We start from the raw sequence: 281,555 nt of genomic DNA on the forward strand, positions 1-281,555 counted from the left end.
CACATACATGTGTGTACGTCATATAAACACACACACACGTCTGTATGTGTGTGTTCACACGTGCATACATACATACCCATGCATGTTTGTAAGCATGTGCTGTCTATACGTGTGAACACAGGTGTGCCTAAGTGTGTACACGTGTACATGAGTGTACATATACACATGCGCACAGGTGTGATATACTCACCGTCTGCTCACATGTGTGAACACACATGTTTTGTATACAACACGCATGTACACAAATGTAGACACACATCCAGATGTACCACGTATCTGTACGTGTTACCCATACGTAGGCACATGCATGGATGTGTATGTAGTATACACATTGTGTGCATGTTGCACACGTGTCTCCATATCATACATACATGTATGTGTGTGCATAGTATCTCTGCACACATACACCTGTGTCAGGATGCAAGGAACTGTACACATACATATGCATGACAAGTATATGTAGAAAATATAAACTATGTCTCCACGCTCTTAGGGACACACGGAAATGCGCACACATTGTATCTGTGTCAGAGTTTGTCGACACAGAGACAGATCACCTGTCACTGTCTTCCGTAGCCCCCCTTCCCTTTTCCTTGGGTCTCATCCTCCTCTCTAACAGGATGGTTCCCGCGTCTGAGTCTCCTCCAAGGCTGGCCCGTTACTGCATCATCTGCCTGTGCTGGTTCGGCTCACCAAGCTCCTGTTGACAACCTCCAGAGGAGCTGTAGCCTGAAAGAACACTGATGCCAGGATGTCCAGGGAGGCAGATGGGTGGAGAAAGACACAGCGTGATCCATACATGCTGCCACCAGATTTTTTTTACTGCTTTAAGACAGCTCTGCCATCCCCTCAGCCCCCCGCTGCCCGCCCGCACCCTCCCACCCCGCCAAGCGCTCAGCGCCTGCCCCGGAAACACGCGCAAGGCTTCCTGCATCTCCTGCACAGATTGCTGCAGAAGCCCTTGACCTTGAGGCCCTGCTCCGTGTGCAGCAGCTTGGGGATCTTGTAGGCCAGCCACACGCTCATCAAGTTGGCTGCTGTGAGAATGAAGATGAGTACTTCTGGGATGATCTGCTTGGGGTAGGCCCCGGAGACATAGACGCTGAAGATGGTCTCCAGGTGACAGTAGCTGTGAGGGCCACGTGAGGAGAGGCCATGGGGCACCACCTCTGGGGGCCCCACCCATCACCCCAGCAGACGTTTTATTTTTAACTTTTATGTTTTTAATTTTTATTTTTTTTTTGACGAATAGTTGATTTACAGCGTTGTGCCAGTTTCTGGTGTACAGCACAGTGACTCAGTTATAAGTGTATGTATTCTTTTTCATGTTCCTTTTCATGATAGGTTTGTTTGTTTTTTTTGTGGGGGGGGATAATCAGATTTTATTTATTTGTTTACATGGAGGTACTGAGACTGGAACCCAGGACCTTGTGCATGCTAAGCACATGCTCTACCACTGAGCTGGACCCACTCCCTCTCATTATAGGCCATTACCAGTTATTGAATGTAGTTCCCTGTGCTATACATTAGGACCTTGTTGTTTATCTATTTTATATATAGTAGTGTGTATCTGGTAATCCCGAACTCCTAATTTATCCCTCCCCCAGCAAACGTTTTAAAACCTGCGGGGAGGAGAGCTGGGTGGGCCTGGGGCAGTGACTCCAGACACCAAGCTCCATTTATATCCCCCTAACTCCTAGCCCTCCTGGGTCTGCCGTCCTCTTTGTGCATCTTGGCAGAGGTCATATTTTCCCCAGGGCCCCTGTGGTCCCCTCCTCTGGGGATAAGCTCCCCCCTCCTTGCCCACGCCCAGTCTAGAGAGGACAGAAGAGGCCCACCGAGCACGTATCACACAGTCGGTGTGGAGTGGGGGCAGGACCAGGGCACAGACACCCATCAGGCAGTGACAAGGAGCAGGTGGGGTAGCAGGTGGGGAGGTACAGGCCCCCCGGCGAGGGGGCCCCCAGGAGGAAGGTGCAGGTACAGGACAACTGCTGGGGGCTCTGCTGGGGACTGGGCGCAGAGAGGGGAGGGCACGAGCCTCACAGGCAGCTCCCCGTCTCCCCTGGCTGTCCCCACCCCAGTGCCTTCTGCCCCAGGTGTCCCCGAGCTGGTCCAAGGTCTGGGGCCTCCAGGGAAGGCAAGGTCTCCACGTGTTTTTTGGGGTGGACACTGTGTCCATCTGGTGGGGGGGGTTAGGTGACGCGAGAAAGAGTGGCACCCACACTCCGCCTTCCAGCGGGAGACGGTGGTGATCTAGACCAGCACCAGTGGGTGGCAAACATTAACACCCAGCTCTTGGGGCGGGGATGGGGTGGGTGGGAGGCCTGGCCTACCAGTTTCCCTGGCAGCGGAGATACTCCCGCCGTGACCGATTTCAAGCTCCTGATGGGGAGTCAGCCGGCTCGCAAAACTCCTGGCTGATGGTCAGCCCTTGGGAGCCAAGCGCACCGGTTCCTGCACCCACCAGTTAGGCATGGAATGAGAGGGTGCCTCTGGTCCCCGAGGGCAGGGACGTGGCTACTGGTCATTGCTGTCCCCCCCAAGTGCCCAGCATGAATTCGGAATAAGGATTTCTTTAGCAGGTGAACAAATGTCACTGTGAACTTAAAATACCACACTTCCCGGGACAGTCTGGGCTGTTGAGGGAATTCGGGTTTACCCAGGACTTACCGAGGGGAGGGAGAAAAGTGGGCCCACCCTCCCGTGTGAACCCTGCCCCTGGCGAGCCGGCTGTTCCCCGAGAGGCCCCGGCACAGGGTGACTCCCCCACTCACCTGTAGTACGGATCCACGATGGAAATGAAGAAGGTGTAGATGCCGTTTCTTTTTTCAAAGACGACCTTGTTTTCTGTGGGGCCTCCCAAGATCTGATACGGGACTTGTGGCCATCTCAGGGGTGTGCTGTTGTCGGGGTTGTGGCAGCTCACGTAGTTCTTGGGAGGAGGACAGAGGTGTGTCCACCGTCTGCACCGGCCCCACTGCCCACCAGCACCCAGTGGTGCGAGTCCAGGGCCAAGTCGGGGCTGAGTCCCTCCCCAAATCATACGTCAGAGTCCCAACCCCCAGGACCTCAGACTGTGACCTTGCTTGGCGATGGGGGTCTTTACAGGGGATCTAGTTAAGATGAGGTCACTAGCGTGCTTCCCTCTGCCGCTCGCTGCATCCCCGCCCCAGTGCCCGCCCGGGTGCTCAAGCTGGACTCCTGGGAGCCGCACCGGGCGCTTCCCTCCTCTTTGTCCGTCACCAGGCCCTGCTGGTCCTGCGCCTGCTATGCACTGAATGTCCGTGGCCCCCACCCCCACCCCCCACACACATTGAAGCTCATCCCCCAGTGGGGTGGTGTTTGGAGGTGGGGCAGTGGGAGGAGATCAGGTTCAGATGAGGTCCTGAGAGTAGGGCCCTCATAATGGGATTAGTTCCTTTGTAAGAAGAGACACCAGAGAACTGCAAGCAGGGTCTCTAAGAGATATTTGCATCCTGGAGTTCAGAGCAGTACCATTCATAACAGCCAAAAGGTGGAAGTAACCCAACCCAAGTGTCCACCCACAAATGAATATACACAAAATATGGTCCATACACACTAGTGAAGTATTTTGCAGCCTTAAAAAGGAAGGACTTAAAAAAAATTTTTTTTGGAGGTACTAGGAATTGAATCCAGGACCTCAATGCATGCTGAGCATGCACTCTACCACTGAGCTATATCCTGCCCCCGCCACACCCCCAGGAAGGAAATCCTGACACAGGATACCCCATGGATGAACCTTGAGGACATGATGTTCATAGAGACAAGAAATAGGTGGTTGGGCCAGGGTCTGGGGGAGGGCGATGGAGCGTCAGTGTTTAATGGGGACAGTTTCAGTTTGGGAAGATGAGAAAGTTGTGGAGACAGGATGATAGGGGTGGTTACACAACAGTGTGAATGCGCTTAATGCCACTGAGCTGTGCACTTAGGAATGGTTAAGATGGTGGGGGGAGGGTAGAGTGCATGCTTAGCCTGCACCAGGTCCTGGGTTCAATCCCCCGTACCTCCTCTAAAATAAATAAATAAACCTAATTACCTCCCCTTGCAAAATAAAGCGACAAAACTAAAAAATGGTCAAGATGGTACACTTTATGTTATGCATATTTTACCACAATTAAAATTTAAAAATTTGCGGGGAGGAAAAGGAAAAAACCTACGAAAACTATGTGTAATAAAAAAAAGGAGATAGTTGTTTAGCCTAAAACCCCACTTAGCTGGAGCCCCATAGCTGGCTCCACCTCATGGTTTTCAGTGGCTAAGGGGCTGTGTAACAGCCCATCCAATGATTGTGCTGGAAATGCAGGCACCGCGGCTCTATCTGGGTAGAAAAACCTTCCGGGTTCTACAAAACCGCCCACCAGGGCTGATGGAAAAAAAAAGGCGGGGGGGGGGGGACAATTTCTTAAACGCGGTGCATGCTACTTTGAAAGCGAGGACTAATAAAAAAAATGCAAATGCAAACACCGGCACAGTCAGAAAACAATAAATAAACTAAGTTACATGTGCGTGCTGTGTTCTTTTTAAAGGAATGGTTAGAGAGGCGGTGCTTGTGCGACGCTGAGAGCGCGGAACGCAAACGCGAGTTAGACGCTTTCAGGCGGTTCCTTACAGGGTCTGTGAATTTCACCTCGGACTTAAAAAAGTAAAACCGACGTCACCAGCCAAATAAATGATCAAACTCACTCGTCGGAATAGGGTGTAAGGAAGGCGGTGGGGCTGCTGACTAAGAAAGCAAACTCCGAAAGAGGAGTCAGGAGTCCGCGGGAGAATCCGCTGCGGGTGCGGGGAGCGGGCGCCCCCTGCTCGAGGCGTGGCGACGTTGCGCCGTGGTCGCGTCCTTGGCCTTGAGAGGCAGAGAGTGGATGGAGACTGACTAATGTGCACCAGAAGGCTCCCCAGAGGACCAACGCGATGTCTGCCTTTCACTGACACCCTGCTCTTGTCAGTCGTGTACCAATCAATGCGTGGGATAGAAACGCTGGCTGAGCAGAACGTACCGTGAATTTAATCAGCCCCTTAAATAATGGGCATTTGAATGGTTCTGGAATTTTGCACATCATCAGCAACTCCCCGTGAGTGCCTTAGAGCCTGTATCGCCGATTGTTTGCTATCCCTTGGGAGAGATTCCCAAAGGGTTTGCACATCCTACATTCCCAGACTGGGTCCCACGGAGCGAGGTGGCCTCATGTGCGCTCCCATCCCCCACGCCCCTGGGAAGGACTGAATGTCTGAGTACAACTTCCCCCCACCTGCCCCCAATTCATATACTGAAACCTGCCCCCACCGAAGTGACGTATTAGGGGGTGGAGACTCTGTGTGGTGATTAGGTCATTAAGGGTGGGGCCCTCCTCAATGCGATCAGTTCCTTATAAAGGGACCCCCATCCCCAGAGAGCTTCCTTGCCCCTTCTGCCAAATGAGGACACAGAAGATGCCATCCACGAACGAGACACGGAATCTGCCAGCACCCTGATCTTGGCCTCCAGCCTCCGGAACCAGGAGAAACCAATGCTGCTGTTACAAGCCACTCGGTCCCTGGTGTTCTGTGGGAGCAGCCCACACAGACCCAGACAGCCCCCAACACACACAGGGTAGTGACCAGTTCTCACCAGTCGTCGGGTTTTGGAAATCATCAGAGTGCAAACATTACCTCTCGGTTCCAGGCAAAGGGCCCTTTCCCGCCGGCGGCCTTGGAGATGGTGGTCCAGTTCTGTGGCTGGGAACTGCAGAGTGCCATGGCTGCCGTCAGGGAGTACGTGTAGGTGAACAGCCCGTTCACCTCCAGCAGGACATACTCGGTCTCGACCACCTCCTGGAACTTCCCTTCCCGCCACCTAGAAGGTGTTGTTTTGGGGGGAGGTAATCAGGTTTACTTATTAGGTAATTAGGTTTATCTATTTAATGGCGGTAACGGGGATTGAACCCAGGACCTTTTGTAAGTTAAGCATGTGCTTTACCTCTGAGCTACATCCTCCCCCAACAAATCATTATTTTTGGATGCACATTTGATCTCCTGCCAGGTTGGTGCTTATGCCTCTTCTCTGACAGACCCTTCCCTTATTCCTCACCCCAGGTCGGCAGGCACCCCACCACATGACAGCTCTGAGTTAGCGGTGTGCCCGGCCCACAGTCCCGCCTGGGTGGGAATGTGGGACTAAAATCACGTGGAGCTAAGATATGACGTTCTAATGAACCTAAATGTTTACATGTGAAGCCCTAACCCCCAGTGTGACTGTATTTGGAGGCAGGGCCTTTAAGGAGGCAATTGAGGTTGGGTGAGGTCATAAGGGTGGGCCCTGATCCCACAGGAAGAGGGTGAGACGTCACCACACACAGAGCTCTCTCCCCATCCTCAGGAAGCAGCGAGAAGGCAGCCTCTTTGGGCCAAGGAGGGAGGCCTGAGGTAAGCAGTCCTGCCCACACCTTGACCTTGGACTTCCAGCCTCCAGGACTTTGAAAACATCAATGTCTGCTGTTTAAGTCCCCTAGCCCTTGGTATTAAGGTGGTCAAGCTAAGGGGGAGGAAGGAACTGTCTGAGCTGATAGCTATGGTGGGGGGAGGGGTAGGCAGGGAGCGATCACAACTCCAGTAAAGGGTTGGAGAGGGAAGGAGGGGCACAGGGGAATTAGTGATGCCAGGGAAGATAATGGGGGTCTCACAGCTCCACCACCGGCTTCCACGGGGTGTCATAGAACACAAGGACGGGGCAGCCCAGCTTCTCATACTGGTAATGCACCAACAGGTCCTCCGTGGCCTTCTGCCCCTGGAAGTTGGGGTCGTAGGTGTCCCTGTGGGAGAGCAGGAGGTAGAGATGGGTGAGCTCCTGCGCAGCACCCAGGCACCCACCCACCCACAGCCCCACTTCTTCCCTGCAGATGGGTTCGGTCATGGCTGTGGAGGGGCGGCTGAGGGGGGATTCAGAGCGATGGTGAAAATGACCCTGGGACCTCCGTGGTGGCTGACGTTTCAGGTCCACGTGGCTGGGCCACGGTGCCCGGATCGTGGTCAGACGTGATTCTGAGTGTTTCTGCAAGGCTGTTCTTTGGGGATGTGGTTAACACTGAAATCAGTGGACTCTGAGGAAAGCACTGCCCTCCTTTGTGTGGGTGCAGCTGGAGGCCTGAGTAGAACCAGGATGGACCTCTCTCGGCAAGAAAGAGGTCTACCTGCCGACGGCCTTGGACTTAAACTGCAGCTCTTCCCCCATCCTCCCCATCAGACTGTGGACTTGCCAAACCTCCACGGTCAGGGAACCAAGTCCTTAAAATAAATCTCCCCATCTCTGTCACTGCTTCTGGCTCCCTGTATGTGTCTCTCCCTGTCTGTCTCACACACATCCTGTCGCTGCTCTCTCTCTGGAGGCCCCGATCTGTGCCCCCACGAGGTCCCGCTGCAGCCTCACCGCTCAGCAGTCCCAGCCTGCAGGTCGGGCCTCGGCCGAGGGTCCGGATGGGAGGCTGACGCGGCTTGTCTGGGGCGGGCCGGGGCGTGTCATGTAAGACACGTGGGTGTCCTCCCTCGCCAGGGGGGGTTGGGGGTGTGCACCAGTGTGGGAGGTGGTCCCCACGCCGCCCTGAGTAGAGGGTCACCTTGGCCTGCCACCCCTCCTGCCTTGGCTGACAGTATCTGGCCAACTTCACTAGCTCAGACGAACAGGTGGCCAGGCTCCAAGAGCTGCAGGCAGGCTGGTGAAGGGTCAGAGGTCAGAGGCTGGCCCAGAAGGTAGCAGAGGCTGGGCAGACCCTGGCCAGGGGCAATGACACATCACATTGGCTCCCCACAGACCAGGCTACCTCTCCTACCTGTCTGTCACCCCCTCAGATTCCTTGCTGGACAGATAGCAGTTGGTTGGATATCAATTTAAAAACCATTCTTGGTTTGCCTTTGGCACATACATGCCAAATGGTCGTGTTGTGTGTGTGTGGGGTGCTCACTTCTCAATGACGTAACTGTAGTTGTCCTGAAGGGTCACGAGGTCGAGGAGGCCATTGTAACAGGCTGAGATTTCGCTGCAAGCAATAAAAGATGCTGAGAAGCTGCCTGACCTCAGGCAGAAGCGAAGAATCATGAATTCTTCCCTCTGGCCTCTGTATCTCCCCGCTGGTTTCATGTCCCGGCCCCTTCTCACTTTCTTGTTTTCCAAGATGCTCCATGCTCATCTTGCAACTTCCCTGCCTAGACTCCGCCATTTAGCCAAGGAGCCCTAATTCCTTGTATTGGAAAAGAACGTTAGACCCGGAGATCTGGGAGCTAGGTGTCCTGACTTGAGACAATCATTCCCCAGTTTGTTCTTTATACTGTTACTATCTGCGCACGCATCCTTAAGCAACATACAGTTCCCCCTTGATTGGTTTCAGGGTCTGCGGCGGATACCAAAATTCGAGGATGCTCAAAGCCCCATAAGGGGCCTCTGTGTTCCCAGGTTCTGCGTCCGCGGATTCAATTAACCGCGAACCGTAAACACCATCTGCGCTTGGCTGAATCTTAGATACCGGGCGGGGAGCCGACTGTAATTTATTTTTGCCTGATTTCGGATTTTTAAGACTAAAATCAGACTATGTGTTCTTCGACGTTTTTTGATTCCATGCCCATGTTTGTACGACCCAACCACGTGATTCTGCCTCGTTCGTTTTCACAGTGTTCCATTGTATCAAAACGCCGCACCTGGTTTATCCCTCCGCCAGCGGCTTGAGTTGGCCTGCTTCCAGCTTGGAGCCATTAAGAACAATGTTTTTGAGAACATTTAGAAACCTAGGCTATTGCAGATGTGCATGAGTGGAATTTCGGGGTGGGAAGATGTACACGCCCACCAGGGCGTCCCCACCCTAACAGTGTGTGTTACTGCCCAGGCTTTGTCACTTCCGCCATGCTGGTGGGTGAAGAACGCTCTCTAATACCGTTGTTTGTTTTTTTGTTTAATTGAAGTATAGTGGATTTACAGTGTTGTGTGAATTTCTAGTGTACAGCAGGGTGATTCAGTTGTACCTATATGTCTAACACGGTTTTCATTTTCATATTGAGGTTGTCTGTTTTCTCAGCTCCTTTTTATGTGTATATTAGCCTTGTCCTTTGTTTTTGGTTGGTTTGTTTCTTTCTTTTTTGGAAGTACCGACTCAAGCCTTTTGCCATTGTTTTCTATTAATTTGTCTTTTTTTTTTTTGTAGGAATTTTCTATATATTCTGGATATGAGTCTTTTGTTAGTTACACATGTGGCAAATATCCTCCCCACTCTTTTTATGGCAGAAGCTTTTAAAAGGTGGTTTTACAACACTTTCCTGCACATGTGTTCCAAATACATCATTTAGTGATTCAATAAAGCGTTTCCATGGAGTGGGAAGGAAATTCTGGGAAAATCATCACTTGAGTTTATTATTGCCCTGGTGCAGTGGGCCACTGAAGCTGGCTCTTACTAGCTCTGGAGTTAAATCCTGTGAAATCCTGAGGAATTTCATGAACCAGTAGGTGACTCACGTCGGTAGCCTTCAGTAGGCTCCGTGGGAGCATTTACACCATGGGAACTGGCACGTGTTGTGCATCAGGGCGCCCCCAGAACTGGCTGTTGAACGTTTACCAGCACACCACTGCCTGAAGGAGAAACTGGCAATTTGGCCAGTCTTTGCATTCCCTTTGTTTTCTTTTTCTCCAATTCTCATGGCTGTATTCCCTGAAGTAACTATGGATACCAGAGGCTAAGTTCCCCAGTTTTTCATCAGGCGATTAAAACCAAAAACCCTGAGCAATTTTAATCAAAATGGGGATCTTGGAGACTAAAAGGAAGAAATGGAATGAGCCAACAAGGAGTGAGAAAAGATCAATATTCCTGAGTTGGTGGGAGGAGGGGTGGCCACTGCCCGGAAACTCCAAACTTAACGTGTTAGGATTAATGATTAAGCCATTTGTTATGTAAAAGTTAAACATATACAGAGATTGACAGGGTAGCATCACCCAATTTTAGCAACTGCGAAGCAATGGTGACGGTCTCCATGCCATCCCCACTCCTCCCTCTCCCCACCACATCAACACACTCACTTCTGAATGATGATCTTCTTCTCCAGGTCACAACCAACTGAAATCAGTGCTGTCTGCATGGGGGAGAGACAGGGATGAGGACCCAGGGCAGTGAGGGTGCTGATAGCCCAGCCACGGTGAAAAGCCATGTGGGGACCAGGCACCTGGGACTCACAGTAAGTGTGTCTGGCCCCAAGGAAGCAAGCCCTAAGAGCCTCCCTGAGCTATGGGGCGCAGCTAAGATCCCCCCATCTGCTACACCCCAACTGATACACCTGCTCGGAGGATGGTGAGTCATGAGGGGCAGCCCTGGGGGATGATAATGGGGAAGAGGCAGTGAGCCTGGCAACCGGGACAGGATCACGTCCATTTCTAGAACCTGAGTGTGAGCTCAGCCAGCCCCTCGGAAATGCAGCCGAGGCCTGCTGCCATGGCCCTTAACACTAGTGACAGTATGGGGCAGCAAAAGTTTTGGACATACCAGTGGCTTAAGGTCCACACATGAAATTTCTTTGTTGGCTATGTCCAGAGTGACGGTAGACATTGTGGGTCTCTTTATGCTGCAAGGCCATGGGAGTGTGAGTTATTGTAGTAAAAAGCATTGCTGATCCACCCATCTGTCCATCCAACTATCCACCCATTCACCCATCCACATACCCATCCACCTACCCACCCATCCATTCATCCATCTATCCATCCACCCACTCACATATCCGTTTATCCATTCATTCCCTCATCTATTCATCCATTCAGTCCAGAATACTGAGCAAGAACCTCTGCTCACACACTGTGTCCCGATCCTCTCTCTAGTTTCTACCTCTTCTTGCGTTGGTTTTGTTTATTTATATGTAGTAACTTATTGAAAAGAACATCTGACCCCAGTTTTATTATCACCCAGCTGCAATGTACTGTTTTCTCGTCACTACTTAATAGCTTCTGTGTCTGTACTTTTACTCTCATTTTTCGTTCCTGCTGTTCATTTTAATTCTGTCTCTTCTCCTTCATCAGGATTGTAGGGTGTTTAGCTGTTATGCCAGTCTTCTAAAGAACCGGCTTTCTCTTTCATTTTGACTCTATACTGTCTTCTTGTCTCTACTTAATACATTTCAGGTTGTATTATTAAGTCCCCTCTCTTAATTTCTTTTTGTTGCCTATTTCCTTGAGTTACTCAGTTCATTTATCGTTAGGTTCATTTTTTCCCCCGATAATAAAAGTGCTTAGGCTATAAATTTTCCTCTGAGTATATCTGAGCTGAATTCTTTGATTCAGAGGTGTTATTTATCTATAAATACCTTATTTATAAGGTGTTCCTTAATTTCCAAGTAAACGAGACTTTTGTTGCTTTTTTGGTTGTTGAGTTCTAGTTTTATTAGGTTAAGATCTGAGAATGTGGTCTGAAAAATCTCTGCTGGGGAAAATGACTTTTTTAATGGCCAGCTACATCAATAATTAAGTGATTTTTAAAATAAGTTCCCCATAAGCATGAGAGAGGAACATATATTCTATATTACTAACATACAGAGTTATTTCATTTATATTTTCCAGCTTTATTGAGGTATAATTGACAAATAAAATTGTAAGATATTTAAAATGTGCAACGTGATGATTTGATGTATGTTTACATCGTGAAAGGATTCCCCCATCAAGTTAATTCCCCGTTCATCACCTCACATATATATCTTTATTACTATTATTTGGTGAGAACATTTAAGTTCTACTCTGCAAATTTCAGTTATACAATATAGTGTTACCAAGTTCTATAAAATGGAATTAAAATCATACTTGTTGAAATGTATACTGTAGGAACCTCGTACAAGAGGAATCATACAGCATTTTGTCCTTTTGTGACTGGCTTTTTTCACTGAGCATCATGTCCCCAAGGTTCATCCGTGTTGTGGAATGTGTCTGAATTTCTTTCCTTTTTTGGGAGTGGGGGTTGTAACTAGATTTACTTACTTATTTGTTTAAATTTTTTTTAAGGAGGTACTGGGGATTGAACCCAGGACGTTGTGCATGCTAAGCACTGCTCTACCACTGAGCTACACCTTCCCCTACTTTCCTTTGAGCCATAGTCCATTGTATGGATGGATCTAGTTTATCCATTCCTGTGTCAGTGGACACTGGGGTTGCTTCCATGTTTTGGCTATTGTGAACCACACTGCAGTGAACATGGGGGCAAAAATATTTTTCTGAGTCCCTGCTCATTTCTTTTGGATGTCAACCCAGAAGTGGGATTGCCGGATTGTATGGAAATTGTATGTTTCATTGTTTGAGGAACCGCCACTTGCAAAGAGTTTGTAGTCAATCATTCTTGCCTTCCTGTCCTTGGAGTGGGGGCATCTGGATCTCGGCCCTGCTTCCCCCAGCTCCTGCTAAGCGAACCCCACAGACACCTTGGGGCCACCTGCCGTGGTCCAGGTGATGACTTACCTGGAGGTGAAGTTGGGATCAGCCCTGCCCCCGTGGTGCTGCTGCCTCAGGGAAATGTTCTGTGGAACCGAGAGGGAAAACAGGACTGCAATAGGACAGCCCAGGGCTGCCCCGAAATCGGGGTTCAGGAGAGATGGGGGAGGATGGGGTGTTGCTTGGAGGCACCCGGGAGTCATTCAGCCCTCCTCTGGTTCCAATTCTCACCTGTGAAATGCTTCTGGAAGCTCCTGGGAGTGACCCCCCCCAAAGCTGCCTTTGTCCTGGGGCCCCACAGTGGGGTGTGACTCAGGTCCACCTCTTATTTAGCTGTGGTGTGACAAGGACTGGACCAGTGAGTGTGTGGTTTGGGGTCAAGTCCCAGCTCCCTGGGGTGACCCTGAGGCCTTGGGTTCCCCAGTGAACACAGATCTCACGCCCTCCTTGGGGCTGGCACTGTCACGTCCTCTGCGGCTCTCCTGTGTGACACCCTGATGCTGCCACCTGTCTGGGTGACTGCTGCCTGCCTGGGGAGGGGAGGGGCAGGGGCCGTGTCCCCTCCAGACTCTGCAGCACCTTCTCCAGGTGTGTGTCAGAAGGGACACAGTAAGGCCCTGGACCTGGCAGGGCCCTTCATCCTGGGGACCCAGGTTCGGGGCGGGGGCGCGGCTCACCAGTCTGTGCTTGGTGTTCCCATTGAGGGTGTAGCCGTCCTCGTAGATGAGGGCCTGCAGCCCCAGGGAATGCGGGTTGCTCACCATCACCTGGGGGCGGGATGGGAGACACGTGCTCAGTACAGCGCCCGCAGGGGCGAGGGGGCACCCACTGGGGTCACACCCACAGGTGGTCCCTTCAGAATAAAAAAACGAACTTGCTCTGCGAACGCCGTCACCGGTTCTGTCCCCAGATCCGCCCCTGTCTCACCCACACCCCTGACTGCGGCTCTGAGCCCTGCTCCGCAGGCAGCCTGGGGCTGCATCACCGCAGGACCCAGACCTGTCCCTGGGGTGTGGAGTGGCCCAGAGGTCTGTCCTGCAGGGGGAGGTCGGATGAGACACAGGAGCCGCAACCAGCCTGGTACCCCTGCTCAGGCCCTGGTCCCGGCTGGCTGGACACGTCTTTGCATGCTGATACTGGCCCGCCCACCTTCACTCCCCTTTTCAGCTTGATTACGTGCACTCAAGAGCCTGGGCTTGGACACCTGGGTTTCAGGTCCAGGAACACCCCGTTTCCGAGGCATCCCCTGCAGGGGGGAAGCCGGCTCTGGCTGAGCCAAGAGGAAAAGGTGTTTATGGAAAGGTTCCGGGGCAGCTCAGAGGAAGGGTGGAGAAAGGCACAGAGGCGGGGGAAAGGAGGCTGGGCTGGCAGGTGGACAGCTAGGGCCTCCGTCAAGCCTGGAACCGGGGACACTCGTTAAGGAGGAAGAGAGAGTTTCTAGGGGACATCGTGAGTGAGTCCCGGGACGAAGCCAGGGAATTTCCAGAGCCTGGACATTGTGGGCACCGGGCGTGAGGCCAAGGGTGCCAGGGAGGCCCCATACAGAATATCAAACAGATAAGACCGCCTTACTAGTGAGACTGGGGATGTCCCTGTCCGGGGTATCATCAAGGCTCTCAACTGCAACTCGCTGTTCATATCAATGGTGTACATTCTGTTATCAAATTCTCCCTGCAGAAGTTCCACCTAGTTAGAAAGGCAAAAAAAAAAAATCAATCAATCAAATCAAGCCTCTGTTCCCGAAAACACAGGGCAAGTGATCAGCGGCAGTTGGGAGGTAGTGAGTGGTCCCCTGGGGATAGAACCTTCCAGTCTGGCACCTGTCTCTTGAGCCACTGTCCTGCACTCTCAGACCCTCAAGGTCCCCAGAGTCAGAGCCGAAAGTAACCCTGCCCCGCCTAACTTCTACAGTAATTGCTTCCTGTGTTTCTTCATAGAGTGATTGCCAAGCGTGCATCCCTAGAGGATATAACTTAGTCTTGCCTGTTTGCAAGCATCTTGTCTTTTTAAGTCTCTCTTGATCCACAGCTTCCCCCGCCACCCCTTTCCTTTTCGATTCTATGCATCTTTGAAGAACCCGGGCTGTCAGACGTGTAGATTTCCCACAGGTAGATTCACCCGGCCTGGTTGGACACGTGTTCCCCTGCGCCCTGCATTCTTGGCAGACTGGCTGCTGGATCCATCAGTTTAGGGCTGGATCTCATTGGCAAGACCCAAAGGGTGACTGATCTTCCATCAGTGGCCAGTAATGGTCGGCTGTCTCTCTTTTTCGACGGTGGGGTGGCCACCGGGTGATGTCCTATCATTTTGGTTTCACATATTCACCAGAATGATTTCATAAGGAGACCCTTCCCCTGTGCTGTTTGCTGGCCCAGTGGAACAGAGTGAAGGGAGAGGAGGATAAGTGTTTGTGACTTGTCTTTTATTTACCCCACTTGCAAAACAGTGGGTTGGTTGCCTGGCATCCTAGAGAGGTAACCAGTAAGTTGCTTCTGATTCCAGGTCTGGGACTGACCAGGAATGACAGGGTCAACCATAATGTGCTGTCCTGACAGCAGGACTCACGACTGTCCTGGGAATCTTGGTCTCCTGGTAAAGGTGGCATCTGCCAGGTTCCACCACTGCCAAGTGGCTATTCCCTCCCCCCTGTCCAGACTCTGTTCTTTAAAAGCAAATCATGGGGGCAGGGAGGGTGTAGCTTAGTGGTAGAGGATGTGCTTGGCATGCATGAGGTTCTGGGTTCCATCCCCAGTACCTCTACTAAAAATAAATAAATAAATAAATAAACCTAATTACCTCCCCCCCAAACAAAACAAAACACAAAGAAACAAACAAACAAAGCCAATCACTAAGGCCAGGGGGACTCAACTCCACCTCCTGGAGGGGAGAGTATGTAGTTACATTATTTGGAACTCTCCTGTAAAAGGGGTATGTCTCCCCTCCCTTTATTTACTTATTCAGCCATTTATTTACATTGGTATGGACTTGTGTATTTTTTTTTTACATTTTAAAAAGGTTTTTTGTTGTTTTTTGGGGGAGGATAATTAGGTTTATTCATTTTTTCATTTTTTAAAAACGTAGGCACTGGGGGTGGAGCCCAGGACCTCGTGCGTGCTAAGCACGTGCTTCGCCGCTGAGCTTCACCCGCCCGCTCTGGGCTTGTATATGTTTGTGTTATACTTTAGCTTATTATCCAGTAATGCGTTGTTTTTGTGGCTCAGCGTATTCCAGCTTTCATCCACAGGTCCTTACTAGGCTGTATAGTTGCTTGGTCTTTTTTAGGTGGGGAAATACTCCTTGCTGATGTCATCTTTCTCAGAGCAGTTTACTGGCCAGATATTTACATAAAGGCTTACTATTGATTGCTCCCCCCTCCCACCTCCTGACTGTCTCTTCCTTTCTTTGTTCTGCACTTTGCATAAGACCAGCAATCCCCAGACATGCCAGACATATGATTTCAAAGACCCGCAGGGAAGTCCCCAAGGCTGGGGATTAACATATTATTCGGCAAGTAAAGAAAATAAGAAAAAAAAAAACCCTAATGCCATCTATTAGCACATGGTCTCATAAACGGATATTTTAAACAAAAGGTGCTCTTTCGATACACAACGTGGCATGTGGCACAACTGCTGTGCTTTTTTCTCTCGTTTCCCCGATCGCTGTGGATCCAAAGGCACTTTGGAAACAGACAGTCTAGCGTTTTTCTGTAACTGGAGCGGTTGAGTTACGACCACATACCTTGCAGACGTCAACTTGGAGCTGGGGGTCCATGAGAGTCGCCTGGATGTTCACGGGGCACTTCTGGAAATCAAAAGCTGGGAAGAGCGGGTCAGGCAGCGGGCTCAGTATTTCCAGCATGCCCACGTCGGTGAACACCAGGACCGCCTCTTCCGACCGGATGTTTTGGCCTGCAAACTAAGAAAAATGACTTCTGAGATCAGCCCATGCTCATTTTTTTTTTTTTAGGATGTAGATGTTTTCTTCTACTTCTTATGACGATGGTAGGGGTTAAATGAGGTAACGGTGGTCGGAAGGTTCTTAGACCTTATTCTAAGTGCTAAGTGTTAGCTGCCGTTATTTAATTTTATTTATGTTAAAAATATTTTTAAAACTTAGAGGGGGAGGGAGGTAATTAGGTTATTTATTTCTTCATCAGTTTGTTTATTTTTTTATTTTAATGGAGGTCCTGGGGATTGAACCCAGGAACTCATGCATGCTAAGCACTCACTCTACCACTGAGCTATACCACCCCCATGATTGGTATTTTAATAACTCCTAAAATTACTATTTACATTATTAAATATTACATTAATGTCAATAATGTTAAATGAATTAAAAACAGTGTTAAATGATCGCTATTGCTACTGAAAATACTATTACTATTTTAACTGTAAGAGCAGTTTCTTCAGAAAAAGGATCAGACATTTGAGAGCAAGACTGTCATCCGTCACCAAGGGTGTAGCACTGGCACTGTTACCCAGGACCTACTTTGATGAGAGAACTTGGCAGGATTCCCAGGCTGCCGTAGTACAAGTAACTCTCCTGAGTTAAAACTGCCAGTTCGTTTTCATCTGGGAAGAACCAAACAAGACAGAAAAAAGATTGAAACAAGAGTTGTTTCTAATGGATGAAAATATTTTTTAAAAATTAAAAATTAAAATTAAAAAAATCACCCCAAATTCCATCACACAGACCAGAGGTCAGCAAATTTCTTCTGTAAAGGACCAGAGGGTATTTTCTGCTCTGCGGGTCACGTGATGTCTGGTACAAGTATTCAAGCCGGTGAAAGCAGCTCATGGACAACTCATAAACGGATGGGCGGGACCGTGTGCCAATAAAACTTTATTTACAAAAACAAGTGATGGACTGGAATTGGCCTGTGGGCCATGGTTTGCTGACCCCTCACATAGGTAACCACTTGTTAGCATTTTAGTAAACTTCTTTTCTGTTCATCTTTTATATACGTGGGATCATATACTGGAACTCTTCAAGCTACTTTATATTTTTTCCTTCCCTGTAGTTGGCCCACTGGTGTTTTCTGGTGTCCGGATGAACCATAATTTATTTAACCAATGCTTCTCGGATGGATACTGAGGTTGTTTCCAGTCTGGCAGACATGGGGTCCAAGGAATGCAAGACACCATTAAAAGTGTTTACAAGAGGAGTGGGCAAGGTCCAATGTATATTTTTATTCTGTTGTGAAAAAGACAATCAAGGATGTTTTGCAGAAAAAGATCCAGGCTTCACTTGGGCCTTGAAGAACGCATGTGATGGGGCAAGTGGAGGCGTGTCTGTGGAGCAAGGACGGAACCAGTACAGCTAAGGATTTCTCAGACTCTGCTCTGTTGACATGGAGCAGGATGGCTCTTTGTGAGGGGGCTGTCCTAGCCACCGTGGGGTGTGGAGCCTCATTGCCAGCCCCCACCCAGAAGCTGCAAGTAGCACCTGCTAGTCCTGACAGCCACACATGTCTCCAGACACTCACTGCCCAGTGTCCCCAAGCTGAGAGCCACGGGGTTAGATGAGAAAAAGCACCTCTCAGGGCAGTAGTGAGCTGTGGAATCAGAAACCGGATGCACAAACCTGAATGTCATCCTGGCAAGTTCGGACTTTATTCTTTAGAAAAAAAGGAACCGTTAATGGTTCTAGACGTGGGAAGTGACGTGTACTCATGGTTTAAAAAAAAAAAAAAGAGGGGGAAGATTGCACATAGAATGGGAGCGAATATTTGCAAATCCCATGTCTGACAAGGGCTTGTATCTAGAATATGTAATAACTCAGTAATAAAAAGACAAACAGCCCCATTTAAAACATGGGCGAAGGACTGGAGGAGACATTTCTCCAAAGCAGACAGACAAATGGCCAATACGTCTGCGAAGAGACACCCAACGCCAGCAGTCGCCAGGGAAACGCAACTCAGGACCGCGGTGAGACACCGTGTCACCCCGCTAGGACGGCCAGAGTAAAACCACAAAAGCAGGTGCGGGTGAGGGCGCGGCGGGGCTGGAGCCCCTCCTGCACTGCTGGGGGGGACGCGAAGCGTCCTCTGGGGAAGGTGGGCAGTTCCTCTAAAGGTCAGGCACAGAGTGCCCATCTGACCGGACACGCTTCTCGGTGTCTGCCCAGGAGAACCGGAAACACGCGTCCGCATAAAACGTGCCCACGAATGTTCACAGCGCAGAACTCACCGTAGCCCCAAACTAGAAACAAGCCAAATGTCCATCAGCAGGTGAGTGGATAAACAAAGCATGGTCCACCGTCACAGCTGTTACGCAGACATACATACACAGGAACGAAGCCCTGGCCCATGCTACAACGGCGATGGACCTTGAAGACGGTAAGCCAAAGAAGCCGGTCACAAAAGACCACGTGTTGTAAGCTTCCTTTTACATGAAATGTCTACACTAGGTGACTCTGTTGAGACAGAGGCAGATTGACGGTTGGCATGGGCTGGGGAGAAATGGGGGCTTGTGGGCTGATAGCTAAAGAAAATGGCTTTCTTTTTTGGGGTGATGAAAATGTTAAATTTTTTTTTTACAGAAGAAACTTGTTGTTAATCTATTTTATATATAGTAGTTAATATTTGCACCTCTCAAACTCCCCACGTATCCCTTCCCACCTCCTTTCCCCTGCCAGTAACCGTAAGTTTGTTTACTACTTCTGTGAGTAAAAACATTCTAAAACTGATTGCGGTGATGGTTGCTCAACTCTGTGTATAGTCTAAAAACCACTGAATCATATGCTTTGAACGGGTGAATTGTATGTATGGCATGTGAAGTTTATCTCTGTAAAGCTGTAACGAGGAAAAAGGAAGGGAGAAAATGATTAATCTGCTTGACCTGCGTCCTGGTCCGTCTGGGCTGCTGTAACACAATGCCATAGACCCAGTGGCTTATGGACAACACACGTTTCTCACGGTTTTGGAGGCTGAAGTCCAAGATCAAGGTGGCGGAAGATTTCGCATCTGGTGAGAACCCGCTTCCTGATTCACAGAGGGCATCTCCTCGCTGGGTCCTCACTTGGCAGAGGGGGCGAGGGAGCTCCCTGGGGCCCCCTGTATAAGGGCACTGACCCCATTCACAAGGGGCCCACCCTCATGATCTCATCCCTTCCCAAAGGCCCCGCCTCCTCATACCATCGCCTCGGGGGTTAGTCTTCAATACAGGAAACTGGGGGGGACACAGACATTGAGCCCATAGCAATCTGGGTTTAGTAGAGGAAGAGACTAGAATTTGAAAGAGCGATTGGGGAACTTGTAGTAATCAGGGAAAGAGACAACAATTCGAGGTTGGACCTGGTCAGTTCCCTGTGCTGCTGATGGGAATTCAAGCTGGCTCCATGTCAAATATACGCTGTGCAGGTCTTCTGCCTCAGTACCCAGCAGTGGGATTGCTAGGCTGTACAGTGGTTCTATTTTTATGTTTTTGAGGACCCTCCACACTGTTTTCCACAGCGGCTGCACCATTTTGCATTCCCTCCAGCAGGACACAAGGATTCCCATCTCCCCACCTCCTCACTGATACTTGGTATCCCTCCGTTTTTTTCATTTGCCTCTTTGTTTTTGGTAACTGCCATCCTAGTAGTTACGAGGTGGTATCTCATTAGGAGTTGGCTTCCATTCCCCGCCGCTGTGTTCAGTGCAGCATTATTCACAAAAGCCAAGTTCTGGAAACAACTTAAGTGTCCACTGGTGGATGAATGGATAAAGACAATGTGGTTTATCCATACAGTGAAATATTACTCAGCCTCAAAAAACACGAAGGGAATCCTGTAAAGGCTACAACATAGATGAGCCTTGAGGACATGATGCTCAGTGAAATAAGCCAGATGCAGAAGGACACACACTGTCTGACTCCACTCACAGGAGGTCCCTAGAGGAGGCAGATCCATAGAGACAGGAAGTAGACGGTGGGGCCAGGGGCTGGGGGCAGGGCTGGGGACTCAGTGTTTAATGGGGACAGAGTTCCAGTTATGCAACATAAAGACGTTCTAGAGCTCTGCTGTCCGTTGTGTGTGCCTATAGCTGGTACTGAGCTGCGCACTTAAAAGTTTGTTTGGAGGGTAATCTCCTGTGAAGTGTTGTTACCGCAATAAAACATAAAATGATGGGTAATGGAAAAGGCAAATGGTAGGATGACTCACATGACAATATGATACCATTTATGTAAAAAAACAACCACAACAAGCTACACAGATGACTCTATGCGTTTTCAGCAGGTGTATATTTAATATACGTTGTGATCACCTGGTTGGAAAGATTCTCTCTAGATTCCTAATAGTGATGATTTTTAGGAAGCTGAAGAGGTACCTGGATTCGGGGAGCTGGTCAAGCAAACTTTATTACTTTTTAATTGAACTATAGTTGCTTTACAATGCCGTGTTAGTTTCTGGTGTACGGCATAGTAATTCAGTTATACATATACGTACATGTACTTATATTCCTTTTCATATTCTTTTCCATTACAGGTCATTACAAGATACTGAATGTAGCTCCCTGTGCTCTACAGTAGGACCTTGTTGTTTACCTATTTTATATATAGCAGTTTGTATCTGCTAATCCCAAACTCCTATTTTACTCCCCTCCCCAGTAACCATAAGTTTGTTTTCTATGTATGTAAGTCTGTTTCTGTTTTGTAAATAAGTTCATTTGTGTCATTTTTTTAGATTCCACATATAAATGATCTCATGATATTAGTCTTTCTCTGTCTGACTTACTTCACTTAATACAATCTCTAGGTCCATCCATGTTGCTGCAAATGGCATTATTTCATTCCTTTTTATGGCTGAGTAGTATTCCATTGTATATATACACACCACATCTTCTTTATCCAGTCATCTGTCAATGGACATTTATGTTGCTTCCACGTCTTGACTATTGTAAATAGTGCTGCTATGAACATTTGGGTGCACGTATCTTTTCAAATTAGTTTCCTCTGGATATATGCCCAGGAGTGGGATTGCTGGATCATGTAGTAATTCTTTTTAGTTTTTTAAGGAATCTCCATACTGTTTTCCACAGTGGCTGCACCAAGTTACATTCCCAGCCACAGCATAGGAAGCTTCCAAAGGGAACTTAATTATACTTATAATGTTTAAAACAAAACTTTTAAAGGACCAGGCATCACTGGTAGAATTATAAATTAATTTGTGTTCCATTGCTTTCTTTCATTATATTCTAACTTTTTTTTTTAAATGGAGGTACTGGGGATTGAACCCAGGACCTCGTGCATGCTAAGCACGTGCTCTACTGAACTAGACCCTCCCCATGTCTTTCATTAAATTGATTTTTAGCAGATAAATGGACACGGACGGGGGAGGAGGTGATGCAGTGATGGGCAGACAGGGGAAATACAGGCTCTTAAAGGGCAAGTGACCCCCGAGCTGGCTGCACTGTTTCCCTCCACATCTCCAGGCCGGGACCTGTGCGAGGAGGAAAATTATACCAGCAGGTTTCATTTTTCCTGACTGAACCAGTCAGGGCAGCAGCCAGACAACAATTCACTGGTACGGAACTCCTGGGGGTGCCGTCTGTCATGGGCTGAACTGTGTCCCCTCCAAACAAGATAGGCTGGAGCCCTAACCCCCAGGAGCTGACCAGGATGGGACCTGATTTGGAAATAGGGTCTCTACAGAGGTGATCCAGTGAAATCATTAGGGTCGGCCCTAATCCAGTAGGACTGGCGTCCTTTTAAAAAGGGGAAATTTGGGCACAGACACACACAGAGGGAGAGGGAAGATGATGGGGAGACCCAAGGGGAAGATGGCCATCGGCAAGCCGAGGAGGGAGGCCCCCGAAGGAACCGGCCCTGCCGACACCTTGATCTTGGACTTTTGGCCTCCAGGCTAGAAGACAACAAATGTCTGTTGCTCTGAGTCACCCAGTTTGCGGTGCTTTGTTACTGTAGCCCCAGAAAACAAGATCCAATTGACATTCCACTGCATTGTAAGAAGGCACAGGCGCTTCTGCTCGGAGTCATACCGGAATCTGTAATAACCATGTTTGGTTTGTGTTTTGGCTGGGCTAGACCTAGTGGGTCAGTGGTGAATAAGTCAGGTCTAAAATACTTCTAGAAAGCTACCCGCAGGTCAGGCACGCACTGGCAGCAACGCTGTGGACGCTGATGTTGGCTTCAGAGATGGAAGAATACAAGATGTGCTGTCCTTCTCGCACCTGGACAGGGTTGACCAGCTGACCTAGGAGGTAACAGGGCAAATCATGAGACCTGGGTGAGGGCTGGGAAGGGGATTCCTCTGCCACCCACCGGGCCCTTCAGTTCATGACTCTAATGATAAAGAACCAAGGAAAATAGTCATGAGATACAAAGTTGCAAGACATCCCATGGAACACATTAGGTTTTTTTCTATTATCTATTTTATTTTTTTAATGGAGGTACTGGGGACTGAACCCAGGACTTCCTGTATGCTAAGCATGTGCTCTACCACTGAGCTATACCACCTCCCCTACCCCGGAATGTAGTAAGTTTTAAAAATGTGGCCCCCATACGTCTCCTTGATGTGAGAGCTCTGAGGAATGGGCTGGATATTGGGTGAACACTGTGGGGTGCCTTTTATTATAAGGGTAGCGTGGGAGGAATCAGAGTTTTCTTTCTGGAATGGATTCCCCACATGGGCCAGGTCAGCCCTGAGCCGTTTCCTTGCGTTGGAAGGAAACAGCCCTATTCAAGCGGCTTGATGGGTGTTGGGGAGTGGGTTGTGACTGTAGGTGCTCTGGCAGCCACCCCTGTGCCCAGAGGTCCCTCAGAGCACCTCCTCCTGGGGGGCTGCCTTTCACTCCCCTCCTTAGGCGGGCTGGGGCTCACACGTCCTAGGCCTGCAAACAAGATCTGCAGCTCCTGGACTTGGCCCCTCTGCCCTAGGCATCTGGTGACTTGCAGAACCTGCCTACCGGGCCCTAAAGATCCCAGGAGGCGGGAAATAGGGACACAGTGAAGACGACAAATCAAGAATGGGCTTGTCATTGTCCACTCAAGTCAGGGGAGAGTGAGAGGACGGCTTGTGCTCCCCACCCCCAGCCCCCACCCAGGGAGGCAGCCCCAAGGCTGGGCCTCGCTCACCTGCATTCTGAGAAACCAGCAGGCTTTTCTCACACCAGAAGATGAGGATGCCCTTCTGGCCCGGGGCGATGAGGATGTCAAGAGTCCCGTTGTAGTCAAAGGGCAGCCCGAAATCGAGGTTCAGGGGGTAGTCTGAGTAGCTGAACATGGCCTGAGAGAGGAATACTGAAGCTTGAGCAAGAAAAGAAATCATGGGTCGGCGGTTACCTATGCGGCCCATAGAACTGTGTGGGTCCCTCGTGCTCTGTTATTCAAACTTTCTTCCAACCTTATTACCTAGTCTGGTGGTTCCCAGCTTCGATGATTCTGCCCCCAAGGGACCCTGGGCGGAGTCTGTGGTCTTCTGTTCTTGTCCCAATTTGGGAGGCTCCTGGCATCAAGTGGGTGGCGCCAGGGAGTCTGCTCCACACCCCACGCGCCCAGGGCACGCCCCCCATCACAAAGAACCATTTACCCAAAACGCCCGCTGTGCAAGAGCCCAGCTCCCCCATGTTCTGCTCTGCCCTCGCTGACGCCCTTATACTTAGATTATTATTCAAGCCCATGTCCCCAGGCTGGTCCCCAGATTCTTGTCCTGCCTGCCATTTGGATCTTGCAACCCTCTAAGGTGACATCTCTTAGGTGAAGTCTAAATTCCTCTGTGTGGATCTCAAAGTTCTCTCTCACTTGCTCTTTAACACCATGCAAGGATGGAGTTTAAAAAAAAAGAAAAAAACCCCACACTTAACACGGGTTTCTAAGCGAGTCCCACAGAGATACCCACACCTCTCTCTCAGAAGATGCACTGTGGCAGAGGGAGAGGTTTCTGCAGCACGGCTTGCCCAGCGCCTCCGAGTCTGCAGAGGTACCGCGCTGCTTTCTAAGGGGCCCCAGGGTGGTGGGAGGAGCTTAGCGGCCAGGGTGAGGATGGGCTGTTGCCTGGGCTGCTGAGCTGGACTAGTCCTACCCGCTGAGCAGTGTGGATGGGCTGCCTTGGTCCTGAGACCCTGAGAGAGCGCTCAGCTGAGCTACCAGGGGTCAGAGGAGCCCAGTTAAGGCAACGAGCCAAACATGAGAGTTCATTCAGCCTTTAACTGCTTTCTGCGGTGTGGTAAATAAGAGCTGAGGCCAGAGAAAACGCCAAAGTCCCCTGTTTGTCCCTTCCCATGAGATGGCACACCGTCAGAGGTCCACTGGGTTGGCAGAGGTATGGGGTTCATCACCCCGTGCCAGGGGGCCCCCCGGACAGAAGGTGTCTGCAGTTTTATGCACCCAGGCCCTCAGGTGGGGAAAAGGCCAGGAGTGAAAAATTGCTGAGTCAGAGTGAAAAGTGGCTTCAGGTTTCCTCCTCCTCCCTCCATAAGGAGGCCGAGGCCTGAAGACCATGCCAGGGCTAGGAATGCAAAGATGCCAGCATCCTTGACTGCAGCGCCTTCAAGTCCATCGTGCTCCAGGCGCGGAGTGGGGAAGGCAGCTTCCCCCCAGACGCCCGCCAGGTGCAGCCTTCATGACGGGGAGTGGTCAGGCCCAGGAAACCAGGCGTAGATTGAAACCAGGATGACTCAGCCACCACCACATTCTTGGGGTTTCCAGAGTGGCAGGAGAGTCTCTGATTCAGCATGGGCCCTGGCAGTTCGTGCTCTGGAGGGGACCCTGGATGGGGGCTTTCAGCCGCCAGGGAGCAGCCCGGCCTCTGGGAGCTTCCTGGCGGTGGGTCTCCCCAGAACTTCAGAGAGGCACACCCCGCTCACAGATTTTGCAGCCGGAGGGTACTGACTGGACTTCAGTCTTTGTCTGACTTCATAATTTTTTCTTCAGGTGCACTTGGCATGGACTGATTCCTCTTGTTAACTTAGTCTTATCCTAAATGATACCTGTGAGGTCCCAGTTTTCATGTCCTGATTTTCTGAATACATGTGAAAATAATTATTAAGAAAAGGGTTGACGTGAGGCATTTAAAATGGTCTTGTGTTATCAGCGACACATGCAGCACACCCTGTATTTTATCCCTAGTGCCCAACATAGTGCTTGGCACCTCCTAGACCTTACTTAATATTGCTGAATGCATGACTGAATGAGCAAATAAAGGTAGCGGTGTGGGTGAGCGGAAGGGTATATGAATGTATAGGTAGATGGGTGGATGGCTGAGTAGGGGGAGGATGGAAGAGCAGATGGATGAATGGATGGATAGGTGGATGCATGGGTAGGTGGGTGGGTCATTGGATGGATGGATAAGTAGGTTGATGGATGGATGAGTAGATGCATGAGAAGATAGGTAGGTAGATGGCTGGATGGGTAGGTGGATGAGTGGTTGGATAAATAGACAAATGGAAGAATGGATAGATGGATGGATGTGTGGATGGATGGGTAGGTGGGTGGATGAATCGGCAAATGGATAGTTGGGTGGATGGAGATATGGATGGACAGGTGGGTGAAAAGCTAGATGGATTTCAGATATGAAAATCTAAGTGTGTGAGTTTTGACAGAAACCTGGCTTGGGGTAAAGGTCACTGAAGTCACTCTTCCCCAGGCTAAAAGTTACTCACCTTCTGCTGGTTGACAAGGAGCAGGCCCACCTGTGACAGGGAGTGAAAGTAGAAGATCCCACCCAAGGACCCGACTAGCTCTGCCTGTGGAACAAAGCATCACGTAAGAATAAACGATAAACATGCGCCTAATTCAAAATTTAACTCTAGATTATCTAGTAGGCTAAAGTGAAGGAAAGTCTTTTATTATGATGATGATGATGATCGCTCTGTCCTCTGTGAAAATGGAGCATCTAGGGCAGACCTTGAAAGAAGACAGCTGGGCTTGGGGTGTTGCAGGAAGTGGTGTGGCTCAGGCTGCGAGACGCCCGCCTAAACCCTTCACTCTTGCCTGGGTTTCTCACTCCTGACCGTTGGCTGGTCAGCAACGTGCCCGGCAGGTGAGCCGGAGCATGAGGCCCAGGGCCGCAACCCAGCGAGAGTGGGACAGATGGCCACCAGACGTCCTTCAGGTAAGAGAGCAGGACCACTATCTTATTTAAGCCTCTGATACTGGGAGGGAGGCAGAGATTTCTATTATATAAAGTGCCGTGAGCCAGACTGCGTCCCTGCCGCCGCCGGTGTATGGGCTGAAACCCTAACCCCCTGTCTTAGTCCGTTCGGGCTGCTGTGACAAAATACCACAGACTGGGTGGCTTCTCAGCAACAGAACGTGATTGCTCACAGTTCTGGAGGCTGGCAGTCCGAGAGCGGGCTGCCAGCGTGCTCAGCTGGGGCCCTCTCCTGGGCTGCAGACTTTCTGCTGGGGCCTCACATGGAGGAAGCGGTGAGCCAGCTACCCGGGGCCTCTTTTAGAAGGGCACTAACCTGGGGGCTCCAGCCTCATGACCTAAGCACCTCCCAGAGGCCCCGCCTCCTACCACCGTCACATCAGGCATTAGGATTTCAACATACGCATTTTGGGGGGACACAGTGTGATGCTATTTGGAGGCGGGGGTCTTTGTGTAGTGACTAGGTTTACATGTGGTCAGGAGGGTGGGGCCTCATGATGGGATTAGTGCCGTTACAAGAAGAGACACCAGAGGGCGCTTTCTTGCTCCCTCTCCCCCTCCCTCCCATCTGAGGACACAGTAAGGAGGGGGCCGTCTGCAAGACAGGAAAAGAGCCCTCACCAGGAACGAAATCAGCTAGCACCTTGATCTTGAACTTCCCAGAAATAAACATGTGTTGCTTCAGTCACCAGTTTGCGGGATCTGCTGTGGCAGCCCGAGCACAGTAAGATGTCCTGTCAGTCTGTCCCGACTAGCACAGGCGGCCAGGCATCATGGCGGCCCGCCCGTCACCCCGCCACCAGTCACCCCCATGCCTCCTCCCCTGCCGAGAGAACACAGAGGGGCCTCCATCTCAGGGGATGAGTGGTCACTGCTCTGGACCACACTTAGGAGTCTCAGCCCCTTGGCCATGGGCCCTTGGGCTCCAGGACTTAACCCAGCCATCCTGGATCTCGGCTGCAGATGGCAGACTGTGGGGCTTCTCTGCCTCCGTGACCGCGTGGGCCAGTTCTTATCGCCTGTCTCCTCTTCCATATGTTTATATCTCTATCTCTGCGAGTACTTTTGTTTCTCTGGAGAACCCTAAAACCATTGGGGATTTTAGTGACAATGGTTTTCGACTGAGCAAAGACATTAAGTCTGGGTCCTTCTAGACCTAGTTTCGAATGAAACAATGTGGCTGCTTAGATTCTGGGCTTCGTCGGGCCTCCTGGGCAGGGCCGAGAAACCAGTCTGGGGGCGTGATCAGAACTTGAGGGCAGAGTGGACTCTCTCTGCCTCCCTTTGGACCAGCTTCCTAAGTGTCTGGGGGGATGAAGCCATTCTCTGCATCGGGACAAAACGCCACCATCCTCTTAGCTACCCAAGGATCCTATCTTCTAAGCTGTTCAAACCCCAGCTCTGCCAAGCTGTGTGGCCTTGGCAAGGCCCTGCACCTCTCTGAGCCTTCGACCCTGTATTGGTTTCCTAGGGCTGCTATAACAAAGTACCACACACCCAGTGGCTTAAAACAGCAGGGCTGTGATGCCACAGGTGTGGAGGCTGGAGGTCTGAAGTCAGGGGGTCAGCGGGGTTGGTTCCTTCTGGAAGCTCTGAGGAAGTAAGCCGGTCATTCGTCTCTTCTGGTTCCTCTCCAACCCTGCCTCCGTCTTCCTGTGGCCTTCTTCTCTGTGTGACCCTCTCCTGTCCTCTCTTCTTACTAGGACCCCAGGTGCTGGTTTGAGAACCCACCCTGACCCAGGATGACCTCGTCTTAGCTAATGATATCTGCAAAGACCCTGTTTCTAAGGACAGTCATGTTCTGAGGTTCGGGGTGGACACAGGTTTTGTGGGGGACACACGTTCAACCCCATCCAGTTCTCTCATCTGTAAAGTGGGGATGATGGTGGTTCCTGACATATAGCCCTTTGGGTGGGCGTGGGGTTGCGTGTTGTGAGTCACGTGCAGCCTGTGCTGTGGCACCAGCTTTCCCCCTAAACAGGGCCGTCTCTTTCCTCACGTCCCAATCTCCTGAGCCAGCTGCTCTGACCTGGAATTTTCCCCTACCCTCCTAGCTGGCTGGATTCTTCAAGAGAGAAAAGTCCTTGCCCGCCACGGACAGCTAATTACTCCTACCGCACAGGGTACTTTTTTTTTGTTGTTGTTGTTGACTTTCTCACCAGGTTGAACATACCTGCCTTTCGTGGGCATACTTCTGAAATACGTATCCTCGGGTGTTTGAGAAATAGATATTGGTCTGAGATATCTGATCTCCAAGCAAATAAGCAAAAACCGAGTTGCTTACATCCTGGAAGAACACACACATAGAATGGTCTCTTTAAAAGGAGACAGAGGGCGAAGGGGGGTGGGGAGATGTTCTTTAAGTAGATAAATAAGGTCTGGAAGTCAAATGCACAGCACAGTGATTGCAGACAGCAACACTGTATTATAAACTCCAAAGTTGCTAAGAAACCAAGTCTTAATTGTTCCCACAACAAAAAGAAATGATAAGTGTGTGATATGGTATGGTGGTGATTGTATTGCTGTACATAAGTCTATCTAATCAACACACTGTGGTGTGTCAATTATACCTCTGTTTTTAAAAGAGGGGGCAGATGCCAGTGATCACACTTCTGGGCATTTATCCCAGACAAGTGAAAACTTATGTCCAGACAAAAGCCTGTCCATGAATGTCTACAGCAGCCTTATTTGTAACAGCCAAAAAGTAGAAACAACCCACTTCTGGTTCGGCCACACTTTGGAAAATTCCTCAGAAAGGAACAGACTAGACGCATGCACAACAAATCAGACGAGTCTCCAAAGAATGTTGCTGGGACAAGCTAGTCCCCAGAGGTTTCGTATGGTATGGTCCCACTCATATAACATTCTTGAAATGATAAAATTAGAGAGATGGAAAACAGGTTCGTGGTTGCCAGGGTCAGGGCAGTGCCGGGCGACGTGGAAAGAGCGCCGGGGTGATGGAACAGTTGGGTATTTTGCCCTCAGTCGCCATTCCCTGACTTGACACAGTTGTGCCCATGTCAATTTCCTGTCTGTATCATATTGCGCTTGTGTAAGATGTAACCACTGGGGGGAACTGGGTGAGGGATACGTGGCACTCTTATTTTTTCAACTTCCTGTACATCTATAATTATTTCAAAATACCAGGTTAAAAAAAAAAAAGAAGATAGATGGATACACTCACAGTGTGTCGGCCAGCTGATCTAACAGTAGCTCCGGGGCCCCGCCCGTACCTCAGGTCCTGTCCTGAGCCCAGGGCAGTGCACCGCCCGAGTCCATCTCAGCCCCAGCCCTCGAGGCGTAACTGCCCTTATTTCCATTCATAATTACCTCTGCTCAGAGCAGAGTGGACAAACGAGACAGGACACGTGGTACTCACCGCACAAAACGAATTTCCACTGTAACAACAGTTGTCACCAGAAATGTGGGAAACAGGGTGTTCTATACCTGAAAGGAAAGAGAACTGAAATGCCCTCTGAGCTCCCTGCAGGTTCGGGGGGAGGTTAGAGCAGGGCTTCTCGCCGTCCGGCTGACATCTGCGCCCAGACTGTCCTGGGCACCGCGGGATGTTTTACAGCATCCCTGCTTCTGCTGACTGCCTTACCTTATTGAATCACTTATGCAATAACTTATTTAACTGGTGACACTCTTCTCCAGTCTTGACAACTAAAAAATGTCTCCAGACATTGCTAAGTGTCATCTCGGGGTGAGGGGCGAATTATTCCTGATTGAGAACCACTGGTTTTGCAGAAACTCTTTCAGGATTCTGCCAACATTGCAGGAAGAGTGCCCTTCTCTTAGGGAGGCATTCTTCGATTCTGTTTCAAAAGAAGCTTCAACTCCAAAGAAAATATACATGTAGCTGACAAGCTCAATATCACTAATCATCAGGGAAATGCAGTGCAAAACCACAGTGAGGTACCTCCCGCCCATTAGGATGGCTACCACGAAACAGAAAATGAGTGTTGGCGACGCCTGGAATCCTGCTGCACTGCTGGTGCGAATGTAAAATGGAATGAAAGTAGAATGACCACATGATCCAGGAATTCCACTTCTGGGTATATACCCCCACAAACATTAAAAGCATGGTCTCCAGGAGACATTTGTATATGGATGTTCAAACCAGCATGATCTATAATAGCTAAAACATGCAAGCAGCCCGAGTGTCCATTGACAACTGAATAGATTTTTTTATATGTGGTCCATTCACCCCAATGGAATATTATGCAGCCTTAAAAAGGGAGGAATTCTGACACCTGCTACAACACGGATGAACCTTGAGGACATGATGCTCAGTGAAACAAGCTGGCCATAAAAGGACAAATACTGAATGATCCCATTTATTTGAGGTCCCCAGAGAAGTCACATTCATAGAGACAGAAAGTAAAATTGGGGGCGCAGGGGCTGGAGAAGGGGTATGGGGAGTTCACTCTTTGGATGCTATTAAACTGATGGAGAGAAGAGAAAAGACAGAGACCAGACTGACTTACGTTACAGGGAGACCTGATGGTTCCTCAGTAAGTTAAATACGGAGTTTCCATCTGACCCAGCAATTCCACCCCTAGGTATCTACCCAAGAGAACTGAAAACATGTGTCCAAACAAATACTTGTACACAAATGTTCACAGCAGCACTATTCACACTGGCCCATAATCTTTCATCACAACGAATACACACGAAACAAAACGACAGCAAATTGCCAGATGGTTATCTACCAACTCAGTGGTTTTTGACTGAGGGGATTTTGACCTGTGGGGGACACTGGGTGATGTCTGGGGACATCTGTGGTTGTCATGACTGGGGGTCTCCTGGCATTGAGTGGGTGGAGGCTGGGGAGGCTGCTCCACACCCCACGATGCCCAGGATGGCCCTGCAGAGGATGACCTGGTCCTGATGTCAGCAGGACAGCGGTTAAGAAACCTCGTACTGACTCCTTTCTCACCTTGATGAGCCCCTGGTGATTACCTGTCCTCCCTCCCCCTTCTCCTCGTGTCCTGGAAAAGAGGGGCCGTCCTTCCTCTTTTCTAGGGAACAACATCTTCCTTGTCTCACTTGGCCCCATCTCTGTCTCCTCCACCAGGGTTCGCTTCTCTCTCTCCTTAAAGCTAGTCTTCTCCACTGTCCCCACCCCTGACACGACGTACGCAGGACTATGTCACCCGCCAGCCTTGCCGCCAGGCATCCAGGACTCATCTCTGCGGCACCCCTGTCCTCCCCGTCCTCCCCTCCATCACAGCTCCTGCTGCCGCACCTTGTGTGCTCCGACCAGAGCAGGGTTTTGTGGCTTGTCACCATGATCCCAGGTGGAAACACTCAGTTCCCACCCTGTGGGAAGGGGATTCAGGCCAATTTTTATTTGAATTTTAAATGACAATGGAACGGCCAGTGGCTGACATCCAAGTAGCAGTATCGTCTGTACTTCTGAGAATAATAATCTTTTCTCTGGTGTTGGCTATGCAAAATAAAACACACACACACACACACACACACACAGCGAGGGAGGGAGAGAGAGAGGCAGAGAGGGAGAGGGAGAGAGGGAGAGACATACCTTTTGATGCATTCCAGGAATTGGCTTCATAGTCATAAATGTAGACTCCTTGGTTCACGACTAACAGCAACACTGAACCAGCAAAATGTGCCGACGTTACTTCCGGTGTGCTAACCTACGGATGCGACAGGCGGCACGGTATCAATCCGGGCACCTTTTCGGACATCGATGCAGAATGCAGTGCTTCTAGATATGCATCCAAGAAACGCTTATGCCAGCAAGAGTTAGTTGTCTGGTTCCTAGATACTGGAAACTATGCATCCTGGGGACCAGCGAGAAGCAGACTGGGAGGTTAAAGTTGGCGCCCTCGGACACCTAAGTTCGCTGCATCCCCTTCTCCCATCTCAAAACCTCCTCTGAGGATACAGTCTATAGCACAGATGACGGATGAGGAGCAGAACCAATAAAGGCATCACTTGAGAGAGAAACTGGTATTTTAACAGATGGCCCTGCGGTAGCATAGGTGGGCAACCATCAAATTTCTCAAGGCAGTTACTGAGGGGGTACAGGTTTTTCAGGACTACTTAGGGAGGCCCTGACATCAGTGCATGTAATCTGTTTATTTATAACACACAACAGTTATAAGGAGCACTTGCAACAATTCTGGTTCTTTTTTCAGGAAAAAAAAAAGGCGCCTATTTTGGGAGTAAGGGGAGAATAGAACCAACCCTTCTTTTGGCTTAGAATTTGCTCTCAGTGTCTTTAAGAGGCACATCATAAAAGAAGCCCCCGAACCAGCAGGAACAGACCGGTGTGCCATTCCCGAACTGTATCTAATCCTAAGTATTATCCACGTCAAGCATCCTGCGGGTAGTTGGGCAAAACAACCACCTGCAGTGCCGCAGGGATGGAGAGTGGAAGGAGGCTGCTCTCGAAGCTGTCTCTCGTCAGGAAAGCTTGTCTCCTGAAATAAACAATAAAAGAGTTCAGTCAGGACAGTTTCACACAAGAAAAGAAAAAGACAGTGGCAGGCAATCTAAAAATGTTCCATTCAAACAAAATTCCTTTCTTAGCAAGGAGCCATCGTGCATCTGTCTGTCTGTCTGTCTATCTATCTATCTACCTATCTATCTATTTACCATCTGTCTATTTTTGCATGAGTAAACCTCTATAGCCCGGGTATTTGACATCTTGAAATAATAATATTATTTTAAAAGCATGATCACATCAAAAATAAAATGATACAAAGTGTACATTAAGTGACTATTTTGCTCAGGATGAACTTCGGTTTTGTCATTTTAAAATATTTCTATTGCTCTGATCCCGCTAAAGTAAAGGAATGTGTATATAAGAAAGAAGCAATGTGTTCCCTCACGCAGGAGACCTTTAAGAAGCAAAAGGCCAGCCGTGGACATGGTATACCGCTTCCTTATCCAGGTCTCCCGTCCCTTTAGCAGAAGAGTTTTATGGTTTTAGACAAAAAGGGGTTCCTGAGTTAATTCCCATGTATCTTAAAGTTTTTGCTGCTATTGTGAATGGCACCCCTCACAACTGCCTTTTATAAGTGGTCATGGCTCAGTTCACAGGAGAGCTCTTGATGTTTTTTTCATGTCAGTCTTGCGTTTGGCCATCTTGATGCAATCAATTACTACTTCTGCTAGTGGGTACTCATAGACTTGGCAGACGTTGTCTCTTTCAATCTAATTGTGTATGTATTTCATATCTTTGTCTTGTTGTATTGCATGGGCTGGGACTACTGACAGGAAGTTGAAATGAGAGTGATACGGTTTTCTCGGTTATTTTTACTTTTATATTGTCTCTTTTACATGGTTAAATACTGTCCACATAGATTCTGTTGACATCAAAACCAGCAAAACATTGGGGAAGGGAGGAACTCTGAAGCATGAACTAGGGGATATTATTTTGTCTATCTATTTTTGGTTTTGTTTCTATTTTAGAACCTGTCAGTGAAGTGAGATTTCCAAAAAAAAGTTTCCTGAACCATTGCAAGATTTTCACCTACTTTGACCTTAAAAAAAAAAAAACAAAACCTCTGATTCACTCATTCATTTGGCACACATTTATTGAATACCAGGCTCTAGGGACACAAAGATAACCAAACATAGGCTCTTCTCATAAGAACAGCTCTACTTCACTAGGAAAAAAATATACAAAGAAGGAAGTTTTGGGTTGAAATACATATATAATGATCACTTTTCCAGGAAGCACAGCTGTCAGAAATCTAGTTAAGAATCCAGAACTTAAAAAAAGAAAAAAGAACCCAGAAGTAAGTAAAACAAGCTTCGAACGTGCAAAGTGCAAAGTCAACACCATACTGTTAGTAGACTCCAGGTCAAATACTTCACTGATATTCTCTCCTTTAAATTTTATGTGGTCTGGTTTTAGACACAATTTTAAAACAGTAAATTAGAGAATGAGTGGTGGACTCCCATGCCAGTCTCTGCAAGCACTGGCAAGCTGACAGCCACACAATGCGATGGCTGTCAGCAAGGGAGAGAGAAGAAGAATGCTTTCAAAATTAGATGTATCACAGTGTTATAGCAAAAGAGGACAGCCAGCCCAAAGGGTGAGGGTTACCGGCATCAGCCTCTCCACTACTTGGAAAACTCGAATGGCTGCCTGTCTCCTAAAGGATCAAGGGTGAAGCTTCTGAACCACCTACAGGGAGATCCGCTATCTGAACTCTATCCATCTTCCTACTCCAGGGCTTCTCACCCCAGCACCAGGGACGTTGGGTTCAGACCATTGTCTTGTAGGGAGCTGTTATGGGCACTGCAGGAGGTTGAGCAGCACCCCTGGCCTCCACTAGATGGCAGTAGCATGCCCCAGGCATGACAACCACAAATGCCCCGCCGTGCTGCCCAGCCTCCCCTGGGGGGGTGGTGCAGAATCGTCCCCAGTTGAGAACTACTGCCCCTGGCTCACGTCTCACCACACTGGACTTCTGTTTTACACTCCAACATCACATGCCATATTGTGTCTTTTGTTCATGCCATCTGGTACTGCCTATTTCCTCCAAAGCCAACTCCTATTCATCCTATGTGGTACTCAGCCTTTACGCCAGAAGACAGGAAGTCTAACTCTTAGCTAAGTAGAGCTCTGTGCCCTTCTCCAGGCTGACACCCCATTGTTCCTCCTCAGTTAAGTGCCCTTGACTCAGTTCAATGCTTTCCAGACCTTCTCCACCCACTTATCCTAATGAGCTGAAATCCTACCTGGGCTAAACTACCTAACTCGGCTCAGGTGCCTCTTCCTCCATGCAACCTTCCTTGATTTCCCCACAACCCCTCTTCCTCTGAGCCACCACTCTTGTAACCCTATCTCCCTCCAGTGCTGCCTCCTGGTCTCTCACTGGACCACACCTCAGCTTCTCACTTGTGTCCTCCTTCAGTCTCACCTCTCTGCCTCCTGTTTTCCAACCAGAAGTCAGGGTCCTTCAAAAGAGAAGTCAGATCATGTCCCTCCCCTGTCTAATCGCTGGTGGCTTCCCACGAGAGTTAAGCTGAAATTCAGATTCATCACCATAGCTGACAAAGCCCCACGTGATGACACTTTGATGTCTCCCTTCACGCTTTACTCTCCATCATGGTGCTTGAGCTGTTCTCCCAACAATCAGACAAGGTCCTGCCTCAGGGCCTTTGCATATGCTGTCCCTGCTTCGAAGAATGCTCTTCCCCTTGACTGCAGGGGGACAAAGGCCTAGGGCAGGGTATGCATTGGGAACATAAACAAGTTATCATTGTAGGTTAACTTCCTGGAAGTGAGATCTGTGTCTGAGAACATGCACTGAACATTTTGACAGATTCTGCCAAACTGTCCTCCACAGAAGAGAGACCCACTTAGCCTCATCCTCCTTTGCCCTCATCCTCGCCAACACAGTGGGTGAGAAGTGGTATCTTATAACTTTATTATGCATTAGAGTTTCTTATTTCCAGAAGCTGTTGGAGTCCAATGCTCTCTGATTCCAATGTGTTCTGGGAATGAGGTGCCATTTACGTGTTTTGCTCCACATGAGAGGTCCAGCAAACTTTTTCTGTCATTGGCCAGATAGGAAATATTTTAGGGGCCTCTGTCTTCACCCATTCATCTCTGTGAATGGTGCAATCACATAAAGGAATGGACGTGGTCATGTGATAATAAAACTTTATTTAGAGACAAGGAAATGTGAATTTCATGTCATTTTTCAAGTGTTGCAAAATCCTAAGTCTTCTTTTGAATTGTTTTCAAGTGTATAAAGATATAAATACCATTCTTAGCCCACTGGGCTGTAGACAAACAGACCACAGAGCCTTCTGCAGTGAGGGAGAAGCCCTGTTTCCAAGCTGTCCAACACGGCAGCCGCTGGCCACACTGAGGGCTTGAAATGCGGTTGGTTTGACTGTGGATTTTACTCTATATTTCATTTCACTTAAAAATATTTAATTTTTAAAATTATGGTAAAATCCACATAACTTAAAATATATCTTTCACCATTTATTTTAATTGTGCTAAAATATGCATTTAAACCATTTTGAAGTGCACAGTTCAGTGGCATTAAGCACTCACACTGTCGTGCAACCTTCCCACTGTCCATCTCCAGAACTTTCTCATCTTCCCAAACTAAGACTCTGTCCCCATGAAGCATTCACTCCCCCTTCCCCTCCCTCAGCCCCTGACACCTACCACCAGCCTTCTGTTTCTGGATTTGACTCCTCTAGGGACCTCCTAGGGGTGGAATCAGACAGTATTTGCCCTTCTGTGACTGGCTTTTTTCACTGAGCATCATGTCCTCAAGGTTCGTCCATGTTGCAGTGAGTGTCAAAGTTTCCTGCGTTTTTGGGGCTGAATGATATTCCATTGTATGGATGGACCACATTTTATTTATCCATTCACTGGTCAAAGGAAATTTTAAATGTAAATAGCCACATGTGGCTAGGGGCTATTTGATAGGGCAGCCCAGTCTGAAGGAATGACACAGGAGTCAAGTCTTTTCATTTGAGATGCTTCTGCTGTGGAAGTCCTCACCCTGTTCTGGGCCAGCCTCCACCCTGGTCCCAGGAAGACCTGTCTCCTTCTCCGTGATCACCCGCTCTCCCCAGGCCCGTCCAGTCAGCCTCCAGACTCTGCCTCCCTAGCTGCTCAGTCTCTGTAGTGACCTCCCTCCTTTTTCTGTCTGGGCTTGTGGAGAGAGTAACATGAGCTTTGGCTCTCCATGTCCCCGCTTTCTCTTCCATCCTCCCATCGCCTCCAGGGGCTTCTTACCCACTCACGGGCCCTGGCTCCTCTGTGATGGCCTCCTCTTCAGCTCTGGCCTCTCTCTTTCTCTTCCCTCATCTGCTGCAGAAAATCGATATTCCCCAGGGTTGCTGGCCGCTAAACAGGTGATTCCTGGGAGGTCGCAAGCTCCCCACCCCATGAATGACCAGTTTCCATCTCCGGTCTTAGGTGTCATTGGTGTCCTGCAAGAATCAAGTCATCCCCAGCCGCCGACCCATCCCCGTTCTCTCCACTGGAAACGTGGGAGCCGCTGTAAACTGCGTGCTCGCCTCCTTCCGCCAGCAAGTCCTGCTGAGTCTGCCTCCTTCTTCTCCACGTGGCCTTTTCTTCTGTTGAGGTTTTATCACGTTGTGTTGTTTCGGAGTTTTTTTGGCCTGGGTTTTTGGAAATCCTCCTAAACACAAACTGTGTAGCCCTAAATCCTCCAGTGCCGTTAGGATGAGGGATACCCACTTTGGTATGCTGCATGGATCTAGTTTTTTAGCTTTGCACCCTGACGATCCCAAGTGCATGAGGTTTCCACTCCTCTGAATGTTCTGCTTCATGGCCATTCATATTTGCTTCTCCCTTTCTCCACGGTGAACTCCTATTCATGCTTCAAAGCCCAGTCTGGGCATCAATTCCCCAAGAGAAACTTTCTAGGCATTTTCTCCTCAGACTCCCCCATAAGCATTTATAGTAAGTATCTATGACAGGTGGTACCACGCTATACTGTCATTATTTTAGTGACTTGTTGGTCTCTTCACCTCTCTTCCTCCAGCCTCTACCCCAACTGTGGACTCCCTGACCAGCACCTAGCAGCTCAGGACCAAGTTGTTTTTCATAATGTTGACTGAATGAAGGAATGAGGGCAAATATGATGTTTTAATAAAAAGGAAGGTAACAATACCTAAAATGGTCACTTACCCTAGATACAGGGCTATGTTTTTCTTGCAAGGATGTTTAATCAAGCGAGTTGTCGCAGATGAAAAATACAGGAGGTCCTAGAGAAAGAGAGTCATAAAACCTTCATCAAATCAGTAGTAATAATTACCTGGCAAAAACCATTTCCTAACGTGCAACACTGAAAATGTAAATGTAAAAAAAAAAAGAAAATGTAAAAGTGAAATCTAAATTAGGCAGGTGGGTTACATCTAATTTTCCTGTTTTGATGTCATCCCTTGGTCATGTCAGAGGTCACCAATGGGGGAAGCTGGGTGAGGGGACCTGGGACATCTCTGCACTGTTTTGCAGCATGCTGTGAATCTATAATTACGTCAAAATTAAAAGTTTAAAGAGATTCCCAGGATAATTATACACATCACATCTCATTCTTGTCTCTGTTATGTATTTCCAGGTTATTTGTTATTTGAAAGAGAGGCCAGAGGACAAAAATCATAAAGCTCGCGTTAGAGACCAGTCACTTGATTTAGAAATGCTGACATCACTTCTGAAATAACGCAACATCAATAGGAAACACATTTGAGATGACAAAATAGTTTTTTCTTCTTGTATTTATAGGCACACGTGGGGCAAAAGGAAATTTTCTCCTACACTACGTCATGTAAACAAAGTAAGGGTTTGCTTTCTCTGTCCCTCTGCATTTAAAACCTTCTATCAGATAGAACGCTAGATAAAAACTCAGGTGAACTGAGTCCTAAACCCAGCGCCCTCTCCTGGCTTTGCTGAGGTTCTGTGATCTCTCTCAACCAGTTTTTTAGTGACATGGGAAGATTATCGCCTACTTCAAAAGGCAATGGTAAGGATTAGATTAAGTCATGGTCTATGCCTGCCACAACACTGACACCCAAGCAAGACTAGAAAAGGTTCCTTGTTATCCAGCAATTAGATGAAAGTCAAGAGTGAATGTTAAATATGGACCCACGTACCCCTTGAATTTTCTGTCCATCGTGAAATATCTTTCCTGTCCTCACCGTCTGCATGCTAGAGGTAAGAGACGAGAAAGCACCTGTCAATGTTTGTTGAGTATTCCGCAGGACTCCTGCCGGGTTGTGTCTGGGTTAACAGTGCAGCATGTTCTTGAAGCTTCTAGACTGACGGGAACCCCCGGAAAATCTGATGAAAACGTGGTCCCTCCTTTCCTGAAACAAACTTATTTATGTGCAGAAATGGACATGTTCCCAAGAGCTCTTTAAGGCTCACTTGCAGATCCCAGTTTAGGAAGATTTTCTTTTTTCTTTTCTTTTTTCCCGATCTTGGTTCTCAGTCTTGGATGTGTGCCAACCCTGGGGGCTTGGTAAACTGTAGATCACTGAGCCCCACTTCTGAGCCTCTGATTCAGTAGATCCAGGGAACTGCAGTTCTAACAAATTCCCGAGTGATGCTGATGTGGCTGGCCCAGGGCCATGCTTTGAGAACCATTGTGGGCAAAGGGGAGAACTGGATGTAACCAGCCTTTCCAGATTTTAAGACATATCCTGCCAGTAAATCTCACTGGAAAACCCTACTCCTGACTCCCCTGTTAAAGGCGAGGGTGTCTTTAATTTCGATGAGTCTGTTTTCACATTCATCAAGTAAGGTTAAGGAACCACTACACCATGAACCTTGTCCTTAAGATCAAACGAGGCACACCAGAAGCACACATTAGCTATTTCATCGGCAAACAGGACCCTGCTCACTCCAGGCAGGACTTCCCTGAGGGCAGGACCTGGGCTTTGGCATCTGCCCAGCCCCCACAGCACCTCGTGTACACTCTTTACTAATCTAACACTTACTGAAATCTAAAAATTTTCTGCGCAAGGAGTGAATAAGAGAAACACGCTATACACTCATGGAGAGAATATCCCAGTGACAGCAGGAGACAAGAAAACATTTGTGAAAAGAGTAATGGAAGTTAGTGATGATGGGGAAAAGCAGCTATGGGGAGGAGGGAGGCTTTAAATAAGGAAGTGTACTATTTCAGCCGGATCTGGGTGATGAGGAAGAAGTAGTGGGGAAAAGCTGGAAGCAAAGTGCTCCAGAAAGGAGTACCAAACGCCAAGTCTCCCCCCGTTCCCAAGGCTGGCCTGCGTTTGGCATATTCAAGGGACGTGTGGCTGGACCAGTGATTCAGGGGTGGGCAGGGGCCACATCAGTGGTTGTCACATCCCGAGGGCACCCTTGGCAATACCTAGAGACATGTGATTGATGGGCAGGGATGCTGAAGGAGATACTACTGGCATCTAATGGGTGGAGGCCAGGGATACTGCTCCACACTCGATAATATGCAGGATGGCTCCACCCCAGAATGATCTGGCCCCAAATATCAGCAGCGCTAATGACGAACCGTGGGCCAGATCATTCGAGGAAATGAAGGCTGCGCAACGGAACTGGGTTTTATTCTGAATGCCACAGAGAACCAGGGGAGGGGAATGACGAGTTCACACTCGTCTATAAACAGTCCCTCCGGCCAGGATCAACAGGAGGGCACGGACTAGCGTGGTGGAGGTGGCCTGAAAGGATCGGAATCGGGCCAAAGTTTTTAAATGGTGATGAGAGGACTTGGTGATGGGCTGCAGGGGGGGGAGGTGAGAGAAAGGGCGGGTATCAAGTTCGCTTCCTAGAAGAGTAAACTTGGAAACCTCAAATGAGGTTGGGGGGCGGGACGTCTTTCCTGCATCCCACCCAAGCCTCCGCTCAGGGATGAGCCCGCCCGCTCCCCAAACCCTGGGGGCACCCTAGCCACGGGAAAACGGCCCCACCGGCACAGCGGCTGAGCTCTGGCCAGCGGGCACAGCCGCAAGGTAGTCGCCGCCACCATCACGAACACTAGCATCTCGCTCTGGCCGCCGCCGCCAACCCACACCCTCTCAACTGCTGTTACGAGGCCCTTCACAGTCTGGGCATGCGCAAACTGGAGCCTGCGCCTACGCACGTCCGCCACGGAGCCTGGGCATGCGCATCTCGTTCCCCGCGAAGCCCGAATCCGTCCAGCTCAACACGCCCCTCCATCGCCTGGGCATGCGCAGACGATCGCCCGTGGGCTGTCTACTTTAAGCATGCACTTAGCATCTCCCAGGAAGCCCGAATCCGCCAACCAGAGCTTGAGGATGCGCACGCCACCCAAGTGCCTAAGCCCAAGTGTTTGGACCGGTATGCCCACATGTTCCCAAAGCTGCGCTTGCAGCCGCAGCTGCTCTCTTTCTAGGGACCGTCGTGCGTGCCCACAGCCTTCCAGGCGCGCTAGCTAGGAGGCCGGAATAGATGGACGGGACGAAGAAGCCCAAACGCTTTGTTCTTCTCCGTGTAGGCCCCGCCTCCACTCTTCCAAGTCCCGCCCCCGCAGCTGTCCGTTCTGGGCCACGCCCCCCGCGGGCACCCAGGCACGCGCCCGCTGTCACGTGCGCCCCAGCCTGGCCCGCGGAAGTGACGCAAGTGCCGCGCGCCGCCAGGATGGCCGGGCCATGGCGGCGGGCGCAGGGTATGTGCGGCTGTGGGGAGCTGCGAGGTGTTGGGCGCTTCGGCGGCCGCTGCTGGCCGCCACCGGGGGGCGGGTCCCCCCTGCGGCCCGAGCGTGGTTGCCCAGAGGCCGGCGGGCCTGCGACGCCTCGCCTCCCTGGGCGCTGTGGGGCCAAGGCCCCGCAGCCGCGGGCCACTGGCGGGGACTTTGGGAGGCGAACAACCGCGGCGGCGGCGGCGGCGCATTCTCCGGCGGCGAGGATGCCTCCGAGGGCGGCGCGGAGGATGGGACCTCGGGCATGGGGGGCAGCGCGGGCGGCGGGGAAGGCCCGGTCATTACGGCGCTGACGCCCATGATGATCCCGGACGTGTTCCCGCACCTGCCACTCATCGCCGTTACACGCAACCCAGTGTTCCCGCGCTTTATCAAGATTGTCGAGGTAATGAGAGCCCCTGCCTTGGCCTTCGTTTCCCCACGCCTGCAAGTAGCGGGCTGGACTGAGGGATCGCTTAGCACTCTTGCCTCACCTGCTTTTTCCAGGCACGAAGCTTCTCAAAGGCTGGAGTTCTAGTCCTAGTCTTCTCACCATTAGTTTGGTCAGGAGACTCAGGAGGAAGGTAGCAGAAGGATGTTCTCAGGGGTTATTCATTCAGCAGAGTGTTCTGAACTTGCTCCCATGTAGCAGGCTGAGGATTCATCAGGGAACAAGACAGACACAGGCCCTCTGCCTAAGGAATTTATGTTCTGGTGGAAGAGACTGAACAGGATCTTTTCAGACTGAGCCACAGGATGGGAGGAGGGCGGGGTGAATAGACCAGGGTGATGAAATAAAGTGAAAGCAGCAGGAGTGCTAGGAACTTGAGTTTTTAGAGTAAGAAGAACCCAAATTCCTGGCTGCCTTCCCCACCCTGTCTTTGTCTCTCTTTCTTAACGATGTGGAAACTAGTTCATGGAGGAGAGCAGTTATCTGTTAACTGTCTGAGCAAGGTCATACAATGAGTCAGCCTTGGCATTCACCCTCCAGCCTCCCCCCTTACATGCCAGCCTCTGCTGAATAAATCTCAGGGATCCCTTGGAAAGGGAAAGGACAGTGCAGAGGGACAACGTTCAGCCAGTGAGGAGACAGAAGGAGGCCACTCCAGTTCCCCTCTTGTGCTGCTAATTGTGCCTGTATTGGCTGCCCTTCCAAGGTCTTTCCCTGATACTAAGTGGAGGTTACTTGTAGGCCCCAGGGCCACACCCTGTGGGTTCATATTTCTGGCTCTTCCACCCCTAGCCATAGAACCTTGAGCAGGCTGTTCTGGGCCTCCATTGTTTCATCTGTGAAATGGACATAATCATAGTCCCTCGTTGAAACTGTTATAGGTGGTAAATGAGGTCATGTGTAAAGGACTTAGAACTGCCTGGTGCTTAACATACTTTCACGGTAACGCTGCTGCTGTTTGCTACGTGGTGTGCTTTTGACACTTCAGAAATGTGCCCTTGGAGGTCTTTTCTCCATCCTTGACCCCCATCTCCAGCAGTCCTCTCTGCCCTCCCAGGCCTTGGGCCAGGACTGTTCACCAGGTATGGCTCCCTCAGCCCTGCAACATGCAGATGCCCCTGGTCCCCAGGGCTCTAGCAGAGATGGGAGTCTTCCGGGGGATTCTGTCCGCCCACCCGGAGGTAGCCAGGAGGGTTCCGTGAGCTGCTGCGGGCAGTATGAGACTGGCAGGCGGTATTCCTCGCTGTTACCTGGTGAATAAGGGAAAGGGCGCCTGCCAAAGGGAGCAGACAGGCGCTGAGACGCAGCGGCCAGCTGTTAGCAGAGGGGAAGCTGGGAACTTCCACGGGCCCACTGAATGTTTCTGAAGCTGTTAGCAAAGCTCCAATTTCTCTTGATTTTTTTGTGGACACGGTATCTGGCTAACTTGCCCTAAGCTTCTCTCCTTATTAGTGGTCTCTGAGTAAAGACTCTTAACATAGAGTGGGTCGTATACACTCTTGAAGGGTGTCACGGACCTTTATCCCGGAAAGAGTACATTTATAGTGTCAGGAGTTCCCATACCATATGGTAATGGAGTGAGTTAAAACACTGCTTCTCAGAGCATGATCCATGGACCAGCAGCAGCAGCATGAGCAGCACCTGGGAGCTTGTTTGAAGTGCAGATTCTCAGGCCCACTCCAGCCTTCCTAAATAAGAAACTCCAGGGGTGGGGCCCAGCCATCAGTTTTAAGAAGTCCTCCAGGTAATTCAGAATCATGCCAAAGTCTGAGGGCCATTCAGTTTAGTTGGGGTCTGGCCTGGGCCTTAACACAGGCTTGAAGGAAATCATTTGAGCCCTAAGGACACCTGTGCTCCTCCCATCAGCTGTTTGCTGGGAAACATCATTAGCCCTCTGCCTGCCACTGACATGATAGGAAAATGTGCTGTGATCCTGGGGGCTTTGATGATCAACAAATAGGGTGTAGATGTGATTCGGGTATGCTTTCAGTGAAAACTGAAGGAGTTACCTGCCCGTGGGGTGTGTCACATTTGAATTATGCGTATTTACTGTTGTCCTCCTAACAATAGAAGCAGGTGGCTTGGACTTTCAAGTCACGGCATTTCACTGCAGAAACAGCTCTTGAAATTGGATGTTAAGTCAATTTCTTGGTTCTGGCCGTTTGTCTACTTGGAGTTTTCTTTAGGAAGAAGGAAGAACTAAGGAATGCAGCTTGTAAACATTACCCCCACTCTATTCTCCACATACCAGTCTTTTTTCTTTTTTTTGGTTCCGGGTTTTCTGGAGCATGTTGGTTAGTCCTGGATCAGATTAGCATATCTGCCTGAGAGTAACAGGGAAAACGCTAGAGCTGCTGTCAAAATGTCGCCTAGAAAACCTGCCCTGCATTTCACTTTGGGGTCATTGTCATGCTAGGTTAAAAATAAGAAGTTGGTTGAGCTGCTAAGAAGGAAAGTCCGTCTTGCCCAGCCGTATGCCGGCGTCTTTCTAAAGAAAGATGACAAGTAAGTGTAATTTTTCCTTCCCTCCTTCGTTGAAGGCGCCCTGCAGGGTGACTCACCGCCAGTGCTGCTCTGTAGAGTAGCCTGGGCCTCTGACCCTTGACCCTTGAAAGAAACCCAGTAAAACCTCCAGGGGGCAAGGCCAAGAGCTGAGTATCCCTTTGTAGTCTGGGCTGAAGACTCAACTCAAAGCACTGGGCCCCGTGTATGGTCAGGATGGGGGGAGATTAGCCTCGAGGACCTCAGTGTTGGGCCAGGGTGGGGCTGCTTCATAGCAGAGCTAGGCGGGCAGATGTGGAGGTTTTGAGTACATCCACCTCCACCCCAGGTAGAAGTTAGTTCCACTTCTGAGTTTGAAGGTGCATCTTAGGCCCCGTCAGAGGAGGTATGGAAGGGAATCCAGATCCTACCTGGGCTCTGCCCTCGGGGCCAGCTTAACCCAGAGTGCCTTGCCCACCTATGTGGGGACCCCCTGGGCACCTCCGCTCCAGAGCACCTGTGGGAGTGAGTGAGCGCGGAGGTCAAGGCTGGGAGGGGTGTTTCTCTTCTCTCTCTCTTATTCCAAGAGAGTCGGCCCCATGCCCACTTCCTTTGTGTCCCCACCCTCAGCAACGAGTCCGACGTGGTCGAGAGCCTGGACGAGATCTACCACATGGGGACATTTGTCCAGATCCATGAGATGCAGGACCTTGGGGACAAGCTACGCATGATTGTCATGGGACACAGAAGGTGCGGGAGCCCGAGGGGGCGGGGCGGGGCAGGGCCAGGAGAGCAATGCCCCAGGTGCCACCAGCCGCCCTTTTCCTCAGTGCAGCAAGCAGGCCAGAGCTGGAGGCGGATCCCGCTTCTCAGAGCCCGTGTCAAAGTGGCAGTTGGGGGGATCAATGAGGAGCCAATTCTGATGCTCCAAAAAGCACCATGAAACAAAACAGCAAGTTGCCTCATAGCCCATGTCTAGGTGTCAGGCAGGCCTTCCCCCAGGTGCCTGCATCTGTGTCTCCGTTCAGCCTAACAATTGGCGGTTTGTCGCTTAGCCAGACACATTTCCTCGCGGGTCGTGCTAGTTTCTGCCTCCGTTCTGCTGAAGGGCTACATACAACGTTTGTAAGCCTGGTCTAACCCCTGTACTGCTGCCATTCATTAAGAACAATATGACAACTGGGTTGAAGCTGGAAGAAATGAACCAGCTTTTCACGTGTGTTCCGAGGAACAGTGGCCTCCCAAGACACTTGTCAAAGTCGTCCTGTGATCACATACGTGTGGGAATCGTCACATTTCAGAGTCACAGGCCGTTAACGTAGTAAATATTCTGAGAAGCCTCTTGTAGAAGATGCTCGCTGGCGTTTGCTGATTCTAGAGCCCTCCATCCTTTTTTCTGACAGCTTTTTTCTGTGTCAGCTGGCAGCCCCGCCTCCTACTAGGACACCTAGGGTGAGGGTGGTCTATGAGGGCAGTGATTCTGTGGACCGTCCTGGTGGCGTCCCCACTGTGCTGAGACCCTGTGCCCATCCTCATCTGCTAGCATTAGGGTCTGTTTTAGAGAAGAGGCTGCTGCTTTGTCTCTTGGGAGGATTCATTGGTCAGAAGGAACAGAATAAGTTGCAACCAAAATTCATACAGTGGCGGCTACTCACTACTCTGCTATCCTGTGAGGTGCCTCAGAGTCCTGCTGACCCCTGAGGCCAGGTCACCCCAGTGCTTTACCGAGTCCCCGCTTCCTTTTCTCTATGCCTCTTGCCCCTGTCAGCCAAGCACTGAGCCCGGGTCCCAGTCGGTATCAGGCCTGCTCTCTAAGGACAGTACTGTTATTAGTTATCCCCGTGGGGCAGAAGGGAGCCCACCTGTCCCCAAACACCTGGGGCCTGGTATCTGCCAGGTGCTTGATTGTGATTGGAGGAGCAGGTGAGGGGCCCACCTTGGGGATCTGGCCCCCTGCATGGGGAGAACGTGAGCACGGAAATAGGTTACAGGCTGCATTCTGATGGTGGCAGGTGCTTTGGGGGGGAAATTGAAGATGGACAAGCTGGGGGCTGTGTGCACAGGCGGGGCTGGACTTCATTCACATGGGGTGGTCAGGGAAGGAGGTTCCCTTATTGTGAAGCTGAATGCCGTAAGGGAGCTTGAGGCTGAGGGAGGGGCAGACAGGGTCCCAGAACTCTTGATGGGCCCAGAGTGGCTGCCACGGGCTTCTTGGTTTGTGGAGGACGATGGGCGTTGGTGTGGGAAGTGGAATGGATGTCCCCAGGGTAGGGGGGATGCTGGCCGTGGGTTCTGAGACGGCAGCTCCACTCCAGTCGGTGGCTGCAGGCGCCCTTTAGTCAGCAGCCCTGCGGAAGCCGCTGGCTGGACACCCCCCAGCCTCGATGGCTTCACCCCTTCCTTGTGGCCTTCAGGGTTCACATCAGCCGCCAGCTGGAGGTGGAGCCAGAGGATCCTGAGGGTGAGAACAAGCAGAAGCCCCGCCGGAAGCCCAAGCGGAACAAGAAGGAGGCGGAGGAGGACGGGGGCGCCAGGCAGCAGGTGGAGGTGGCGGTGGAGCCCGGCCCTGCCAGCGAGGTGCTCATGGTGGAGGTGGAGAACGTCGTCCACGAGGACTTCCAGGTCACTGAGGAGGTGAAGGTGAGTCTGGGGGCCCGGCGAGCGCCTTCTTCCTCAGAAGTCCAGGCGGAGCTGGTGTCAGGGAGGTAAAGGGGCTGCGCTGGGGCCCCAGCTGCCGGGAGGGGGTCAGGGTTTGATGCCCGCGCCCCCTTCCTCTGGCCTGGCCCCTCCTCCCAGGCCCAGGGCTGGGGGTGGGCAGGGCACATTTACTGTGACTCGGGGCTTCAAGACAGGAAGGAAACAGCCTTCTGGCCACCTGGGTCCCAAGCCTAGGCTGGCCTGCCTTTATAGCACAGCGAGCTCGCTGTCGAGGGGGCATCTGAGGAAAGGCAGAGCCATTGGAAGGTTCCTTGCATGAGCATGCCCTTGGTGCCCTGCTCTCCCCATGGGGAACACCCCCCAGACGTGACTGGCAGCTTTTGTCTGAGCCTGCAGTGCTGTGCTGAGGACTCTGGGGCAGGCTCTGAGCCTGGTGGGGAGGAGTGTGGCGATCCATTGGTGATGTCCGCTGCAGCCCAGGCAGGGGGCCTGGCCAGCAGTCACAACCACGGGCCCCCAGGGCAGTGCCATGCAGGAGAGCTCTGTACGGCTCGGGTGTGCCCTGTGATTCTGCTCCCCTAGCCCCTGTGGCTGTTGAGCACTTGATGTACAGCTGACGCAGCTGAGGAGCACAACGCCTGGCTGTGTTTCATCTTAACTCACGGGAATGCGAGCAGTGCTGGTGGCTGCCGCCCGGGGCAGCACAGCTTTAGAGTCGCCCTTAAGGCTCTTGTTTGGGGGGATACATGTGGCAGAACACACAGATGCTGTGGTGGCGGGGAGCCGGGCCGCTCGCAGTGTGCCTGTCCGTGTCCCTGCTCCTACTACAAAGGTCGTCCCAGGCAGTTCAGGGATGAACCCGGGAACCAGGTGATCACACTGAAGACCCCAGCAGTGGCGGCCACGTGCTTCCTGCCCACTGCTGCCCCGAGTGGAGCACGATGTGCTGGGAGCCGTGGCCTCTGGAAACCATGAGGTGTGGGATTTATGCCGCAGACTGCGCCCAATAATCCTGCCAGGAGTGTCGCCAGCCACACTGTGGTGGCAGTGAAGGCAGGAAGGGCAGCAGTCCCCATGGCATCCACACCGGCGTGGGGACTGCCTCGGAAGGGGGACTGGGGCGAGGTTCAGGGGGTGCAGGCCAAGAGCCCTGGTGACCCACAGCTGAGGTGGGGAGGGGGGTGCCACTTGTGAGGACAGTGCTTAAAAGAAAGGAACAAAGCACCCCTTCCCCCACCCCCTACATGGCTGTTCTGGGACGGGAGGTTCAGAGTGGTCTGCCAAGACAGGGATGGTTTAGTTTTTGCTCTCGGGTCCCAAGTCCCAGCCTGGTGAATTTGGGCTCCGCTCCTGGGCCTCTGAGGGCGTCCTTAGCCAGGCCGGGTGGGAGGGGCTCCCTGTGACCATTGCGACCTCCCTGCTTGCCAGGCCCTGACTGCAGAGATTGTGAAGACCATCCGGGACATCATCGCCTTGAACCCGCTCTACAGGTGGGTCTGGGGCCCTCTGGCTCTTTCGCCGCTGGTTGTGTTGTCCTCATGGGAAACCTGGTGGGGCTGCGGGACTCCTGGCCCAGGACTGTGTATGTGGGGCTTGCTTCCTCCTAGCAGGGAGGCCCTGGGCCAGGAGGTTGGAGGAGACCGCTTGCTGGCCTCAGCTCTTGGTCTTCTCCCTGCTAACAGGGACCTGGATTTGGCCAGAGCCTCTGTGGTCCTCAGCTGGGGTTGAGGGAGGGGATCTCCAGAGGGGTCGCAGTGCAGCGGCTTGTGTCTGGCATGGCAGCATCTCCATCCCTTGCAGAGAGTCTGTGCTGCAGATGATGCAGGCAGGCCACAGGGTGGTGGACAACCCCATCTACCTGAGCGACATGGGCGCTGCGCTGACCGGAGCCGAGTCCCACGAGCTGCAAGATGTCCTGGAGGAGACCAACGTGAGTGAGACTCGTGGGGTGTGGCTGTAGCAGCCATGTCCAGAAGCGGGCTGGGTCAGAGCCGGCCCCAGGCCCTGCTTCCTCCATTGCTCCCCACACCCTCGCCCCTCTGAACATCCTCTCGCGTCTTCCTTTCTCGGCAGATTCCCAAGCGGCTGTATAAAGCCTTGTCCCTCCTCAAGAAGGAGTTTGAGCTGAGCAAGCTGCAGCAGCGCCTGGGCCGGGAGGTGAGCCGGCCGGGGTTGGGCGGGGCCTCTTCCCTGAGGCTGCGCGCTCCTTGGGGCCTGGGAACCTCGGGTGAGACTTCAGACTGTGGCCCAAGGCCGAGCACAGGGTGAGAGGGCCCTGGACTGTCCTCTATGAGGGAGCCCCGGGGAGATGCTGGAAATAGGGGAGCCGGCCCTGGAAAGGTTGGAAGCTGTTTCCCAAGACTCAGCTGTGAGAGGACTGTCTTCCCATCTTTGGGCAAACCGTGGTCCGCCCAGATAGTCAGTTACTACGTTTTCCGGATTTAACTCACTTGTCTCACTTAGTTCTTACGTAAGGGGAAAAATTTGTATCATATCTTTCATTGGAAAACGTACACCTCGACTCTCGCACACGAGGACAGGGGTCAGCAGGACCCTGGGGGCGGGTGCTGGGGCTAACCCAGGGCCCTCGGCCTGTCCGTTAGAAGGAGGCTCGGCACCCCCAGACCGGCGTGGGAGGCGGGCCGGCGCCAGGCTGCGCTTCCCCTCCCCCTCGTCGGAACCAGGGCTGAGGGGCAAGTGCTTCCCTGGCCCTGGGATGTGGTGTGGCTGTGAGGCCCGTGCCCGGGAGGACTCGGGTTGGAGGTGGGGGAATTGGAGGCCACGTGCCCTGGGTTTCTGTCTCCGCGTCCTGAAGCGGCAGCGGCGTCCCCAGCTCCGCATTGTTGCGTGTCCCCGCTGGTCTGACCACAGCCTCGTGGCCCCGCAGGTGGAGGAGAAGATCAAGCAGACGCACCGCAAGTACCTCCTGCAGGAGCAGCTGAAGATCATCAAGAAGGAGCTGGGCCTGGAGAAGGACGACAAGGACGCCATCGAGGAGAAGTTCCGCGAGCGGCTGAAGGAGCTGGTGGTGCCCAAGCACGTCATGGACGTGGTGGACGAGGAGCTGAGCAAGCTGGGCCTGCTGGACAACCACTCCTCCGAGTTCAAGTGAGTGTGGCCCCGGGGTGAGGGGGTCCTCTCCCATCACCCCCATTTCACAGCTGAGCAAGTCGAGGCTTGGAGATGGTAAGTCTGTGACCAGGATCCCTGGACCAGTAGATGGGGACAGGGATAAGGACTCAGGGACGTCTGGCTCCAAGCCAGTGCCACTGGTCAGAACTGGGAGTCCCTGGAACCGCTGCCCCAAGGCCAGCCCCTCCTTCAGCTTCTGTACCCTGGTATCCCTCTGGCAGCTTTGAGAGTCAGCCAGCTATTGTCCTTCTTCCTGATGGCCTGGCCTTGCCAGCTGCTCATGGCCTTCTGCACACTGGTTGGAAGTTGGTGGTGGCCCCGGGGTCAGGGCCCTGGGGGATGTTTTTGGCTCTGGGACCAGGTGCTGCTCTCGGCAGCTCATGGGCTGGCCAGGGCTTGGGACGGCTCCTCAGGGGAGGACTTGAGCGGGCCTGCAGCCCCAGACCCTGAGTTCCCCCTGGGCTGCTGGACCAGGCCCCTCTCGGGCTCAGGACGTCTGGGGAGGGCTGTCTCTTTCTGCATGGACCCTGGAGAGGCTGGCTCCTCCAGGCAGTGTGGGCCCCCCTTCCAGAGACGCCCCAGCTTCTCTTTGTTGCTCAGTGAGTGAGCTTCCCAGGCTGGTGTCACAGGTGACCACAGACTTAGCGCCTTAAAACAACGACCTGCCTTCCGGTCCGGAGCCCAAAGCCCTAACGTCCAGGTGTCGTGGGCAGGACTGGCTCCTCCTAGAGGCGCTGGAGGTTTCCTCCCTCTTCCAACTCCCAGGAAACATTCCTCGGCTCATGGCCCTTCCTCCGCTTCAGGGTGCTTCACTCCAGCCTCGGCCTCTGTCAGTTGTCTCCTCCTCTGACCCTGACCTCCTTAGGGGGATCCGCTTCTGTCCCTGGGTGCTCGGTGCCTAGTCTGGGGGTCACGCTCCTGGTCTCCGTTTGCCCACTTGTCCCGATCAGGTGGTCTCCCCGTCCCTACCCCTGGCCCCCCCAGTGCTGTCGGACCCTGAGTAGTCCCCACGGGCGCTGAGTCTCTGGGAAGCAGGTCTAGCACTGGTGCCAGGGCGCAGGGACACTGCAGGGTTGGTTCACAGCAATAAATCGAGCCACGTGAGTTTTTGTTAGTTTTGCAGTGTGTATAAAAGTTATGTTCATACTGTATTGTAGTCTGTCAAGTAGTCTATTAAGCATTATGTCAAAAAAGAGCAAAATACATGGTCTAATTAAAAAGTGCTTTATTGCTGGGGGGAGGGTATAGCTCAAGTGGTAGAGCGTGTGCTTAGCATGCCTGAGGTCCTGGGTTCAATCCCCAGTACCTTCAATAAAAATAAATAAACCTAATTACCTGCCCCTTCCCCCGCCCCCCCCCCCCGAAAAGTACTTTATTGCTAAAAAGTGACTGGACAACACAGGGTTACCGAAACCTTCAATGTGTGAAAAACACAGTGTTTCCTGAGAACAGTAGCACGGGGTGCACCTGGACTGCAGGGGGCCCGGGCCGGGTTGGCTCCTCAAAGCGGTGACGCCCGGCTGTTCACTGGCTCTTGCCTGTCCCGTGGCAGTGTTACCCGCAACTACCTGGACTGGCTGACGTCCATCCCGTGGGGCAAGTGCAGCGATGAGAACCTGGACCTGGCCCGGGCGCAGGCGGTGCTGGAGGAGGACCACTACGGGATGGAGGATGTGAAGAAGCGCATCCTGGTGGGTGAGGCGCCACCGGTCGTCCCCTACCTGGGCCCTGGGCCCTGGCCCACCTGCTGCGCTGGCTCAGTGCCCCCAGGGCAGGGGCCGGGAGGCCGAGGCTGCCTTGTCTGGATCTGTGTTGGTGAGGGGGTGCCTCAGGGGACCCAGGATTGCCCCATGTTTGTGGGAGACCCAGAGAAGCCCCCTGGTGAATCTGCGGGCAAGGGAGGGGCTTGGCCAAGGCAGGGTTGGTGTGGGGGTCAGCAGGGGCTGAGGAGGGGGATGGGTGGAGGGACCAGTGTTAGAGTGGCTCAGATGTCAGGGCTTCCCATGTGAGGGGGATAAAAATTATGCTTATGATAGGAGGAAACGAGGGCCGGGCGTCTGGCTGAGGGCAGGTGTGGGGGCAGGCTTTTGGAGAGAGAGGATGCTGTTGTCCAGGTGTAGGGAGTTACTGGATGAGCCTGGTGTTGGAGTCACAGTCAGTTGCCCACATCCTCCTGGCACCTGCTTGTCCTGTTGGTGCCACAGCTGTCCCTCTCTGTGGCAAGTGACATCCAGTCAGCTCAGCCCCTCTGGGACAGGTCTCATCCCTTCTCACAGCCCCCAATGCCTACGGGAAGGGGCCACTCCAGGCGGAGCTCCTTGCTTTGCAGAGAGGGCGGCGAGTGTCTCACGGGAGCCCGCCTCTGCCCACAGGAGTTCATCGCTGTCAGCCAGCTCCGGGGCTCCACCCAGGGCAAGATCCTCTGCTTCTACGGCCCCCCGGGCGTGGGCAAGACCAGCATCGCCCGCTCCATCGCCCGCGCCCTGAACCGCGAGTACTTCCGCTTCAGTGTCGGGGGCATGACGGACGTGGCTGAGATCAAGGGGCACAGGTAGGCCTGGCCCCACTCCCTTCGTGGCTCATCCTGGTCAGGCTTCCTTCCTCCTGGGTCTGTTCCTGCCCTGGTAGAGTGAGCGAGCACCAGACCCCACTCAAGCTGGAGTAAATAATAGAAAAGTCCAGGTGTCTTGCTGACTTCAGGACTGGCTGAATCCAGGCGCTTAAACATTGGATCAAAATCTTGGCCTTTTGAGCACCAAGAGGACCTCTCAGCCGGGCTGTCAGCAGACGGCCCCATGGTTCCAGCTTATGTCCCACAGCTCAGCTCCCCCCAACCCTGGCTGGAGTTCCGGGGCTGTGTGCCAGCCTCAGGACAGGGGACTGTGGACTAGAGTGAGAGGTGGGATGGCCTGAGCGAGGTTCTTCCCTCCTCGTCAGGCCCAGAGCAGGGCCTGGCAACCCCCATGTCCAGGCTCTTAAAGCCATCTGGCCCGTGTGTGACGCCCTTCTGTGGGGCAGTCGGGGATGTTGTGTTCCGAGGCTTCCGCCACACTGGCCTCCGCAGAGGGTGGTTCTCTGAACAACCTCGGTGAGACACAAGTGTAACAGGTACATGGTGTCTGTTCCGAGTTTGCCATGTGTCTCCATCCTACCGTGGTCAAAGGTTTTAAACTGTGTGAAAGTTACTTTTCTGGCTTTTTAAAAACATTGATGGTTCTGGTTACCCGGGGCTCACGGGCCTTCCTGGGGGTCATTGTCTGGAGCCATCCCACCCTCCGGGCGGGGTGAAAACACTCCAGCCTGGTGCAGCCCTGCCACTCCTTGCTGTGCTGAGTCCCCAGGGACGTGGCCAGTCTAACAACCCACCCCAGACCCACCCCGGTCCGGGGCCTGGAGAGGAGTTTGGAGAAGGGAGCTGGAGCATGGTGGGGCCGGGAGGTCAGGAGTGGAGGGTGAAGCTGACGTAGCCTTGGGTGCGGAGTCACTGGGAGGCCTACAGGCTGGAACGGTGTGGGTGTGCTGGGGAGTTGCGGGGTTGGGGGCGGTGCAGGTTCTTGGCTCGGGCCGCAGTCTGAGCTGGGAGGGCCGGCTGGGTGGAGCTGGAGGGGATGCACAGAGGGAGGCAGGCAGGCCAGGTCCCCGGCCCCTGCTTCAGGGAATGCTCGGGATCCGCAAACCACTCACCAGGGTGAGAAGGGGCCTTGACTGTTTCTAAACAAGCATAGGAAGTCTGTGACGTCGGGGGTGGTGAGTCATCGGGGAAGGCAGGTGGGCATCTGTGTGGACGTTGGTCTAGGATCCCAAGACAAGGACTAGGACAGGGAACTGACTGCTGTGATGTCGGGGACAGCCAAGCCCACCTCTGCCCATAGCCCTCCAGGGCTCCCACCTCCCTCGGGGTAGAAGCCCACGTCCTCCCTGCAGTCCACAAGGCCCTGACCTCCAGCCTTGCGGGCCTCATCGCTGCTCCTGTGACACGCCAGGCCTGGCCCTGCCCCGGGGCTCCTGCGCGCACTGCGCCCTCCCCCCGGAGCGCCCTCCCCCAGACCGCCACAGGGCTCCCTTTCACCTCCTTTGCTCAGAGCCTCCTGTTCAGCCACTGCCGCTCCCCCAAGCAAGGCGGCACTCCCCACCCCCTCTCCTGCTCTGCCTTGTGCCAAGTACGAAGTCATCCGTACCTCGTCATTTCCTCGCCTGCCTGGTTTGCGGTTGGGCTGCTCTGCTGGGCCTCAGCTCACGGTGCGGGACTCCTGTCTGGCTGGTTCCCTGCGACTGCCCGGCAGGCCCCTGCGGCCGAGCTGGGGCAGAGCAAATGGGCACTCGGGAAACGCTCCTGAAAGAGCTTGTCCGCTGAGGCGGGCCCTGGGCCCATGACCCTGAGCCTATGGGCTGAGGGTTTGGGGGTTTTCCTGCTGCTCCCAGCCCCTCTCCTCTTGGGTTGGGCAGTGTGGGCTGGGTTTCATGGTCTGGATAGGAGGTGCTGGCTAGGGGGATGGGTCCGAGAGAGAGTTGGCTGTGAGTCTGTCCCCTGTGCCCTGAATCAGCTGGGGAGGATATCGACACCCCCAGCCCTTGGGACCACAAAGCCATTGGGGTAACTGAGTGCTCTGCGCACCTGCACTGCTTGGAAGCGTTCATCCTCTGCTGGGGCCACGCCATGTGCATCTCCGTATCTCCTGTGGTGGCCGAGGAGGGCATGTGGCCGGTGAAGGTCCTGAGCTCCGGGTGAGCTGGGCCGCAGCAGCCCCAGGCGATGAGGCCCAAGCGCCCAGTCGTGCCCTCTCCCACAGGCGGACGTACGTGGGTGCCATGCCAGGGAAAGTCATCCAGTGCCTGAAGAAGACCAAGACCGAGAACCCGCTGGTGCTGATCGACGAGGTTCGTGGGGTGTGGAGATTGGGGTCCGAGGCCGGGCTTACGCCCTTCCCCCGGGTCGGATGTAGTCCTCTGGACCCTCTGAGCCCATGGCTCCAGGTGGCTCTGACCAGATGGAGTCTGTGTTCAAAGTGAAACCCAGGTCCCTGAGGTTTCGATGGTCCCTGAGCCATGTGGGTGGGGCTGCAGCTGAGCTGTCTCTGGACACTGGGCCCTCCTGTCCTGGAGGACCCGGTGTCTGCCCACAGCCACGCCGTCAGGCCAGGGCTCCCCTGCCCTGACCCCTATGCTGGTGGGGTCTGGGCCCAGCCAGTCTCCCGCTGGACTGCCTAGTGAGCCCACCTTCTGCGGCTCCTTCAGGTGGACAAGATTGGCCGGGGCTACCAGGGGGACCCCTCATCAGCGCTGCTCGAGCTGCTGGACCCCGAGCAGAACGCCAACTTCCTGGACCATTACCTGGATGTGCCCGTGGACTTGTCCAAGGTGTGTGTTGTGCCCAGGGGCTGGCCTGGCAGAGAGAGATGGGATGCCCCGTCCCCAGGAACCTCACTGTCGCCTCCCCCAGGTGCTGTTCATCTGCACTGCCAACATCACCGAGACCATCCCGGAGCCGCTGAGGGACCGGATGGAGATGATCAACGTGTCAGGCTACGTGGCCCAGGAGAAGCTCGCCATTGCGGAGGTGAGACAGCCCAGCCCTGGGGTGAGGGGTCACCCCACTACCACTTGGGTTTAAGAAAGATCTGAGTACCCTCCAGGTGCCAGGCAGTTAACCAGAGCTAGGGGACAACCCGCAGTGACCCTGCCCTGGGGCACCCGTGCCAGGAGGGGACAGATGGGGGGAGGTGGTGGTGGTACTAGGGGAACAGGCCTGTTGTGAACTGTGTAGGTCATACCTCTGACACCGGGTGGGGGTTCCCCACACCAGCCAGCTCTCAGGCCAGTGTCCTGTTATTCAGTTCAGTTCTGAACGCTGACTACCCGGAAACAGCATCAGACCCACAGGTTCGGGCTCAGGCCACAGGGCTGCCCCGCTTTACATGCCAGCAGCAAGTCCCCAGCTGCTCTTACTTTAGACCACCCAGAATCATGGGTTCTCAGAACCCCCTCCTCAGTTTGATAATTTGCCAGAATAGCCCACAGAACTCTGGGAGGCGGTTTACTTACTGTTACGTTTATTATAAAAGATACAACTCGAGAACAGCTGAAAAAGAGGTGCAGGAGGCAAGGTGTGGGGAGGCCCCGCTGCACGGGCCGATGGATGAAATCATCAATTGGTTATTGGTGGTGAGCCCAGTCCCCAGCCCCTCCCCCCCCCCCCGGGGGTGAGGGCACAGCTGAAGGTTCCGGCCCTCCCGCCCCCTGGTCGGTTCCTTTGGCCACCAGGCCCCATCCAGCTGTGCTGAGGCGTCCCCTCGTTGTTCCTGAAATCCTTGGGTATTCCTGCAAGGGGCTTGTGAATAAGAAAGGATGCTCTCCTTGCCCCATTGCTTAGGAAATCCCAGGGGTCTTAGGGGCCGGAGACCCAGTTCCTGTCTCTCCTTACATCCCCACGTCACGGGCCACAGCACAAAAGCAGGACAGCCCTCTGGTGAGCTCGGTGTTGAAGGTGGCAGCCCTGCCTTGGCTTTCAGGGCCCAGCACTCTCGGGATTGTGAGTTCACCTCCCACAGGAGAGTCCCCCTCAGTGCCCTGCTGCCTCGAGGTCGCACACCGCACCTGCCTCACACGTGGCATGCCGGGCCCTCCGTGGCACAAGGCCGGTGTCTCTGCTGGTTCACCTGGGGCTGTGGGTGCGGGAGTGAGGCTGCTGTCCGTTTCCACCAGCCGTGGTCCTGGGGGGTGCAACTGCCTAACTGGGCGTTCCTGCCCTGAGGCTCTTACTTGAAAGCAGGCATTTCTCTGGGAGACACCCAGGGAGGGTCCTTCCCCTGGTGCCCGGTGTGTGGTGCTCTACTAGCCTGGAATCACTCAGGGCACAGCCAGACTTCTTTCCTGAGGGCTTGTGTCCCTAGCACAGCATTTTCTTTCTGGAAAGGGCTTGGGAGCATCTCGTCCCCTGGAGCCCTTCACAGCCCTGTGACAGGCGCGGGCTCCCAGCCTGTGCATCCCGTTGGGGCAGGAGGTGAGGAAGAGGAGCTCTAGGCTGAGATGGTTGCAGGGGTGCTGGGGACTCCCCACCATATCCTCTGTCACCAGCCTGGACACTGAACCGGGTGGAGGAGGGGCAGGCTTGGGGGCCTGGGTGCAGGGCTTCCTCCAACCCCTGAAGGGACAACAAGAGGAACACGAGGATGGTGGGACACATCTGTCCCACAGTCAGTGCTCAGAACTCTGTTCAATGACTGTGGTGTGGCAGGAGTGGTGCTGGACTGTGAGTGACTTCGGAGCCTCTGACCTGCTCCTCATCCCTGTCTGCTCTTGGCAGCAGTCACATCGCCAGTCAGCTACCACACGGGCCCTCTGTCTGCATGAGATTGAGGCGGCCTTCCTGGAGGAAGAGGCATCTAAGGTGCCACCTGGAGGGAGGGCAGGAATCAGATCTGGGCAGAGGGTATAGCCAGCAGGAGCAGAGGCCTGGCGTCTCAGGAGCACATGGAGGCGACAGGCTGGGCATCTGCAGGTCCCAGGCCCTCCAAGGGCCTGGTACCCATAGGGCTCCTCCCTGGACTCACTGCCACCCTCCCTCATGGGCTCCTGGCTCCACACCGTTCAGGTCTTGACTTAGGTGTGGCCTCCTGGAGCAGGGGGCCCTCCCCTGACACCCCAGCTACACTGGACAACCCCAGGCTCCCCTGGGTACAGGGGCTCTGTGGGCCAGGCCTGGGGTCTACCTCGGTGATCTTGGGAAGGCTGGGCGGGGGCCACAGGAGAGGCACTGGTTCTTGACCAAGGCCCTGGGGTCCTGACGGTGGCCGCTCCTCCCCGCAGCGGTACCTGGTGCCTCAGGCCCGTGCCCAGTGTGGCCTGGACGAGAGCAAGGCCAAGCTGTCGTCGGACGTGCTGACCCTCCTGATCAAGCAGTACTGCCGGGAGAGCGGCGTCCGCAACCTGCAGAAGCAGGTGGAGAAGGTGAGCCAGCCGGGGGCCGGGGGAGGCGAGGAGTGAGTGTTAAATGGGGGCAGTTTCAGTTTGGGAAGATGAGGAAGTTCTGGCGGGGATGGTTGGACACCCAGCACGAATGCACTTACTGCCACTGCCGTTGAGCTGTACACTTAAAAGACGGTTAAGGTGGGATTTACGTCGTGTATTTTACCACAACTGTAAAAAATTAAAAAGGAGATGGAGGTGAGCCCCCTCGCTGTCCCCCCAGGTGTTACGGAAGTCCGCCTACAAGATCGTCAGTGGCGAGGCCGAGTTCGTGGAGGTGACGCCCGAGAACCTACAGGACTTCGTGGGGAAGCCGGTGTTCACGGTGGAGCGCATGTACGACGTGACGCCGCCCGGCGTGGTCATGGGCCTGGCCTGGACCGCCATGGGTGAGTGGCCTGCATCGGGAGCAAACGTGGGGGTCCCCACACGGCCCTGTGCTTGCCTGTCCCTCTGGGAGAGATGGGCGGACCGGAGCCTTAGCTGTGGGCTCCTTGCCGATGGGCAGTGTGCGTGATGATTGAGGGCAGGTGGGGCCACGAGGAGGCGGCAGTAGCTCCTCTTGAGCTTTGGGCAACACTGACAGGTGTGCCTGAAGGGGAGTCCTTACAGCATGGGAACTTGTCGCCTGAGGGGCTACCACCCAGCATAGGAGGACAGCCAGGGAGCTGCCAGGGCGGGGGATCAGAGAGGCGCTTCCTGCCCAGGTGACGTGACTCAGCCCACCTCCACCAGGAGGCTGGGTCAGGGGGCTCCGGAGGGCCAGGGGTCTTTGGTAGCCAGGGACTCTCTTGGCTGGCAGGCGGGGCTCTGGGTGCGCACAGGGCCCGGCTAAGTGGCACACCGGCTGCCTGGTCGGGCTGTACTGAAACTGTGCGCGGGGGAATGAGTTTGGTGCTGGCAGGCTCTGCGCTGGCAGGTACACAGGGAAGGCCAGCCCACTGAGGTCCTTTTCATGTGACCCAGTCCCTGCAGCTGGAACCTCTGAAGGGGCTGTGTGGGCTGGGAGCTATGAGGGCTGAGGAGGCGTGAGGCTGGACCAGCTGGGGAAGGAACGGTGATGAGTGTCCCCAAGGGCTGCCCAGCCATGAGGAGGGTGGCGGGAGCAGCTGTCCCGGAGTCAGGGGCACCCCAGGGCTCAGTGGCACTGCCCTTGCTTCCCTAGGCGGCTCCACACTGTTTGTTGAGACGTCCCTGAGGCGGCCTTGGGACAGAGGCAGCCACAGCAAGGAGGACAAGGATGGGAGCCTGGAGGTGACAGGCCAGCTGGGGGAGGTGATGAAGGAGAGCGCCCGCATCGCCTACACCTTTGCCAGGGCCTTCCTGATGCAGCGCGACCCCACCAATGAATTCCTGGTGACGTCACACATCCACCTGCACGTGCCTGAGGTGAGGCCGGCCCCACGCTCCCACTGGAGTCCCCAGTTCGGGGCAGTCTGCCCACCAGCCCCATCTCCCCCCAGGGCGCCACCCCCAAGGATGGCCCGAGCGCCGGCTGCACCATCATCACGGCCCTGCTCTCCCTGGCAATGAACCAGTCGGTGCGGCAGAACCTGGCCATGACAGGCGAGGTCTCCCTCACGGGCAAGATCCTGCCGGTGGGCGGCATCAAGGAGAAGACCATTGCGGTGAGCACCCGCCCAGCTTCCCAGCTCACAGGCAGGACGGGGACAGGGCCATCTGAGAGACGGGAAGTGAGGCATGGGGTCTGGACCCAGGCTGCCTGGCCAGGGGCAGGTTCAGCTGACTGCCAAGCTGCCTCTCCACTGTGGTTCTCAGCCTTTTTACGGCTTTGGAGAATCTCCACAGACAAGAGGCCCCACTCGGGCTTCTCACCTGACCAGCAGTGAGAACTGTGGCTGCAGGAAGGGCTGTGGGGGAGGGCCCAAAGTCTCACTGTGCACTTAACGAGGTTGGACTGTGGGGGATGTGGGAGGCAGGTCTGCCCTGGGGTCCCCCACTCCTCATGGTGACCCCCCCCCCAGGTTCTGTCCCTTACACACACCTCCTGCCTGCTGACCTCAAGTGCCTGCAGGGGCTCAGCTTGGGGGGAACCTATGACTGGGACAACCTTAGGCCCTCTGGGCCTCCGTGCTTGCAAAGTTGAGAGCTTCAGGGAGTCACTGTGTGCTGTGTCCCTAGAGCAGTGACACACAGGAACCCCTGTCCAAGTGACAGGCTGAGGGGACTGCTGCAGAGGCCCCCCGGGTAGGACGGGGGTGTGGCCAACCTCAGGTGCCAGACCGCTAAATGCAGTGCAGGGGATACTGCAATCAATCCAGGAAGCTACAGGTCTCTTTCTGTAACTTTCCACAAGAGGCCAGGTTCCTGCTCCCAGGTCCCAATCATCTGTTCCCAGCCCAGCCCTCTCCTTTCCTTCCACACTGAACTGTGGTCCCCTCCCTCCCAGGCCAAGCGTGCGGGAGTGACATGCATCGTCCTGCCCGCCGAGAACAAGAAGGATTTCTATGACCTGGCCCCCTTCATCACTGAGGGCCTGGAGGTGCACTTCGTGGAGCACTACCGCGAGATCTTCGACATAGCCTTCCCCGAGGAGGCTGAGGCCCTGGCCGTGGAGCGGTGATGGCGGCCCTGGACACTGCTGGCACCGCTGGACCCAGCCTGGGCTGAATCTGTACTGGGGCGCCGAGGCTCCAGGCAGCTGAGCCACAGGAAACTCAGGAGAAGCCTGGAGTCCAAGACCTCAGTTATGGCTTAATCACCCACTATTTAATTATGATTAAAAACCATTTCCAGTACTGCAGACTGGCTTCCTTCTGTGCCCACCACCATGCCCCTCACCAAGGTGCCCCTCAAGTTTCAAAGGACCCCCCTCTTCACCATACCAGCACGTTTCAGAAAAGGTTTTATTACACACAGACGCGAGGGAGGGGCTCAGTCCTTCTTAGCGGCCGCTTTCCTCATGGCGGCCAGGACGTTGCTCAGCTCCTCTCTCTTCCTCTTGGCGCGGATGTGTGTCCCCACCTGCCGGCAAGGAGGGCCGTGAGCCTGAGCCCCAAGTCCTGCCCCTGCCCCTGCCCCAGGGCTTCCACCTACCCGTTTCTTGATGAATTTGAGGGCCCGCTTGTCCTTGGAGACCTTGAGCAGCTCCATGGCCCGCCGCTCATAAGGCGCGAAGCCACACACCTCCCGGATCATGTCCCTCACGAACTTTGTGTGCTTGGTGAGGCGCTGTGGGGACGGGGGGGGGGCGGCGTCAGGGCAATGGCTCCGCGAGGGGGACGCCAGCCCACTCTGGGTCTCCGGAGTAACAGTGCAAACCCAAATCCTCCTCGGTCCCCAATCTTAGCCCGGCCTCCCTGGCCCCAGGACTTTCTCCTACTGGACACAGGCTGGGTGGGCACCATGGAGTCAGGGCCGCCTAATGGAGCCTATAAACCTCGACAAGCCCGAGATTCCTCAACCTGGCAGTCCAGCAGTCCGCTTTTCCTCCACATTCCAGCCTAGATCCAGGCACCTTTATACTCGGCAACATCCTGCTCAAGCATCAAAACCCGCTCCCAATTCGCTCCTGCCCCTGCTTCCGAATCCACGGCGGGGGAGGGTCTCGGTGCGTGGCCCGGGTGGGCGGTCGCCCACAAGCGGGAAACCACATCTGCATTCTCTGCTCTAGCAGGCCCGACACCCTCTTCCTTCCGCTCGGGCCACCCAGGGCTGCCCAGTGCGCTCCCGGAGTCTCTGCCAGGCCCTGCCCGTCGCCCGGAAGGTTCTTCCCACCTCCCTCCGCGAGGCCCCCGCTGCCCGCGCGCCCCGAACTCACCCCGCGGCGGCGGCTGTGTCTCGGCTTGCTCACGTTCTTGGTCACCTTGTGGCCTTTGTTGAGGCCCACGGCCATGGGATAGCGCAGAGCCATGGCTGCAGACGAGGGTGGGGAGAAGGGGTGGAGGTGAGTCTCGGCTCCGTCCCCGCCGCTCGGAACCCCGCGCTTCGGCCACCCCAGGCTCGCTTGCTGCGCCCAGCCATACCCACAAGCTGCACTGGGGCCCCAAGCGTCCAGATGGCAACAGATCTCACGCGGAGCTTCACTAACCTGCTTCTCTCCAATGGCTGCCGCGGCGGAAGGGCCTACAGCGCAAGGAACTCTGGGATACCTACCCATCCATGGGAGGCGCGGGCTAGAAAGGCAGGAACGGCGCGCGCTCCGCCTGGCGGCTGGAGGCGTCCCTGCGGGCTCCCCGAGCATGCGCGCTTACCTCAGCGGGCTCAGGAGTCGGACTGGGTAGGCGTGGCTGTGGCTGCGGTACCTCCCACTGCAGGTGGGTTGAGTTGGTGGAATCCTACCTCCGCGGCCAGTCGACTGTTCCTGCGCCAGGGACTTCACCTCCCATTACCTGAATTTTTCCATTTATAGGATGATGACAGTAATAGTACCTATTCCAAGCTATATGAACAAGATATAATGATACCTGGCACAAAATAATACTTCCATAAACGGATGTATCGGTTTTACTATACAGGGAGCCAAGTTCTGGGCTAGAGCTAAGGAAAACTTTGTGGTAGAGCGCCCCCTGCTGGCATTTAATATAACTTGATGTAATTTTAGGCGCAGGGATGGGAGGCGTAGTGGAAACAACAACAAAAAATTGTTTTCTGGTTTTTATCTTTCGATTCTATTTATCTCCAAGAGACAGAATCAATTTCGGGCTGGTCTCTTTGGAGTTAGGCCTTCTAACACCTGCTGATCTTGGACAGCAGGAGTAGGAGCCTTGGACAGCCAACAGTAGCTAGCATTTTATAACATTGTATTCATTCTAGTTTTTATCTTTACAGTTGCTTTTTCTTTACCATTTTAGGGAAAGTGTCCATTTTTAACTCATTAATATAAATATCAGTGATGTGCAGATGCAGCCTACGTGTTGTCTTAAAGAGGAAGTCTGGTGTCGGAATCCCAGCTTCTGTCATTGACTTCCCCTCTAAGTTTTCTTATCCATAAAATTGTAACAATGGTAGCACAAACTTCCAGTTGTGAAGATGCCAAGAGGTCATGAATGCCAAGTGCTTAGTGCCTGATGCAAGTTATCATTATTGGTGCATAAACCACATACTTTGTGCTGCCAATAAAGCCTTTAACCCACAATCAGTTACCCTTCCTTCTATCCGACTTCTTGGGTGAGGTGTAGCTGTCTCTCAGCCTGTTTCTCCACCTGTGAAATGAAGTTAAGAGTTCTGGAGCCGGTACACACATTCCTCTTAACTCGTCTGCCACCAGCAAGTTGGAAGGACCAAGGAATTTGAACAATAGATGCGCAAAGGAAGAAAGATTTTTATTATCAAACAGAGGCTGGATCTAGCCCAGAACACGTTCTTTTCCTCCTCCTCATTCTCAGACCCCACGGTCAAATCGACAGCTTGAAGGGCTCCCTCGCTCCGGCAAGGGTTGGAGGATGCTCCGAGTCTGAGCAAAACAAACAAATCAGGGACGTGGTGGTTTCAGGTTGGAGACTAAGAGGGTTCCCAGGGTGGCTCCGTGGTGTTGTGACCTGTTTGATGTGGCCAGGAACCTGGGACACTGCCTCTCTGAGTCTCAGTTTTTTCATCTGCAAAATGGAAGCAGCAATCATATCTTCAGTGACAGTTGAGAAGACTGGGGTGTTGCCTTCCAAGTTCCTGGTAAGATGCCTGGCAAGCTGTCGACAGTTGCACACGGAGTTCTGATTGTTTTCAGGTGCTGGTAGTTTCTCTCGGTTTTACTTTTCTGTCTTGATGACTTTCTCCTGGACCTCCGCCACTCTCTCAGAGGTGTCTTGGTGTGTGTCCTGGCTCCAGGATAGTTAGCTGGAAAGTCTTCTGAGCTCAGGCAGCAGCGGGGACCGTGATGTTGAGATCCTGGCGGATGAACCAGGCCCTCGGGTAGGGCAGCCAGCCGCGAAGCAGGCAGAGCAGGTGGAAGCGCCATGGGTAGAAGACGCCAGAGGCACGTGTGGCGCCGCCTCGGATCACAGCCAGAGCTGCCTTGGGCCCTGGGGCCGCCTTGGCCTTCGTGACGCCCCTGGGGATGGGAGTGCGCGGTGGGGGCGGGGGCTGGGGCTGAGCTGCCCCCAACCCCAACCCCCGCCTGGTCCACGCTCGCGCCCTGGGCCTCACCTGACTCCCTCCGCGACTGAGGCGCGATCTCGGAGGCCCAGGACGCACATGGTGATAGCCACATTCACGTCCTGCACGTCCAGCTCCCGCCGGAGAGAGCCAAAGAAGCTGTCCAGAGCGATCTTGGCCGCCGAGTAGGGGCTGGAGAAGGAGGTGGGCACGCGGCCTGGGGGCGCCGGAGGGCAGGGGCTGAGCAGTCACACACTGCTCCCCCTCCTCCAGGAAATCTTCCTGGCACCTCCAGGCTCTCCCACATAGAGCCCTGTGGCTTCCCCGCTCCCCGCCCCGCGTGCACGCACCTAGCAACGAGGACACCACCACCAGGGAGCCCTTGCTGTCGGTCAGACTGGGCAGCGCCAACGAAGTTAGTTGCAGTAACTCAGGAAGTTCACCTGAAGGCGTCGACTGCGTCACCGGGCGGAGGAGGAACCCAACCCCAACAGGGCAGGGGCGGAGCCTAGAGCACGGGGGTGGGGCTTGGTAGGTAGGGGCGGGGTTCGAGAAATGGGACGAAGTTCCGAATGGAAGAGGGAGAGCAGGCCAGGGGGCGGAGCCAAGGTCGAGAGGGCGGAGCCTAGAACCAGGAAAGGCGGGGTTTGGAGCTGGGAGTGGCAGGGCCCCAGGAGATGGGGAGAGTCTGGGGCGGGAGGTCGGAGCCAGAACCAAGAGGAGGCGGAGCTGGGGCCGCGGAGGGTCGGAGCACCTGCATGAGCCAGCGTGTCGCCTGGGCGCTGCGGGCCCGCGTGCCTGCCGGGGCGGCGCCGAGGTGGTTCAGCACCAGGTAGTCCAGCCCTCCTAGCCCAGAGAGGCCCGTCAGCCCGGAGTCAGTCCTTGAGGCTCCGCCCCCGTGCCTGATAAGACACCAACCCTAATCCTGCCCCCTGAGCTAGCAAAGCTCTGACAGAGCACTGACCCAATGAGCTCCGCCCCAGATAGCGCCCCCAACTAAGATCAAAGAAACCCCACTCTACTCCCCTCTTCCCAGATCCAATGAGGCTCGGTCCACAGTTGCTGGATGCAATGAGGCTCCACCCCTGGCCACGCCCCTTGTCCATAAGTCTCCGCCCTCAGACTCCCGTAACTACCACCCTCCCACCCTAATTTGGATCCTGCCCCTAAGGCCAAGGCCAAGGTCCCGACTCCAGGCCCCGCCCCTCACCCAGCTTGTCCAGCGCAAACCGCACCACGCGCTCGGGCACCTCGGGGAAGGCCACGTCCGCAGCGACGTAGAAGACCTTGGCAGCGCCCAGCTCCCGGCAGCTCCCCACCACCTGAGGGGGCCAGAGCTGCCCGTGGGCCCCTCCGCCGGCCTGCCCCGTTAGGGTCCCAGCCTGAAGCCCCCGCCCCTAGTACGAGCCTCAGATTCCATTCAACATCATTCTCAAAGCTAACCCCTGGGGTAGCAAACTGGCAGACCGCAGGCCAGGACAGAGGACATTTTACTTGCTCGACCATCAACATTTAAAACTCAGGAGATTTCAAATGCATCCTGAGATTTCTGACCTCTCTTAACATTCTGGAAGGTTTATTCCCCAAAACTACATTTCCTTGAAGCAGCACTAGGCTGTTGCTAAGAAGTGTCTACCCACCCTGCTTTTGAACTGGAGAACCCTAGCTATCACTACAGCCTTTGGCCACTCACTATCAGTACTTCCACTCATTGAGGAACACTCCTGGCTTTCCAGCTGTCTCACTGCATCAACCCAACACCACAAAGTAGGAGAAGGTACTTTTATGGTCTCTGTTTTGTGAGTGAGGAAACTAAGACTCAGAGAGATTAAGCGACTTGCCCAGGGCCACACAGGAAGCCTGGAGGCTTGCAGGGATTCAAACCCAGACCCTGTCTTTCCCCCATCCCTGCCGCCACCATTAAACTGGAAATGGGGTGTCTCACCTTCTGCAGGAGAGCCTCGGTGGGGGCAGTGAGCACCAGGTGGGAGCCCAGGCGTGCGTAGTGATAAGCCAGCTCCTCCCCCACACCTGCACTGGCTCCGGTCAGCAGCACTCGGGCTCCCTGGAGGCTGGCTGGCAGTGAGCAGGGGTGGTCAGCTTGGGGGTTGGACAGGACAGCCGGATCATTCCTCCCTCCTCCACTCCCAGGCACTCACCTGGGTTAAAGTTGTCATCCCAATAATAGGCAAAGAACAGGGCTCCTAGCCCAGTGAGGAGTAGCATCTTCATGGCCCTCCCTGGGTCTGCAGCAGGAGAGAGGTGGCTGGCACAGGCCTGGCCCACAGTCATACCCATTTCCCCAACTGTGTCTTTGTTCGAAGAGCACGCAGTGATGCCCCCAGCCTTGGCCCTGCCCCCTCTTGTCTATCTCCATGGCCACCACTGGGTCCAGGTTATCATACAGATCACTGGAACCACTGCACCAATCTCCTCCCCCTGCTGAAACCTCTGCCTGTATCACTTAGAATCAAAGCCTTGGTGACCAAAAAGGCCTTGCCTGGACCAGCCCCTCTTGTTCACTCTGCTTTGCCACTCCATCTTTTTCACTGTTCATCAGAATGAGCCAGTCATCATCCTGGCTCAGAACTTTTGCACTGGCTGTTCCCTCTGCTAGGAATACTTTTCTGGAATACAACCCAATGGCTTGATCTTTCAAGTCTCACCTCCAAAATCACCTCCTCGGAGGGTGCTTCCCTGGCTTCCTTCTCTAAAGCACCTCTATTCCTGGTCCCTCTCTCTCCCTTATCTGTAGAACTTTCTTTTCCTTCTCAGCACTTGGTCATCCCCTTAAATTATCTCAATGATTTGTTACATGTTCAGGATCCCTCTTTGCCCTTGGACTCAGTCCCATGGGGCCAGGAAAGAAATGGAAACCTGCTTCTATTTTGCTCACTTTTGGATCTTCAATGCCCCAAACTGCCAGACATGCAGTACATCCTCAATAGATATTAGACTAACCCACAGTGATATGAGGAACGTGGGAAGTGAGAAGTGGGAGAGCCCAGAAAGACAACTGTCTGGGGACACCCCATGGAATTGGACATTCAGGACTGGTTTTGAGACAGAGGTGTCTGTGTCATCAGGTTAAGATGTGACTTCAGCTGTGGGAATCAAGGTACCTGTTCTAGGCAGAAGGTGAGAGAGAAATAGGCAAAGTGCTTAACATTCTGGGAGTTGTGGGTCTCCCATGAAAGGGGCATAGGCCCATCACATCTTGGGATTTTTAATCCTCTGAACTTCATGGGGCAAAGAAGAAAGGTTGACTTCCAGAACACAGGAAGCTGAGAGGTGTTGGGGTTGGTAAGTCCTCAAATCTCCAAGCTCTAAATCCAGTCTGACCTCCTTTGCCCCCACTGCGAAGTTCCAGCTGCCTCCTCCCTGGCTCTCCCATCTTCACACTCCCTCCCTCCCACTCTATCCTTTCCAAACAGCCATAGGGAGTCTTCAAAAAAAAAAAAAAAATCTGGCATGTCTCTTCCTGCTCCAAATCCTCCCAGGACTTGCCACTGGCCCAGATGGAGGCAAACTCCTCACCTCAGCCCACAAGACCCAGTAGGTCTGACCCCTGCCCTCCTGTCCAACCTCATCCAGCCCCGCTCCTGTCTATGAATCTTCCAGTTCTCAGAAAAGTGAACTCCTCGCCCTGACCCAGTCATGCCAGCATGCCCTCATCAGGGAAAGCTCTCTCACTTCTTCCCACTTCCAGGGAAAAGCTGTGAAGTCCCTCAGCTCAACTCTCTCCTCAACCCGGCCCGGACCACAGCGGCCCTGCAGGGGTTGGCTGGTAGGCAGGGTGGGTGCATGAATGGATGAATGGGATGGAGGAAGCAGCCAGGCCGTGATGAGGGATGAAAGGGGAAAACTCGATCCCCGCAGAACCCACCGGCCCCCTGACCTTGCTGGGCCTCAGTTTCCCCTCTGGACAAAGGAGGCGTGAGACCCACTGCACGCTCCCTTCCGCGCACTCACCCAATCAGGCCTAAATTTCTCCCTCGGCCCAGCGGGGCTGGGGTCCGGGCCTGGGAGCCGCGCATACGCCCCTCTGCCCTCCCTTCGCGGTCGTATCCACCCAGCCCGCGACCACGCCCCCTCCCGTAGGACCTGAGCCACTTGGCTCCGAGCCCACCTCCTCGCGGGGAGGGGCCCGGATGTGGGGGGACTCTGCGCTGGGCGTTGCCGGGCAACTACCTCCCCCCTGGCTCTCCCTTGGCCCCGCCCTTGTAGGAAAGCCCCACCTACACGATCACGTGACTAAGGATCCGCCTATCTTGTACAAGTCCGCCCTCGTGTTGCCGTGACAACCGGCTTCCTGGCACTGTGTTCCTAGGCCTGGGTCCTCAGTCCCCCGCGCGGGCGCGGGTGGATCGCCCAGGCTCCGACATGTCTTTGGTCACCCTCAGGCCTCACTCCAGACACCCAACTCCTCCTTTCCTCACGTCGCCAGGGCTGTGGCGCGCCGGACTGCATTTCCTAGGAGGCTGGGCGGCTAAATGAGTTGTCATCACGGGGCGGTGCTGACTACTTTTCCCAGACAGCTTTGCGGCGGCCGGGCCCTGAGGTAAAAGCTCCGCAGGATCATTTTGCAGTCGGACCGCTACCCATCTCTGTCGTCTCGGAGGGGTACCGAGACTCCGACTCCCGGGGGCCTTTGCGACTGATAAGAGACTACGTCTCCCAGAGGGCTTTGCGGCGCCTCGACCGGAAGCGACGGGCGAGCCGAGTGTCCTTGCGCGCGGAGCCGAGCAATCATGGTACCCCGAGTGTGGTCGCTGATGAGGTTCGTGTGACCACCGGGCGGGCCCCAAGCCCCCGAAAAGGTTCTCTTCTTTGGGCACCGTACTCTGGTTTGCTCCCGACCAGCTCTTCGCTTCCCGTAGTGCCAGGTCTCCCGTGTCGGTTCGCGGTGGGGCTTCCTGAGGTCGCCCGTCGCCTCCTTCCCGCTTCCTAGCGAGTCCTTGCTTCCTTACTCTGCACACTAGACCCCTCCGAGCCTCAGCTGTCTGCTCTGTAAAATGGAGCAGGAGTGCCGCACGTGTTTGTTGGGTGGTTAATGCGCACTCGGAGCTGCGTGTGACATGCAGGAAACGACCAGGGACTCTTAGAAAACCCTTGCAGGTTGCTTGTGTAGGATCCGTCCCGGAGCTGGAAGGTAGAAGGTGGTCAGGGGCCTTAAGTCTTCACTGTGCTTACCTCATTAGCTTCCCGGCTTCCGGTGTGTCACTTTGCATTGTGGGTCTAAACCCCCACTATCACACCCTTGGGCCTAGACTGGGAAGGTGGCCAGCGGTGTCTGCTGAGCTGCTGTGGTTCCATTCCCTGTCTGCAGGTTTCTCATCAAGGGCAGTGTGGCTGGTGGTGCTATCTACCTGGTGTACGACCAGGAGCTGCTGGGACCCAGTGACAAGAGCCAGGCCGCCCTTCAGAAGGCAGAGGAGGTGGTCCCCACCGCCATGTACCAGTTCAGCCAGTACGTGTGTGAGCAGACAGGCCTGAAGATACCCCAGGTACCGCGAGCTGGGATTGAGGCTCAGGCGTGGCAGGAGCGGGGTTGGGTGTCAGCTCTGGGGTGGCCTTTGATCCCTAGTCCCTGCAGCCCTGCTTGGTGTCCTCCGCGCTGGGGCGTGTGCTGCTCCCCCTGTCTGTGAGGGAAACTGGGGCTGCCAGGCCTTCCCCTTTCACCCAACCCGTTCTCCCCATCTCTTCCCAGCTCCCAGCCCCTCCAAAGTTTAACTTTCACATCCGGGAGTCCTGGAATTCAGGTAGGCCAGCTGCTTGGGGGTGGCGTGGGAGGGGGGTGTGGCCCCAGATACCTCCCACCTCCCTCCCTGGCCATTCCTTTCCATTGTTCCCTTCCTGCTGTGTGTACACTTCCCACGGATCTAAAAGAAAAAGGGAGGTGGGGATTCCAGGGGGGTGGAAGCAAGATAGAGCCTCCTTTGAGGGCCTGGGGCTGCATCAGAGCACATCGTGTGGCCTCTGCCTATTTCCCTGTGTGGAACTGAGTGCTGGAAGTCCTGCTTCTAAAAGTCATGCGGATTTAGGGTTTCCTGGGGGTTGGACCAAACCCCTTTGCTGAAGGCGCCGGGCCCTCCCTTCCCACAGGGATCATCACAATGATGTCGGCTCTGTCGGTGGCCCCCTCCAAGGCCTGGGAGTACTCCAAGGAAGGTTGGGAATACCTGAAGGAGCGAACCAAGTAGCCTGTCAGAGGACGCCACCTGCCCCAGGCGGGGGAAAGGGGCAGGGGCACCGAGGACCTAAAGACACCAGACTGGGACCCCACTCCGAGGGCAGCTCCGGCCTTGCCAGTCCAATAAAGGACTTGGAAGTGTTCCCCAACCCGTGTGCTGGCCCCGGTGGTGTGGGCTTCTGCCTCCTGGGGGCTCCTTAGGGACTGACCTTAGCTGAAGGCCGAGGCTCACCTTTTCACCTGGGCCCTGGACCTGGCGTGGGGAGTGCTCAGCAGCCCTGGGAAGGGTTGAGAAAGTGCTGAGGGCCCACCTGGGTCGGTGGTCTCCTCAGTTCTCAGAGGGCTGAGCCCAGAGCAGGGCAGTCTGCGGGTGAGGGCTGATCTACACCACCAGGAGCCCCTGCAGCTGCTGATTCTCTGTCCTGCTCAGCTCACTGGTCTGCCTGCCTAGTCTAGTCCCTGCTTGCGCCCTGTGTCCACTCTCATTGCACCCCCTCCGCACAACCTGGGGATTCCTGGGGTCATGGTCTGGTGGCCATGCCGTGCAGGGAGTTTCCTTGACCGATAAGGCCCTGTCCTCCAGACGGCCCCTGCTCCCTTGGGAAGCCACCTCTGACACCCCCGTCCCTCACAGGGTCAGCTACCTGCTGACCTAAACATCTCTCCATCCGACTGGAGCTGCAGGGAGGGTCTGCCCTTGAGAGGCTCCCTGTGAGGCCCCCAGCATCCAGCCACAGAGAGCATCCCACCACGGTGACAGCAGGAGGAAACCTCTGCCCCAGACTAGGTTGGAGGTGGGCTTGGATGGGAGCCAGAGGCCGGCCCAGGAGGCTCCCCGGAGCAGGGAACTGGCCTGGAAAATGCAGGAGATCCTCTGTTCCTAAAAGTTCTGGGCTTTATGTCATTTGATGTAGGAGACAGCCCACCCAGGGCCATGAGCCAGGAGGGGACAGCAGTGTTTCAGTTGAGGGAAGCAGAGGCCAGAGGCCGGGCATTTCCCTGGGAGTAGAAGCCAGCACCTGTCTGTCCATCCCTCTGGCAAGGGAGGAGTAGGGGTAGGGGCAGGGGAGGGAGAGCCCTGAGTGACCTGGTCTCCAGGTGGGTCTCCCATGTCCAGCACGTCACCTGGAAGCCACTTGGGTCCCACAGGCCCCTGTCCTTGTTGGACCTCTGTGGAGCATGTCTAAGATGAGGCCTGGATAGGCCAGGCTGGGGACTGTCCCTGATCCTCTGCTGCCCAGGATGGAGCTGGTGCTGGCCATTGCGGAGGCCTGGAGGTCAGCTCGGGTTCAAGGGCAAGCCCTGTGACTAACCCCAGCCTGACTATCCACTGAGCCCTTTCAGCAGCCTCATGGGCCCATTTTACAGGAGAAACTTGCCCCACCAGGTTCCTGGTCCCCTCTATCTGCCCAGAGCCCAGGGTGTGAACTTAAACCCTCCCATTATTACTGTTACCATTTTATGGAGGGAGGGGGAGACCTGCCAATGCCACCTGCCTTGAACAACCCTTAGCAGCCCAATATTGGCACAGTGGAGCACACAGGAAAGGGAAACCAGCCTTGCAGGAAATCCAGGAGCTGCCCTGGGGTTGTACCTGGCCCTCCTGGAAAACTTGACCCCAGACTCTGGTGGCTGGTCACTGACCACAGCCTGCACCCAGGTGCCCAGGGTCAGCTGCCGGCTCTGCTTGGCCCCACAGCTCTCCCTGCTGTCTGGAGACCAGAGCTGCCTCTGTCCCCTCGTCCAGTCAGACCCCAATCCCTCTCTACTGACTTGTATTTCTTAACAGCGCCAAGACCACCTCCAGGCCTGCCCCCTCCTCCTGTTTCCGAAGACCAAGTCTGACGATGTCACCGCCTTACTCAAACGCGCGTGGCTCTCCACTGCCCTCCTCGTGAGCCCACTCCTCCCCTCCATTCTTGGACAGACTGGCGGCCCTCAGTTCCCAGAATGCAGCTGGTTTTCCCCACCAGCTTTTGCCCACCAGTTTGCGCCCCCTCCATCAGCCATCCTTCCTCCTGGCTGAATCCTGTTCATCCCGCCCTCAGCTTAGCTGCCCCCTCTTCCAGGAAGCCTCCCCTAGCTCCTTCCCCGAGCGCCTTCTCTGGGCCTCCTCGGTGCCTGGTGTGTACCCACAGCACCCACCACCCTGGGGCAGAAACTTGCAGCTCAGCATCCCTGACACGGGGGACCGTCCCAGGCATGGCAGGGTGCAGAGCAGCATCCCTGCCTCCATCTGCCAAACGCCAGCGGCACCTCCTTACCCCCTCTCATGACAACCACAAATGTCTCCTGGTACAGCCAGAGGTCTTCAGGGGACAGAATGACCCCAGGTGGTTGGAAATCCAGGCTGAAATCCAGGATGGGCAGGGCTGGTTCCTCCTGGAGGCTCTGGGGGGAGGGATGGGAGGCTACCATTCCCTGCCTTTTCCGACTTCTGGAAGCTGCTGTGACCCTTGGCCTGCGGCTCACCACCCCCCACTGCCACCCCGTCTTCACAGGCAGCAGGGTAGTTTTCTCTTTGCATCTCCACCCCTGGCCCTCCTGTCTCCCCATTTCTCTTGTAAAGACCCTTCTGGTAACACAGGATCCACCTGGCCAACCCCAGATAACCTCCCACATGAAGGTCCTTGACTGAATTCCACCTGCTGCGTCCCCTTTGCCCCGCGAGGTGTGTGTACACGGGCTGCAGGGACCGGGTCTGGGGTGAGCCTGGCCTGGTGGAGCGGGGCTTTGTTGAGCCAACAGATGTAAGGGCCTGGGCCTGTGTCCCTCCCTGGCTGTGGGCCCTGTGGGGACAGGGGCCCGGGCAGCCTTGGTTGTTGGTGCATCACACCCCTCAGACAGGGCAGATCCTACTTGAACGTGTGAGAGATGAACCCCAGAGAGGGGAGGCGACCGGCCTGTTTCCATGGAGCCAAGGGGCAGGTCTGTGGCCACTCTAACCCTGTAGGGTAGGCTTGCCTCCACCCCATCCACGTAGCCACTAGGACCCTGGAGACAGGACACCACCGTCCCCACAAGCACACCGCCTCAACCAGAAAACGCAGACCCCCTCCCCTGGGAGTCCAGGCAGCACCTGGTCCCTGAACGCACCTGCCTTGCACCTTAAGTGGAGACCCCCCTCCCAACTCCTGTCCTGACAACTCCCCTACCACTTGGGCCCTCCCCTCCCCTAGGGGACCCCATTACCTCCTGGTGGCAACAGCTCTTCTCCTTCCCTTATACCACACCTGGTCACATCTTCCCCACTAGGATGCAATTCCACTCAGAAGATCCCTGGAGGAGCCATATCCAGAGACAGGAAGTAAGTGGTGGGTGTCAAGGGCTGGGGGAGAGGACAGGGAGTCAGTGTTTAATGGGCGCAGAGTTTCAGTTTGGGAAGATAAGTAAGTTCTGGATATGATGGTGGGGATGGTTGTAAGACATCAAGAATGTACATAATGCCACTGAAGGCCGCGAGTCTTAGATGTGGAGGTGGGGCAATGGAAACATCTCAAGGCCATGGAGGAGGGACAGGTGGCTGACACACGACCCAGAAGGTCCTATGAACTCTGGGCCTGGGCTCACGCAGGCTGGTAAGTGTGTGCTGTTGGCAAAGTGCTTCTGGAAACCCCAACAGTCCCTGAAAGCTGCCCCTTTCCATCCTCCTTCACTGAAGGAAGAGCTGTGGCTTAGCACTGATGAGTATAATTCCATTTTACTTAAAGAGGTGGAAATAAAGAGATGACACTTTAAATAAATAAAGGGTATGTGAACAGAAACACATTTATTACAAAAAACCAAAAAAACAAAAAACAAATTCACATTGTATTGAGCTACAATATGGCAGCAGATAAAAAAAAATTATTGTACACAGTTTAAGGTAACTCCTAACAGGACATGTTCTGGTTGCCACGTGACGTAACACAGGATTCCAAGCACTTAGTAGCGGCGAGTGAAGCGGGCATCGTTGGGCCTGCTGCCCCGGTTCTGGCCCCCGAAGCCGCCCTGCATGCCGCCGCGCGGGATCACGTGGCCCCGAGAGGCCCCTCCGGGGGCAAAGCTGCCGCGCCTGGAACAAAGGTGGATTCTGATCGGCCCACATGGCACCAGTCTGTGGGCTCTGGCCTGCGCCCTGCCCTCCAGGGCTGGCTTCCCTCTGGAGCAGCAGCAGCAGCACCAGGAAACAGACCCGCACTGTTTCAGCAGCAGGGACATCCAGGTGGGAAGGCCTGACTGCCTAGAGCTTCACCAAGGCAGCCCACATGCAAAGACCAGACTTACCCCGACATGCCTCCCCGGTTCATCATGTGACCCGGCCCAGAGTGACCAGACATACTTCTCTCGCCACCTACAAGAACAGACACTGCTGTCACGGTGGAGAGAAACTGCGACACCCACGACACCTCTCCTGTGGCAGACCTCAGCCCCACCCCCAGGCCACAAGGAGCAAGGCCGTGTGCCCTCACGAGCAGGTGCAACATCAGCTTTCCAGGTGTCTCTCCAGAGGTGCCCATGCTGAGTGCCAGTCCTCACCTTGCCACCTCTTGTGGTCCCTGTCTATCATGCCTCCGTCGGCGGCGCCCTGCCATGCACGATCATCCTCTATTCTTCGGCCATGGTCCCCCCAGTCACGTCTGCCCCTTGGAAAAAGACATCTCTGACTTGGATTGCCCCCATTTGCCTTTCAGAACAGCAACATGCTGGGTTCTGGAGGGTGGGTTTAGCATTCCGTGACCCCAGCCCCCTAGCCCTCTGAGCAGTGGTGGGTGCAGGGGAGCGGAACTGGCTCTGGGTCTGATGCTGCTCAGAGAGCTCAGAGGCAGTCTGGGCCCTGGTGAGTGTGCTGGGCTGCAGGGCCTGCACTCAGCTCATCCCTGAGACCAGGGATCCTGGGCTGCACAGATCGATCCTGCCAGCTGCGTGTGAGGCCTGCGTGGACACTGTGCGGTGTGAGACACAAACCTGGGTGGAGGAGGCAGCCCCCGGCCCTCGCTCATCCTCTTGTCAGAGCCGTATCCGCCCCACCCATCGCGGGAGTCCCGCCCGTGGCGCTCTGGTCCTCCGTGGCGTTCGGGGTAGTGCTAGACGATAAAGGGTCAGAATGAAAAGGCATCAGTACAACCCCGGATCCCAGGGCCTTCGGGTCAACAAGCTAATGACGATGGATGGTAACTCAGAGAGAAGCACGTGCAGGCCCAAGGCAGTGCCGGCAGGCATCCTGCACCCTGTCTGAAGCCACACAGGCCATTTCACCTGGCACAACACGGCTGCACCCCCGAAGTCTGCTCATGGCATGGGGAGAAGACAGGACTAGGGTCTCCCCAGTCAGAAGATTCAGGCACCGACAGACTGAGGGGTGCTGGGGCTGAGTGACTGCTCCACACCAGGCACGGCCCACACTGCCAGGTGCTCGTGTTTAGAATGTAATTACAAGCTGCACAGAGCCACCAAAGCAGAAGGGCCACCAAGGATCCCTTGACACAACTCACTTCAGGGCCTGACATCTTGTCCCTGCACTGCCCAGGATGCATCCCGTGGCAGCCCACCGGCCTACTCTGCGGCACTGCCCTGAGAACTGCGAGGCCAGCACAGGCCTCGGGGGGCCCGACCCTGGGAGGATGGAAGAGGAAGCCTCAGTCTGTTTAAATAAATGTCCACTCCTTTCCTTTCACCCAAAGCCTGCTCCTGCCAGCTGACTGGAAGGTCCAGGTGAGGTGGCTATCGTCCTGGTGCTCTCACGGTTCCACAAACCCAACCTGTGGCCTTGGGGCTTTCCCCCTAGATTCTGTTCTAAGTGAGGAGTGAGGAGGAAGGAGAAAGGAGTCCTGGTAGTGAAGCCCTGAGGAGGACCCCTGCAGCCGCCCTGTCACCGTCTGCTCAGCCAGCACGCTCTGACACAGAGGCTCGGACAGGAGCCCTCAGCGTTGGACCTCAGCGCGCTGGGCAGCACTGCCACCTGCTCCTCCAAATGTGTGCCGACACCTCCCTCCACACAAGAAACGGGGGTCAATTTTACAAGACGGACAAAATAGAGCAGTGCTCCTTAAGGAGTGAAATCCCAAGCCAACGTGTCCATGAAAGTCAGTGCTGCCAAATATAACAAGGGCTGCTCAAACAGGACTCCCAAAATAGTTCTACCAACAACCTTCAAGGCATGTAGGGCTTTAAAAAATTACAGCTCATGATTGAAGAACGACCTTTTATCAAGAGCCTTCTGAAGACTCCAAACTGGACAGAGAGGCATTTAAAGTAGAGAAGTTCACCTCAGCAAGACCTAGTTCTGTCACTGCTGCTTTGCCCCATGTACCACGTGTCACCCTTTGTTGTTTGTGCCTTATTTATGATCATGGATGTGAGAAAACCGCCCTGGGAGTTTCAGGGGAGAGAGCACTACCTAATCATGTGAAATGGAGCTAACAATGATTAAGAGCATTAGGAAGGTCTGGGCAGACACGTGCATCACCCCTAACTCCTGCCACCCTAGGTGGTAGGAACAATCACCCTCATTTCACAGCTGGAGAAACAGGCTCAGCAGAACTGCTGGTACCAAGATATGACCCTGGTCCAGGTTCTGGAGCCTGGACATTTAACCACGGTGCTCAACGTCTCCACCAAAGGAAACCCAGGAGACTAAGTCTAGATTTAGTTGCATGTAAGATTTACGTCCAGGAGCAGAAAAAAAGGAATCACGTGAGGGGTAAACAATTACTCCCCAGGCGGCAGAGAATCCTTAGGCGTAGCCAAGGAGCCTCGTAATCTCTAGCCACATTCTCAGGAGCTGAGGGAGGAGGACAGATCGAAACATCGAGTCAGGGAAAGGAATGACTCACAGGCTAGCGGTTCTGTCAGAACAATGCCCTGACCACAGCCTTTCCTATTCCTCTGATTTTCCAAGAAAAGCCACTAAAGAGTCAAGGCTCTTTGAGGAAGTTCTCAATCTAAATGTAAGACAGGAGAAAAGGAGAAAACTGAGCTTATTTCCTAATGTGTTAATCCTGCAAGGAGCAGGCACACAAGCCCAGCTCAGGTCTTTCCCAGGGCTCAGCGGGCTTGGGCTGACTGGCGCCCACTGAGGCTCCAGACGCACCTGGACTCCACAACATGAGGCGTGGCCTCTAGGCAGCACTGTGGGTCGCAAAGCACTTTCCAACAGAGCCCGCCAGACTCCTGCCAGGCTCCCCAGCACTTCAGCACTGGTGTAGCCACTAAGTGTACAGAATCTCAGGGTCAAGGCCCAACAAAACTTCCGAATGTCTGTTTGGATTTTGGGCCAAGACCGAGCACAAACCATTCACTGTGTTACTCCACAAACGTCGCAGCTGCCGCACTTCCTCACTCGTTCGTCCTAACTCAGATGGAGGAGGCAGAAGCATGCAGGAGGGAAGAGAGCCAACTCTGTGGGGAAAACCGTGGCTGTAACTGTAGCTTCTGACTTACCTGTCCTTCTCTTTCTCCCATCATTGACCTTGAACCTTCTCTCCTGAAAAAGGCAATTTAAATGAAACCATAAGGAGAGGAAGATAGGTTGGTTAGATTTTCAAAAGGAAAACATACCCCAATTTGAACCCAGATAATTCACACACGCCGCTGGATCAAGTGGGCTTGCAATCTAGAGGCCTAGAGCCTAGAAAGGTTACCCAAATTCTTCATCATAATAATGAATAAGGACAAAGAAAACTTGCATCAAGCGGGCAGGGTCGGTGGCTGACCTGTCAACTGAGTGGTCAGGGTAGCGGCCCCGGTCCCTGTGGTCAAAGTCATGGAAGCGGTCCTGGCGGTTGAAGTCAGAATGGTAGCGCTCATCCAGGGCAGCCCGCTTAGCTTCCGGCCAGTAGGCATCGTCTCGCCTGGGAAGGGAAGCAAGAACGGAGTATGTGCGTAACTAAACCCTCAAACTGTCCTTGGCCCCCATCACTTCACAGAAGGGGGACTATCAGTGAAGCATATTCTCTGCTACACAAGCTGACAGAGCCTGGAGGGGTGAGGTGGGATCTGACTCAAAGACTCCATTCTGTCTTACCCAACATGCCCTGCCTCCCCTCACAGAAGAGCTTACGTCTCCCTAATAGGAGGTGATCAGTCAAGTGGGCAAGCGCACGTGTGCATCAGCAGATCACCTCTGGGAACCTCTCAAGGCCACGAGAACAGTGAATGCACAGCTATCTCTTTTGTCCCAATGCAGACTTGATCCAGCAAAGACACCCAGTGGGGAGGACTTTTAGAATCACTTGAAACATAGTTTCAAAACATTTATGCCCATAACAGACTCCCATATCAGTACTTTGTATAAAAGCATAAAAAGTTCTAAGATAGACTAAAAGCCCTTTTACAGAAGTCTCACTGTTCTATTACATGGGGACCTCTTTAACCCACGCAGTAGACAGAAGGTTAAAACAAACATGCATCCAGAAGAGCTTTGATAGGCTCAGTGCTAGGATTATTACCCCAAACTCCTGACAGTAAGGTCTGAAATAGGTCTGCTATGGGTTAATGTGGGTTAGCATTTTAGTATTGGTATGTCACACCAGCATGTTGGGGGAATTAGAATGAACAAACACAAATTACTGCAATGATTACAAAGCTGGAAGGCGCCCAGAAGGTGGTGCTTTCTGGTCACCGGCCACCTGCCCAGCACTCGTGTTATGTGCTGCTCTGGGTGCCTAAACTCCTTCCTCAAGGTGGGGTCTGTGCTGGGACTTGAACCTAATGATTAATAAGCACTACTTTATCCAACCATTTCTCCACTGATCTCAAACCATCTCAGATTCCTGGATGAAGCACAGGAGATTGAACAGCTGTAGCACGCACCAGCGCTTCCTTTTAAATATAAATTGCATGTTAACAGGATTCTAGGGACCACAGCACAGTTCTAAACACCACAGGCCACCCACGTGGCGGCTGCTCGCAGCAGCGTGGCTTACCGGCCGTCCACGTCGTAGGGCCTGCGCACAGCCGGCCTCCGCTCCTGCTCGTAGCGCAGCTCCTGCTGGCGCCGCAGCTCCTCGCGCTCGCGGTGGATGCGCTCCTGCTCGCGCCGGCGCTCGTGCTCCACGTGCATGCGCTCGCGCTCCAGCCGCTCGCGCTCCATGCGCTCCCGCTCCAGGCGGTGTCTGTGGAAGGCCAGCCTCTCCCGGGCAATGGCCAGCCGCTCGCGCTCCTCCCGCTCCAACTGCGCCTGCATGCGCTGCTCCCGCTCGCTGCGCTCGCGCACCCTGCCGGCGGGAGAGTAGCAGCTGCAGGGGCCCGCGGGCAGCGGCAGTGCGGATGGCCTCTCCCAGGCGGGTGAGCTTTATAGCTGCAGAGCCCCGGCTCCGCCTAGGAAGCCGAGACCTGCAGATCCTTTTAGACCTTGCAACTACCAAGGGCCAGGGCAGCTGAGCGGTGGCGCGCAGCAAGGCCCCGCCCAGACCGAGGGCACAGACAGCCCCTCTTACGCCAGCAATACTGATGGCGCCCAGGGCGCATCCCTCCAGTGTTCATGTGCATGCCAGATAAGACGGCTGCCAGGTCCACCCTGTGCTCTGCTCTGCACTTACAGACACAACGGTACCAGCAGAAACGTATAATCTTGCCCTGCTTTGTTTCTGCATCTTGGACAAAAACGACTGCAGCTTCCTCAGTTCAAGAAACATGTCCTGGGCCCTGCGTGTCCCCATCTCTACAAATGTATGGCAAGCTTCCAGGGAAAAGCCCCTGGAGTGGAGAGGCCACGATTTACAGAACTACAGGCAGACGTGGGCCTTCTGGTGGTTCCCAGCCTTATGGAAACGGCCCCTCGCCCCCACTTTCTTGAGCGCAGTTCCCTTCAGGCAGGTTGGGGTAAGTGCTGTTGCTGGGACACCAGGATTCAGAAGGCTGTGCTGCTGTGGGACTTCTCTCCAGGTGGCTGTGCCCACGAACACCCCTCTCCCGCCACCACGAGCACCCAGCTCCGCACGCTGTAACCCAGATCACACTGACGGATGGAAACTAGCCTCACTGCTGTTTTCATCTGCGTGTCCCTGATCTCCGGTGAGGCTGAATGACGTTTCATGTTTTGTGACCATGTATACAGCCCCTTCTGTGAACTGCCTTCTGTCCACTTTCCTATCAGGTTGTTTGCTTATTTATTTTAATCTTTTTTCCCCCGGGGGGAAGGTAATTAGGTTTGTCTCATTTATTTATTTATATTAACGGAGGTACTGGGGATTGGGTGTGCTAAGCACACAATGCCACTGAGCTATACCATTCCCACTGCTTATTTATTTTAAAGCACCTTTATGCTCATTTGTTATAAGTCTTTGGACTTCCTCTTTGGTCTTTCATTGTATAGAAGTTAAATTGTGATCTAGCCTACTTCTCCTTTAAAAATGTTCAGGTCTCTCAAAGCTCAAATTCATAAATAAAAATTTTACTTCACATTATACAGGTAACTTTAGTTTTCACTTTGACATTCAGCCACCAGCTATACTGACTGCTTTGTCAGTTATGTGAGCCAGAACCCCAAAGGACTGTCCAGAGAAACAGCCAAGTGACCTGAAGCCGTTCTGGGGGGCAGCTCGTCCTTTTCTCACCAGTTGGAAATGTCACTTTTATTGTGTCAAATTACTGCATGCACATGGGTCAGCTTCGCTGATCTGTTTTGCCAATTAATTCACCCAAACTGCACTTTCCTTTGCCCTGCCTGTCCCTCTCTGGCAGGAAGTTCTGTATGGTGCACTACAGAAAACAATGCCCTGCCTCCTGTTCTCATTCTTATTCTGCTAAACTTTTTACTAATGGTTATTTTTTAAATTGTAAACTTTTATTTTTGACAAGACAGATCAACTGTCAATCAGTGTGATCGATACCATTTTTTACTTAGTTTTTAAAAATTATGAGGACCTTGTCTTGGGCTGATTTAAGGATGAGGACCTCTCAGCTATCTCACTGGGTCTGTCCCACTGTTTTTCCCTTTTCACAGCTTCTGGAGCAAATCTGGTATGTTCTGTTAACTAGCACTACTGCTCCAGGAAGGCATCCCATCTCCCTGCCGTTGGTACCTCCCAGAATCTTCAGGAAGAGGTGGGCCTATCTGCATGAGAAAATCCTTTGAAAAAAGCCACAGGAAGAGAGCCAGTGCACAGGAAGTCTACGAACTAAAAGCCAAAGGAGCAGAGGTTTAAATCAATATTCCACCCACAGGGGACTTAGAAAACATCTTCCCAGGACACAGTTATCACCAGTCTAGGGCAACAACCAAACCAGCCAACATTCCTGGATCTGACTCACCTGCGGGACTCCGAGTCTCTGGACTTCCTAGGCTCTTTGACTTTATCAAAGGACACAACAGACCGCTTTTCTCTGCTGGCCGATTTGCGATCCTGGCTCTTGGAAACCTGGTCCATCAAGGAACATGGAGAAGGTAAGATAGAAAGGACAATAGGAAGAATCAGGTGTGTCCAAGTCTAAGCACCCAGTGAGATCAAAACTGAAGATGAACGTTTAATGAAATCATCAGGTAACAAAGTGTTCTCCCATAAGAAACTGCAGGTTTGCTTATCGTAATTCAAAGTCACCAACCGTCATTACCGTTTATTACTAAAATATGACCCATTGAGTACTTTCAAGAGTCAAAATGGAAATGAGTATTTTCCCCAGAAAGTTTTCAGGAGATCAAGAAAATATTTTAAACTTTGTCTTTTGCATCCAAAACACATTTTTTAATATTGTCCTTTACCTTTGTAATTAAACATGCAGTGATGCCCAACTGAGGCCACTCCTGGTATGTTTGAGAATTCCACATTTGTGCAGACTGCATTATTATTATTTTTTGAGATCTACCCATCCTGGACCTTGAACCCACTTTCATTTTACCATTTTATAAGCAATTTTTTAAATAAAATAAGGAAAAAAAACACTATAACACAGTAAAATATTTGTACAAACACATGCAGACTGAAATGAAAACCCCACAGAGGAAACATCAGCTTGCAACTGGTCCACAACATTCAAGAGCTTAAATGGCCTGTCATCTGACAATCTAGCATTCAGGGTGCCCTAGCTGACAATTAACTGGTAAGGGCGGTTCACTGTGCCCAGACCATGCAAATGATGCTGAACACCTGCTTTCCTTCCGGGAGTCAGGAAATTTGGTACTTGCCTGGAGCGGGTGAGTGCTCATGTGATCAGCCCCGAGTACAAAAACCTTGGGGAGCTAAGGCTCTAGTGGGCCTGCCAGGGGAGAAGCAGCACCCACGTGCTGCTGCATTTTCATTGCGGTGGGCGCCATCATGGGAAGGCGAGAATGCAAGGAAGCCTGCAGAACTCCCTCCAGACTCTGCCTGTGTCTTCCCCTGCGTGACTTGGCTGTGTATGCTCACTGCATCAGAGGCCAATCTTAGCCCATATGCTGGGTCCAGTGGTCCCCCGAGTTGATTTCGGAATGTGGGCAGTCTTGGGGACTTGGACTTTTATTTATCAAAGTTGTAAGGCTGTCAAAAGTTAAACATAACAACATCAACAGCTGCCCATGACCCCAATGGCAGGCAGAGTGAAATGGTAAGAACCTAAGGCCTGGTACTTTGTGGATTCTGGGTTCTGTGGAGCATCTGCAAGGAAACAGTGAATGGACTGTGCAAGGAGGACACTGGGCTTAGAGGCAAGCTGGGCCACGTGTGGGTTTAGAAATGCACGGGGGGAGAGCTGCTGAAACCTTCAGGGCAGGCAATGGTAACGGACTGCTACGCCCTGATTCAGAGGAAAAAGCCAATCACTTCCATAACTAAATTTTAAAATTAGTTAAAAAAATTAAAAAGCAACAATTCTCAGCAGAACAAAGCACGAAGGAAAGTTTTTAAACTTTCTCAATTTTGTTTTTGCTTTTTTTTTAAAGTTCAGAGCCTACATTTTGAAAAAGTTGACAATTTTTCTCAAATTAAGCTCAGGAACTCCCTAAGATACACACAGAAATATAAAGAAAATGTCAAAGAAAATAAATGCTAAATACCCTACACGGAAAAGGAACACTCACTCTCTCTTTGGATCCTGATGTTTTGACACTGATAACAGGTACACCTTTAGATTTATCCATCACCACAGTCCGCTCAGTTCCTCGACTTCCTGTGGGAAGAAAGGAACAAGGTAAGAAGAGACACCTCCAAATGAGAAAAAATACTCAACTCCATGGAAAAGAAACACAGTTTGCATTGCCAACTAACCACAGCAGCCAGGACAGACCACAAGGTGAAACCTCCCACACTCTCCGGGCAGCTACCTGATTTTGTGGTTCGAGATCGCTCAGAGGGGCCAGGCTTCTGATCATCCTGATCTTTACTCTTTTCTCCACTCCCGTCTTCACCCTTTTTAGCATCATCTTTTCTGTCGGCTTTGTCTTCCCTCTTCAAGTTTGCAGACCTAGAAAATAACACCCCCGGACATGGAAGAGTGTTAGACGGGCAATTCAGGGAAGCAAACCAGCCACTGCTGGACTCCTGCAACAAGCATCGAGTGGTGAGGCGGAGGCCTCGACAGGAGGGAGAACAGGCGCCCTGGAAGAGGGACTGGCGTAAGGAGATCGTCTCCCATGAGTGGTCGTGAAACATTCCTCCAGCAAATGTGAAAAAGTGAAGGGGGCAAGGGCCTCACAACTTTGCCCATCTGTGGAAGACATAAGGGGCATGAGATGAAGAGGAGGGCTATCTTGGCCACAATCCCACCAGGAAGAATAATACCTGTCAGCGTTGCTAGACTTCTCTTTTTTCCCCTCCCCTTCTCTTTTGTCAGAAGTTTTCTTCCCAGCAGGTTCATTTTTTGCCTGAAAAAGAAAATCAGGTGGAAGCATCACCTTATTTCCTAAGACAGTCACACCCTGAGAAGAAAATGGCCCCTTACTTTTTCCACTGAGATCATCTTCCCATGGAGTTCTGTTTTGTGCAGGTGGTTAATGCATTTTGTGGCCTCTTCTGCTGTGGACATGGTAACAAAGCCATAGCAGCGAGCTCCCGGACTCCGGGCATTTGTCACAACCTTGGCGCCCACCACCTTGAAGGAAAGCACACAAACAAAGCTTGGAGACAAAGCTCCCCCCCCAGACCCGACAGTGCAGTCACGCTGCTTCCCTCTGACCCACCCCACGTCCTATGCCCTCCCGGCCCGACCCCCCGGGGACAAGGGCCCATGGGGGAGATGCCGAGAGTGGGTGCCTGACAAACGGCAGGTGAAGACTAGGGTGGATAAGGAATGTGACTGGCTGCTCCTACTCCGTCCTGGCGGTTCCTCTAGGGGACCAGGAGGACAGTGTAGAGGACTAGCGAGGAAAGTGAAGTGGAAGGCAGAGTCCTGCCAGCATTCCTTTAACTGTCTAAAACTTGTGAAGACATGATTCTGAACATGTGATTACCCATGTGGGCAGTAAAGCAGGAAGACACATATACGGGCAGAGATCGACATAAGGACAGGTTTATGAAGTGCACTCTGGAACAGAGAGCCCATCCTACTATTAAGAATATTAAAATTCAAGGAGATGTTTCAGGCACTACAGATACACCTTCAGATGCTACTTAATTCTCCCAACAAGCACAACAAGCTGAAGTTAGGGACGCCCTCTTATGCCAGAAGGCACCACAGCTCACAAGTCCCACAGGAGCCACTGGCTGAAGCTTGTGTTCATCCTCATTATGCCATAAGGAGTCTTATACCCAGGGTAAGCTTTCACAGTGGTCTGGTCCCCTACTCAAGCCACGTGAAGCCTGCAATGCACCCCAGACACTGCAGGCTCCAGGCTGACAACTTCCTGCTGAGAGCACCCATCTACTCTAAGGGCCACAGCAGAATCAAGAAAAGGGCCCCATCTTGCATTACTTGTGTTACCACGGCCCAGGGAGTCATGCGTTATTTCAAGAAACATGTCACATTTAGTTTTCCTTGTTAGTTCCTGAACATCAACAACCAAGGTCAATCATGTTGGTTGGGTTCATTGCTGAGCCCTTATTATGAACGAGAGCCTGTGCTAAACCCTCACTTGGCAAAAGCGGACTCTGAGACAAGGAGCCACGGGTGCAGCAGTTTATCTGGGAGGTGAGCCCAGGAAGCACGGCGAGCAAGGGGGAAGGTGAGAAAAGAGGAGGGAGGAAAGCCACCACAGGCGCCCTAAGACACAGGGAACTGCAGCAGGCGTCTGTCCACCACGACCACCATTCCCGGGCTGAGGAGGGAGGAAGACAGGCAGGTATGAGAGAGAAGAGGTAGCCCCAGCTGGAGGTGAAGGCAGGTGAGGAGACCACCATGGGGCAGGGCACCAGCAGCGCAGCCACAGTTATACACACCACTGCAAGGAAGCAGCAACTTTGAGGGCCGCCAGGTGTAGCGACGAGGCTCCCATGGGGAAGGCGACATTCCTGGCCAACAACCGTCTGAGTGGCAGAGCCGGTGCCTTTAGTTGCCCACACGGGTCTGGCTCCAGGCCTTTTCTGTAACCCTTAGCCACAGCTTCACTCGTGTTCTGTAGTCACCACTGTCTGATGAAAACACTGATAGCACCTCCCACCCTGCCCTTTGCTTCAGCCCTCTAAGTCCTTCCTGGGTTCAAGGCCTGAAGCTACAGAAACGGAGTCAGGAAGCAATCAAATTGGAGTGGTAGCTTAGGGGCCGGGTAAGAACTGCAAAGTGGATATGGGCTCTGGGAGCTCCCAGAGGCCTCTCACCTCTCCCTGTGGCGGGCAGAGCCCCCACAGGCCACGAGCAAATGTATGTTCAAAGAAGGCATGGTGTCACTCAAAGTCTTCACAGAGTGCACGTACTGCATGGGCTTAGAAACATCCAGAAGACCCCTGGTCTTACCTTCCCGTACTTGCTGAAAAGATTCTTCAAATCTGTAGCTCTGGTGGTAGAAGAAAGTCCACTAACCCAGAAGTTTCTACCACAACTGCTACGACCTATTTCAAAAGAAAGCTCTGATCAAAACCATGACACTTTTAAGATGCTGAGTCTTAAGGCTTAAAATCATTTGAAACCAGACTTTCCCTACTTGTCCCAGAGGCCAGCAGACCGAGACCTAGCTGGGGTGCGGGGGTCCGGCCAGCTGTCTTCACACGACTTCTGGAACGGCATGCTAGGCTGACAGGACTGCCAACAACACCACTTAACAACGGTGAGTCCAGGGCTGTTAGGCCCAGGGGAGAGTCTGCGAGTTACTAAAATGGCATTACCCAACCCAGGGAGGTGACGCTGGAACACAAGACAACTGCTGTCACTCTAGAACCACTTCAGGTGCTTCTGTTTCTTGCAAAATACAATAGTGTACAATCTACCCCCAGTTTTTGTTCTTTGTAGAACACTGATTAAGGGGGAATCTGGACCAGCAAAACTGCTTCTCAATCAGTGATTTAATAAAGGGCTATGGTGTTGATAAATCTGAAATACCAAACCCAAGATATCTGAAATTCAAAGCATTTTTTTTCCATCTGCAAGTGTCACTGGCTAAGGAATTTGGTAAGAGGGTCAGTCAGGAAGAATGAGCTCAAAGTGCTTCGGCAAAATCAACTGCCCGCATCAAATCAACGCGTCAACTCTGCCCTGCAATCCAGAACCTGCAGTGAGGGGCAGGAGTGGAGAACGGCTTCAAGACAAGCTCACAGGCCAGAAACGCGGTGGTGATGAACTAGAACCAAACACCCTGCCGCTGCTGAGACCAAACACACTCCAGGGGATGGTGCCGCCACGCTAACCTACCCTTTTCCTCTTTGGAAAGCCTCTTTGTATCCGAGTCATCTTCGACAGAACTAGAGACAAAAGATAGTGTCACTCCAGAAGGAAGAAGCAGAGAGGAAACAAACTCAAAAATCATAAAATACGTGCTGAGGTTGCATACCTACCCGAAATTTAGTTCTGAAAAAATGACACCCCGACAAACGTGTATTGGAAATCTGACCTAACCATAAGATTTCAGACCCACAGGAGTTAATTAATTCTGCTGGGCTAAAGATAATTAGGAAGAATTAAAGAAAACAACCATAATAGGTTGAGAAAAGAACAAAGATTATGTAATCAGTTTAAAATAAACAAAGAGAAATAAAACATTCTTTAGAAGTAAACTACAATTGCATCAGTCTGGCTGGCCAATTGCAGAACAAACAGCTTATGTGTGTCATTAAACGACCAATGAAAAGGAGATAGCGTCTGGTCTAAAACTGAGAAAAAACAAACCTCATTTTCTGATCAGCGCCCTCACTGGCTGAGGACTCTTTAGGAGCCGGAGGGACTTCATTACAAGCTTCAAAAGCAAACTTCTTCACGTCTTCTTTGCTATCCCTGGGCTCTGGGCTTGAGGCTTCCGGGGGCGCTTCCGCGGCCTCCTCGCCACAGGCTTCCGTGCGCTCTGGGGCTTTACTACTCTGCTCAACTGGCTTCTCTAGCCCTACAGGCTCACAGTCCGTCCTCGCGCCATCGCCTGTCTGCTCCACGGGCTCCCTTTTCACTACCGCTAACAGGGTGTCTGCCTTGCTCGACTGAGCTTGTGCTGTTGACTCGCTGGCCAAATCTAAATCACCCTCCTCCGGATGGGCGCTGCCAAAAAGGTCCTCTTCCTCCGCAAGCTTTCTGTCTGGCCCCACGCTACTTGTATCCTGTGCAAATGGCTGCTCCAGCTCGGAACCTTCTTCTTTTACTGGCTCAGATTTACAAGTTTCCCCCAAAATGTCGAGTATTTTCTCATTTTCTACGGATTTAACAGGAATAGAATGGCACAAGGTTTAATTACCAGGGAAATAAAGCAATCACAAATGCGGAACTGGCACGGCTGCCACACTAACACGAAGAGAACTGCTAGCTACACAGAGATTGGAAAACCCGCGGGTACACAAAGTTACACTGGTTACACTACCTGCTCTCCAACCGACTGCTAGAGTAAGCCTCTACGCTACATGGAAGAGAAAAGCATCCCAGAGATTTAACCCCCAAAACCTTCTGGCTGATTCTTGACAGTCTTCATTCTGTCGTCGGTTATATATGACTCTTCCAAATTTAGCTTCCAAAGTCCAAGTTGCTTAACTCAATGTATCACCATTCACTGAACAGCTCAATTTCCAAATTTCTTTGAATTTCTTTTAACAGAACAGTCCAACATGAAAACCAGAATCTCTTCCATCGGTGCTCTGAGATATTTGCAGTCCAGAAAGTGAATAGTATTTGTTTGGAATTCTCATGAAGAAACTCTTTCCTCTTCTGGAATCCAGTTATGTCTCAATGTTTTAAAACGTATCTCCCTACCACTGCCTGCACTGCCTGAATTAAAAACCACAAAGTTAAGATACTGCCCAATATCACAAGATCTGTTTTGTGGGGTACAGAGGGATTAGCTCTTGAGAGACATGCAAAACTCTCTCTACGTAAGTTTAAGTGCCACTGACATTTAACAAGGCATGAGATAGTTTCATCTCACCAATACATTTTGCATAATGAGAAGTTAGCCACTTTCACAGATCTGGTGATATGGCTGGGTTTCCAATCTCTATGATCCTGGTATGTTCTGGATCGTAAACCTTTAGAACAATGTATACTACAGTAAGGTAACTTTTTAAAATTAAAGAATTCAAATTAGAAAAGGTGGAAAACTAGAATGGTTCCAAACCCCCGCTGGTAAGTCTTTCATTTAACAGTACCTGGCTCCAAGGATGGCTCTTCAATTTCCTGCAACAAAAAACATAAATAAGATTGTGCCAGATGGATGAAACTCAGAATTTATTTATACCCAAAACTGTAATAACAAAGAAGGGGCTTTTAAAAACACAGACTAGGGGGGTGGAAATAGCTCAGGGGTAGAGCACATACTTAGCATGCACAAGGTCCTGGGTTCAATCCCCAGTCCCTCCATTAAAAACACAGACTAAGAACCTCACAAATGAAACAGATGGAGGACCTGCTTGTTCAGGGGAAGCGCCCACACAGCTGTCATTCCACCTCATTCACCTCAGCCCAATCCCACATCCCAGGCTGCTCTCAAAGGGCCTGGTGTGCATGTTTGCTATTGTTTGCTTTGCTATTTTTCCCAGTGCCTGGCAACATTACCACTTTTAATGCTTGTCTGTCCTTTAAACTGAACTCTTAAATGCAAGGAGAGTAATGTTTTCATCTTTCCACTTTTAGTGTCTGTTAGAATGCCTGACACATATCAGATAATCATTTTCCCACTTAATTAATGTTGCATCAGTTTCTGAAAATTCAAAAGACCAAGGGAAAGAAAGCACAGGCAGCTTGACCCCTGTTCTTATTTTGCAGGATGGAACCACCCCAGCCCACCTGGTCAACTGGGCCCTCTCCCAGATTACACAGGCCTCCTCCCTTATCTCTTCCAACCAGCAACCCACCAGGCTAGCTCTCATTCCTAAATATCCCTCAAACCTTCCCCAGGAAGCTCTGTCGATTTACAGCATTGCTATTCCTCACCTATAGTAGTGTTCGGTTTCACTATCCCTTTCCATTCCCACCTCCCTCCCCAACAGACCCACCTGCATCTCATCCCTGCCGCTGGCCAAGTCCTATACCTCCCTCAGCATTTAACTCAGGGGCCAGCTCCTCATAGAAAGGCTTCTCCTAATGGCTTCACAGGCTGCCCCACTAAAGGAAGGGACTTTCTCTTAATACGTGGTCCCTGGCCCCTATGTTCCCTCTGTACAAGGTGCATTATTCTGGAATTCCAGCCAACATGGATAAGCACTGACTAGGTTCCAGGCACAAATTTAAGCACCTTACAAATATATATTATGCAATCATCACACAGCCCTAGCAAATTGCTATTAGTATTTCCCTTCTCACAGATTAGGAAAACAAGCACAGAGTGGTTGATAAGCTTGCTGAAGGGCACACAGCAGAGCCAAGAGTTGAGCAAAGGCTGTGGGAGTCTGCATAAGTCTAGGCATCTTCTCAACACTCCGTTTATGTAGGAAGGATGGGTCCTGTGAGGACGAAGACAGTCCTTTCTTCTCACTCATCTCAGCGATGTATCCACACCTGACACATCACAGGTGCTCAGCATATACCCGTTAAATGGATGTGAATGGTTTGCATCTTCCACTGGGAACTGACCAGCCATTCTGGGAAGCCCTTGGAAAATGTTCACTTTCCTCAGTTTCATTTATTTGTAATTTTTTTTTTCATTTCATGCTAGGAATTAAAGATTCTACTCTGAAGAAAATGATCATTTTAGGTGGAACACTTCACTCCTTAACTTTCCCTAGAGAGAAATGCATATGTTCCTACTTGTCTGGCCAGGGGTGGGTCCTGGTTGGTTGGTTATATAAAGCGTCCATTTTAACCTAAGAGTCTTTGACCTAGAAAGACACTCAAGTAAATGACAAGACCCACTCCTCCTTTCCTTTATGAGTCAGGAATGGGCTGTGTCACTTTGCAGCTAGAGAGAGACATCAGCCCTAAAGGTGAACCAGGTTTTACCAAATTTTCTTGAGATTAGCACCCTCCTTGAGGGTGGGGTTCTGGCTCTCCAATAACAAACCTTGCCCCTGCCTGGCAGAAGCAAATGAAGATCTTGTCTGAAAAGTGATTTCTAATTAAGCAGCATAGATGGCATTATTAAACAAACAAACAAAAACATAAGGACTGGCATAAGCTGACTCTATTCCATTTCCTCACAAAAGTTTCTATTGAAAATTAGCTACTCAGGTTTATTCCAACAGTTCACATCTACATAGGCTGCGAGAAAGAGGGAGAGGAAGCCCAGCGTTACAGTCACGCAGACCACGCCTGAGGTTAGTCCACATTTCATTTGTTCTCATCCAAGACTTAATTTTTTTTTAAACAGATGGTAGTCAAACAGCCAAGACGATATAGTCACCAAAAGAAATCTGTGCACTTTCTGAGAAAAATTTCCCAAAGGCAGAACCAGAACCCCTGAGACTCCACCTTCCCCAACTGTGATGTCCATGTGCCAGCCGCCCCCACCCCTGAATCCTCATCTGGGCCCCTTTCATCTCTCCGCTCGCCACCTCATGTCTCACCTAACAGTCTTTCTGCAGAGGATGCTATCCAGAGCAGATCCAACAGGCCATACCTTTCTCCCAGCCATCAAATTAACAAGAATGCCCCAAACACGCCCTCCTCTCAGCTGCAAGGAAGCCACAGTGCTTGGAAGGGAAGCCAAGACAGTGAGTCCCTTTCACCTTGTATTTGGGGAAAGTAAAAAGCAAAACTCCCTCTAAAGATGCTGATAAAGGAAACAAACCTTGCCACCACTTTTAGCTGGGAACTGACACACAACGCCTGAAATGGCTTCCAGAAACTGTAGTCTAGCCTCTGATTCAAAAATTATTGAGACGTATGACAATTTACCTGTAATATAGTGAAGTCAGATGATGAAGTATCTAAATTGTTTATAGTTTCTTTGTCCTCCACCTGTAAAATCAATGAAGAACAGAATTTATTACATCAATGTCACAAAACAGTACATCTATAAAATGAAAAATTATAGCCATGAAAAGTCATTTATGATGAAATTCTAAATACAGCGTGGGAATCAAAACAATATTATAGCGTGATTCTACCTTAACTGAAAGAAATGCTGTATGTAAACATATACCTGCAGACAGTCCAGGAAACCCACTAAAATGCTATCAGTGTGGATTCCAAGATGCAAACCAAACAAAGAGAAACAAAAGTCTAACTTAAGCAAAAAGAGATTACAATTGGGTAGCACACAGACTCTCCAAGGGGACTGGAACACCAGGTGTGGGGGCTGCTCCATCAGGAACATTTACAATCCCACTGCAGAATGGACTCTCAGATTTCCGTGGCCACCACAGCTTCCCCAAGCCTGGATGCTACTGACTCTGTGCAGCTACTGCCCAGAGTGGAATGGAGTCTCTGAGAACCCTGCCTCCTTGTATCGTCAACTTCCAAAATGAGTGTGGGGACAGGAGCACAGGACTGGCAAAGCCCAGGTGACCCATCATTGCCCCACCTGCAGGGGAAGAATAACTGGTATGTTGAGCTTCGATTCTAAGAGGTGGGCTCTGCCCAGTAAGGTGAGGGATTTCTCACAGAAAGGGGGATCATAACATCATTGTTCTGTGATCCAACATGACAGACTGCTATAAAGCCCTGAATGATGATTTTATGGGGGGGAGATATTCTTAAAATATTTTATAATGAGCATGTATTGCTATTACTTTTTTGTGTGTGTGTGTGCGTGTGTATTTTTTTTAACATTTTTTACTGATTTATAATCATTTTACAATGTTGTGTCAAATGTATTGCTATCACTTTTACTTGACTGGGACACCACCTGGCACCACTCCTTCCTTCCCTGATGCAACCATCTTGAGACAGTCTACGCATGTTCACAAGAGCATGGGCACATGCGCGTGTCAAAGATCATCTCCCTTCCATCTACATGATTAGTAGCACATTATTCTGCGCCCTGCCTTATTTTTGCTTCTGCCTTGGAGGTTATTTTAATCCACGTAGACGTGCTTAGTTCACTGAGATGGCTATAAAGGAATAGTAACTATATTACTGAAAGTCGTAAGAAATATACCAACAGTAGCAAGAACCCTATGGTGCTTGCTATATGCTAGGCACTGCTCTAAGCTGTGGCCAGCAAACTTTTTCTGTTAAAGGCCAGATAGTGCATATTTTAAGTTTTGTAGGCCAACTGGTCTGTCATGACTACTTCACTCTGCTGTTGTATCCAGAAATCAGCCACAGATAATTGTCACAAATAGGCATGTCTGTGATCTAATAAATCAGAAAGCCAGTCTGACTTTCTGCTCTAAACTAGCAATAAACATTCATCCATTTAGTCCTCCCCAAACCTACCATTTTTACAAATGAGGCTCAGAGAGGTTAAGTAACTTGCCCAAGGCCACACAGCAAGTTAAGTGACAGATGTCTAGTCAATCCCATTCACTCCTAAATTACTGCAAACTCAGTTATTTAACCATTACTAAAATTAGTTATTTAATCATTACTGAGCCTACTTGGGAGACACTCTGCAAAAGACTGGAGGAGCACTATGAAAATAAGGTGCTTCCCTGGGACCAACCCCTAAGAATTCCTACAAAGATGCCTCACGGCTTCTATTTTTCATTGCCTTTTCTGTCCACCTGACAAAAAAATCATCCTTGCAGAAATAATCTAGTAAACCCCCCTCCCCACCAATAATCTAGTAAATTAATGGCACCAAGACAATGTGGTGTATAAGTTAAGTGTAAGGACTCTGGAATTAGCCTGGTATTAATTCTTATTCTTGTATGAACTGTATGTTGCCTAAAGGTATGTCTTCACTACATTACTCTTCAATCTCCCCAGCTGTAAAGTGGGCATAACAACATCTACATATCACAGTCGTTAAAAGGATTAAAGAAAAGAATGCCTATGCCTGGCAGATACAATTCAATAAATACCCACCTAATGGTATCATACACTGGATTTGTTTCTAACATGAAAAAAAGCTAAGGCTTTAAAAACAGTATCAAAGCTTAATGTTAAAGATTGACTAGGAGGGTATCAATCAGTTGACAGGAAAAGACAAACTTTCAATCTCTATTTTGGTATGTTCAAGGCATCCCAGCTGTTACACCCTAGACCAATCTCCTATAATAGGAAGGTCTAGAGTAATGTCCTCAAAGTGTTTAATGCCATGTTATACAACTGGATAGTATATACTCATGTACCTCATGAGACACTTTTCACTGAAGCAAAGTATGTTTTCAGAATCACCTGATATTTATATGTGACTGGATTAGCCACCATTCTAACTGGACTGGCATCAAAAGGAGAACTTAATTCCAAATATAAAACTTATCAACTACTAAGATATCAGAGGAATTACTGCTTTCAGGGTACATTCTAGATACACTGCCAAGTTACCTACAGCATGTTCTTGCAGCGGCTCAGGAAGCTCCTTCATTTCTCCCTCGACTAGCTCTCTACTGTCAGACAGGGACTCCGGGAGATTATCAGCATCATCGTCTTCTACACAGTCTGCAACGCTTCCATTATCGATTTCTGCTTCATCCAACACACTGATATCCATCATGTCGATGTCCTGCAAGTTCTCCAAACTGGTCTCAACGTCCTCCTGTTACACAAAATACAACCATCAGATGACTGTCATGGGTCCATGCACCCAGCTGACTCACTGACAAGGCTGCACATACCTGTCCATCCCCAGAATTTTCCTCTAGCCCATTATCTTCCACACCCTCTTCTTCTGGTTTGCGCCCTGGAGGAATAATTTATAGCATGAGATCAATGATATGCATTTTCCAGAAGTGACAACTTTCACTTTCTTAGGCCCTAAGCACTACAGAAATAAGAAACCTAAACACCTGCAGCACTTCCCAATTTAGGAACACCGGAACCCAGGAACAGTGGGGCCGTTCTGGACAAGACAGGCCCTCCTACTACCTCCAAGTAGAAGCAGTTCTTTCCTTATCAAGGGGCTGTGGAAGTATGAGGGGCTGGAAATGGATTCTTTTTTTTTTTTTTCCAATGGAGGTACTGGAGATTGACCCCAGGACCTGGTGTGTGCTAAGCACGCGCTCTGCTGCTGAGCTATACCCAGCCCCCGGGAAATGGTGGAGAGAAGACGAGACTTTTTTCAGGCCTGCCCTTCTTAAGGGCCTTTGGTTGTGGAAAGAAGAGTATCTCACACAAATGTGCTGCTTTTTAGTTTAAGAACGTGCAACATGTTCCCCTCAGAGATAATGACATAAAAGGAAAACAAAAAAGAAAAAAAAAGCCTTTCATAATTTTACCATTAGAGTTAGCTCTTGAGCCACCACACGTGGCATACAGATACCCTCCCACATTTTGCTTTGCATACGTACGTGTACTTTGCTTTTAAAAATGACACTGTCCTCCCATTTTATAACCTTTTCATTTAACATTTTGTGAACATCTTTCTGTATTTTTTTGAGCATTAAACGGAGATACTATCATTGATCTAATTAGTACCTACAGATGAAAATTTAAAAATGAACATCCGGTAATTATTTTTTGCACATAGGTAATTGTCATCTTAGGACATATTCCTATAAATGGCACAATCAGGAAAAAGAGTATGTACATTTTAAAGTCTTTTATTATAAAGAAAAACACCCCACATATTATTAAGATAACCCAGGGGAAGGTTGTTTCAATTCATAGTTACATCAATGGTGAATAAAAGTGCCAATTTTTCTGAATCTTTCTTAAAACCAGCTATTTCTTTACCTTTGCCAATGTGCTAGGCAAAAAAAGGAGTACTTGTTTTTACCTGAAGTTATCATATCACTGCTTTGATTCCATTTTTTTTGGTGGATCACTTGCCCATTTGTAAAAATGTCTCATTTGTATCCTTCCCCGATTTAAAAACCTCTGTTCCATTTCTTATCTTACGTTTGTATGTCATATACACAACAGATATTTCCTCCCAGCTCTTCATCAATCTTTTAGTTTTGTTTCTGGGTTTTGGGTTAAGTTTTGTTGTCATGCAGCCAAAGCCATTAATCAGATTATGTGGGTAGATGGTTTCTACCTTCATGTTTAGAAGCCCATCTCCACACCAAGACTACATAAATAATCACCTATATTTAGTTCTTTTCCAGTTTTCATTCTAACATTTGACTCTTTCAGTTTCCTGCTGAGTAAGACTATTTTCCAAATGGTTGTCCCATCTGGAAATTGATCACCCAACACCATTTACTGATCTTTCCCCCTTGCTGATTTGAAATGTTGGTCTTGTTACTGTATTTTTTCATCTCCCTATTGAAAGTTTCTATTCCCTTCCACTGATCTGTTATGCTTGTTCCAGTTTTAATTACACAGCACTATTTATTTTTTTGACATAAAATACTGGGATTAACTAGAAGGAAAGGGAACTGGAAAGAACGGCTTAACTTCAGGTTCTTCTTGAAGAGGTTAGTGATTTAAGAGCAACAAAAACAATGAATAACATTAAGAAGCTGGATACATTTGTAGACTCAAATTTCACTTTATAGACAAGTTTGACTCTGTTTTGAAAAATGAAATCATTTCCTCTAACTCCCCACATCCAGCCTGACCTCTTAATTTTTCTTGCTAACAGGTTATTTTATAACATTCACAATCTGTTCTGGAACCAAGAGTTCACAGTAGGCAGGTATGCTGGCATTTTTATCCGAAAAGTAGTATTTAGGTGGGCATCTGCCTTTATTTTTTATATAAATCAAATGAGTAAAACATAGAAAACTATAAATGATAATAGAAACAATAGAGCTGAAGTAAAATTAGAAATCATTAGGTATGGCAAAAATGAAAAAATTACAGCAAAATGAAACTGCTGATCTCAAGAGCAGGCTTGCCAGAATCAACCTGATTGACTATTTTCAGTGTGAAGGATAAAAATCACACTTGTGAATTATATGAAATACACTGTGGAGATGTCTCAAAATCAGAATGTAGTGCAGTTAAGTTTACGTGTCTTGGACCTACTGTCAGAGACGTGCTTCCTATGGCTCCTCTGTATCAGGAAGATGTGGAAAGGGATGCTAACCAGCCACCTTCCTCAGCTGCACAACCTTAGGAAGACTCACTTCCTGCAAGGCCTTTTCCCTCAAAACGAAGATCAATTTAAGGCTACCGAATGCTTTTCAATTAATATAAGAGAAACAGACATTAATTTGCCTATATTTAATGATTACTCTAGTAAGTGTATACAGAATGTGTAACATGGCAGGGTTGGCAGGGAGATAAAAAGCTAAAGCTTAATCATTTATATCATAACACAGGCTTTTTAAAAAACCTCTCTCAGGGATAAAAATTTCCTTATAACGTGTGTTACCTGATTTTTCCATATTCTAATTTCACTCACATTTTTAGGAATATCTTTATTTAGGAACATAGGGGATCGTGACACTACTAGAATGCAATACATTATGTGCAAATAGCCTTGGTGGCTGGCTGGGAATTCTTTTACCATTTTATAATATCCCTATGGCAAAACATGCCTTGAGCTTCAAAAAAATATCTGGAACTCAATCCAGTGGTCTGCCAATATGCCACAAAGATACACTAACAGCATTTCCACAGATTTATTGTATTTGATAAAGCTGGTACCATTCTAGAGCATGCACACTGATTTTTGTCCAATTCCATCCTAGTTACTAGGAAAAATCAAAGTAGACTACCATACACTTGCCACCCTTTATGCTGTCTTTCACCCTTTCACAAGAAAGATAGCAGGTTTTCATCAGGCAGAGTCAGGGTTCTCCACTTTTACATCCAACTCTTAAGCAGTAAGCACAGGTACACTGCAGCCCAAATTCCTTCCAGGGGAGAACTCTCCAGGTAAGAAATGACCTGACCAGAAATGCCAAGAGAATATGCAGTTCTAAGAATGTTTAGTCTTCCATATAGAAAACATACCCCTCACTGGGATGCTTATCAACAATCACTATCTGGGGAAAGATACCCTATTTTCCAAAGACAAAAAACAATGTATTTAATCCAAAATTAATGTGAATGAGAAATATCACTCCGGCAAAAACTAAAGTGACCGTCTTTGGTACTAAGGGAAAAGGTGCCCCTCAAGTCCCTCCCACACAGCATAAAACGCCATCATTGTTTGCAACCTCCAAACTACAGGCCTTGCTCAGTTCCTGCCTCCATAACCTGCTCCCAGCACCCTTGCCTGGGACTCTGTTTCTTCTTCCTGTTAAGCTTCTGCCTCAGTGATTATGTCCAAACTCACCCGGCAGACCACCTCTCTGTGGACTTCTGGGATTCCTCTCCTCACCCTGCCCCTGTACCCCTTGTAGCCTGCCACATGTGGGTGGGTTAATATTGTTTAAAAATCTGATTCCATAAACGCATTCACACAGTTATACAAATACACTCATCAAAAGATTCACACCATTTCACTGTAAATTTTACTTTACTAATAAAAGATTCACCTTCATAAATCATGAAAAAAGCTACTCTCTCTTCTCCCCATTGCACTTCTAAGAAGTAACCACTGTTATCAGCTTGGTGGTCCCTCAAAACATTTTTTTGGGCATTTACATACGAATATCCTACAAAGCAGAATTAACTATGTAATGGGATCATATCGTATATACATCCTGTAATTTGCTTTTGTTACTCAATAAAGGCCTTGGAATATTCTCTTGCACTATGTATCGCTCCACTTATACCTTTTATTCTGTACTATAGAGTTCCTTTCCTCAGTTCAGTTACCCACCCCGCAAATAAGCTTTATTAATTTACCATCTCCAATAGCTACCTATTTCCTCACACTCTTGCCAATCTGGAGCATTGAGAACTGTGTAAGTTTTTACTATTGTAATAGGCAAAAATGATATTTTATTACTTTTATTTGCTTTCCTTCAATTTATAGCAAGGAAATCTTTTTTTTGTATATGGCTATGCTTGTTTTTCCTTTTATTTGTGAATTGCCTATTCATGGTCTGCTCTTTGTCAACTGGCTCATGTCTATTTTCCTTATTAATTTGTGAGACTATTCAATGCTTTCTAGATATTTATATGCTGTAATATTTTCTTCCAGCTGTTGTATCTTATTTATGGTGTCTTTTATTAAGAGAGGTTTAAAACTTTTATGTAGCCAAATTTATTTTCCTTTATAATTTCTTTTTTTTAAGTCTTATTTCAGTCCTTCCTTACCACTACATTACAAAAGCACTATTCTAGCTGGAATTTCTGTTTTGCATGGAAGAAGGTAATAGAGCTTTTCCCCACCATCAGATAGTAATTGTTTCAACATCACTTACTGAAAAAATCTTTAGTGCTTCCTTTAGAATGAACAAATCCTAAAACTCTCCAAGTTTCCAATATCCTACCATTAAAATGAGGGCAAGTGTGCATCACTTTTTTTTTCATTTTAGTTCTTCTTGTGTATTTTCTTTTTGATTAATTTTAGATCAGACAAATTTCAAAGTTTCTTTTTAGGTTAATTTGAGGGGAACTGACAACTTTCTGGTATCAAGTCATCGCATCTAGGAACTTTCTCAAAATTAGTCATGTCACAGGTCTTGAATATTTCTTTTCAGCTTTACTTATTATTTAAGAATACTGTGTCTTTAATGTTCTCTCTCAAGACCTTAAGTCTTTGAGCATCTAGGAACTTTCTCAAAATTAGTCATGTCACAGGTCTTGAATATTTCTTTTCAGCTTTACTTATTATTTAAGAATACTGTGTCTTTAATGTTCTCTCTCAAGACCTTAAGTCTTTGAGCATCTAGGAACTTTCTCAAAATTAGTCATGTCACAGGTCTTGAATATTTCTTTTCAGCTTTACTTATTATTTAAGAATACTGTGTCTTTAATGTTCTCTCTCAAGACCTTAAGTCTTTGACTTGCAGATGATATATCACTGCCACCTCAAAAATACAAGAGACTCAAGTGATGAACATTTTTAGCTAGCTAGAGAGTTTCGCAGGTACACTGTTCATATTAGCTACGATTTTATTTATTTACATATTTATTTGCATTTCTTAAGCTGTCATTGGCTTACTTCAGATTGCTTTACCAGTAGTTAATTTCTTGAAACACATTGAGCCCAAAAGACCTTACAGACCCAGCACTGGCTGAGGAGTTGATATCCCAGTAGCAAAGAGTACAGTACCACTCTGCAGAAACAAGGAGGGCACCTGGAAGGAAGAAACGGCTGATTCCCAGTGTGAGGAAGGAAAAGAACAAGACATTGGAATACCCTCTTGTGCCAGAAACTAAATGTTCAAAAAATGACATGAACGTGATAATGTCATGAATACAAAGAAAGTCTCAGGAACTACTGAGTATTAAAGGAAACCAAAAAGACACGACAACTGAATGCCATGCATGACCCTGGATTTTTTCTCACTTTGAGTTATGAAGACCATTATTGGAACAAACAACTAAATCTAAATAAAGCCTAAGCTTAGATAATAGTATTATATTAATACTAACTGCCTGATTTTGGTTCACTCTGGTTATCTAATGTTCTTGCTTTTAGAAAATACTGTAGTACGTAGAGGCAAAAGGGTACATGCCTGCAACTTATCCTCAATTCAAGGAAAAAAAGTATATTATGGGGTGATGGAGGGAGGGAGGGAGGGGGAGAAAGGAAAAGGACAACAAAACAAATGTTATAAACATTTGAGGAATCTGGATGAAGGGTATATGAGAATTTCTTATGTTATTCTTGCATCTTTTCTAAGTATGAAATCATGTCAAAAGAAACAAAACAACCCAGCAACACAGGATCAGGCAATAGCTTAAAAAGCAAACATGCTGACTTAGCTTTTCTAGCTAAATTACATTTCTGATAATTATTTCAAAAGATCTTGCTGGGGGCAGAGGATATGGCTCAAGTGGTAGAGTTCATGTTTGACATATAGAGCCACTTGGGTTTAATTCCCAGTAGTTCCTCTAAAAATAAGTAAATAGGTGAACCTAATTACCTCCCTCCAATTAAAAAAATTTAAAAAAAAAAAGATTCTGCTAAACAAAGTATTGGCGTAAAACTACTCTGGAGGAATGCTGAGATTACCTGAGGTATGCTTTCTAGGATTCTGATTAAAATAATTAGATTTCAAACCATTTGAACCTGTTCAAACAGGCAAAAACAAACAAACAAACAAAAAAACCTCCAAAACAAAAAAAATCCCACCCTATTTTCAGTTAAAATCATAATAAAATCTAGTAAGGTAGTTGTAAATAATTCAGTACAACTTACATTGCCCTATCAAGTGTCAAAATGTTCTGTAAAAACTCCAGAACAGAATTATACTAAGCATAAGAAACCAGACACAAAAAGAGTTTGTCTTGAACCGGTTCTATTTCACATGAAGTTCTAGAATAGGCAAAACTAATCTACGGTCAAAGTAAATACAATTTTTGCTGGGGGGGTGAGGGAACTGATACGGAGTGTGACTGGGCAAGGGAACGAGGAACCTGACAAAAATGCTCCGTATTTTGATACCTACTTACCACATCTCATATGCAAAAATTCCAAGTGAATTCAAAACAAAACCATAAATACTACTGTATAACGCAGAATGATTTTTAAAGATAACTTCAAAGCAAAGGAGGGCCTTTAAAAATACAACATAAAATCTAGCAGCCGTACAGAACAAGTTGACTGTGCTGCATGTGTTAGTATTAAATATTAAAGCTTTAATGACCAAAACATTATAAACAAGTTAAGTCAAATGACAGACTGGGAAAAAACAATTGTGACAATTTATATAGAGAAAGTCCTCAAAGCCAATAAGGTCAACAATCCAGCAGAAAAATGGGCAAAGGGCATGAAAAGGCAATTCAGAAAATACAGATGGCCAAACATTAGAAACTACGCAATTTGTGAAGAAATGTCAATGGAAACTTTACCTGTGGGAAAATTCAGATAAATCCTACGAAATACTTCTATGAGGCAACATTTTAAAAGATAAATAATATTCAGTGGTAAGTGAGAGTTTAAAGGAACAGGCACCCTCCCCTGCCCCTAATGTTGGCAGATATTAACCAGTATAGCCTGCTGGAGAGCAATTTGTTAGTAACTCCACTTTTTAAAAAATTTTTTTGGTGGGGGGAGGTAATTAGGTTTATTTATTTATTTTTCACAGGAGGTACTGGGGACTGAACCAGGACCTCCTGCATACTAAGCATGTGCTCCACCACTTGAGCTATACCCTCCCTGTGAGTAGCTATTTTTAAAATAAAATGCACATATCCTTTGACCCTAGAATTCTACAAAGTTAACTAAAACATATTCCTTTAGTGAAGATATTCCTGGTTCATGGGAACGCTGAAAACTGGAAATGTCAAGTGAAAACTGGAATGAACCTCAACCGTCCAGTAATAAGGAGACTGATGAGCTCAACTGTGGTACAATCATATGAAGGATTACTACTTGGCTGTTAAAGAATGAGGTCTTTTTATTTTCAGCACTGTGGAAAATGTCCTTAAAAATGCTAAGAGAAAAAAGCAAATTAGCAAATATTTTGTATAGTAGAGAAAAATATACGTAGGTGTGCCCACATTTTTCTGTATTTATTTTTAGGTGACTGCAAACACACAGAAAAGTCTGGAAAATATGCCCACACTTTTAATAACGTGTTGCCTCTTGAATGGTAAGGAATTTCAACATTTTACTTAATGCATAGTTGTATTTCTAAAAACCTTAGTACAAGTATTTCTTTTCCTATTAAAAGGGGGAAAAAAGCAGAAAAAGAGATCCACGAACTGTTCCCCCTGCACCCCTGCCATGATTGTCTCTGTTGATTTTTTAGTAATCTTTGCTTGGGCAAAGCCAAAAATGCACGATGTACTGTGTGTGGGCCACAGAAGTGACTTCATTCCAAAGGGACATCACTGACTGCTGCTCTCTCAGAGCTTGTACCCCAATGCAGCTGACATCAGTGCTTGCCTCTAGATATTTCACACCCAATTCTCCACCACTGGCCAAGCAACATGAATATTTCATTTGGTCTGGGGCAGAACAACAAAGCCTCCAGTTGCCAAGAGAACTTTCAGACTAGTCCAAATGCCTAGTTTTAGTTGATTCTTTCTTAAAACAGTAGTTGAAATGTGTCACTGAATTAAATTAGTAATTCAATGAGTAAATACTAAGCCAGAAGAAAGACAAGGAAGACACAGCCCATGTCCTCAACAATCTGATTATGACATAAGGCAGGATGACATAAATGTTAAAACTTGTATCAGGAACTAGGCCACAGCAGTGCAGGGGACCTCAGGAGAGAAGGGCTGCTACTGGTGGGATCAAGAGATTGTCTCCTGATGAACAAGGACTTGAATGCAGACAGATGAGAAAGAGGAGTGGGTGGAGCACATAGGCTAAGGCTCAGAGGGCCAAGGAAGTAAACTACAGGTGTGGGACCTGATTAAAGGTGAATGAAACAGAGGAAGGTGGTGGGGGAGGAAGTGGGAAGGGAAGGTTTGGGGCAGATGGTGAGGATCATTAACATCATGTAGAATTTGGCTTTTATCCAGTAGGCAGTTTTTAAAAGTTATGTCTGTAAAAGTGACAACTCTGTTTTGGCAGGTGATATTTAAAAGGGAAGTTATTTCCCACACATCAGACCAACAGGAGACTCAAGTAGTCCTAAACACTCTCTACTTAAGGAAAGTTAAGGGTCTGGATAAGGAAAAGCTGCTAAGAACACTACAGAAGAAAATGAGCAGAGGTACAAATACCCCATCCATCTTCTGAATTCCCAAGTACCATGGAAAAAGAATACAGTGGAAAGATCTTGAAAGAAAATGCAAACCTCCATCCAAGGCCCTTTTGATTCACAGGGCAGTTCACAGCCATTTAACAGATGAAGTTAGTTTTGAAAGCAGCTCTTCACATTAGCAATGCTTATAAAATACCTTTGCTGGATCTTTTTGATGTCTTCTTGTTTCCTTCAGAGGTAATTTCAATTTCATCAGGATTACCTCCTTCATCTTCAATTGCCTAAAGGGAAGGTAAAAAGAAAGTTCACCCAACAAAGCAGCACACAGACTTGACTTTCACAGAAGCTGTAGGTTGCTGATCTGGAAAGGGCCTCTCTCCACCTGTTCATTTGTTTGCTAGTTCTTTCTCTACATTGAAGCAAGGGCTCTGGAGTCAGACTGACTCTACCAGATCTTAGCTGCATGGTCTTACGCGGGCTTACTTAATTGCTGAGTTTGTTTTTTACTCTGGGACATAGTACTAATAAAAGTTCTTACCCTGGAAGGCTGTTGTGAAAATTCTTATCGATGTAAAGCAAGCACTCACCAAACATTAGGCTTATTTTTTAGTATTATCACCACAATCTGATTCATTTTATTTCTGGGCCCAAAGGAACTCAAAAAAGGAAAGGCACTCTCTCCAATTACCTATAACTTCACCCAACAATGTGCTGTTTGACCCGCTCTGACCCCCTCTCCATGCCACACCTGTACTCAGCACTGCCTGGACTGAATACTAGCACTTGCTGGCTGAGTTCCTGCTGTGCGTAACGTGGGAGGGGACATGATATGTATTACCTTATCCCATCACACGTATCTATGACTCCAACGGTCTTACTCTCAACCACTAAGTGACCTGCTTCATAGGATACAGAAGTATATGGCTTCTTGGCAAGTTCCACACAAAGAGTCTGTCACTTGAAAAGCCCCCACCCATGCTCAGCACTGTGCCAGGTACCAAGGAGACACTGTGGGGGTGGCAGGAGTACCCAACACGTCAATGCTGACATCCTTACATATTGGGCTTCATGTTTAGATTTTATTGATAACCCTTTCTCTCTACTGGACTGTCCGGTGAACGTAAGTTCTGTTTAAACCCATTTCAAATACTGTTTTATTTGTAGGCAGTTTCAGAAGTTTCAAAGATTCTCAGGAGTTTCCAGCTTAGTGAAGTCTAAATTTAGAATAGGACCTGATGGCTCCACACCTAACCTGTATCAGGACCAAAGAAAACCTCTCCCTTCTCTATAAAGCCAGAACAAGGAAGAACTGGAGTTCTGCCCTGGGATCAAGGAAAGCATGAACAGAAAGCCCCTCACTCTCTTCCTGGGGGACAGAAGATTCTGAAATACCACTAGGAGAATACAAGAACTACCCCAGACAAGAGGGTACCAGTTCGCCCCTCAGCGAGTCTCCTCTGGTGTAGTGTTTACAGGGTCGTCCCTGGGGGGATCTGTGGACTATGAGTCATCCTTATACGCCTCGACAAATTAACCTTGTATGTTCCCTCCACCTTTTCCTCTCTTGCCCTTCCCTAGAAAAAAATTAAAATCTGATTGACAGCCATAGAAGAGAAAAGATCGTATTTCCAGACTTGCTTGACAGGGTAGGAGATGGGGGTATATGCTGATGGCATTTATGTTTTGTCAGCACATCCCTAAGAAACTGAAAAGAAGGAAAAAGGGATGGATTTGTCCTCTCAGAGATGACAGTGATGGAAGATGTCTGAAGCCACATACCAGTCTCAGCCCTCAGCCTGATAAGAAGATTCAATGCTATCACATCAGCATTGCAGGCTTGCAGATTGTCCGGGGAGAAAACATAAAGCCCTCCAATTTGGCTTTGTTGATAAGAGGCCCTGGTGGCTGCTAAGAACACGGGCCACATCTCCCCTGGTACCAACGGTCACCCGGCTTGCATCTCCAGGTAAACATCTTGGTCAATGAATTGCTTGTCCATTCTGGCTAAAGGAAGTTAGTATCCATAGTGAAAGAAACACAGGCTCGAGTAAAAGCCTAACTGACCCAGGTCAAATAACTCGGCACTCTCAAGCCTGAGCTGCTTCCTCCAGATAACAGGAAATAATCCTTACTTCCTCTAAATTGCAATTAATAAATAAAACCCCATCCTCAGCTTGGGAGGCATGAGGGCGGAATGAGTCACAAACCGCACTGTCTGCAGGGGTTGGGGGGGGCGGTGCGGGGATAGGTGGCGAGGCTGAGAGATTCCGCAGGAGAAAGCCCAAGACAAGAGGAGCTAGACAGCAAAAAGGCAAAGAAAGAAGCCACAGGGATACGGCAGGCACAGGTGAAGAAAAAGGACACATTTACTTCACTCTGTGCTTTGCGCACGCACCCCCCAGAACCCTTCAAGGTACGGGCTAGAACTCTTCTTGCAAATCACAAATGATGGCAGCGAGAGAAAAGGGAATTGCGACAGCGATCGTATCTCGAGTGTTTACACGCGCCAGGTAACACGCCAAGACCGTTTGTTGCCATCTTACTTAATCCTAACACGAAAGACCTATTACTTTCTTCTGACGAGAAGAAACAGGCTCAGAGACGATTAAGTGTCTTCTATGCTCAAGATCGGGCCATTGAGACCAGCAGAGCCCACCCTCTGCCTTCCTTTAGGTCCTCAAGTCTAACTGTATTCTACATTTCTGGTCGCTCTCACAAACAGTACTTTCCCTCCCATGCTATTTCCGCGAGCCCGTGCCGGCAAATCCATAAGCCGTTTTTCCCCCCTTTAAATGTTTTCTCGACATGTTTACCTTGTAAATTGACCCCCTATTCAAGGATTCTAGGCCCTAACGGATCAAGGAGCATCTACCTCCCTGGAGGAGATCCCCGCCGCCAGCTCTGGCTCAGGAAATTAGCCGGCCTGGGTTCAAATCCCGACCTCCCCTCCCCGGCCGAGTGACCTTGGCCAAGTCCCCCAACGCCGCGTAGTAAGTGAGGATTTCAAGGTTCGGTGTCCACTTTGAGAGGCTGGGGTGAAACAAGCCGAAAAAAGCCCTCGGCGCAGTGGCCGATGTCTCCCGTCACCCGAAACTTCCCTTGTTCGCGTCAAGATTCTATTTCTCTTTCTCTCTTCCCGAAGCGGCGCTGGGCTTTGAACCTGGGCCGCGCTGGGCTCCGAGCTCCCGCCGGGGCCTGGGAGGAGCCGGGAGAAACCCCGAGCGCCAGGCCCCCCGCAGGCCGCAAACGGGGCCGGGGGCGGACCCTGAGGCCAGGAGACCCCCGCTGCGGCCGGGGGGAGGGTCCCTCGACCCACCTCCTGCCCACCCCCAGGGCCCTGGCTCCACCTTTTTCAGCCGCTCCATCAAAACGCTCTTGTTGCCGCTCGAGTCCAGATTCCGTTTCCTCAGCTCCGCCCGCAGATCGATCACCCGCAGATCGCTGAGGCGCCGCGTCCCGGTCTCCGACGAGGCGGAGCTCAGAGCCGCTGCGCCCGCCGCACCCGAATCGCCTAGGCCTGACAGAGTCTCCGCCATTCCAGGGACCCTGGCTCCGCCGCCCACTTCACACAGAACCAGCCGGATTTACCTCGGCTCCTAGCACAAAATGGCGCCGCCTGCGAGGGAACCGCTTCAGCCGCCCCAGCGCACCTCTCTTCTGCGCAGGCGCACCCGGCGCGGGTTCGACGCTCCCTGTCGCGTCTGCCCATGCGTGGTGAGAGGCCTGGAGGTTGTGCGCAGACGCGTTGAGTCTCACTGGCCTCCCGCCGCGAACCGCCGGGGCACATGCGTGCTGCAGTTACGGCGCCTGCGCGTTGTGGTGGGGCACGTGCGGTTGGTCGACACGCGAGCGTGCTTGCTGCTAAGAACCCTGGTAGGTGCGGCACGCATGCGCGGCCGGAAAACGGGGCGGGAGAAAGCGAGTGCGTTTTCCTCTCTGGCGGCGCCATTTTGTGCTTAGAGCCGCTACAGCCGCCGGCGGTGTGGGGAGTAGGTGGCGGAGACGGGAATCCCGGGATGGCGGAGACTCTGGCAGGGTCCGGCGACTCGGGTTCTGGCACGGCCGCTGTCATCTCGGGCGCCTCGGAGGTCGGGACGCGGCGGCTCAGCGACTTGCGGGTCATCGATCTGCGGGCGGAGCTGAAGAAGCGGAACCTGGACACGGGCGGCAACAAGAGCGTCCTGATGGAGCGGCTCAAGAAGGTGAGGCGGCCCGGAGCCCCGAGGTGGTGCAGGAGGCCGGGGCACTCCCCTTCGCGGGCCTGTCACAGCGACTCCTGGGTCCGGGGCGTCCCGGCCCGCTTCTCTTGTGGCCGACCCCTGCCCGAGCTGTCACGGACCGGGGGGCCCGGCTGTGTGACCTTGGCCCGTCACCGCCTCTGTCTTGCCTTCTACCCTCCCTCCAGTCAGTCGCCTCAGGTGCTCCAAAAGCCTAACTGAGCCCCTGGGTGGCCCCGGGACTCCTCCTGGGGCTCGGGTTGAGGCTCGGCTGTGTGACCTTGGATAAGTGCCTTTCCTTCCCTGCGCCTCAGTTTCCTCCCCCTGAGGATCGGTTGACTGAAGCTTTTTCGAGGTTTCACAGGAAAGAAGGCTGTGCTTGTTCTTGCCCCGGGACCTTTGCACTTGCCGTGCCCCTCGCCTGGGTGTTCTCCCAGGTCGCCTTCTGGCTGGCGCCTTGTCATTTGGGTCCGTCTGGGATGTCTCCTCCCCGACCACCCTTCCTAAGTGTTGCTCCAGCCCCTTGATTTTCTGTATCGCCCCATCCTGTGTTTATGCGTTACCTCGTAGTACTTAATACAAAGTTGGGGAGGGAAGGAGAGGGCTGGATTGTCGTCTCCCCAGTCAGAACAAGCTCCTTGAGGGTGGGGGCTTTGTGAGTTAAGCTCTGAGTCCCAGTCCTGCGGAAGGCACTAGATACCTGTTGAGGAACCACCCGCCTTCTCCCTACCCAAGCTGTTTGGTGTTCTTTCTCCGTAGAGGTCAAAGGTGGCCCGTTGAACAGCAGTCAGCCCTTTGCCCATGCCAGACCAGTGCAGCCTCTCTGTTACCTTGTTAACTTCAAGTAGAGGCAGTTTGGAGGTTAGGGGCCATCTTGGAATTCTCTGACCCTGGATTCTGGAGCCCTACTCTCACACCTCTTCGTCTTTTGGGTGAGGGCTGCAGAGAGAACCGTAAGGTTATGCGGGGTTCATCCTGTGCATTTTGGGCTTGCAGCCCAGATCGCAGAACCAGAGTTGCTCTTTGCACGGAAGGGTTTGCCTTTGTTTGCTGGGAAGTTGTTACTTACAGAGGACAGTGTGTGCCCTGCAGCTCTTAATAATATAAAATGTATCTCTTCCTAATAGGCGGTTAAGGAAGAAGGACAGGATCCTGATGAAATTGGCATTGCGTTGGAAGCCACAAGCAAGAAGACTGCAAAGAGATGTGTTAAAGGTATCCGCTTGTACTTACTGCGGCTTGGAGGCTCCGCCTTCAGAGAGCTTAGCTAGAGAACTGGTATTTTAGCATTCTCCCTGTCCTCCAAGTCAGGAGACCTCCTTTGGTCCTGACTGTCCTCCATCTAACAGGCTTGCTTTTTCACCACCTAACGTGTAGCTTTGTCAGGGTCCTAGGGAGAAATAAAGAGATCTGTGGGTGCCAAGTAAAATTAAAATACATACTGAAAACATCTTAGCTCTTGTCATTGGAAAAAGAACTAGAGTAAGGCACACTCTTAAAGCTGCCCCAGCTGGTCTGAGCAACCAAATGCGTCTGCTTGGCTTCCTTCCTGGTTCAAAAAATAGGTCTTAAACCAAGGAAAACGGCACCAACCTGAGACCAGCTTCTCTAGGGTCCAGAATAGATTGTTGGAGTATTTGCACTCAGCCTGTGTTTTACCACTATGATTTTTTTTTTATTCAGATATAATTCACCTACTCTAAAATTCACCTGTTCAAAGTATGTAATGTGCTTTTCAATGTATTCACAAAGCTATGCAACCATCACCACTTTCTAATTCTAGAACATTTTCATCACCCCAAGAAGAACCACCCATGCCCATCAGCAATTTCCATGTCCCCGTCCCCCACCCCTAGCAATATCTAATTGAGGTTCTGTCTCTAAGGATTTGCTAATTTTGGACATTTCATATAAATAGAATCATATAATACGGCCTTTTGTGTATGGATTCTTTCACTGAGCATCATGTTTTCAAGATTCATCTGTAGTATAACATATCAGTGCTTCATTCCTTTTAATGGCTAATAGTTATTTTGGAAAGCATTTAATTCCATAAGACTTTGAAACCTCATTAGCTATCATCCCCATTGTCCGATTTTACTGTGATAGGGACAATATAATTTGAAGCTCCTGTATGATGGGCTTGTTTTTCTTGCAAAGTGCAGCACAAAAATTCTCACAGCTGTACATGTCCCATTCATCTAAAGAACTGCCAACTTCAGGCGATGGAATACAACTGCTTAGAAAGTAAAAAGAAATGATTTCATAGCAAGACAACTTTTCCAGAACTCATCTAACTAAATCTTGTGCATGTGTTTTGAAAGGTTAAACTTTCGAGTTAGATTACATAAGGGCTTTAAGTTTAAATTTTAAAATATTGGTGTGTGTGTGCTGCTCATCAAAATGTCCTTATTTCAGTTGTAAACACTGACTATCCAAACAAATACAGACTGCGAGAGATGGGTCTATAGCAGGAGACATACAGATTCCTCTTTATGCTTTGCTGTTAAGTTATCCAGCAAAAAATCCGATCTGAAAGTCTGATTTTGAATAGCTGGAGCAATTTAAAATATAAAGTTTAAAACTATGTAGATGCTCATTTAGAGTTGTGAGGTTCAAAGCTTATTAATCAAAATATTCTTGGCTCCTAACAGATCTTTGAATCATTAGAAAAACTAAACCTTAGCTGAGTGCTTCAAATACTTGTCTGAATGTCTGGGTTAAAGCATAGGTCAAATCAAAGCTATTTGGAGTTAGCATTTTGTCAGAAAAGCTTGATACTAGTTGGTTCCATTGGTATGAAGGGAGCGTTTGTACCAGTACAGCTCTAAGTGGGATCTGGGACTAGAAGGGCACGGGTCCCTTCCCCTTCTTTTTTCAGAGAAGTCACCAAAGCTCAGGGAAGAAACAGGTGGCTGGGGTCCTGAGGCAGAGGACAGCTCCTGCAGGTTGCAGATCCAGTGTGTTCTTTGGAGGTGTCCGGGCACATGGTTAGTTAATAGAAGTACTCCTCATGGTGTCCTGATGAAATTAAGTCCTCGAGACTAGCAGGAATCAACCAGTAGATTCCCAGCATCTGCCACAAAGTTGGGCTAATTCTGGGAGTTCATGAGTAACTGCTACCTTTCAAAAGTAGAGGGTAGCTAAACTTTTCTGAGAGAAAATTTTGTTGTAAATCAGAACAAGAGTTCTCTCCCCAGCTCATCTAAACAGGCAAAATTGTTGGAAACTGTTGGTATGTTTTGAAAGATTAAAATTGAATTAGGTTGTGTTAGGGATTAAATTTAATTTTCTGGTGTTTATGTCCCCTGCAGCCACCCTCCCCCCCCCCAGCTTTTAGTCAGCCAAGACAGGCCCTTGGGATTGGGGTGCAGCCTGTCTGCCATTCCCACTCCCACTCAGGATGTTTTTTGGTGAAGCTTTTTGCTTCATCTCTCCTATTAACATCATTTTTAAACAGTGCATTTCAAAGGACATGCTGGGTTTAGATATGATTGGAGATGGTACAGATGTAGTTTTTGAGTCCCAGCTTTGGAGTGGAACCAAATTCTTGTATCAAGTGCTGAAGATAAACCTGCTAGCATTGTGGGGAGTATTAAATAATGTGAAGAGCACAGTGTCCAACATGTCCTCTTGTGAGAAATTGTTGATGATAGTGGGGAATGAGATGCTTAAGGTGTAGATTTTGCAGTTGGCATCTTTAATCAAAGATTGAAGTTTCTTAACATTTAATTTTCTCATTTAAAAAATTTTTACATTTTCCAAAGTATCTAAAAGTATGTACGGGAAAATGAGAGTCTCTCTTACAGCTCAGTTCCTTAACCACGGCTGATGGATTGCCTTAGTCACATCCATCTGTATGTTATACAAGTGCACCTTCACACTTGCACGTATAAATAGATCTATGTGGGTAACATTGTGGACGTTTTCCCATATCACTAAATATTCTTTAAAAGCATTTTTTTTTTAAGTTGAGAAAGGTGTGTTATGCTACAGGGTTTTGCAGACTTGACACTGTTGACAGTTTGGACCGAGTGCTTTGTGGTAGAACACGGTCCTGTGAATCATGGTGTGTTGGGCAGCATCCCTGGTCACTGTCTACTAGATGCAAACATCACTGCCAGCTGTGACATCAAAAACGTCTCCAGACATCACCAAATTACACCCCACTGACTCCCCATACCCATGTCCCGCATGTGAACAAAATGCAGCACAGTTTGCTTCCCTTTTGGATGTTTTATCTGTGTACACTCTATCGAAAGAATAAATGACCTTTGTTTTTAATTTCTTGTCATTTTGGTGCACATCCTAATGGAAATTCCAGAATAAAATTTATGTGCATTTTTAAGGCTTTTGAAACATAGGGAACCCAAAGATTTTACTTCCATTCTGAGTCAAGAAGTTTCCACCCTCCTCTATCATCCTTTTTGGGGATACCTAGCATTAACTCTCAATAGTTGCTTTGCAGTCACAAAACCCAGGATGAACACTGACTTTATGGTAGCCTTTACCTTTTTGCCTTGCAAAAAGTTCTTGGGCTAAAGAGTGATGAAAGGCAGGGAGCCTGTTTGCAATGGGTGCGGCATAGGGGACGCAGCAGATCTGTCGTCCAGCATGCTGGCTTTGGTTGTGGTTCTTTGGGTACTGTCTAAACATACGTTTTTTAGTTTTTTTAGTTTAGTTTAGAAGTGCCTGTGTTTACTTCTTGCTCATTTTTCTTCTGGGATGTTGGTTTGGAGTAGTTTTGAAATCTTTTGATGGTCTGGATATTTTGTCTAAAATCAAAATACTTTCATAGTATTACAGAAATTCAGATTTTCATGTTCCAATTGAGACCGAACCATGTGTTGTAGAAGAACAGGCACGTTTAGTTTCCTTATATGTTCTCACCAAGATTGAACTGTGTCACCTTGATCAGCTAATTATGAGGCCAAAACCTGAGTGTTGTCTGATTGAATAATTATTCTGTAATTAGGACAAAAGATGGAGGAGGAAGGCACAGAAGACAATGGCTTGGAAGAAGATTCCAGAGACGGACAGGTATGTGACATCACAGTGGGGATGGTGGCAGGAGCTCCACGTCGTGGTCCACCTGGTCATTAACACCTTTCATTCGTCTTCACAGGAGGACATTGAAGCAAGTTTGGAGAGCTTGCAGAACATGGACATGATGGCTGTGAGTGTGTTAGAAGAGGCTGGAGTCGAGAACAGCAGTGCTCCAGACTTCGGGGAAGATGGCGCTGACAGCATTCTTGAGTCCCTCTGCGAGAGCAAAGAATACGTGGCTGCACAGCTGAGAGAGCTCCCCGCCCCGTTCACAGAACATGCTGTAGGTAACTCAGATGTGGGGCAGCGTCTGCAGCCCCGGGGTGCCTCGTGCTGTGTGCCGTCTCAGCCAGAACACACTGGTGATGGGTTAAATAATAGGCAGCTAAGTCACAGTCACCGTAGATAACACCTAATCCAGTGTCTAAACCTTGGGGTAAATTATATCCATTTACACTCCATGTAGGTCGTATGTTAACTGCTGGATTACTTCTCTGTAGTAATGGAGAATATTTTTATAATTGAGTGGGAAACGCTTTCTAAGCACAAGTTATAAAATGAAAGACTGACACAGTTGATAGAAGTGTTTTCCTTAAAAAAAAAAACTGTAGAAGATGAGAAAATAAAAAGTTTATGATCTCACCGTCCAGAGAATCCTGTTGATATTTTAAAAAAAATGTTTTCCATACATAAATCAGTTCAGACAGGCATATTAAAAGATGCAAAATACATTGAGGAAAAGTGTTTGTACCCCCACAGGAACTCCAATTAAAGGGGTCCGCTCTTTGCTTCATGTAAGGGTGGGGTTAGCTCTGTTACAGTGCTGCTTTCCCGGCATCTTAGTTTGATTTTATTTACTCGAGGCATCATAGCTTTAAACTGGGAGAAAAGTGCCCTTGTAGGACTGAACTTTAAATTTCAAAGGTCAAAAGTCACAATTTCCAGATAATCATTGCAACTCAGCCTACGCTAGCATCGAGCTTTGATTTGTCATCTCAGCGTGATCCTGTTGTGTGTAGTTATTTCTACAGCATGGACTTGGCTTCTAAGTCTTAGTTAATGGAAACATCCAGGTCATAAGTTTCAAACCTAGAAAAGGAAAAAAGAAAAATATTTGAGAAGGGATATTTTTGTATCTCACTTTAAAAAAGTAAAAAGCCTTCAAATTTAATAACTTTTAAGACAGCAGTTTTCCTTCTGTATAGTAGATAATAAAAAGAGGAAACAAGTTAAGTGTTTGTTTTAAATAATACTGTAGAAGAAAGTCCCCAGTGATTGTTAATTTAAGTGTTGTGTTACTACCAAGTGAACTGGGAGCAGCGTGAAGTTCATTTTGCTTTGAAGTCTGCTTTGAAAGTTCTGAGGCTGGGCAGTATGTGCTGACCACCAGCGTGTGGAAACTGCCTGGGAAATGAATTTGCCTCTTTGTTCATCTGGCTAGCACTGACAGCGCCAGCCCTCTGTGAGCCACTGTAAGAGGTGCTGGTGTCACCCAGTCCTAGAGTGGACAGGGAGGCAGGAGTTAAACTGAATACACCTTACCCCCCAGTTTTGTCTTCTGAGGTTTCAGTTACCAGCAGGCAACTGGAGTCCAAAAATACTAAACAGTTAGTTTTAAAGTGTGCAGTAGTGTGATGACACCTTGCACTGTCCTGCCTGGGATGCAGGTCATCCCTTGGTCCAGTTTATCCACGCATGCACATTGCTGCTTTGTAGTGTAGGGAAAACACAGTGCATATAGGGTCTGGTGCTTTAGTCATCCACTGGGGGGTTTGGAACAAACATACTCCCTGTGGCTAAGGGGGACTGCTGTCATCCACCAGTGGACTTGGAGATAGCAGTTGATACTGTGAAGGAAATAGACATGAAGGTGGCCTGGAAAGTGGTGAAGCGTAGGCCTTGGCATTCATAATTCTGTCTCCACAAAGTAATCTTCCAGTTTTTTTCAGGTGGACGGGGAAGGCTTCGAGAACACTTTGGATACTTCGTCATTGGACTTCAAAGTACCTCCGGTAAGTTACCAGCTGGTTCTACATGGCTGGAAACTTGACGTGAGTGGTTAATTTTCCATAGTGGAAAAGAGAGTTTGTGTGTGCGCACACGGACATAAGTGTGTAAGACAATGCATTGAGCATTGGTCCTGAGCTAGGTGCTGGGGATAAGAGGCTGAGCCAGACTAGTCAGCATCAGGGTTTGCAGCCCAGTGGGCAGGGTGTTAATGACCAACAACAACATACCTAGAAGGGAAGTTCCACAAGGGAGAAGTTAGAAGTTCAGGTGATTGGGCTACAAAAGCACTAAAAGGCTTCCCAGAGAAAGTTCTGTTCAAATTAACGTCTGACAAGTCAGTTAGCTTGGTCAGGTGAAGGGGAAAAGAAGACTTGGGGAGAATGGCTCACTGTAGTGTTGGAGAATCTAGAGTGGGGACAGGGGTTGGGGTGGGGCTGAGGAGCAGGTGGGCCTGACCCTGGAGGTCCGAAATCTGATGGTCCTCGGTACTGTGCAGAGTCGGGGTCAGGGAGAGGTGTTAAGCAGAGTGGAGAAATGGTTTTGTTGACAGGTTCCAGTTATAAATGACAGTTCTGTATTGGGGAAAATACATTTTTCTCTAGTTTGGTGTGATGTGTGACCTCTACCTTGACTGTGGGAGTCTTTGCCAGTAACAGGGGCCATTAGGTGAACTACCCTTGGACCTAACGTGGCCCAGCGCCAAGGGGGGAAATGGATGGGCTGAGTATTCCTGCTGCCTAACTGCTTTTGCTGGGGAGAAACTGACAAAATGAGCTTGTCTTTGTTGAATTATGGAATGAAATGCACTGTTTTGAGTGGAGAAACACTTGTTTGGAACAAGCATTTATTCATATTTAATTGAAAGTTGTGTCTGCTAGGGAACTCTATCCAGTTATTAAAATGCATTGTGCATTTACTTTTTCTTTTCTTTGTTTTAAATAGGATATTGAAGAACCTCTGTTGGAGCCAGGTACTGATAAGAGAAACACGACAGTTATGGTTTGAAAGTTTTCCTGCTATTTTTTCCAGGCTGTCTATATATTTTAAGCTGTGTATGGTCTTGTAAATTATTTTAATGGTGGACAATCCAGATCGTACAAGGATCAGAGATTGGAAACCCATTCGTATCACCAGATCTGTGGAAGTACCGTTCTGGTTTGTGGAGGTCAAATATATTTGGTGAGATGTAGTGATTATTTTCATCTCTAACCACATAGAGTGGCATTTAAGTAATTTCCCCCCCATGATTCTTCCATGTGTTTCTACACATGAAACAGATCTTGTGATATTTGCCGCAGTTGTTTTGATTAATGCAGTTAAGGCAGGACAAAGCGGTGGTCAGGGCATTTGTAACCTGAGAAGTGACTGGATTCCAGAAGAGGAATCGGAGTTTCTTCGTGAAAATTTCCAACATGTTGTTTCCCTTCTGGACTGCGTTTATCTCCTGCTGGCGGAAGAGATTCTGGTTTTCATGTTGGACTGTTCTGTTAAAAGAAATTCAAAGAAATTTGGAAATTGAGCTGTTCAGTGAATGGTGATTGCGTTCGATTCAGCACCTTGGACATTGGGAAAATGAGTCGAAGACCCAGACTTGAACAAAAACATAAAGAAGACTGTCGAGAAGCAGCCACACGGTTGTAGGTGTTTGAATCTGTGGGGGCCTTTTCTCTTCCATGTAGCGTAGAGGCTTACTCTAGCAGTCGGTTGGAGAGCAGGTAGTGTAACCAGTGTAACTTTGTGTACCCGCGGGTTTTCCAATCTCTGTGTAGCTAGCAGTTCTCTTCGTGTTAGTGTGGCAGCCGTGCCAGTTCCGCATTTGTGATTGCTTTATTTCCCTGGTAATTAAACCTTGTGCCATTCTATTCCTGTTAAATCCGTAGAAAATGAGAAAATACTCGACATTTTGGGGGAAACTTGTAAATCTGAGCCAGTAAAAGAAGAAGGTTCCGAGCTGGAGCAGCCATTTGCACAGGATACAAGTAGCGTGGGGCCAGACAGAAAGCTTGCGGAGGAAGAGGACCTTTTTGGCAGCGCCCATCCGGAGGAGGGTGATTTAGATTTGGCCAGCGAGTCAACAGCACAAGCTCAGTCGAGCAAGGCAGACACCCTGTTAGCGGTAGTGAAAAGGGAGCCCGTGGAGCAGACAGGCGATGGCGCGAGGACGGACTGTGAGCCTGTAGGGCTAGAGAAGCCAGTTGAGCAGAGTAGTAAAGCCCCAGAGCGCACGGAAGCCTGTGGCGAGGAGGCCGCGGAAGCGCCCCCGGAAGCCTCAAGCCCAGAGCCCAGGGATAGCAAAGAAGACGTGAAGAAGTTTGCTTTTGAAGCTTGTAATGAAGTCCCTCCGGCTCCTAAAGAGTCCTCAGCCAGTGAGGGCGCTGATCAGAAAATGAGGTTTGTTTTTTCTCAGTTTTAGACCAGACGCTATCTCCTTTTCATTGGTCGTTTAATGACACACATAAGCTGTTTGTTCTGCAATTGGCCAGCCAGACTGATGCAATTGTAGTTTACTTCTAAAGAATGTTTTATTTTTCTTTGTGTATCTTTAATGGGTGATTTCAATTCCTTTTGTTTTTCTCAACCTACTATGGTTGTGCTTTTAAATTGTTAAGTGTTCCCTTCAGCTAAATCGAATTGACTTTTAAGAATCTGATGTTGTATTTGGGGGGTCAGATTTTCAGTATAAGTTTGCAAAGGTGCCTGTTAAAATTTTATTTCAGACTAATTTTCTGGTAGGTATTCAGTTTTAGCACATACCATACTTTTGATTTAGTTCTCTTTCGTTTTTTTCGTGTATGAGTAACATTAACTTTTGTCTCTAGCTCTTTTAAGGAAGAAAAAGATATAAAGCCAATCATTAAAGATGAAAAAGGTATGATTTAACTTAGGTGGCAGGAACCACCTAAGGATCCCTTGTTTTGGGAGGGAGGGGCCTGCGGGTGTCCACATTTTGGATCCAGTAGTTGGTTTTATTATGGATTACTGGAGTTAATTATCTATTGGTATCTCAGGAGACTAGTTTTAAATGTTAGTGAGCTTCTGTACTTTGTATCTTTATTGTGACTGTGTGATTGTCATTTATGGAGTAATGAAAGTCCTGTTACAGGACAGGAATATTTCTACTCATTGAAAAATACAGTTTTAGAAACTGCTATTTTGGTTGAAAACTGATCATTGAAAGACATTTCAGTTTCTGACTGACATGGATGTGATTATTCCTCAAGTGAGGAGACTCAGCTTCTGTGGTCCAGCTTTTTCGTCTTCTGTTCGTGTGTTGGCAGTAATTAAGTTCTTGAATCAAGAGTCAAGATTGGAATTAGTTAGGGTTTAAGAAAGAGCTGCAGTCTTGCTTGCTGTTATGCCCTGAGACAAAGCATAACCGTCTGCCTCCTGCCTCAGGTCGTGTCGGCAGCGGTTCCGGTAGGAATCTGTGGGTCAGTGGGCTGTCTTCCACAACTCGAGCAACAGACCTGAAGAACCTTTTCAGCAAATATGGAAAGGTATGCCCCCCCCTTACATCCTGCCACATCGCCTTGATTTGGCGTTAAAAAATAAGAGTTTAGAAACTTAATTCTTGCTTTGTTAGTTTTACTGGTTCTTGTTTCTGGTTGGGGGAAAACAAGCAGAACAACAGAAAGGTCCGAGGGTTGAGCCCACCCAGTTTGGGTGGTAAGCCTGGTTTCCGGCCAGGAGTGGATGACACGTGGAGCTCATCGAGCGCTAGACTGCTGCTCAGAAGAGGTGTAGGAAAGCTATGGTGTGGATGCCCCGCTGTTCTTTCTAGCTTCTCTTGAAGAAACTATCTTCAGGCAAATTCAAAACTTAAACCTGACAGTCTGTACTTTTTCCTTGATAGTAAGTGGAGAGTTGGCTCCTATATGTCTTCTAGCATCATAAGTATACAGTTTGAGAATTGGCACAGGACAGTGGCTTAAAAATAAATCAGCTAATATGCTGGTGGCAGAGGCAGGAGGAAAGTAATACAATTTGAAAGCCTTCCAAGGAATATTTAAGAATGATTCTTGTCTTTAAATTAGGTAGTGAAACAGTCTCACCATAAGTTATAGTGACCTGGTCTTCTGGGTGCCTGTGGGCTGGCCCTCCGGGAGAGAAGTAGGCGTGGAACCGCTCAGCATTAGGAAGTTCCAGGCGTCCCAGACAGAGGTTTGGCAGCTGTGTCATCCTGGCTACCCAGGCCATTCCTCTGCTCAGGTCTGTGTCACCTGATCAGGTGTTGGTGAACACATTAAGGACTTGGGCAGACAGGACCCCATAGAAGCGTTCCAAAGTGCTTAGAACACTACTAAGCCAAAACCTATTAGTTTGCTTATTTAGAATCAGGGACTGAGTCTCAAGCTGAAGCAAATGGATACAAGGGCACTGTCACCATAGACCTTAATCTGGGGGAAGGTTATTTAAGAAATAAATACATACCACGTGTTGCAATAAGTGTATTAAAGGAAATTACAGCGTGCCATCAGTGTATGGTTGGAAGACCTAATTTATAATTGGGAGGTGGGTTCAGCAGACATTGCTGAGGAAGTGACATTTAGGTCAAAGGCTGAATTATGAGAGTTTGCATCAGAGCTCAGATCTGGACCAAAACATCCAGACTTAGAAAGGCCCCGTGGTGGGACAAATGTCTGGAAGTAGGTGAACTGACAGGCTTCTGTGAGGAGCTGGAGGGCGGGGGTGGGATGAAGGGGCACGTAAGCTTTCTGTGGTAGCTGCTCTCACTTGGGTTTGTCTGTCATAGGAAGTGATGCATTTGCAAGGAGAATGAGTTTGATGGAAAGGTCAAATGGCCCCTTTTGGGCTTAGCCCCCTGGCCTTGAGAGGGAAGAATGTGAAGGTTCCTCTCTGATGTGAACTGACATCTGTGTCCCTGTCAGCAGAGGCTCTGTCACCCACCCTTGGCTCTGTATGGGGTGCTTTGGGCAGATCGGGGCTTTCCTCCGCAGGCAGAGCGGGGCTCCTCCATCCCTGCAGGCAGAAACACGTGCATCAGGCCCTGCTGGGACCTTGGAGAGCATGGATCCCACTCCGTATCTCACAGTTAGGGAACACTGAGGTCCAGAGAGAGAAGATGGTCTGTTCACATTGACCTACCAAGTCGGGGGGTCAGAGCCAGGGCTCCTGTGTGTCAGGCTCTTTGCCTGTCCTGCGGGAACATTGGCATGTAACACGCACTGGTATTGTGAGGTTTAAGTCTGGTCTTGCTCTGTGTTTTGTATCTGTCCTGTTTCTTCCTGGATTCCTTGTACCTGTTGATCTGCTTGATTTTGCATGGTGTGTTTCTTATGATTATCTGTAGTTTATTAGCTATATCTGATATATATAACTAGTTTATATTCTAGTTCTTTGAGGCGTACAGTTGGATTATTTATTGGAGATTTTTCTTGTTTCTTGACGTAGGCATTTATCGCTGTGAACTTCCCCCTTAGAACTGCTTTTGCTGCATCTCATAAGTTTTGGTATGTTGTATTTCCAGTTTTGTTTTGTTTCAAGGTATTCAGTATATTTAATGTCCACTTTTTTTTTAGTTTTTATTTTTCTAACCAATTTGGGGGGGATGGTAATTAGATTGGTTGATAGATAGATTGATTGATTGATTGGTGGAGGTGCTGGGGATTGAACCCAGGACCTCGTGCATGCTAAGCACAGGCTCTACCCCTGAGCTAGACCCTCCTCCCCGCTCCCTGTGACGTTACGCCAGTTCCCGGATGGTAAAGGAGCCCGACGGCAGCACCCTCCCGGCCTTTGTGATGTTACCATTCTACGTGTTACTTCTGTTTAACCAGGCACACAGTGTATTATTAGCTGTGTGTGTGTGTGTTTTGTTTCTTTAAAGAAAAAGAACATGGGTTTTTAATTACCCACGTGTGTTTACCATTTAGGGCTGTTCTTTTTTCCTTTTTGTATATCCAGGTTCCCCGTGGGTATCATTCTCCTCCCTCCTTAAACATACCTGGTGGTGCAGGGTTAGCGATGATGATTTCCTGCGGCTTTTGCTGTGTCTGAGAGAGTTGTTCCTTGCCTTTGTTCGGCTGCGTGTAGAAGTCAGGGCTGGCCAGTTTCCTCCTAGGTTGCACAGCCGCTCCGCTCCTCGTGGCTTGTGTCGTCTCCAGCGGGCTGGCCGTCCTCTCATCTTTGCTCCTTGGTGGACATGCGTCTTGTCTTTGGCTGCTGTCGGGATGTTCTCTTGACCGCTGGTTTGGAGCAGATGCTGCTGCTGTGCTTTGGTTTCATTTGCTTTTTCCTGTGCTCGTTGCCGGTGAGGACTCTGCAGGTTGTTGCACAGGTTGCTGTTGCTCTGGTTCGTTTGTTTTTTTCCATCTTTTTTTATCAGTTTCATTTTGAATGGTTCCTCTTACTATGTCTTCAAGTTCCCTCATTTTTTCTTCTGCCATGTCTGTGTGAGTCCCATCTAGTGTCTGTTTTAGAAGTTTGAAGTATCTTCCATGTGCTTACCTGATATGCTCACTTGCTGCTCTGCCTTCTTGAACATACAGGCTGTGGCTCTCCTTGCCCACTGATTCTGTCACTGTGTCCTTTCTAGTGACTGTTTTTCTTTGCTAAAGCCATACTTTCCTGGGAGGAGGGTATAGCTCAGTGGTAGAGCATGTGCCTAGCATCCTGGTTCAATCCTAGTACCTCCATTAAAAATAAAAGAGCCCTATTTTCCTGCTTCTTGGCTAGCCTAGTGGTTTTTGATGGGATGCCAGGTGATATGGCTTTTACCTTTTGGGGTGCCAGCCCTTCCTCTGTGCCTGTAAACGTCTTTGAGCTTCTGCTGGGGTGCAGTTCAGTCACTTGCTCCTTGTGAGGCTTACTGCTGGGCTTGGTCGGTTGGGCCAGGGCAGCCGTCAGCTCGGGGCCGGCTTTGTCCGCTCCCGAGACGGTGCCTTTCTGAGGACTGTGCTTGGTGCCCCCCGGCTGGTGGACCCCTCCCACAGTGAGCCCTTTGTGGCCCTGAGTGAGCCCTGGGAATTGACTTCCCTCTGCCCCTTCCCCGTGGGACTCCCTAGCCTGGGTGGTCGCCTCACACAAGTGGTCTGGTCGGGACCACCCCTGTTTGGATCGCCTTTGTGCAGCCCTCTCCTCTCTGGTGCTCTGATTGCTCGCTGCCTTCATCTCCCCAGACTCTGAGCTCAGTCTGCTCAGCTTAGGGGCGTTGCCCCTCACTTCTTCCTCCCTGCCCCTGGTTGGAGTTTCTAGGCAGTGCGCTGGAGCAGTCACAGGAGACAGGCCTTGTGTGTTCCCCCCTGGCAGGGCTCACCATCCTGTGCAGCCTCTTGCTCAGTGTCTGCAGACCCTTGTTGCCCACATTTCCTCTGGGTTTTTATTTGAGGTAGTAGGACAGTAAATTCTCGGTGCTCCTTTCTGGCTTGACGTGGAAGCCCTCTCTGCACCGGTGTCAGAGCTGTTCTCCACCTGGGCCTGCATGGATTGGCATGCATTTCTGAGTAGATACCCCCGAAGCTATCAGTGGGTGTGGTGGAATTGGAAAGATCCAAGTGGGAAGGACTTTTGGTTAATTAACAAGCTGTGTTAGTGAAGTTTAACTGTCTTTAGTTTTTCTTGTTTGTATTTTGTCACTGTGAGGGCTGATCTTGTATCAAAAGCAATTGTATTTTGATAGGCCAGGGTTAATTAGAACCACTTTAATAACTAATTATGAGCAACAATAATTTTCAGAGAAGTAAAAGCAAGTGAAAATGATTCCAATGATCAGTTAACCTCTAACAGTTTTTGACATGTAATGTGATTTGTATGAGAAAGTAAGAGTCTTCTTTCTCACGAAGGTTGTCGGGGCCAAAGTGGTGACTAACGCCCGCAGTCCCGGGGCTCGGTGCTATGGGTTTGTCACCATGTCCACCTCCGATGAGGCCACAAAGTGTATCAGCCACCTCCACAGAACTGAGCTTCACGGAAGAATGATCTCTGTAGAGAAGGTGAGGCCCTTCTTACCTGTGGTAACTCACGTTGCTCGCAAGCTGGAAGACCTGGTCCCTGAGCTGTATCTATCTGTGTTTTTTTTAGGCCAAAAATGAACCTGCTGGGAAAAAGCTGTCTGACAGAAAAGAGTGTGAAGTGAAGAAGGAAAAATTGTCGAATGTTGACAGACATCATTCTGTGGAAATCAAAGTTGAAAAGTAAAGTGATTTTTTAAAAAACTTTCTCTTGAGAAGATGGCTGGGAAGAGGGCAGGCGGCCCCCACAGGGTCACTCATGAAACGAGCATGTGTCCTTCCCATAGACAGCCTCACCAGCTCCTCATTTAAATCTCAGGTGGTTTTTGCATTTTGCTGCCACTTAATAATTATTTGTGTCTAAGCAAGTTAGTGGTCTGTTAAAAAAAAAATAACAGAATGAAAAACTAACACAGTTGACCCTTAAACAGCACTGGTTTGAACTATATAGATCCACTCACATGGGGGATGTTTAGTAGTAACTACAAAGTTCTATAGGGCCCGCAGTTGACTGGACCTGCGACTGTGGAACTGTGGGTGGGAAGGGCCAGTTGTAAAATTACATGTGCGTTTTCGACTGTGGAGGGTCAGTGCCCTAATCCCTACGTTGTTGGAGGGTCAGTTGTAGTTTTACTTGATTCTTAACGTCCTGAGTCCTTACATGGCTCTCAGACTTTGGAGTCATTTCCTCATCCAGATTGATTTCACGCAGTTCTTGGTTTTTATCACAGCAACTGTAAAAACTCAGCTTTGCAAAGATACAGTGGCGTCCAAAGGCATGTAGCCTGATCTGATATTGAAATGAGTGACGTCAAGCTAGTAGTTCATGCAGTGTCTGACAGGTGTCAAGTATTGCTGTGTTTCCCTCAGAAATTTAAAATATCCCAGGGCACTGTGAGTTTGCCCATCATGGTGTACCTTGGCACAGTGGTTTTGAAACCACAGGTCTGAGATGCTATTTTTATAAAGAAGGTGATTTATGTCTTTAATCGAGATGGAAATAGAGACAGATCATTCAAAGAGGGCATTCCCTACTTTACTTTTATGAAAATCGTAGGTTTATCTTTTTGAGAAGGTGGACTTTGGTGATGAGCCTGATAGGGTGCTGTTCTCAGAATGCTGAGTGTCTGCATTAAGTTTATATTGTCAACACAATTTATTTTCATTTCTAGGTCCACTTACATCTAAAAATTGAACCCTTTGCTGAGAATGTCAGTCTCACAGTAATTCCATTTTTGTTGTTGTTGTTGTTTTTAACATAAAAATTTATAGTAAACATGCCTGTAGGCATCATAATACTCATACACTGAACTTGGTTTTTAAAGATGTGATTGTCCATCTTCACTGTGGCCAAACTGGAATGTATAAACCCGTGAGAAGTGGGTGTTGGATTAGTCTTCGCGTATTAAGGAGAGAGACTAATTTTACCAACAACTTCTCCAAAGAGACACGTCCTGTCAGTCGTGCTAAACCCTTGTATTGGTCGAACGAGGGGAACTTGGGAGTTCTTGGTGTTCTGTCTCAAGATGCACTTTGTTCATTGATTCTCTATCACAAAAGTGCGATGTTTGCAGAAAGAGGAAGGGGGGTATAGTGGCTAGCTGGCGTGTGTCAGACGGCTTCTGCAGCCTCTGCAACAGTCCTGTGCAGGCCGTGCTCTGCGGAAGGAGAGATGGCTCAGAAGGTCGGGCAGGCGCCAGCCTGAGGCCGGCTGGGGGGTGGCTGCCCTGGTGCAGGGGCGCTTCACTGGGGGTGAGCTTAGGATGTTTGAAGCCAAACTGCCTTCGAGTGATTTGCCTAGGAGGCTGAGCATTTTAAGACTTGTTTTTAATCTTATTATTTTTTTCATTAGATGTTTATTTTAAGAATTTCTAGGTTTAGTGGTCGGCCTGAGTGAAACAGAGCTTTTCCAAAGAGGTGGCTTGTCTTGGCTGCCCGGATGAGTAGTGGTTTTTATGGTGTTGCCACTGGGAAAGCGCACGCACATCGGGCACAACCCCACTACCCAGGGGTGATGCTTCTTGGTATATATCCCTCTAGTCTGTTTTCTTACATATGTATTTTTTAGAAATTGCTTTTTAACTTAGTGTTATCAAGAAGTTCTTCTGTGAGGTGCCGTGTGGGTGCAGAACAAGTAGGAGGGGTGAGGGGTCCTTTCAAGACATTTTTCAGGTCTGCAGGGAGGGAGAAGGCAACGCCCTGGAATTGTGGAGGAGGCATGTCAGAGACGATCCCTGGTGACTTTATTTGCAGTCACGGAGGGGCCAGAAACAGGCTCTAGTCTGTCAAAAGGGAGCTGGGTGAATCACCGTGGGCTGTCGGGCAGCGGTGGGGCTGACCCAGGTCTGTGCCTGTGCCCGCGCGGCCTAACGGGTGGAGCAGGAGGTGAAGGCGTGGTAGGGCAGCACCCCAGTCCCGTCCAGCTGTGTCAGTCTGAAGAGGTGTAGAGCGTCACATGGGGCATCATGGTCATGTGAAGGGGCACGCAAAGCCAGGAGAGGCGGAGCCAAATGAGCGACAGTGAAGGCACTGTGGTGTTGTCATGGGGATGAGTGTATCTGACATCTGCTGTGTGTACAGTGTTTTGTTTTTTAAAGGGAAACCAGTATGTTAAAGACATTTACAATGATCAGTTCTGGTAAACACTGTCAATTTTTTTTTTTACTTTAAAATAAAATATTACTGAAAATAAATACAACTTTAAAGATGACAGCTTTGTGCTGTGGAAGTTGAGGAGTGAGGAAGAGTGAGCTGAGTGGCATCTGGGAGAGGTTTACTTGGGCCTCCAGAGCTCTGCCCGGGTGGTGGGAAGAGAGGGCAGGAAGTGCTGGTTAGTGGACCTGGAGAGGCCTGGCTTCTCTGTCCTGGACCCTGGCACACAGTGGGCATTTAATAAGTGTGGAGTTTAATTGCCTGAGACAAACAGCAATAGGGAATACGGGAGACACCTTTGAATGGCAGCAATGATTTATTTCACTGCTTAGAATAAAACTGCCTTCAGTTGAAATGTACTAACAGTCTCCACATTTCTAGCACGTCACATGCCATTTTACCTCCCCCAGAGTGTGCAGAAGTTACCGGGTGCGGTGTGTGGGTGGGGAGGGGAGGGGCCCCTGCGTCATACAGCAGGCACCGCCCATCCTCATACTATGTCTCCATTCTGTTTTATACTGTACTGACTTGGAAAAAACGTTTTTCCCTACAAAACTTAAAAATAATAGTCCACACAAACAAAATGAAACATTTAAAGTTAGCTTTTAGCAGGCTTTCCTGTGTAGTGGAGTGTTTCTCATGAATGTTTGCGGTGCATCTAGCATTTTGGAAAAAGACCCCATGAGCCGGCATGTTCCTGGGCGTAGCAAGTAACTTAAGTGGGAATAGGGACTGTATCTAAAGAGGGTATTTTGAGTACTGCGGTTTTCAAATGATTTTCCCCTCCCGCTGCCGTCGCACAGGTCTGTTGCGTGTGGGAATCTGAGTAAGTGCAGACTGCTTGGGTTAGAATCTTGGGGACTCATGTCTGATAACTGTGTTTTTAAATAGAACTGTAATTAAGAAGGAAGAGAAGATCGAGAAAAAGGAAGAAAAAAAACCTGAAGACATTAAAAAGGAAGAAAAGGACGAAGATGAACTGAAAGCAGGACCTACAAATCGGTCCAGAGTTACCAAATCAGGTGATGAGAGTCCTTCAAGTTCGCAAGAAGGGGAGCGCCGGGCCGGGGTGGCGGCGGCGGGGCTCGGGTTGGAGCGTGTGAGCACAGCACCGTGGTGACTTGGCTGAGCCGTGCTGTTCACAGGAAGCTGTAAAGCGACAGAGCCTCAGGTGATGAAATGACTTAGAGGAGTTTCTCTGTGACAACAGAAATCTGGAGTTTTCCTGGTCAGGTTCTGTGTTTATTGGTGGCTCAGGGACCTGGGTTCTTGCTTTTCCTGAGTCTGACAGACCAGAGTGTGGGACTCGCGAGGAGGTGTCCTGATTCTTGTGACTAATTCCATGCAGTTCTGCACGCGTGTGATCCAGTTTTTCATGTGTTTATATTAAAGCCAGATGTAGCAAAAAATGTGGAGAAAACTAAAACCTGAGAACTTCTGTACCCATTGAAGTAGTTGCATTGGAGCACGTCACCTCTATTGTTATTTTACAGAAGTTTATTGCTTTGTTCCTGGGTTTTGGCACCAAAAAAAACCCCACTTTATTGTGCTCTGCACCCTCAGATTTGCATGAGATTCCACAGAATGTTTTGTGGAAAAAAATAAAACCAGTCCGCGTTCCCCCATAACCCCCGCCCCGTGAAACAGAAACAAAACCCAGCCATCTGGAGCTTTGGAATTGGGTACGGCGCATTGTAAGCTACATCTTAAGTGTTTGGGGTAATCTACCAGCAGTCTCAAGAGGAACGTGTGTTCAAAACGTTCCTCAAGTATTGTAAATCTCCCTAAGTCAGTCATTGTTCTGGCGGTTAGAGCCTGGTTATCGTGTCATTGAGGGGAATGTCGGTTTGGAAGCCTTTATTGCAGTAGATGAATGAGGGGAGCCCACCCGTTTTGTGGGGGCCTCAGAGCTGCAGTGTCTGACTCAGAGCACAAGCGCTCCAGGATGTGTGGGAGGAATACAAATTGAAGTTGGTTCTCCTTGGAGGCGCTGGGATTTAGCATGGGGGTGAAGGAAGCCTGCAGGTTGGGCCTGTCTGTGCCCGTGTTGCAGAATGCACTTTGGTTCACATTTATGCTGTAAGATACAAACAGATCACAGCGCTTCAATCTAGATGAGCAGAGGCCTGTCAGGGAGTGCCAGCCGCTCCAACCCCATGTGGCCCTATCGGCCGTGCTGACTTCGTATCCCAGTGAAGAGAGAGATGAGGTGTGAGGCCCCAGAGCTGAGCATCAGTCACTTGGTGGAGCAAGCATTGGGAGCCCCTGTCAGCCCGAGTGCTGCCCGCGGTCGGGAAGCGAGGCGTCAGCATGTTTTCATAGTTGCTGTGTTTTTCCCTGAAGGAAGCAGAGGAATGGAACGAACGGTTGTAATGGATAAATCGAAAGGGGAGCCTGTCATTAGTGTGAAAACCACAAGCAGATCAAAAGAGAGAGTAAGTATTGCTTCTGCCAGCTCAAGTCAGGCCTTTTTTTTTTTTTTTTTTTTAAGATTTTAACAGGGTTTGAACCCAGGACCTCAGGACCTCGTGCATGCTAAAGCATGCACTCTACCACTGAGCTGTCTCCCTCCCCGACAAGTCCAGCCATTTTTGATGATGGCTTAACAACCACTTTGATTGGCGTTATGAAAACAATGTTGTTTCACCTTTAAAATCTTAAGGGTTCTGTGAAGTGCTCAAGAGGCATGTTGTTAACTATGTAGATTATACATATAGACACGAATTAGGTTCTAAAACTTGTTTCAAAACAGTATTTAATCATGTTTGTTTCCCATAAACATGTTGACCCTTTGCCCATTTTGTCCCGTGATTCCCTTTCTCCGATTCACAAGTTGGACAGAGTGAGCAAGACCCAGGGCTTTTCAAGTTGGAAGGCAGGTCCTGCTCTTTGATTAATCTAATAGCACTTTATTCATTTTCCTTAGTAGTTTTTCTTGTTTTCTATTAAATTAACCAAAAAGCAAAGTAGAGTCCATCCTAAAACTGACTGTCTCGTGTAATCAGAGGAGCTCCATTGCTTACGTGGTACACACCACTGGACAAGCTAGTTGCTTCTCATTTTACTTTTTCTACCCAGGGAAACAAAACCCTGTGCATCCCAGCTGAAGGTTCCAACTAAAATGTTAAGGAAAGCAGTGCCCTTCAGTGAGTGCAGAGCTAACAGTATTCATCCAAGAACACTTTGTGGTGTTAAGACTTAATTCTGAAATGGACATTTGAGTTCTATAAAGCAGCAGATCTAATGCTGTTTTTCCTGTGGGCTGTAGGACAATCATGAAATACAGAGAAATGTAGAAAAGAACACCCAAAAAGGCCTAAAATCTTAACACCCAAGTAACTCTGATGTTAAAAAAAAAATAGCAGTGCAGACGTGATTAGAACATACAGATAGTACAGGAGGACGCAGCGTGAAGCAGCAGCCTGCCTGGCGGGGCTCCTCGCGGCCCCTCTCGGAGGACGGCCCGTCCCCGGCGCACACACCTGCGCCTCAGACGCCGCGGCTGAAGCACCGCCCTGCCGTGCACCTCTCTGTACGTGGTACGTCTCAGGGAGCTTTATGTATTGGGGCATACAGCCCTGCTTTTTTACTTTTTTTAAAAAGAAGTTTAAATTCTGAAATAATTACAGATTCACGGGAAGTTGTGAGAGAGAGTACTGAGGTCCCAGGAACCCATCACCTGGTTTCACCCGATGGTTCCTCTCTTGTAACTGTGCAGCGCCGTCTCAAAGCTGGGGTGGGGGTATGGTGCCAGGACGTTCTGTCACCAGTGTAGATTCGTGTGACCACCACCATGGCCCAGGCACAGAGCTAGTCCATCAGCACAAAGTTGGCCTCTTCAGTACTGCTTTATTGTCATGCCCACCCCACCAGCCCTGTTTTCCGTTGCCACAGGTTGTCATGGCGTATAAATGGAATCATCAACTGTGACCCCTTGAGATTGGCCTTTTCCCTCAGCATGATGTCCCTGAAATCCATCCAGGTGGTAGCATGTGTCCTTCTCCTCGTAAAGCTCGTGTTAGTCAGTTTATGGAAACACTGCGATCATTGTAACCAGTCCCCTGGTGACAGACACTTGGTTATTCCCGCATCTACTGCAAACTGCTGCAACATTGGTGTACATGCCTCTTGGCAGGCTTTATAACAGGGAAATGCCCATTGGTGGGGTTGCTTGTCCAAAGCCGCCAGCACGTTATTCGTTGTGATGGATGCTATCAGAATGCCTTTCAGAAAGTTTTTGGAAGATACTTACATTCATTGCGTAGCAGGTACCAGGCCACTAGTAAGTGGCAAGGCCAGGTTATAGATCCAGGAATCCGATTTGGGGACTCCACTACCTCCCCCACTAGGTCACATGCTTACCTTGGAACGTAGGGTGTCTGTCCTTCCTTGCTCCAGCCTGCAGTGTGTGTGATCAGACTCTAAACTCTGCCTCTCCTGTGATGTTTTGGGTTGTGGATCTTTCCTTGTAATGAGGCTGTCCTGTGTGTCCCCTTCCCTTTTTTTTTTTTTTTTTTTTTTTTTTAGTATTTGGTTATGACCTTTGCCCATCTTTATTTGGGGTTTCTTGTCTTTTGTTGATGTTCTCTCCCCTTTATGAGCTAATGAAGAAAAGAAGCTGAGGAGCTTTTAGGAAATGTTCCCCGGCTCCTCCCTTGGAGCCTCTGGGGCAGTGTCTGCAGGAGGCCCTGGGCTCTGAGCTGTGTAAAAACTTCCTAGGAGAGTCTAGTTTGTGGCCAGTTGGGGAGTCCCAGCCTTTGAGAACCTCTGAAGTGGGAGTCAGCCGTTAGCATTTCCTGGCTTATCCCAGAAATTAGTATGTTGTACCGCATTGGGAGTGCCATTTCACAAAAGTGTTCTGTTATGAGACCACCTGCCTGAGGCCTGAGCCAACAGCTGAGAAGTGAGAAATGCAGCCCATCATCCAGCTGTCCACACAGCTGGTTTGACAGCTTCCCCGCTGAACAGGCGGGCCGCCGTGCATCGTGCACGCCAGCCCTGTGCCTCTGAGAAGCCGGGTTTGCTGTAGGTAGTGCAGAGTGCTGGGCTGTGCTGTTCCAGAACGCCTGTGCTGAGGGTTTCATCCCGCCTTCTCCCACCCACGCCCTGTTTGCCACATTTGAAACCAAGACTGGCAGTGAAACTCGGGTGTGGAGTGAAGCAGCCTGCACTGGGGTCTCTGAACCGTGTGGGGTGGAAGACTCTTCGTCTGATCCAGATAGATCCACACACTTAACTTTCATCTTGCGTTTGTTGTAATCATTTTTCTAACATTAATACATCAATTTTGGTAAACAGAGCTCTAAGAGTCAGGATCGCAAGTCAGAAAGCAAAGAGAAGAGAGACATCTTGTCGTTTGATAAAATCAAAGAGCAAAGGGAACGAGAGCGCCAGAGGCAGCGGGAACGGGAAATCCGCGAGACAGAGAGGCGGCGGTGAGTGGGGCCGAGTTGGGCTGGCAGGTTGGTGGTCTCCTGTTGGGATGGTTGTCCTTCTTCCTGAGCAAGTCGCCTGTGTAGCCTGGGCTCGCTGGCCGCCTAGTCTGTTTCCCCTGCGACCGAAGGTGGGGGTTCACCCTGGTCCTTGGTCATCACCTCTGGCTGAAGTTGCACCCTGGCCTGTGCGGCAAGTGCACCCACGTGTGGGTTTGATAGAAGGGTCCCCAGGGTCGAGGCCTCAGTCTTGCCAAATTACTAACACAGCGACCCAGGAGTGTGCTGGTCTGTGTATTGTGGTGTCTGCAGGCCGAAGCGGCCCCACAGCGACCTCCTGGGCCGCTCTCATCTTTGCTCAGGAGATGGTTTATTGAAGCAGTTTGTCATTTCCACTTTCACATTCTGCCATGTCACATGGGGACATCCATTGTGCCCTGGTCATTTTCCCTCAACTACTGCTCAGCGAAAGTGTCATGTCATAGTGTTTTGGAAACGTTTTTGAGCAAAAGTCGATCATATAGAAACTGCTCCAGTTTGCTTTGCTAAAATAATGTGATTTCAGCTTCTGCACTTGTAGCTGTAGAGAGAAAAGCCTGTCGGGAAGCGTCTTGATATCCATTTGGACAGTTTTTGCTCCTGACTGGTTTGCCCTTGGTGTGGAGCCTTTCTAGGCACTAAGGGAGGGAGGGGAGGGGTGAGGAGAGGCAGTGGCTCTTCTGCTCAGATGCAGAGAGGGGCGTCCCCAGTCCTGCTCGGCTCCTTGTGTGCAGTGGCTGATGACGCAAGACCTCTGGCCCTTTGCTCATGCCTGGCCTTCTCCTGTCCCAACACTTTATTAGGTCCCTTCAAAATGACATACTTGTTAAAGATACAGCCTTTTCAGAGGGAAGGTGTGAAAAAGATGGCTCATTGTACAGTGTTAGCCATCCTTTCTCAGAGAAGGCTCCTGCCATCTGTTTCTCCAGGGTTTTCTCTATGCCCAGCAGCCTTTAGAGTAGCCATCATCCTTTGAGTTTCTTACTTTTCTGCCCCCTTCGTAACCTGTGGCTTCGTTTTGGTGCCTTGGAGCCAAGTCCTCCTAGTGTGGACCTGAGGCTCTGTGTGCTCTGGCCATCACCCGCCTCCTTCCCAGCTCACTCCTGGCTTTGCTTTTTTGAGAAAGGGAAGGTGTGGAGACTGGGGTTTCTGGCGGATCCCAGCAGCTTGGTGGGAGTAGGTTCATGCCTGCTGCCTAGTAGCCAGTAGGTGACAGCCAGGCCCAGCCAAGCCAGTTACCATCTGACACCTGGAAGTTTACAGGCTCCTTCGGAGGGTGATGCCTTGATCTTGATTGCCGGGCGCCACCACATTGGGAAGTCAGGGTGGCCTTCCTGTGTTCCCCCAGAGAGCGCGAGCAGCGCGAGCGCGAGCAGCGCTTGGAGGCCTTCCACGAGCGGAAGGAGAAGGCGCGGCTGCAGCGGGAGCGCCTGCAGCTCGAGTGCCAGCGGCAGCGCCTGGAGCGGGAGCGCATGGAGCGCGAGCGGCTGGAGCGCGAGCGCATGCGCGTGGAGCGGGAGCGCCGGAAGGAGCAGGAGCGCATCCACCGCGAGCGCGAGGAGCTGCGGCGCCAGCAGGAGCAGCTGCGCTACGAGCAGGAGCGGAGGCCGGTGCTCAGGCGGCCCTACGACGACGGGCGGTAAGGCCCCCGGCCGCCCGGCCCGGCCCGCTGTTACAAGCTGTTAGGCCTGGAGCAGGGGGAGGTGGTGCTTCCGCTTCCCTGGGTAACAGCCTCTGCTCCTGCCCCGCGCAGCGTGAGGGAATCGGAGACGCTTAAGACGGAATCTGGCGCCTCTGGGGGCCTTTGCAGAACAAGTTGCTCCCACCTCCCTCGCTGTGCAGATGCTTCCCTAGCTGAATTATTCTCCAGAGAATCTTGAGAGCTGCCCCTTGCTGAAGGATTTGCGGTGCTTTCACTTAGGCTGTCCCATTATTTGCACTGTGGTTCCTGGTGGAGTGTGACCACTCTGTCTCTTAAGTGTGTAGGAGACAACCAAGTGTGCGTTGGACCGAGTTCACCACCGCCCCTGTCGGTCTTGTGTGTCCTGCTAGAGGGAGAGGCACAGAGTTGGCACTGTGGAAAAGGAAATTGCCTTCCCATTCAAAAAGTGGGTTTATTGGTCTTCAGCTTCTCTGAGCTGCTTAATTGACGGTCACCCGTTACCCCACCACCTGTGAGCCTAATTTTCTGGTAAAAATCACGAAGAAGATAATTGGATACCATCCTGAGTTGTATGTCGTCCGCTGTCACCCGATCTAATTCCCTTTGCTTCTGCAAAAACTCAGAGGGAGGTTCAGGTTAGCATAGAAGACAAGAAGGTGAAAATGTGGCAACATGCAATGCCATTCCAGCAGAATCAAATATTTCATTTCACTTGCATTTGAGCTCATGCGGGGATCAAGGTATTAACAGGCTTGTGATACAATTAGCTCACAGCAGTTCTTTTTTCAGGATTGTCAGATGAGAATGCCAGTATGCCTTTTGGCAGTTTGGGGGATTTTAATTTATCAAATCAAAGCGATAATGATTGAATGTTTAGAGATTAGCCCTGTAGGACATTTTAAATGATACTGGGTCTGGAGAGAGAGCTCCCCTCCCCACCTCCGACCTTTCTTTTTCGCCTCATTCTCTTTCATAAATGAAATTTGCATCCTTTTAAAAATAAAACATAGGCGAGATGACACTTACTGGCCAGAAGGAAAGCGCATGGCCATGGAGGACAGATACCGGCCAGACTTCCCTCGGCCTGATCACCGCTTCCACGACTTTGACCATCGTGACCGCGGCCAGTACCAGGACCATGTGGCCGACAGGTCAGTGCACCACCCCTCTCCTGCGGCAGGGATCAGTCTCCGTCGGTTCTTGTAATGTCTGGGGCTCTCACGAGGTACCTAGTCAGTGCCTCTGGCCGCCACATGTGAGGTTTAGTAACAGACTGTAGTCAGGACATTGGACTCGGTGGTCACTTGTGGCGTCTTCGCCTTGTCTAGCAGGCAGGCATCACAGAGGTCGTTTCACGTGCTGCCCTCTTCACAGCGAGGGTAGGCGGGCCCTGGGCAGGACCTGAGCCTCGGCACCCGCCGCGCCCCGGTCGGTTTCACAGCCACTGCTCCCTCTCCCTCCCAGCGGCCTGGGCCCCAATGGAGCACGCGCTCTGAGGAAGGCCTGGCCCGGTCTCCTTATTAGTACAGATGAGGAGGCAGTTTAGGGAAAGGGCGCGACTTGCTTGGGCCATCCGCAAGGGCCCCTGACCTGCACAGGTTCCGAGCCAGCACGCTGTGGAGAGGGCTGACTGCGGAATGTGGAGAAGGTGCTGTTAGGTCTGCTTCGTGTTTCGAGGGTCTGGGTGGGTGTTTTGCCAGTGCTTTTTTAAATGAGGACTTTATCATTTATTAAAAAGGCCACTCTCAATTTACCAGTTTAAGAATTCTCTCTTTAGGTTTCTCGTGCTCCCCTGGGCTGCATATCCATGAGCCGTTTCACTGCTCATTAGCTCTTTCAGAGTGGAAGGGAGAACGGGGAAAGACGGGCTGAGAAGCCACTCATTTAATTAATTATGGCTGGAATTGGTTTGAGATGTGGTGTGAGTCACGTGTGTTGGGTCAGACTTGAGGTTAGGGACCCTCTGAGGCTTTCTTATTACCAGGTTTGTCACCAGGCCACAGATAAATTAGGCATTGGTTTCATGGTATGTCTCTCTACTTCTGAGACCCCTCTGAAGGATCATAGTTCAGTAAAACCATTACCACCTTCTTAGGATCCGACTTCTCTCCCACCCCCAGGGAAAAGCGTTTAGATGCGAACCAGCTTTTTTTTTTTAGGTCAGTAAATTACAGTTCTTACGTGGTAAAAGAGGATAAGTACCCCAATTGTGGAACTCTTTCGTGTGGCCTGCAGAAATGTTGTATAGAACCATCAGCTGCCATTGGAATGAGATATTTCCCTTTTGCAGGAGGGAAGGTTCAAGGTCGGTGATGGGAGAGCGAGATGGGCAGGTGAGTAAAACCCAGACACCAGGCCCGGGTTGGCGCTGCTGCTGCGTGTGGCGGGGGGCGGGGGGAAGACGTCAGGTCTGGCCAGTGAGTAGGCTGGCACATGATCGGTAGCTTTCTGGGTAGTGAGTTTGTGTGGTTTTTAAATACGTAGGGCTAATCCTTGCTTCATTTTATTAAGTGTAGTAGAACCGGGGCTTAGCAGCCTGTTGGGGTCGTTCAGTTCGTGTTTTGGGGCATCTCTCTGTGTCAGGTACTGGGGTGGATCCCTGTGTGTCTGGTGCCCTGTGAGGAGTGAATAGTGTGTTGGCTCATGGACACAGGGGGAGGCTTCCATGAGAAAGATGGGAGACAGCATCAGAATCGTGGCTTTTTGAAATGGGATGTGGTTTTTGAGAGAATACTATGTGGTCTTTTTCACCACCTAGATGTGCTGGCTCTCTCAGAATAAAATTGGTTGGCCAGGAGTCCTGAACCATTCCCACCTGTGGTCCTTGCCTCTGGGTGTCAGTGCGAGAGGCCTGTACTGCCTCTGAGGAACGACGTGCAGAGGGGTCGGAGGGCACTGGATGCCCTGGGTGTGTGGGAAGGGCCCCCCCATCACCAGCAAGGAGCAGGTGTTCTGACTCTTCAGGGAAGATGGGTCTCAGTGACTCTTCGTGGACCATAAAGTGTGGGGTTCCCCATGCCCACAGAGCAGGAGGGTCCTTTGCTGGCCCTTTGTGTGGCACCAGAAATGGAGCTTTAGAGGCACTTGGGGTTCTCAAGTGAGGAGGGGATCAGAAAACATCAGAAGGGGCATGGGCAGGCCCTCTGGGGTGGCTGAGGGTGCTGAGCCACACTTCAGCCCACCGAGGCAGGGTCTGCAGTTTGGCAAAACCCAGAAAGTGGGCCTGCTGCAGGCCTGTCCAGGAGTGATGTGGCTAGAGTCGCCCTGTTCCTTTTGTGCCTTCCAGCACTACTCAGATGACCGCCATGGCCACGGAGGACCACCAGAGCGCCACGGCCGGGACTCCCGAGACGGCTGGGGGTGCTATGGCTCCGACAAGAGGATGAGTGAGAGCCGGGGGCCACCGCCTCCACCCAGGTTAGCGGGCAGGCCTCAGTGGGGCCAGGTGTCTGTCCTCAGCTGGTCAGAGATTGGCGCCTCCAAAAGTGAACCTGGACTGTGCATCTGCCAAGTCGCCTAGAATGGCCCCTCCCAGCTCAGTGTGGCCAGGGTCACCCCTAGGTGTGAATGTCGCCATCATGGGCCCTGCCTACTGAAGGAGACAGCCTATCCTGCTCCCTTCTTACACTTGTCCTCGCCGGTTGTAGAGAAGCTTTACCCCCACCCCTTGAAGTGGTCTGTAGGTATTTTTAAGGCTGGAGTCACGGATACCAGAAGTTTCTACCACACCTCTTAAGTGGGTTTTCAGATATTGAGTGAAGACTGGGGTGCAGTCTGATAGATTAGTATGGAGTGTTCTCTCCCCATCGACCTACTTGGCACTCGGTCCTTTAATGTCGTTTAGTCCGCTTTGCCTTAAACGGGAGAGCTCCTGCTTGGATAGAAGACTGTGCTGAGCAGTGTCACCAGTGTGGCTGGGTGGCTGTCACCTGATGGCAGACATTGCATGCACAGGGGTGCACTCACACTTGCAGACAGGTGTTGGAGGTTGTCTGCTGGGTTCCTGGTCCCAGGCGTCGATGAGTGCTGATCAGCTGGCAGCCAGTGCACTTGTCCTTCCACGTGCAGCCTGGGGCCAGGAAGCTCTTCTGGATGGCCTCTGGGGACTGCTGGCACCCACACTTTGGAACTGTGTTTGAATTTTAATCTCTCAGGGTTTCTGTCAGAAACTTTTTGTAAATAGCTTTTTTGAGATAAAATTCACATGTGTACAGTTCACTCTTTTAAAGTGTACATTTCACTTGGGATATCCACAGAGTTGTGCCTGCATCCCACGGCCAGCTTCATCACTCAGAAAAGTCCCTCCCCCTTCTCTGGCTCCTGGCAACCGCTAACCTGCTTTCCCTTTCTCTGGATGTGCCTTCTCTGGGCGTTTCATGTAAATGGAATCACACACTCTGTGGCCTTGTGTGTCTGGCCTCTGTCATTGAGCATCTGTTTTCAAGGTTCATCCATGTAGTAGCGAGTGTCAGTGCTTTGGTCCTCTTCGAGGCTGATGAATATTCCAGTGTGTGGCTGGAGCACATTTTGTTTCTCTGTTTACTAGTTGACGGACACTTCAGTGGTTTCTACTTTGGGGCTATTACAGAATCATGCTAAGAGCAATGGGTACAAGGTTTTGAATAAATTCATGTTTACCCTGGTCTTGGTTAGACACGTAAGAGTGGGCTTGCAGGGTCATGTAGTCACTCTGTTTAGCCTTTTAAGGAATCACTGCACTGTTCTCCAGCCACGCTGCGCCATTTTACATTCCCACCAGCTGTTTCTCCGCGTCTCCATCAACGCTTGTCGTTGACTGTCTGATAGTGACTGTCCTAGTGGGAGTGAGGTGGCATCTCACATCTCATGCATGTGCTTGTGCCGTTAGCTGTGCTGAACACCTTCTCATGTGCTGGCTGGCTGCATGTGACCTCTGGGGGGTGTCTGTTCCCGTTCCTTGCCCACTTCTCTCAGAAACACTTGACCGTGGGACTCAGTCAGCCCACACCACAGGCTCGCCTTAGAGGCACACTAGGACAGTCGTGTGTCTGTCTTTTGTTTTGACAAAGGGGTGGACGTGACTGGGCGGAGCACAGTCAGAGGCTGGAAGAGCACCAGGAGCGCCCCTGGCCGGGCACGGTGGACGTGGGCACGGTGGGCCGGGAGCACTTGCGGTGGCAAGGTACGGGCCGACTCCGTGGGAGGTGCGGCCAGAGGGCCGGCGTGCCCCCAGCATTTCCAGGCACTTCCAAGAAGGGAGTGTTGGCAGACTCTTCCTTCTCTTCCAGGTGGTGAGAGGGGCCTGTCTGGGCCCTCGGGCCCAGGACACATGGCAAATCGGGGCGGAATGTCGGGGTAAGAAGTTTTTGCCTGCGGATAAAACTGGTTTGTTCCTGCTCCTCACTTCTCTCCCTTGTTGCATGCTTGATCAACTTGCTGGGTCGGATGTTTTGAAAACAAACCCCCAAAGCAGTTCTTGGCAACTTACGCAGATAACAGTCTTCGCCTCCCCGGGATGCAATCTATGGTTATGGTTTTTCTCACCTGGAAAAAGCCAAGGGGCTCCAAAGGCTGCAGAGCCGCGTGCTGCGCCATGACGAGAGCGCAGGGCGCTGCGGGGCCAAACGCGTGCCTTTGTTCCTAGGCGAGGCGGCTTTGCACATGGCGGGCATTCCCAGGGGCACGTGGTGCCCGCCGGAGGCCTGGACGGCGGAGGACTGGCCGGCCAGGACCGGGGCAGCAGAGTCCCGCACCCCCACCCCCACCCGTACCCTCACTTCACCCGCCGCTACTAGGCCCCACCCGCTCCGTGTGTCCTGGTAGGCGGACAGACGTTCTGTTGAATCTCTTAGCCAGAGTTACCTTGAACTTGTGGAATCTTTTAAAAAAAACAAAGCAAAGCAAATCCTGCCACCATGTTGTAGTTCAATACAATGTGAATTCACTTTTTTTGTTGTTGTTTTTAAATAAATGTGTTCTTGTTCTGCCATTTTTAAGACAAGGTTTCTGTTAACGAGGCATTCCATTTTCCATTAATAAAAGTTTATGGTTCGCACCCGTGTGTGTCTCAGTGATTACAGAGCACGGTGTCAGCCCCTGGCGGCACCACTGTGTGTTTGGGTAGTGGAGGCCTGCCTCTGTTACGAATTCTCACAGCCGCCCTGCGAAGTGGGGCGTCCATCTCCGCATCTTACAGGTGAGGAAACAGGTGCTGGGGTCAGATATTTGCCCGAGGTCGTAGAGCTTGGCGGTAGCAGAGCTGGGATAGGAATCAGGAGTTCTTGGTTGCGGGGAGAGGTGTGTGTATTGTGGGCCCTTGGACCAGTCACTTCATTTCTTGTGCTGGAGTGCCTAGGGGGGGTGTCCAGCGGTGGTGGTGGCTTTGCGGTCTGGCTGAGGGGCAAGGATGGGGCAGTCCCTGCTTGGCGTGGGCTTGCTGATGCCCGATCTCATTAAAGATGGCTGGACGAGGCCTCTGGCTGGCCAGAGGTGCTGGCCCAAGCCCTCCATCCAGGCCCTTCGGGTGAGGCATCTCCCTTCGGGAGGATCGTCGCTGCGCAAGCAGGGCTGATGTCAACGGGGACTGGGCGGCTACAGGCATGTTGGGGCAGAAAGGGCCCAGCCCGTCTCGTGAAGGGGTTGCATGGTGGCTGCAAGACTGAACCAGAGGCCTGCACGGGGCCTGGGGACAAGTGGGAGGGCTTGCTTCCCGTGAGTCTTGAGTTCCAGCCCTGTACCGACCGGCATGATGAGAGTTAACCCGAGTGCCGCCTGCTGGGAACCTCGATTCCCTCCCTCTGTAACTAGGACAGCCACCCCACAGGCCCTGGAACAATTGCCAATTCTCCCGGAGTCCCCTGTGTTCCCGCTGGGGTGTTTAGCTTTAAAAGAGCAATCTGAAAATCCGACCCAGCTTGCTGCAGAAGCCGGAGCATGAAAGGCAGGCCGGCACCGGCCCTCCGTGTCCTGTCTTTGAATTGCCTGAATAAACACCTTGTGTGCTTCCCTCACCGCAGGGGCTTTTAGAGTCATTTTCCAATGACAAGCTGATGGGACACCGTCTCCATGGTGCACTCGGGGCCAGTGTGGCCTCTTTTCTCCTGCATGGAGAGCCTTATCTCCACTCTGCAAGCTGCTCTAGAAATTGGGGTCTGGGCGTTCGCAGTTGGGCAAGAGAGGCCAGACTTGGCCCACCCTGCGGGCCAGGGGTGAGACGTGTCCTCAGATCTCTCATCACGGAGCAGCTGCTCTCGAGGCAGTCATGTCCTGATGTGCAGACTGGGATGCCGCTGCCAGGCTGGCCGGAGGGGCCTCCGGGAGCATTGGGAGTGCAAGCTGGCCCCACTGGACAGCCCGTGGGGAGAGACGAGCCCGTTCCTAACTAGCTGGGCCTGGCGCTGGGCTCCGGGGCACATGGACGTACAGAGCACATTGGTTTGCCAGGCCTGTCGTAACACAGGACTAGAGACTGGGTGGCGAGAAACGATGGAAGTACATCCTCTCCCGGTTCTGAGGCCAGGAGGCTGCTCACGGTGCTGGCTGGACGGCTGCTTCTGAGGCAGCAAGGAGGGCTCTGTTCCAGGTCCTCCTCCAGCTCCTGGCGGTCGCTGGCACTCTGGCATCCCTTGACTTGTCAAAGCATCACCGCATCGCTGCCTCGTCCAGTGTGTGTGCCTGCATCTGAACTTCATGGTGGATTAGGGCCCACCCTGATGACCTCATTTTAACTTGATTACCTCTGTACAGGCCTTGTTTTCAAACACAGTCACATCCCGAGGCCCCGGAGGCCAGAACTTCAACATGTGAATTTGGGGGCAGGACACAGTTCAGCTTTCATACATACAGATTTTTCCAGAAACTTCCACCTTCTGGGTAAATGGAGGGAAAATACCTTGTTGTTTAGTCAGGAACCTTACCAAGAGTGGTTCATCATTTCTGTGAACAGGTCTGCACAGTTTGAACACCTCCCCTGCTGTTGCTGTCCAAGCTGGGAGCCGTCTGAACGGGCCGACACAGCCAGTCACTGTGCCGCGAGGCTGGGGCTCGTGCCCAGGCACTTACAGGCTGTGTTAGTATTTATCACACACTCTTTTCTTTTTCTTTCCTTTGTTTATATCTGATAGAGCATCATATGGTTGGGTTGTTGGTTTTTTAAAAATTGTGTGTAGTTAGGTTATATTAGCTTTGATTTTTATTTCAGGAGAGAATGGGGAGGTGGAATTAAGTACTTACATTATAAAAAGAGTTTGCTAATGGACACTTGGGTTTCCACCTTTTGGCTCCTGTGACTAATGCTGCTCTGAAGACAAGTGTGCATGCATGTGTTTGCACACCTGTTTTCTGTTCGGGGTGGATACCTGGCAGTGGGATTCCTGCTCTGTATGGTAATTCTTCGTTTAAATTTTGAGGAACTGGCAGTTTCCCACAGCGGCTGCTCCATTTTACATTCTAGCCAGCCCTGCGTGAGGGTTCCAAGTGTCTCCTCAGCTTCACCAATTCTTGTGTTTTTTGTTTTTGTTTTTTTGTTTTTTAATAATAGCCATCCTAGTGGGTGAGTAGTGGTGTGGATAAACAAATGTGGTCCATCCATACTCTGGAATATTATTCAACCTCCAGAAAGAAGGAAATTCTGACACACGCTGTAACTCGGGTGAACCTCGAGGACGTGATGCTCAGTGAGATAAGCCAGACATGGAAGATCAAATACTATATAATTCCACTCGCAGGAGGTCCCTAGTGGAGTCACATCCACAGAGACAGGAAGTAGACGGGGCCAGGGGCTGGGGGCGGGGCTGGGGAGGGAGTGTTTCATGGGGACGGAGTTTCAGTTTAGGAAGTCGAGGAGGTTCTGGAGATGGATAGTGGGATAGTCACACAACAGTGTGAATGTGCTTAATGCCACTGAGCTGTGCACTGAAAAATGGTTAAGATGGTACATTTTATGCTATGCGTATTTTACCACAATGTATAAAAATGTTTTAAAGGTCTGGGTGGGGGCTGTTGGGTATCACAGGAGTGAGAGCCTCTGGGGTAGGCTCTGGAGACAGCTTGGAATCCAACGTATCTGTCAGCCCATGAGGAGTTAATAGTTCCTGTCTACTTTGGTTTCTTGCCTGGAAGAAGGGAACCATGATAGTATTTACCAGAGGGGGTCTTTGCAAAGATTTAATTAGTTAATACACATAAAAAGCTCAGAATTGCTCCTTGCTTACAGGAAGTGCTCAATAAATGTTGACAGGCACCAGGAGACCCACAGGCAGAGGGCCTAGGGAGCTCATGCTTTACAGGAGACCCATGAAATGTTCTGAGGCCCGGAGAGGAGAACGGAAGAAATTACCAGCTCCAAAAATCCAGAAAGAAAACTGAGGAATTGGAATGAATACCTTATCAAATGTCTCTACATCTACAACAATGTGTCAGCTTCGTCAACTGCTGAAATTTTGTATTCATAAAGATATCATTACATTTCAAAACAGCTCCTAGGTTAAATTTTCTCACTTTGCAGGAATTCCCAAGCCTGCACGATGATTGCCAATCTTAAATTGCACATGTTACTCTTAGTCAAATAATTTCAAACACAACGTTATAAAAAGGACATTTGATTTAAAAAAAAAAATACAGCCACAGCATCCCCAAACCCAGACACGCCCAGTCACAGCTTCTCAGTGAAGCAGACTCCGCTCCTGGGAAGGCTGAGCAGAGGTTCAGGGTCAGAGCCCAGGAGAGGCTGGACCTCCTCCTCAGTGCCTCCTCCTCCTCGGCCATCCCAGGAGCCTCAGACTGAGGTCATATGTTGGTAAAGTGACAGTTGCTTTGAGCGGCCATGGGCAAGCCAGGCTCGGAGATCACTGTCTACATGACTTCGCGTGTGTATCTACCCTTTAGAATGGGCCTCGAGAGTAACTCAGTATGTCCCTCATGCTGTCAGGCCCATGACCAGGCGGACAGCTCCTTCTCATCTCGCAGGTTGGGGCTCAGATCCCGCCTCCTCCTCTGGTCTCCCCTGACCACTCCCCTCCTACCCCGTCATTGTCACACCCACCTGTTGTCCTAGCATGTGGCCCACACCCTCCCCTGGAATGTAAACATCATGGGGCAGGAGTTCATTCTCTCTTAGGTTTTATTATTACTCAGGTGTGCTGAGGCCTACAGATCAGGAGATGACTGCTGCTGAAAACATGTTTTTGTTTCATTGCCCAAGGGCAGGGGGAGGAAACCCATGCCATGCGGGGCAACACGGAGAAGCGCCAGGGTCAGTCAGAGGGAGGGGGGGGACGTGGGCCAGAGCCTTTACTGCGGTTTCCACGGGAAGGAACAGGTAAGCAGGCTGGGGATGGGCTAGTGTGAGTGATGGGGCCCAGAGATACTGGCCCTCGTTGCCTGCCACCCAGCCCTGGGGTGATGAGGGCCAGGGATGGTGCCCCCCCACCCCTGCCCTGGAGTGTGACAGCCCCACAGAGGAGGGGTTTGGGGCGTGGGCTCTAAACTGGCTGGTTTGCATGTGAAAGGCCCTCTCAGGTGACTTGTTTGCTGTCTCTGGAAATCGCCTGGCCCTGGGAGGGGCTTCTTGGGGCTTCCGGGACCAGGTAGAAAACGCCCAGTTGAGAATGTCTGATGAGGACGCCGGATCCTTGCATGTCGTGGTGTCTTCAGGAAACGCCACGTGGCAGACAATCCCTGCTGAGACTCAGAGGGCGCGCTGCAAACACGTTTGGATGCGTGCAGTGCTAAGGCTGCTGTTCTGAGGAAGGCCTGAGGAACAGCCCTAACAAGAGCTACCTGGGGGTGGAGGGAGGTGCTTGTTTACAATGCAGGTTCCCAGGCCCCAATCAGCCCTGCTGATCTGATTCAGGCCCTACCTCCAGTCACTCCTGGGATCCTGGCTGCTGAGAAGTGATTTCCCGGGCAGATTGTCACTGTGGCCTTTCGGGGGCGGCCTCCATGAGGGTTGGGTGACTTACGTGAGGCCAAGCCAGGGGGGAGAATAAAAAGTCCCAGCTCTTCACCTGGATGACATCTTGAGCTGGTTATTTTGAACACCTCGGTTTTCTCGTCGTAAAACAGGCAGGGTGGTTTCCGACGATGCAGTGAGATGGTGCGTTTGAAGTGCTTTGCACAGCACCCAGCATAGAGTAGGTGCGTAGCCAGTGGTGGTGGTTGCTGTTAATTCTTCTGAAAGAGCCAGGTCTAAACCCGAGCCTCCTGCCTCCTTGCCAGAAATCTCTCCCCCTAAGGATTAAGTGTGGACCTTCGGACTCGGAAACGGGGGTCCCCTAGGCCTCCACTCCCACCATGGCTGTGATCTATAACGTCGCATTAGCAGTTTCTAAACCAAGAAGCCCTGCCTGGGCCTCTGGAAAGCTGCCCGCTGCGGGGTGAAGTGCCGGCAGCTGCTGCTGGTGTCTGGCGGCTGCTTCCAGTCCCGCAGTCATAACCCACCTTGTGCGAACCAGCCAGGAAACTGCTGGGCGCCCCACATACCCAGCCATGGAAACCTCGCTTTGGGCCCCCATGGGGAGGCTCATAAAACGCACTGAGGCTTCTCCTCGCCTAGACGCTGCCGGCCACGGCAGTCCAAATATTTACAGACTCGGCTGAAATGACACCCAGCGGGGCAGCTTTCACAGGTGGCCCAGAAAAAGTCCCCTCAGCTCCCGTCCCTGAGAACATGGGGCACAGAGCGGCAAGCAGCCCATTAGACTAAGGCCTGCACTCGCAGCAAAGCAAGATGGGAGGTTCTGCCAGGGACACAGCAGTGACCATGACCGAGACAGACCTACTCTCTGGAGCCCAGGGAAGGGTTTCAAGCAGAAGGTGAGGTGAGCCTGGCTTCCTGAAGGAGGTGACTGGAAGGGCATTCCAGGAGAGGGAACAGAATGTGCCGGAGACTCCAGGAAGGAATGGGCGTGACACCTTGGAGGGACTAAGCAAGCAGGAATGTGGGTGACTTGGGGTCAGAGTGACCTCCTCTGAGGTCCCTGGTGGGTCAGGGGTCAGGCTGCCAGCCCACAGGTGATGGGGAGACCATGGCAGGTTGATAGGAGGGTGTCCCCAGCCTCCTAGCAGGGTTCAAGGGTGACCTCCATCACTGTCTCTCTTTGGACCCCCCTTGCTTGGGAGTCCAAACCTCAATGTCCCTTCACCCTCTGTCCATGCAACCAGCACTTCCCACCTCCAGGAAGCCAGCAGCAGCCAGCCCTGGGGAAGGGGCAAAGCCACGGTGGGCTCACGAGCCAGGCTCTATCTGGACAGAGGCACAGCAGGGGAAGCCGGCATAGAGTAGGTGCAGCCTCCAGGCATGGGGTCTCTGCCCCAAAGATCAGAATGTAGGAGGTGGGAGCGGGTCGGCTAGCAAAGCTGATGAGGTTGGTCATCACGCCCCACCTGGACTGAGTCACAGTGGCAACCCATGGGTGTCAGGAAGTGCCTAGATGCCATCGGAGGACAGGGCGCAGGGGTGTGGCTAATGAGGGGGGCCCGGCTCAGTTACGGAAGGGAAGGTGGGGGAAAAGTGGGAGAGAGGGAGGGAGAAAAAGACAGAGATGGGGAGACAGAGGTGAGACAGCAGCAGAGAGAAGGACAGACACAGAAGGAAAAGTAGAAACTCACAGACAGACTGAGACACAGAGAAACAGACATGCAGATTAAACAGAGACAAAAGCAGACACATGCACACAGAGACCCGCGGAGATGTTGATCCGCGGAGGCTGCTGTGCCCCCTGCCCGCCATGCCCACCGGGTGGCGCCAGAGAGCCGCGCTGTGCACCGCAGCCGACCCGTCTGGCCCCTGCGGTTCCCTATCAGTCCACTGTCGCCTTAGCAGGAGGCCTTTGGTCCCAGGGTGGAGATGAGGGTGGAGGCTGGAGTCAGGGCTTCCGCTGGGATCAAGAGTGTCCAGATCCCCCATAACCTGGCCACCCCTGGCCAAGGCCCTATGTGTGTCCCCTGTGCTTGTCTTGGTGGGGTGTTGGTGCTGTGTTTGTGTGTATGGGTGTCTGCGAGTCTGTTTTGAAGTTGGCATGTCTGTTTTTATCTTGGGATGTGTATCTAGCCAGTCTGTGTGTGTCTCAAGTGTGCGTGTGTGTGTGTGTGTGTGTGTGTGTGTGTGTGTATGTCTCTGCATTTGTCCCTGTGTGTGTCTGGGCGGGAGGGGTGACTCTATGTGTCTTGTGTCTCCATGCCCCTAGAAATCTGCCACTGTCCTCTTCGCTCACCTTCCCCGCAGCTCTGCAAGGAATTGACCGAGAAATTCAAGAACAAAAACATTTACAGAGCCTTACTGGTACCAAGGGTCTCTCCTGGGACAACAGAGGACATGCTCCCTGGAGAGACAAGGATGGGTGTTCACGGAGCTGACTGAGCAAGATTTAGGTTCTGCTAAACCTAAGCACCTACTTTGTGCCAGGCCCCAGCTAGGGTGCTGCTTTCATGCTATGGACTCAGTTTCCTCATCTGTAAAATGGGCCTGATAGTAACACCAACCTCATAGCATTGCTCTTAAGTGATTAAGTTAGTTGAAGTTTGTAAATCTCTTTGAATGCTGCCTGGCACAGCCTAAGGACTCAGTAAGCGTCAGAAATCATCTCATTTGATCCTTATAACTACAAGAACATCCATTAACCCATAGGTCAGTGGGAGCCCCTGAGAATTCTCTACTTCCACTAGGGATTTGAGGGTGGTCTTAAAGACCCAAATAGGTGGATGCTCAGGTATCTGCCTGCACAAAAACTTCCCTTTCAGTCTAGCCCAGTGGTTCTCAAACCTCAGTGTACAGAAAAATGAGTAGATTAGATCTTGCTGGGTATACAGATCAGAGCCAGCAGCTGTTCTAGACACCAGGGTCTCGGAAGTGAACAAAACAGACAAAAATGCCTGCCCTAGCAGAGTTTCTGTTCTGGTGGGTCAAACACAATAAATGAAGTTGATTTGTCACTCAACAAACGTGAGGCATTACAACTAGTTATTATCTATCAGTGAGCTTTAAAGATATGTTGCCATTTTCCCTTCCAGAAAGATGATACTAGTTTACACAGTAACAGACACGAGTGTCCGTTGCCTTGTGACTTCACAGAATCTCATACGATCAGATCTCATTGTTGAATATGAGTGTTGAATAAGAGTGGAAATTCTAGAGTGGTTAAACATTTTTCATGTGAGTCTTTCTTTTCCCCCCACAATTTCCTGTCTATGTCTTGTGTGTGTTCAAAGTGGCATCTGAGTTCTTTGCATATGTTGCTCTATTCTTATTTATTTCTTACCACTCTTCATATATGAAGGATACTACCTTAAAAATCTTAATGCCAAATAGTCTTTGTTTCTAATAGAGCTAAACTAGAATAACACAATTTACCAACAGGAACCACAATGAGCCCTCATTTGCCAGACAGCCTAGAAATGAATTCCTTATGAAATGTTGGTGGAGGGGGATAGATGGGTCCAAGATGTGGTAGCTAGGAAGAGAGCATTCTGACCTGAGACATAGCCTTTCTCAGCTAAGGATCAATGTATCCATCTTCTGAAATGTCAGCACTGTCAGGACATTTCTAACATATAAATTAGATCATGCCACTCCCTTGTTTCAAACCCTTCCATGGCTCCCCATTGCCCTTAGTTGCAAATCCAAACTCCTCCCCATGCCCTTTCCAAAGCCACCCCAAGAACCGCATTCTCCTTTTTTGTTAACACCCCCAGGTAGAGAGGTACCTGGAGCCCTTCTGTTAACTCACTCCTGTGTTCCAGGGGGCTATGTTCGAACCTTCAGGTGTGGCTTTGGGGAAGTGATTTCCCTCTCCAAGCCTCAGTGTTTTCATCTGAGAAATGGGATTTCTTTCTTTGTGATTCCAGAATTTGGCAATGCCAAGTTCAGTGGGTATGTTCCTGGCAAGGGCAAGCTGACATAGAACCCACCCTCCCTTCCTACCTGCCTGTGCGCCTCCACCCGCACTTCTCCCTTCTGCCTCTGATGCCCCATGTGTTCTGACCCAACATCCTTTTCCTCCAAGACAGCCAGGAGTGATGTGCTGACTGCCACTCAGGACCCAGGCTCTAGGATTCTAGTATGTTCAGGAGGAGGGGCTACTATTCTGAGGGCCTAGAACACTGGGCACTCCAAGATTCCAGGAATCCACAGTTTCAGAGATCCCACAATTCTGAGCCTCCCAGGCTTCAGAACTCAGGGATACTCCAAGCTTGTCACTGTCCACTTGGGTCTTCCATAATTGCCTGTGACAGATAATACAGTGTCTCGAGGCAGAAACCATGATCCCTTTAATCCAGCGGCCCAGGCAGAGGGCCTACTGCCCGCAGCCACCTGGCTTTTCCTGGCTTAATGAGAAAGTCAGAATTAATTGGAACTGGCACCCGGCACTCACAGGGCTCTGCGTGGCCAGCATGGCCTCCATATGTTAAAGCCAAGTGTCCCTGTGCCTTGCTCAGACCTGTTCTACACGCCAACAGGTGTGCTTCTGGAGACCGGGAGCTTAGCCTGACAAGGGAGATGGCTGGGGCCGTGGTGACCGGGTCCCGCAGGTAAAGCCAGCCTGCCCACGTTCCCTGGAGAGAGTGCACTCCAGCCTAGGTCCTCATTCTGTCCCTTCCCCTCCTCTGGGCCTCAGTTTCCCTCCTTTGTTCAGTGAGGTCAGCCTTGTGGATTACATGTAAATTGCTCATTATGTCTGCTGTGCTTTAATCTGTCCTCAGGCACGTGGAGACATTCCCAGAAGGAATATAACAGCTTCTCATTCCAACAGCTATTATCAGGGAGATAAGGCTATTTCACACTCTGAACCCCAATGCATGAGATTGCTTGTTCCCCAGGACCCCAGAAACATGGTGGAACATCAAACTTTCTCATCCTTAGCAACCGGATAGATTTTTTTTAAAAAGGTATTTCATGGTAGCTTATTTTATGTTTAGCTTACTGTGAGTGAGATTGAACTCCCTTTCATGTGCCTAGAAGACACTGATATTTCCTTTTGGGAAACTGTTCATGACTTTTGAGTCTTTTCCTATTGGGTTGTTGGTCCTTATTGATTTCTGGAAGCTTTTTACATATTAAGGAAATCAGCCTTTTGTCTATTATGTCTTGGAAAAGTTTCCCTGATTTTGTCTATTTACCTTCTAGTATTTGTGTGAGTGTGTGGAATACAGGAATTTTATATTTGTTTGTAGTCAGTTATTAATCTTTTAAATCATTAAAGGTATAATGTCACACTTCAGTACACTGGTATTATTATTATTTTTAACTTCTATGTTTTCTTCTAGTAGTTTAACAGTTACTCTCTCTTTTTTGTTTTTTATTTTCTTTTTTTTTTTTTGGCTGGTGGAGGGGCAGTGATCCATCTGGGATCTGTTTTGCTCTTAGCCACGTTTAAAATGTCCATCTGGGGAAGAGGGGAGATAGCTCTAGTGGTAGAGCATGTGCTTAGCATGCACGAGGTCCTAGGTTCAATCACCAGTACCTCCATTAAAATAAATAAATAGACAAATTACCCTCCTCAAAAAAGAAAATAAATAAGATTTCCATTTGAAATCTGATGTTTGTATAAGAAGCTGCATCAGCTGGGTGACTAAGGTTCAAATCCTGGCTCTGCCATTTTTCAGTTTGTCCTCAGGGAAGTCATCCTCTCTGTGCCTTACTTTACTCATCTGTAAAATGGGAGATAATAGTGTCATATGAAAATTCAGGTAATCTTTCTTTCTTCTGCTTTTGTTTTTCTTTCAATCAAGTCCCTGGGAGCCCATCTGTCACTTAGCAGGTGGGTTTTTTTTCTTTTCCTGTTTGCTATTTTTTTTATTTGCTTTTCTTTGAAGAGTCCAATTAGCCAGTGACTACGCTTCAGGAACATTCCTAAGCACTTACCTGCAGTAATTTGTACCTCATAACAGCCCCATTGGATAGATGGGGACATCGAGGCCCAGGGAGCTTAAGTTCCTTCCCCAGGAACTTCCAAGTTTCCAGGTCAGGATTAGAGCTCTTGCCCTGTTCTGGCCTCAGCCTCCCTCCACCAGCTCTCAGCCACTGCTGAGTGGGGAGTCCCCAGTGAGCTCCATTGTCACTGGCTTCTAAGTACTCACTTTGAATCGCTGAGGTCAAGTCAACATCCTAGATACCTAGAACCAGTCAGTCCTGTCCTAGCAGGTATGTCAGTGGTAGGGGCAGGCAGTAATCAAGGAAGGTTCAGGAAGAGGGTGATTGGATAAGTAAGACTGAAGAGGCTGGCAGGGCCTGCAGGGGTTGCAAGGATGGGGGGAAATGGCATGGAATTGGGGGTAGGTGATCCCGTTCTCAAGCCTCCCCTGACTGCCACTGGCCACAAGCCTTGACTCCTGCTTCTCCCCACTAGGCACACAGTGACCTATCTAGTTGGTGACCATGGGCAGGTACCTCCTTGGTGGGAGTGTTGAACTCCTATTTATCTGCAAAGCCCTAGGGCTCCAATGCCCACCAACCTGGGGAGCCATCTCCACCTACTGACCTTTCCCAGCCTGGGATCTCTCCTACTACTCAAGCCCTCACCACATAGGACTGCGAGTGTCTTTGTCCAGCTCTGTGTCCCCCACCCTCAACTGGGTGACCCTTAAGGGCCTAGGCTGAGATTTCTCTGACGCCCAGCATTGCCTAGCCCAGCCTGGACACAGAATAGGTGCTGGTTGAATATGTCTTGAAGGAAATAAGGGACTAAAATGAGTATCAAATACACGAGTGACAAATACGAACATCAGTTACTTCCCTCCAGGGCTCCCACCTCCCTCGGAGTAAAAGTTTTCTCCGAGGCCCAAGAGGCCCTTCATGACCTGCCCCATCCCCTCCCTACCCTCACCTCCTCCCTCTCTCCCCTTCTGCACTCTACTAGGCTCCAGCCATAGGGACCTCCTCACTGTTCCTCTAACAGCCAGACCCTGTCCTGCCCCAGGGCCTTTGCACGGGCTGTTCCCATGTAAGCCTGGGTACTCTTGATCAAGACCCTTGGCGTGGCTGGCCACTCCTTCAGATCTCCATTCAAATGCCACCTCCTCAGAGAGGCCTCCCTTGACCTTGATCTCTGTCTAAAATAGTCGGCCAGTCTCCGACCCTCCTCCTCTTCTGGCCCCTCCCCGGCACCTCCCAGGATCGGATGCACTGTGCACGTACATATTTATCTTTAGGATGTGGCTCCTTTCTGTGCATTTTGTTCGCAGGCATCTGGGGAGCCTCCATCCGCCCGGCGCGCCCTAGGCACTTCGTACACCTGGACCTTAACGAAGAGGCGCCTGCGGGTGGGGACCAGGGACCTGCGGGCCCGCGCCCCCCGCGCCCCGCCCTCGCGGGGCCTCCCTCCTGCGAGCAGGGCGCGCCCCGGCGGGCGGGCGGGCCGGGCGCGGGCGCTGCGGGGGCGGGAGGGCGGCCGGGCCGGTCGGGCGGGTGCGGAGGGCGCGCGCGGGGCCCGGGCCGGGTCCGAGCGCCCGGCGGGCGCCATGGAGGGGCTGCGGCGGGGCCTGTCGCGCTGGAAGCGCTACCACATCAAGGTGCACCTGGCGGACGAGGCGCTGCTGCTGCCGCTCACCGTGCGGCCGCGGGACACGCTCAGCGACCTGCGCGCCCAGCTCGTAGGCCAGGGCGTGTCCTCCTGGAAGCGCACCTTCTACTACAACGCGCGGCGGCTGGACGACCACCAGACGGTGCGCGACGTGCGCCTGCAGGACGGCTCGGTGCTGCTGCTCGTCAGCGACCCCAGGTGGCCGCGGGCGGGGCCGGGGGGGCGACCTGGGAGCCAGGGCTGGGGAGGGTGGCACAGGGGAGACTGGCCGGCGCTCCGGGGAGGGGGGGTCAATCAGGGTTGGGGGAAAACGGCGGAGCACAGGGGAGCTTAGCTGGGGTCGCGGTTGGGTGAGATGGGTCAGGACGGGCGGAGCCTGGGGACGCACAGGAGGGCCTGGCTGGGGTCAGGGTGGGGTGGGTGGGATGGCTGCCCAAGGGTGGACTGAGGGCCCTTCTCCTCCCTGTGTATGCCGCCTTCCCTTCCCCTCACCCCCAAGCGCCGCTGACTGTGAGAACCGGCTGGGAGAGAAGGATGGAGGAGGGCAGGCCTGGAGGGAGGCCGGGAGGGCAGCTGGGTTCCCCTGCCAGCTTTCTCCTCTCTGCTCTGTCTGCCTCTCCCTGGTCTCCCCATCTTTCCCATGATCTCTCTCTCCCGTCTCTCCCTCTCTCAGTGACACTGTCCCTGTTTATTTTCTTTCATTCCTTCTGTCTCTGTCTCTCTATATCTGTCTCTCTTTGTCTCCATCTCTGTCTCTCTGTGTCTCTGTCCGTTTCTGCCTCTGCTGTTTTTCCGTGTGTCTCTTTCTTCTCTCTGTTCATCCATCTCCCCCACTATCCCTCCCTTTCCCACAATCCCATCCTGACACTTGCTGCCCACACTCTGACCTGGCCACCCAGGGTATCCAAAGAGGTCCCCTGGCCAAGGTGACCCAAGATGAGTGGGTTCCCCAGCCCAAGGAGGGGTCTGCAGAGACGTGCAGCTGGGCCATTTCCCCTGGGGCACCCTGCGGAAATGGTGGAGGCCGGTGCTTGGTGAGAGGGACAGTGAGATGGTGGAGGTGGGTAGGAGCTGGCCCCAGAGCCCTGGATGCTTTCATGGAGGTGCTGGGCAGGGGACGGAGTGGAGCTGTATATGTAACCCTGGGGTTTATGAGGAGCAGGAGTCTCAGATGCCAGTCCTGGAGGCTGGAGGTGAGGCAGGAGGGCCCCCGGCTCTCTTGTGTGGTGGTGGGATGGTGACTGATGGGGGTTTGGGGCTTGGGACTGGGAGAGGGTGTTCCTGGCAGCGGCCAGGCCAAGCCTAGCAGCGGGGCGGCGCACAGGCATCCGCACAGTGTTCAATGCACAATAAGCATTTACTGAGTGCCCGCTGTGTGCTGGACACAGGAACCTAGCAGTGACCCAGACAGACCAGGCCTGCTCTCATGGAGCCCACAGTCAGTCCAGTGGGTGAGACAGACAAGGAACCAAGTAAATGCGTTAGAATGTCAGGTTGTAATAAGCGCTGTGGAAAGAGGCAGAAAAGTGGTGCAGGAAGGTGGGGGAGTGTTGCCACCCCATCAACAATGGCTGGGGGAGATCTCTCTGAGAAGGTGATGTTCAGGGTTTGATGTGAAAGAGCTGGTTAAACAAAGAGAACAAGAGTGGGTGGGAGGGTGTTCTAGGTGAAGGGAACATTTGCAAAGGCCCTGGGGCAGGACCTGGCAGTGGGAGGAACAGCGAGGAGGCCCATGTGGCTGGAGCAGAGGGAGTGAGGGGGAGAGAGGGAGAAGGTGAGGGCAGGGAGGGGATGAGGGGCAGGTGGTGCAAGGCCTTGAGGACTTGGGCTTTTATCCCCTAGGGAGGTGGGAGTCCTGGAGGGCTGTGGGCAGAGGAAGGAGGGGACACACGGGTGCTCACAGCCATCTTCTAGTGGCTGTTGCGGGAGGACAGGCTGTGGGATGGGGAGGTGGGTAAAAGGGTGGAGGGCCAAGTGAGTGACAGTGGAGGCTGAACTAGGATAGAGTCGACTGTCCTTCCAGCTCTCTAGACATGGCCCTACCTCAGGGCCTTTGCACTGGCTGTTCCTTCCACTTGGAATGCTTCCCATCTCCCTCCCTCAGCTCCTTCAGGCCTTTGTTCAGATGCTTCCTCCTCAGTGCAGTCTTTCCTGACCAAATTGCATCCCACCAGCACTATCCCCCACCCCTGCTTCATGTTTCTCCCCCAACTTCTGTATATTTTACTAATTATTTTACTAATTTTTTTCACCCTGTCTCCCCTACTAGACTGTAAACTCTAGGAGGGTATTGTCCTTCATGTTCACCGCTGGTCCCCCAATTCAGTGCCTGGCAATTAGTAGGTACTCAGTAAATGTTTGTTGCATGTATGATCTCTCGAGGTGAGGAAGGGGCTGCTCAGGACATTTTTCTGGAGCTCTAGTGATGCCTGGAAGCAAGGGAGAGGGTCTTGAGGCTGGAGGTGAGTCCTGACAGATGCAGGAAGATACATTGGCCAAAGACGGAGCAGAATAGGAGGCCTTAAGTGCCGAGGTGGGGGCTGCACTGGCCTACAACCTGTGTCTTCCTGTCCCCCTTCTTCAGGTAGTCTGGGCTGGAGGACACGGAGCCATGACCGAGGGGACCGGAGATGCTGGCTGAAGGAGCAGGCTGGGGAGCATCTCCCGGGAGCCTTGACCTCTTTCTGGGTAAGTCACTCCCGTCGTTGAGACAGGGAAGGGACCTTAGACATTGTGGAGACCGCAGATGGGTAAGCTGACACCCAGAGAGGAGAAGGGACTCATCTCTGATGACCGTCACCCCCCCCACACACACACACAGTTCAATGCCTCTGGCCCTTGGAGCAGGGTCACTGGCTTCACCTTCTCACCTCCTTTTGAACTAACACATTGGCCTGAGTATTGCCCTGACTTGCTGTGTTACCTTGGGCAAATGTCTCCTCCTCTCTGGGCTCTGTTATCCCCCTCCTTAACAATGAACGGAGGTTTTCAGTTGGTAGGTTTTTAGGTTTATTTATTTATATATATATTTTAGAGGAGGTGCTAGGGGTTGAACCCAGGACTTTGCGCATGCTAAGCACGCGCTCTACCACTTGAGCTATACCCTCCCCCTCAGTTCGTCGGTTTTAACTGCATTCTTTGCCTGCAATTCCTGAAACCGCCACCAGGTGGCTCAAACAGGCACCCCTCCCCCCCTCCCCCAGGAATGGCTGGCTACCTGTGACTAAGGGCCATCCGGTCCCTCCCGGAGGGCACCAGGGCCTCAGGAAGGAGGAGCTTGTTGCAGGTATTGCTGTCCACTGGGCTGTTAGGGGAAAACGAAGAAGGAAAACTGGCCAGAGAGGTGGTGTTTCACCCTCCCAGGAGCTTGGACTGAAATTGTCTTATCCCTTCCCTCCTGCTGTTCCAGGGTTCTGGGCTCCCAGGGTAGACGGTGAAACATGGCCTGACCAGCTGGCGCCCACGGCCTGGGATACTCCTGATGGAGCCCCAGTCCCTGACACTGACCTAGGATGTAGCTACTCCAGCCCAGGCAGCCTTCCAGCCACGCTGTGCGGTCCTGAGGCCATGGCTCCTGCCTTGGGGCTTCTGGCGCCTGGTCTGCAGTGGGAACCACCGTGCCACCTTGGGAAGTGGCTGGAGGATGTCACAGGAGAAGCACAGAGGGGAGAGGAGAGGAGCTTGGGGACATCACCCCTCCTGCCTTGTACATCCTCTGGGCCACGCCTCTGCCCAAGCTGTGCCCCCTGCCTGAAGCACGTTTCACACCCCTCTCTGCAGCTCCAGTCCACCTGGGATTCAGCTTCCTCCAGAAAGTTTTCTTGGATTCCCTCCTTCCCAGCCAGTGGGCACCTTGTCCTCTTCTGGCCCCTTAACAGGCCCCCTCTACTGTGAACAGCCTTGGCTGGGAGTGCAGCCAGACACAAAACCTCGAAGGACTAAAGATGGAGATTGGGGGACCCCAGCTCTCTCCCAGTGCTCCACTGTTACACCCACCCCCAAACCCAAACACCTCCCCACATTGCACCCGTGCCCTCCCCTCCGTGGCAGTGGACTTCTGGTTAAATCCCACTGCTTTGCCACCTGCACGGGGTCTCCTGGTTGCAGCTAAAGGGCTCTGGTGAGTGGGTGGGGAATTAGCGGGGGAGGCCTGTGACTGGCAGTGTGCTGAGACTTGATGGAATTGTAGGGGTATCCCAGGGTCCTGCAGGCAGTGTGTTGTAGGAATTCTGGGCACAAGACCCTCCAGGTAGAATGTTGGACCTCAGTTGAATCTCTGGTCTGCGGCCACAAGGCGTCGGGTCCTCTGCGTAAACCCTGGGGGTTGGGGATGGCCGGCCTGTGTGCCCTTGACGGCCACGTTCACGTTCCAGGTGCTGGCGTCACAGGGCAGAGGCTCGGGAGCCGGGGAAGAAATAACGTTTTAATTAAGAATCTTGTTGGCCGCAGGGCCCAGAGCGAGGACAGGTGGATAATAAATTGTGGCCGCAGGGAGAGCTGTGCTCAGACCGCGCATTTGCCTCTCAAAGGGTGGGGATGGTGGTGCCTGGCCTGCTGGGCTGTTCTTTCCTCCCGGGGCCAAGAGGAGAGGGGACTGGAGGAGGAGACAGTCACCCCCCACTTCACTCCTGAGGCCCCCAGGTTTTGCTTCCCTCTCATCTCCGGTTCCTCCTATCCCCCCTTGGCGCCTCGCCCAAAACTAGGTACCCAGAGACCCCAGTGCTGCCCCATGCGGTCCCTCCTAGGGCAGGGCCTACAACTCTCTTTTGCAGTTGGTGAACTGAGACCTCAGGTGGCACTGGGTGCCCTGGGGACACACAGCGGGGAGGCAGCCCAGACCCCTGCTTCTGCCTGCTTTGGGCCTCTGCCCAGAAGAGAGGAGTCCCAGCCCATGGGGCAGGAGTCACTGATGAAGGAAAAGGGAGGGGGTTTTTTGCTTCTTGGCTGAAGTACGGGGTGGGAGAAAGCATTTTCAGACCATTTTGACATTTAACAAACAGTATGCAAATCGCATGCAAATCACATGCAAATCACATGCAAATCACCACCCATTTCTTAAGCCTCGACAGCTCTGGCGTGTTCTGAAATAATAATGTTAGACCTGTCCCTTGGTGTTGGTCTGGAGGAGAGGCACAAAGTCTTTCCCTTCCTCCTTCCCTCCCTCCTTTCTTTTCTTCCTGTTACCTCTTTTCTTCCTTCACATTGTTGGAGGCCTCTCGGTCTTGAGATGAACACAAACAACATAAGTGGCTTTCAGCGTTCCCATTTTCCAGATGGCAAAACTGAGGCACAGAGAGGCACAAACCTGGCCTGAGATCCCAGAGCCACATTGTGGAAAGTGTCCCCCACCAAGTGCTGTCATGGACCAAAGTGAACAGTACCTGTGACTCAAGGATTGAGAGATGACAGTGGCTGGAGAAGGCCCACCAGGACTTGGAGGAGCCAAAGGGAACTGTCCTTGGGTTTCTTGGCCTTGAATGGCAGGCTGCCAGGCTTGAATCTGGCAAAATCTGACATTGACTGATCTTACTCCTCATGTCCTTCTTTCTCCTGCTGCTCTATCAACATGTTCTTTGAATTTGGGCCACAGCCTCTCTGCTCAGTTTACATTGCCCTGCCTTTTCTGTTTGCAAACTCCTATTCATCCTTCAAAGCACCAGCTCCAAAGCCCTTTTCTTCATGCAGTCATTTCTGATCCTCCAAGAAATGCTTCCACTTACCTCTGGGCCTCTGTTGCCCCAGCGCGCTCTCCCTCTCCAGTCCAGCTCTGACCCTTTTGGAGACAGGGTCAGCATCCCTGCCCGGCGTGGCTCGGTTCCAGCACTTGCCTGACTATCACACACCTCTAGACTTCCATATTGTCTAACTGGAATATCCTTTCTGATGTTTTTCACCTGGCATACATTTTCAAGGTCCTGGCTCTAATGCTCCGCCTCCATGTGGGCTCGGCAGTTCTCTCCCAGCCGGCCTCTGGGTCCTGCAGCCTCTGTCCCTTCTGGCTCACCTGACCCACAGAGCAGGGAGGTCTGTGTGTCTTCCCAGTCTGGGAGGTTGCCTCTGGGGCCCCAGGATCACCCAGATTGGGACTAGGTACAGAGGGCCATCTTTGAATGTGTATGGAATAAAAGATTAAGTATTTGGAAACAAAGCCAAGTTTAAACTCCATAACTTGGCCTTGAACTTCACTCTCCATCGAAGTTCAGTCCTAAGCCTGACCTTCTCCCTTCCCTCTCACCTCCAGACCTCTGCACAAGCTGTTCCCTCTGCCAGGAATGGTTTCCCTTTGACTCCTATTTTGGGTGACCTCAAGCCAGCCCCCTCTCATCTCTGGGCCATGAAAAGGGGGGAATTCTGGTCCCCCCGGGGCCTCACAGGCTTCTGGCTCCACCCCAGGAGCAAGTCTGGGCTGCGAGGAGTTTCGGGTGAGACTTGGCAACCACCATCTCTCTCTGGGGCCCATGGCGTTCTGGGGAGGGGCCGCCTCCCGCCGTGGCTGGCTGCTTGCTTTGTGCTCCCAGAAGTTCAAGGGAAATTTTTCTGGGGGTCAAGTAAATCCAGGTGGTTCCCAGAGGAGGCACCTGCAGCTCAGCCAGAAACTGCAGGGGCCTGGACTTCCTGCTTTAGTTCTGCTCTGCCTCTCTCTCTCTGTGACTCCAGGCCAGATTCTGGCATTCTCTAACTCTGTCCATGAGTTGAACAGACACTTACCAGGTGCCCTCTGTGTGCCCGGCCCTGTGCTGGCTGCTTGATACCAAGACAGATCCTGCTTTGACTGCCGCAGATAGTGGACCAGGTTGTTCACTGCACAAAAGCATCCAGCTGAGGGGGTGAGACGGTCTCTGGAAGCGGACTCTTTGTAATTCACACGATGTCTCCTATCCAGGTGAGTGGGGGTCCTGAACCTGCCACCCCCCCATCTGTCTCTGCATCCCATTTAGTCTCTTCCAGGTACCTGCTCCCGTTCATCACTCTTTCTCTCTGTGTCTCTGGACCTCTGCTTCTCTTCTATCTCTATCTGGATCTCTCTGTCTGCCTCCATCTCTGTCTCTGGCAGCTTCTCTCTGTGTACCCCTGTATCTGTCTCTCATATCCCTCTCGAAAAGGACACCCTTTTCCCCTGATGCCCCAAGCATGACCCCTCGGGTGTTTCCGAAAGCTGCCGGGTGCATGCATTCCATAATCATTGCAGGACACTGAGGCCAGAGTGGTGGCCAGGACACCTGGCTATGGGCCTTCATGGGGTTGGAGGTCTAGCAGCAGAGACAGAAGCTGCAGGGCAGACGGGGAGTTGCCTCTGGGATCTCGGAGACCCCTCCTCTGGGCCAGGCCCACAGTCCTCTTCTGAATGAGCTTAAGTGGTCCTTGTCCCTCTCTGGGCCTCAGTTTCCCCACTTGTCCAAGGAGGAAGTGTTTAGGATGGCTGGGCCAGGAGCTGCTAGCCTGGCTGAGGCTGTTTTCTTGGCAGAGAAACACTGACTCATCCCTGCACCCAACTGGGTTTGAAAGAATCCTCTGAGGGGAAAAGAGTTGTAAGAAATAACAAAACAAAAAATCACAGAGTCGCCTGCCATCTGACTCACCTGCGGTGGCAGCAGCCTCACTCTCATCCCCCATCATCGGAGATACTTCCTGTCTTTTCCCCTGATGGCTGCTGGCCTCACTGTGATGGCTCCAGGCCCAGCACTGTCCTCTCACTTGTGCTCTGAGCTCCAGACCCACTTAACCCCTTGCCACAGGGGAGAAACTCTTTCTTGCCACAGGGCCTTTGTATGTGTTGTGCCTACATTGGGAGAACCCTCTCCCCACCCCTTGTCTTGCATTCTCCTATTTGCAGGCTGAATGTCACTTCCTTGGGGAGACTCTAGACAATCACCTTCCCTCGGTTTTGCATTCACATGGTATCCTGTTCTTTTCCCTTGTAGCATTAATTATTTATATTATTATTCATTCAATGTATTATTTTTCCCCACTAGCCTGTGGGCACCGTGAAGCCTGGGATGAGGTCTGGTCTGGTCACTGCTGGATCGCACAACATTTAAGAACCCAGAGGAAGGGAGTGGGACCCAGGGACACCCTCCCTTCCCAGGCTCAATGAGGCACCCCCCCCCGCCCCAGTTCCTGTTGCCTCTGTGCCCGCCTCCAGGTGGCCAAGGGGCACAGAGGCTTGGGATTGGGATTCCAGGCACTCTGGCTCCTGCCGCTTTGATAAATGGGGGGAAATTCAGAATTAATTATTGACTGCTGCACTGAGCTGGCCTGATACGGACAGATAAAGAGTGTCCTCACTGCTGCGTCTGCCCAGCACTTCTCGGGAGTTTATTAGGGGTTGGAAGGGAGCTGGCTGCGGGGAGAGGCCCAGAAGACATGGAGGCAGATGAGGCTGGGTGCAAAGCCTGGCTCTGCTGGGCCACTTTGGGCAGCTGACTTTCCCTCTCTGAGCCTCAGTTTTCTCATTTGGAAAAAGGGAAGAGAAAGCATCCTTATCCATTGGGGGAATCACTTTAAGTTGACAGCGTGTGGCACCCAGTGGGTATCCAGTAAATGCCGCAGAATTGGTGAGCTGGCTTTGGAGACCTAATTATTTTAACCTCCCTGACAGAATAAAATGGGTTCAAGGTTGGTGGCAGAATCCTTACCCAGTGGTAGAGCTGTCTCCCTTAGGTGGTTCAAGATGGCAGATTGCAAACACAGGCATGAATTGTAAGAACTGATCTAAGACGACAACCACAAAGGATCAACTGTTTTTCTGAACAACTTCCTTTTCCTTCAGCTAGCCCCTCTGGTGGGCAGTGCAAAGGCTGCAGCATCTTAGAATTAAAATGTCATCAAGTTAGCCTAGTGTTGTCACTAGGCAGATCATGAAAGCCAGTAATTTAACACTTACTGGTAGCCAGAAGAAAAAGAGGGAAAAAAAGCGGTGAAATTAATTTCAATACTGCATTTTATTAAACTCAGTACATCCAAAATATAAATTTAACATGCAGTCAATATAAAAAATTATTAGTGAGCTATTTTACATTCTTTTTTTCATACCAAGTCTTTAGAATCTGGTGCATATTTTATACTCACAGAACATCTCAGTTCCAACCAATCACATTTGAAATACCAGTAGCTCCCATATTGGACAGTATAGAACTAGGGTATATGATTATTGCTTGCCAGGACCAGTGGCTCCATGGTTCTCATTGCCCTTGGAAACAGGTCACACAGGGCCTTGTGGGGGACTTGGGCTCTTACCTGGAAGGAGGTGGGCTGTGGGCAGAGGATAGGAGGGGCCTGACTCAGGTGCTCACAGGTGCCTTCTGGTGGCCTCAGCTGGGAGTGGGGGCGAGCGGGAGCCAGGGTACCAGGGTGAAGGTGACTACCCTGGTCCAGGTGAGTGATGATGGGGGAAGAGCACTCCAGGCAGAGGGAACTTCTGGTGACAAGGCCCTGATACAGGACCGTGCCTGGCATGCTGGAGGAATAGCGAGGGGGCCCGTGTGGCTGGGGCAGAGTGAGCGAAGGGGAGAGAGGGAGGAGGGGAGGGCAGAGGAGGGGACGGAGGCAGATAGTGCAGGACCTTTTGGGGAGGGCATGAGTTTTTCCTCCTAGATGGATGGGATGTGGCCAGTTTAGCAAGAGCAAAGGCTCTGAGGAGCTGGGGGAAGCTGGCTGTATTACCTCTGGATCCGGGACAGGTGATAACCGCGCCTCAGCAAAGTCAAGCGTTTGAATCCTGCCTTTGCCTCCCCTTAGCCAAGTGATCTGCGGCCAATGACTTGCTCTTCTGGGCCTCAGTTTCCATCCATGAAATCGGTCCAATAGTAGACCCCCGCCTCACAGTGGTGATGCTTAGGAGCTGCTGGTTCCCTGCACCAGTCAGGGCCAGGATCAGGGTGAGGAGAGTGAAGCATTGGTCTTCGCGCAAAACTTAGGGGGCTTGGAGGAAGGTGGTCAAAAGATGCAAACTTCCAGGTATACGAAAACGAAAGCACCAGGGCTGTAAGGCACAGGTGATGACCGCAAGCAACACTGCTGCCTGTACCCAGGAAAGTCGTTAAGAGAGCAAAGCCTAAGGGTGCTCATCACCAGGAGGAACACTTTTCTCCTGTCTTCTTTTCTTCTTTTCTTCTTTCTTTTATCTTTATTGTATCTATATGAGAAGATGGATATTAGCTGAACCTATTGTGGTCATCATTTCATGATATCTGGAAATCGAACCATCATGCCTTTGGCCTTAAACTTATGCGCCGATGTATGTCAATTATTTCTCAATAAAACTGGGGGGAAAAAACCTTAGGAGGAGCTACCAAACTCAGTCATCCGGATAAATAACATTTTAATGCAACACTTGAAAAAACTCACAACGAATGCAAAAACAAGTAAATGAACAAAGTATCTAAGTGTTAAAGTTGATGAAATCTGGCCCTGCGCTGGCTCCACCCTGCCGCACTCTTCTCACCCTGTTCCAGGCGCTACTGCACCTGGGAGGCCGTTCCTCCCACACAGTCTCCCCTCCCTGCAGTAAAGGCCTCTGATTAAACCTTAATTCCGGATGATTAAGCCCAGGGATCTGGGGGCCTGACAGCGCTGCAGGAGGGAGGCCCTGGCAGGGTTGGGCCAGGCTGGGCCTCCCTGGGGAAGAGGGAAGGCTGGGAGGGAGGCTGCTGAGTGGCTGGAGTGGAAGCCCAAACTTAATTAGCCCCTCAGGATTAATTACTATGCCCAGGAACAGGCTGAGAAATCTATTACCCGAGTGGCTCCCAGCTCCAGGCCTCCCTCATTCGCTCCATCATTTTTTTCTAAACCTCCTCCTCATTCTTTTCCAACAAAATATATTTATCTAAAAAATGTCCCTTTATATCCTACTGTGAAAGCCCATACATATATATTTTTGAGCGGAGTAGAAGGTAATAAATTTGGGAGATACAAACATTGAAGTAAATATATAACTGTTAAAAATGATCTATGTGGTCCTATTTGGAGCCATGTCAAAACTCAGGGCACACGTCTGCAGGGGGTTTTCTTTATGAACTCCTAAATTGAGGCTTCACCTACCCCACCAAGGGTCCCCCAGTCTCCTGCTGACCCTGACTGCTTGGGCTGGGAGGTCTCTGTGTCCCCTAGCCTGGGAGCCTCTCCAGGGCTCTCCACACAGCCCAGCTTGGGTAGGATATCAGTAATGGGAGGACAATCATGGGCTCTTTGGACCCTCCTCCCATCCCCTAGTATTATCCTCCCATTTTACAGGGGAGGAAACTGAGGCTGAGAGCGAGCCAGTGACCTGTCACACAGCAGGGAGGGGATGGGGCCTGGAGGCCAAACTCTGAACTTGTGTCATGAGCTGCCTCCTATGTCCTCTGCTCCCCACTGTGCAGATCGGAAACCGAGTCACCAAGGGGCAAACTTACTGAGGTTACTTGGCTGCTCCAGGTGGTGGAGCTGGGGATGGTCCCCTCAAACGGAGAGTGGATCTGGACAGAAGGTGGAAAGGGCGAGGTTAGGCAGGACTGGTGGGGGGACCAGCATGAACCAAGGCGGGGAGCCCGGAATGAGTAGATGTGGTGTTGTTGGGGGGCGAGGGGGCAGAGAGAAGGGGCACAGTGGGTTGGAGGGACGGTGTGTCCTCAGACTGGGGACACGGAGGCTCTTGCCCTCTCCTATCTAGTCCCCATCTCCCACCTTCCTTTCTGCTACAGGAATACTTAGAGGAGCCCATGACTTTTTGGCTGGCTTTTGGGGAGATTTTACCATTTCCTGGGGTCCAGGGTCTAGGGCATTAATTTAACTAGTGCAGATCCCAGTGTGGGGAGAGTGAGAGCCTGCCACCAGCCCCCTAACCCAAGGCTTCCTCTGGCCATCATAGGTCCATTACACAGATGGGAAGACTGAGGTCCAGAGGGGAAGGGGCAGGCCTGAGCTCTTCCTCTCTGACTCTCATCTCCCAACCTCATAAGGCTCACACCCTGGTGGGCGCCTCTCCTCCGCCCTTCCAGAGCTCTGCCCTGGGGAGCATTTCATGCTCATCAAGGTATGAGTGGCTGATAGAAGTCTTAATGGTGGAAACTCAGGCGCGTTTAGCAGAAAACTGGAGTAATGGGTCCCCAGGAAGGTGGGAGGCCGATGGCAGCTTTAATGATCCAGGCCTGCCAGCATCACCCCTTCAGCTGGCTCTCCTGAGCTTCCAGCCTTCTCCAGGCCTGAGGGCCTCCGCCACCCTCAGGCCTGGTGAGCCCCCAGGACAGGCACACAAGGTATACATACATCCTCACATGGGGGGGGCGGATGGGCAGACGCTGCACACACCCCGTGGACCACAGCCACGCCCGCGGGTGGCATGTGTCCTAATTCCCCTCCCTGAGCCTCACACAGCAGCCCCACCCTCTGCCTGCTGAGGTGAACAGTTCTGGGCCTGTCTCATGTTTTATTCATCCTGGGGCTAATTACAGCCAGGCTGGGGGAGGGGCATGGTAACCTTGGCTTCCCTTCCCCAGCCCTTCCTGCCACCGGGGTGACCGGGAATGGTGGGGGAGGGGGGCGTGTGACACCCCCGCTTCCCACCGGGGCATCTGTGCCAGCCCTCCAGCACCTCCTTGGGCGCACCCTCGGAGGAGGACGAGGCGGCGCTAATGGTGGAGACATAGGCACAGGGCCTGGCAGGGCAGTGGGAAGGAGGCGTGGGGATTCCAGCTCCGGGCAGCCGTGTGCAAGCATCAGGAGGGTTCCTCTCCTTCCTCCGCCCTTGCACGGCTCAGGATTACTGATAGTATCTGAGTTGATCTAGGCTATCCCACCGTCTTCCAGGTGGACCTGCCTAGGCCTGAGGCCCCAGGGCAGAGACTGGCGGAATAATAGTAACTCACACTAAGATCACGTGACACTCCCCGCTGACATAGCCCACTGCGCCGCCACCATCCTTGGGTGTTTACCAGGTGCCCAGAACAGTTCCGAGCAACTTAACAGGACCATCAGTGGCCAGGGATTAGCGCCTCACTCATCTTGGATGCAAAAGGTAAGGAGGTGCCCACAAATGCAGCCCGCAAGATACGTACCATATCAAGTCATATTTTAAAGAATCCAAACCAGTGCAAAAAAGTTCACAGGGTAGAGCATATCTAAATGTTAAGTATAGACAGAGAGGCCCCTGCACTGGGTGTTCTGATCATCCCAACAGCCCCTCGGAGATGGGGCACATGATGGTCAACGCCCATTTTAAAGATGGGGAAACTGAGGCCCAGAGGGGCCAGGTGGCATGCTCTGGTCCACTCTGCCCCTCCCCAACTCTGTCCCCTGTCCTAGCCCAAGGCGGGGCTTTGTTCTCTGGTTCCCCCAGCGTGGACCTGTCCTTCCTGACTCCTAGCCTGGCCCCTTCAACTAAGCTGTATATCCTGAAAAAGCTTCAGGTATGGGTCACTAGTGGGTTGCCCTGGGCCACGTGCCCACAGTCCGTCCATAAAAGCACTCCTCAGTGGGTGGGGAGAGACCCGAGCTCTGGGGCTCCTCATGGGACAACCTGCTGCTCCGTTAGTGCCTTGATGTCCCCATTTGTACCTGGGGGAGGAGGTGGGTAGTGAAACCTGGCTTCCCATCCAGCAAGGTGAGTAGTGGAAACCAGGTCCCTGCATCCTTGAGAGGCCACCGTTCACGAGACTTCCCTTGGGAGATAAGCACGACCCTCTCCAAATTCCAGTTTAACACACGTGCAGTTCACTGAGTGGTTTGGTGCTTGGAATCTAGAGCCAGCTGGCCTGGGTTGGCATCCTGGCTCCACCACGTGCACGCTGTGTGACCTGAGGCAGACCACTTAACCTCTCTGTAGCAATGATCCCATCTCTAAAACTCAGTCTGCAAAAATGCCTCTGGATTAAACAAATAAAATTAATGCATGGAAAATTTAGGGCAATGCTTGGCATACAGTAGGTGCTCAATGTGCGGCTGAAGTCATTGGGTCAGGCCCTGAGCTTCCAGCTCCAGGCATCCGGGCCCCTGCTGTTACGTAACGTGCGACCCGTTTGAAAGATGAGAAACCGAGGCTCCAAGACCAGCCTGAGGTCGCGCCCCACGCCGCTGGCCCAGCGGGGACTCGATCCTGGAGCTCAGCCTCCAGCGCCCGCGCTGAGCCCGCTCACTCTCCAAGGCCCAGGGACGGGCTCCCCCCGGGTCGCACAGCGGCGGTGCGGGAGGGCGCGCAGGGCCCCTCCCGGCGGCGGCAGTGCCCGGGGCCCGGCGCGGGGCTGCGGGGCGGGCAGCGCGGGCCGGGACCGGGGGCCGAGCTCCCGGCGGCGGCGCCGAGCGTTGCCATGGCAGCCTGGCGGGAGCCGGCCGCGGCGATTAGGCGTCCCGAGGAGCGGCTGCTAAAAATAGCCCGCGCCGCCCCGCGCTCATTAGCCGCTGGGCTTTTGGCTGCCAGGTACCCCCTCCAGGCTTTCCTTCCTGCTTGCGCCCGGGCGCAGCGAGGCTGCAGGGGGATGTGGCAGGCGGGAGAGTCGCAGCTCAGTCCTGGGGCCCCTCCTGCCTGTATCGGCCTCCAGGCTTGTCCCCTCTTGGCCCTCCTCCCCGGCACCTTCATCGAAGGCAAATCTGATCTCACTCCTCCCCTGCTCTAAATCCTTCCTTGGCTCCCCATTGCCCATGCACTCAAGTCCCCTGCATTTCACCCCCATTGCCTCCCTGACTTCACCTCCTCCTGCTCCAGATGCTTTCAGGGACTCAAACTCTCTGAGCCTTTGCTCCTGCTGTTCCCTTCAAGTAGATCCCTCTACTTTCCCTTCTTCATCTTTCATAGCTCAGCTTCCATCACCTCCTCCAGGAAGCCTGAGGCTCCAGCCCAGGCCAGAGGCCTGTCCTGGGCCCCTTCGTCACAGCTCTGACACTAACCTGTGAGTGCTGAGAGGGAGAAGATGAGTGTGTTTTGGTCCTGGTGTCTGGAAGAGGACCTAGCAAACAGCTCAGTGGCCCAGTAAGTGTTTGTGGAATGAATGGGGGAATGAAGTTAATCAGCTCTGACAGAGGCGTTTCTTGGGCTCAGTGGGTTCCCACTGTCCTCTGTTCCCAGGCCAGAAGGTCAGTGGTCCACCATCTCCTGGTCCACCAATCAGGTTTACTCCTCTGCTTCCTTTGGAGAAGGATATCCTGGCTGTGTGACCCAGCCAAGTCACTCACCCTCTCTGGTCTCCTTTCTGCCTTACAGAATTGCCACAGACATAGGACTTGGAGGTCAAAAGCTCTGGTGGAGCCGCCAAGATCTGGAAGGGAGAGGGAGATATGAAGGTGAAGAGGATATAGGGAAAGATGGACATCCATGAAAATATCTTGGAATAAAACTAAGTCCGTTGGAGAACCAGTGGGCAGTCTCAGATGGGCAGGATTTCCAGAGCCAAGAAGGACAGTTTTTGGGCTGGCCACACAGTGGCACATTTGTTATGGCACAGCTTGGTTGTAGCAAGAGCTAGGAGGCCAAGAGCAGAGTTGGAGGGAAATCGGGAGGGGAGGGGAAGTGAAGGGCAGATTTCGGCAGAGGAGTGTTAGCAGAGATGAGACGATGTCTGGGGACAGTGCTCAGCTTGCTTACTGGAGATCTGTGGAACCAGGACCATGGCATCGTACGACCATGGCTTAAATGATGCCTGTCTTCACAGTCTGGGCATTGGCCCATGTTGCAATGGTGGCTCCACAGTCACCAGTGATCCAGGCTTCTGTTGTTCTGCCTCTTCAGCCAAACTTCCATCTTGTGGACAAGAATGACTGCTGTAGCCCCTGCCATCACAGCCACCTTCCAGATGGACATCCTATTGTCCACCACATGGTCAAATGGTCACACTGAGCTTCAGGGTGGCTGGGAAATGTAGTCTTTACCTGGGAAGGTTCTATTTCTAAAGGAGAAAGTAGAGAATAAATACTGGGGACAGGCCCATAACCTCTGCCCACTGAATGAGTTGGGAAGGAGGAGTGAATGTTTGTCACTGTTTCGGTGACCCTAGCATGGGGACCTTTGCCCTCTGGACAAGGAGACCTTCACCCCCTGCCCCCATCCCCTACCTGCCATCATCTCCTCCCTCCCTCTACTCTCAGTCACTCTGCTCCAGACACACAGGTCTTCTCGTTGTTCAGCCATCATGCCAGGCACAGTCCTGTCCCAGGGCCTTTGCATGTGCTGGGCCCACTGCTTGGATTGCTTCTCCCCTAGATCTCTCCATGGCTTCCAATCTCTGCTGAGATGTCACCTTCTCAGAGGCCTTCCTTGAACATCCTGTTTAAAATTACAACCTGCCCTCCCTCCCCAATTCTTGTTCCTTCCCGGTGCTTTCTCTGCCCTAATTTTCTTGCTAGCACTCAGCACTCTCTAAAACCCTAAAGACTGCTGATTTGTTTGCTCATTGTCCATCTCCCTCATTAGGTTTTGAGCTCAATCAGGGCGAAGATTTCTGCCTGTTTTGCTCTCAGCTGCACTCTCAGCGCCCAGGACAGTGCCTGGCGCTCTGTTGGGGCTCAGGAAATATTTCACACGTGGACTAAATAAAGCAGGCACACTGATTCCCCCTTTTAGAGCAGTAGAAACTGAGGTCTCAAGGAGGGATTTACCCAAGGTCATGTGCTAGTGAGGGGCAAAGTATGGTCGTGTTCCCCGGCTGACCATCTTTCTCTGGCTTCCCCTTCCACTCCAAGAGTTATCTATAGATTTCAGTTCTGCTTATGTTTCCTGGAGCACATTTCTGTTGCTTGCAGCCAGGAGTCCAGAATGACCAGAGGGGCACCCCCACCATGCCAGGCACGGTGCCCGATCCATTAGCGGCTGTGCCACATTTAATTGCCACACAAGAACAGAAACATTTGCAAATTTAAAATCACACATCAAATGCTCTTTGCCCCAATTTCTGAGGTGTGGGAAGACTGAGGCGCAGTTAGCGGAAGGGACAGTCTGGGTCCCACAGCCGAGAGGCCTCGGAGGGAGGTTTCATCCCTCTCTCTTCCTGCCCCCGTGACATGAGGCTTGCTGCCACCCAGGACAGTGCAAAGTTGGTCTTGGGTTCGAATCCTGCCTTGGGCAGCCTCGGGCATCTGCCTATCCCTCCTCAGACCTCAGTGTTTCCTACTGAGATGGGGGATCCTGAGATCTGACCTGGGTGTATCCCATGGTGCCTGGGGCCTGACATACAAACCGTGCTCCCACAAGGCAGTAAGGTGACGGCATCAACCAACTCCTGGGGGCTGCCCACCTCCCCACCCTAGACCCCTTCCACCTTCCCTGCCTCGCTCCCTATTCCCTCGGCCGCCCCGTGCCAGGCTTCTGTTTAGTTTAATAATCTCCTGAAAGTTTAATTGTTGTTTTATTCATCCGTGACCTTTCTCTCTCATCTGGAGACGTATTATTGCTAATCTACAAATTTCAAGAACCAGATTTATTTGCAAAACCAATTACCTGCCTATGCAAATGACCTCTTTCAGTGCCCGCCTCCCCGGCCAGCTGGCTGGCCGGGGGGGGGGGGGGGGGCGGGGGGAGCCACTGCCCTCCCTGCTGAAGCCTCTGCTCAAACACTTGGATGCAAACTTATCTCGAATTCCTCCGAGCAGGGCAGCCCTCTTGGCCCTGGAGTTAATTAGAATCTCAGTAATCAAGGGAGGCCCTGACCCCATCTCTCTCAGTTCTGACCTCCTAAAGGGGCCTCCTGAAGTGGACAGAGGCTCTAATTGCCTTCCCACCAGCCCTTCCCATGGGAACGATGTCTGTTCATTCATTCATTCATTCATTCATTCAAAATTTTGCATGGAAAGTCTGCTGTGTGTCTGGCACTGTTCTAAGCTCTGGAAGCTGAGCAGGGAACAGAGAGGCCAGAAGGAAAGAAATTCCCATAGTTAGGAAGCTGACAGCTGGAGAGAGAAAAAAAGGCCAGGTAAGTTAAGGGTATGGAGTTGCAACAGGCCAATGCTGAGGATGGGCGGTCAGGGGGCGTGGACCCCTTTCTCCCTCCCTCCCTCTCCCTACACTCTAGCTGCAGAAACGGAGCTGATTCTTAAAATACCAAACTTGGTTCTGCCTCAGGGCCTTTGCACTTGCTGTTCCTGTGGCCTGGAATGCTTTTCCCAAAACTCTTGGCCAGACTGATTCTTCTGCCCAGCAGCCTCAACTTACACGTCACCTCCTCAGGGAAGCCTTCCCTGACGGCCCCAGAGAACAAGCCTCTTGCCCAGATCAATTCTGTCCTCTTTCTTTGCTTTATAATTCTTACTACTTTCTGAAATTAAACATTTGTGTGTTATTCTGTCTCACTTTTTTTTTTAATGGCGGTACTGAGGATTGAACACAGAACCTTGTACATGTTAGCGCACACTCTACAACTGAGCTATTATATCTCCTCCCCCATCTCACTCTACTTTAATATCAGCTCCTGGAGGACAGAGGAACCATATCTGTTCTGTTCACAGCTATGTCCTCGGCACCCAGAACAGTGCCTGGGCACTCAATAAACATTTGCTGATTGAATGAATGAATGAATGAATGAATGAATAATGCAGGGGCCAGGAGGCTGTGCTACTCACGGTGTAGAGAACACAATAACATCTTGTTGTGGTCATCTTGGCCTCAACACTACCCACCCCGGCCTCATAGAGTAGGTGAAATGTTCTCACTTCACAGCTGAGAACGTGGGGGCTGCTGAATTAGGGGTGTGGCTTGACCAGTGAGAGCTGGCCGGGCAGGGATCAGAAACTAGCTACTGAAGGCCTCCCTCCATGGTCCTCAGGGCTGTCCAACATGAGGAAGGGGACAGAGCAGTCCTAGGTGGAGCCTGGGTGGAAGGCAGGGTCCCACGACCCATGGACCATAAGTTCTCCATCTGGCAAAGGGGCTGCGAGATGCCTCCATCCTGGTTTCTGACTTATCTCTCATCTACTTTGCCTCCCTGTCACCTGTGTTTGGTGTGGTCCCTCTGCCCTGGGCACGCCCCAACAGCACCCAATCTGGGGTCAGTAGCTTCCCCTTCAACCCACTTCTCATCCAGGGTCCCCACTTCATGTCCAGGGTCAACTTTACTTGCCTGTCCTTGAACCGGACACTGGATACTGTCCTCTCCTTTGCTTATGCTGTTCCCTCTGCCTGCCACACAGTTCCCCCGCGAGCCCTTTCGCAGCCCCCCAGTCTAAGTAGCCTCCTCCCCTGCATCATACATACCAGAGCAGCCTGAGCGTGTCTTTTGGAACTGTCACAGTTTCAGTGATGGAGTGGTTTATTCAATTGTTTGTTTAATACTGATCTACCCAACTAGATGCTAAGCTCCAGCTGAGCAGGGGCCTCGGCTGTCATTATGATCCCGGTGTCTCTAGCACCCAGCACAGAAAGGGGCGCTCAGCAGGGGCTTCGTGAGTGTTTGTTGAATGGTCGGCCTGCATGTGGGTGAGTGAAAGAATGGATGGATGAATGGATGAGTGGGTGAGTGGGGCATATGGGGTGGGGGGTGGGAGGATGGATGAGTGAGTGGATGGGTGGGGCTATGGGTAGGTGGGTGGGGGATGAGGGGATGTGTGAATGAATGAATGACTGGTAGTGCATCTCGCCTTGATGAGGTGGCTGCCCCTGGCAGTGGACCTTGGTGAAGGCCCCCATCCAGGCCCTGCCAAGTGGTTCTGAGGATTCAGCAGACTCCGTGTGTAGGGGCGGATTTGGGGGGGGGGGTCGGGGGTGAGTGGTCCTAGATGCAGACCTCTAGCTCTTTCTGTTGGGCTCAGAGTGTCTTGGGTGGAGAGGTGGTGGGGTGGTTGTAGGGGGAACTGGGGCTGCTCATGAGGTTTCATGGCCCCTCCCACCCTCCCACCCACAGCCACACTCTCCCTGCCCATAGACGCATTCCCCCCGCCCCAGCCTCCCCCCTTTACCCCCTCACACTTGATTCAATCCTGGCCGCCCACCGATTCAATTATTCTGCTGCTGGGGTGGTTGGCAATTTTCTTTCAGGGCTGAGAAGCTGTGTCAGTATCTGTGTATCCGTGTGACTTTGAACAGCATGGAGACCCAGAGACAGAAACACAGAGACAAAAAGAGAAGAGGACACACACACACACATACACTTCAGGGCACAAAACTCAGCCCAGATTTTGCAGAGAACCTTGCCAATGATCAGAACAGCTCAGAGATGAAATGGGAGCGTTGGGAGGTAGTAAGCTACCCATCCAGAGAGGAGTGCAAGCAGAGACCGTGGCCTAGAAGCTCCTTTCAGATCCCAGATGTGTTCAAGTTGCCCATTTAGCTGACATGGAATCCTTTATTTTTTTTCCTGAGCATCTGCGAAGTGCCCGGGGCTGAGAGGGAAGGAGTGAGGGGAAGGGAGGGAGGAGGGGAGGGCGGGGAGGGGCGGGGCGGAACTTGCCGGTCCTTACAGGCTGCGGGAGGATGTGGGCTTCTACCCCGGGGAGGTGGGAGTCCTGGAGGGCTGTGGGCAGAGGGGGACAGGACTCGCCCCAGGCTTACCATGGGTGGCTGTGGCAGGGGGATCCTGCCCCGTGGCTGTGTGACCTCAGGCAGGCTCCCCCTTCTCTGATTCCCGAGCCCCCTTCTCCGCACGAAGGTGATGGCTGGGGCCATTCTTGAGCATCCTCCTGGCCCTGACTCCTTGGCCCCTCCATCTGAGCAGCCTCTGAGATCCCTGATGACTCCAGTGCCCTGTGTCACAGGTGATTATCTGTAAGCGCCAACCCTCTCGAGAGCTTTGCAGACAATAACGAAATCATCTAGTCTTGTGATCAGAGACTTACCAGGGACGTTCTCACCAGCGGGCACCTCTCCCCAGGGAGGGATTCCCATGGCTCCCCCAAGGATAGAAGACGCTTCCTCCTCATTCTGTCTTCCCACCGCCCCCCAGTAGCTTAAGCGAAATCAGCTGCTCCCTGGAGAGAGCTCGTGTGGGATTGTCTTACTCATTCCGGCCCCTTTGGAGTCTTAAGTTCTGGCTGTGCGTCCCCCTTGCTGTGTGGTTCTGGGCAACTCCCCACCCTCTCTGGATCTCACATTCTTTAAAATGGCCCCTGATGTTGCTTCTAAGCCTCCTGTGAGGGACCGCCGTGTGGGTAGCACAAGGTGGGGTCACCCCTTGAGAGGTAAAACCTCTCCTTCCGCTCCCCTCACCCCACTTTTAAATTGTAACCAGACATCCATGGCATGAAACTCAGCCATCTGAATCACTGTAATTCACACCGTTGTGCAACCATCACCACCATCCATCCACAGAAAGGGTTTTAACATCCCAAACAGAAACTCTGTATCTATTACTCTTGCTTTAAAAAAAAAATCTTAACAAAGTATCTTGGCGTGAGAGTCCTCATTCTTTCATACAGTTGTGCAGGGCTCTGTGGTGTGGAAGGATCATCAACCCATCCTTTATTTACCTCTTCACTTTTTCTAATCCTTCTTTCTTTTCCTTTTCCTTTTTTTTTAATGGTGGTGCTAGGAACTGAATCTAGGACCTCATACATGTTAAGTATGCACCGAGCTGTGTCCCTCCCTGCCTCTAAGCTTTCTACACAGGTCTAACTCCAGAGTTTTTTCTCTTGACCCCTGAGCTATTCGGCTGAGAGCCCTTGCTTTCTGGGGTGATATTAAACATATTTAGCTACAGGTACGGCTGTGGCATTGACCAGTGAGAATGGACATGCTGGGGGCAGGTCTCAGCAGTGCCATCAGTTGCCAGAACTTGGAGGAAATCCAGGGGACTTTGCAACGGTCAGGGGAGTGGGTATTTAACAAACCTTCCTGGACTGTGACAAGCCCAAGGTCACAACCAAGTTTGGAACACAAGTTGTCTTGCTGTCTGACTGCGGTACTGAGGTGTGAGGCTTTCCCAAGTCAGCTCTGCCATCCTCCACCCAGCATGTATTCTTCCTTCTTGACAGAGTGTTGGATGATGGAAAGAAAAACCAGCAGATCCTTAGGGAGCCTCTAGAGCAAGCAGCTGGGACTAGGCTGGCAGGGAGGGGTCCCATTTAGGGCAGCCAAAGGTCCTGAGAGGCCCTGGCCAGCCTCCGGTCCAGCCTGCAAGTCTGGAAGAGGAGCCTCTCTCCCGAGCCTTCCGGGGAAGGCAGGCAGAAAAGGAGGGTGCTGGGATCCTGGTGAGGTGGAACGTCACATTTTTTAATCAGGAGAAGCTGCCAGCCACATTTCCTTTGTCAAGTCAGGACAGCTAAACTCCATGAAGTAGAACTTCTTTATTTAGGGAGAGTCACTTGAATGATTCCTCCTAGTTTTATTCATATTTAAATGGTTGCCCAGCATTGTGGGGGATGACGATGATGCTGTAGCAGATTGGATCTGCCCAACCAGCCCCCAGTCTAATGGCTGAAAGAACTAAGCTTTTATTTTTGTTCATTAGTCTACAGATTAGCTAAGTGGTTCTCCTGGTCTCAATCAGGCTCATTCCTGCCTCCTCACTCAGCTTGGGGTTGCAGGCAGCTCTGCAAATCTTGGCCGAGCTCCCTCCTTTGGGGGTCAGCCGGCTGTTGGCTGGGACAACTGGGCTTTCTTCCATGGACTTCTTCCACGACAGACCAGACTGGAGTTATCTGCATGGCAGCTGGGCTCCAAGAGAGTGAGCAGAAGCATGCGAGGCCTCTTGGACTTGGAAGCAGACCCTGTTCCAGTGGCCTCAGCTGACACTGTGATTGCAGCCTTGCAAGAAATCCTGGGGTGAAGGACCAGCTGAACCGTGTCTGGACTCCTGACTCCCAGAACCTGTGAGATAATAAATTAGTGTTGGTTTAAGCCACTGCATTTGGAGCGGTTTGTTATGCAGCAATAGCTGACTAATACACCTCTCCTCAAACTCCTTGATGTGCAGAGCGGGCCAGTGGGGATGAGGTGGAACTCATGGGAGCAAAGAGACTGATGCTCTTTTCCTTTCCCTTCTGAGGTTCTCTCTGGTGGGTTGAGGTGGCCCCGAGGGAGATGTAAAGGCAGGAAAGGACACTTGGTGGTGTCCCAGTGGGGACTTAGTTATAAAGGAAATCGGGGGGTGAGTTGGGGGAAGAAGCTGGTTGGTTCTAGTGCAAAGTGTGATGAGGGCTGGAGGCCCTGCCTCATTCACTTCCCCTGTCTTGCTGTCTAGCTTGGTGATTGAAGTCTGAACTCAATCAAATGACTGAGTGTAAATCAGTGTAAATCAAATGACTTTAATCTTAGGGATGCAAGTTGGTGTTCCACTGGAGCCCATGCAACGATCTGGCTTCGCGAGGACAAGCAAGGGAAAAGCGGACAAAACTGTGCAAGCCCGTTGTTCAACAGCGACACCTTGTGGAAACTAGAGAAGTAACAGCAGGAATGGCCCCGTCCTTTCCACCACCTGGTCCTCTCTCCGTCTAAGGATTGAAAGCATGATTGCCTCTTTTAACTGATGAGGCGCTTGAGGATCTTGGACAGTTTGGAGGAAATGTCAGGAGGCAGCCAGCGGGAACATATGAGATTCATGCGAAGAATGAAGGCAACCTGATTCCATTTAGATCATTTTTGGCTTTTTAGCCTCTCCTGCACCCTCCCTTTTTCTGGAACTGTGCCTTAGGTTTTCCTGGGGGGACCTCCCCTATCTTGACTTTGGTTCATGAGGTTCAGGCAGAGTTGGCTTCAACCTGGGCTCCAGGGAGACAGGCTGCGACCCAGTGCAGCCACCCCACCGATTGCTTCTTGAACTCACCTTTGCGTGCAAAGCCTGCTTACTGTGAACACATGCAACCATCTCTTTTGAAGCTGTTTTTCTGACTGCTGGAGCTCAATTAGTCATGGGCAGGCCAGGCCAGAAGAAAAGGGAGTTATTGCAGCCCTCAGCCTTTGCTGATGGGAAGTCGGTGGATAGATACTGCAGTTTCTGTGTCCCTCTGTTGAGATAACTCCAAGCCATGTACTATGCAGTGTCCTCGAGGCCCCCGCTGGGTCCCAGTTGCCCGCAGTCACCTGCTCATCAATCCCCATTGTGCTGGCTCTTTCCCTTCCAGACCCCACTTTCCTCTCCCCTCCTGGTACTTCCTGGGGTCACCTTCCAGATAAACTACTTGGCCCCCTTCACCCTTGCCTCAGAGTCTCTTTCTGGGGGATCCCAATAAAGAACACCCAGGGCTGGCCAATCAGCAGATTCTGAAGCTCTGGCTCCAATGATTAGCTCAGGGTTACCCACCATGACCCAAGGTGGCCCAATCAGAATGAACTCCTGAATATTTCCTGGATTTAGTGGGGAACGACACTATTTCCTCAGGGATTAGTGAGTTATTAGGAACCTGCTCTTCCTCGGAGCTATCTAAGCACCATGTGGTAAGCACCTGCCTGTGAATGGAACTAGTAGAGGGGAAAGCAGATGGTCTTGTCATGATTTGAGCACCTGGATCAAACTGTGCCTGAAGCCATATATTTTGTTACAGTAGCTCCCTTTTTGCTTAAGTCAGTCTGAGTCAAGTGTTTGTTTGTTTGTTTTGTCACTACAGACCAAAGAGACCTGACTACTGAAGACATGGAGCTGGTGAAGCTGGTCTCCTGGGCACTGTATGAATTTGCTAGGGCTGCCATTAAAAAGTACCACAGACTGGATGGCGTAAACAACAGAAATGTATTTTCTTACATGTCTGGAGGCTAGAGATAAGTCAGAGACAAGGTGTCAGCAGGATTGGTGTCTTCTCCTGGGCTTGCAGACAGCCGTCTTCTCCCTGTGTCCTCACATAGTCCCCCTCTGTGTGTGTCTGTGTCCTAATCTCCTTTTACAAGGATATCAGTCATATTGGATTGGGGCCATCCCTGTGAACTCATTTTAACTTAATTACCTCTGTAAAGACCCCATCTCCAAATACAGTCACATCCTGAGGTCCTGGGGGTTAGGATTTCAACATACAAATTTTGGGGAGACACAATTCAGCCCACATCAGGCACCAGGTAGTGATCTCTGTGTGTGTATGTGTGTGTGATCAGTAGAGCCTCTCTAACTACAGAACCGCTTTGGTTGTGCCCAGAGGCTGGAAGGTGACATGGGAGGGGATCAGTTCTCACACCTGAGAGGTGTTAGGGACAGGAGAGCCAAGGGAGCTGTGTTAGGGCTGGAGCTTTGTACTGCAGGTAGAAGCCCTTCCTGCAGAGCATTTAGAGATGGGCTCTCAGAGCCAGACTGTGTGGGTTCAAATCCTATCCCTGGAACTGGCCTGTCTAGTGACCCTGGGCCAGTTAGTGACCAGCTCTGTGCCTCAGTTTCCCCTTATGAGCACCCAGATGCCTCACTGAGTCACTGCTTAGCCCCAGGCACCCCAAGGGTGGGGTGGGGGATGCCTGGTGGGCTCTGCCTTGGAGATTTGGTCTTTAGACTTGTCCAGACCTGTTGCTGGGCTTTTTACCCTAAAATCATAGCTGCATTGATGCTCTCACCCTCCTGCTGGAGAATTTTCCATGGCTCCCTATTACCTGGAGCAAAGTCCCAACTCTTTCTGCCTGGCATTCGAGGACTTTCATTGGTTCAGAAACTCTCCTCTCGGTGCTCTAAAATCTTCTGACTCCCAGCCTCCGTGCCTTCACTCAAGCCAGTCCACCCAACCTTCTGCCAGTCCCTCCTACTCTTCTCATAATTTAAGGCCCAGGTCAAATGTTGCCTCTTTCAGGAAGCCTTCCCGGACTACCTTGAAATCTCCTATGGTCTAACACAGGATGAGTCTACTGTTGATATGCAAAGTGCTTGTCATAGTTCACATAACCCTCAAGTCAGTCCTATGCTACAGATTATTTTTCTCAAACGCTTTTTGCAGACAGGGAAACTGAGGCATAGCAAGATTAATTAGCTGGCCCAGCATTAGAGGGGAGCTGAGGTGGGGACCTTGTCCCTGGACCCCACAATTCATGCTCCTCCCCTCTACTCTCGCTCTGGCTGGTGAATCCAGACTCTGAGTGTTGTCATAATTGCGGGGCTGAGCTCCCTCGCCTGAGTGGTCCTGGAAGGATGCTTCCTCCAGGATGCAGGAAGCTGGGTAGAGACTGGGAGAGGGAGAGATGGAGGGAGCCAGGGTGGAGGTGGGAGGGTGGTAGCCAGGGAGAGGGATGGGGGAGATTGATCGTCCCCAGAGCCCTGGGCCTCCATGGCCACGTGGCTGGTGGCTTTTGCAGAGACATGTCACATTGCAGACTCAGCACTTGGCCTGCTTCCCCCCGACTGCTGCTGCCCCAGCCTCTGCCAGAAAGAGAAAGGACTTAGTGAGCCCCTGGTGCTGCCAAAATACCCCAAAAACCTGAGTCCTCCGTGGCCTCTGTTAGGCAGTGCCTTTCTCCCCAGAGGGAGGGGGCAATGGTCTACTGGCAGGCGGACTTGGGCTCGGTTCTGGCTTTGCCACACACTGAGTGACCTTGGAACAGCCTCTGAGCTCCCTGTGCCTCTGTGTTCTCCTTTATAACACGCTTCTCTAGAGGGTCAGCTCAAGCGCGAGCCCTGGAGGCTGGGACGGACGCAGCAGATGCTCCTCAAGTGATAATCACGATAGTTACAATGGTACAAGTCACAGCTGCCGTTACAAACAGCCTCGCGGTTAAAGAGGCAGGAGCTTTGCAATCACACATGCTGTGGGTTCATATCCCAGCGTTTGGAATTTACGAGACTTGGGGGGCCATGGGCAAGTTGTTCAATCTCTGGGGGCCTCAGTGTTCTGATCTGGGCAATGGAACAGTGGTCTTTTCTCCTTCGTGGAGGCTGTGAGGAGGAGTCAGGGAGGCCCAGGAGGGTGAAGATTGTAACCCCCACAGCCTGGTAAATCCTTGTTAGATGGCAAAGGGGAATTGAGGCTGCCGATGGTGTGAAGTTTCCTAGTTTTTCTTTAACAGACTTTAAGAGAGAGAGATTAGCCTGGAGGTTCCCCGTGGGTCCAATGTAATCTTTAAAACTGAAAGGGGGAGGAAAGAAAGGGAGAAGCAGAGAGATGGTGGCATGAGAGGACTTGACCAGGCATTGCTGGCTGTGAAGACGGAGGAAGTGGCCAAGGGCCAAGGAATACAGGGGGCCTCCTGGAGCTGGAAAAGGCAAGCAATGGATTCTCCCCTACAGCCTCTAGCAGGAGCCGGCTCTGCCGACACCTCGATGTTAGCCCGGTGAGACCCAAGCAGGACTTCTGACCTCCGTAAGTGTAAGGTACTATGTTTGTGTTGTTTGACTGTGTTTCCTGAAGTTTGCGGTAATTTGTTACAGCGGCCAGAGAAAACTAATACAAGTGCTAACCGGCATTGGCAGACGTGTGGGTCAGGAGCATGCCCACTGTTCCCCTGCCTCCTAACATCTGTCCTCCCGTCCTTCCTCACCTAGATTGCTAGCTGATGGGAGAGGAGGGGATGGTACTCTGTTAAAGACTACATTTCCCAGGCTCCCTTGCAGCTAGCTAGCTAGTGAGGTGTGGCCATGTGACTGAGTTCTGGCCAGTGAGATTTGGGCAGGGGCTTCTGGGAAGGCTCCATATAGAAGACAGTCCACTGGAGAAAACCTCCTGTGTCCTTCCACCCTTCTGCCTTCCTGCTGCTAGAACAATGATGTGATGGTTGGTGCTTTGGCAATGAATTTGGACCACAAGGAGCAACATGATCAATATTATGAGGAATATACAAAACTGTTTTCTTAAATAAGTGAATCAGTCATCTTTGGATGAATAAACCACCCATTTGTTTAACAAGCATTTAATGAGCACCTTCTGTTTGCTGTGGGGATTGTGTGAACAAAACAGACAAAAATTCCTGCCCTCAGGAGCTGATATTTGGAGGAGGAGAGAGCAGATAATGAGCAAATACATACTCTCAGGGAGTGATCAGTAATAAGGAGAAAAGTAAACAAGGGTGAGAGAGAGAGGACAGGGATTGATCAGAGAAGGCTCTTGGAAGAGGTGCCTTTTGAGTAAAGACCTTAATGTTTTGTTGGATGAAAAGTATTTCTGAATGTTGGAGCAAATTAAGTTAGCTTTTCTTGTTACTTGCAGCCAAAAGCATTGATACTGGTGTTCCTTTCCTTAAGTTCTTGCACCTTTCCACTGGGTGGGGAAGTACTGTGAAGACTGTGTTTTACAGATTAGGGGACTGAGGCTGGGAGAGGGAGATGGCATACTCAAGATCACACAGCAAAGAAGGAAAGAGCCAGGATTGAACCCTGGGGTGGAGTGGGTAGCTGAGAGTCATGGAAGGTTTGAAGCTGGGATTAATGCAGTGAGATCAGGTGGGAGAGATACATGAAGAGACACGTCCAATTCCAATACCTTTGCTTCTGCAGTATGCTCTGCCTGTAATGCCTTCTCTTTCCAATCCCAGCAGCAGCCACACCTCCTCCAGGAAGTCCCCCTGGTGCTCTCTGCCCCTGTCGCCCCATCAAATCCTGCAGCTGAGAGCTCAGAGGGTTTGGGGACCATCTCCGGCCCCTCCCTCTTTCTCAGCTCAGCTGCTGCGCCATCATCTTTATGCATCACTCGGGAAAAAGGCTGATTACATTCCAGCCTGACCTTCCCCTGTCGGCAGGGCCCATCACCATGTCAATCACACAGCTCAGAGAGGGAAAAATTATTTTATCTTTAACGATACTTAAAACTGCTCAGCAGGGCCATCACGGAGCCTGGGTGTGGACAGCTGCTGGCCCCTGTGCTCTGGATCCTGAGTGCCTTGGGCTCCTCCTTTGCTGTCTCCTCCCCTTGTGGAAACTGCTGGAACCTTCTGATCTGCAGACCTAATTCCTACCCTCTGGGTCCTCCCCATCTCCTAATGGGGTTTGTCCCTCTGTTGCTGTCTCTCTCTGTCTTTGTTAGTTTGTAGGGAGACACAAGTGACCCCTCCAGTGCTGGCAACTGAGACCCAGAGAGGCCAAACTCTTTTTTCAAGGTCACACAGCAATAACAGGGCAGACCTGCCACCAGTAAAACCTGTCACAACATGGAAAGAAAATCTGTTGTCCCTTCCCTCTGAAAGCAACAGTGGGATCTTGGAGGCTTTGAAAGGCTCAGACCTCGGGGTTGGGTGGGTTTGAATCTTAAGTCAGCCACCATGTGACCTTGGGCAAGCACTGAATATCCTCTTGCTTCAATCTTCTCGTCAGGTGAATGGGCCCCTGGGGGATCTTTTCTTTTTTAAATTGAGATATAGTTGATTTACAATGTTGTGTCAGTTTCTGGTGGACAGCAAAGTGATTCAGTTACACATGTATATATTCCTTTTTCATATTCTTTTCCCTTATGCTTTATTACAGGATATTGAATATAGTTCCCTGTGCTATATAGTAGGACTTTTTTGTTTATCTACTTTATATATAGTAGTTTGTATCTGCTAACCCCAAACTCCTAATTTATCCCTCTCCCCCTTTCCCCTCTAGTAACCATAAGTTTGTTTTCTATGTCTGTGAGTCTGTTTCTGTTTTGTAAATAAGCTCATTTGTATCATATTTTAGATTCCACATATAAGTGATATCATATATTTGTCTTTCTCCATCTGACTCATTTCACTTAGTATGACAATCTCCAGGTCCATCCGTGTTGCTGCAAATGGCATGATCTCATCCTTTTCATGGCTGAGTAGTATTCCACTATGTATGCTTAGCCACTACATCTTTTTTTTTAAATTTATTTAGTTTTATTTTTTAGTTGAATACCACATCTTCTTTATCCATCCATTGACGGACACTTATGTTGTTTCCATGTCTTGGCTATTGTAAATAGTTCTGCTATGAACACTGGGGTGCATGTGTCTTTTGGACCCTGTGGGGGTCTTGAGAGCTGGGGTCTGGGGTCTTGAATGTCACAGTAGGCTTGTCAGATAAAATACAAAATGCTCAGTTAAATTTGAATTTCAGATGAACCATGAATAAATCTCTAGTATCAGTAAGTCGCCAATATTGCATGGAGTATACTTCTGCTAAAATTCACTTACTGTTTGTCTGAAACTTGGGTTTAACTGGGCCTCCTGTCTTTCGACTGGTCAAATTTGGCGGTCTGAGTGTAGGGCTCTGGCGGAAGGGAAGGTTCTGGACATCACGGGGACAGATTCATTTACATACGAGTTGCCAGGCTGTCCTGGCGCTGCAGATACAACTGAGGAAGTCTCCAAACATAGAACTCTCAGAGATCTGTGGGCGATGTGACCCTTGCCACTCCTGGAGCCGGAGCCCGCTCGGTCGCTTGGAAGTGGCGGTGTCCAGCGGGGCTCGAACGACTCGGGCAAAACTGAGCGAAGCCCCACATCTCGCGAGATGACAGACAAGGCAGCCAGACGCAGGCCGCCGGCTCCGCGTCCCACCCTGCCGGCCGCCCCATCACGGCGCGTCCCCAAGGCCGGTGGTCCTCTCCTCCAGGTGTCAGTACCTCCCGTTCTAAATTTCGCCCTAGAAATCAATTAGGGCCCTGGGCGAGTTGATTATAAATCAGCTATTTTCGTAATTGTTATGTCTTCAATAAATCAAAGCCGCGCACGTCGCCGGCAGAAGGGAGCTGTTCTCCCGGCGTCATCAATTACCGGGGGGGAGACAGGGCTGCGCTCACATTCCCTCGTCCTCCACCCAATCCGGGGAGGCTGCTGGCCGGCCAGGGAGTTCCTGGACCCGAGCCGGGGCGTTCCATTACGAAATTGCTTAAGCAGCGTTTTAAATAACAAAAAGGGATATCATTTAATTTTTTTGCAACGTGGAGATCAATACGCTGTCCTTCAGATGGCATGACGGATCGTCTTGGCGAGCGTCTCCGAGTTAATCCAATTTCCCTGGGTCTGGCTGCGACTGGGCGGGCTGGGCCAGGCTGGAGTGCGTGGGCTCCCACCCAGCCTGTAAGCACTGCGGGAACATACAGTCGGCGGCGGGGGAAGTGGGGAGGTGGGCAAGGAGCCAGTTCTGTAAGGCTGGTGGTTCCAACCAGGGACGATCCTGTCCCCCAGAGGACACTGGGCAGTGTCTGGGGACATGTGTGGTTGTTACATTGCAGGGGTGCCCTTGGAATCATGTGAGTGGGGGCCAGGGAGGCTGCTCAACACCCCACAATGTGCAGGATGCCTCCACAGAGGATGACCTGGACCTGTTTTGGGCCAGACACTGTTCTGGTCACTTATGATTTAATACAGAGCCAAACGGTCAAATATCTCTGTCTTCGTGAGCTGTCCAGCTGGGGGAGAAAGAGGCATAAAACAACACACATAAATTAATGTTGGGCATATTGCCCTCATGAGCAGAGGAAAGAGAGAAAAAACCTGGTTCTTGCTGATCTGTTGAAATGTTGGATCAAACCCTCCCTGAAGTCCACTCTACTGCTTAAATTAAATGCAAGCATGGCCACACTTTACATTGTAGGCTACTGAGTCCGGAGGAGATTCAGGAAACCCACAAACTCTGTGGCAAGAAGGATGGTGAACTGGTGGAAGAGATTTCTCTCTGGTACTGCCTCTGACTTGCTATGCAACATTAGGCCAGTGTCTTGTGATCTCTGAGCCCAGTTTCCTCTTCCATAAAATGAGATGAGAATACCTATCTGACAGGGTTGTCTGAGAGATGAATAAGGAAGTATATGTGGGGAGCACACAGTAGGCACTCAATAAATGGATGTATTGTGGTTATTAGAGCTGTTTGCAGGATTCCAGTTCTCCTCCTGCCAGGGATGTGGGGCACTTGCACTTCCTTGCTGTCATGGGTTGGATTATGTCCCCTCAAATTCGTATGTTGAAGATCTAATCCCATAGAGGGCGACTTTATTTGGAAATAAGATCATTGCAGATGTAATTAATTAAGATGAGGTCATCCTGGAGCAGGGTGGGTCCTTTATCCACTTTTTATAAGGTGATGTCCTTATAAAAAGGGGACATTTGGACGCAGAGACACACACATGCAGGGAAAATGCCATGTGAAGACTGGAATTATGTTGCCATAAGCCAAGAAACCACCAAAAGCCAGGAGGGAGGCCTGGAACAGATCTTTCCTTAGGGCTTTCAGAGGGAGCATGGATCTGTCAACACCTTGATCTCAAACTTCTGGCCTCCAGAACTGTGGGCCAATACATTTCTGTTGTTTGAGTCACTCAGCTGGTGGCCTTTCATTACAGCAGCCCTCGCGGCCTGGCACATGTGACTTTTGAAGTGAGGCGTGGCTCCGTGAGCTGCTTTGTCCAACAGAACATGAGCAGAATTGGCGGGCATCACGTCCAGGTGGAAGCCTTTAAAAGCAGGTATGTCTTTCCCCCCATGCTCTCCCCTGCCTTGGAGACCACCTTGTCCTACCATCTGCCTTGCTGCCTGCAGGCGGTAGACACAGAGGCTCCCAGCCAACCTGCGTTGGACATGGAGTGTGAGTGACAAATAAGCCTTAATTGTTTTAAGGCCACTAAAATCTGGGGATTTGCTCCAGCTCCTCTGGCTGTGTAGATCCCTCGAAACTTAGTGGCTCAAAAATAACAATTTATTACAGCTTGTGGTTTTGTGGGTCAGGAATTCGGGGACAACTGAGCCAGGCAGTTCTGGTTCAGGGTCTCTCACAAGGTTGAGGTCAAGCTGTCAGCTGGGGCTGTACCATCTGAAGGCTCGACTGGGGCCGGAGGAGCCACTTTCAAGCTGGCTCCCTCTTGTGGCTGTTGGTAGGAGGTCTTGGTTCCTCGCCACAGTGCTGCTTGAGCCTCCTCACAACGTGGTGGCTGCCTTCCCTGCCTAGGGAGCGATCTCAGAGAGAGCAGAGGGGAAGATGGAGAATTTTTTATGACTTGGCTTCAGAAGTTACTGTGTTCCACTGACTGCATGAATGCAGGGCGTGAGCGACTCCACAAGTCCGTAAGTACCAGGAGGTGAGGCCTCGGGGGGCCGTGCCGGAGGCAGGCTCCATCCAGCCCATCCTGACTGATGGAAGACACCACAGCACTGCCTGGCTGGGGGACCTCAGGGAGAAGTGCTTCTCTTTTTGGAAACTGAATTTCTGCTTCTATAAAAGAGGGAGGTTTATTTGTCAGCAATGTGGAAAGTGGTACTTCCTAGAAGGTAAACTGAGTCCCAGAAGGTAAACTCAGTCGACTGACTCTATTACAAACCTGGAGATGCATTCATGGGAGAAAAGTTCTCCTTCTGCTTGCCTCCCAGTTGCCTGAATTGAAGATGTGAACCCAGTTCTCTGAATTGAAGAGATCCAGAGTTGCTGTAGCATGGGAGCTAAGGATGGGGAGGCTGGAATGGGGCCCACAGTTGCCAAGTCTTGGTTCTAGCACTGCCAGCTGTGTGACCTTCAGCGAGAGGCTGGAGCTCTCTGGGCCTTGGTTTTCTTCTCTGTAAAATGCTGCTAACACTAGTATCTACTTCATGCGGATTGAAACCTCACCTCATCACAGACCAAAGGACTAGCATGGTCCTTACAAGTCTGCTCATAGGAAGCATGCACTAGTGTTGGCTGTTATTTTCATGACTAAAATGGCCACTGAGAGGGCTAATCCCTGCTGAGCCCCTCCCGTGGGGGCCCCAGACTCACTGAACTTAGGAGCTGAAAGAGACTGTAAGGATCCTTGGATTCAAGTCCTCTCAGATTCCAGGTGGGGAACTGAGGCCTCGAGAGGGGCAGAGAAGTCTTAGCTTGAGCAGCAGCTGACTTCCTGACCTCTCTTTCCAGGGCTTGCACTGCTGTGCTGCCTGTGGGCATGACATTTGGGCCAAGGAATGGGTAGGGGTTGGCTAGAGGGATGGAAACAGACAGCCAGGTGTGAACAAAACCCTGGGGGTGGAAAAACTTGGGAAGTTTGAAGAAGAGATTGAGACTAGATGTCAGAAGGCAAAGTGAACTTTGATTCTTGATGGACAGTTCAAATGCTGGATCAAACTATACCTGAAGTCCACCCTCCTGCTGAATTAAATGCAAAACCTGGCCCATCTTTGCCTCTCAAGACACAGAGGCCTGAAGACATTCAGGAAACCCACAAACTCTGGAAAGAAATAGAGAGAGCTGGCAGAGTGGGTTTCTCCCCTGGTGCTTTCAAGACTTGCTTTTATTTATCAGATTGAAGCATTTGGACTGAAGTTTTTGGCAGCTGGGAGCCATCAAAGATGCTGGAGCAGAGAAGCAACCCCCTTAAAACTCCCAGTGGTTGCACACTCTTCCTTCCCTGGCTGGCTTGGAGAAGGCTTTGGGTTGGAGCCGGCCGGCTGGGACCCCCTTGATACCCCTGCGTCCCCCTCAGACCCGCTGCTGGGCTATCATCACTGCAGGAGAGCCTGGGAACCAGAGACAAGAATGACCCGTGATTGTCGCAGAGGCCTCTGCTCTAATTTCCCCCGAATGGGTTTTGAGCGGCTAATGCGGCCCCCGCTGGGCAGAAGATGGAGCGCCCGGCAGGGCCTCCAAGACTAGGGCAGTTTGAGGCCCATCCACTGCCAGGGCTGTAACCCTAACTCACTCACCTGCTGCCCTGGGCGCCAGGAAACCTCCGTTCCTGGGTGCTCTGAGGGGTGCGGCTGGAGCAGAAGCCCCACTCTCTGTACTTGACCAAACCAGATACCAGAGCAGGAGCCAGGCCCTGCAGTGGGGTGTCAGGGTTGGGTTTAGGATTTATTGTCAGGTCTGGGAGGAGTCCAGTCTCCTCTGGGGATGGATGTGGAAATTGAGGCTCAAAATGGGGCAGGATCAAGCACCACAGCCTGGAGTCGGGGCTCAGCCTGATTTAGACTCATCTCCAGTGGGGCACCAGGACAGTGTTTGTTGAATGAGTAAAGAAATCCCCAGTGACCAACACAAGGTCCACGGGGGTGGAGTCCAGACCTGGTACCAGTCACCATTGTTTTCCTTGCATACTTAACCCTGTCCAGGGTTGATGTGTCCAGAAACTACGTGGGGGCACCGAGGATTTGTAGTTTCTCTCCCAGACCCCCATCCCTGCCCTGGTGGGTGGGAGATGGTGGAGACAGCTGTGGGGGTTGGGAGGGAAGACAGGGTCTCTCTAATTGGAGCTCGTGATGTGTAGGGTAGAAGCCAAGACAAGGGTAGGGCATTGTGGGGGTGCAGCCAGGTGGTCCTTGGAAGATGGGGGGCCATCTTGGGGTTTAGGGTGAGGGCTTGATCAAGAAAGGGGTTGTCAGGGGGTCTAGCCAGGGCCACATAGGAGGCGAGGCTCATCTTGTCTTCCCAGAGAGCCCCAAAGGTCTTCTTTTGAGGTTCTTCCCATATGGGGTTGTGGGTGGGACAGCAACAGTCAGGAGGGATGGAATATTCCTCCAACATGCCAGGCCTGGTCCTGCCTCAGGGCCTTTGTATATGCTGCACCGGCTGCCCAGATATCCACATGACTGGCTCCGTCTCAACTTTCTACTCTCTTGGCTCAAATATCACCTCCTCCAGGAGGCCCTCCCTGATTTCTCTGGGTTTAATAGCAACCCTGGGTTTCTTTACCCCATAACTCTATTTACTTTGGCTCTGATCTTATCAATGTCTGACATTGTCTTGTCCATTTATTTGCCAATGCGTTTCTTATCTTTCTCATAAACTGTTCAAAGGCTGGCAGTGGGACTGTCTTGGTCACCACCCATCACAGTGCCTAAAAGAGTACCTGGCATATAGTTGGTGCTCAACTCATACATGTCAGTGGATGAGCGAGTCCCGCCTCCCGTGTACCTTGAATTATCAATTCAAAATGAATCAAGTCATGACTGCGCGGAGAGCACAGTTATGTGCACTGGATCGTGTGGGGCGAGCAGCAGAAGCATCCACTTGTGAATGCTCTCTGTTAAAATAAACCAGTGCTTTTGCTGTTTTTTCAGTTTTACTTTCTTCTGCGTCCTTGGCAGGTGGAAGTGGCCTCGGTCTCGTTTGCCTCTGAGACACCTGCTTACAGTGATTCCCCTGCGTACTGGGCTGTGGGAGTAGATGATTGGCGGGGGAGTTACTCAAAGGGCCTGACTGGAGACCAGGAGCATTGCTGGGTGCTGGGGACATAATGGTGAAAATGTAGACCCACCTGTCTGTAACAGACAGGGTGAGGGTGCTGACTGGGTGCTGGGGACACAGTGGGACTAAAATAGATGGAGCACCCGTACAGGACTCACTGTGACCAGGTAGTGACAGCAGAGCACGCTCCCTGCCATTAGGGGGATGCATAGGCACTGTGGGAACCCAGAAGGGCTTCCAGGTGGAGGTGGCTTCCAGGCTGAGACCTGGAGGGAGAAAATCACCTAGTCAGGTGGAGGCTGCAGGGAAGGGTGTTCTGGGCAGGAGGAACAGCAGCAATTCAGTGATCCCAGGCATTCAGAGTCTAGCCCAGTCCCCTCCCTGCAGGTCCAGCTACCACCTTGGGCTTCTCTCTGGATGTCCCCAAGTGCCTCCATCCTCAGGGCCCAACCTGGCCTCAGTGTCTTCCTGCAAACCGGTGACTCCTCTTGGGTCCTTATCTCTGATGTGGCCCCACTGTGTCCCCATCTCCAAGTTGGAGACTCAGACATCAGCTCTACCTCGCTTTCACTCCTACCACAGCCTGTCTGCTCTCCCTGCAAAGCCTCTCTTCCATCTGTCCTCTCCTTCCTGTCCCACTACTGTGCCTCACTTCCACCCCCCTCCCTTGTCCCCCAGCATCCCTCGTGCACCCTCCAGTTGCCAAAGGAGTCATGGTCTTCCCTCCAGGCCTTGGCTGCACCCCTCAACAGCCCCGCTTTTAGCTCCTCTCATCTCATCCTTCAGCTCTTTGTTTAGAATCACCTTCCCCAGGAAGCCTTCCATGATGCCTCCACCCGCTGGTCCAGGCCCCCTTGCTCTGTGCACCTCCCAGATCACTCTCATCACCCTGTTTTTCAGCCTGCCCAAATCCTTTCATAAGGGCCAACTTTACAAAAAAATCTATTCTGGTGTCCGTGTCCCAGTGCCCAGCACAGGCTCAGACACACAGTAGGTGCTCTGTAAATATCTACTGAAGGAAGGAGAACCTGAATGACAGCGTGGAATCAGACTCCCCACCTCCTGCGTCTCCACTTTCCCTTGCCACAACCCAGTTCCATTGAATCAGCATTTCTGTGTCCCTACTATGTGCAAGACAGACCGGGGTGGGGGGATGGCTAGAAAGATGACCCCCACGTGATGGCAGAACACAAGACCTGGGAAGTGTCTCAAAGAGAGGAAATCTCTGAGACCTGGAGGCGGGGTGGAGACGCTGCTGAAGGAGGCACCATGTCCTTGGAGTGCGTCTGTCTGGCTCGAGCCCAGGACCGGGACCCAGGAACAGCAGGATTATTCAAATGTGCAATTTTTCTTAGAATAAGAAACAAAATCCTGATGGGGATTTTCTCCGTATGGTTCCCAGGGAAGCAGTACACTTTCCCCTGTGATTAAGTCGCTTGCAATGACCAAAGGCGCCTCCTACGAATGGCACTGTAATCAATTCTGCCCCCTTCTCGGGGCTTCCGCCGCCCACCTCCCCCGCCGTGAGTGCACCCTGGGGGGTAGGGGTGCAGGGCGGTGGTGTAACCAAGCTCAGGTGGTGGCAGTTCATTTCCTGACAATGGCGAGACCGGGCACCGGCACAAGTGTCATCAAAGAAAATAAAAACTGGAGGCTGAGGGAGAAGTGGATGCGGGAGATTTAGGGGTGAGATTTTCCTTAAAGTAAGTGAGCCTTTGGCCTCTGCCTTCTCCTTGTGCTCCAAGCTGAGAGCTTGCCATTGACTTCCTCACTTCATCCTCACACAGGTCTGTGATGCTGGCACTACCATTATCCCCATTGGACAGATGGGGGAAATGAGGCCCAGAGACGCAGGGTGACCTGCCCAAGGTCACACAGCAAGAGCCTGGCAGAGCTTGGGATTTGAGCATAGGTAGGCAGGCTGGCTGGCAGGCTCTTAAACTAGGCTGGTTGCCTGTTCCTTGCGGTTCTCTTCCCTCTCACAACCCTCCTGAGGTTTCCCTCAGGCCCCCAGGGCAAAGTCGAGGGTCTGAATGCTGGAGCTTTGTGGGCCTGCCTCCATGCCTTCATTCTGTCCATCAGCTGCCCTTAGCCTGCTCCATTCCCTTGCTCTAGGCTGGCCAGACTGCAGCCCCACATCTTCCAGAAAGCCTTCGAGTATTCCACACAGTACAAGCTCTCTGGTCTCCTCGTTGGTTCTCACAGACACCAGGCACCCACGTGCCTCAGGGCCTTTGCACTTGCTATTTCTACTTCCTGAAACCCCCTTTCCCTGCTTCTCTCTATGGCTCTTTGCTCACAGGTCCTCTCCTCGGCAAAGCCTTTCCTATCCCCCCATGATGCTCCATCCCATCAGCGTGGCTGATGTCTCCCCATGGTTTTAATGGGTTTTTTTTGGGGGGGGGATTATTTATTTACTTACTTTGATGGAGGTACAGGGGATTGAAGTCAGGACCTCATGCATGCTAAGCACACACTCCACCACTGAGCTATACCCTCTCCCATCCCCCCAATGTTTAATGCCCATTACCCTGTGCACGGGTACAGGTGCCATGCTTGGTCTTAGCCACTGCTGAATATCTGGTGTTAAATGTTTGAGCAAAACTTTCCAACAACCCTCAAATTCAGGGCCTGTGATTGATACCCATTTGACAGATGAGGAATCTGAGGTCCCCCAATGCCAAGGCTTTGCCCAGATCCTCCACTCATGATCCCCAGAAGGTGGGTGTGGTAGGTAGAATCATGGTCCCCCAAACACATCCACATCCTAATCTCTGGAACCTGTGACTGTGATACCTTCCATGGCAAAAGGGATTCGGCAGGTGGGATTAAATTAAGGCCCCTGAGATGGGGGTGACCCTGGATTCCCCAGGGGCCCAGTGTCCTCACAGGGTCCTCATCAGAGGGAGGTGGGAGGGTCAGAGTCAGAGAGAGAGACAGGAGATTGTGCGCTGCTGGCGGTGAGGATGGAGGGAGGGGCTGTGAGCCAGGGATGCGGCGCCTCCAGAAACTGGAAAAGACAGGAAACAGATTCTCCCCTGGAGCCTCTAGAAGGAACCAACCCTGCCCACACTTGGATTTTAGCCCAGTGAGACCCACGTCGGACTTCTGACTTCCAGAGCTGTCAGATTATAAATCTGTGCTGTTTTACTAAGTGTTTCACTAATTCTGTGCTCTTTGGTTATAGCAGCCAAGGAAACATTCATCAGGCAGCTCTGAACAGCCTTTCCATGGACACAAGCGCTTTCTCCTGGAAACATCAGTGAGGGCTGTATTTATTTCAACACATCTCAGTGTAAAAGGCATTTGCAGGAAGGGCAGTGGGTGCTGGTCACCTGACCTGCTCTGATCCCAACGCTGCCCCACTCGCCTGGTGACCTTGGCCAGACCATGCTCACCACTGAGCAGCCTCTGTTTTCTCATCTGAGAAATGGGAAGACATGTGATCGCCCATCCCGCTGAGGGATGGAGCTCCCCAAAGACAAAAACAACCTCTGCCAGGCTTGGCCACGTGTCCTGCGATGCGGCGAATGAGGGCTTTGAGACCGGCCGCCTCCAGCCTTCTGTCTGGCTCCTCTCTGGGCCCTGAACACCCACTCCGCCTGCCAGACCCCCTGTGCCCTCCACCTGGGTCTCTCTTTCCTCCCTTCCCTTGGCTTTTTCTTGTTCAGTTGTAGAAGACCTGGCAGACCAGACATCTCCTGCTCCAGGAAACGGTCCCTGATTACCCAGGTTGTTCTGGGTGCGTCCGACAGCACCTCCGTGTCCCCCAGCAAACCCCGCATCACACTGGGGCTGGAATTGCCTGGCCACGTGACCATCTGTGAGCCTCGGGAGCACTGGGCTCCTCTGCCTTGGTCACTGCTGTGTCCCCAGAGCCCTCGCACAGCCTGGCACACAGTAGGAGCTCAACCAAGATTTTGGCCTGAATAATGAAATTAACAACATACATTCAATGGATTGTTATTACAGAAAAGGTCCAGAGCGGGGAGGGGAGGCACCCAGGGCCATCTGGGGGCCGGGGAGGCACCCAGGGCCATCTGGGATGAGGCTGGAATGGTGGCTTTGGTCTTCTACCTGGCTGACCTGACCAGCCTCCATGGCCTCTCCTCTTCTCCCAGATTCTGGTGAGCAGCCCTGTACCAGGAGTTCGTCTCCTCACGGCTGGGTGACTTGTCAAGTCCCTTCCACCCGCTGAGCAACCCTCAGATCTTACATCCCTCCATGGTGGGAACATAAAGGTCCGGTTACTGACAAAGCACAGAGACCGCAGGCAGATTCCTCAAGGTCACACAGCAGGTCAAGGGGAGAGAGGAGCCTGGTCCCCTAGTGGTCTCTGTCTCCCAATCCCCGCTTCAACTTTGGGCTCATAGCTTTCCTCCTCAGCCTCCCTTCCTTCTTGGGGCCTGAGCACTGAAGGCAGGACCCTGGCAAGGGTTAATGGACGTCTGGCAGCCAGACCATCACAAAGATAGTCCCGAAGAATTTGTTTTTGTGAATATCTCAATGCAGCGCTGGTCTCGCCCGTCTTTGTCAGTGTCTCAAAGTACCAGGCGAACATCCTCTTCAATGGAAACCTCCTCCGAGTGCTCCCGAAGCTCTTTTATTTTTCCCTCCGTATTTATTTGTTCTCACTCTCCCGTTCCCCTCCTTCCAGAGCTCGGGGGAAGAAGCGATTAAAGGCAGAGGAGGCCAAGGAAAGATGAACAAAGACGCCCGCATTCCGGCCCGGCCGGCTGGCAGAATGGGGGATTTTCAGGTGGAGAATGTAGCTGGCAGAGGTGGAATGTAGAATTCAGTGGGTTTGAATGGAGGCCGGGTCGAGCGAGGATGCTACCAGCTCAGGGCACAAAGGCAGTGGAGCGGGGCCTCCTCGGCAAAGCTGCCAACACCTGCTTCCTTTTCAGTAGCCACAATAGGGGAGTTAAGCTTCAGCCACAGCCTCCCGGATCCCAAAGGGACCTAGCCCTGGGGCTCAGCTGCCCTGGGAGCTGCAGGGACACAAGGGGGGCAGCAGAGAGGGTCTCTTGGCCCAGGGCTGTGGGTCGGGGCTCTGGCAGCCAGAACCACTGAGTCCAGATCCACTGGTGGATTACCTGGCTTGGATTCGAATCCTGGCTCAGCTCCCCATCCCGTGCTTCTTGAATACCTACTATGTTCCTGATCCCGTGTGAGGCCCTGGGGACCCACAGTGAATATGATGGAGATGACATTCCTCACCCTAGTCTGGCTTGACCTTCTAGCAGACTGTGTGACCTTGGGGATGTGGCTTCGCGGCTCAGTTTCCCACATCTGGAAAATAGGATGGTGTCTGTGCCCACTTCCCAGGAAGTTAGAATAGGAACATCTCCTGAGAAGCCTGGTGCTGAGCGAGAGTCCCTAAATATTAGCTCGCAGCCAGGACTCCCCGTACTACTGCCGTCTGGGACCAGATCATTCTCTGGGGTCTAGGAGCACCCCAGCTGTGACAACCACAGATGTCTCTAGATAATGCCGTGTTCTCTGGTGGGATGGGGGGTGATTACCACTGCCTTCTATTATTATTCATTCTTAGCAGTGGCTTTGCCGGGGCGAAGCACATGCCCTTGCTTTTGTAACGGTGATAGATGTGGTCAGTTGGTCCCCTGCATTCTATGGTGATATTGTCAAGTTGTACCTGTGACCCTCCCCATTGCTGGACGTGGCGTGACCTACGAGACCGCACGCTCGCTGGCCCAAGGTGAGACTGCAGGAGGGACTTTCCATTCGCGCCCTGACCCCTCCTGGGCTGGAACTGCACATTCCCCCTCCCCAGCCCTGCCACCAGGGGGAGCCCACACACCTCCCTCGCCCTAGGGGTGGATGGAACTCCCACATGGTGTGACCCGGACGTGTCAAACCCTTTGTCCACTGGGGAGGGACTTGGACCAAGGGGCTGGTCCTTCCTTTGATGGGGAAATAATGGGGAAGCAATAAGCAATCTGATTGTAGCTGAGGCTCTGAAGGGGACTTTGGTCATTGGCTGGAGAAGGAGGGGCCAAAGCAGCAGGAGTGAGGGCTCCAGGCCTGTGGGGTGGTGAGCTTCGGGGCACAGACAGGGGCTTTTTGAGGGCCTGGAGTCTCGAGATCCACGAGGTCCCTAGCACCTCTTGCCCCAGTGCATTAATTCATTCAGGCCCTGACCTCTGAGTGCTGGGGACGTGGTGACCAAGGCAGACCTGCCCTGTCCTCCCAGAGCTCATAGTCCAGGCGGGGCGATGGACATGTGACCTAGCAGTTACAACCCGGATGATGAGAACTCCAGTAGGGGTCGTGTAGTAGCTCAGAAAGCCAGAAGAGGCCCCTGAGCTGGCCTGGGAGCCAGGGGAGGTGACTTCTGAGCTGAGTCTGGAAGAGTCAGGGCAGGTTAGCTGGGTGAAGATGGAGGGAGAAGCCTGCTCAGATTTTGGGAGTCCTTTGGGGAGGGTGGGTGGGGAGGCTCAGAATTGGGGGTGGGGAGGCCAGGGAGGAGTGGAGGCTGGGATCGGGGCAGGAGAGGGTAAGGCCTGTGGGGGGCCGTGGGGACAGATTGGGGCCAGGCAAACCTCAGGGTGCTTCTGAGATGGGAGCAGGCTTGGGTGCAGCGGCCAGGCCAGCCCAGACCTCACTGGGTCTGATGCTCTGACAGCAGGCGCTCCCGGTCTGGGTGCCGGGACTGGCGGGGGGGTGGGGGGGTGATGGCAGTAAACAGCAGTCAGGAGCCATGCAAATGGTGCAGAGCAGGCCGACAGCCGGGTGACGAGTGACGGGCCGTTATTAGCTCGAGAGCCGCGTGGGTTTAAAATAGCATCGTGGCGGCAACAAAAGCAATTTGCCTCCTGAATTTTCATTCTGAACGGATGATCTGCTTTTAATCAAGCAAGGCGTCCCAAAATGCTCTTAATTACCCCGAGTCAAGGGCTTGGCAGTAATTTCGATGTCGACTTTCGAGCGGCCGTGATTAGGTTTTCACAAAACAGGTTCTGGGGAAGCAGAGACGGATGTTGGGGCAAAGTCAGACCCGGGCTGCCCTGGGTACCCAACGGGGAACTGGCGGGCGGGGGGCTGTGCGCTGGAGCCCGGCCTCGGGCTAGGAGGTCAGCCGCAGCCTTGACCGGGTGGCTTGGTCAAGTCACCACCCCTTCGGGGGCTTCAATGTCCCCTCTGTGAAATTCAGAGATTGGTGGTGCCTGCCTGATGAGGATAAAATGAGAGCATGCTGGAAAAAATCTTAGCATCAGGTCAGACAGGTCACTCACTCATTTATTCACTCAACCAATATTTATTGAGCACCTACTCGGTTCCAGGCCCTATTTTAGGCACCAGAAACTCAGCCATAGATCATGACAACCTGTCGCCGGATCTAGCAGAAGAGACAGTCACCAAACAACAAACTCACCATATTTCCACTGATTCTAAGATGTTCCATTTTTCTGCTTTAATATCTCTGAAATCGGGATGTGTCTTCTCCGCCAGTGCCATGCTTTAATCAGCCGGACTGTTTTCGGCCTTAGCTGAATCTAAACAAGGGAGGGAATTCTCTCTGATAGCATCTCAGGGTCCACGGGATACAGTAATAAGTATGTGGCAGGGGGTGTTTGAAGGTGAAGAATGCTATGGAGGGAAGAAATGAACGATGGTGATTTCAGAAGTCTTCAAACCAAGCCGAGAAGCACTGCCGCTCACATCACACCACTGGCTTCTGCAACTGATCACATATCATGTGGTTACAACATGCCTGAAAGAGAACCCACCACATTTACAGTCTCGCTGAGGAGGGCGTCCCAGGTATCTGGGGTATGACGGCTCCTCCCACATAATCATGGGGAGATCGTGGAAGAATCTGGAAGCACTGAGCAGTGATTCTAGGTGGCTGCCCTGGGGAAGGAACTGAGTTCTGTTGATTTACATGTCAGCAGGGAGGTTGGAGCAACTTCAGAAGCTGTGGACATGTGGCTTTTACTGTGGCCTCAAGTCCCCTTGATGGAGATGATAAACCACATGGTAGCAGAGGCTCAGAGCTTTGTGGCCTGGAGGGAGCCAGACTCTGGAAACAGGGAGGCTCTTGAGTCAGACAGGTCTTGGGGTCAGTTCCCGATCCATCACCTCCTGGCTAGGTGACCTTGAACAAATGATATTCCCTCCAGAGCGTGGTGTCCTGGTCAGTAAAATGGGGACCATATCTGCTCTTATCCTATATGGATATGTAGGTTAAATGAAATCACTCAGGAAAAGTGCTGAATGTCACATCTGGACATTAGGAAAGGCTTGATCAATGTTACCTATTAGAGTCAGGAGTCTTCCCTTTCACCCAGAATCTGAACCCCCTCCTTCTGTCCAAACTATCCAGAAAATTTGCATTCTTATGGTATCAGTACAGGTTTGGTTTTGCTGCAGTGACAAACAACCCTTATGTCTCAGAGGCTAATGACATCAAAGGTTTATTTCTCACTCACATTGTATATTCACTGTGGTTTTTGGGAGCTGGGGGCCTGCCCCATGTTACCTGACTCTAGAACCTTGGCTGATGAAACAGTTGCTGTAAGGAATATTGTTGGTCTCTGTGGCACAGAGAGAAAGAAAACTCTGGAGGGTCTCTTACTAGCAATGAAAGCTCTGGCTTGAAAATGACACAGGTCACTTCCTGGTCTGTATGTTCTAACTAGGCATACAGCCCCATCTAATGCAACCAATCATAGAAGCCAGGAAGTGCAATCCTACCATAGGCTCATGTAACAGTCAGCTATTGCCACGTGACAAACATCCACCGAATCTCTCTGGCAGACAGCAATGAGCATTTATTTCTTATTTGCACATCTGTAGGCCAGCTGGGCTCAGTACTCATCTGTGAACGGTGTCCAGGTCTGGTCCACGTGTTTCTCCTCTTCCTTGGGTTAGCAGCTACTCAAGATATCTTGTCTCATGGCTAAAGGCAGTAGCACAAGAGGGCATGGAGAAACATGCAGTCCTTCTTAGAGCCTAGGATCAGATTCTACACACTATCACTTTTGCTTATATTGCCTTAGGCTAAGCGAGTCTCACGGCTGGGACTGACATCAGTGGGTCAGGGAAATATATTTCTCCTGGGGAGTTTGCAGGGAGAGGTTGGTTGAAATTTGCTGAATAATAATCAGATCAAATCTTCCATGTCATAGAAGTTGGAGATCAGAAAATATTTGGTGACAGCATTATTAGTTACTATGCATAAACCATATACAAAAATGCCCAGGTTGTAAGTGGAAAGACCAGGTGGATATGAGCTTCAGGCATGGCTGAATCCAGGAGCTCATTTCTCCCTGTCTCTCTGCTTGCTTTCTCTGCATTGCTCTGTTATCAGGCTCCACATAGAGGGCATAACAAGAAGTCTGCAGCAAGATGTCTAATCTCATGTGGTTCCAGGTTTGAGTGCAGCAGTGAGAGCCTGCTTTATGGTACTCCCCTTTCAGATGTCAAATCTCTCAAATAGCATACAACAAAGAAACAGCAACCTTCATCACTTGATTGACAGGTAAAATGAGCAAATTATAGCCTCCTTTACCCACTGCTCCCATCAGACTCTCAGTCACACTGAGAAGCTCATCTTCTACAGAACAGTCTCTCCTTTCACAGGGTCCCCTCTCTCAGCATTGGCTCACACCATCCCCCCACCTTGCCTTCCCCAGGAGGGATCGGATGATACAATCCAATATCACAGGCTCCCAGGGGGTCAGGCCAGGGTTCTTTGTACAGATTCCTGATCCAGCAGCCCCTTCTCAGCTCTGCCCACAGGTGCATTTGCTTGAATCCAAGTCAGCCGGAACCTGAGCCTCTTGGCTGAGGTCAGAAAAACAGGGCAGCAGCCAGTATGGAGTTTATTTAATTGATTTGCTCTGAATTGGCCGTCTTTCTGGATCAGTCCAACCAGAGGGGACAGGGTGGAATCAGGAAGCTCGCCCTGGTCACTGGCTGACTCCTCAGGCTAGGGGCAGGAAGAGTTACCTTTTTTTTTAACAGAGGTACTGGGGATTGAACCCAGGACTTTGTTCAATTGAGCTATTCCCACCCCAAGAGCTGGATCCAGACACTCCCAACCCCAAGTGCTGAGGGCCGGGTCAGAGGGCATGACCAGGTCTGGGGTGGAGCTGAGAGCACTGTACAGGGAGTCCAACAGACTAAGGTTCAATGCCTTGCTTGGCCACTTCTCCACTATGACCTTGGCCAAGCCCCTGTGTGGCTCAGTTTCCTCATTCTTACAAATTAAGAAAATCACATTTAACTCATGGAGCTCTTGCAGGGGAGTTAATACACAAGCAGCAGGAACCAGCAAACTTCTACTGCCAAGGGCTAGAAAGTCAAAGTTTTTGACTTTGTGGGCCATATAATGGCTACTTTGCTATGGTTGTGTAAAAGACACTATAGATGTTATGTAAATGAATGAGTGTGGCTGTGTGCCAATAAAACTTTATTTATGGACACTGAAATTCGAATTTCATATCATTTTTATGTGTCTCAAAATATTATTCTCTGATTTTTCCCCCCAACCATTTAAAAATGTACAAAACAAGTGTTGGGCCATATTTGGTCCTGGGCCAACCCTGATGTATATACAGCATTTATAATAGTCCGTCGCACACACAATAACCAAGACGTGGAAGCAACCTAAATGTCCAACAGATGAATGGAGAAAGAACATGTGCTGTATATATATAACGGAATATTACTCAGCCATGAAAAAGTATGAAATTATGCCATTTGCAGCAACATGGATGGACCTAGAAATGATCGTACTAAGTGAAGTAAGACAGACAGAGAAAGATAAATATCATATGATGCCACTTATATGTGGAATCTAAAAAAACGATACAAATGAACTTATTTACAAAACAGAGACAGACTCACAGACACAGAAAACAAACTTATGGTTACAAAGGGAAAAGGATGGGGGAGGGATAAATTAGGAGTTTAGGATTAGCAGATATGCACTACTATATATAAACTAGATAAACAGCAAGGACCTACTGTGTAGCACAGTGGGGAAATATATTCAAAAGCTTGTAAAAAATAAATTCAATAGCTTGTAAAAACTTGTAATGGAAAAGAATCTGAAAAAAATTTATGTAGAACTAAATCACTTTGTTGTACACCTGAAACTTAAGACAACATTGTAAGTCAACTATACTTCAATAAAAAGTTGGTTTTTTAAAAAAAAAGATTCATTCCATATAGTAAAAAAAAAAAAGTACTTAGCACATGGAAAGTACTTAACAAATGCTACCAGTATGATTATTGTTTGTTGTTGTTGTTTTAAATCTGGAGGTTGTACAGGGGATCTCAGAGTTACAGTGTGAGAGCACAGAAGGACCTCAAGCATCTGTTTGACAGATCAAACTGTTTCTCTTCTCAGCCATGTGACCTGGAGGAGGTGGTTTCATCTCTCTGAGCCTCAGTCTCCCCATCTGTACAATGGGTATGGAATGACCTCCCTCAGAGGCAAAGTGACAACTCATCCATTCATTCCCTTCCATGACCATGCTGTTTGGCCATGTGTGCACATCTCTCTCCTTCAGGCATTTAGGCCTTTCCTCTTGCTGGTCCTTCTTCCCAGCATACATTCCCCCAACTCACTCATGGTCTCTATCTCATCCTTGGGGGCCAGCACAGAGGCTCCCTCCTCCAGGAAACATTTTATGACCCTCAGGGTGGATCAGGGATCTTCTCTGGACTCCCCTAGTGTACTGTGCACCCCTCTCACCCATTACAGCCAGTGTCACAATGGGCTGGGGTATCAATGCTGGACCAAGAGCTCTTGGGGCTGTGTCTTTTCTGGGTACAAGGTTGGGCAAAAAGTAAGCACCAAAAATATATGTGGAATTTAATGTCTTTCTCCTAATTCCCAATCTCTCTTACCATCAGCTCCTCCCTCCTCCTTCCCTTCCTTCCCTCCCAGAAACCTCTCAGGGCCCAGAGCCATCTCAACCTCTTCCTCCCTCTGTTTCCTGTGGCAGACAGACCCTAAGGTGGCTCTAATGATTCCTGCCTCCTGGTGTCCACATCTTTGTGTGAACCCCTCCCCTTCCATGTGGGTAGGGCTTGTGACCTGTTTCTAACCAATAGAATATGGCAGAGGTGATAGGATGTCACTTCCATGATTTTGTTGCCTTACTGAAGACTATCTTGCTGGAAGACTCTTCACTCTTTTTTTCCCTTACTCACAAATGGTCATTTTGGGGACAGTCCGTGGAGAGGCTCATGTGTCAGGGAACTGTGGCTGTCCTCTAGAAGCTGAGAGCAGCACCTATATGGCGGGGAGCTGGGGACTTCAGGCTTATGGCCACAAGGAAATGAGTTCTGCCATAACCTGCAGGAACTTAGAAGCAGATCCTTCCCCAGTTGAGCCTCTGATGAGGCTATTGTCCCAGGGACCCCAAAACTGCAGCCTTGTGAGAGACCCCGAAGCCAGGGACTTGGTAGTCATGCCTGGATTCCTGACCCACAGTAAATGTGGTCTTTGAAGCGATTAAATTTGTGGGTACTTTGTTACACCACAATAGCTGACTGATACACTTCCACTTAGACGTTTCCTTGAGGGCTCTTCTACAGCTCGTGTAACACACAAGGAGCAGCATACTCCCCACCCAGCCTCTGGGAGCACCATTCTAGTGAAGTCCAGGGGCATGGGGTCGGGTGTGTGATGGGGTGTGTCTCCACCCTGGCTCTTGCAGGCAGGGGGTGGGCAGCAACAGCCAGAGAGGGGTGGCTAAGGACATGGCGATCATCATCCTCAGGCCAGTGGGGTCCAGGTCACCGGCTTCAGGGAAGGAGGAAGCGGTGGCCCCAGGAGGCCTCGTCCTGGGCGTGGGCTCTTGTTATTTCCAAAGCCCTTGGGCTGCGTCCCGCTCCGGACAGCAGGTTACAGTGTGGCAGGCTAATTCGTGTGGGTGGCTTATAACATGCCACGTCTTGGCCCAGACAGGGCACTCAGTGAGACTGAAGGAGGAGAAAGTTCCTTCTCTTAAAGTCTCTTTCAATCCTTCTAGAGCCACACTGTCCAATCCAGTAGCCACTAGTTACCCCCATTGCCATTTAAATTTAAATTAACCAAAATTAAGTAAAATTGGATTGAAAGCAGAGGTTCAAATAGATATTTGTCTAGCCATGTTGACAGCAGCGTTACTCACAGTAGCTGACAGGTGGATGCAGCCCCAGTGTCCGTTGACAGATGAATGGATACAAAAAACGTGGTCCCTCCACACAAAGGAACATTATCCGACTTTAAAAAGGGAGGAAATTCTAACACCAGCTTCAACATAGATGAACCTTGAGAATATGATGCTCAGAGAAATAAGCCAGATACAAAAGGACAAATACTGTCTGATTCCACTCACAGGAGGTCCCTAGAGGAGTTAAATCCATAGAGACAGAAAGTAGATGAGGGGCCAGGGGCTGGGGGAGGTGGGTGGAGGGTGAGTGTTTAATGAGGACAGAGTTACTGTTCGGGAAGATGGGAAAGCCCTGGAGATGGAGGGTGGGGATGGTTGTACAACTATGTGAATGTGCTTAATGCCACTAAGCTGTGCTCTTAAAAAATGGTTAAAATGGTAAATTTTGTGTTATATGTATTTTACCACTATTTCAAAAATAAATTAAAATAATTAAATAAATTTGAACTGTAGTTCCACGGTTGCTCTGGACATGTTTTGGCTGTTCAGAAGCCACATGTTTCTAGTGACTCCCATAGCAGACAGGGCAGATGGAGACCATTTCTATCATCACAGAAAGTTCATCGAAAATGCTTCAGTGCCTCCTCGCATGCACTAATTTTCCTTTTAAAGGGCAAGGAGGTTTCGTGATGGGACAGGGAGATCATAATACCTGGGCTTTTGCGCTGTGCGTGTCCAACTCTTCTCTGCACAGCAGCCAGAGGGCGCCCAGGAGCACCTGAGTCAGGTCTCGTCCTTCGGCCCGCGGCCCTCCAGGGCTCCAACCTCCCTCAGGGTAAAAGCCCAAGGCCTCCCCAGGGCCCACACGGGCCTGCCTGACTTGCCCTGTTCCTTCCCTGCCCGCTCCTCCCTCTCTCCCTCTCTCCCTCTCGCTCACTCTGCTCCAGGTGCGCAGACCTCCTGGTTGCTCCTCCAGCATGCCAGGTATGGTCCTGCCCCAGGGCCTTTGCACAGGCTGTGCTCTCTGCTGACAAGCTATTCCTTCAGAAAGCAACATGGCTCCCTCTCTCACCTCCTTTGGAGTTTTGCTCAAGGGTCTCCTTGGTGAAACCCTCATTTTCAGCCTAATTAAAAATTGCAGAATTTACTCAGAGTTTAGAGATCTCTCCTATTTTACCCTCCAGTCAAGAGCCTGGGGCTCAGAATCTAGAACTCCCTGAACAGTGCTCCTAGGAGGGTGATCTAGAATGCTGCAGCCTGCCCACGACCTTGTCCTCAGCCTCGCCTGTCCCCAGCTGGCTCTGCCCCCTCCCTCCAGGAGCTCAGAAATTCGCCCGGCGCACAGATGCCAGACGGGAAAATTAATTGGGCCTTGCTAGGGCTGCTCTCCCCGCTCCCCGTCAATAACAGCCGTAAAGCGGGATTTATGCGGCAGTGCTGGCTCCGGATGGAAACTGGGAGGAGGGGCAACATTCTAGAAAAGTCAGTCCCTCACCATGGGAGCAGGCGGGAACTGGGGCTTCATGACCAGAGCCATCTTCCTGCTGCCTTTCTAGAGGTTGCACCTTTCCCAGGGATGGGTGGGTGGGGAGGGAGGAAGATGCCCATCTCCTCTCATTCCTCGGTGAGGAACCGCTTACCTAAATGCATTCCACTTTTATAATCACCTACCGTGTGCCAAGTGTTTTTGACATGAGTGGTTTTAATTGGGAGTTAGGGATTATTTTTTATGTCTATTTTAACCAACAGGGAAACTGGCACAGAGAGGTTAAGCAACTTGCTTAATGCTGCACAAAGGCCCCTGTCACACTCACCTCTGGCTTAGGAGTTTGTGGGGACTATGATGTGGCAAGGATCATGTAGGTGGTTGAGGAAGTCATGACCAGCAAGCTAAGGGACACCAGGAACACCCCGTCCTCATCACCACTATGGCTGGGGACCCTCTCAGCTTGTGCCCCTCCTTCTAGGCTCCACACAGTCACAGACTGATTTAACGAAGGGCTGCTGGCCACAGCTGGAGCTGTTGAATGGAACCTGCTTTGAAGCCCTTGCATATGCTGATCCTTTGGTCTCAGTTGCCTTTCCTCCCCTTCCCTGCTGGGTAGGGCCTCTGCTAGGCATCCCTGGGAGGTTGAGTAGCCTGTGGATTCAAATCCTGACTCTGCTGTGTGACCTTGGGGAAATGTATTCCCCTCTCTGGGCTCAGCTTCCCTATCTGAAAAATGGGGATAATAATCGTGGAGTTGTGTAGACACACGAGCAAGTATAGATAGCTGAACTTCTAGCCCAGACCAAGTGCTCATCAAACAGGGGCTATTTGACTACTATGCTGTTTTTATGTCACCCTCCGACTGCAGAGAGAGCCAAGGCCGCTGCATCTCCCTCTCCCCGGAGCCCTTTCCGCAATCCCCGGACCAAATCCAGCGGCCTCCCTCTCCTGCAGGCACTGCGGGGACGGTTTTGATGGACATGTTTTTCGCACGGAAAAAGCTGGAGGATTTGTATTTTGCCAAACGTGTCAGCCAGAGAGAAAATATTTCCTGCATCTCTGGCGAGTGTTGATGTGCAAAAGCCAGTGCCTTGGTGGGGGGCAGTGGCTCCGTACAACAGGGGCCGGCAGCCCCACCCAAGTCCCAGCATCCTGTTCGGCCTCCAACTCACAGCCCCGCAATCTGCACCCCCATCTCTGCAGGGCTTCTACCCTTGAGAGTCTCCCGTTCTCTCTCAGATACCCTCACCTCTCTACCCCCTCAGTGAGTTTGGAATGAGGAAATGACATTGGAGCTGTGATTTGAAAAATGATTTCTCCAGGAGAAGGGGATGAGTGAGGAGTGCTCTAGGCAGAGAGGGCCTGGCATGTGCAAAGGCCCTGAGGCCCCAGCGGGCCTGGCAGATGGAGGAACAGCGAGGAAGTCTGTGCAGGGGAGAGAGGGAGGAGGGGAGGAGAGGGCAGGGAGAGGACATGGGCAGGTCGTGCAGGGCCTTGTGGGCAGTGGGGAGGATAGACAGCTGGAAACTGCCGGAAGCCCACTGCCAGGGGTGGGTAACCCCTGCTTTTTGGGTAAGGGAAAACTACACAGCCAGGACAAAGGATGAGGTCAGTGGTGTGTGCAGGTGTAGACTGATGTCTGGGATACATGGATGGGGCAAGAAGGAGCCACAGACTGATAACATGGGCAGAGAAAGTTCTAGAAGAATTTGCACCAGAACATTAATGGGGGGGCACCCAATGCAAGGGATTTTATTTCATTTTATTATTTTTTTAAAAAACTGAGGTGAAATTCACATAAAGTGAAATTAGCCAATCTGGCAGCATGGAGTGTATTCCCAATGTTGTGAGCTCTCTTCTTCCAAAACATTCTCATCACCAGAAAAGAAAACCCAGTACTCCCAAATAATGTTAATTCTTACATTAAATTTTTTTTTTATGGTTAAATACACATCACCTCCACTCGCTCCTGGTGGCCCCAGGTGTTCCTTGGTAACACCCTGCAAACTGCCTCCATCTTCACCCGGCCAACTTCTCTGTTCTCTCTTCTTCTTATATGGACACCAGTTATTGGCTTTAGGGCTCACCCGAGATGCACGTTGATTTCATTTCCAGATCCTTAACTAATTACACCTGCGATGAGCTATTTCCAAATAAGGTCACGTTCGGGGGTTCTGGGGGACATGAATTTTGGGGGGGAACACTGTTCTTCCCACGACACTATGTAAGGAACCATATTCTGAGGTTGCATTGGGATGAGGACATTTTTGGGGGAATATTATTCTGCCTATTACGTCATCCGGCCAATTGTGGAAGGGTCCCTCCTCAAAGGCAAGGGTCCCCGTAGCCTTAGAGTAAAACTGAAAGTCCACACTGAGGCCCTCCGGGCTCTGCCCAGTCCAGAATCTGCATCCTCCTCCCATGTCCCTCTTCCCATCTGACTCCATCTCCATGCTCTTCTTCACACAGGCCAAGTTTGTTCCTGCCTCAGGGCCTTTGCACTGGCTGTGCCCTCTGCCTGGAATGCCCTTTCTTACCTTATGCTTCTTACTCACTTAGAACTCAAAGCTCACCTCTTTAGAGACTCTTCCCCAGACCCCCTGGGCTAAATTCCACCGCCCTCCTCGCCTCTCACAGTCTGTCCTCCCCATAGCCACCAGAGGGCGCTTGTGAGCACCAGAGTTAGGTCTCACCCCTCCTCTGCCCACAGCTTTCCAGGGCTTCCTCCTCCCTTGGGATAAAAGCCCAAATCCTCCCTGTGGCTCACAGGACCCTGCATGACCTGCTCCCATCCCTTCCCTACCCTCACCTCCTCCCTCTCTCCCCCTCACTCACTCTGCTCCAGTCACATGGGCCTCCTCACTATTCTTCCAACATGCCAGGCACAGTCCTGCCACAGGACCTTTGCACAAGCTGAACCCTCGACCTGGAATGCTGTTCCCTGGATCTCCCCATGGCTCCATCCCGCACCTCCCTCAGGTGTCTGCTCAGATGTCACCTCCTCAGTGAACCTCCAAATCTTCCCACCCCTTATAATTTCACCCTCCTCTGTCTACAGCATACTATACCTTTTCCCCTTCTTTTTTCCCCCATAGCATTTATTACCCAACACACCACACGATTATTTATAGTGTTTATTGCTCGTTGTCCATCCTCCTCAGTGGATGTGAGCCCCAAGAGGGCAGGACCTGGGTCTGCCTTGGTCACTGCCTGTCTGCAACTCACAGCCCAGGACCAGCAATAGGAGAGACTCAGATGAGTACCTTCTATGTGACCCTGGGTGATTAATTTCCATCCTGGAAACTTAGTTTCCACATCTGCCTGATGGGGTTATGATCCATCCATCCTTAGGGTTGCTGAGAGTCTCTAGCCATCCCCCAAGTCTGCAGAAGCACTTGGCCAGCTGGGATCTGGCATGCGGTGAGGGCCTGACTCGGCTCCCTCTCTCCATCGCTCAGACCCAGTGTGGGAGGTGACAGGCCTGCAGATGCCACTGGCTCAGGCTGTATCATTGGGGCCAAGACACTGTCACATTTGGTAAATTGCAGGCAGGCAGCTCCCGCATCTGCAGTGCCGAAGACAGGCATGGACATAACTGTGAATATCTGGGATCCCTCTTGAGACCCAGGGTTGGGCTTGGAGCTGAAGGTCTGGGAGCCCTCCCTGCCCCCAACCCCCTCCACTGCCAGAGTCTCAGTTTCCCCACCAGCAAAAAGAAGAGGCCTTGAGATCACTGAGGCATCTCTGAGTTCCCTTATCCATATCCTATATTGAGTTCCTGACCAAACCTTTCCATGGCTTTGAGCCTCCATATGTAAAATGCAATGATGAAAGAAGAATAAGGTCTGAGCATGGTAGGGTGGGTAACCATCCATCTCCTCCACTGCTCCAACCCCAGCTCCCAGGACATGGCCCAGAGCTCAACAAATAGTCACACCCCCTCCTCGTGATCACTAAACTGATTGAACATGTACTGTATACCTGGCCCCACCTTGAGAACATTATAAGGATGTTAGATCTAACTTAAGCTTTGAAGCAGCCCTGTGATATAGGATACTGTTATTATCCGCATCTTACAAATAGGGAAACTGAGGCCCAGAGAGGTGAAGGCAGTCCCCCAAGGTCATACAGCCAAGAAATTGTGGAGGCTGAATTCGACTGGAACTCTGTGATCCCAAACCTGTGCTCTAAACTGCCACACTCTGCAGCCCCAGGAGACATCTGTTGAATGAATAAATGAGGGCTGACTGATCCTTGGGAAAGGGTGAAGGGGCTCTTGGCCACTTTCCATAGTGACACAGGGCTTCCAGTCCCTGCTCCCCAAGAGTAGGGTCATGGCCCAGACCCCCTCCCACCCACTATATCCTCCTGGCACTGTGGCCATCTTGCAAAGAGGCAGCCAGGGAAACCCATTCCTCCAACGAACCTGGGGCAGAAGGCTCCCCATCTCCTTGAGACCTCTCTGCCAGGGGAAGGAATGAAAAAAGAAAGAAGAGGACAGAAGGGGAGGGAAGGAGGGGGAGGAGAGGGGTATCTCCCCATTTGTCCACCTGCAGCCTCCTATAAAGAAAAGCAAACTATTAAAACAAACAAACAAACCGAGAGCCGCGCGCGTGTGTGTGCACGCGCGTGCACAAGCACACGCACAGACCTATGAAATATTTAGGCAGCGCCCAATGTGTTTATGGTTGTAATTAATCTTGTGTCTTGTTGGCGGAGAGCAGAACGTTAAGAAATTACTTTCCGGGCCCTGGGTGAAGCGCGGGCTGGCCAGGCTCCTTTCCCAGGATGGGGGCGTGTGGAGGTGGAGGGCAGGGAGGAGCAGGAGGATCTGGGGCCAGCTTGTGGCTTTAGCCTGCGGCTTCAGGAAGCTTCTCCCCCTGTCCCACGCCCATTACGGCTTCCTGCACCTGGGCACTGGGCTAAGTGCTTTTCTTCTTTCTTTTTTAAAAATTGTTGTTGTTATTTCATTTTGCTTTTATGGCTTTATTGAGTTATAGTTTGCATACAATAAACCGCAAATATTTGATGTGCAAATTGGATGCGGTTTTGCGCACGCGCACACACGTAAAACCGTCGGGGCAGTGACATCCATCGCCCGCCAAGTTCCCGTGGGTCCCTCTGTAACTCCTTCCCCTCCCCCCCCCCTTTCAGGCAACCCCTAGTCTGCTTTCAGTCACTATAAGTTAGTTTGCATTTTCACATGATGTGCATTCCACTGCGTCTGCTTTCCATGCCTTTGCGTGTCTCAGTGCCTCGCAGGGATCACTGTTTATCCATTTGCCTGTTGGAGGACAGTTCGGTGGTTTCCGGGTTGGGGCTGCTCTGAGCACGTGGGTGCAAGTCTTTGTGGGCACGTGTGGTCTCTTTCTCTCGCGCAAATCCCTCACTAGGAGTGGAGTTGCTGGCGCTTATGGTGAGGACGCGTTTCACTTTTTAAGAAATTACTTTGTGGTAGAAACGTGGTGACAGCACGCGTGAAGCACTGGGCATGGGTCATCTTGTTCCATTCGGGAGACAATCAATCACAAGAAGGGGAGATTGAGGACAGGCCGTGTGGCTGGGAAGTGGGAGAGCTGGGACTGGAACCCAGGGCTGTCGTGCCTGGAGAATCACCAGCGGGCTGTGCTCCGCCTGGCTGGGATAGAAGCTTGTGGCATTTCAGTGTTTCACTCATTCCCAACTTGGCCATGGGCAGCTCTGATTCTGCATGAGAGCCAGGCATCCAGTAGGTGCTTAAATCAGTGCAAGCAGAAACTGAGATGAGAGCTGCAAATCTGGCTGCAAGTCAGAGCTCATTCCTCCCCGACCTGAAACAAAGTGGTTTCCCCAGTGCCTTTCGGATAAAGCTTAAATTCCATAATGCAACCTAAAGTTTTGATTGAATTCTGGCTCTGCTCCTTCTTTTCCAGCTGGACCGTCCTCCTTGCTATTTGCACAATACTCAAACATGGTCCTGCCACAGGGCCTTTGCACTTGCTGCTCCCTCTGCCTAGAATGCTCTACTCCTGACTTGCACATGGGCAGTTCCTCCACTTCCTTCAGATCTCAGCTCAAAAGTCACCTCCTCAGGGAAGCCCTCCCTTATTTCCCTGTCTTAATCAGCTCCACCCAGTTTCCTCTGTGGCCTCTATCACCCTGTTATTTTCTTTCCCTACCTCTTTTTGCTCTCTGAAATTCTGTTCTACATTTATTTACTTAAAAAAATGCATTACACTTTTGTATAGCACTCACTCTCTGCCTGGCGTGGTTCTAAGCACACACTTAATGTGTTTTAACTCATCTAAACCTTTATATATATATTTTTTTTATTGAAGTATAATCAGTCTACAATGTGTGTCAATTTCTGGTGTACAGCACAATACTTCAGTCATATAGGAACGTACATATATTCGTTTTCATATTCTTTTTCACCGTAAGTTACTACAAGATAATTGAACATGGTTCCCTGTGCTACACAGTATAAACTTTTAACAACTGTCTGCATTGGGTGATGTCATTATCTCTATTTACAGATGAAGCAGCAGAAGTCACAGGGGGAGGTAACTCACCTGGCGGCAGGGCGAGCTTTGAACCCGCATCTTGGACCTGCCAGCCCCATGTTCTGCACCATCTCCAGAGCAGCCCCACCCCTACCCCAAACTGTGAGTCCCAGAGCCTATGAGCAGCCTCGGCGGGTGCTAGCTCAGACGGTGAACAGATGCTCGCTATTTTAAACCCACTGTTTAACTCATTAAGACAGCTGTTTCCCATCCCCAAAGTCGGCAGAATTAGAATTAAATTCATTCCAGAATTAAACACGCACATACACACACGCATACCCCGCCACCATTTGGAGGCAAAACTTGTTAGCATTTAGGCAAGCTGTGCCTTCGAGCCTAGGGACGAGGCTCTGCTTCTGCCTGACAAGTTACATCACGGCCCAGCGGTTGCCAGCTGGGCCGGTGGCCAAAATGGCCTGTGGCCCCAGATCCCTGCGTTTACCCAGGCCTCTGCCATTAGGGTCCAGCTGCCAGATGGACTTCTCCCTGACCCCTCAGGCCTGGTGGTAGTGGTGGTGGGGGTGCAGACAAAGCTTAGCATCTGCACCTGAATTGGCTCCTTCTCCCAGGTCCCCATCTTGGGGACGGCCATCCCACCTCCACCTGCCGCTCACATCAGAGGCCAGATCTCACATCCCCTTCCTCCTTTCCCTTCACCTCTTAGGTCCAAATGATCAGGACTTAACTGGTCATGCTACTTCCAAGCAGCTTTGCTCCACCCCTACTGCTACTGCACGGGTAGCCTCTGTCACCTCCAGCCTAGATGCGTGACCCTGCCTCCTCCCTGGGCTCCTGGCCCCCACCCTTACCCCCAACCAGCTGTTTTCCCTCAGCAGCCAGAGAAATTTTCCCTCGAGCCTCAACTGGATTATGTCAGTCTCTTGCTTAGAATCCTCTAATGCAGGGCTGTCCAATAGAACTTTCTGTGATGATAGAATATTTGAGAACTGTGCCACCAAACACTGTCATCCACATGTGGCTATGGAGCGCTTGAAACGTGGCAAGTGTGAGTGAGGAACTGAATGTTTATTTTTATTTATTTTGATGAATTTAGATAGACCCAGGTAGCTAGTCGCTGCTATATTGGTCAGTGCAGCTCTAAAGGCTCTTGAACTAATGCTGTTGGTGGCCTGCCCAGATCCCCTGGGCCCTCACCATCTCCCTGCATGGCTGGCTGGCGTCCCAGGTCTGCCTCTGCCTGAGCGTGCCCTGCTCCCACTCGTTGCATGTGAGAAGTGTCTCAGAGTTTGTGCCATTCCCTCCAGCAGCCCCTGCCCAATGGCTGGCAGGAGCAGGTGGATAAATACCCCAGCTCCCTCATCCCTGGAGCCCCGCAACTTTGAGGCTCATGCTCTGCAGAGTCCCCCAGACTCTCACTGAGCCCCATCTGTCCGTGAATGTACCCTGTATCACCTCTTTCCCATCCCACCCACACTCCCCCAACTCCCTCCTGGGGCTTCCTGGGGTCACCTCCCACTGAAACTGCTTGCACCCGAAACCTCGCCTCTCAGCTGCTCGGGGGGAACCCAGATAGGCCAGGCTCTGCATTGCACTTGCAGTAAAATGCAGACTGTTCATTCTGAGCTACCTTCAATCTTGGTTTAAATACCAACCCATTCAGGGAGGACGTCCTGGCCTACTCTGAACGTCCGTCACTGTCTCCCTCTCAGACTTTCTCCTCCCATTGCTCCTCTTCCTCCTCTTCCCCCATCCTCTCATCCTCCTTCTTTTTATTGCCTTAAGCCTCTTGGGTTTGTTTTTTTTTTAACATTTTGTTTTAAAATAATTTTAGGCTTACAGAAAACCTGCAGAAAGACAATTTAGAGGAAGCACGAAGTCCCTGTGCACCACCCAGCTTCCCCTGATGTTCACGTGGTGCATAACCCAGCGTGACGATCAAATCCAGGAAATTAGCATGGCTGCAGTATTACCTAATGAACTTACAGACCTGATTGGAGTTTCGCCAGTTTTTCCACAAATGTCCCCTTCCTGGTCCAGGAAACCATCCAGGATCACCCACTGCATTTTGTCATCACATGTCCCCGGCATCCTTCACTCTGGGACAGTTCCTCAGTCTTTCCATGCCTTCCGAGACCTTGACACTTATGCAGAGCACTGGCCAGGGATTTTGTAGAAGGACCCTCAATTCGGGTCTGATGGTGGCTCATGGTTAGACTGGGGTTGCATGTCTCTGCCCAGAATCCCACAGTGGTGACAGTGCATCCTCCTTAGTGCAGGATGTCAGGAGGGGCATGAAGGTCCTGCATCTCCTCGCCGGCGATGCTGCCCTTGATCCTGTGGTTATGACACCAGATCTCCCCCCGGAGAGCTACCTTCTTACCTTTCAAACTCATAAAGCCCTTGGGAGAGTTACTTTGATGCTACGTAACCATCCTGTTTCTCCTTAAACTTTCACCCACGTGTTCTAGCGTTCTTCCATTGATTGGCTTCTCAGACGCGTTATATTTTGTTTTTATTGTCTTACTTCCCTCATGCGACTTGCAATTTGCAACATTCTTATTCTTTTGTTTAAACCTTTTCCTCCCCTGCTGAACAGAACCCGCAGGAGGGTGGGGACCGGATCTGTCCTGGTCCCTTCTGTGTCTCCAGGGCCTGGCGTGCACACACCATAGCTGCTTCACAAATATTTGATTGGACTTGACACCAATCAACAAATCCCAGCTGCTCAGTTCGCCTTGGTCACTCCTGTGTCCCCCGTGCCTGGCACGTCGTTCTGTGCAGACATCTCCTCCCCAGCAATGTTCTCTGTCTCCACGAGTTTCATTCTCCCAGCATAAAAACTGGAGCTCAGCGGAGGAAAGGTGGGAAGACAGATGAAGCTACCTGACCTCAGACAGCAAGTCTGTGAATTTGCAGCTGGATGCCTGGCCCAGCGGGGTCAGGAGGTTTGGGGATCCTGGAGGCAGGGAAAGTGGTCCAGCCTCCTCTTCACTGTGGCATTTGGGGAGGGATGGTTCACGCTCTGCATGCTGGCTTCCTCCTGGGAAAAGTAGGAAAAAGCAGAGCCCCAAGCACAAAGGGTGACGGGAGAGTCCACGGGCAACTCTATTCAGAGAGTGTTGGCTCCGCATTGACCCTGTTCACTGGACAGATACCAGGAGCTGAGCTGCTGAGCGGGAAGGACTCCCTGTGCCAATAAGTGAGGGCCATGTTGGACCTTAAACCCAGCTCCTCTCTCACCACATCACAGAGATGTACTTTTGGTTTCGAGCTGACAAAACCCACTGCATATCTCCTGTGAGTCAGGCACGGGGCCGGGGAGTGGGTGAGGGGTGAGAGAGAGGCAGGCAGAGAAAGACAGAGAGACAGAGACGCACACAGAAAGTAGCACGGGAGACAAGACGAGGGGAAGTTAGAGACAAGGAGACCCAGGGGCCAGGTGACGCGGATCAGGAAAGACCTCCGTGGAGAGACAGGGACAGAGACAGGATTCTCAGCAGGAGGCTTACAGCCAAATCAGACAGTAACAAACAGAGACATTGACACAGAGATGTAGAGAGGCTGAGACAGAGAAAAAGCTAGAGGGAGAGGAGCAGACACAGAGGCGGAAGCGAGAGGCACAGACAAAAAGCGACCCCAACAGAGAAATGGAAAGATCGAGGAGGGAGAGGAAGAGAGAGACAGAGAGAGATTCAGGGAGAGAGACAGAAATAGAGGTTCATAGAGGGGAGAGACAGAGAGACAGAGGCGCCCAGGGCCGCCGCCACTTGGATGATTCTTTATCATGAACCCCTCGCAGACCTCTAAATGCCCCTCCACCCCAGCCCCGTGGGGCCCCACGGGGCTCCTGAATCACAGCCCGGTTGGGTGGGTGGGTGTATTGCGTGCCTGCCCGTGTATGTGCAAATTTTGGATCCAAAGTACAAGAGATGCATTGAGGAAGGGAGGAAGATGTGACTTTGACTTCTGGGGAAATTAGCGTGAACACAGGCACATCTCATCACCCCATCCGACACCTGCTTTACATCTAACCGTCAGAGGAGCCAGCCAGCTCTGGCTGAGAAGGAGGAGGTCCCCGCTAGAAGCATTTGGGGAGGGAGGCAACATGAAGCAAAGAAAATCAAACTTAGAGCTGTGCCCAGTGTCTCTTCCCCTGCGAGGTTCTGGAACGACCGACCCTCCACCCCCCGCCGTGAGGTTTGTTGTGTGGTGATAGAAACCAACTCTCAGGCAAAAAAAGGAGTATAACGGGTTCCTGTAACAGGAGTACAGCTGTTTCGTGGCCTTCAGGCTCAGCTGGACCGAGGTGCTCAAATGATGGGTTTAGGACCTGGGTCTCTCCTGGTCTCTCTGTTCTGCTTTTGTGCTTTCTCCTATTCTCAGGCAGCATTGTAGATGGGGTTCACCCCGGAACGAGCCCAAGATGAGGATCTGAATGCCAGTGATTCCTTTTGGAAGTGATCTCAGAAGATACTGGGAGGGGAGTAGGGGGCAGGGACAGGAAGGGGAAGACAGCCTATGAAGGAAGCATTGCCGAGAGCAAGTTATCATGGGGACAGTGGAGCCCAGTCCCACTGCCTGTCTCTAGGAGGCGGGGACTGCCATGGCCCCCCGAGTTCTCTCATCCGAGGGCAGGAGATGGAGCGTTTGTCCCCTTGCTCCTGTCTGCCACCGGTTCTGGGCTACTCCCCATGGGGCTAAGTCCCTGGACACTCAGCCTTCCCTGCATGTGGGTCCCAACAGCCAGAAGAACCTTCAGCGGGAGTGTCTGCCACCCTGTCCACACCTTGGTCTTGGACTTCTGGCCTCTGGAAGCACAAGGCAGCACGTCCCTGTTGTTCTCGGCCGCCTAGTTTGTGGCACTTTGTCACAGCGGCCCTGGGAACCCGCATGTCCTGTTCATCAGCTGCCCGTCTCTGGAGGGCTCTCCCTCGACCCTCTCCCCTAGTGTTGCACACCTGCTCCTTTACTTACTGCATGTTACCTAAAGATCAACACTACGTTTTCCTTTAAATAGAAAATGTTGTGAGAGTCATACAAGAAAACCCTGTATCTCTTGCCACAAACAATGGGACCCACAAAAAACAAAGATACAGAAAACAAAATGATGTTTTAAAATGCCAGTGGGGCCAAGGACCTACCTCTTAGGGATTAGCGATTGCTGGAAAGGTGTTAAAGATGGTAATACCAGGCGAGACTTTCTTGAAGCCAGCCCCAGGGGAGGAGGACAGATGCCGCGACCCTCTATGGCTGGCTCCATGCAGGGCGCCCTCCCCTCCTGTCCTTCACATCCACTCACTCATTCAGGGCCATCATCTCCTCTTAGTCTCTCTCTGTCCCATTCCCTAGTCGTCCCCCCCACCCCAGTTCTCTGCTGCCTCTGTGGCTTCCTGGCCTCTCTCTCTCTCTCTCCATCCAGCAACCAGAGGGTTCTTTCAGAAACACAAATCTCTTTTTATTTCAGGAGGAACAAGTGAATTCATTCCCAACATAAAAGATCCAAGCAGTGCAGAAACACACAGAGTGGAAACGGGAAACAAAATCCAGCCATGTCCTGCCTCTACTCTACACTTCTCTATGGTTTCTCATTGTTCTCTGTGTAAACCCCAGGGCCATCGACGTTCAATGTTGCAGTCTGGCCCTGCCTGCCCTTCTCCTATCTCTCTCCCATCCTTGAATAAGACCCTCTTTTTGGCAACTCTGAATGGCTTGCCCTGTCCAATCATTCAACTCTAATTCTCTTCCTTTATCTCTTGCTCACCTCAGGACCTTTGCACATGCCACTTGCATTCCCAGCATGCTGCTCTCTGCCCCCTTATACCAACTTCATCCTTAATCACCCTCAGGTCTCAGCATGGTGACACCTTGTGTTTGGCTGACCTGATCCAGATGCAGACCCTAGGACAAGGATTCCATTGTGTATTCACAACTGCTGTAACAAAGTGCCACAAACCAGGGGGCTCAAAACAACAGAAGTTTCTTCCCTCACAGTTCTGGAGGCTGGAAGTCCAAAATCATGGTGTTAGCAAGTTTGATTCCTTCTTGCATGTTCAGAGGGAGAATCTGTTCCATGTCTCACTCCCAGCCTCTGGTGGCAGCTGGCCACCCTTGCCATTTCTTGGCTAGTAGACATATCATTCCAAATTCTGCCTCTGTTGCCACAGGGCATCCTGCCTGTTTGGCTCTGTGCCTCTTCTCTATCCTTGGCTGAGGGCTGCTCTGGGAGGTATTAGACCAACGGAGAAAACCTAAAGAATAAGTAGCCAGCCTGGCAAAGTGCAGTTGAGGAAAGAGAATTCTGTTTCTGACAGAGGGAATAGCATTTGCAAAGTTCTAGAGGTCAGCAAATCATGATGCATTTGGAGCATTGAAAAGCATTGAAACCTAAGGGATCGGCAGGGCTCTACCTTGGGAGAGCTTGTAGGCCACACAGAGGTGGGTGGACTTCATCTGGAGGGCAGTGGGGAGCCATGGGAGAGTTTAGAGCTTGGGAGAGACCAGAGGACTGAGATTTTAGAAATAGTCCTGACTGCTGTGTCGTGACGAACTGAAAGGGCTGTGGACGGAAGGCAGGGCTGTTTTGGGAGAATGCCAAGGTCGCACTCCTTGCTGGGCACTGATTGTGCATTATCTCATTTAATTTTCACACCACTGGTCCTGTAACATCGGTTGCTCATCATTAAACCCATTTTACAGATCTGGAAGCTACGGCCCAGAGAACTTAAGGAATTTACCTGGCATCACATACTTTGTCAATGGCAAAGCCAGGAATCAGGACTTGAGCGGGGTGCCCCACTGGGTAGGAAACAGACTCACAATGAAAGATTTGGGGAATGAGTAGTGGGGGATGATGGGGGAACTTGAGGCTGATGGCCATGGCTCTGGCTAAGGAATGGGGGACACATGGAAACTCAGAGAGGAAGCTCTGAGTTGAGAGAACAAAGCTGGTGCAGGCCCAGAGTCCTACCTGGTGGTGAGGACTTGAACCACCAATTCCTGCCAGCCCAGCCCTGACCTTGGCAATTTTCCCTCCCCCCACATTAAGTCAGTTAGACTCTGAGGACATATGAACTCAGACCTGAGTGATGAGAAAGAGCTAGCTACAGGGAGAAGGGGCATTCCAGCTTGAGCAAATAGCATGTGCAAAGGCCCTGGGGCAGAACCGTGCCTGGTATGTTGGAAGAACAGCAAGGAGGCCGTGTGGCTGGAGCAGAGTAAGTGAGGTGGAGAGTGGACGGAGGTTTGGAATCTGGGTTTTAAGAATTGACCTCATGGGTAGAAGGTGCCCTGAACAAGTCTGGATCCTCTGGGAATCTTGAGATGGGGTAACATTGGTCCCTTCCTCAGTGGGTCTTTGGGAGGCTCAGGGAGATGATGCTGGCAGACTGTGTGTGTGAGGGCTAGATTTGTGCCCCGGGGGGGGGGGGCCCGGCCCACATTGTGGCACCCCTGAGCCTTACAAGTCCAGGAGCTGGTGCTGCTCTGAGCCTTCCAGAAGTTTTTTCAAAGGCTGCCCAGCCCCCCAGGTCAGAAATCCAGGAATTCTGTCTCAGGTGGTGGGGGCAGGATGAAACAGGATGATGTCACAGAGGCTGGGGGCATCTGGAACCCTGGGGGCTCCTGGCTTCCGCATCATCTTCCAGGAAGGCCACCTGGGTAGGTTGGCTCCTCCTGGGACCAGCCTTCAAAGACACAATGCACCTTGGGCTGCTGCCAGGAGCCACTTCCGTCTAGGACCGCCAGGTCCCTGCTGCTCTGCTTAACTGTCCCTGAGCCCCTGTTCAAGGTCACCTCCATTCCCACCTGGCCACGGGCTCCCTGGGAGACCCTGGAGATGCCCGGAGGCCTCCTGTCCACCGTCCCCAGCGGGACCTAGCTCCACGCCACAGCCAGAAAAGGAGGGGCCGGCCATGGGGTGGCTGCGGCTGGTCCTGGCCCTGGTGGCCGTCAGGGCCTCTCTGATCCTGCTGGGGCTGCTGGTGCCCTCGCAGGCGGTGGTGCGGGCCGTGCTGGATGGCAACTCGAGCACGGTGGACTTTGCGGACTTGCCAGCCCTGTTCGGGGTCCCCCTAGCCCCTGGGGGCATGCGGGGCTACCTGATGGAGGCCAAGCCGGCCAACGCATGTCATCCCATCGAGGGCCCGCAGCCGGGCAACGGCTCCCTGGGCGCCATCGTGCTGATCCGCCGCTATGACTGCACATTTGACCTCAAGGTGCTGCACGCCCAGCGGGCCGGCTTCGAGGCGGCCATCGTGCACAACGTGCGCTCCAACGACCTGGTGCGCATGGCCCACGTCTACGAGGACCTGCGGCGCCAGATCGCCATCCCGTCGGTGTTTGTGGGCGAGGCCGCCTCGCAGGACCTGCGGGGCATCGTGCGCTGCGATAAGTCGGCCCATATCCTCCTGTTGCCCGACCACCCGCCCTGCCCGGACCTGGACTGCCACCCCGTGCTGGCCATCTCCTGGGTGCTGGGCCGCACCCTGGCCCTGCTCGCGTTCGCCACCTTCGTCCTGCAGCGCCTGTGGAACTGGCTGTGGGCCTGGTGGGCCCGTGGGCCGGCGGCCAAGGCGCAGGCCAGCCAGAGGGCCCAGGTGCGCACCTTCACAAGACGCAATGACTTGTGCGCCATCTGCCTGGACGAGTATGAGGAGGGTGACCGACTCAAGATCCTCCCCTGCTCCCATACCTATCACTGCAAGTGCATCGATCCCTGGTTCTCCCAGGCCACCCAGCGCTCCTGCCCTGTGTGCAAGCAGTCGGTGGCCGGCACGGAGGACGGCTCTGACTCCACTGTTGACAGCTTCGGCAACGAGGATGACCCCTCGTTGCCCGGCCACCACCCCCCGATCTGGGCCATCCAGGCCCGGCTGCGCGCCCGGAGGCTGGAGCTTCTGGTCCGAGCCAGTCCTGGCCGCCGCTGCAGCACCACCTCCGTGGGTGCGGCTGAGGCCAATGAGGGGCTCCCTGAACCCCTCTGAGACCTGCAGCACCCTGGCTGGTGGAGATCGGGGCGGGGAGGGTGGAACCTAGGAGTGTTTCTAGTCTGGAGACTGGGTAATAAAGTGGGTTTGAAAGCGGATACTCGCCCTGGCTGCTGTGGGCGCTCCGGGCCACAGGCCCTTTGTGCCACCCACATGGCAAACCCCAGCTGAGTCTAAGGCTGGCTCCCCGGCGTCCATCGGTGAGTGACGGGCTATGCGGCCCGGCGGGGGGCGTGTGTTCTTGGTTCATCATGCCCGTGGTGGCCCTGTGACGGGGCCCTCGTGCCCTGATTCCCATCCTGGGTACACGAGCAGCTGATTCCTTACATGCTTATTATCATTTAAACCTTAAAAAAAATAAACTTGTGATTTTGGAATACTTTTAGCTTTAACAGAAAAGTTGCAAAGATACTCCAGATAGTTCCCAGGGACCCCTCAGCCGGCTCCCCCTGCACGTTCACGTCTTACGTCCACACAGCACGTTGGTCTCCACCGAGGGAGCAGCGTGGGTACGTGGCGATGAACTACACTCCGGATTTCGTTTGCATTTCCCCATCATTTCAGCTACTGATAGTGGCAAATGTCAAACACACTGGAGTAGAGAGAATGGAATAATGACCCTCCCCACATGTACCCTTCACTTAGACTTGACAATTATCTACTCCTGGCCACTCTGGGCTTCTCTACTCTTTCTCCTCCCTTGCTCAGCTGCTGCAAATCCCAGATGTTTTTTCATCTGCAAATCTTTCAGTTTGCGTCTCTAAAGCAATAGTTCTCAACTGGGGTGGGGATTTTGACCTGCAGGGGACACTGGGCGATTTCTGGGGACATCTGTGGTCGTCATGACTGGGGAGGCTCCTGGCATTGAGTGGGTGGGGCCAGGGAGGCTGCTCCACACCCCAGGGTACCCAGCAGGGTCCCCCGGCAGAGAGCAGTCTGGCCCGAGGGTCCACAGTGCCGAGGGGAGAGACCGTGCTCTACAAGATAAGACCTCTTAAAAAACAACCCTGCAAACTCCAGTATCATGTCCAGAATAAAGATTCCTTAATAGCATCACATCCCCACCCAGGGAGCACATGGAAATGTGCACGTTTATGGCATACATGTTTTGTAGGCTGCTGAATCAGGATCCAGATAAAGTCTAGAGTCGCTGATGGTCTCTTAAGCCTCTTTTAATTGAGAGCTTCTCCCTCTATCTCCCTCTCACTCTTAAATTTTCCTTGTAATTTATTTATTTGATGCCACTGGGTCATTCTCCCTGCAAAGCTGTCCCTGATCTGGGTTTTGCTGATTGGGTGTCTCCGTGCTGTCATTTAGCATATTCCTCTGTCCTCTGTAGCTTCTGTTAATTAATTAATTAATTTTAATTGAAGTATAGTCAGTTACAATGTGACAGTTTCTGGTGTACAGCATAATGTCCCAGTCATATCATATATATATAATATATATATATACACATAAATATATTCATTTTTGTATTCTTTTTTGTTAAAGGTTATTATAAGATATTGAATATAGTTCCTCATACTCTACAGAAGAAATTTTTTAAAATCTATTTTTATATATAGTGGTTAACATTTGCAAATCTCCAACTCCCAAATTTATCCCTTCCCACCCCCTTTCCACTAGTAGCCATAAGGTTGTTTACTATGTCTGTGAGTCTGTTTCTGTTTTGTCGATGAGCTCATTAGTGTCCTCTTTTTTCTTTTTGTTATTTTTATAGATTCCACGTATAAGTGATATCATATATTTTTCTTTCTCTTTCTGGCTTACTTCACTTAGAATGACATTCTCCTGGTCCATCCATGTTGCTGCAGATGGTATTTTAACTTTTTTATGGCTGAGTAGTATTCCATTATATAAATATACCACAACTTCTTTATCCAGTCATCGGTTGATGGACACTTAGGTTGCTTCCATGTCTTGGCTATTGAAAATAGTGCTGCTATGAACGTTGGGGTGCCTGTATCTTTCTGAATTTGAGTTCCCTCTGGATATATGCCCATGAGTGGGATTGTTGGATCATAGGGTAAGTCTATTTTTAGTTTTTCGAGGTGTCTCCATACTGTTTTCCATAAGGCTGCACCAAGCTTCTGTTAATCTATATTTAGATTCAGGCACCAGCTCAGATGTGGTTTAATTTTATGGCAAACAGATAAGGTGTTTTTTCAGTGCCCAGTGTCCCCCTCCTCAGAAAGACTGAGCCATGTGAAGGGGTCTTCTGGGCAATGAATGAGGGGTATGTGTTAGGCTGTGGGGCAAACATAATCAGGGAGGTCCATGAGGGAACGCTGTATACAACTGCCTGGAGGCCACAGTGTGTGGGTGATGGTGGCATTTGCACCCGGTTGTTTGGCGTTGGCAGGTTCATAAGCGAATGTTTCTGTTGAGTCAAATGTTTTCTTTTTTACACACATGGGAGTGCTTTTCATTTGTGCTTTGCTGTCTGAAGTTTAGGACATAGCTGGGAACCTCCAAGGTAGTTCAGAGAAAGGATCTCACTTCTTGGATTGATGATGGCAAAGGATGGGCCCTCGGTCACACACCCTTGGTCTGGGGTGTGTGTTGGGGGGGCGCAGAGAGGTGGGCTGAGACCCCTGCATTCCTAGGAGATGGTAAAGACCTCCCAGCCCCCTTTGAGGGATTTTACTCCCAGCCCGATGGCCCTAAGGCCACAAACGGGGGCTACACTATCCATGGGACACTGCCTTGGTCACTCTACATGGCCCTCAAAGGCCAGGGCTGCCAAGCAGGGACAGGCCTCTCTGTCCAGCAGGCATGGGCTGGGATGAGGATAGAGAAGTGGAGATAGGGAAGGACAAGTGTAGCAGTTAGGCTCAGGGTTGGCCATGGGGTCCGAGACTCAACCAGAGCAGCATAAGCTGCTCATGAACGTGAGTGTAAGCAGGCAGGCCAGGGGTAGAATAGGGGCTCCAAATCTTATTGTTCCACACCGCCAGCAAGTGACCTCCTCATGGGACCAAGTAGCTGCTGAGCTCTAGCTATCATATCTGCAGTCAACGAGGAGGAAGAGGTGAGGAAGGCCTCACCCTCTCCCTTTAAGGACACTTCCCAGAAATCCTATATACCATACCCTATTGGCCAGGACTTAATCATGCGGCCACACTTGCTTGAAAGAATGCTGGGAAATGTAGTCTTTATTCTGAATGGCCAACAATCCACCTGAAAACCATGGAAGAGGAGAGAACAGAAGGTAGGGGTGGCCGGCATGCTTGCCACATGGACACATTCGTGGAACCTGGCCCACAAGAGCAGCCCAATACCTGTTTGTTGCATGAGTGAATGAATCGATGAAGGAATGAATTCCCACAGCTCTAGCTTGAGGCTCCTTCAAGGTCATGGATACCACAGGGGAGCAGGCAATCCCAGTTCATGGGGCAGATGACCTTTCTCATAACCAAGCCAGCAGAGGGAGTGAGCTCACCAACACTAGTGATGAAACCTAGCTCTTACTGAGGCCCTACTATGTTCCAGGCCCCGAGCCACATGACTTCTTTCCACTATTAAACCTCTCTAAGCCTTGGTTTTCACATCTGTAATATGGGCACAGTAACAGTACCTGCCCTTCAGGATTCGCCAAGTATGCACAGTGCCTGACACCTACTAAGTCACTGTTTGTTGTGAGGCGGGAAGCCCCATAAAAAGACTGGCAGGACCCCCAGGCAGGGCCACTACTCTCCTGCCAGCACCATTGGTTCCCTGGCCCAGAGGCTCTATCTCACTTTTTGCCTCTGAAACGGCTAACTTACACCTAAAATTCTATTGGTTCCCTGAGCTCACTTCTGATTGGTTAGCTCCTTCACTCCTGATTGCTTATTACTCTCATTTCTGATTGGTCCACTTCCCTAACTTCTGATTGGTCCTTTTGTAGTACTTCATTTGCATGGAGCTCACTCCTGATTGGTTATTTCTCTCACTCTTGATTGGTCTATTTCTACAAAGCTTGTTCCTGCTTGGTCAACTTCTATTATACTTTATTTGCATATGATGTTGAAAAGTGTAAAATTGGCAGCCTATAAAGGCCTGTGTAAACCTGCAGACGGGGGTCCAGAGCTTGGAGTGTTAATTCTTCTGGGCCCACCGGCATAATAAACCTGTTTTCCAACTCTCTGAGCGCTTTCTTGCCCCGGATCCAGGTTGCTGTCACAACTGAGCTGTAACACCGAGCTGTAACACCAAGCTGTAACACATTTTTTTCCGCAACAGTTGATTGACTAAATGAACTGTCCATAGTCCAGGTATAATATTGGGTAATCAGGCTGTGACCAGGGAATCTCAGCTGCTGTATTAACCCAAAGGGAGGTGCCTGATCCAACCCAGAGAATCTGGGAGGCTTCCTAACGGCAGTGTCTTCTATACTGAGAGCAGGAAGAGCAGGGTTCAGCACTGTGAAAAGGAAGTGCGAGTCTGGCAGCTGAAACAGCATGGACAAAGAACCCAAGTAGCCTAGCCTGGCATACAGTAGGTGCTTAATAAGTGTACATAGAGCTCCCTGTCCCCAAGCAGGTCCAACATCCTCGGAGAAGAGGCCTTAGATCATCCCAGCCTCCTCAGTTCCCCAGTAGACAGGCCTGGGCCCTTCTCCAGCCGCCTTCAGGAAAGCCGGGTGCTGCCAAGGACTGCCGGCTTAGCGAGCCCAGCCGTGCCAGCCCCATTGGCCCCGCCTTGGCTGCTGCTTTAGGTAAGCACTGCCTCCTACCCAGCCAGCCAATGCCCCTCCTGCGTTTGTCTAAGGGGGAGTGTGGCCAAATGGGGAGACTGAGGCTCAGAGGAGAGGGAGACCAACCTCAGTGATGGGGGTGGACTCAAGGATAACAGTATGGTCAGCAAGACCACAGAGCACGTACGCCAGGGCGGATGCCGGGCTGTGCTCTTTCCTGTGCTGACTCCTTGTATCCTGAGCCAGGCTCCTGTGCGTACCCCTATTTTCCAGAGGGAGAAACTGAGTCCGTGAGGAAGGGTGTGGCTTGCCTGGGGCCACACACCTGGAAGCTGACTGAGCCAGTGGCAACAGGGACCTCAGTCCAACACCCAAGATAGTCCTTTTCATTTATAAATGGCTCTGACTTTGAATTCTGCATTCTGCTGGCCTCCACTTTCCCATGTGTGGATCACAGCACCAACTGTCTGTCTGAACAACAATTTCTGCTGACCACCTACTTGTTCAAGCCTATGCTGGGCACCTTAGATGTAGCCATGACCAAGGCAGACCCAGTCCCTGCCAACACGAGATTCCCAGTCTAGTGGGGGGTGGGTGGGCTGTGCCAAGGCTGTAGCATGGTGACAAAGGCTGTGATGGGGGATGGATAGGTGCTGCAAGAGCCCGCAAGGGCACTTGCCCCAGCCTGGAGGGTCAGGAGAAGTCGTCTCAGGCAGGTGGCATCTACTGCAGGATCTAAAGCAACTGGGCAGGGGTAGGAAGGGTGTTTCAGGAGGAGGGAACAGCATATGTAAAAACCCAGAGTCCTAAAAGGCACAAGGGTTCTCAACCTTACTGGCCACACACCCTCCTCAACACACATTTTTAATAATAAGTCATGACACTTCAAGTCCATGACAAAGCTCTCAGCAGCAGCCTGAAAGTATTTGGGCTCGACTACAGTAGAAAGACAAATGGAATTAGGTCCTATTATAATCAATCCTATTTTCCAGATGAGGCCACTGAGGCCCAGAGAAGTTGAGTGACTTGCCCCAGGGCAAACAGCTCAGAAGGGATAAAGCTGGGTGAATGTTGGAATGAGAGGCAGAGGGATCCCCCACTACCAGGCTGGGTTGCTTAAGGCATCCCTCATCCCTGGCTCTGACCCAGCCCCTAATCCCAACCTCCTTTGGCGGGTACCAATCAACTCCAAAGTGGCCCAAGTACAGTGTGCTTGTCACCTCCTTGACTCCACACCTTCTGCTCCTAATGATACAACCAATGAAAAGCAGATTCCAAGGCACTGTGATTGCCACTCCCAGCAGCCACTGGAGGCAACTGCAAAATGATGGAGGCCACAAGGAGGCTGGCTGCCAAGATCTCAGCCCTGACAGCATCTGGAATGAGGGCTGCAAAAGTTGTGATTCATCACCAGACCCTCCTTTCTTCCTCCTCCTCTGTCCCCTCCCCACACCCTGTCCTCTTGCTAGCCCACCCCTCACAGCCTCCCAGCCAAGTCCAGGAGGGGAGGATGTTTTTAGGAACAGATGGCTGCCTTCCTCGCCCAGTGCTCTGCCAGTTAATTAACGCCGCCTGTAATTAAACTTCCCACAAATTAGCTGTCAGCTACGCTAAAGGGAACTGTCCCTCTCAAATGCCACCTTGACTTGCTGAATTGTGAGCCTTGTCGACAAAATAATTAAAGGCAGAGGGAGGCAACCAAAATGTGGAGGCTTTTTTTTTTCCCTTTTCTTTTCTAAATCTCTATCAGTGTCTGTGGCCAAGTGTGCCCATCCAGGACCTGGGAATACAACAAGGCTGTTTTCTGAGGTTCCATGGATTAACGCCTTCCATCATGAAGGAATTTTTACTGAGCACCTATTGTGTACCAGACACTGCGCTGGGAGCTGGGCACTCAACAGTGACTGAGATAGACATAGTCACTGTCTTCTTGGAATTTACATCCTTAACATACATTTTTAAAAGCAAAAGAAATAGATAAGGTTATTACAGCTGGGAGAAGAGCATTCAGGGATAAGGAACAGCCAGTGCAAAGGCCCTGAGGCAGGACTAGTCATGATAGGGGCTGGACTGGGTGGAGACAGAGGAGAGGGCAGAAGTGGGCTGATCTGGGATAGATTTCGTAGGCACAGGCAACTGGATTGGCTGATACAGCAGTTCCCCCTTATCTGTGGTTTTGCCTTCAGTGGTTTCAGTTACCAGCAGTCAACCACGGTTCAGAAATATTAAACAGAAAGTTCAGGAAATAAACAATTCATAAGTTTTATTTTATTTTTTATTGGCGAATAGTCGATTTACAATGTTGTGTTAATCTCTGGTACATAGCATAATGATTCAGTTATACATATATATATATTCTGTTTCATATTCTTTTTCATTATAGGCTGTTCCAAGTATTGAATATAGTTCCCTGTGCTATAGAGTAGAACCTTGTTTACCTAATTCATCAATTTTAAATTGTTGCCATTCTGAGCAGCATGATGAAATCCTGCCCAGTCCTGCTCTGTTCCCCCCCCCCCGCCCCCAGGGCTGAATCACCCTCTTGTCCAGTGTCTCCCGCCCACTAGTCGGTTGGTATCCGTCTTGGTAACCAGGTCGACTCTCATGTTATTCCAGTGCTTGTGTCCAAGTAACGCTTACCCTACTTCATAGTGGCTCCAAACGCAAAAGTGGTGATGCTGGCAACCTGAATGTTCTCTGTGCCCTTCAGGGTTCGCCGAGTATGCACAGTGCCTGACACCTACTAAGTGGCAAACGTCATCATGTGTGTACGTAGAGGGAAAAACTCACTATATCTAGGGTTTGAGTCTATTCAGGGTCTCAGGCGTCCATGGGCAGTCTTGGAATGTATCCCCCGTGGAAAAGGAGGGACCACTCTATGTATCCTCTGGAGGGGAAGGCGAGAGAAGCAGAAATAAGGGAGCAGCAGACTCCTGGATCTCGGACCCGGAAGCAGAAGAAATGGACAGTTGACCCACAAAGACGCCTGGTTTCCACAGAGCAAAGCCTTAAAAATAAAACAGTCTTCAGCATGAGATAGGCGAGCTGCCAAGGCGCGGGGAGTGTGGTTGGATGGAGGGGCCCTCCAGGCCTCTGCACCCTAGTCTCCCCTGGGGTCTCCCCCGCATCAAGGATGGGGGTGAATGGTGCCCACACCTGTAAGGATGTAGTCAGGTCCTGACAGCTGCCGAGTAGAAATGCTCAGAGACCACAGGGGAGACCAGCGATGTGCCCACCAGATGCCCATCTTCTGCAGAGGCTCCAGCCCAGCACCCAGGCATCAGAGGAGCCTTATGGGAGCCTCATCAGGCAGGCAGGAATGCCAACATGGAACTCTGTATTCTTGCCCGCCCGGGATTTTTGCCACCCCGTAGGACAGATTCCAGGTCCTGGAGCACCTCAGGGCCTTTGAACTGTACTTTCTGCTGGAATGCCACATCCTCCCTCCCTCACTACCCCTTTCTTCTCCTTCAGATCCTTGCTCAGGCGTCACCTCCTCCAGCGAGCCTCCCTGATGCCTCAGCCTGAGTCAGGTGCTTCCCCTGGGCCCCCACCAGGTCTGTGCTTCCCCCGCTGTGGTCCTGCTCTCCCAGTGTTGTAAGCACCGGGCACCGCGTCTGTCCTCTTTTCCTACTGGACTGTGAACCCTATGAGGGCTGGGTCTGCCTTTGTCACTGCTGTGTCCCCACTGCCTAGGAGAGTTGGTGGCACACAGTAGGCTCAATAAATAATAGTAACTAATGAGAGAGCTCATCTAAAACCCTTGGAGCCAGCTGTGTTTCAGAATTCAAAAAGTCCTAGGCTTTAGGATGCTATTAAGATGTACTCAGTATATATTAGATAACACCCTGCAGCAGGGCCTGGGGCAGCCCATCCCCTCCAATCAAACACAGTAGCAATAGACAGAATATACACACACACACACACACACACACACACACACATATATATATATATATATATATATATATATATATATATATATATATATATATGCAATAAATGGGGTAAATAAAGCTTATTCAGAGCTGAAGGATATTAACTCTTGATTCTCAGTGAGTTTCAGAGACATCCTGATGAAACATCTCTATTTTTGGAACTTTTAGATGTTGGAATTGTGGGTGAGGGAGCGCGGGCCTGTGGCCGATGCCTGCTGCATACTTCTGCCTGCCTGGAGTGTGGAGGCAGTGTGTGCCCTGACCAGGAGCCTGGGTGGGGTGCCGCAGGGCCTGGTTCAAATCCCAGCTTTGCCCATTTTGGAACTCTGGGGTCAGAGCAGGGGACATCATCTTTCTGTACCTCAGTTTTTCCATCTCTAAAATGGGGGTGATAAGTACCAAATTTGTGGTGCTTCTGCTGGGGGAGAGGATTAAATGACTTTGTTTATATTTAGTATATATAAAGTGCTTGGAATGTTACCAGATCACAGCAAATCTTCACTAGCTATTTGCTAGATTTTAAAAATAATGGGGAAATAACTGGAGAGGACTCATAACTAAGATTACGGGCATCTTGATCTCCGAGAAAGTTACAATAGGCAAAGATGTTCATTTTAAAGCATGTGGATGGAACCTCACGACAAAGCACAGAAAACAAGAAAAAAAGTGAGATCTCTCCCTCTGGCTCTCTCTCCCTCACCCCTCCCCCTCTTTGTAAATCAAAAACACATGTCCCCAGGGAGGTTTGGGGGGATGGCACTGCTATCTGTCTATTGAGGTCATGGTTACACAGGTGCATTTATTTGTCAAAACTCATTGAACTGTATACTTAAATGACACCTCAATCAAGGCAAAAAAATGCGAATGCCCCAAATACAGGCTTACAGGCGCTCCCCTCCGCTGCTGCTGGGAATGCAAAATGGTCCAGCCACCCTGGAAAACCATTTGGCAGTTTGTTAAAAAGTTAAGCACACACCTACCATACGACCCAGCCACCCTACTCGTGGGTGTTTGCCCAGGAGAAAGGAAGGCATGTGTCCACGCGAAGACGTGTGTGACAATGTTCGTCGCAGATTTATCCAGAAGAGTCGAACACAGGAAACAACCCAAATGCCCGTCAGCCAGTGACTAGATAAACAAACTTCAGTCCATCCATACACTGGAATAAGACAGCAATGAAATGGAAACTCTTCACCCACGAAATATCTTAGATGCACCTCAAAAGCTTTATGCTGAGTAAAGGAAACCAGATTCCGAAGACAATGTCCTGTATGATTTGATTTATAGCAGTTTTAAAAATAGGCAAACTAAACTGTGATGATGGAAAGTAGAAAGAGTTACCTGGGGGGATGGGGGTAACCACTGGGAGCCGCCCCCCCCTTCTGATTGGTGGAATGTTCTCAAGAGACTCAGAACTAGGATAACTTGAAGGAGACACAGTCCTCAGAGACAAAATTTAAGGGAGCACCACAAAACTCAGCCATCAGTGTTACTTAACATTGGGCTATAATCTTTGGAAAAATCAAAATTAATGTCAAAAAAATCTAGAATGAACAAAATACCAAAATTGCAAATAAAGATAAGATTTGACCTTGAACTTGTAAGACTCCCCTCCACATCGCTCCCCCTAACCCTGGCTCTGGTTCTAACTCTCTTTTTGGGTGCTTACCGCAGGAATCTGTGCTTGGTCAAAAATCTATCCAGCTGGACCCTTGAGATATGTGCTTTACATCTTAATAAGAAACTTTAGAAAAAAAGAGACACAGGCAGACAAAACAATTTTATCTAGTTTCAAGAATACCCACAATTTTTAAAAAGCCTATTAGAATGGTTTGAGGAGGGGAGGGGGATAAAGCAGGAAGAAGTAAGAATATAAATCAAGAACCAGAGGGGGGAGGGGCAGAATCAAATAAATGTTGAATGAATAAACAGTGAACAAAAAGGCCCAGCACCCAACGCACCCGGAGCTCCCAGTAAATAAACAAATGAACAAGATAATTAAGAGGAGAGCCCCTCCTGCCTCCCTCTCCGCTGCCTCCTGCATCCCCCCCAGCTTGGCAGCACCAGCAGCGTCCTGGCTGCCAGGTTTGAAATCGCCGGCCCTTGCCTACTCTTCTTGCCATCAGTCCGCAGCCGCACTCGCTAAAGAGGAAAGGAGAGGTGGTGCGTCCCTCTTCCCCATTATTCCGTGCGCCCAGAAGGCAGTGACCTGGGTGCGATTTCACCACAGCAATATCCCCAGAGGGTCCTGGGCTGGCATACATCGGGTGCTCAATTAATGTGCAATTGTCCTAAAATATCAATCAACGCTCTGGGGTCCTTTGATTGCTGGCGGGGTGGGGGGGTCTTCCGTCCTTCCATCCTTTCTGTGCATCCCTGGGTGCAGGACGAGACCGGCAGGGGTCTCTAAGTCCAGCCTGCCCCTTCTCGCTAGGGCCTGAGACCAGAGAGGGGCAGGGCCGGTTGGGGGTTCCGCAGTCAGGAGGGGAGTGCAGGTACCCAGAGACTTCAGGGACCACCCCACCACGCCTCACATGGTCTGGGTTTTCCTGGGGGCTCGAAAAGAGAACCTCCTCCAGGCTGGCCAATGGGAACGCGGAGGGGATGCATTACCTCATCAGGCAGCGCGGCCATTGGCTGCGGGCTCCCGTGGGCGGGAGCTGGGCGCTCGCTCTGGGGGACCGGGACGGGGTTCCCGGGGCCAGCGGGGAGGGTCTCGGCGTAGCAAGGAGAAGGGGGACTGCTGGGCAGGGGGAGGGGAGGGAGCGCATGGATGAGGAACTTGCACCATCCGCGGGGCTGTGACTGGGTCTTTATAATAAGCTCTACTCCGTGTTGCTCCCCACGCCGGTCCCCTGGCGTGGCCATCCCGAGGCTGATTTTAGTCGGGAAGCTTAAGGGGAATGAGAGGATTCCCCCTATCGCTAAATTAGAAGTCCCCCAAGTTAGGATCCCCCTCCCTCATACACACACAATGTCCCCAAGGCAGAGTGGACAGACCGCACCCCGACCCGGTCAAACTGGACCTCAGTTTGTTGGTCTCCGCCTGAGACGCCACCATTCATCCCACAGAGCCCCAGGGCGCACCCTCCATAGCCAGCCTTGCAACACCCCCAGGTCGCAGGCTGCACCTTATGGAGACTCAGTTTCCCCCTGTGTGAAACGGGGTGGATAGATATCCCCACATCAGGGAAGAAGCTGCAAAGGTCCATCCAGTCAACCAACAAGCACATATTAAGTGCTTATTGTGTACCAGGTCCAGTGCTAGGTACTGGGGATACAGGACTGATTGTGGCAAGCCTTGACCCAGCTTCCTGGACCTTAAGGTCTGTTGAGGAAAACGAATGTCAATAGAAAAACATCCATTTCAGGATGCTGCAGTGCTGTGAGGAAAACAAAAGCAAGAGGAGAAGGTGGAAGGAGTGAGAGTTGGATGATACTTCAGCCTAACAATCAAGGAAGGCTCACCGGAGGAGGTGTGATGCTTAGAATGAAAAGAAGCTATCAGAAGAATAGCGTTTCTGGCAGAGGGAATAGCCAGTGCAAAGGTCCTGGGGCAGCACCACCCCTGACATGCTGGAGTAATGGAGAGGAGGCTCACGTGGCTGGACAGAGTGAGCAAGGGGAAGAGAGGAAGAGGGTGAGGGTGGGGCTTTGGGATCTGTAGGGTGGACTTGGACTTTTATCCCAAGGGTGATGGGAGCCCTAGAGAGCTGTGGGCAGAGGAGGGGCTGGACCTGATTCAGGTGCTCACAGGTGCCCTTTGGGTGCTTCAGGGAGGACAGACTGTGGGGGCCCAGGGTGGGAGCTTGGAGTCCGGGATGGAAGGGACTGTGCTGGCCCAGGTGAGTGATGGTGGAGCTGGACCAGAGTAGGAGCTATGGAGAGAGTGAGAAGTGGACGACGTTGAGGTGTATTTTGGAGCCAACACAGGTATTGAGTCGGGGAGGCGGGAGGTGGTGGAGGGGGAAGAATTTTGGCTCCTGCACACCACTCGGGCCACTGTAGGCACTCACTGAACTCGAGTGATGAGCTGTAGCGCGATAACTGAGTGGGCTTTTCCTCCTCCACTATCATCAGGCCTCCGCACTCCAGACCAAATGAATGAGTGAGTCATCCTGGCTGAGAGTGGGGAGGTTAGGGGGAGGAGGGGCGTCGGGGTCGGGGAGCTGCACACTGGGTACTGATTCAGACTTCCCACCCACGCGTTTTTGACTCATCACCCCCCCTCCCCACTGCGGGTCCAAGCTTGCCCCCTAAGTGAGATTAGTAACATACCATACCCCTCTTTGCAGGGCCTCCCACCCTCCCAGCTGAGAACCCCACTCTGCATGAGGCATATCAGCCTCTGCCTGGTGCCTAAATCTCCTGGGGTCAGTAGCACGGCCTATCTTGCATACCTCCAGGACCAGAAAGCTCACTCTTCTTGTCTGAGTGAAAGATATGATTGACCCCCAAATCTGCCTCCTCCTCTTCCTTCTTCTTCTTCTCCTCCTTCTCTTCCTCCTTCTTCTTGTAGTTGATTTACAATGTTGTGTTAGTTTCTGGTTCCCTGTGCTGTACAGTAGGACCTTGTTGCTTATCTATTTTATATATAGTAGTTTGTATCTGCCAATCCCAAACTCCTAATTGATTCCTCCCTGCTCCCCTTTTCCCCTCTGGTAACCATAAATTTGTTTTCTATGTCTGTGAGTCTGTTTCTGTTTAGTAAGTAAGTTCATTTGTATCATTTTTTAGATTTCACATATAAGCAATAGCATATATTTGTCCTTCTGTCTAACTTACTTCACTTAGTATGATAATCTCTAGGTCCATTCATGTTGCTGCAAAATGCATTATTTCATTCTTTTTCATGACTGAGTAGTATTCCATTGTATATGTATACCACAACTTCTTTATCCAATCATCTGTTGATGAACGTTTATGTTGCTTCCATGTCTTGACTATTGTAAATAGGGCTGCTATGAACATTGGGGTGCATGTATCTTTTCCAATTAGAGTTTTCTCTGGATATATGCCCAGGAGTGGGATTGCTGGATCATATGGTAAGTCTATTTTCAGTTTTTTAAGTAGTCTCCATACTGTTTTTCATAGTGGCTGCACCAAATTACAATCCCACCAGCAGTGTAGGAGGGTTCCTTTTTCTCTACACCCTCTCCAGAATTTATTGTTTGTGGACTTTTTAATGCTGGTCACTCTGATAGGTGTGAGATGATACCTCATTGTAGCTTTGATTTGCATTTCTCTGATAATTAGTGATATTGAGCATCTTTTCATGTACCTATTGGTCACATGTATGTCTGCTTTGAAGAAATATCTGTTTAGGTCTTCTGCCCATTTTTTGATTGAGTTGTTTGGTTTTTTTGTTATTGAGTTGTATGAACTGTTTGTATATTCTGGAAATTAAGCCCCTGTCAGTCACATTGCTTGTAAATATTTTCTCTCATTCTGCAGGTTGTCTTTTTGTTTGTTCATGGTTTCCTTTGCTGTGCAAAAGCTTATAAGTTTGATTAGGTCCCATTTGTTTATTTTTGCTTTTATTTCTATTGCCTTAGGAGACTGACCTATCAAAACATTGCTACGATTTATGTCAGAGAATGTTTTGCCTGTGTTCTTTTCTAGGAGATTTATGGTGTTCTGTCTTATGTTTCAGTCTTTAAGCCATTTTGAGTTTATTTTTGTGTATTTTTGTTTATTTTTGTGAGGGAGTGTTGTAACTGCACTGACTCACATGTAGCTCTCCAGCTTTCCCAGCATCATTTGCTGAAGAGACCTTTTCTTCATTGTCTATTCTTCCCTCCTTTGTCGAAGATTAATTGACTGTATGTGTGTGTTTATTTCTCTTCAGTGTTTCGGAAGAGTCTGAGAAGGACTGGCATAAGGGCTTTGTATGTGTGGTAGAATTCCCTAGCGCAACCCTCCAGTCCTGGACTATTGTCTGCAGGGAGCTTTGTTTTCTTGTTTTGTTTTGTTTGCACAGATTCTAACTCACTTCTAGTGATTGGTCTGTCCAAATGTCTATTTCTTCTTGATTCTGTTTCAGCGGACTGTATGCTTCTAGAAGCTTGTCTGTTTCTCCTAGGTTGTCCAATTTTTTGGCACATTACTCTTCATAGCAGTCTCTTACGGCTTTTTGTAGATGCGTGGTGTCAGTTGCTACTTCTCCGCTTACATTCCTTACTTTGTTTACTAGGGTCCTCTCTTTTCTTCTTGGTGAGTCTGGCCAAAGGTTTGTTGATTTTGTTTACTCTCTCAGTAAACCAGTTCTTGGTTTGATTGATTTTTCCTATTGTTTTTTAATCTCTATTTTTTAAAATTTTCTCTCTGAGCTTTATTATTTCTTAACTTCTACTGCCTTTAGTTTTTGTTTGTTCTTCTTTTTCTAATTCTTTTAGGTGGTAAGTTAGGTTATATATTTGAGATTTTTCTTGTTTTCTGAGCAAGGCCTGTGTCATTATGAATTTTCCTCTTAGGACTGCGTCCCATAGATTTTGTGTGTTTGTGTTTTCCTTGTCATTCGTCTCAAGATATTTTAAAATTACCCTTTGATTTCATTGTTAACCCATTGATTTTTTTTAGTAGTCTATTGTTTAGTCGCCAAGCAATTTTTTTTCTTGTTTCTCTTTCTGTGTTTGATTTCTAGTTTCATGCTGTTATGGTCAGAAAAGATGCTTGAAATAATTTCCATCCTCTTAAATTTGTTGAGGCTTGTTTTGTGTCCTAGTATGCAGTCTATCCTAGAGAATGTTTCATGTGCACTTGAAAAGAATGTATACTCTGTTAAGACTATCTTTTTAAAATATAAATATGAACTTGTGTGCATCTGCTATAAATCCTCACTGTCTCCCCATTACCCTCAGAACCACAAAATCTCCTTGGTATTTTTAAAAATTATTATTACTGAAGTAAAGTTGATGTAAAGTTGAAGTAAAGCTACAGGTGTGCAATAGTGATGCACAATTTTAAAGGTTATACTCCATTTAAGTTATTATAAAATATTAGCTACATTCCCTGTGTTGTACACTATTTCCTTGTAGCTTATTTTATATATAACAGTTTGGACGGATTGATCCCCTACCCCTACTTTGCCCCTCCCCCTCCCTCTCCCTGAGTATGTTTTATAAGACCTGGTGTGGTCTGGTCTCTGCCCACGTCTCCAGCTCACCCCTCCCAGCCACACTCAGTGTTCCCTGCATGTTTCATTCTTAACCTTTGCACAAGGTGTTCTCACTACTTGGAAGGACCTTTTTCCTTCCTTTTGTTGCTTGCTGGCTTCACTTTACACATCTAAGCACAGTTTGGCACCTTGCCCCCTAGGGTGAGTTAAAGAACCACTTGATCCTTTTTGGGTACATTATGTCTCCCCTGACCAGCCTTGCAGATTAAAATTCCTGCTCGCCAGCCAGCCCCTGACTCTGGGCTGGTAGCTGCCTGCAGGGCTCTGAAATTCAGCCATCAAGACCTTGGCAGAAGTCTTCTTCTCCCAAGAACTGGCCCTCAGGCTCTCTCTAAGGGCATCATTAGTTTAAAATCATCTCCTCGGATCTGCTCCCCGCAGGCCACCCCCCACGCAGCCACAGCCAGGGCCCCTTTTGAAGAGTGATTGACTAACAGCTATTAGATTAATGGGCAAGGCGCAGCATTTCCATTTCTGCTGCATCTACAAACTAAACGTTCCCGTGTAATTACAGTTAAAAACATGTTCACGGGTGACGGCTCCTGGCTTCCCGGCCTCCCTCCCCATTTGGGGCCATTTGCCTGTTTCTTCCTCCTTTGTTCCCCCTCTGCTTTGACTTTCTCTTATTTTTTCTCCCTCCTCTCATTCCGCCTCTCTTCTTCTCTTCGCGTCTGTCTCTCCCCATCTCTCTCCTCTGTCTGACTCGCTCTGTTATTCTACCTCCGTCTCAATTTCTGTCTCCATCGCTTTCTGTCTTCACCTGTCTCTCTGTGTCTCTCACTCTGTCTCGGTCTCTGTCTTTGGCAGAGTCCTTCTCCCTCCTTTACATCCGTGTCCAGCGTACCTTTCACAGTGCACAAGCCTTACGTGTGTGGCATGAGGCATCATTATATGGATATAGACCCATGTAGCCACCACAAGCTCAAGACAGAATATTCTAGTCCTTAGTAGCCCCTTTTGTGACCCCTCCTGGTCAGGCCCCCACAAGGGTAACACATTTTGTCTTTTTCTTCCGTTTACTTCCCCTGACTTCCTCAGCTGCCCATCCAGGGCAGGGCCAGGTGAGGGCTGTGTGTCTGGGATCCCAGGAGACCTTCTGTGGATGAAGCAGCCTTTCCAAAAAAACCAAGTATGGTGTGCTGAGGCCCTCAAGGGACATTACAGGTCAGGACCCAAGAGGAAGGTCCCTATTTAGCCAGGACACACTTTGTCCAAACACTCTTTGGATTCTGGTCCAAAGATTCCCCCATGACTGCCGACCAGGCTCTTATGAAGACAAAGGCCCTCCTGGAGTTCGCAGCACCCTTGGGCTGAACCTATAGATGATCCTTTAAGCACAGCAGACCATGAGGGACCCAGAGGGGCTTCACTTCTTCCTCCTCTTGGACAGGGGGCAAAACTGAGGCCCTGCATGGATGCTTCTCAAAGGTCAGTGAGTGAGTCAGGACCCAGTTGGGTTAGGACTCAGGCCTCCTGGGGACTCTCAGTCCTGAGGCCTCAGGATGGCCCCTTCTCTTTCCTGAGCCTCAGTTTCCCCATCTGTTAAATGGGAGGTTGAGGGTTGAGCTAGGTCCTGGCCCCTGTTCCAGTCGTGTGGGCCGTATTGTGGGGGGTGGCAGAAAGAGCTTTCTTCCCATCTGAGAAGCCAGGGACCAAATGTGGCTTCCCAGGAGCAAGAGCAGGTTATACTGCTGTCTTACATGGGTGCAATGGCATCATGGATCTGTCAGCTTCCTGATGAAATGGGACCCAGGCAGGATATGTTTTGATAGAGGGAAAGGCAGGGCTTCAGAAATGAATCTAGTCCTGTGTGATCCTGTCTGTATCCAGGGTTCTTGCTTGACTTGAAACCTCTCTGATAATCAAGACAAGCACAACCACGTGCCCATTTTACAGATGAGTCCACCGAGGCACAGAGAAGTTGCCAGTCTTGGCTCAAGGTCACGTGACAGCTAGTGGCAAGGCTAGGATCTGAACCCGGGTCTGAGTGACCACAGATTCCAGCCCGGCGCCACTGGAAGCAAAAGTCAGGACAGGAGCTCAGCCTCTCCTCGCCCCTTCTTGTGGCTGAAACTGGGTTCATAGATGCCGAGCGAACGCGGGCTGTCAGCAACTCCTCTGGCCGCTGATAAATCGAGAGAATTAAAATCCATTTAGAGGGAAATCTCTAAATAGGTCTGTGTTGTGTTTTGTGTGTGTGTGTTTTTCCTGTCTTTTTCTCCCCCCTGCTGTCTCCGGCTGGGTAATGTATTCCAGGAGCAGAACTGAATCCGACTTAATTGAATTTAAAAGCAGGTATTACATCTGCACCTTGTAAGCGAAGGCGGGTGGAAAGATCGCTGCCGGGATGGAGTGTGGCTACCCAGTGTTGCTTTGATCTTTGCACCCGGGAGGTGGCCTTAATTCCCATCTGGGACTCCTTGCTTGGAGAGGGGTGGTATCTCCCTGGGCTGGGCCGCAAAGGGTGAGGTCTTGGCAGTGTGAGGCTGTGGGACTAGCTGGTGAGGTGGGGGTAGGGTGCCTAGGCCTCTGGAGGATGGGTGTATTGAGCCCGGCTGCCTGGGAGACCGCCCTTGGAGGTGGGGCCCGCAGGAAGCTGACACCTCCCCTCCCCTGAGCTTCCGGTTAGTCCAGCCTCCAAAACACACGACCCCACCACCCACTTCTCTCCTTCTCTGCTACCTCCATCCTGGCCTGGACCCTCATCACGGCTTGTCCGGACTCATTCCTTCATCCTCAATCTCCCACAACAGCCCAGATGATTTTTTTCTTTTCCCTTTTATATTGTAACTTTTTAAAAATTGTGGTAAAATAGTCATAACATAAAATTGACCATTTTCAACATTTTAAGTGTTCCATTCAGTGACATTAAATACATTCACAATATTGTGTGACCATCACAGACATTTGGTTTATTATTTTCAAAAATCTTTCATCACCCCAAACAGAAACTCTATACCCATTAAACAACAACTCTCCAATCCTCCTCCCTCAGCCCCCGGTAACCTCTAATCTACTTTCTGTCCCTATGAATTTGGCTGTTCTAGGACCTTACACAAATGGAGTCATATGATATTTGTCCTTTTGCAGAAAAAGGCTTATTTAACTGAGCATACTGTTTTCAAGATTCATCCACGTTGTACCACGTAACAGTACGTCATTCTTTTTTTCAGTCCGAGTAATGTCTCATTTATGGATGGACCCCATTTTGTTCACACATCCATCTGCCAAAGGACACGTGGGTTGCTTCCACCTTTTGGTTGTGAGTCATGGTGCTGTGAACATGGGTGTTCGGTAGCAAGAAGCTACCCGAGTCCCTGCTTTCAGTTCTTTTGGGGATAGATCTAAAAGCAGAATTGCTCGGTCATGTGAGAGTTCTATGCTAAAATGATTTTGAACAAATCATTCCCTGTTCTAAGTTGTTCCATGTCTCGCTATTGTTCACAGGAAAGTTGAAATACCTTCCTGTGGTCCTCAAGGTGCTGCCAGCTTCTCACTCCTGTCTCACTACTTTCTCATCCTCCAACCACATCAAATTACTGTCTCTTGCCCCTGGGCCTTTGCACATGCTGTTCCCTCTCCTGAGATTGCACTTCCTCATTTTGTGTTCTGGTTCAACATCTAACTCCTCCTCAGCCTTCAGCTCTCAGGTTTTTCTGATTCTGGGAAGCCCTCCCTGATCTGCCAGGCTGGATCAGGCACTCACTCTGGGCTGCCAGACCTGCCTGAGCATCCCCTGTCATGGTCCTGGTTATGGGTCATGGATGACCTGTCCATCTCCAACAGGGAATGTAGGGCTGGATCTGTCTTGGTTACTGCTTTGTCCCTAGCACCCAGCCAGGGATGTAGCACACAGTAGGTGCTCAATAAATGCTTGCTGACCACTGCTGTGATTCTCTCTCTTCTCGCACAGTCCCCACGCCCTTGAGAAACAAGATGCAGCCACTTCCAACTTCTTCTGTCTAATGGCAGATTTCAAACAGAATCTTAGGCTGTCGATTAGAAATAGATCCAATCAATGTGCTTGTTTTTCATTCTGCGGTGCGTCTGTGATGGATGGGCGGGCGGGTGGGAGTGCTATTAAGCTGAGAGAATTTTCTGTATGTTCCAGGATCCAGGAAGACTTTCTTCAAAAAGCTATCTGGCCCCATCTCAAAAGGAGAAAGTCATTAAACACATACATGCGGGCACGCGCATGCACACATGCACACTGCAGGAGTGCGTGTGGTTCCTAAAAAAAAAAAAAAGCAATTAATACACAACTGCAAATGTCGCAGTCTGTGTGAGGAGACAGCAAAGTCCACAGCTGACAGGGAGCAAGAGGCAATGGTTTTTTGTTGTTGTTGTTGTTTTTTCTCAAAGCACATCAAAGTTCTCCTGGAAGAGTTGGCAACTGGGTTGGAGAGTTGAGAAATTCTCATTGCGCTGTCTCAGGCTGGGCTCCCTGGAGGCAGCCTCTGAAAGGAGGATTTGAGGGCAAGCGGCTTACGTGGGAGGTGATCCCAGGAAGCCCCAGGAGGAGCGTGGGGACATGATGGAGGGAAGGGAAGGGAATGGGCCACTGCTCATGAGCGGCTGACTGCCTAGGGCGACCAGGGCTCAGTCCTCTGGAGACCCACTGAGGACCCAGAGAGCATGCACCCGAATTGCCCATCTGGAGGGACAAGGAGCTGGGGGTATTCATGTGTCAGCTCCTGTCCATTGTAGGCTGAGGGCTGCATCTAGAAGCATCCACTTCCTGGCATTTCCCACCCGCTCCTCACTCAGGTTGAGAAAACTTCAGCTGGGGGAGGCAGGTGACTGCAGACGGATGCTGTTGGCTGGCACCAAAACGAGGGTGCTGAGGGCATGTGGAGGGGCACACACAGCGTCTGCTTCAAATAATGGCATTCACAGCATCTCTATCTCCTCCCTCCATTTGGTCATTCCAAAAGATTTATTAAGCCCCTCCGGAATTCCAGGGGCTGTGTCAGGGGCTGGGGACTGGTGGACAAGGCAGATTCAGTCCTTGTCGTCCTGGAACTCAAGGACACATAAGCAGACAGTTACACCCTTCAGTGGTCAGCCCTGTGTGGGGGAAGCTGAGACATCCAGGGCAACTCAGGGGAGACTCTCAGTGTTGGGCAGAGGGTCTGAGGAAGCTTTCTGGAGGGCTGACATCTAAAGATGAGTAGGTGTTAGATGAGTGAGGAGGAGTAAGGGTGAGGCAGGAAGACTGGAGTAGCTAGGCTAGGAGGAATTTTGAAAAATAATTTAGATTTTCTTTTCCTGGATGGCACTGGGGAGTCATGGAGAGCTATAGAGGAGGAGAGGGGCAGGGTCAGACTTACACTTGTGATCAATCTTTCTGGCTGCTGTGTGGTTGCTGAGAGGCCATCAAGGAGCTGTTGCAGGAGCTGAGGTTTGTCTGAACAAGGTAGGTGGGGATGAGAGAGGGAGTGGGCTGGAGACAATGATAGTGAAATCAATAAGACTTGGCAAGTGTAGAACTGGGGGTGGGGATAGGAAAGGGAGATGTTGAGTCTTGTTTTCAGCTTTTCGGAAAAATACTGGGGCCACTGTTGAGACGGAGCACAGAAAGAGGAACTGGTGAAGAGGATAAAGCAATGCACTGGGGGTTGGGTGGATTCTACCTGGTGGACATCCAAAAGGAGGCATCCCAGAGGAACTGGCTAGAGCTCTGGGGCCAAATCTGTTTGGAGATGGAGGCCAGGGTATCATCAAGGTGGTTAACAAGTTTCCAAAATTGGACCATCCAGGAAAAATTCATAGCATTAAAAATGAAAAAAAATGATAAATGTTCTTTTTTTCTCTCCCAGGAGCAAATGTTAGAAGCCCAGTCCTCTGGCTCAGTGCACTGGGCCCTGCAGCTTCAGCACTCCCAATGTGGTGGTCCTTGGAAACCCATCAAATCTCTTCAGCTGCATCCTTTGACCAGGTGACCATGACTGACCCAATCAGGAGAGACCAGTAGGAATAGGATTCAGTGATTGGCTGAAGTCACCCAAGCCCCATCCAGAGCTGGGGGTGGGGCCAATTAAACCACAGGTTTGGAAAGTGGGAAAGATACAGATTGGTCAAGAGAACACACCTGTAATAAACTGGCAAATCTCAGCGGCTTACAACAGAAATTTGTTACGCATGTAAAGTGCAAACAGGTGTTGCTGATTAGCAGGCAGCTTTTCTCCATCTGTTGACTCAGGGACCAATGCCTTCTGTCTTGTGACCTCTCCATCATCAATGTGAAAAGAGCACGGCCAGGACCTGAAGTGAGGGGAACATCATTTCCACTCACATTCCACTGGCTAAATTCAGTCACATGATCATCCCGACTGCAAAGAGTGCTGGGAAGTACAGTCTTGCTGTGTGCCCAGAGGAAAAAGGACATGGGTTTGGTAAAAGCTCTAACAGTCTCTAATATATTGATAAAGCCTGCCCCACCCTTCACCCAGGAAGCAGCAAGCAGGGTACTGCTGCCTCCTGAAGGGGTGGGGGGAAGAATGCAGGAAGGAAAAAGGCACAAATGTCCACCAGAATGGCCCTTACCACTGAAGAAATGGAAAATTCTCTTCTCCACTTCATAATGTTGCTCAAGAGATGGAAAATACCCTTGCAATTGAGAAGCTCCAAGAGGGTGGGGACCAGATATGTCTTGGTCACAACCGTGTCCCCATGTCCTGGAACAGTGCCTGGCATTTGGTAAGTACTGGATATATATTTACTGAATGGGTGAATGGATGGCTGGTGAGATAATGGGGTGAATGGATGGGTGGGTAGATGATGGATGAATGGGTGGATGGATGAGAGGTTAGGTGGATGGATAGATGAATTGATGGCTGGGTGGCTCAATTTATAAGTAAGACCATTCCTTCTCCATCTTTGGGCTACCCTGATATGACTGGACGCTGATAGTATGAATCACCAAACGGATCCCTGGCCATAATTCTAAAGTTCTAGAGTATTGGGACAGCCTTCCTGCCTCTCAGGTAGGTGGACACCAGTCTTGTGGCCATGAGATGGTTTCAGGCAACACCTAAAACCACTATAAATACCGCCGAATCTCCGAGTGAGAGCGCTCTTCCTTTCACATCTTTTTGGAGAGTCTTACTTGGGTGCTAACCCGTCTTTAACACCTCTCTCCCGTGGGGATCTCCCTCTTGGACAAGGGGGAGAGCAGGTCCCCAGCTCACAGCTTCGGAGCCAACTGTCTCCAGGCTGAAATTAATAATATGATTTTGTTTTCATTGAGTTGGTTTCTATTTATGGCCAGTGATGCTGGCTTTTCATTTACAGTCATGATAAACAATTTCCTTTTAAATAGATGTAAGATTTTAAGACGTGAATCCATTTGAAGGAAAATATTCAGGAAATACAGCAGAGGTGGTGTTAAAGGGACTGCGACTTGGGGCTCTGAGGCTCACGCAGGCTTACAATTGCTGTGTGACCTGGAACAAGTCGCTTCCCCTGTCTGGTGCTCGGTTTCCTCGTCTGAAAATGCGCTAAGTAGTTTTGGAGCTGCGACGGCGCAGCTGCGCGACCCTGGGACTAGGCCCCTCCCCTCCCCTGCTCTTGGTTTGTCCTCCTGACTCAGAACACACGCTGGGGTCGGAAATCGTCTCCTGAAGTGAGGCGAGCTACGCGCAGATTTGTGGTGGGCGGCAAAAGTCTCCTGTCCGCGTCCTTGGAGATCTGGGCGTCTCCCGTTGTGGAGGAGACAGTTTTTAGCGTTTTCTCCGGGAAGAGTCTGGGCTTCTTTGCATCTGCAGTTTCCCTCTCCCGGAGAAGAGGAAGCCTGAACTTCCCTTGCGGAATGGGAGTCGTCGGCGCGCCAGAGTTTTCCGAGCGCTTGGCAGCGTCTGTGGGGGACAGGCTGTGAGAGGATTCACAGAAAGCTCTGCGGGTCTAACCAGGACAGGACGAGGGCCACCCCGGGAAAACGCAGAGCGTGCCGCGACCCCGGCGGCCCTGGGGCCGAGCGCCCCGACCTTTCTCAGGGGTCCGGGCTGCGGCGTCCTCTCCTCCCATCCCCCAGCCTCCCAGCCCCGGACCGGTGTGTTTTCCCTCGATGACATTTGGAATCTTTTAATAGTTGTCACATTAGCATACATTTGCATACTTTATGCTAATCAGGCTATTTATTTTTGAAAAAGCACTTTGACTTGTGGGGCCCTTTCTCAGGGGGGATCTCGCACGGAGTTTTTCCTCGAGATGGTCTTCCTTCCTCAGGGGTGGGAGTCCGGGGCGGGGGTGACAGTGTGTGTGTGGGGGACAGCCGGCTCCCAGATGCAGCCCAGGGAACAGAGACTGGCCGCCAGCCTGAGCCTCTCCTGGGACCAGCAGCCCCAGAGGGAGATTCTGTTCTGGTGCCCATTTTGCAGACTAGACAACTGAGGTAGGAGGGACCCCATGTGGGGCGGCAAGGATGCTCGCTTGAGGAGCAAATGGCCCCTTTCTCCCCCATCACATTTTCTCATCTTTTTTAGATGGGGGGAGTAATTAGATTTATTTGTTCGTTTATTTTGACAGAGTTACTGGGGATTGAACCCAGGACCTCGTGCATGCTAAGCGCACGCTCTACCACTGAGCTGCGCCCTCCCCTCCCAGCATCTTCTCATCTTATGGGAAAAAGTCCTACTCCCACATGCCCTTCTGGCTGCTGCCTGTGTCTTTGCCTCTTTCTACTGCAAAACCCCTTGGGAGAGTTGTCTACACTCGCTGCCTGCACTTCTGTCTCTCACTCCAGAACCTTCCCTAATCAGCTTCTCACAGCTTCCTTGTCCTCCAGCCCTGACATCGCTCTTCTCAGGGTCAGTGATGGCCTGCCCCATCCTCCTCTCCCTGCTAGGCAGAGTCTGACCCTGCTGGACCCTCCTTCTCCTGGGAACTTCTCTGCCCACCCCCTAACTCATTCCACTTCCCTTCCACCTCTCCTGGCTCCTCCTAGGTCCCCCCTTCCCCCACCCACACTCCCTCCCCTGAGGGCCTCATCCACTCCTGCAGGCTGGAACTCCATCTATACCCTGATGACACCCACAGCCCTGTCTCCAGCCCAGGCTTCCTCTAAGCTCCAGATTCCAGGTCCAGCTGACCCTCAAAGTCCCAGACAGGAGGCTCATGGGGGTCTTACTTAACTCCACCACCCTGTACCCACCATCTCCCAAACTTCCTCCTCCCAGGACTCCCATCTTGGCTGAGGGCAGCCCATCTTTACAGCTGCTCAGCCAGGATTTTGAAGTCATCCTCTCACCCTACATCTCAAGCCTTCCACCTTTAAGAATTACCTTCAGTTCTGTCCTTCCCCCCCCCCGAATCTACCCTACCTGCCCCCTACTGACCTCCTTGCCCTCATCTCTCATCCCCACACCCCTGCGCCTGCCAGCTCCAGCCTCACAGTTCCTCCAGCAGTCCAGGCATGGTCCAGCCCCAGGGCCTTTGCACAGGCTCTTCCCTCTGCCTGGACCAATCTTCATGGAGGCCTCTTTTGTTTTTTGTTGTATTCCCAGCACCCGAAACAGTGCCCAGCACGTAGTAAGAGCTCAATAAACATTTGGTGCACAAGTGACTATTTATGCACAGAAAATCACTCTGGAAGGACACACCCTCCCGACTTTGCTGGTTGTTACCCTGAGGTGATAGACCATCTCCGTGTTTCCCAAAGACTTACTTGTGTTATTGTTTCACCTCAAGGAGTGTAACTCCATTGGGTGCTCAAACAAAAACCTCAGTGTCCTTTTAGTGCAGTGACCCACCAGCTGTGTGACCCTGGACAAGTGGCACCCTTCTCTGAACCTCTGTTTTTCTCATCCGGAAAATGGGGATGATCCTCGTATTACCCCCAGAAAGTCCCTTGAGAGCTGCTTGCATAACCCTTCAAGTCTCAAAGAAAGAGTTAAACCCAGTCTGGGGTGGTGAGATTTGCAATGCACAAAGTTTCAACATTTTCAATAAGGAAGAACAAATCCAGGCCGTCGCGCTTTCTGATTTATAGTAATTGCAAACCAGCAGCGGTGAATATAATTGTCCGGTGGAGGGGGTGGCGGGGGGTGCTCCACGTGGGGTCCCATCAGCCCGGGGTGGGTTGCGGCCGCAGTCAGGTTAAGCAAAGCCATTACTTTAATAACCTGGGGAGGCGGCTGGAACCATTAGTGAAAAGGGAGAATAAATATTATCCCGAGAAGCTCCAGAATTGGTGGTTTTATCACCAAGAATTGTCCCCGTGCTATTTACTTTCAATTTAGATTTTCGGGAAAGTGGCTCTTGGCACATTTTATGTATGAATGAGAATGACTGGAATTGAAAAATGACCTGATTTTGCCATCCCGGCAGAAAGGAGCCACAGTCTTCCAGAGTCCTGCTCCGTCCCACTGAGTCACTCTCCCGAGCAGTGGGACCCAGTCCCAGGCACATTCTGGAGGTGCTGGAGCTGGACGCCTGACGTCCGGGAAGGATGGAGTCTCATATCCAGGGGTGTGGCCTCATTTTGTTACAATGGATCATATAGATCATCTGGTTTGGTCATCATTTTACTGATGGGGGAAACTGAGGCTCAGGGAGAGACTGTCATGAGCCAGTAGACTATTTGCCCAAGTTCTCTTTCATCCTCTGACTTCAGAACCCTCACTGGCTTGCTACGGTCCCTGGGATAAAACCCCCTTGGATTTTACATCACACTCAGAATAGAATGCAAAACAGATCATAGATCCGCACGTAAAATGTAAAACTGTAAAACAGTTAAACAAAAACATGGGAGAAAATTCTCAAGACCTGGCAGTAGGGAAAGAGTTCGTAAGCATGGCAACAAAGGATGGTTCCTGAAAGAAAATGTGGATAAGCTGGACTTCATCAAAATTAATAACTTTTGCTCTGTGAAAGACACTGTGGAGAAGACAAGCCACAGACCAGGAGAAGATGCTTGCAAGTGTCAGACAAAGGGTTTGTATCTCAAGTATATAAGGAAGTCTGACAATTCAAAAGTAAGAAAATAACTAAGTTTTTAAAAAATGGGCAGAGACAGAAACAGACATTTCACTGTGGATGGTAAATAAGAACATGAAAAGATGTTCAACATCATTAGCTGCTAGGGAAATGCAAATCCAAAACACAGTTGACACATCACTACACACTTGTCAAAATGGGTAAAATAAAAAATAATAATAACTCCAAATGCTGGTGAAGATGCAGAGAAACTGAATAGCTCATACATGGTTGGTAGGAGTGTAAAATGTTACAGTCACTCTGGAAAAGAGCCTGGAAGAGTTTTTTTGTTTGTTGCATCTCATTTTGTTTTACAAAACTAAACATCCACTTACCATATGTCCCAACAACTACACCTTGGGCAGTTATCCTAGAGAAGTGAAAATTTATGTTCATATAAAAACCTGTAGAGGCCTCACATGTCCTGATTTCAAACTAAATTACAAAGCTATAGTAATCAAAACAGTATAGCATTGGCATAAAAACAGACAGATCAATAAAACAGAATAGAGAGTCCAGAAATAAACCCACACATATATGGTTAATTCACTTACAACTAATGAGCCAAGAATGTACAATGGGGAAAGGACAGCTTCCAACAAGTAGTGTTGGGAAAACTGGACAGCCAAATGCAAGAGAATGAAACTGGACCGCTGTCTTACACCATACACACAGAATAACTCAAAATGGAGTAAAGACTTGAATGTAGGACCCGAAATCATAAAGCTCCTGGGAGAAAACAGGTGGTGAGCTCCTTGACGTCAGTCATGGTGAAGACTTTTGGGTTGTGACAGCAAAAGCGAAGACAACAAAAGCAAAAATCCACAGGTGGGACTACGTCAAACTACTAAAAAGCTTCTGCATGACAAAGGCAATCATCAGTGAGATGAAGACGCAACCTACTGAATGGGAGAAAATATCTGCCAATCATACACAGTCATCCTTTGGCATTCGTGAGGGACTGGTTCAGCCCCTTGGCAATTTCTCATAAAGCTGAACAGACATTTACCGTGTGGCCCAGAGATCACATTCCAAAGTGAAATGAATTAGCCAGGTGAAACGAAAACTTCTGTTCATGCAAAAACCTGTGTGCAGCTTGGTTTATAGCAGCTTTATTCAAAACTGCCTAAAAGTAGGTATAACCAAATGCCCTTCAGAGGACGAACAGATAAACAAACTGTGGTCCATCCATATGATGGAATACTACTCAGTGATAAAAGGGAACAAATTATTGGTACATGCAACAACTTGGATGATTCTCAAAGGCATTATTCTGAGTGCAAGAACCAGACACAGATGGCTAAACACTGTTTTATTCCACGTATGTGACTGTGGTAGGATGAGTAATGGCCCCCCAAAGAGGTCCAGACCCTAATCTCTGGAACCTGTGAATGTTGCCTCCTACAGCATGCATGCACACACAAACCCACATGAGTTCTTTGCAGGTTTGATTAAATGAAGGGTTTTGTAATGAGATTACCCTGGATCATCCAGGTGGGCATTAAATGCAATCACACATGACTTTATAAGAGAGACGCAGAGAGAGATTTGACCATACATGGAAGAATAGAAGGCAATGTGACCACCAAGGTAGAGATCAGACAGATGTGGCCACAAGCCAAGGAATGCTGGCAGCCACCAGCAGCTGGAAGAGATAAGGTGCATGTATGAGTTTGCTCAGTTGCTATAAAAAAATCCCACAGACCCGGGGGTTCAAGCAACAGAAATATGTCTTCTCACAGTCCTGGAGGCTGGAAGTTCAAGATCAGAGGCTCAGCAGGGTTGGTTCTCTCTGAGCCTTCTCTTTTTGTCTGGTAGAAGGCTGCCTTCTCCCTGTATCTCATGTGGTCTTTGCTCAATCTGTCTCTGTGTCCTAATTTTCTCTTATAAGAACACCAGTCATACTGGACCACAGCCCACCTCCATGACCTCATTTGGCCTTAATTACTTCTTTAAAGTCCCTGTCTCTAAATACAGCCACATTCTGAGGTGCTGGGGGTTAGGATTTCAACATACGAATTTTAGTGGGGACCTCATTCAGCCCGCAACAGAAAAGCTTGTCCCCTGGATATTCTGGAGGGAGTTTGTTCCTGCTCACATCTTGATTATGATCTGGTTAAGCTGATTTTTGGACTCTGGCTTCCAGAACTACAAGAAAATAATCTGTGTTGTTTTATGCCACCCAGGTTGTGGTCATTTGTTACAGCAGCCTTAAGGAACTAATACAATGACATTTTCAAAAACATAAAACTATAGAGATGGAAAGAAGAATCAGGGTTGAGGGGAGAGTGTTAGTACAAAGGGACAGCATGAGGGAGTTTGGGGGAAGAAGAGATCTCTCTGTATCTCAGGAGGTTGCCGGAATATACACATGTGTTAAAGTTCATGGAACTTAAAACACTATATCAATTGAATAAAGCACAAAACCACTTGGCCATCTCAACAGATTCAGAGAAAGCATTTGACAAAACTCAACACCTTTTTATGATATGAACAGTCAATACACTGGCAATAGAAGGGAACTTCCTAAATCTGATAAAGGGCATCTATTAAAAAAGAAAAAACCCTCACAGTTAGCATTAGACTTAATGAATGCTTTTCCACTAAGATTATGAACAAGACCAAGATGTCCATTTTCACCACTTCTATTCACCTTGGTCCTGGGAGTTCTGTCTGGGGCAATCAGTCAGGAAAAAGAAACAAAAGCCATCCAGAGTGAAAGGAAGAAGTAAAACGATCTCTACTTGCAAATGATATGGTCTTATATAGACGAAATCCTAAAGAATACACACACACACACACACACACACACACACACACACACACAATATTAGAGATAATAAAGTTCATCAGAATTTCAGAATCAAGGTCGCTACACAAAAATCAGTTATTTTATATAGTTAAGGAATGAACAGTCTGAAAATGAAATTAAGGAAACAATTCTCTTTATGGCAGCATTAAAAAGAATAAAATACTGAGGAGTAAATTTAATAAAAGGAGTACAAAACTTACACTTTAAGAACTACAAAATAATGTAGAAAGGAATTAAAGACCTAAGGGGTGTAACGTACAGCATTATAGATATAATGAACACTGCTGTATGTTATATATGGAAGTTGTTGAGAGTAAATTTTAAGATTTCCCCTCACATTTAGGTCTGACTGGGCTAAGGGAGAATGTGGTCGCTGGAATCCAGGGGGAGATAAGCCTGGAAGAGTCGCAGTAGCCGGACAACAGAGCAGGCACTGGGAGAACAAGTGCCCGGACCTCGTTCTCTGATCACCCACCACTGCTTCCCATTGGTTGAACCCGACAGGACTTGGCCAATGAGAGGCCATGGATTCTGTCTATGCAGACAAGCCTCTCCAGGGGCATGGGCCAGGATGAGAAAGGATTGAGGGGGGATCTGGAGAGGAAGATGGGCAAGTGGGGAGTCTGCAGCACAAACCCAGGGCTCCAGCCTGCCTGGGGCCTGTCATCTGAGTTCCCCACAGAGTCTGGCAAGCTCACTGCTGATGCCAAGGGTGGGCTTCTACGTCTCTTGCTTTGGGGTGGGCTGGTGCTCTCTGTCAGGTGCTGAGATGTGGGAGGAGACAGATCAGAGCAGGTAATAATGATGTTCTCTGGTGGGAGGAAGTGGCTCAGTGACTCTGGCTAGATTGGGCTGAAATGTTTTCTTCCAGGATGTAGCCCAAATTATTGCCCTGATTTCAAAACCCTCTCCAGCCCAGCTCCCAGTCTTTCTCTTTGGCACCTTCTATCTTAGCCTGGTTCTCCCAGTCCCACCCACCTCTCCACCTGTACATCCTTACATTCAGCTGATTCAGTCTCAACATTCTTGGCACCAAGTCTTTGCCCACACGGAGTTCCCTGCCAAGCGCACCCTCCCACTGCATAACCCCTCTCCAAATCCTACTACTGTGAGATCTGGGAGATGACATGTGAGCTGAGGCTTGAAGGAGAGGAGGAGCTCATTGCAGAAAGAGCCTGGGACAGAGCGTGTCAGGAGGAGGGCACAGTAAGTGCAAAGGCCCTGAGGTGGGGATATGCTAGTGGGTTGGAGGAGCAGCAGGGAGCCTGGTGTGGCTAGAGCACAGTGCAGGGGCAGGAGAGGAGGTGAGGGCAGGAAGGTCACAGGGGGGCTAGATCTGCGGGGTTCTTTTAGATCATGGTGGGGAGTTTGAGCTTAAGTGCAATGAAAGACCCTTGGAGAGTGTCATAGTCTGCTCGAGCTGCTGTAACAAAATACCATAGACTCAGTGGTTTAAAAAGCAAACACTTATTTCTCACCCACTTGGAGACTGGGGACTCCAAGACCAAGGGTGCCAGCAGATTCTGTTTCTCCTGAGGGCTCTCCTCCTGAATTGCAGGCAGCTGCCTTCTCACTGTGTCTTCACACAGGGGAGAGAGAACATTAATCTCTCTCTCTTCTTATAAGGGCACTAATCCTGTCATGGGGGCCCCACCCTTGGGACCTCACTTAATCCCAATTATCTCCCACAGGCTCCACCTCCAAATGCCATCACATTGGGGGTCAGGGCTTCAGTATAGGAATTGGAGGGTGGGTGGGAGGACATAAATATTCAGTCCATAACAGAGAGTTTGAATGAGTGAGTGAGTAAATGTTTAGGTGGATGGGTAAATGAATAAATGAATGGGTGAATGAATGAATGAATGAGTGAAAAAAGCAGATGAGCAGATGTGTTGCAGCCTTGGCACAACTGAGCCCAATGACCACTAGTGACACCCGATCTGCCTCAACATCCCTCAAGACCGCCTCCTTCCCCTAGCCTGGCTCCCCTTCCATGTGCCCCCATGGGAACAAGTCACCTCGGCTCATTCAGAGACACTTCAGTGGCAGTGCCCTTCTCTGGCTCTATCTTAATGACACCCAAACAGCTCCACAAAACCAAATGGCGCATCACAATTATTATAAAATATTAAAATGACTCACAAAATAAATAATTCACACGCCTCCTGTTCTGCTTCCAGGTGTTCAGGGACTAATGAGTTTTTTTAGGCGGGGAGCAGGGAGTGGCCCTTGGGAATCAGGGAGGTGCTAAAAGATCACTACCAATCACATCACCGTATAGATGGAGAGTGAGGCACAGGGATAATGGGAGGCAGAGGCAGGACTGGGTCAGGACACGATGACCCTTTATGCCCCAGTATTCTGTGGCATATATGACTGATAATACAGGCAGGGAGAGAGACAGGAGTCTTCACTTTGTTCCCCACCTTGCCGCCCCACACCGGGTGGCTGGAGAAATTTGGGTCCATTGCAGGCTGTGTGAAGGGCTTAGAGCTTTCAGAGTGGTAGGGAGAGATAGATACAAAAAGAGACATGGAGAGACAGAGGAGACAGAGATACAGAGAGAGACACATGGAGACATAGAGACAGACACACAGAGAGACAGAGACAGAGAGAGACAGACAGCCTAGATTAGATGTTACTGCTATCAACTCATGACCCCTGGAATTGCCACTTGGGTAGATAGAACCCAGGCTGGGGCCAGGTGGGGCTTGGGAGTTCAGGGTTCCCAGTGGGAGAAGCTCCTCTCACCAGAGGTCATCAAAATAGAGGCCGAGGTGGGAGTTCTGTGAAAGAACCATGTGGGACCCTGAAATCCCAGATTCTAAGTCCGGACTGTGTACGGTGTAGACTCCCTGTCAGGGAACTGTCGCAGGCAGGGCACAGGAGATGCCCACACCTGCGCCGTTCAGCACCACGGACAGCGACCCCGGGGGCTCAGAGAGGACACCCCCGGGGCGTCTATGGCCCCACTGGGCTTTCTCACTCACCTGTTCCGAGGGTCAGCAATCATCTCTGTGAGGGAGGATGGTTGCCCCCTTTCATTGGCAGGCAAACTGAGTCTCAGAACTGCGAAAGCACAAAGTCCCAAACCAGCCCCATGTGAGCTTACCCCAGCATTTACTGTTTTCCTGACCCTGTGCTGAATATTGGGGGCACAGCAGTAGCTAAAGCAGATAAAAATTCCCATCTTGTGAAGCAGACAGCTGATAAAATGCCAAAAACACTTTTTCTGAAATAAGTAATTTCTGATGAGGATACAATGGAAAATAAAATGGGATAACATGCTACAGAGAGGCTAAGAAGTGGCTTCAGCTGGGGCATGGGGAATCAGGGAGGCTTTTTCTGAGGAGGTGACGTTTGGTCTGGAATCTGAAGCAAGTTGGGGAGCAAGACAGGGGGAAGGTGTTCCAGGCAGAGAGCAGAGCCAGTACAAAGGTCCTGGGGACAGGGAAAGAAGGCAAAGAGAATTCAAGGGAATTTTCAAATTGAATCAGAGACAAAGAGATTGTGAGAGAGACAGAGATAGAGAAAGAAACAGAGGAGAGAGAGAGAAACAGAGAAGGGATTAAGTTCCTGCAACCATGTATTTTGGGGGGGGGGGTGAGGAGAGTGGTGTCCAAAGCACTACTCACTTACTACAGCAAGTCTAGGCAAGAGGTCAGTTGGTCATTGTTGAGAGCAAGGGACTGGATGAGTTTCTATGGAGTCCTGGGTTCAAATTCTTCTGCTATTTCCTACTGTGTGAGCTAAGTAAGGGATTGTCTGTATTGGTTAGCTGTTGCTGTATAACAAATTATCCCAAAGCTTAGTGGCTTAAAACAATACTTACTATCTCAGTTTCTGGGAGTCAGGAATCTGGGCATGGCTGAACAGAGTCCTGTACTTCAGGCTGTAACCAGTTGTCAGTCAGGGATGGAGTCTCATCTGAGTGTTTGGGGCAGGATCCACTTCCAAGCTTCCGTGGTTGTCAGCATTATTCAGTTCCTCACAGGTTGTTAGGAGAGCCTCAGTTCCTCTGTTGTTGGCTGGAGGCCACTCTCAGGTCCTTGCCACATGAGCCTCCCTACCATGACAAGTTGCTTCATCAAAACAGAAAGAGTCACTAGAGAGAGTCCAGCAAGATGGAAGTTACAGTCTTTTTACAACCCCACCATGGAAGTGACATCCATCATTTTTGCTGTCTTCTATTCTTTAGAAGCAAGGGGAGAAGATTACACAAGGACAGGAGGACCAAGAGGCAAGGATCCCTGGGGACATCTTTGTAAGCTGCCTGCCACAGTGCCCTCTGTAAGCCTCAATTTTCTCATCTGTAAAAAGGACAGTGAATTCCTATTTAGGCAGGGGTCAGGGGCAGTCCATGGAGAGGATGCTGTGCAATGAATCATAGAAAGGTTCTGGTCATAGTGGGTCATCTTTAGACCTAGCAACTCCTGAAGACACGGTGTGAGATTCCAACCCCTGAATTTAATATTGCCTGTATCCTATCCCTCCAATCTGAGGTGAGGTTGACCAGGGCAGATATCAAGCTTTGCAGAACAGTCCCTGACTTTCCAAATGTAGTCTTGTGCTAACTCATTGGCTCACCCAGACTGCTGGGGTCCTGTGGCTTCTGTAACAAAATACCACAGACTGGGGGCTTAGACAGTAGACAGTTACTGCTGCATTTCTAGAGGCTGGAAGTCTGAGATTAAGGTGTTGGCCCAGTCTATATGCATGTCTGTGTCTGGATTTCCCTCCTTTATAAGGACAGCAGTCACACTGGGTTAGGGACCCACTCTCCTCCAGTGTGACATCACCTTAACTGAACTAACTGTGTGTGTAAGGAACCTATTTCCAAATAAGATTTCATTCTGAGGTCTTGGGGGTCATGACTTCAACATATGAACTTGGGGAGGATGAAATCCAACACATAACACCTATCAAACGAAGACTCTTCTCTTTCTCTGTCTCTCTGTCTCTGTCTCTCTCAGAGTCTCTTTGTCTCTGATTCTAAGTGTTTATGTGTCTCTTTCTCCCTCCCTCTTCAAGCTGATTCTCACCCCAGGACCTTTGCATGTGCTGTTCTCGCTGCTTGGAAAGCCCTTGGCTCTTGCAGGTATAGCTTATCCTCAGCTCATATGGCACTTCCTCAGGTGCCCCCACCTCACCTCCAAGCCTCCTCTATTGTCTCCTTGCTGTTCTTCAAACAAACTAAGAATGTTTTGCCTCAAGGTCTTTGCCCTGGCTGTTTCTTCTGCTTGGAACACCCTTTGTTCACAGGGCTCCTGCCTTCACCTTCTTCAGGTCCCCACTCAAGTGTCACCATATTAGCTAGAACCTCCCTCCTGCAGTCACTCCCAGAGCCCCTCCCCCCTGCTCTGCTTTCTCCCCATTGCATATCTGTGGCTGGATAGATTATAACCCATTGCTTTAACTGTTTCTTGTCTGTCTCCCAAGACCCAAGACTGTCTTAAATTGTCTGTTTTGGTCCCTGCTGTAGCCCCAGCTCCTAGAACAGGGCTTGGCTTACATGTGGTCAATAAATGTTTGTGGTGAGTCATATGACTAATTAGAAGATCTTAGAATAATTGTGCAGACCTCCAGCATTGTTGAAACTTAGCAATTGCTGCTAAATCCCAGGCACTGAATCTTAGAATTGTCACCAAATCTTCAAAACAAAAAGAAAGGAGACTCTTGGAAGCCTCCCAATCCAGTTCCCTCCATGTCTGCCCAAGGATGGTTCTCTAGCTTGCCTTGGTTACCTCCTGTGATGGGGATCTCATTACCACAAAAGGCAGCCCCTTCAGGTTTTGGATAGTTCCACTGGTATGAAAATCCTTCTTTGAGAACTGAGCCCACATTTTCCACCCTGGGATTCCCTTTGGCTTCAGAACCACTCTCCCCAGCTTCTTGCAAAACCAGTCAACTCCCTCTGCCCTCTGGGAGTCGGTGGGGAAGGGAGGAGAGGATTTGAGGGCAAGAATCCTGCTTTCTGAGGTTCAGTCCCCCATTCTTCAGGCTTCCCTGAACATTTCTGACAAAGATGATTGCTGAGGTGTAAGCTGATAACTAAAGAGTGAGCTGATAATGGAAAGGTTAACTGATAAGGGAAGTGCTGGCTGATAAGAGAAATCTAGATTGTTAGGTAAGAACTAAAGTGCTTTTAGTGGGAGGGAAATAGCTCAGTGGCAGAGCGCAGGCTTAGTATGCACGAGGTCCTGGGTTCAACCCCCAGTACCTCCATTAAAAAAAATTTTAAAATATACTAAATAAAGTGCTTTGGCCAACAATCCCCTCCCCACTTTCCTTCTCAAGGATTATTGAGCACCTACTGTGTGCCAGGCTCAGAGCTGGGAGTGGGAGTTGCAAAAGTGGATCAGAGGCAGTCTGTCCTTTGGGGCACTCACTGCCACACCCCTGAGTTCTAAGCTCTCCCAGGGGTCCGGGAGCCAGCCAAGTCTTTAAGACACCATGGCATGGAGCTGGAGTGGTAGAATGGCAGGCAGCGGGCAGACTTGTTCCCCTAGCTTCTGTCTGATGGTGGGTGAAGTGAACCCCTTCGAGGCCGGCTCCTCTCTCTCCTGCGTGGGTGGCGAGTGACTTCATCTGGCCCCAGTGGCTGTCACTCAGCCCCAGTCAGACAGGAGACAACATGGTTGCCATGGAAATGAATATGCTTCCCTCTGGGGGGGCGGGTGAGCCAAGGGAGCCAGAAACCGCATGTGGATGTGTGAATTCAGCACAAAGTGACCCAAGCCTGGTGACTCAAGTTGGGTGGAGGTTTAACTCATTCACTGCTGTTCCCCCTCCTCTCTACTCACCGTCTGGGTCCTTGGGGAACTAGGATTTCAGCATCAGAGTTAAGGGTATTAGTTCTGAGTGTCTCAAGCCCGGCTTTCCCTCCAGGCAAAAGAACCTCTCCAGGCCTCAGCGTCCTCGTCCAGAAAGTGGGCATGAGAAGATGCAGTCATTTAAGTATTCATTGAATGAACACTTATTGAAGGCTGCCACGTGCCAGGCGCTGTTCTAGCAGCTCCCACAGGGCTTATGGACTAGACAACAAAGAAATAAGTGAATCAGAGATGAGGAGAAGCCAGACATGGGGATGTCTGGGAGAAAAGCATTCCTGGCTGAGGGCACAGCCTGTGCAAAGGTCCTGGGCAGGACTGTGCTTGGTGCAGGAAAGAGGCCCACGTGGCTCAAGCAGAATGAATGAGGTGGGGAGAGGAAGGCAGTAGGGGCAGGGAGGTGATGGGGACAGACTGGGCGGAACCTTGGGGGCTTCTGGAGAGGATCTGATCTTTTACTCGGGGCAGTAGGAGCCTGGAAGGCTGCGGGCAAAGGAAGGGGGAGGTACCTGACTCAGGTGCTCACTGGGGTCCTCTGGTGGCTGCAGGAAGAACAGACTGCAGGGGGTGAAGGAGGGAAAGAGGGGTGGGGGTGGGGGTGGGAAGGGTACCAAAGTGGAGGTTACTGCCCTGGTCCAGAGAAGCAATGATGTGGGTCCGTCAGGCAGAGGCTGCCTCTGCCCGCTCTGCAGTATCTTTTCTCATGGTTGTACTGGATCATTTACCTATTGAGATACATAGAATTTTATTATAAAGAATATTCTTTTCATTTCTGCTTTATATTATAAAAGTAGCAAGTTATGTTTTTCGAAATTACCTGTGTAGGTCGGTTATGTTGCTTATAAATTTTACTCCAGGATGAGCTGAGACTGGGGTGGCCCTGGTGTGGACCCAGGTGGTAAGGCCTGGCGTATAGTAAGGACTCAGTAACTGGGGCCGTGGCATCCCAGGACAGAGGTGGGAGGGAGGCAGGGCCCTCCCCAGGCTCCTGGGCGTTCCAGGCATGTCGCAGCCCCACGTCTCAAGGACTCATTCCCAGGCTCCCCATATGCTTCTTTTTGTGGGTGAAGCAACAGACTTCCAGAGAGGACAAGCCATTTTCCCAGTGTAACACAGCCTATTATGGTGAGCCAAAGATTTAAACTCAGACTGTTTGGACCAATTCAGATGCTGTGGGTGACAACTGGCTCTACACTGGGGGAAGCCTTGCTCCCCACTCCCAGCCCGACCCCATCCTGACAGACTTCTTGCTTTAGGGTGACCCTGAGCTGGTCTGTGGGAATGTCACACCCCTCAGTGACTGGTTCAGACATGGCCAAATGACCTGAGCCAAGCCAATCAGAATGAGCCCCGGGCTTTGCTGGAACCAATAGGCAGGAGGGTTTCCATTTCTGCTTGCCTGGCTGACTGGCAAGAGAAATAAGCCTGGAGCTTGGGGGCCTCTTTTGACTCTATGAATGGGGAGTCTGACTGGGAATGATGCCCACCCAGAGGAGAGCCAAACCGAGACACTGGAAGAGACTACCAATAACGTCAGCTCAGTTCCTGGATCCAGCTACGCCTGAAGCTGGACCCTGGAATTTGCAGTTGTTGGAAACTGTTTATATGTTCCCCCCACCCCAGACCTGTTTAATATCCATTGTTAACAACCAAAACAGAGCCTTGATCGAAGCACCAGGTTTCATCTCTCAAACTCCATGCCTTGTCACAGTGTCAGGCTTTCTTCATGTGTTGGGCAGACGTTATAAAAGGGCAGAAAGAAATCTGGGAGGATGATATATTTATTATCTTGATTGTGGTGATGATTTCATGGGCATATACATATGTCATAACCCATCAAATTGTACACTTTTGCCTATTTAATGTCAGTAATGTCTCAGTGGAGGCATATATTTTAAAAATAGCATCAGGAGCATCATTTTAGCTCCTGGATCCAGCCGTACCTGAAAGAAGATAACTAGGCTTTAGATAACAGACACATAAGCTAGTACCTGACCTCTTGGGAAAAGAATAATAATGATTATTAATTTTATTTTATTGTTACTTTGGTTAAGCCTTCTCTGTCTCTCTCCTGTCACAGCCTAGATATAAGAGAAACCCAAGAAAGGCAGTAGTATCATGCAACACTTCAAAAAAATATGTCCCCAAAATCGTTGGGGTGAAGAGTTTATGTTCAAGCTCATCTGTTCAACAGGTATGTCTTCTGCAGGACTAGTCAGAGCCTTTAAAAATGAATGTGACAATTCTGAGGCTTGCTCTGCAGTCTTCCAGAGGCCCCCAGTAGGACTGGACTCCAGATGCTCACATCAGCTACTGCTCATTGATGTCCCCATATTGGCTTCTTCCCTTGCCAGTCTCCATCTCCTCTCCCTTTCTGCTGCTTCCTGGAATCACCATCCACATAACACTTCCTCCTCCCAGAAGCCCCATGTTGTACTCTTTCAGAACCCAGAGCCCCAAGCCCGCTCCTACTTGGACGTCATTGCTCATTTGCTTACCCCACCCCTACTTCTCCATTGGGAAACATCAGAGAGACCAGAAAGCTCTGTTCCTTCCAGCCTGGGGAGAAAATCTCTCACAGCTGCACCTTTCCTTCCTCTGAGCCTTTGCCTATGCTGTGCCCCCTGCCTAGAACACCCTTCCTCTCCACCTACCCAAATGCACATGCTGTAGGCCAGGATTCCTCTCCATGCAGGGGCCCAAAGTGACTCTAGATTATTAAATAAATAGCGTCAACTCACATGGCGGGAAACGAGTCCCTTTCCAAACCTCCATTACCTTTACGATGTAAAGGAGCTTCTTTGCTGGGAACTCAGGGATTTTTAACCCTTTTCTCTCACTCATCCTCTTGTATGCAAAGCGAGAGCGGGCTGCGGGTTCCCAGCCTTGGGTGGGCAGTGACACCTTGCTAGATGGAATAACCATGTTTTGTTCCCACGTGTGTTTTGCCACCCACCTTCTATTTGTGGCAGGTGCAACCAGCGTTCCATTTGCAGTAGGGAAGCAGAGACTTTGGTTTTAAGTATACTTACTTGAGAAGACATGAGTCAGTGGAAGGCAGATATTAAATAAATCGTGGAACAGGTAGAGTACAGATGTGGCAACAACCATTACCGATGAAGCTTAGGAAATGTTCACCTCTTTCAGGAAGCCCTCCTGGGTTGCCCTTTGGCCAAGCCTGCAGGGTCTTTGCTTTGTCTCCTAAGGCCCCACCCTTTCTCATGAGGGCCTCTCACGCTGGCACAGGCAGGGTGAGACTTTCAGCTCAGAAGGGCAATCTGGAGCGGATGACGGGCCTCTGTGGGCCTCAGTCTCCCCGTCTGAGCCAGGAGGAGAGCCCCGGGGCGGCAGCACTGGGATCTGGGTGGTAGGCGCCTCCGTGCCAGCTGGGCCTGCCTCCCGCGGCTGCTGGCGCTGCCATGGTTACCGAGTAAGCATTTCCCCCCACCCCCACCCGCCAGCCCCTCACCCTCGGACCAAGCCCTTCCAGGGACCACGGCTCCTGGGTGTCATGGAAACGGTTTCCAGGCACCCGCAGCGGGCTTCTTCATTGGTTGGCTGAGCCTGCAGGTAAAGGTCACTCCTAGGGTCACTGCTAGGGGCTGGAACTGGATTTCTTCAAGGTCCCCAGGCATGTGAAGGGGCTGTCGCCTGTGAGATCTTGATTTTTAACGCCCTTGCCGCGGCTCTGCTGAGAGTGCCAGGAGTCACCTGGGTGGGGCTGGGGCCTTTGGCCCCTCCCCGCTAACCCCAAAGCCCCCAACAAACAGCTCTGTCCTAAGTCAACGCACTGGGCTCGCTCTGCACATGTGGCGCTGAGTGGAGCCACCGGGAAGCCCCGCCCCCTTCTAGGATCTTCTCTCCGCAGTGGTGGCTGCTCCGCACAGAGTGGGGACGAGGGGCCAGGACCCTGCACTCGGGAGCAGGGGAGAGCACGGCTGGGGCTGGGCCAGGGGGGACTGAAAAAATAAAAGTAATAGTAATAGTAACAGCAGCTAACACACTTCGTAGGGTGATTCCCGTGCGCCCAGCCCTGTTTTAGAAACAAGCGGCGTAGAAACTCATTTGATCCTTCTAGCAAGGTGAAGTTACCAATCCCCCCGTTTTAGAGATGGGGAAACTGAGGCTCAGAGAGCGCTAATGCTTTTCCCAAGGTTACACAGAATAAACGCAAGGGGCAACCTGGGACTTGAACTTGGGCCACGTGACTCCGGGGTCAACAATTTTCGCCACTAGGCTCTTTGATGCCTCTGACAATGTGATAGACTGTCCCAAGGTGACATCTGCCGTTGGTGATGGAGGCAAGGGTCTGGGACTAAGAAGGAGGTGCCAGCAAGGAGCTAGGGCCTTGGATAGCCAGAGGGCGAGAGGCGCACTGCCAAACGGAGGTCTGGGGGCATCGGGCCCTTCTCAGATCGCCAGCAGGGACCACGCAGCCACCCCCAAAGGCACTGACAGCCTAAGTTTAAGGAGTGCATGCACTCTGCAAGCTTAGCTTCCAGGCAGTCCCCTCAGACCCTAAACCAGTCCGTGCCTTCCAAACAGATGCTGTAGCTGACTCTCTGATCATGGAAATTCTGGAAGGGAAGCTAGGCCAAGAGGAGGTCTGAGGAGGAAAAGTGACAGGACAGCAGATGTTTTATGATAACCTCTGTGTGTCCAGCCCCGTGCTGAGAGGTCCTCAAGGGACCACAGGATGGCAGGGATGCAGACTCAGCCAACCCCTTGGGGTCAAGGGGGTCCAGGGAGGAGACCTGGGGGGCTGGGAGACTGGAAAACGCTGGAACTAAGAACATGAGCAGGAATTTGCCAGGCAAAGAGAGAAGCGTTCCAGGCAGAGAGGAGCTGACTCATGTAGCAGGCAGAAGAGTGGAAGAGATGGGGTCAGGGAGGACGTGGAGATTGCTGTGGACAGGACGTTCATGTCCTCTCCAAATTCAGGTGCTGATGCTGGTGCCCAGTGTGATGGTGGTACTGGGAGGCGGGCCGTTGGGGGTGATTCATGAAGGTGGAGCCCTCAGGGATGGGACTCGTGCCCTTATAAAAGAGACCCCAGAGGGCTCCCTCTGCCATGAGGACATGGTGAGAAGATGGCTGTCTATGGACCAGGAAGCATGTCCTCAGCAAACACAAGATCTGCCAGCATCTTGATCTTGGACTTGCAGCTCCCAGAACTGTGAGAAGTAAATGTCTTGTTTATAAGCCACCCAGTCGATGGCATTCTGTTATAGCAGCCCAAACGGACTAAGATGGACTATGCAAGGGAAGTCAGGAGGGCTTCTTGGAGGCGGTGACATTTGAACAAGGACTTGGAGAATGAGGGGGAGCTAGCCATGGAGAGATCTGGGGAGAAGGATGTTCCAAGCAGAGAGAAGAGCTTGGGCAAAACCCCTGAGGCTGGACCACACCTGGTGTGTTCAAAGACCAGCAGGGGGCCCGGTGTGGCTGGAACAGAGTGAGAGGAAGTGAGGGCAGGGAAGCAGCCGGGACCAAACCCGAGAAGTCCTATTGCAGTAGTCCAGGCAAGCGGTGATGGCAGCCTGACCCAGGCAGCGGCATTGGAAGTGGGAAGGAGCGAAGTGCTTGGATTCAGGGATGGAATAAAATGAGGAGGGAGAGGTTGAAAGGATTAGGGACAACAGTCAGTTTGGGGGCCCTTTCCTCCCTGGCCCAGAGAAATCTTCAGACAATTTTTGGCCGCAGACAGATGGTGGGACCAGGAGGCGACTCAGGGCCACCCAGCCTCCCAGAGATGTCACCTCACCGTGTGGCATCCCGGCTGCCACCAGCTGCCGGCAGCAGGCAGCCCAGATGTTCCAGGCCTTCCCCAGCATCCAGCAGGGTTTGTCTGCCGCAGGGATGACGTCTGGGCTGCCTCGGACGGGGAGGCAGCACGGTGCAGCTGGGGCTGAAAGAGGATCCTTGTTCTTGGCCAGGAGGCTGTTGCCAGCTCTCATGGGGAGGGGGCACGTGGACAGCAGAACTCAGAGTGGCTGTCACGGTGCTGGAGATGGGGGTCTCTGTTGTTTGAACCGTCAGATGTGAACCCCTCCCCAGAAAAAAGGGAGAAGGCTGGGGTCCCACACCAGACACTTGGGACTCACAATTTCTAACTGCAAATTCTGCCTCCAAGGCTTTGCCCCCCTGTTCCCGGCTGGGAGTGGGCTGGTCACTCCTCCTTTCACTCATTCCACCAACAAGCATACATTGAGCTCCTATTGTGTACCAAGCATTATTCCAGGCATCAGGAAGAGATCAGTGATGAAAATGGACCAAAAACAAATAAAACCCTGACCTCATGGAGCTCCATCTTGTGTGAATGACAGGCAATCAACTAATGAATGGGCAAATAAAGTATTTCCAAAGCATGTGTGTGCTGGGAAGGAAACAACATGATGTGATGTGAAAGGAAGGACCAGGGGAATTTCTTTAGCTGAAGGTAGTCAGGGAGGGCATTAAGGAAGAGGTGGCATTAAGCAAAACAGGAAAAAGAGCAAGTTGTGGGAAGAATGAGGAGAGGTCCTTCCAGACAGAGGGAACAGCAAGTGCAAAGGCCCTGAGGCAGAATCATGCCCGGCAGGCAGGCAGAACAGTGAGAAGGCTCTTGTGGTTGGAACTGAGTAAATGATGGGGAGAGGGAAGAGGTGAGGGCCAGGAGGTGAGCAGCGGCCATAGTAGTGGGATGTGGACAGTCCTACAAGAGTGTGGATTTGAGCCTCGTATGGGGAGTACTTTCTGCGCAGACAGAACCCAAGAGGAGGAGCAAGTGTGTGCAGGGTCTTTTCCAACAGACCTCAGAGAGGGTGAGACATTTGCCTGCAGACACACAATGATAAAAGACACCAACCTGGCCTTTCCCCGCAACCCTGATTTTTGGGGGTCCCAGAACCCAAGAGAAACTTTTCTCCACACCAAAAATAATTTTTTTTTAATTTTAAAAAGTTCTACGTGGCTATCTCTGCCAGATCTCCCAGCTGTTCAGGGAGGCAGAAGAGGAAGAAGAGGAGAAGAAGGAAAGAAAAAAGAGCACAATATTTCTATTGTCCTTATCCAAATAAATTGAGATGTATTTGTGAAAGTGTCAAGGAAACCTCCAGGAGCGAAAGCTATAAAACCACACAGCTGCTCGGAGGGCCCGTGACAGACAGCTCAGATTAATGTAGCTGTATTTTTATGGTCTGTTAACAGTTGATATGGGTTTTAAATATATTATCTTCCATTGTATTGTCTGTCATTTAAAAAACTGTTCATGTCTCCTGTGTTTGCTTTTAAAAGGTTCTTATAGAACATTCCGCCACTGAGCTCCCAAATCTTTTTTTCCCCTTCCTGTAGATATATCATTGCTCATCGTCTTCTCCCCCCGAGCTAGGTTTTCCCTGATACTTTCATGGGTAATTTACCACAGAACCTATTGGAACCCCTTGAGTTTCTTAATTCAGGGAGCAGCTGCAGGAGGCTGGATTCCTGTCTAGTTGGGGATTTCTGAGATGTGGAGTTGGAGCTGCTCCACGTGGGCTATGTTCCCCTGTCAATCAAAAGGGGCCTGACCTCAGAGGGCTCATAGTCTATTTAGGGAGACTTGTAGTAGTCAGCTATCACTGTGTTCGTGCCACATAACAAACACTCCCACCCCCAAAATCACTGGTTTTTTGACTGCAGGTCTCCACTCTCCCTCCTGCTGAACTCAGACACTCCTGCAGCTTTGGAGATTCCTGCCAAGTCTGATCCCAAACCCTGACCAGCTTTATGTGCTCCAAATCAAGGTAGCCAGCATGTCCCCCCTCAGGCAGGACTCAAATGGAGCTTAGAATCTGCATGAAAAACCTACATGTCCTCTTCGTGGGAATGACCCTATCAACACACCTTGTCCCCAAAGACCTGGGCATCTGCTGCCCCTCCTCCCACATCCTCACCCATCACCTGTCAGTTTCCACATCCTGCCTATTCTTCCCCAAGTCTCTCTCTTATCCATCCACCTCCTTCCATCCTCACAGCCTCTGATCCACTCAATCCACCTAAGTCTTATCTCTGGAGAACAGAAATCACCTTCTTCCTGGTCTAATGGTCCCCATTCTCTCCCCCTCCAATTTACTCACTCTACAGCAACTAGAGTAATTATTTTTAAAAAATTTAACCTGATTAAATCTCTCTCCTACTCAAACCCTCTTGTGGATCCCCAGAGGAGAAAAAAAAATGCTGCCATAATTCCACACTCCAGCCAGACTCTCACTAATTCTTACCTCCCCATCCAAATCTCCAGCTCTTTCCAAAATCCAAAGCTTTGCATGTGCTGTTCCCTCTTCTCAGAATTCCCTTCCACCCAACAAGTGCCGATGCATCCTGCACGACCCAGCCTCCATTGCCCCTCCTCCAGGAGAAGGCATCCTTGATCTGTACCCTACTCCGCAACTGGGATTTGTGGCTCCCTGGAGCATAATGCAAATCTTAAATTTGCTTGTTGTTTTCCCAACTAGACAATGACCTCCCTGTAGGTACGCGCTGCGTTTTCCTCTTCTGGGCACTGCCAGCCCTCACCCCAGGAACAAGCATGGCTCTAACTACATAGAGCAGAGAGGACACCCTCGTACAAGACATTAATTATAGAGTCCGGACGGTTAGAAGTAAGGCCGGGAGACTGCAGAGGTGCAGGCAACCACAGAACCATACATAACGAGGTACTAATTGTGCAGCAAAGACAATTAGGGAGGGAGGTTTTGAGTCACCAGTTCTAGCGTCTGGACGATTAGACATCGGGCCGTATATAAAAGATGTGCTAATCGCTTGGTTCGGACGATTAACAGGGCGCCTGGGAAATAATAAAGCAAAATGCCACCACGCAGCCAGGCACAGAGCCAGGTAGCGCAGCCCTGGGGACTGGAGCCTGGCCTCCCAGACTCGAATCTTCCTGCAGGACCTCGAGCAAGAGACATCCTCTCACTAGGCCTCATTCTTCTCATCTGTAAAATGAGGATGCCCGTGGTGCCTGCCCCAGCGGGTTAACCAAGCCCGTGTGGATGACATCACATAAGAGCATCATCACTGCAAATGGTAGCAAGGCATCCTGCTAGGAGATGCTCATTGCCGAGTCCCGAATGGTGCAAGATACCACTCAGCCCCAACAATGCGAGAATGGGACAGTGTGCACGACGAAGAGAAAGTCAGTGATGGACAAAGAAGCTGGGAGACCTAACAAAGTGCGAGTAACTCACTGCAAACAATACAGAGGAAGACAGAAGGATACTGTCACCTTGTTCCAGCCCCACCCCATGTGGCTCTGCCCTGAATTGTGTTCCCTGGGGACCATGGAGCTGGGAGCTATGGAGCAGACTCTTGGTAATGCCAGTTTGGGCAGGTGCTTTCCCACGACTGAGCCTCGGTTTCCTCATCTGTAAAATGAGTGCAGTTATCATCTCCATCTTTCCAGATTCAACGAAATGTCACTCACCAAGCTCTTAGCCACCCGCCCCGGCACACGGTGGGAATGGGATACACGGCAGCTGTTTTATAATTGTTATTAACATCAGCGTAATCATTGTTTTTGTTACTGTCGCCCACCCTGAAATGTCTCTCATTACCCCCCCATGACTATGTCTGGGCTCCAAGGCAGGGATAAGTAGGATGCAGACATGCACAGAGGGGCTTGGTGAAATAGGAGTCGTTCTGCTCAGACTACAGCGAGATGTCTCAGTGTGGAGAAGAGTGGAGGTTTCTCTTGGTGGCCAGTGTCCACTGTCCTGATGGAGAGCATTGGATAGGTCAGCCTGAGGCTGCCAGGGTTAGATGAGAAGGAGCCAGCTATGGAAAGATCTGGGAGATGGCATTCTAGATAGAGGGCACAGCCAGTACAAAGTTCCTGAGGCAGAATCATTCCTGGTCTGTTGGAAGAACAGTAAGGATCTATACCCCAGATAACTGAAGGCAGGGACTCAAACAGACCCTTGCACACCTGTGTTCATAGCAGCACCATTCATAGTAGCCAAAAGGTAAGAACACCTGAAGTGTCCAGTGACAGATGATGGATAAACAAATTGTGGTCCATCCATACAGTGGAATATTATTCAACCTTAAAAAGGAAGGAAATTCTGACACACGCTACACCATGGATGAACCCTAGGGCAGGATGCTCTGTCAAATAAGCCAGACACAACAGGATAAATACTGTATGATACCACTCATAGGAGGTCCCTAGAGGAGTCAAATCCATAGAGACAGGAAGCAGATGGTGGGGGCCAGGGCCTGGGGGAGGGGATGAGGGGTTGGTGTTTCATGGGGACAGAGTTTCAGTTTGGGAAGATGAGGAAGTTCTGGAGATGGAGGGTGGGGGTGGTTGCACAAAGATGTGAATATACTTAATGCCACTGAGCTGTGGTCTTAAAAATGGTTAAAATGGTAAATTTTATGTTATGTATATTTTACCACAATAAGATAAATAAATGAGTTTTAATAATAATAATAAACACGAGGTGGCTAGGTGGCCAGTGGGGAAAGGACAGAGAGGGAACGGGAGGTGAGGGCAGGGAGGGACTGTTACTCTAACGCTGGCTCCCCAAGCCCCTCCCCCAGCCCCCGGCCCCCGCCATCTTTTCTGTCTCTATGGACTTAACTCCTCAAGGGACCTCCTGTGAGTGGAATCACACAATATTCGTCCTTTTGTGTCTGGCTTATTTCACTGAGTGTCGTGTGTCAGAATTGCCTTCCTTTTCATGGCTGAATAACATTCCATTGTATGGATGGACCACAGTCTGTTTATCCATCATCTGTCACTGGATGCTTGGTGAGTTTCCACCTCTTGGCTCCTATGAATCATGCTGCTATGAACACAGGTGTGCGAGCAGCTCTTTGAGTCCCTGCTTTCAGATCCTTTTTGAACATACTCACAGGTGGAATTGCTAAATCAAATGATTATTCCACATTTAATTTTTGAGTGACTGCCATGCTGTTTTGTCACTTGTTCTTCATTTGGTTTCTGGTTTTTGGTGTATAATCTGATTTCTCACTCTGAGCCCAGGGAGGCTGGGAAGACAGTGAGATCACTGTGTGGGCTGATGAACGGCTAAGGACCTAATTGGGCATGCCCCTCCCTGGCCCTAGAGAAGACCCCAGAGAGGAGCATGGCATCAGCAAGTGGTCCCCCAAGAGAAATTGATACTAGAAGGACGGGGGGTTTTCGGAATCTGAAATTAAGCTGAATTATGGAAAATAAAGCAGCCATATTTTGTGTCCACCTGAGTTGTAAATATTTTTTACTTTGCAGGCTATACTCTCTCTGTTGCCACTACTCAACCTTGCTGTTGTAGCAGCAAAGCAGCCACAGATGGCAAGTAAGTGAACAGACATGGCTGTGTCTCAATAAAACTTTATTATAAAATAAGCAGGGGGCCCAATTTGGCCCCCGGGTCATAGTCAGCTGACTCTCGCCAGAGTTGTCCAATGCTGGGAGGGGCTCCTGAAAGGTAAAGGCTGCCAGGAACTGGGCCCTAAGTGGGAGTTCTCCAGGTGAGCAGAGAAGGGTATTTTGGACAGAGAAAACTGCATTCAAAGGTCTGGAGGTGGGAACATGAGTGGATGCTGAGGATGATTCGAGCGTGGGGGAACTAAGTCACACGGGGCATCATGGTCTGGAGGGGAGTTGGTTGAATTGACTCCAGAGAGTGGTGGGAGCCATAGAAGGTTGTAGAGCAATGAGGAGCTTCATGTTACATCCGGAAGACCTGATGGGGCTTGCTGTCAGCTTCCTTTGCCCATCCTGGGCAGAAATATCCAAGGTCACTTTTGCTTTAGTATCGTTTTTGGGTCCTTCACCCACCCTGTAAGAGCCAGAATTTATTGAGTGCTTGCTGTGTACCAGGACACTTTTTTTTTCAGGTATAAAAAAGTGTGTTTCTCTTTTCCCCTTTGCAATTCCTTTTGCTTAGATCCAAGTGTGAGGTCCAACTGTTACTACTGGACAAAACCCTTACAACACAGCCCCAAACAAAACCAGGACACTTACTGCTAAGATTGCTCCTCACAGAACCTTATGAGACAGGAACTGTTTTCACCCCCAGTTGGGGAACCCCCGTCCCACCCACCAACAGTGTTTATCTATTTCACACAATTTTCCTGTGATGTAAGATGATCAACCTGCCTGGTTTGCGATGTGGGACTTTCAACACTAAAACCAGGGACATTCTGGGCAAACCAGGACGAGTTGGTCACCCTATAGCACAGCTTGAAAAAAAAAAATCTAAAGAGATCAAACTGCTTTTTGCGCCCAGTGGCCGACACACACAAGACGGCTGAAAGGAGCCATTTAGATGTCATAGTAGCAGCTGAACCAAGCAGGGCACAGCTGAGCCTGCAGAGAGGTGGCGCTGGGGGCCGGAGGTCTGGGCTTGCTTCTGGCTTGCTGCGTGACTCGGGGAGGATGCTGGGTGTCTCTGGGCCCCAAAGGACACTGTTTGCTGGGAGGGTTTGGCAACTGTGGCTGGTCATGGGTTTTCCCTAAGGTGGGTGGTAATGGGGAGGAATGTGCTACAGCCCTGAGGATAAGCCACTCAAGGTGGTGGCAGATGAAGCTCCTCCAACATGCCAGGCCCAGTCCGGCTCCAGGACCTTTGCACAGGCTATGACCTCTGTTTGGGACATCCTTCCTCCACATGCCCTCGTGGCTGTCTCCTTCTCATCATTCAGGCCTCAGCTTCCCCCTCAGAGGGGCCCTCCCTGATCGTCCCAGCTGGAGTTGCACCCCCTGTACCATCACTTTTTTCCACATCACCCTGTTTCAATTCTGACTATTACATCACTATTTGAGATGATCATTTTGGTTTGTTTGTTTGCTTACATAGTCCCTGTCTCTCTCCAGCTTCCTATAGCTCCAGAAAGGTGGGAAACACTGTCTCTTCTGTTCTCTGTTGGGTCTCCAGGGTCTAAAACGGGGCCAGGCATACAATGATCATCAATGTTTGTTGAATGAATAAATGAGCCAACAGGGGCGGAGAAGGTAAGAACACAAAGGTTGGGTTTAATTAAATTTAATTAAGGAACTTGGGTTTGATTCCTAGATGTGCTGTGCACTGGCTGTGTGACGTTGGGTCATTTGCTTAAACTCTCTGTGCCTCTGTTTGCCCACCTGTAAAATGGGAGCATCTAATGAAATAATTCACACAATGTGGCTTGCACAGCGCCCATCAGCTTCTTAGCACTTCCTTGGTGAATCAGTATTCCCAGGGCAGACAGTATCCCACTCTTAGGACCAAATGACCTTCATCTCAGAGACCTCCCCAGGTCAGGACACGTGGACCAGACTCCTGTTTTTTTAATGGCTGTGGGTGTTCCCACAGGATGCATGTTCCATGGTTTATCTACCACATTCCCGCCTATTGGACACATACCACCAACTCCGCAGGGCATATCCTCAAACCGGAGGCTTTGCTCCCACGTGCAGGTGCTTCTCTGGGTTAACGGCCGAGGGCTGGAGTTTTGCTTGATGCCATCGGGCTGTGCTGCAGCCCCACGTGAGCCCTGTTCCCCTAACCCCCAACAATACTTGATTTCATCCCATTTTCGCCAGTTCTTTCCCAATCTGATCAGTGCAAGGTGGAATCTCATTCTGCTTCGATTTTCCATTCCCTTGACCACCGTAACTTCCCCCCCTCCTTCTCTTGGTAGAAGGAATGGGCCCCGGAGACTTGGCCATCGACACCCACAGGCGCACAGCGCAGCGTGTGCCCCACGCGCTGCCTGCCAGCAAGGTCCGCTCAGCCCGGGGGTGAGAGGGAGGGGGACCGGAGAGAAGCTGGCGTGTGCGTGTCTGTGTTGGGAGCTCTGAGCCCCTGGTGGGGCCGCCGACTCCCCCTCTCCCCCCGGATACCACCATAGTGTCACAATGTGTTTCAGCTAAATCCAGAGGCATGCCCCACGGAGCAGCCTCTAGTGGAATGGTTGCGGGGAGGCCGCAGTCAGGTTGCCAACAGCAGCTCAGCAGTGCCCCCAGGCCCCCTCAGACCTGGAGTGTTAGGAAAGAAAAGCTGAAAGATCAGCCAGAGGGCCTTGAGTTCCAGTGTTTCCACCTACTGTCACGGAACCTGGGATGGGTGATGCCCCCTCCCTAAATCACTGTCCATATCTGTGAATGTGCATCAGTGGCCTACTCCCTCCCAGAATTCATTCATTCATTCATTCATTCACTCACTCACTCATTCATTCATCCAATTATTTATGAAACACCTACTCTGTTAAGTTCTGTTCTAGGCTTTGCAATTGACAGCAGTAAGATGGACAAATTCCCTGTCAAGATGCTGACCATCTGTTGGGAATAAGGGCCGTAATCAATGTCGAAAATAGTGAATGGTTTTAAAAGGGCTGTGGAGGAGAATGAAGCTGAGAGAGGAGAGAGTGATGGGGATGTGGCTCCTTTAGGTGGAATATTCAGGGAGGGCTCCTCTGAGGAGGTGACATTTGAGCAAAGATTTAGAGAGGAGAGGAAGAAACCCAGGTAGGTCTCTACGGTGGTTGGGGAAGCATTCCAGCTGGAGGGAACAGCCAGTGCAAAGGCCCTGAGGCAGGATTGTGTCTGGTGTATTGGAGAAACAGCAAGGAGGCCTGTGTGGCTGGAGCAGAGTGAGTGAAGGGGAGAGAGGAAGGAGAGGAGCATACAGAGGGTGCAAGGTCTAGGCACATAGTTTTGAGAGCTAGATCATCCTGGGTTCAAGTCCTGAATCTGCTCTTCAAAAACTAGGTGACTTTGGGACCAGAGATTCCTATACCTCAGTTTCCTCTTTTTTTTTTTTCCCCTTTTCCTTTTTTTTTTTTTCAGTGGAGACACTGAGGATTGAACCTAGGACCTTGTGCATGTGCTCTACCACTGAGCTATACACATCCTCCCTCCCCAGTTTCCTCTTTTGCCAAATGGAATTGATGATACAATATCTGCTTCCTGGAATAGAGGAGAGTCTCAGCAGGGGAGGGAAGAGATTTCATCTGTGACTTCCTTCAAAAACTCTCTTGGGCTGCCAGGGACAGAGACGGAGGGCAGGAGGCCAGAGGAGGCTGGGGTGGTCCCCAGGCAAGAGGTGTCAACTTCTTGTGAGGGTCTGTAATGCCCTACATGGCTGGACTTGCCAAATCCTCACCCTAAGCCCCTGTGATCATGTAGGTCTTACTGTCTCCATTCCACAGGCAAGAAAACCAAGGTCATTTCTTGTAGGTAATGGAGTCAGAGTCATGCCCCCAGCCCACCTCCCACTTTACCCGAGTTTTCATTTGTCCTCCCTCTTCTTTCTTTAAGAACAAGAATGTATTGATGTCGTTTATCCCAGCTCTGACCACAGAGGGAATACCACTGGCTGCAGAAAGTTTAGAAAATTCCAACACACTAAAGAGAATGAGACTTGGCTGTCATCTCGCCCCAGCGTGCCCGCTTTTAAGTCGGCTTCCTTTCAGTCTTTTTTCTATGCGATTATACACACTGTAACTTATTTAACGGCAACATATTGTCTCTTCAAATGCATCCTCTATTGTTAAGCATTTAGGTTGTATCTGACGTGTTGCCATGATAGACCAGGAAATAACACCCTTGTAACTCACATGTATATTCTCATCTCCAGTTATTTTCTTGAGAAAATATCCTGGAATGACTAATCAGAGGTCAGATATGTTACTAAGTCTTTCCTCCTTCCTTCCTCCCTCTTTTTCTCTCTCTTTCCTTCCTTCCTTCTCTTTTTCTAATTTTAAACAACTTTACTGGAAATATTGATATAAACTCTTTGTATCAAGTAAATTTTCAAATGTACATACAAAAAAAAAAGAGGGAGGAAATGGACATGTCCTTTTAGCAAAGCGGGATGACGGAGGTTCTTGATGCAAAATACTGCTTGATGAAGCCCTTCCTGCAGGTGACTCACCGGATGAGACGACCCTATTTGCTTTTCGTCCTTAGAACACAGTGTTCCCCCGTTGATTCCGGCTTCTCAGATGCGTCCGGGATGTCCTCCCATGAAGATCCTAGTCTGAGATGTTCATCTGTCCGTTTCACCATCACCTTAAGCCTCCAGGGCGACTCTCTCTCTGCCTTTGTTGACTTAATTTTTATTGAGGTGGAATTCACATACTGATTGCGAGGTCTGGGGTGTGTCTTTCTGATGGGGATTCCCAGTTCTCAGACACCCCAGCCCCTGAGATAATCATTGTCACCATATTTTGATGTGTTTCCTTTCAGTCTTTTTTTCTGTGCACGTGGCTACCCGTTCTGTCTACACCTGCTTTGCTTTTGCCCTTATTACAAATTCAGTTCAGTTAATTGACAAAGTGAGGGCACGTTGTTTTCTTTTTTTTCCCCTACTGTGGTGTCTGTTTCTCTGCGTTGTCTCTGATGCGTAGAACAGCCTGGCACACAGTAGGGGCTTGGTAAGTACGTGTTGGTTTAGTTCATGAGCACTATATCAAGACTTGTTTTACTTTGAGCCCACCATGCTGACGTTGCAGTACTTTCTTTGTGTGCACGTGACATGGGTGTGAAATAATCAGTCCAGGTGAGGAAGCTGAGGCTTGGTCTAGGGAAGTGACTTGCCCAAGTGAAGAAACTGTGGTCTGGAGAGGGGAGCAGAGGGAGAGGATCCAGCTGAGAGGCTCATGACCACCCACCCACCCCCCTAGCCTGAAGGAAGCTTCTTTGACACAGTGTCAATTTTGCAGAGAGACAGAGGAGATAACAAATCTTTCTGCATCAAAAATTAATAGGGAGGAAATGTAATAGGGAGGTGGCACATGGATGTACCTCTCCCTCCTCTCTCCCTCCCCCAGGCCACATACAGGATGGAGTTGGGGGGTGGAATTTGAGAACAGGGGGCACAATGGGGGACCCAAATTCAACAGTGGATGGGATGTTCGCACTAGGAGGGCAGAGAATAGAATCCCACACCCACGTGTAGGGAAGGGAAACTGAGGCCCAGAGCAGAGGGCACAGACCCCCCCTTACCCCTTCTCATGTCACCCGCCAAGGTCCTCCATGTGCTGTCCCTTCATTCAGGTCACACCCCTGAGCCCAGCCCAGCCCCCTTCTCCAGGCCACGGTCCTGACCCTGGTTTAGCACACAGTCAGCATCAGTCGGTTGGAGCTTCCTGTGGTGGCGTGCACGTGCGCACGCGCGCACACACATGCACACACTGGTTACAAGGGAAGAAGGTCACTCAGCTAGGGGCGGCTGGTGCTCAGGTGGGCTTGGGACTGGAGCCTGTAATTTTTCAGCTGCAGACATCTCTCTCACTCTCTCCTTCCTTCCCTCAGAACCGTTTAAACGATTACAAAGATGCTATTTTTATCTCGGGGAAAATTCAATTATAGACATTGACCTTTACATTTTCTTCCCGGGCTCACGTGCTGCTGGCCCGGAGTGTGAAAGTCTTCCGCGAACATTCTCAAAAGGGAAGCATCCTCCAAGTCAGAAACTCCAAGTGCGGGAGGGGGAGCAGAGGACGAGAGTGTGGTCCGAGTTCATGGGAGAGAAGGCACGCTGCAGCCCTCAGGGAGACCTGGGAGGGGAGGCGTCCCCTTTTCCGTGGCCACGTGTTGGGCCGAGGTCGGGAAGTCTGGTCTGCACTGGTTACGGGAGTAGTCTCTTCGTGGGTCACCTGCCTGACTCTGTGTTTTCTTTTTCTCCTGGACAAATCTTCCAGGGTCTGGTGATAGGAGGTGCTCATTCAATGGTTTGGGACTGCCCTTAAGCATTTAATTATTCAAAAAAAACAAAAAACAAAAAACAACTAAATGTGTGTCAGACACTGTCCTAGGTACTGGGATGAAATGGTTAACAGAACAGAATGAAAGTCTCTGTTTCTAACAGCTGACGCTGTACATTAAAAAATAAACAGGTAAAATATACAGTGGGTCAGTTGATGGTGAGAGCTAAGGGGAAAAAAATCAAGCAGCGAAAGAGGATGAAGTTGTGTGGGGAGGTAAATCTTAAAGAGGGTGGTCAGGGGAGGCTTCAGTGATAAGGCGACATTTGAGTAGAGACCAAAGGGCAGACAGGCACAGAGGACATAGCATGTGCAAAGGCCCTGGGGCAGAGTGGTGCCTGATCTATTAGAGGAACAGCGAGGAGGCCTACGTGGCTGGGGCAGATTAGGCGAGAGGGCGAGAGGGAGGTGAGGGCTGGGAGGGGATAAGAGCAGGTGATGTTGGGCATTGTGGGCCACAGGGAGGACTTCGGTTTTTACTCCAAGGGAGGTGGGAGCCCTGGAGGTCTGTGGGCAGAGGAGGGGCGGGACTGACTCCGGTGCTCAACCCACCCTCTGGTGGCTGTTATCAGAAGGACAGGCTGTCGAGAGCAAGGCTGGAAGCTCGGGACCAGAGTGGAGGCACCTGGACTGCACTGGTCCAGACGGGTGGTGATGAAGCCGGACCAGAGGATGTAGAAGATGGAGAAGTCGGCACCTTCTGGATAGAGTGTGGAGGCAGAGACAATGGACTTTTCTAAAGAACTCTTTGTGAGGTGTGAGGAAACGGAAAGCTGAGGATGATGCTAGTGTGTCTGAAGCGAGCACCTGGGAGATTGGAGTTGTCACCAGCTGAGACGGAAGGATGAGGGAGGAATGGGTAGGTGTGGGAGGAGTGAGAATCGAGATTTGGCTTTGACGCGTGAATGGGCGCCTTCATGGAGGTGTTGGGAGCCAGTTGGTTATTAGGAGTTTGGGGGAGCGATGCCTTCTGGAGACATAAATCTGGAGGTCAATGATGGAAGAAGATATTTGAATCCATGGAGGTGGACGAGGGGTGGAGGAGAAAGAAGATGCATGAGGGCTTTCCTGTGTTTAGAAACTGAGCAGAGAAGGAGAGAAGCTGGCAGAGAGACTGCGAAGGTCCAGCAGAGAGGACAGAGGGAGGCCAGGAGGATGCAGGTTCCCAGAGGCCAAGTGCAGACGTTTCCTGGAGGATGAGGGACCCGCCAGGTGAGACGCTGCTGGGAGTGGGCGGAGGATGGGAACTGAGACGGGACTGCTGGGTTTGTCCCCTGGGAGGTCACCTCACAAGGGCAGTATCAAGACAGTGGTGGGAATGGTTCAGCACTGAGATTTTAAGGAAGAACTTTACGTCTCCGAGCCTCAGATACCCTAACTCTGGAGTGGAAGTATCAGTGGGACCCACCCCCCCAACCCACATACACCAACGGCAGCCTGAGGATTGGTGAGATCATGTGCTCGGCACATAGTCCTCTTGGTAAGGCCGAGATGGTATCCCTGCACTATTGCCATCACCGTTAGGAGTGCTATCTGCTCATCCACCACCCGTCCACTCATCTGTCCATCCATGCATCCATCCATTTACCCTCCCAACCACCCATCCATCCATCCATCCACCCATTCACTTACCTATTCATCCAACCTCCACCTATCCATGTATCCAACCATATATCTATTCATCCACCCACCCACCCATCCATCCATCCCTTCACCTATTCATTCCCACAACCTCCACTCATCCATGTATCCAACCACACATCCATCCATCCATCCATCCACCCATCCATCCTTCCTCTGCATCCGTTTTGACCCATGCATTCCCCCACCCACCTCTTCAGTGTCTTTACATGCTGAGTGCTGTGCTCTGTTCAGTCTCCAGGCCTGTCCCACCACCACCCCGTCCACTCGGGCCATTCTCCTGAGACCCTCCCAGGTCTGCCTCCTTGCTTTCCTCCCCTCCCCACTGGGCGTTGCCCACCATCATCAACCTGAACTTGCTGAATGGACCAGAGCAGACAGGCTGTGCCCACCCTGCTCTCCAGCTGTGAGCTGTGCTCAGGTCGGGCTGAGCTCCCTCCAACCAAGCCCTTCCCTGAAGGACCAGTTCTGGGGTCCAGGTCTCAGGGCCCACAACAGTCGTATCAGCTGAAAAATTCTTTTGGGGGGGACTTTTCTAGCCCTGCAGCAAGATTAGAGAAGCCAGCCTCCCTACAGCTGAAACCCTGTCCGCTGATGTCATCCTTGAACAGAAGCCCTCTTAGTGCCAGCATCAAACAGTTCTTCATTTGAATCCCTTTGTCCTTTATTTCTGCTTCTCTCTCTCTCCCCTGAGAAGTGGACAGAACTGGATGGTTGGGAAGTGGAGACCACGGAGGAGCCTCGTCCCAGCTCTGAGCCTGTTTCCTTGTCAGTACAGCGGGGTTCCATCCCCTCACCTCAAGGCTAGATGAGGTATGCATCTAGCACATAGTAGGCGCTTAACCAGTACCAGCCACGACTGTTCTGTATATGGCAGCCCCCGGGCGTAATCAGCACTGACTCCGTAACGTGTGTTTTTCAGACATTTTTATGCGGAGAAGTGGTCTTGGGATCATATTTAAAATCACTTTCTCCCAATGAAATAACGACAATTGCTAGGTCTCCTAACCCAGAGCTGTGCGTTTTATTCTCTGTTAAATTCCCCCGGCAGCCCTAGAAAGGAGATTTATTTTTTTGTGCTAGTCCTAATTCACAGAAGAGGAACAGGTCACACAGTGAGAAGGCTGAACGTGGACCCGCATCTGCCTGGGTCCAGAGGCTGAGTGGTCCTCCCGGCCAGCCACCGGGGGAGGGACGGGGTCCCTCCTGGGGCGCCCTGGGCCAGGCTCCACCCAGCCAGCGACTTCCTCCCGAAGCCATGGCAACCGGCTCCTCCGAGATGCTAATTAAGGCAAATAGGAGCTGATTCCCACCCTCGACCCTCCCCTGAGAACTGGGAGGGCCCCCCCCCACCCCGCCTTCTGTGCCGGCGAGGTGTTGCAGGAACGCCCGTGGCCGCAGGGACTTGGTTTCCCCAGGTTGCGTCACTTGCTATAAGGCTGAATCCCTGGGGGCTGAGGGTGGGAATTGGGAGGAGAAGGGGTGAGCTCACCAGCTCGGAGATTGCAGATGCTAACCATGGGCTGGGCGCTTCATGCACCATCCATTCAATGTTTTAAAAATGCTTTCTTAGATATTTCTTTGTTTGGACAGATAAAGATGAAACAGGGTATACAAGTCAAGAGCAATGCTTAGGTGGCACCAGCCTTTGCCAAGCCCTATTTTCAGCAGCCGATTGGTGTTAATTCATTATGTCTTTATCCAAACAGCTCTCTCAGGTGGGTGTCATCGTTCCTGTTTTGTAGACGAGGGCCCTGAGGCACAGAGAGGTTAAGTGCCTTGCTCAAGATCACACAGCTGGTCAAAGACAGAGCTGATCTTTTAACCATCATGATTTTCTGCCTTTCAAGGTACACATGAGTTCACAGGGGGAAAAAATACCCCTCTAGAGATGGGTTGAGTGCCCATTCCAGAGGCACCCAGTGTCATAGGTCCCTGTGTTCCTTCCCGGGACGATGTGTGCTCACATAAGCACCTGTGTGTGTATTTTTCTCCTCTCCCTGATTTTTTTCACACACGTGTGTGGGCTCAAATGCTATCCTGCGCTTTCTTTGCTGTCACTTAACAATACACCTTCGAGATCATTTCTTATTGGTACATGAATTCTCACTTTTTATACATCTGCCTACTACTCCGTTGAGAGAATAAACCAGGCTGTTTTTTTCTTTTATTGTGGTAAAATATACGTGGTATAAAATTCACCATTTTAAGCACTTAAAAATGTACAATTCGGTGGCAGTAAGTACATCCAGAGTGTTGTACAACCAACCCCATTATCTACTTGCAGAAATTTTCCATCACCCCAAAAAGCAGTCCAGTCCCCATTAGCAGTCACTTTTCAACCCCTCTCCCCCAGCCCCTGGCAACCACAAATCCACTCCCTGTCTCAGTGGGTCTGCCTGTTCCAGAAGCTTCACGGAAATGGAATCACACACTGTGTGTCCTTTGGTGTCTGCTTCTCTCACTGAGCCTCGTGTTTTCAAGGTCCGTGTTGTAGTGCATGTCAGAGCTTCTCTCCTTCTTAAATTGAAAAAAATATTATTGAGGTAAAATATGTATAACAAAATGTACCATTTTAACCATTTCTAAGTGCACAGCTCAGTGGCATTAAGCACATTCACACTGTTGTGTTACCATCCCCACCATCATCTCCAGAACTTTCTCACTTTCCCAAACTGAAACTCTGTCCCCATGAAACACTGACTCCCCCTCCCTTCCCCCAGCCCCGGCCCCACCATCTACTTCCTGTCTCTGTGGACTTGACTCTTCTAGCGACCTCCTACAGGTGGAATCAGACAGCTTTTATCCTTTTTTGTGTCTGGCTCACTTTATTTATAATATTTTTGTGCTTCATCCATACTGTAGCAGGTGTCAGAATTTCCTTCTTTTTTTAGTTGAATAATATTCCACTGTATGGATGGACCACATTTTGTTTATTCATCACCTGTTGATGGACAACTAGGTTGTTTCTACCTTTCGGCTGCTGTGAATACACACGTACACGCTTTTGTCAGAACACCTGTTTGCAATTCTTTGGGCTATTAAACCAAACTCCCGTAACCAGTCCCTGTGGATGGACACATAGGTTGCTTCCACGTTCTTTTTGGCTTTGAGGACTGTGCTGCAATGCAACAGCCTTACCAGTCCTGTGCCTTTGGCAAGTCGTGTCACTTCTTGGCACATCAGTTTCCCCACCTATAACACGGGGCCGATGATACTCCCCACCCCATAGGATTGTCAGAAAATCAGATGTGGAAACTGTATAAAGGCCTTGGAATGGGGCCCAGTACACGGTATGTGCTCAATTAATGTTAGTCCTCCCAGGAAGTTTAGAAGGGCTGCACCCTCCTGCCCCTCTCCAGAGTGTCAGCTTTTGAAACTCAGAGCCAGGAGGCGGCTGGCTGATTGAATCTGGGGTGGCAGAGGAAAACCATGGCAGGGGAGTGCGGGTTGGTGTTTTATGGGGACGACGATGGCCCAGGGAGCTACTCGAAGGAACAGTCGCACACACACCCCACCCAGCGACGTGTGCCCTCTGATGAGCAGGCCAGCCTGTGCCCAGGCAGAGATATACTGGCTGAGACTCACTGGATGTTACAAACTCATCTCCCTCCCCTGCAAGCAGAAGCAGGGACACATGGGGGGTCACAAATGCCGCAGTGACATCTGCACCTCCACGCATAAACCCAGCTCATCAGCCCCAGAGAGGCAGAGCTCTGAGACACAGCCGGAGGGGGGCCTGCGAGACAGGGTGAGCTGCTCACTGGTTGGCGTGTTCATCCATCCACTCGTTTACTGGGCACTGATGGTGTGCCAGGCGCTGTTCTAGGTGCCGCGGCACAGCAGGGAACAAGCTGGCCAATTGTGGGCTGTCTGGTGGCTCATACCCCCACTGGACAGATGCGCAGACTGAGGCTTAGAGAAGGCAGGGGCTTGCCCAAGGTGACCCAGCTCTAGCAGGAGAGATGGATGTTGAACAGGTAAATAATTCCTGACAAATGCAGGGATTTTTTTTTTTTTTACCAAATGGGAATGGGAGTTAAGAAGGAAATGAATAGGGGCAGAGAATAACTGGGCATGGGCTCAGGTAGGGCAATCAGAGAAGGCTTCTCAGCGGAGGTAACATTTAGGCCAAGGGCTCAGTAATAAGGAGAAGCTAGGTTCAGCTAAGAGTTTGGGAAACAGTGTGTCAGGCAGTGGGGACAGCACATGCAAAGGCCCTGGGGCAGGACTGTGCCTGGAATATTGGTGGAACAGCAAGGAGGCCCATGTGGCTGGAGCAGAGTGAGCCAGGGGGAGAGATGGAGGAGGTGAGGACAGGGAGGGGACAGGGCAGGTCCTGCAGGTCCTGTGGGTTGCGGGGAGGGATGTGGACTTTATTGATAGAACAGTGGAGATCTGCAGAGGGGTTTGGTGCAGGAGTGATCTGATCTTCTTTTTTGTGTGTGTGTGTGTGTGTTTTATTGATTTATAATCATTTTACAATGTTGTGTCGATCTGATCTTCTGATTCAAGTTTTAAAGAGATTCCTCTGACCGCCTCATGTGAAACAGGCTGACAAGCACAATTCATTCATTCATTCATTCATTCATTCTTCAGTCACTTAATGAACAAGCCCCACCTGCAGCCGCTATCTGCAGATGAGGGAACAGAACCCATGAGAGGTGAGATCACTGATTCAAAGTCCTACGGTACTTGGGTGGCAGAGTGGGGTGGTAAACCCAAGTCAGGCAGGCAGACCTGGGTTCTGGTACCTGAGTAATGGGGACCTTCATGGAGGCAACTCCCTGGAGCAGTGAGAATTTCAGCAAGGTGATGTATGTGAGGACCTGGGCACCGGCTGCAGAGTTGGAGCTCAGCAGGCGATTGGAGTTTCGATGGTGGATGCATCTAAGCCAGCCTGGTGGGAGGGGCATGGCCTCAAGGAGGGCTTCCTTGAAGAGGTAAGAGGTGACATTGAAGCTGAGACCTGAAGGGTCAAGAGTTGGCCAGCTGAAGGAGGGGGGGAAGAGCATTTGGAGTAAAAGGAACATTATGCGCAAAGGGCCGGGGGTGAGACCAAGGACAGCCTCTGTGAGCACGTGAAGCAAGTTCAGGGGCTCAAAGCCTGGAAAGGGGGCTAGACGGGGTATGGGGAAAGGAGGGAGAGGATGGCTCGGGGACTGTGGGAACATCCTTGGCAGTGGAAAGAGTCAGATTAGCCTGGGGGCCAAAGCAGCCACAGAAGGAGCCAAGCAGAGGAGGGAGGCGGGTAGGGCTTGTGCTTTTAAATGTCCTCCTGGATGCTGAGTGGACGGAGGGGTGGCGCGGGAGGAGGGAGCGGGAGTCAAGGGGCTGGGTGGTGGTGGTGATGGAGGTGGGAAAGGCAGCTTCCGTCCTGTTCTCCAGGCTGGTTTAACCCTGCCTCCTCCCGCACGTTGATTGCTTTCCAAAGTCACCCTCAGGTCAGGCTCCAGCCATATCCATTTGAGGCTTTCCCCCACATCCTCACAGAACCCCAAGATCCCTCCAGTTCATGCCAAGTAACAGAGGAGGCAGTGTGGGCCCAGCCACCTGCAGACATAAACGTTGATGGTGAGACTCCAGGCCAAGAGCTGAGAGGCAGCCAGGCATAGAGACAGACAGTCCCCACTCCAGTTTGCCAGAGGATCCTTCCTGGCAGGCCCAGGTTGGGGGAGGGAGTGAGTGGAAGCCAGGTGTGGGGACCACTCCCCTCCATGAGAGTCCCAGGCCATCTGTCCCTATGCCCACTTTGTTTCATGCACAGCGTCACCAGGTGCAGGCATGGCTCTGGGTGATGGACGCCAAGGCTCTGGCAGCTCTGGGGAGAGAGTCCAGGATCAGGATGCAGCTGAGGGTATCCGCCAAGGTCTGGAGGACAGAGTTGGAGCCAGTCCTGGAGTTGGGTCTGGAAATAAAACAGATTCGGCTCCAGAACCAGGGCCACGGCAAGGGGAGCCTGGAGAGGCCAGCATCAGTCACAGCCGAGCCCTGCTGCAGGCCGTTCATGTCACACATACCACTTCGTTCGGTCACCGGATAAGTCGACGGGGGTGAGATTTCTTTGCAGAAGAGGGAGTGAAATTTGGTGTTAGAAAGCAACTTGCCCAAAGTCACACAGGGAGGAAGCAGTCCAGCCAAAATTTGAACCCTGGTCTGTCTGGGTCCGGGATCCATGCTACTGGCCTTCCCAGGAGGGTGTGGAGAATCTTCTCCGAGCAGAAGCGGCCCCTTCACCCTGGACAGCAAACATGTAACATGCAGACCACCATAGCCAGTTCAGCTGCCTCTGACAGGCATCACTAACCAACAGCAGAACTCTTTCCCAAGGAGACAGGACCCAGGCATCACTAATAGATTGCAGCACCTTTTCCCTGCAGAACTAGGACTTGGGCTCAGAATCATTCCAAACACAGACCCCAAGCAGCAACTTCCCATTAAGGAGCAGATGCACAGTCAGGGTTACAGGGTAAACCCAGGCTGCCCTTTTTTTCTGGAAATGTTTCTCCTTCATCCTCCAGACTGACATTTTTAAGCCTCCAGTTTAATCCCTTTCCTGTTAAAAATCCCTTCGGTTTCTTTTCATTGCCCCGAGGGTGAATCCACACTCCATGTCCTGCCTTCGCCCTTGCTCTTCCTCCTGCCCCCGGGCCGCGTCTTAGCTCTTCAGAGAAGTCCCCCAACCCCGCCCCAAACTCGGCTGAAGGTTCTTCCGCACCTACCCCTCCATAATCTTACCATGCTTTTATCTCTTTGTAGCAGTTGTCACGACCTGCAATTATCATCTTTATTTTTCAGTTTGCTTGCCCCACCCCCAAGACAGGGGTGAGTTCTGCAGCATCTGGCACCTGGAATGAGTGCTTTGAGGCCCTCACTGTGAACTCCTAGAGGAAAGAATCCGATAGGCTCAGCCTGTGTCCCTGGTCCAATCTCTTAAGATAAGAGGGTGGGGTAACACTGTGAATGTGGCAGGGGGAGCTGTGACAGTGGGACAGAGGGGCAGGGGCAATTCTCAGGAGAAGCTCATGGCCTAGGCAGACACCCCAGATGGGGGATTATAAAAGCAACAACAAAAACAGTAAGAAGAGCTAATGATGACAGCAAATAATCATAGCTTATATTACATGTTTAATATTAAACTAATTATCTGTATTTGGCAGATAGGGAAACTGTAGCACAGAGAGGGTGTGCAATGTGCCCAAGGTCACACAGTGGCCACTTGGGTATTCACTAGAAACCTCTCTCCCTAGATTGAAAACCTGACCAAGACAAGACCCCCACAGGTAATAGGCAACAGGGCCTGAGAATTTCTTCTCCTGGGGGGAGAGCCCCTACCCTCCCTGTCTCCTGGGAGGGTCCCCAGAACAATCGCCCTGCCCCCTCCACAGCATCTCACATCCTCTGTGACCTTCATCCAATCTTGGCATGGCTCCGCGAACACGTAGGTCTTCAACTCCGGAGCAATTACAGTCTCTTTGTGGCCGCCCTGCCCCAGCCGCTCTGGAGGGCCTGGTACCCACAGCTGTGGGAAAGTTTGCGTGTCGAGGACAGGAAGTGTCTATCTTTATATTCCAGCATTAACGAGCCTCAATCTTATTGAAATGGCATTTTCTTTCTCCTCCTAATAAACAAGATTTTTTTTTTTTTTTGGTTCTTCTGCCATCACTTGATTCTCAAGTCTGAATTGTCTGGAGGCTTAAAACACTTCTGACTAAATCAACACATTTTAACATCTTCCTCTCCTGAATGAGAAAAGCTGAAGAAGGGAGGGCGGGGGAAGTGAAAACATTTTGATTGTATTAACAGGAATAGGGCATGCAAAAACGGGGAGGGGATGGTGCCACTTTCTCTGCTTGCAGCCTCACTAGGAGAAGTGTATTCAATTCAGAAAACTGGAAAAGCTGAAGCATAAGGAAGAAGCAGGTAGAACTGGGTATAACACATGTCCTTCATTTTTTCATTCACAAGCATTTATCAATGTGTGTGTCAGGTGCTGTCCGAGGTGCTGGGGCTACAAGTATGAAAAAGCAGATTTAAAAGTCCTGCTTTGGTGGCGGAATGTGTGGGAAGACAGATGTTAAGTGGTTAATTGCATAACTAATGATCACAGTTAGTGATTTAAATGCAAACTGTTTAAGGAGGGAAGGAGCCAGGAGGAGGGCTCCTTCATCCTTTATGTGGAAAGCAAAACATGAGGGAAAAGCATTCCTGGCAGAGGGAACAGCATGTGCAAAGTCTGTGAGTCAGGAAGGAGCTCAGCATGGTGGAGAGGAGAGAGGACAGAATAGAGAGATGGCCTGGTGAGAGGGTGAGTGTTACTCAGGGGAGCCCTGAGATGCTTTTAAGAAGCGTCAGATTTGGAGCATACGGAGTAGTAATCAGTGGACCAATAAATTGAAAGGAAAAACATCCATGTGACAAATTTTTATTGAGCATCTGCTGTGTGCCTGGCCCTGAGCTGGTCGCCAGAGCCACAGGGGCATCCAAGATAGAGGATATCATCTTCCTTTTTACAGATGAGGAAACGGAGTCCCCAAGGGTGACATGACTGGCCCAGGGCCATGAGTGGCAGGCATGTCTGACTCT

The 281,555-nt window shown here is 50.8% G+C and overlaps 9 protein-coding genes and 3 long non-coding RNA genes across 21 annotated transcripts; 6 read left to right on the forward strand and 6 right to left on the reverse strand.

The window, feature by feature from the left end:
• Positions 1-441: 441 nt before the first annotated feature.
• Positions 442-41,101, reverse strand: CATSPERD (cation channel sperm associated auxiliary subunit delta). 2 transcript variants are annotated; one of them, XM_072947881.1, is made up of 22 exons: positions 40,973-41,101; positions 39,161-39,215; positions 38,199-38,275; positions 32,907-32,979; positions 32,076-32,190; positions 29,907-29,974; positions 28,701-28,814; positions 26,037-26,120; positions 23,512-23,662; positions 22,535-22,630; positions 16,925-17,007; positions 16,175-16,351; positions 14,009-14,122; positions 13,114-13,203; positions 12,464-12,522; positions 10,515-10,593; positions 10,055-10,107; positions 7,959-8,033; positions 6,684-6,812; positions 5,674-5,857; positions 2,778-2,935; positions 442-729 (listed from the first exon to the last, which is right to left on the reverse strand). In XM_072947881.1, exons 1-22 carry the CDS (start codon positions 41,044-41,046, stop codon positions 690-692), a joined length of 2,148 nt encoding a protein of 715 aa, XP_072803982.1. In that variant the 5' UTR covers positions 41,047-41,101; the 3' UTR covers positions 442-689. The 2 variants fall into 2 exon arrangements, with proteins under 2 accessions (XP_072803982.1, XP_072803981.1); XM_072947880.1 differs by lacking the exon at positions 442-729 and adding an exon at positions 877-1,129.
• A 562-nt stretch (positions 41,102-41,663) lies between these two features.
• On the forward strand, positions 41,664-61,149 carry LONP1 (lon peptidase 1, mitochondrial). The gene is given in 20 exon segments (XM_015241131.3): positions 41,664-41,750; positions 41,752-41,838; positions 41,840-42,109; positions 44,571-44,659; positions 45,266-45,385; positions 47,050-47,275; positions 48,722-48,783; positions 49,094-49,223; positions 49,367-49,450; positions 50,181-50,401; positions 51,978-52,116; positions 52,798-52,976; positions 55,216-55,303; positions 55,661-55,783; positions 55,866-55,982; positions 58,232-58,372; positions 58,614-58,779; positions 59,556-59,779; positions 59,854-60,018; positions 60,801-61,149. Coding segments are annotated over 20 exon segments (2,892 nt in total). The 3' UTR covers positions 60,975-61,149.
• Positions 61,150-61,239: 90 nt separating this feature from the next.
• RPL36 (ribosomal protein L36) lies at positions 61,240-62,582 on the reverse strand. 2 transcript variants are annotated; one of them, XM_006206367.4, is made up of 4 exons: positions 62,442-62,582; positions 62,172-62,266; positions 61,448-61,582; positions 61,240-61,375 (listed from the first exon to the last, which is right to left on the reverse strand). In XM_006206367.4, the coding sequence occupies exons 2-4, from the start codon at positions 62,262-62,264 to the stop codon at positions 61,286-61,288; spliced, it is 318 nt and encodes a 105-aa protein (XP_006206429.1). In that variant the 5' UTR covers positions 62,265-62,266; positions 62,442-62,582; the 3' UTR covers positions 61,240-61,285. The 2 variants fall into 2 exon arrangements, with proteins under 2 accessions (XP_006206429.1, XP_015096619.1); XM_015241133.3 differs by having other exon boundaries at positions 62,377-62,515.
• Positions 62,583-64,073: 1,491 nt separating this feature from the next.
• On the reverse strand, positions 64,074-68,566 carry HSD11B1L (hydroxysteroid 11-beta dehydrogenase 1 like). Its single transcript, XM_072947885.1, is given in 9 exon segments — positions 64,074-64,400; positions 64,496-64,661; positions 64,795-64,869; positions 64,872-64,887; positions 65,199-65,290; positions 65,655-65,766; positions 66,390-66,520; positions 66,604-66,690; positions 68,549-68,566. Coding segments are annotated over 8 exon segments (861 nt in total). The 5' UTR covers positions 66,677-66,690; positions 68,549-68,566; the 3' UTR covers positions 64,074-64,204.
• Positions 68,567-68,774: 208 nt separating this feature from the next.
• Positions 68,775-70,786, forward strand: MICOS13 (mitochondrial contact site and cristae organizing system subunit 13). Its single transcript, XM_006206370.4, has 4 exons — positions 68,775-69,224; positions 69,774-69,951; positions 70,155-70,206; positions 70,550-70,786. Exons 1-4 carry the CDS (start codon positions 69,196-69,198, stop codon positions 70,645-70,647), a joined length of 357 nt encoding a protein of 118 aa, XP_006206432.1. The 5' UTR covers positions 68,775-69,195; the 3' UTR covers positions 70,648-70,786.
• Positions 70,787-74,380: 3,594 nt separating this feature from the next.
• On the reverse strand, positions 74,381-107,415 carry SAFB (scaffold attachment factor B). 2 transcript variants are annotated; one of them, XM_072947884.1, is made up of 21 exons: positions 107,095-107,415; positions 103,944-104,028; positions 94,751-94,815; positions 94,465-94,671; positions 91,923-91,985; positions 89,240-89,267; positions 87,786-88,296; positions 87,312-87,361; positions 86,421-86,515; positions 84,474-84,623; positions 84,314-84,396; positions 83,857-83,996; positions 83,614-83,702; positions 81,873-81,979; positions 79,544-79,834; positions 78,332-78,469; positions 78,060-78,102; positions 75,585-75,703; positions 75,156-75,256; positions 74,904-74,970; positions 74,381-74,691 (listed from the first exon to the last, which is right to left on the reverse strand). In XM_072947884.1, exons 1-21 carry the CDS (start codon positions 107,281-107,283, stop codon positions 74,562-74,564), a joined length of 2,751 nt encoding a protein of 916 aa, XP_072803985.1. In that variant the 5' UTR covers positions 107,284-107,415; the 3' UTR covers positions 74,381-74,561. The 2 variants fall into 2 exon arrangements, with proteins under 2 accessions (XP_072803985.1, XP_072803984.1); XM_072947883.1 differs by having other exon boundaries at positions 75,156-75,262.
• LOC140688479 (uncharacterized) lies at positions 103,237-104,292 on the forward strand. The gene is made up of 2 exons (XR_012063210.1): positions 103,237-103,459; positions 103,615-104,292. It is a non-coding gene; the product is annotated as an uncharacterized lncRNA (long non-coding RNA).
• A 160-nt stretch (positions 107,416-107,575) lies between the features above and the next one.
• On the forward strand, positions 107,576-138,810 carry SAFB2 (scaffold attachment factor B2). The gene is made up of 21 exons (XM_072947882.1): positions 107,576-107,949; positions 109,092-109,179; positions 112,940-113,004; positions 113,090-113,293; positions 114,960-115,022; positions 115,963-115,990; positions 116,901-117,411; positions 117,840-117,889; positions 118,417-118,517; positions 122,823-122,972; positions 123,061-123,173; positions 126,534-126,664; positions 127,986-128,077; positions 130,941-131,077; positions 132,462-132,752; positions 133,787-133,927; positions 135,067-135,109; positions 136,063-136,193; positions 137,825-137,937; positions 138,044-138,110; positions 138,400-138,810. The coding sequence occupies exons 1-21, from the start codon at positions 107,764-107,766 to the stop codon at positions 138,548-138,550; spliced, it is 2,856 nt and encodes a 951-aa protein (XP_072803983.1). The 5' UTR covers positions 107,576-107,763; the 3' UTR covers positions 138,551-138,810.
• A 12,141-nt stretch (positions 138,811-150,951) lies between these two features.
• On the forward strand, positions 150,952-154,819 carry TINCR (TINCR ubiquitin domain containing). Of its 3 annotated transcripts, XM_072947889.1 has the most exons (5): positions 150,952-151,471; positions 153,656-153,735; positions 153,858-153,961; positions 154,477-154,559; positions 154,683-154,819. In XM_072947889.1, exons 1-2 carry the CDS (start codon positions 151,212-151,214, stop codon positions 153,657-153,659), a joined length of 264 nt encoding a protein of 87 aa, XP_072803990.1. In that variant the 5' UTR covers positions 150,952-151,211; the 3' UTR covers positions 153,660-153,735; positions 153,858-153,961; positions 154,477-154,559; positions 154,683-154,819. The 3 variants fall into 3 exon arrangements, with proteins under 3 accessions (XP_072803990.1, XP_072803988.1, XP_072803989.1); XM_072947887.1 differs by lacking the exon at positions 153,656-153,735 and having other exon boundaries at positions 151,109-151,471; XM_072947888.1 differs by lacking the exons at positions 153,656-153,735; positions 154,477-154,559 and having other exon boundaries at positions 151,109-151,471; positions 154,683-154,717.
• A 55,892-nt stretch (positions 154,820-210,711) lies between these two features.
• Positions 210,712-215,667, reverse strand: LOC140688481 (uncharacterized). Its single transcript, XR_012063211.1, has 2 exons — positions 214,949-215,667; positions 210,712-211,254 (listed from the first exon to the last, which is right to left on the reverse strand). It is a non-coding gene; the product is annotated as an uncharacterized lncRNA (long non-coding RNA).
• A 145-nt stretch (positions 215,668-215,812) lies between these two features.
• ZNRF4 (zinc and ring finger 4) lies at positions 215,813-217,296 on the forward strand. The gene has a single exon (XM_031689813.2). The coding sequence runs from the start codon at positions 216,125-216,127 to the stop codon at positions 217,193-217,195; it is 1,071 nt and encodes a 356-aa protein (XP_031545673.2). The 5' UTR covers positions 215,813-216,124; the 3' UTR covers positions 217,196-217,296.
• Positions 217,297-247,069: 29,773 nt separating this feature from the next.
• On the reverse strand, positions 247,070-256,996 carry LOC140688371 (uncharacterized). Of its 5 annotated transcripts, none has more exons than XR_012063010.1 (7): positions 256,643-256,996; positions 254,120-254,335; positions 253,584-253,814; positions 250,613-251,090; positions 249,771-249,849; positions 248,259-248,359; positions 247,070-247,591 (listed from the first exon to the last, which is right to left on the reverse strand). It is a non-coding gene; the product is annotated as an uncharacterized lncRNA (long non-coding RNA). The 5 variants fall into 5 exon arrangements; XR_012063009.1 differs by adding an exon at positions 250,416-250,529 and having other exon boundaries at positions 253,584-254,335; XR_012063011.1 differs by having other exon boundaries at positions 250,613-250,846; positions 253,584-254,335.
• Between the last annotated feature and the right edge of the window lie 24,559 nt (positions 256,997-281,555).

The sequence above is a fragment of the Vicugna pacos genome, chromosome 22 (assembly GCF_048564905.1).
Source record: "Vicugna pacos chromosome 22, VicPac4, whole genome shotgun sequence".
Lineage (NCBI taxonomy): Eukaryota > Metazoa > Chordata > Mammalia > Artiodactyla > Camelidae > Vicugna > Vicugna pacos.

Coding starts and splice junctions, on each gene's coding strand:
- RPL36 (XM_006206367.4), bottom strand. CDS start 62,264: ATGGCTCTGCGCTATCCCATGGCCGTGGGCCTCAACAAAGGCCACAAG. Junction 61,583..62,171: donor GACACAGCCGCCGCCGCGGG/GTGAGTTCGGGG, acceptor CCGTCCCCACAG/CGCCTCACCAAGCACACAAA. Junction 61,376..61,447: donor TCAAATTCATCAAGAAACGG/GTAGGTGGAAGC, acceptor CCTTGCCGGCAG/GTGGGGACACACATCCGCGC.
- SAFB (XM_072947883.1), bottom strand. CDS start 107,283: ATGGCGGAGACTCTGTCAGGCCTAGGCGATTCGGGTGCGGCGGGCGCA. Junction 94,816..103,943: donor ATCAAAAAGATCCAGCAAAG/GTATTTTATAAG, acceptor TTATTCCTCCAG/GGCGCAAACCAGAAGAAGAG. Junction 87,362..87,785: donor GGCGCTGATCAGAAAATGAG/GTTTGTTTTTTC, acceptor TTTTGTCTCTAG/TTCTGTCGAAGATGACTCGG.
- MICOS13 (XM_006206370.4), top strand. CDS start 69,196: ATGGTACCCCGAGTGTGGTCGCTGATGAG. Junction 69,952..70,154: donor CAGGCCTGAAGATACCCCAG/GTACCGCGAGCT, acceptor ATCTCTTCCCAG/CTCCCAGCCCCTCCAAAGTT. Junction 70,207..70,549: donor CCGGGAGTCCTGGAATTCAG/GTAGGCCAGCTG, acceptor CCCTTCCCACAG/GGATCATCACAATGATGTCG.
- SAFB2 (XM_072947882.1), top strand. CDS start 107,764: ATGGCGGAGACTCTGGCAGGGTCCGGCGACTCGGGTTCTGGCACGGCC. Junction 115,023..115,962: donor TGGACTTCAAAGTACCTCCG/GTAAGTTACCAG, acceptor TGTTTTAAATAG/GATATTGAAGAACCTCTGTT. Junction 136,194..137,824: donor GGGCCACCGCCTCCACCCAG/GTTAGCGGGCAG, acceptor GTTTTGACAAAG/GGGTGGACGTGACTGGGCGG.
- TINCR (XM_072947889.1), top strand. CDS start 151,212: ATGGAGGGGCTGCGGCGGGGCCTGTCGCGCTGGAAGCGCTACCACATC.
- ZNRF4 (XM_031689813.2), top strand. CDS start 216,125: ATGGGGTGGCTGCGGCTGGTCCTGGCCCTGGTGGCCGTCAGGGCCTCT.
- CATSPERD (XM_072947880.1), bottom strand. CDS start 41,046: ATGCTAGTGTTCGTGATGGTGGCGGCGACTACCTTGCGGCTGTGCCCG. Junction 32,980..38,198: donor AACATAGCCCTGTATCTAGG/GTAAGTGACCAT, acceptor TGTTTATTTCAG/GAGACAAGCTTTCCTGACGA. Junction 12,523..13,113: donor GGAACACCAAGCACAGACTG/GTGAGCCGCGCC, acceptor TCGGTTCCACAG/AACATTTCCCTGAGGCAGCA.